This window comes from Saccopteryx leptura, chromosome 3, assembly GCF_036850995.1.
Source record: "Saccopteryx leptura isolate mSacLep1 chromosome 3, mSacLep1_pri_phased_curated, whole genome shotgun sequence".
Lineage (NCBI taxonomy): Eukaryota > Metazoa > Chordata > Mammalia > Chiroptera > Emballonuridae > Saccopteryx > Saccopteryx leptura.
This window is the reverse complement of record NC_089505.1, coordinates 126,348,543-126,636,900: the sequence shown is the minus strand read 5'-3', so window position 1 is coordinate 126,636,900 and position 288,358 is coordinate 126,348,543. Positions and strand designations below refer to the sequence as shown.

At 41.0% G+C, this 288,358-nt stretch overlaps 4 protein-coding genes and 1 pseudogene across 12 annotated transcripts in view; 3 read left to right on the top strand and 2 right to left on the bottom strand.

Annotated features, from left to right (window-relative positions):
- Positions 1-14,780, top strand: part of COA7 (cytochrome c oxidase assembly factor 7) — a 16,706-nt gene extending 1,926 nt beyond the window's left edge. The window contains exons 2-3 of the mRNA XM_066376296.1: positions 693-833; positions 13,569-14,780. Coding sequence (XP_066232393.1) covers positions 693-833; positions 13,569-14,017 — 590 coding nt within the window. The 3' untranslated portion in view covers positions 14,018-14,780. The remainder of the gene's footprint in view (positions 1-692; positions 834-13,568) is intronic.
- Positions 14,781-18,902: 4,122 nt separating this feature from the next.
- Positions 18,903-22,605, top strand: LOC136398315 (SNW domain-containing protein 1 pseudogene; annotated as a pseudogene).
- Positions 22,606-59,160: 36,555 nt separating this feature from the next.
- On the bottom strand, positions 59,161-85,759 carry SHISAL2A (shisa like 2A). The gene is made up of 3 exons (XM_066372173.1): positions 85,368-85,759; positions 76,823-76,962; positions 59,161-59,411 (listed from the first exon to the last, which is right to left on the bottom strand). The coding sequence occupies exons 1-3, from the start codon at positions 85,547-85,549 to the stop codon at positions 59,161-59,163; spliced, it is 573 nt and encodes a 190-aa protein (XP_066228270.1). The 5' UTR covers positions 85,550-85,759.
- A 22,787-nt stretch (positions 85,760-108,546) lies between these two features.
- On the bottom strand, positions 108,547-115,728 carry GPX7 (glutathione peroxidase 7). The gene is made up of 3 exons (XM_066372172.1): positions 115,549-115,728; positions 110,438-110,699; positions 108,547-109,141 (listed from the first exon to the last, which is right to left on the bottom strand). Exons 1-3 carry the CDS (start codon positions 115,681-115,683, stop codon positions 108,978-108,980), a joined length of 561 nt encoding a protein of 186 aa, XP_066228269.1. The 5' UTR covers positions 115,684-115,728; the 3' UTR covers positions 108,547-108,977.
- Positions 115,729-167,169: 51,441 nt separating this feature from the next.
- On the top strand, positions 167,170-288,117 carry TUT4 (terminal uridylyl transferase 4). 9 transcript variants are annotated; one of them, XM_066376288.1, is made up of 32 exons: positions 167,171-167,186; positions 167,614-167,766; positions 197,362-198,244; positions 207,214-207,377; positions 214,378-214,494; positions 225,001-225,178; positions 227,420-227,508; positions 231,033-231,084; positions 234,148-234,217; positions 235,883-236,009; positions 238,891-239,010; positions 239,168-239,380; positions 244,219-244,393; positions 247,104-247,786; positions 250,512-250,662; positions 252,572-252,658; positions 254,599-254,702; positions 258,370-258,427; positions 258,521-258,624; positions 258,922-259,011; positions 261,150-261,263; positions 268,861-268,938; positions 269,086-269,263; positions 269,541-269,588; positions 269,672-269,754; positions 272,076-272,191; positions 273,128-273,351; positions 275,027-275,127; positions 280,030-280,477; positions 283,935-284,093; positions 285,898-286,013; positions 287,197-288,117. In XM_066376288.1, the coding sequence occupies exons 3-31, from the start codon at positions 197,455-197,457 to the stop codon at positions 285,984-285,986; spliced, it is 5,010 nt and encodes a 1,669-aa protein (XP_066232385.1). In that variant the 5' UTR covers positions 167,171-167,186; positions 167,614-167,766; positions 197,362-197,454; the 3' UTR covers positions 285,987-286,013; positions 287,197-288,117. The 9 variants fall into 9 exon arrangements, with proteins under 9 accessions (XP_066232387.1, XP_066232389.1, XP_066232385.1 ...); XM_066376290.1 differs by lacking the exon at positions 287,197-288,117 and having other exon boundaries at positions 167,170-167,186; positions 275,030-275,127; positions 285,898-287,186; XM_066376292.1 differs by lacking the exon at positions 287,197-288,117 and having other exon boundaries at positions 167,170-167,186; positions 280,030-280,459; positions 285,898-287,186.
- Positions 288,118-288,358: the final 241 nt, after the last annotated feature.

Here is a 288,358-nt window from a genome sequence, read left to right as displayed (position 1 = left end):
CAGGCTCTGGAGGGTTATCCCGGAGAAGCTGCTGCTGCCCATTGTTTTCCTGGTTGCAAGTCTCTTAGGTAGCTTTAGAGTTAGGAGATGCATGCCTGTGGGGGAGGGTAAAGGCGTGGGCTTGTTTCTAAGAGGGAGAGCCCGAACTGGGACCTTCATTTTGAGGGTTTTTAAAGGCTGGGGGTTTATGAAAGGTCTTACGGGAGGATCCCAGTGGAATATTCATCAACTTTATGCTGATATGCCAAAATGAGATTTATTCCCTTCATCTGTCCTTGGGTGTAGCTGGCAAATGGCACTAATTGGATTTCTGCTATCCATCTCCCTGACTAGGGTGATTTAAGCTATTTAATACCCTCTGGTTAGGGAGAAATGTAAACCATTTACTTTTTATGATTTACTAGATGGCTGTAAACTGCTTGGCCATTTTACTGTCTGTCTCACTTTCCCTGTTCCACTTGTCCTGGCATACTTGCCTGTCTCATACTGCTCAGTCCCTGCCTAAGGGCCGACAGTGCCATTTGTAGGCCTGGCTGAACACTGCCTGCATTCTTTGTCGCACTTCAGGAGAACAGAGGTTGGTCCTAAATGAAAGACATCTGGCCTGTAACACCTGGACCCTCCCTGTTGCTGAGTAGTGCCCCCCCACACACACACACACATGAAGAACAGCTCTTATCTTCTTTTTACAGGTTGTTATCGCCTAGTAGACTATTTAGAAGGAATCCAGAAGAATTTTGTTGAGGCTGCCAAGGTATTGAAGTTCAACTGTGAAGAGAACAAACACAGTGATAGCTGCTACAAACTGGGGGCCTATTATGTGACCGGAAAAGGTAAGGAGTGCCTGCTTTCTTTTGTCCTTGTCATTGATAGTACTGCTGACCTCATACTGAACCCTCTGCAGAAGGGTCCTCACAGGCATCTGGGAAGCACATTGCAGGAAGATTTGGAAACAAGTTCAGCAGAGTAATGAGGGGAAGAGTACAGCCTTTTAAGTTAGGCAGACCTTAGGAAATGCTGTTTGCAAATAGTGAGTGGGATCGTGAGCCAGTCACTTTAACTTTGTTGTTGTATCACCTGTAAAAAGGAGAAAAAACTATTTGCTTCATAGGGTATTTGTGAGATTAAATATACTGCTCACAAAAATTAGGGGATATTTCCAAATGAATATGAAACGATAAAAAAAGAAGCATTTGATTTTTTTATTAAACAAGAACGTTAGAAAAGCAAACCACAAGTCAAAGAAAGTTGTTTGATTATGCACATGAGATGCAAAACCAACTTTTATTTCATTGGTGAAAATGCACTATACCAAAGGCTGAAAGTACTGGAGTATCTGCATGTTCCCTGATCCCCTAATTTCTGTGGGCAGTATAGGTAATGTAGGTAAAGGCATCAGCAAGCACATGCCTGGCCAAGAGAAAGGGATCAATAGCAAATTACCCCAGAAAACTTATTTCACATAGTTTCTGTGGGTCAGAAACTTGGGAGTGGCTTAGATGTGTGTGCCTCAGGGTCTCTCATGGGTTTGCAGACATTAGCCAGGAATCTAGTAATGTCATATGAAGATTTGACAGGAACTAGAATTTCTAATTGTAAGATGACTTATTCATCTGGCTGTTGGTAAAGACTTCTTACTGTTTCCTGCCAGCTGTTATCAAGCAACCTCAGTTCCTTGTGATATGGATCTCTCTCTGTGTCCTCATGTCATAGCATCTGGCTTTCTCCAGAATGAGTGATCTGAGGAAGCAAAAAGGATTCCTCGGTGTCTTCTGATGAATCCTCAATGGCCTACCCTTGGATGCCACACATTTTTCATTCCTATCACGTTCTATTTATTATAAGTGAGTAACACTATATATAAATATAGTCCACACTAAGAGGAAAGAACTTAAGATTCCACCTCTTGACATCAGGAATATCAAAGAATTTATGAACATATTTTAAAACCATCACAAATAGGGACTATGACCTTTGACAGGCAGCTTTTTTTTTTTTTTTTTTTGCTCCCTAGATCATGAGCTTCTGGAGGATGTTATGATTCCTTCATCCCTTGTTCCCAGTGTCCAGCCAAGCCTGGTTAGAAAGATATTCAGTGAAAGCTGAATAAAGAAGATGTCTTTTTAATACTCTGGAGTTGTGTGGATTATTTCTTTTCTTTAACAGAGAGAGAGAGAGAGAGAGGGACAGCTAGGAATGGACAGACAGGAAGGGAGAGATGAAAAGCATCAGTTCTTCATGCAGCACCTTAGTTGTTCATTGATTGCTTTCACATATGTGCCTTTGCCGGGGGCTCTAGCGACCTTGGGCTTCAATCCAGCTACCTTTGAGCTCAAGCCAGCAGCTATGGGTCATGTCTATGATCCCATGCTCAAGCCAGCAACCCTGCACTCAAGCTGAATGAGCCCATGCTCAAGCCAGCTACCTTGGGGTTTTAAAACTGGGTCTTCAGCATTCTAGGCCAATGCTCTAGTCACTGTGCTACCGCCTGGTCAAGTGGGACATTGGGTCTTGGTAGTTCCTATTTTGATGAAAGTTTAGCATCAACGGGAGTATCAGTTTTTCTTCTGATGCAGAGGGGCATTTCTTTAACCTTGTAATTCTCCTAGTATCCTAACCTAAGGAAATAATATGCATGTAAAGTTTATCTGCAAAGAAAGTCACCCCAGCATTATTTATCTGGCAAATTTATTATTTATTTATAGTTTACAAGTAGTACATAACTGCATTATATTACTGTTTTAAAAATCTGTGTGCTCCCTGAACAGGTGGTGGTGCAGTGGACAGAGCGTTGGACTGGGATGCAGAGAACCCAGGTTCGAGATCCTGAGGTCGCCAGCTTGAGCGCGGGCTCATCTGGTTTGAGCAAGGCTCACCAGCTTGAGCCCAAGGTCGCTGGCTTGAGCAAGGGGTCACTCGGTCTGCTGTAGTCCCCTGTTCAAAGCACATGTGAGAAAACAATCAATGAACTAAGGTGCTGCAACGAAGAATTGATGCTTCTCATCTTTCTTCCTTCCTGTCTGTCCCTATCTATCCCTCTCTCTCTCTGTCAAAAAAAATCCCACAAAAACCTGTGTGCCAACAGTAGCAGCTTAGTTAAATAATTAATATTACTTCCATTGGATGAAATGTTATTTAGCCCATTAAAAAATAAAATATTTTACCCTGGCAGGATAGCTTAGTTACTTAGAGCAGTGGTCCCCAACCCCTGGGCCGCGGACCAGTAGCGGTCCATGGGCCATTTGGTACCAGTCCGCAGAGAAAGAATAAATAACTTACATTATTTCCGTTTTATTTATATTTAAATCTGAACGATGTTTTATTTTTTAAAAATGACCAGAATCCCTTTGTTACATCCGTCTAAGACTCACTCTTGACACTTGTCTCGTAAGTTTGACAATTATATTTAAAAATACCACAGTTTTTACGCTGGTCGCATAATTTTATTTTGTGCATTTATCCATCCCACCCTAAAGGCCGGTCTGTGAAAATATTTTCTGATATTAAACCAGTCCGTGGCCCAAAAAAGGTTGGGGACCACTGAGTTAGAGCATCATCCTGATATGCAGAGGTTGCTGGTTTGATCCTCTGTCAGGGCACATATAGAAACAGATTAATGTCTCTATCTCTCTCTCCCTTCCTCTCTCTGTAAAGTTAATAATTTTTTTTTTCCAAAGTGAGAAGCAGGGAGGCAGAGAGGCTGACTTCCCACATGTGCCCGACTGGGATCCACAAGGGGGCGATGCTCTGCCCATTTGGGGCATTGTTTCATTGCACCCGGAGCCATTCTGTTCACCTGAGGCAGAGGCTATGGAGCCGTCCTCAACGCCCGGGTCAACTTTGCTCCAGTGGACTCTTGGCTGTGGGAGGAGAAGAGAGAGACAGAGAGAAAGTAGAGGGAGAAGGGTGGAGAAGCAAATTGGTGCTTCTCCTGTGTGCCCTGACCAGGAATCGAACCCGGGACTTCCACATGCTGGACCGACACTCTACTGCTGAGCTAGCCGGCCAGGGCCTAAAAATAAAATTTTTAATAAAAATTTTTGTTGATATTGAGAAAACATACTGTTCAGTGAGGAAAGTAGAATATAAAATTATATATGGTATGAATTCAGCTATATAATATAGTGCAAAACCAAAAATGTTTCTACCTATTGTCTTTAGATTTGTGTCCTGGTAAAGTTTTGGGTTGCTTTTGTCTTTTTTTAAATTTTTTTTTTAAATTTATTCATTTTAGAGAGGAGGGGGGAAGAGAGAGAGAGAGAGAGAGAGAAGGGGGAGGAGCAGGAAGCATCAACTCCCATATGTGTCTTGACCAGGCAAGCCAGGGTTTTGAACCGGCAACCTCAGTGTTTCCAGGTTGACGCTTTATCCACTGCGCCACCACAGGTCAGGCTGCTTTTGTCTTTATACCATATTTTACTATATTTTCCACAAGGATTTTGAGTTCATTATTGATTAGGGAAAACAAATGAGGCTGTGCAATTATTTTCCCTTCTCTTATTAGACAGATTTATGAGATAAATAATGATACACTGAGACTTTATTTTTGTTTTAGTGCTGCTTTGTTGAGCAGACTTTTAGTATTTGCTGTTTACAGTGAAGCAAGGATTAGACATGACCAATTGTGTGTGTATGTGGGGGGGATATTTATACTAATGTTACTACCTGGGAGAACTTGATAAGCATCTTCAGAGAGAGACATGTAAAGTACTGTGGGGGCTCAGCACAGGGAGAGTGTCATCATTAGGGGTGCTGTCAGGGAGGATGAGGCTTTGGAACTGGTTCTTCAAGGACAGAGTAGATTTTATTTGGTAGAGGTAGAATAGAGTTATGTCCAAAGCAGAAAGAAGGTGAGCCGATGTGAAGAAGAAAACAGAGTGGTAGAGAACAATAATTAATCTCTGTTAAACTGACATTCTTAAATAAATTTTTTTTTGTGTGTGTGTGTATTTTTCTGAAGCTGGAAACCGGGAGAGACAGTCAGACTCCCGCATGCGCCCGACCGGGATCCACCCGGCACACCCACCAGGGGTGATGCTCTGCCCCTCCGGGGTGTCGCTCTGTTGCGACCAGAGCCACTCTAGCGCCTGGGGCATAGGCCAAGGAGCCATCCCCAGCGCCAGGGCCATCTTTGCTCCAATGGAGCCTCGACTGCGGGAGGGGAAGAGAGAGACAGAGGAAGGAAAGGGGGAGGGGTGGAGAAGCAGATGGGCGCTTCTCCTGTGTTCCCTGGCCGGGAATCGAACCCGGGACTTCTGCACGCCAGGCCAACGCTCTGTCACTGAGCCAACTGGCCAGGGCCCATTCTTAAATAAATTTTACAGGTGTTTATACTAAAGTGGTTATAGAAGATACTGTTATGCTACTCAAGCCCTTTTGGATTGCTTTTTACCCTACCGTGTCTAAAAGCCAGTCCTGCCTACTTCTGAGCTAAATGATTTTACAATCTCTGATTTTGCCCTCTGTTCCTTGAAAACACACTCTGTCCTTTCTTGACACAGACTGGTTAATAACTCTTTTTACCAGGGATAGCTGGGGTAACGGAAAGAGTGGGAGGTCAAAGAACCCACTTTTAGTCCTGAGCACTAACTAACATTGTGGCATCAGTCAAGGCATTTTCCTTCCCTGAGCCATAAATTCCTCACTGACAAAAAATTGAGGCCCTGGCCGGTTGGCTCAGCAGTAGAGCATCGGCCTGGCATGCGGGGGACCTGGGTTCGATTCCCGGCCAGGGCACATAGGAGAAGCGCCCATTTGCTTCTCCACCCCCCTCCCCTCCTTCCTCTCTGTCTCTCTCTTCCCCTCCCGCAGCCAAGGCTCCATTGGAGCAAAGATGGCCCAGGCGCTGGGGATGGCTCCTTGGCCTCTGCCCCAGGCACTAGAGTGGCTCTGGTCGCAGCAGAGCGACACCCCGGAGGGGCAGAGCATCGCCCCCTGGTGGGCGTGCCGGGTGGATCCCGGTCGGGCGCATGCGGGAGTCTGTCTGTCTCTCCCTGTTTCCAGCTTCAGAAAAATACAAAAAAAAAAAAAAAAAATTTGAGTAATAAGAACTGCTCATATATATATTTTTTTGATGATAGAGACAGAGAAGGACAGATAGGGACAGACAGACAGGAAGGGAGAGAGATGAGAAGCATCAATTCTTTTTTGTGTCACCTTAGTTGTTCATTGATTGCTTGCTTATATGTACCTTGACTGGGGGGCTACTGCAGACCAAGTGACCCCTTCCTTGCTCAAGGCAGCGACCTTGGGCTCAAGCTGTGGTGAGCCTTGCTCAAACCAGATGAACCGCGCTCAAGCTGGCAACCTCCGGGTTTCGAACCTGGGTTCTCCGCGTCTTAGTCCAGTGCTCTATCCACTGCGCCACTGCCTGGTCAGGCTGCTCATACCTTTTTTGTAGGATTTTTCTAAGCATCATATGTAATCCAATGTGATTGCTTTATTAAATTGTAAAACAGTCTATCAGTATGAACAGGTCCGATTTGTATTGGTTGCTGCAGAAGTTACTTTGGATTGTACATGTAGAGTGACTCAAAGAGTACTTTGGCCAGAAGTTTTCATCTGTGAAGCAATTTAAATATCCCATAAGGAAGTGGAAAGTAATTTTGATACACATCTCTTTGATGAAATATCTTGCAGCCAGTGAAACAAAGTTAAGGGTTTCTAATGGGGAGTGAAAAGGACTCATGATTACAATATGCAAAAATAAGACCAAACTACATAGAAAATGCAGTAGGAAGAAATACATCAAACTATCAAGTCTCTAGGTGGTAATGATTCATAATTGTTCTTTCCTTTCCCTTTTATTTAAGAGTCCTCAATTTCTCTTCTAAAAAGTGGGATTACTTTAGAGAAGGAGTTGAAGGCTCAGATAAATTGATGATAATTTTAAACAAATCTTTATCTCTAGTAAAGACCATTCTTGTGAGCTCTAGACTGCCTATAACTGTTTTCTGGACAGTTCTTGGAGTTCTTAAAGGCATCTCAAACTAATCAGTTATGGAATTTTTGTTTTCTTCTCCTGCCAATCTATTATGCCCTGTTGTCTTCTACTTGAGCAAGTGGTCTCTCTCTCAACCTAGTAGCTCATGCTAGTTTATCTTCAAAATAATGTCTCAGATCTGTCCTATTTCTACCTTTTCTGCTACCATTTCTATCCAAGCCACCTTCCTTTCCTGCTTCGATTAAAGTTAGGAGATTTATGAAAGTCCCCAATTTTCTTTCCATATGGCAACCAAATGAACTTTTTTTAAAATTTAATTTTAAGTTAGAAGCTGGGAGGCAGTCAGACAGACTCCCACATGCACCCAACCAGGATCCACCCAGCATACCCACCAGGGGGCGTTGCTCTGCCCATCTGGGGCCTTGCTTCATTGCAACCAGAACCATTCTAGTACCTGAGTCAGAGGCCATGGAGCCATCCTCAGCGCCCAGGCCAACTCCAATGGAGCCTTGGCTGCGGGAAGGGAAGAGAGAGATAGACAGGAAAGGGGGAAGAGTGAAGAAGCATATAGGTGCTTCTCCTATGTGCCCTGACGGGAATTGAACTCGGGACTTCCACACACCAGGTCAGTGCTCTACCGCTGAGCCAACCGGCCAGGGCCTCAAATGAACTTTTTTTAAAAAAGTATTTTATTTATTGATTTTAGAGAAAAGAGAGAGAAAGAGAGGATGGGGGAGGAGTGAGGAGCATCAACTTGTAGTAGTTGCTTCTCGTATGAGCCTTGACCGGGCAAGCCCAGGAATTTGAATCAGTGACCTCAGCATTCCAGGTTGATGTTTTATCCACTGTACCACCACAGGTTAGGTTTCCAAATGAACTTCTAAGAATATAAATAATTTGCCTGACCAGGGGGTGGCACGGTGAATAGAGCACATCAGACTGGGACACAGAGAACCCAAGTTAGAAACCCCAAGGTCACCAGCTTGAGCACAGGCTCATTGGTCTTGAGCATAGGCTCACCAACATGAGTACAGGATTGCTGGCTTGAGCGTGGGATCATAGACATAATCCCATGGTCTCTGGCTTGAAGCCCAGGGTCACTAGCTTGAGGAAGGGTCACTCACTCTGCTGTAACCACCCACACTGGTCAAGGCACACATGAGAAAGCAATCACTGAACAACTAAGGTGCTACAACAAAGAATTGATGCTTCTCATCTCTCTCCCCTTCTGCCTGTCCTATCTGTCCCTCTCTCTGTCTCTCTGTCTCTCTCACACACAAAAAATAAATAAAATGAATAAATCATAGATTATGGCCTGGCCAGATAGCTTGATTGGTTAGAGCATCATCCTGAAGCACAGAGGTTACTGGTTTAATTCCAGGTCAAGGACATGCAGGAACAGCTCAATGTTTCTGTCTCTCTCCCTCCCTCTCTCCCCTTCCTCTCTCGCTGAAATCAACTTTAAAAAATCATAGAGTAGATAAAATATACAAAGCAACTATTTTCAGACAGTGTACAACAGGCAGTGTAATACGGTGATCCCTGAAAAAAGGAAAACGCGTAAAACGAGCTCCTTCCATGATTGCATTAGCTCTCTTCCTAGAAGTGCTTTCTAGATATGCACAAAGAGGTGAAGCCAAGTAGAACATTATAATCATGCTGAACTAATGAGGCCGAGGTCAAAGTTTCCAGCTATTAAGGAAGTGAAATTTGCAGGACAGGATACCAGAGAAGGAACTACATAGAGGAGCTCCAGAAATCCATACAGGGTGCTGTTAAGTGTGGATCAGTGTTAAGCTGTACATGCGTAGAGGGAGACTTTGAGAGACGTTGCAGTAAAAAAGATACTGGGGAGCTGTGAACTGAAGAGATTCTAGAGGTTTCACAGTGTAGGGAGTATTTTGAGTTCTAATTGTCCCAGAGTAGAGGGACCTCAGTGAACACCACAGATACTCAATGGAGACTCCAGAAAGACCATGCCATATTAGTAAGACTACTGTAGATATGCTCTAACAAAACTTAAAAACAATCTTCAAATGATCAGGCTGATTCACCAGAAAATTACCTAGCTACCTGCCAGAATAAAACTCAAGTCTTTAAAAGAATTTTGCAAAATCCAGACTGTACAAAGTATCATCCACCATGTCCAGCATAAAATAAGAAATTACCAGTAAAAAAAAGGGCAGTTAATAGGAACAGACACAGATATGACAGAGATGTTGGAATTGAAGTATAAAAAATATGTTTAAGGGTTTAAATAAAAGATAACTATAGGCCCTGGCCGGTTGGCTCAGTGGTAGAGCGTTGGCTTGGCGTGCAGGAGTCCCAGATTCGATTCCTGGCCAGGACACACAGAAGTACTCATCTGCTTCTCTACCCTTCCCCTCTCGCTCCTCTCTCTCTCTCCTCCTCCTGCAGCCATGGCTCTATTGGAGCAAGTTGGCCCTGGGTGCTGAGGATGGCTCCATGGCCTCTGCCTCAGGCGCTAAAAAATGGCTCTGGTTGCAACGGAGCAATGGTCCCAGGTGGGCAGAGCATTGCCTCCTAATAGGCTTGCCAGGTGGATCCCCCTTAGGCACATGCAGGAGTCTGTCTGTGCCTCCCCTCCTCTCACTGAATTAAAAAAAAAAATGTTTGAAATGAAAAGTTTACTGGTCAGACTTAATAGCAAGCTAGATACTTCAGAAGAAAATAATCAGTAAATTGGAAGATCGGTTACTTGAAGTATTCTTAATATTATCTAAACTGAAGCACTGAGGAAAAAGAGGAAAAAACAGACAGAGCCCCAACCTCTGGGGTTCAACATCCATCACTCTAACATATATATATTGGAGTCCCAGAAAGAGAAGAGATTGGGACAGAAAATATATTTATAAAGAAATAATAGGCCCTAGCTGGTTGCTCAGTGGATAGAGCGTCAGGGCCGGCATATGGACATTCTGGGTTCTATCCCTGGTCAGGGCACACAAGAGAAGCAACCATCTACTTTTCTTTTCCCCTTCTCTCCTTCCCCTCCTGTAGCCAGTGGCTTGATTGGTTTCAGCATTGCCTCTGGCACTGAGGATAGCTTGGTTGGTCTCAGTGCATTAGCCTCAGGGCCTAAAATTAGCTTGGTTGATATGAGTATCAGCCCCATGTTGGGGTTGCCAGGTGGATCCCGGTCAGGGCGCATGTGGAAGTCTGTCTGTCTTCCTCTTCTCACTTAAAAAAACAAAATACAAAAATTTCCAAATTTGATTAAAAAAATCATTCCGCAGGTCCATGAAGCTCAGTGAACCCAAGCAGGATGACCAATGAAAATAGACCTAAACACTTATTACCAATTGCTATAAATCATAGTCAAAGAGAAAATCTTAAAAACAGAAAATGACATTGCGGAAGACCATGGTGAGAAAACAACCATTGATTTCTCATCAGGAACAATCTAAGCCAGAAGACAAAAGAACATCTTTTAAATGTTGAAAGAAAAGACTGTCAAATTTGAATTTTACTTTAGCCAAAATATCTTTTAAAATAAAGACGAAATGGCCTGATCAGTGGTGTCATTGTGGATAGAGCATCAGCCTGGGACACTGAGATCCCAGATTTGAAACCCTGAGGTCGCTGCCTTGAGTGTGGGCTCATCCAGCTTGAGCACAGGCTTGCTGGCTTAAGCGTGGGACCATTAACATGATCCTATGGTCACTGGCTTGAGCCTGAAGGCTGCTGGCTTGAAGCCCAAGGTCGCTGGCATGAGCAAAGGGGTCACTGGCTTGGCTGGAGCCCCCCGTCAAGGCACAGATGAGAAGCAATCAATGAACAACTAAAGTGATGCAGCTATGAGTTGATGCTGCTCATCTCTCTCCCTTCCTGTCTCTCTTTATGTCTCTGTCTCTCACTTGCTTAAAAACAAATGAAATAAATTTATTTTTAGCTAAAAATCTGAGCAAGTGAGTATGAAAGTTACTGTTAGATAAATACAGTTCAAAAGAATGCAAGAAAAGCCTGACCTGTGTTGGCGCAGTGGATAAAGCGTCGACCTGGAAATGCTGAGGTCACCGGTTTGAAACCCTGGGCTTGCCTGGTCAAGGCACATATGGGAGTTGATGCTTCCAGCTCCTCCCCCCTTTCTTTGTCTCTCACTCTAACTCTCTCCTCTCTAAAATGAATAAATAAATAAATAAAATTTTTAAAAAAACTAAGCTTAAAAAAAGAATGCAAGAAAAGAAGAAGGAGCAACTTTGGCATATTGGGACAAGGCTCTGACCAACTGAGCTACCTGGTAAGGGCTATCCACGCATTTTCTAGTTTAAGTCAGTACTTCCTAAAATTTAGTTAAAAAATAAAACAATGACTATAACCTTTTAATATTTTTCATAACTCTAGGGACCTATTTAGGAAATTTTTCTGGTGAAGAAATATTCATGTGAAATTTAGCAGTTTCTTCAGTTTGGTTTTCATCTGGTAAAATCAAAGTTTTTTACTAGCATATGTAATCCAGCTTTTTAAAGTACTTCTGTCCAGCTGTTTATTTAGCTAGCCAGTATGTAATTGGAATACTTTCTAAAAAGGTGTTCAGAATGGTATTCTCTTAATGATGTTGGATTTATTTCTAGGTAGTATCTTTGGAAAGGCATCTTTTAAAAATAATGTTAAGAGATAGTTAAAATGTTTGTTTTTGAGAATGTGTGATGATACGTGGGAATTTCAAATTTCCATTAATAAAAAGTGAGCCCTGTAGCCTGACCTGTGGTGGCACAGTGGATAAAGCATCAACCTGGAACGCTGAGGTTGCTGGTTCGAGGCCCTGGGTTTGCCTGGTTAAGGCATATATGGGAGTTGATGCTTCCTGCTCCTCCCCCCTTCATTCTCTCTCCTTCCTCTGTTTCTCTTCTCTCTAAAATGAGTAAATTAAAGTGAGCCCTGTAATCACCTTTGCTTAAAATGACCCATTAGTGGTTTCTTATTTATTGTTTCTAGGATTAAGTCCAGGTCCCTTAACACTGCCCATCATATTCTATATGATCTGAGCCCTGCCTGCCTCTCCAGCCTCCTTCTCCAGGATTTCTGGGTTCTAGCCACATGTTCTACTTTTCTCTTTGTATCCTATTCCTGCTGTTTGGAACAAGTCATATTTTCTTCCCCTTCTTTTTTTTCTATTATTTCAGACATCACTTCTTTGGGGAATATTTCCTTGATCTCACCCCCTAATATAGGTCAGAACCTTGATATATCATATTTCCCTATGTATAAGATGCTCCCATGTATAAGACACACTGAAATTTGAAAAGAAAAATGTATTACATAAAGTTATTGAACTCAAGGTTTATTCATAAAATTATCATAAAATTCATACAACTCATCACTGTCAAAACTTCCATCCATTAGCTTGTCTTCATCTGTGTCTGATGACGAATCACTGTCTTCAACAATGAGTGCAAAAACAAATGTGAAAAGGGAAATGCAAATAAAAACCTACAACCAGGCAGTGGATAGAGCGTCGGACTGGGATGTGGAGGACCTAGGTTTGAGACCCCAAGGTCGCCAGCTTGAGCGCAGGCTCATCTGGTTTGAGCAAAAGCTCACCAGCTTGTACCCAAGGTCGCTGGCTTGAGCAAGGGGTCACTCAGTGTGCTCTAGCCTCCCCCCCCCCCATCAAGGCACATATGAGAAAACAATCAATGAACAACTAAGGTGTCGCCACGAAAAACTGATGATTGATGCTTCTCATCTCTCTGCATTCCTGTCTGTCTGTCCCTCTCTCTGACTCTGTCTCTGTAAAAACAAACAAAAAACCCCCCTATAACCACTATATAAGACGCACCCAGTTTTTAGACCCCAAATTTTTGAAAAAGGGTGTGTCATATACATGGGGAAATATGGTAGTGTCATGTACTTTTCCTCTATACACTTGTCACACTTAATAGTCATACATTTATTTTTGTAGTTTATTGTCTATCTCATTAGACCATAAGATCCATTGACGGGGACAGAATCTGTTCCCCAGAACCCTAGCACAGTAGTTGATAAATAATGTATATTCAGTATATATTTAAATTAACAAACATTTAATAATTATTAAATAAAAATGTCATGTTCTTGCTGTAACTCTATGAGGTAGCTATTATTATCCCACTTTTTTTTTTTTTGCAAGAAACGGACAGACAGGAAAGAGATGAGAAGCATCAACTCATAGTTGCGCTACCTTAATTGTTCATTGATTTGCTTCTCATATGTGCCTTGGCTGAGACTCCAGCCAAGCCAGTGACCTTGGGCTCAAGTCGGTGAGCCTGTACTCAAGCCAGATAAGTCTGTGCTCAAGCCAGCAACCTTGGTGTTTCGAGCTTGGTCTTTAGCGTGCCAGGCTGACGCTCTATCCACTGTGCCACCACCTGGTCAGGCTTCACTCCTACTTTTTGCAACCTTTACCTGTTTGGTCTGCCTCATAAGGTCTCATTTGAACAAAAGTTTTCATGGCTAAAAAACTTGGGAGGCCTGTGCATAATACCAGGCCACCTTCCTTTTATGCTGCCTTACCTTGAGGTATGTGAACTTTACTAAGGAATTGTTCCCTAACTATGGCCTTAAACATTCAGGTTCTGCCCTGGCTTGGGTTTACTTTTTTCTTCCCTTTCCTCACTCCCAGGTGGACTGACACAGGACTTGAAAGCTGCCTTCAGCTGCTTTCTGATGGCGTGTGAGAAGCCTGGACGGAAGTCTGTGGAAGCATGTCATAATGTTGGTCTCCTGGCACATGATGGACAGGTCAATGATGATGGCCAGCCCGATCTGGGGAAAGCCAGAGACTATTACACAAGGGCCTGTGATGGCAACTATGCTGCTAGCTGCTTCAACCTCAGTGCCATGTTTCTGCAGGGTGCTCCTGGCTTTCCCAAGGACATGGGCCTAGCATGCAAATACTCCATGAAAGCCTGTGACCTGGGCCATGTCTGGGCCTGTGCCAATGCCAGCCGCATGTACAAGCTGGGGGATGGTGTTGATAAGGATGAAGCCAAGGCTGAGGTGCTAAAAAATCGGGCTATGCAGCTACATAAAGAACAGCAGAAAAATGTCCAACCTTTAACTTTTGGGTAGTGTGGCCCACCCGCCTGTGCAAAGATACTGGCACCTCCCAATTCCTGATGCAGCTCTTGGAGGTCAACTTGCTGGAGCGGAAAGACTTGGGACTTGATATTAGTGGCCCTGGTTACATATACCCATTGCCCCAGAGTGTCACCTATTGGGATGTAGACTGAAGTGTTTATTTCTTTAACTGATGTGTTCTGAGAAGAGACCCACATAAATGGGGACTTAGATCTCAAACTCTTATAGCTCTGTGAAAAACAGTAAACTAGAGCCATAGAGATTGTGGGGGGTGGGGAGGAGAGGCAAAGAGTAGGAAACTGGAAAAATTGGCAGCCACAGAGCCTGAAGGGATCAGACTTCATCATTATGATTGTTATTTCAGTTGGGAGAGCTTGAAAATCAGAAATGATCTTGATTTATATAACAGAAGGCTTCAGAAGCTAAGAACAGTCATGACTGCCACCCTCTGGTTTATGTAATTTTGGTGTGGGCTTTATTTTGCCCTTAGAGTCACATTTTTCAATACATTAGTAGAGATTGGAAGGGTTAAAAGTCACGATTCAGGGTTGCTAAAGAAGAGGAAACATAAGCCCTTCTTCATTGGAGACATTCACAATTAAAAGTTAGCATCCTCAGTCCTCTTACCCGGTCCTGCTCATACAGGGATTCTTCCCAAAGCAACTTTACATAGGGATTTGTAAGCAATGACTTTTTGCCCCTTGGAACTGAACCTTTTTAATTGTCCCTGTGAATAAACTATTTTGGTTGATAAGTAGTTTTGTTATTAGTGTTCTCTCCGATTCTGGGTAGGTTAGAGATTATGTTCTTTGGTGGTTGTGCCTTTTCTTTTAAAAACATTTTTTTCTGTGTCTTCCTAACTTGTCACTAGGGGGCGAGCTTGTTCTTTTCCTGCGGATAACGACTGTTTTTCTCTCACCACCTACAGCAGTAGTTGGGAACCTATGGCTCGCCAGCCAGTTGTGGCTCTTTTGATGACTGCATCTGGCTCGCAGACAAATCTTTAATAAAAAAAATAATAACGTTAAAAATATAAAACATTCTCATGTATTACAATCCATTCATTTCCTACTGCTCATGTTCATGGTTGCAGGTGGCTGGAGCCAATCACAGCTGTCCTCCAGGACAACACCAAATTTTTATTGGATAATGCGTAAGGTACATGGGTCGTTGTATGGCTCTCACAGAATTACATTTTTAAATATGTGGCATTCATGACTCTCAGCCAAAATGGTTCCCGACCCCTGACCTACAGCTTTGGGGCTTTCAGTTTTGCAACTGTCTTAAGAAGGAAGGCTTACTGTGTGTTTGGTTTGTAAGCATAGCTCACCAGTTTCTCCAGTTGATAGAGAAGAGCAACTTTCTCAAGACAAGTTCTAAAGAGGGAGTTTATTTTTAAAATGTAAAGTAGGTTTTGTTTCAAATAAACTGTAGGCCAACAAGCATATGAAAAGATGTTCTCATCTCTAGTCATCAGGAAAATGCAAATCAAAACCACAATGAGATGAAATATTTTACCCCTTTCAGGACAGGTATTTAAAAAAAAGAAAAGACATGTTTACAAGAATGTATAGATTGTGTTTGCAAGAATGTGTCGAGGTGGAAGCCTTATACATTGCTGGTGGCAAGGTAAAATGGTGCAGCCACCATGAAAGATATGATAGTTCCCCCAAAAAGTAAACACAAAACTACCATATGGTCTGACAATTCACTTCTGGATACATATTTGAAAAAAAAAATGACAAAAGGGTCTCTGAGATATTACACACCCATGCTCATAGAGGCAATCACAATAGCCAAAAACAACCATGGAATGTTATACAGCTTTAAAAGGAAGAAAGTTATGACACATGCTATATAACATGGATGAACCCCAAAGACATGGTAAGTGAAATAAGCCAGTCACAAAAAGATAAATCCTGTATGATTCCACTTAGGTGAGGTATCTAAATTCATAGAGAAGAGACAGTAGAATGGTGGTTGCCATAGTCAGGGGGGAGGGAGAAATGGGGAATCGTTTAATGGGTATAGCATTTCAATTTTGCAAAATGAAAAACTTATGGAGATTACTTGCATAAATATGTGAATATTATTAATACTACTGAACTTTTTTTTTTTTTTTTAGTGAGAGATGGATAGAAAGACGGGAAGGGAGAGAGATGAGAAGCATCTGATCATAGTTGTGGTACCTTATTTGTTCATTGACTGTTTCTCATATGTGCCTTGACTGGGGTGGGGTGGGGGGGCTCCAGCTGAGCCAGTGACCCTTTGCTCAAGTCAGCGACCTCTGTGCTCAAGCTAGCGGCAATGGGGTCATGTCTATGATCCCGCGCTCAAGCTGACAACCCTGTGCTCAAGCTGGTGAGCCCATGACCTTGAGGTTTTGAACCTGGGTCCTCAGTTTCCCAGGCTGATGCTGTATCCACTACATTACTGCCTGGTCAGGCACTACTGAACATTTAAAAATGGTTAAGGTGGGGCCCTGGCTGGTTGGCTCAATGGTAGAGTGTCAACCCAGTGTGAGGAAGTCTCAGGTTTGATTCCCAGTTAGGGCACACAGGAGAAGCGACCATCTGCTTCTCCATCCCTCCCCCTCTTGTCTCTCTCTCTCCTCCCCTCCTGCAGCCATGGCTCAGTGGTTCAAGTGTGTTGGCCCTGAGCCCTGAGGATGGCTCCATGGCCTTGCCTCAGGCACTAAAATAGCTCAGTTGCTGAGCAACAGAGCAGGTGCCCCGGATGGGCAGAGCATCAGCTAGTAGCAGGCTTGCTGGGTGAATCCCAGTCAAGATGCATGCAGGAGTCTGTCTGCCTCCCTGCCTCTCACTTAATAAAAAAAAAATTTTTAATAAATGGTTATGGTGGTAAAATTTATGTGTACTTATTGGGAAAACAGCTGTGTTAGTCTTGCTCACTTGTACTTTGCCTTAGTGTACTTGTACTTAGTGTGTGAGCATGTGGCAGCACCATGTGTGTAGGGCTATGGGTGCTTACCATAAGGGTGGATGGTGGATTGCGGATTGCCTGCCTGCCACTGTGAGGGGCCATTTGCTGTTCATTTGCCTAAAAAGTGGCTTTCCCCTACTTGTGTGCTTTATACCATTGCAAGACTCTTAAATGGGAATGGTCCAATGCTTTCTGGCTCCGCAGTTTCTCTGAGGTCTGCCCAAATCCAGTGTGGACCTACCTGGCCTCAACCACCAGCATTACAGGACTTTACCACAATTTTTAAAAAAACTAAACATTTTTAAAAAATTTAAATGCTGGAGCGGAAATTGTTGGCTATAAAAATACTATATTCTCTTGAATGCAGCTTTAAACAATTACCCTCACTACCCTTTACCCCCAGCAACATTTTTTGACCCAATAATGTTGTTTAACCATCTTTTAAGAAGAACATTTTTTGAATTAAATAATGGGTTTTGCAATTTTGAAGAATTAGGTATAATGCCAGTGGCCGAGACCAGGCAGGTCCACATTGGATTTGGGCAGATGGTAGAGAATCTGCAAAGCTGTAAAGTGTTGGGTCATTCTGTTTAATATTGATGCATGTGCTCATGCACCAATCAGGCAAAGTGCTTGCAGCCGGTAAACCAGTGAGCAAGCCTAACACAGCTGCCTCCCCACATTCCACACCTTTAGAGTTGCTCACCTCACAATAGGTACATTACCTACATAAACTGTTACCAAAAATGACAATTACAAAGGTGCCCTTCAATGTCTTCCTGAGCACTCTGCCCAGGGAGTTAACTGGAGGCCCACCTCTAACTCCCCACCCCACAGTAGGTGGGAGGGCCTGTATAGTCCAGGGCCGTGTCAGTTGAAGAACATGACCTTGGTGCATCTCTGCAACTGAGTAAGAGCAGCTTCCCAGTGCAGGAGGGCCTCCAAAGGTTCCCCCCCCCAATCAGGCTCTCTCATAATACTGTCCGCAAGTGTGTGTTCGTCCAGCAAAGGTGTTCCCCTCTGGTCACAGTCCAAGAGTCTATTACACTGCTCAATGATTAGTCCAGGATAGACAGCCCAGCTGTCTGTGCAAAGCACCAAAATGAAAGTCCATTCCACCTATTACCTTCTAATGCCAACACCTATTGCACATTAGAAAGGGATCAGTGGATTGCCAATTTCACATGGGCTCTCCAGACCCCGCCCATCCCCATGGACGGATCCCTTGGCCTTCCCCCATTCAAACTGGGATAACAGGTCTTGGTGGGGGGGTGGGGGGGTGGGGGGGGTGGAATCCTCCTCTCCCTCAGCTGTCTCCAATAAGTAATCTTGTAACCTTGCAGCCTGGACGCCATCCATTTTCCTGGTAGATACTGGGGCCACCCACTTCCCCTGCCTTTTAAGTGGCTGAAACATTGTTCTGACTCAACCTGCTGCCAAAGCTCCAACAAGACTCTATTAGGCTTGCCATCCAATTTCTCCCTATCTTCCCCAGCCGCTATTGAATCTACCCACATCTATGTTCAGGTAACCTTTACAGGCCCATTTCTCCTGTTAGAAGGGCAGCACAGACAGCAGCCCTCACAGCCTGACAGTCCATCTCTGTTCTGGAGAGCATGATACCATCCACCCTCTATGTCCCACAACCACAGCAACCAGGCTGCCAGGTGCTCAGTGGGTTCCTGCCTGAATTTCACCCCCAACTCCATCAGCTCTGTCTGGGTGTTGGGCTGGACCATAGAGTGTTCCACTACCTGTGGAGGGGGTTGTGCCTGCCCCTGGGTGCTCTTGGCTGCTGGATTTTTACCTTGTGGGTGACAGGTGGCCAGGCTCTGAGTCTGTGGATAGCAGCTTCAGCCCGAGCCTCCCTCTCAGAAAAGGAGGACTTGGAAACACCTGCTCCTGTCAACTCGGAGCCACTCTTCCAGCACGGATGCTGCTTCTACGCCTGCTTTGGCTCCTGCAGCTGCCGGCTCTTGGCCTGAAGCTGAAGCTTGAGCACTTGAACCTGCAGTTATTTCTGCAACAGCTGACGGTGCCAATGTTCTGCTTCCAGTGCAAACTGGAGCTCATGAACCTGTAATTCCTTCTCCAGAGACCATTCCAGTTCCAGGCGCATCTCAGACTGCAGCTCTCAAACCCAGTCGGCCTCCTTCTCCAGCACTCAATCCAGTTCTTGCAGTAATTGCTGCTCAGTCTGCAGCTCATCCTCAAGCTTTCAACCTTGAGCAGCTTCTCACACAGAGCTCTTGGTTTCTTCTCGCAGGGTTGTTGAAAACACCCAGCCCATGATCCCCAACAGGAGAGCCACTGGAAACAGCCACTCCTCTGTTCCACCCTTTAAGGGTGTCGGTGGCTCCATACCAACCAGCTCTAAATCCTGCCCACTACACCAGATGTAATGCCGGTGGCTGAGGCCAGGCAGGTCCACACTGGATTTGGGCAGATGGTAGAGAATCTGCAGAGCTGGAAAGCGTTGGGCCATTCTGTTTAATAGAGTCTCGCAATGGCGGACAAGCACACAGGCAAGGGGAACACCGTGTATCAGGCAAAAAAAAAAAAAAAACCACAGCAAAATTGCCCCTAACAGTGGTGAGCAGACAATTCGCCATCCACAGTCCCCCTGAGTATCAGCATCCATAGCCTTAAGCCTCAGCACATGTCACACTGCCACGTGCTCACACACCAATCAGGCAAAGTGCTTGCAGCCTGTAAACCAGTGAGCAAGCCTAACACAGCTGCTTCTCCACATTAGGTTAACTTGATTTTTGGTGGCAGATGTGCCGAGCTATATTTTTATGGACCAAATCCTGCCAGGAAGTATGGTGCTTACTTGCCTTGGATCACATACTGAGGTAGGGCTAGGAACAGTGGAATGAGCATTAAGTATCAAAATGTTACAGTTCACAAAAAGTTATTAAAGGCAAATAATATTAACTTACCCTCCATAAAGGTCAAAGGCCACTTCACATCCAGGTTGCCGTGGCTGAGTTTCTCACTTTTTTTTTGTTATTTTTCTGAAGCTGGAAACGGGGAGGCAGTCAGACAGACTCCCGCATGCGCCCGACTGGGATCCACGCGGCATGCCCACCAGGGGGCGATGCTCTGCCCATCTTGGGGCTTCACTCTGCCGCAATCAGAGCCATTCTAGCGCCTGAGGCAGAGGCCACAGAGCCATCCTCAGCACCCGGGCAAACTTTGCTCCAGTGGAGCCTTGGTTGTGGGAGAGGAAGGAGAGGGGGAGGGGTGGAGAAGCAGATGGGCACTTCTCCTGTGTGCCCTGGCCGGATATCGAACCCAGGATTCCTGCATGCCAGGCCGACGCTCTACCACTGAGCCAACTGGCCAGGGCCGAGTTTCTCTCTCTCTCTCTCTCTTTTTTTTTTTTTTTTGTATTTTTCTGAAGCTGGAAACAGGGAGAGACAGTCAGACAGACTGGGATCCACCCGGCACGCCCACCAGGGGCAACGCTCTGCCCACCAGGGGGCGATGCTCTGCCCCTCCGGGGTGTCGCTCTGCCGCGACCATAGCCACTCTAGCGCCTGGGGCAGAGGCCAAGGAGCCATCCCCAGCGCCCGGGCCATCTTTGCTCCAATGGAGCCTTGGCTGCGAGAGGGGAAGAGAGAGAGAGAGGAAGGAGGGGGGGGTGGAGAAGCAAATGGGCACTTCTCCTATGTGCCCTGGCCGGGAATCGAACCTGGGTCCTCCGCACGCCAGGCCGACGCTCTACCGCTGAGCCAACCGGCCAGGACCCAGGGCCCAGTTTCTCACTTTTATTCAACCTTTGAGGCAAGGTTTGAAAATAGGTTATTAGATTCTGGTCACAGCAAGCAGTACCTTTACTGTATCTTCTGACCAGCAGGTATTTGAATCATGATTACCAGCTGTTTCCAATGTTTCTCCTTTCTGTCAGGCTGGGGCAGGGTGGTCTAATGCAGTGGTCCCCAACCTTTTTTGGGCCACGGACCAGTTTAATGTCAGAAAATATTTTCACAGACTGGCCTTTAGGGTGGGACGGATAAATGCACAAAATAAAATTAAGCGACCTGCATAAAAACTGTGGTATTTTTAAATATAATTGTCGAACTTACGAGACAAGCATCAAGAGTGAGTCTTAGATGGATGTAACAGAGGGAATCTGGTCATTTAAAAAAAATAAAACATCATTCAGATTTAAATATAAATAAAACGGAAATAATGTAAGTTATTTATTCTTTCTCTGCGGACCGGTACCAAATGGCCCACGGACTGGTACCGGTCCACGGCCCAGGGGTTGGGGACCACTGGTCTAATGGGGAACTAGTTTCATAGTTGACTAGTGTTTTGTGTTCTCATTAGTGTTCTCACTAAAATCTTTATGACTGTGAAGGAACAGGAGTGGAAGATTCCTCTTTATATTTTTTAACCTGAAAGAAATGCAAAGAGTTATACAATTCATGCATTAGATAAGCATCTGGCTGCTGATGGAAGAGGCCTGTAGATCGTTCACATAAATGAAAATGTTGCCAAACTGACTGAAGCCCTTCTACATTATTGATTGGAAGGCTCCTGAAGCTGTGGAAATGTGTGCTCAAGTAGAGAGTAAGAAAAGGAGAAACATGGAGAAACTCAGAGAAATGACCCAGAAAGCCAGGGAGAGGAAAGCTGGGATCAAAACCCATGTGGAAAAAGACAATGGGGAGCCACATGAGAGGGATGGAATCAGCATGACAGGCAAAAAGACAGCATGGCCATAATCTCTCCAGGGCAGCTCCTGTTAAGAGTTTGAAACTGCAGAGAAATTAAAATCAAGACATCAGTGAGGTCATTGCTCTTCATGTGCCCAGTCCTTGGACTTCCAATGAAGTTCAATATGATCCAAAGGCTGTTTAATCAATCCAAGCATATGGACGGTGATTTTGCAGATGGACAAGATGAAATTAATATTGTTTATGATCAAGCCTGGAGAGGTGGTAAAGATATGGCCCAGAATATATATATAGGCCCAGTAAAAATCTGGATAAGGACATGCATGATGATGACCTAAAAGCCAGAATAAAGATGACCAGATTTGTTCCTGATAAGGAGTTTTCTGGTTCAGATCATAGGGAAAGAAGTTGAGAAGGACCAATTCGGTTTGAGGACCACCCTTTTGGTCTGGACATGTTTTTGTTCTTTTTTTTCTTTTTTTTTTGTATTTTTCTGAAGCTGGAAACGGGGAGGCAGTCAGACTCCCGCATGCACCCGACCGGGATCCGCCCAGCATGCCCACCAGGGGGTGATGCTCTGCCCATCTGGGGCATTGCTCTGTTGCAACCAGAGCCATTCTAGCACCCAAGGCAGAGGCCATAGAGCCATCCCCAGCGCCCGGGCCAACTTTGCTCCAATGGAGCCTTGGCTGCGGGAGGGGAAGAGAGAGACAGAGAGGAGAGGGGAAGGGGTGGAGAAGCAGATGGGCGCTTCTCCTGTGTGCCCTGGCCGGGAATCAAACCCGGGACTCCTGCACGCCAGGCCGACGCTCTACCACTGAGCCAACCGGCCAGGGTCTGCACATGTTTTTGGAAGAAGCCAAACAGCACAGTGACTCTACAAGACTCTCAGATAGCAACTGCCCCAAGGAACATGAGCATGAAGGCAAGAAGAGAAGGAAGGAGTAGATACACCTTTCTTCAGAAAAGATGTAAGTCATATGGGCCAGATAAAAACAAAATCTGGGTGTGAGACCCCCAGCACTAATTTTTATTAGAGGAGAAGGAGGATGGAAAATTCTACTTTGAACTATTTAGCTTTTTTTTTTTAAAGAGTGGACTGTGTTTGTGCTCCCACATTTTGGCATTGATAAAACATACTGTCCCACACATGAAATTAAGACTGCTTCCTTTTGTTTGATGTTAAAAAAAGAATAGGCCTGACCAGGTGGTGGCACAGTAGATAGAGCGCCGGACTAGGATGCGGAAGGATCCAGGTTCGAGACCCCAAGGTCGCCAGCTTGAGCGCGGGTTCATCTGGTTTGAGCAAAAAAACCTTGGACCCAAGGTCGCTGGCTCCAGCAAGGGGTTACTCGTCTGCTGAAGGCCCACGGTCAAGGCACACATGAGAAAGCAATCAATGAACAACTAAGAAGTCGCAATGCGCAACGAGAAACTAATGATTGATGCTTCTCATCTCTCTCTGTTCCTGTCTGTCTGTCCCTTTCTATCTCTACTTCTGTGTAAAAAATAAATAAATAATAAAAACAAGCCTGACCAGGTGGTGGTGCAGTGGATAGAATGTTGACCTGGGATTCTGAGGACCCAGGTTGAAACCCTGAGGTTGCCAGCCTGAGCTCAGGCTTACTAGCTTGAAGCCCAAAGTCGTTAGCTGGGCTGGAAGCCCCCCACCCCGCATCAAGGCACGTGTGAGAGGCAATCAATGCATAACTAAAGTGCCGCAAATACAAGTTGATACTTCTCATCTTTCTCCCTTCATGTCTGTCTCCGTTTATCTCTTTAAACAAACAAATGAATAAAAAGAAAATCTTGCCCTGGCCAAATAGCTCGGTTGGTTGAAGCATTGTCCTGAAGCACAGAGGTTGCTGGTTTGATCCCTGGTCAGGGCACATACAGGAACAGATAAATGTTCCTGTCTTACTCTCTCTCCCTTCGTCTCTCACTAAAATCAATAAATTAAGATTAAAAAAATAAAATCTTATAGTGTAATGCTTTGGTGCTATGAGAAAGGGAAGCAAGAGTCTCAGAGAGGGATGGGAAGGCCGGAGGGTCTAGACGAATTGGGTTTTATCTTGTGAGTCATACAGCAACACTGAAAGGTTTTGAGCAGGAGAATGAAATAATCACATTTGGAAATTAGATCACCCTCATGTGAAAAATAGATTGGAAGAGAATCATGTAGGGATAGAAGGTGGGTGGAGTCAGGCATGGGGTTTAAAAATAACCAGATTTCTAGCGTGGGCACCTGACTGGACGTGGGAGCCATTCATATTGATTTAGAGCCTATGAGATCAAGATGAGAACAAAAAATTTTTGAGCTGTTTGGTAAATCTTTTTTTTTTAGAAATATTTTCTAAGCACCTATTGTTGTATTTTATTTTAATTTAATTTATTCATTTGAAAGAGGAGAGGGAGAGAGAGAAGGGGGTAGGAGCAGGAAGTATCAACTCCCATGTATGCCTTGGCCAGGCAAGCCCAGGGTTTTGAACTGGTGACCTCAGCGTTCCAGCTCGGCACTTTATCCACTATGCTACCACAGGTCAGGCCGGTAAATTTTTTTTTTTTAATTTTATTTATTGATTTTTAGAGAGAGAGGAGTGAGAGAGAAAGAGAGAGAGAGAAGGGGGAGGAGCAGGAAGCATCAACTCCCATATGTGCCTTGACCAGGCAAGCCCAAGGTTTCAAACCGGCAACCTCAGTGTTCCAGGTCGACGCTTTATCCCACTGCGCCACCACAGGTCAGGCACCGGTAAATTTTTTTTAACTTAGGAAAACATTACATTTTAATTTGTTAAAGTTTCACAAAAGCCATGGCCGAATGGTTCAGTGGATAGAGCATCGGCCTGGCATGTAGAAATTCCAGGTTTGATCCCCAGTCAGGGCACACATGAGAAGCGACCATCTGCTTCTATTCCTCTTCCTCTCCCCCTTCTCTCTCTCTTCCTCTCTTGCAGCCAGTAACTCAGTTGGTCTGAGCATTGAGCTTTGGCACTGAGGATAGCTCAGTTGAATTGGAGCATTGGCCCTAGATGGGTTACTGGGTGGATCCTGGTCAGGGTTCATGCAGGACTGTCTCACTATCTCCTCTCCTCTCACTTAAAAAACATTTAAAAATTAGAAAATAATAATAAGTAAGAAGTTTTAGGAAATTGCTTGAAAATTTTTGTGAGAGGACAGAGGGAAAATGCCTAGACTTCAGATCCTACAGATGTGTGCAACTCTGGATTAGTGAAAGGCATACCAAAATGTGAGTGTTTAGGGCACCAAACAAAGAATGAAGAAGTAGGAATTAAAAAAAAATTTTTTTTTTTTTTGTATTTTTCTGAAGCTGGAAATGGGGAGAGACAGTCAGACAGACTCCCGCATGCGCCTGACCGGGATCCCCCCTCCTCCCTGCACACCCACCAGGGGGCGACGCTCTGTCCACCAGGGGGCGATGCTCTGCCCCTCTGGGGCGTGGCTCTGCTGCGACCAGAGCCACTCTAGCGCCTGGGGCAGAGGCCAAAGAGCCATCCCCAGCGCCCGGGCCATCTTTGCTCCAATGGAGCCTTGGCTGCGGGAGGGGAAGAGAGAGACAGAGAGGAAGGAGAGGGGGAGGGGTGGAGAAGCAGATGGGCGCTTCTCCTGTGTGCCCTGGCCGGGAATCGAACCCGAGACTTCTGCAAGCCAGGCCGACGCTCTACCACTGAGCCAAACGGCCAGGGCCAAAAATAATTTTATATTTATAAAAAGCCAAAGTAATCATTTCTGGGGGAAAAATACAGTTTTTTGGGTTTTTTTATGCAGTTTAGGTCTCTTTCATTTGATTCTACATTAAGGTTGGGGCACCAGATTCTTGGCAGTTCTTAGGTCTAAAGGTCTTAACTGGGGTTCCAATCTGGGGTTTGCCTTTTATTGGCTGTGTGACCTTAGGCAAATTACCTAACTTTTTGGGTCTTGGTTTTGTCACGCTTGGTTTTGTCTCAGATGGGGATAATAATTCCTTCTAGGGTTGTTAAGAGGATTAAATAGTAGCTTTTTATCATAGAATGATAAATGCTTGTTTGATAAGATTTTTATGGGACCAGACTTTACAATTAGATAATTATTTTTTCTCCAGGTGGCAATGCTGGCTTGTGAAAGTCTAGCTTTTAAAACAGTCTGCCTTTGCTGACATTCTTTTAAACCCAGGGAGTTGATGGTGAGGCTCTCTAGGGGTATTCAGGTCAAAAAACAGCTGCAGGAGGCTGGACTGGTGAGGAGGGTGGAGTGGGGCCTGCCTCCTCCCTCCTCCCTTCTCTGCTGCCCTTAGTAGAGAGTCACTGAGAAGACTTGCACCTGCTGGGGGCCCAGAGTGGAAACTATTCCCAGCTGGTACCCCTCCCAGGCTTGAGGAGTGGTGATTGTGTTACAGTTTATAAATCAGGCCTCCCCACTGTCTAAAGGGGAAAGGCCAACATTCTTTGCCCAACATATAAGTCTCCCCACCCCCATGATACAGTCCTTGCCTCCATATTTAGCTCCATCTCATTCCTAACTTGGGTCTCTACAACAGGGAACTAGCCGTTTATAATCTCTGCACCTCTGCCAAAAAAAATAAAAACACACAGAGTATTTCTTACTGCCATGTTTTTGTGATGCTGGTTCCTCTGTCTGCACTGTCCTATCTTTTATATAAAAATGACCTTCATCTTTTAAGACTCTGGAAGCATTCCCTTCATCCCCCAGGTGGTTAGAAGCTTTCTCTGCCCACTGGTGCCCCAAATTTCCATCCATCACAGCACTGATCACACTGTGTTATTCTCTGTGTATTGATGGTCTCCACTTCCCACAAGACTGAGTTCCCGGAAAACAGGGACAGGGTGTCAGCAGTGTCCAGAATGAGGCTGGGCCCGTTCTAGGCCACCAATGGCTACTTGCTGAGTTGAAGAGTACACGGTGGCACTTTAGCAGCCTTCTGACCACCCCAAGACAAATCAAGCCAGGCTGTCTTCACATCCAAGAATCAGTATAAGCCACCAGGCTGTACTGTTTTTGAAACTGCATATCAAGAAAACCACATGTCTGAGCTGGAGCTGGCATGTGACAGAGCAATACTATTTTTTGGGCTCTATTCAGGAAAGTGTCTTTAAAATAAAATAAAAAAGTCACTCCATTAAAATAAAAATTTATTTATAAAATTTTTTTTTTTTTTGTAAATAATGAAGGAAAAGGGCCCAACAGTGCCACCTGGCACCCTAAAGTATGTGCTCTATAACATAGTGCCAAGAAACCATTATTAATATCTTCATGGCCAAAGAATCACGAGTCTAAGTATAGCACTTTCTTTTTTCTTGGAATACTAAGAATATCTCACTTGAAGTACTAAGAATTAATAGTCTTTGCCCATCATTATAATGACTTGTTTTCATATTTTTCTCCCTCACTAGTCTGTGAGACTCCGAAGACAGAGACCAAAAATTCAATCCTTTTTGAAATCTTTCAAAGATTTCTTGTCCCCTACAGCAATGATGACCCACTAATCCTCAATCTCTTGGGGGTACCTGTTTAAAATAGAGATTCTTGGGTTCACCTAGAGGAAATAAATGAAAATCTGGATTTTACACTTGATCTTAGCCAAAAGCTGAAGAAATGATAAAAAAAAATCTGGATTTTTAAATAAGCAAATCCCACCCTGGCCAGGTAGCCTAATTGGTTAAAGCATTGTCCTGACATGCCAAGGCTACGGGTTCGATCCTGGGTCAGGGTACATACAAGAGTCGAACAATAAATGCATGAATAGGTGGGACAACAAACTGATGTTTCTCTCTCTCTCCCTTCTCTCTTTCCCCCTTCTTCTCTTTCTCTCTCTCTCTCTCAGATAAATAAATAAATAAGCAAGCAAGCAAGCAAATCCCAGGAGATTCGTTTATGTCCTACAGTGGATGACCCACTCAAGTGGTATATTACATAATCCTAGCTCCTGAGCTTGGTACCACTATGCCTCTGCAGTCTGGGCTCCACACCTTCAGCTCTTTGCACAGCAGTTTGACCAAAACATCTTGCTTTCTTGTGTCCCTCCCCTCCACTTTCAACAAGCCAGGCCAACTCCTATTAATCCTTAAAACTCAATCCAGATGTCACTTCCTTGTGGAAGCCCTCCTAGAAGACCAAGGTCTATGAGGCTTTGACAGTCCTTACGAGTCTCTCTCAGTTCTTTCCACGTGGTTTGGGAGAGGCTGTAAGTGCCTCAAAGACATAGATTATATCTGACTCATCTGTATTCCTAGTACCTACCTCAAGACCTGGTACAGATATTTGATAAATCTTTATTGAAGGGAAGGGACTTTGGAAATAAATCCTGTCTTCCAGTGGAATCATTGAGCATTAGAAAGGTAGTGTTTTAGGGGAGGATCTGGATTTAAATCATTTCTCTGACACATAAAAATGAGCCTCATTTTCCTCATCTCTGAAATAGGGATGATGTTTACTCTCAGGGCTAATGTGAGGGTTATAGGGTTAAATGAGGTAGCTCAAAATCCCTGAAGGACTGTCTTCTGGAAGTAGAACTAGGCTTAATCTGTTCAGCTCCTCTGAAAACTGCAAGGAGACAGACCTCAGTTTATAGAGGTCTAAACAGAAGGAAGAACTTTCTACTTGACAGCATAGAGAGCCTTGTTAGGACGGGAGCTTCCTAATACAGGAATGTGTAAAATGAGAGCAGATGCTCAGCAGTCAGGGATGTTGTGGGGGAGAGAGACTAGGGTGTGGAGGGTAGGAGTGAGTGTGGTGAAAAATGGGGACCCTATAAGGCGTTGCTCTTCAGTGCCCTCCATAATTTGTTATTCATTTAACCAACACTAAGAGGCTCACCTCAGCTGGGGCCTAGGTTGGTCACTGAAGATACAGAGCTGAATATGACAGGTCCCTGCCATTTAAGAGCTCACAGTCTAAATAGTGATCATTTATTGAGCATTTGTGCTAGGTGCTCTAATCCTCTCAATAACCCTCTAAGGAAGCTCTCATTCTCATCATTTTCAAAGAAACTGAAGCCCAGATTGACGAAGTGACTGCAAAGAACAGACCCAATAGAGTAGTGTCACTGGGACTAAAACTTAGTCCTGCCTGTCTCATAACCCCTCTTTCTACTACTCAAGGCTGCCTGTCATCCAGATGTTGAAAACTCTTTGTATTCTCAGGGAAATCCCCAAATAGCACTCAGGGCCCTTCTGAGAACCAAGTAGATTCTAATGAACATACTTAAAAGGCTGAGGTTAACCTTGGGAGGATGTGGTCTCTCCGCAACACACTCTGTACCCCAGGGTTCTCTCCAGCCCGGGCCATGTGGACAGTCCAGGAGAACATCCTGACTTCAGACCAGCCAGGACTCCCCTCAGGGAACTTGAAACCCGGCTGAGTTCCATGAACTCCAAGAATAGCAGCTGACCCTACCCTCCTCCAGGGGGTAACCTCCGATCAGATTCCAGGAGACCCCAGCAGACTCCAGATATCAGTAGCAGTAAGCTTTGACCTTGAAGCTGTTCCGGTGTAGGGTAATAATAGCTATAATTATTAAGGGTCCACTGTGTGCAGAACACCGCCTAGAGGAAGAGACATCCTTCAAGGGAGGTCTAGGAAGTATGGAACCCATTTTACAGATGAGAAAATTGGGGCTTAGAGAAATTAAGAACTAGCCCAAGGTCACAGTATATAGAAGAGCAGGATTCGAGCCTGGGCTGCCTTTGCCAGTAACCCTGCTTCTGTGAAGAGAGAAAAGTACTCTCATGACCTCAGAAGAGTCCTGGGCAGAGGAGACAATTGTATCAGCTTTCAAAGTGATGTTACTCCAGCAGAGTGGGACCCACGTGCTTAGAACCACAGGATTTGAGAGCCGGTAGAGATCTTGGAGTGCATCTGCATTTCCTGAGCCTATTTTTTCATCTATAAAATGGGAAGCACACCCACATGGCAGGTGAATAAGCATTAGCATAGACTTTAGAGCTAGGCAGATCTGCATTGGCATTCTGGCTCTGGAGTTTCCTAACTATAAGACCTTGGCCAAATACATCGCTGCCTCCCTGAGCCTGTTTTCCCATTCATTTGTTCCACAAATAGCTTTTGAGCACTAACTATGTGCCAGGCATTGCTGAAGATAAACATCAGTGAAAATAGCGGACAAAAATTACGACCCCTACCAAGTTTACATTTTAGAGTTTTGGAAAATACCTCATTGACTTGTCCTAAGAATTAAATGGAGAAAGGTACAGTGGGGTAATGTGTTTGGTAAATAATAAGTACTCAGTTTAATGATATGGTGATTATGATGTGAACATGCTGGTCAGTACTCAATAGTAACATTTTATTTAATGCTGAATTTAACCATTTCATGTAATAGACAAGGAAACTGAGATCAGAGAAGGCGTAAAATGCCTCTGGTTATCCAGCAAAGCAGTGGTATGTTTCCAACTCCTAGTCTGGTGTTTGTACCACATCCACTAAACCCAGGGGACTGTCTCTGACAAAGAAAGTCAAAGAGGGAGGTGAGCCAACTGAGTCTTACAGCCACTGAGGTTCAAGATAGACTTATAGCTAACTGATGGACTCCAGAGCTCAAATAGGCTTTTACTTGGTAAGTACCAAATGCTTCCTGTATTTCTCAGGTGTGCTAAGAACTTTACAGGCTTGGCCTCCCCAGGGGTACATGGTAGGATGGGCTGAGTGTGGGGTGGGGTGATGAAGAGATGAAGTGTGCTGCTGAGGGCCAGCTTTGTGGATGAGCCACCTGTGCATTTATTTGCACTGGACCCCATGTTTAGTTTAATACTCTGCTGTCACAGTCTTGAAATTCTTAGTAATTGTGAACAAGGAGCCCTGCATTTCATTTCACTGTACCCCACACATTATGTAGTTTTTGCCTGTTTTTTTTCTTTTTCTTTTTAGGTGCAGTTTATTTATGTAGGTGTAGTGCTCTGGGATGAGAGGCAGCAGCCCCCAACCTGCAGTGGTCTTGGGAGTTGTCAGAGGCTTGTCAATCCTGTGGGTCAATGGCTGAGTCACCAACATACAGGAAGGAAGCCAGACAAAATGCCACAATATAGGTCTGGCCTGACTGCAAATCTCTAAGAGACCTTAACTGAATAAGAGAGAAGAAAGGTTCTACAGAGGTTTGGGGGGAATAATAGGAAGCCATAGAAGAGGGGCATGATCTGAGAGGGATTTCAGCTCGGAGGGAGAAACTTTCCTAACAGTCAAATGTAATCTATCTCAATAAAGCTGTTAACAATATAATCAGAGCTAAATTCAATCCTGGCTCTACCAGTTACTTGCTGTGTGACCTGGGGCAAGTTAACTGATCTCTCTGTGCCCATTTCGTCAACTAAAAAATGAGGATAAGAATAGTACCTACCTCCCAGGGTTATTTTTATTAAATGAGTTTACATATGGAAAACACTTAGTGTTTGATGTATACTAAGAACTATATATAAGGTTTGTTAGTTATTTTATTTAATCCTCAGGACAATCCTATGGTGTAGGTATAATATATTATTCAGCATTATTTCTGGTTAACAGATATGTAAACTGAGCCTTAGAAGAGGTAAATGACTTGCTGATCAGAGTTGGTAAGTGGTGGAATTGGAGTTTGGCCTGCAGTCAAGGAAGTTTTGAGGAGATTCCACTTTAGGAGTCAGGTCAGATTTCATGACTATTATGCATGCCCAGTGCTTAGACCAGAGTAGGCATCTGGGGAGTTTTTGTTAAATTAATCAATTCATTACTGTTCCTTTCATCTCTGAGATTCCAAGCCTCTGGGAAATGTGTGCTCCGACTGGAGGAAGATTAAGGAACCCAGCCACCTTGGGATTTCTTACCAATTATTGGCCTCAGCATAATTAAGTATCACGCATGTCCACTCTAGGTCTTCTGAATTAATTGCCTATGTGCTCTCTCCTTTTGTCACTGTGGACACTTCCCAAGCTCTAGTCAATTCTTATCTCTGGACTCTGAATTCAGAGACTGTATACCGTATTTTTTGCTCCAAAAAACACACCTGACCAAAAGACATACTTAGGGTTTTAAGGAGGAAAATAAGAAAAAAAATATTCTGAACCAAATGATGTGTTAAAATATTTAATAAAATACCGTATTTTTTGCTCCATAAGGTACACGGGCATTTTCCCCTCCACTTTTGGGGGGAAAAGTGCATCTTATGGAGCGAAAAATATGGTACTAATCTCAGTCTCTCACATCTGCACTCATTGATCTGTGTTGCAGACAGCTGAGTACTCATGCCAGGCCTCTGAACAGATCCAAGCCAGCTGGGGATACCCACCCCTAGACCAGGGAAGATGACGTTTGAGGGGTGTGCAGTCCTGAGGCTTGGGGGAGCTCAGTGAGATATTGCTCTCCTGGTTGCATGCGTTTGGGGATTTTCTAAATCAAGGAGTGGACTCAAAGGAGCTGGGGCCTCTCCAGGTAGTGTTCACGGCCTCTCATGATGAAGATCTCAGTGCTTGGGGCAAACTATCTGAAGGCAGTGAGTTCTAGGCTCCTCTAGAAATTTAGAAAGCATCCCTTCATGAAGTTGCAAGTACAAAGGGCTGGGTTCTAGACCTCATCCCTTCACAGAATATTTTTTTCCAAATTGCCACCAACTTATATCCAGGATTGCTGTAGGACAGTGATGAGCAATCTTTTGAGCTTGGTGTGTCAAAATTCACCAAAAAACCGAGCATAACTCAGGTGGTGTGTCACTTCGAGAAAATAACCATAATTTTGTGATATTTATAGTTTAAATAACAAAAATGTATAATTGTAATATATACCTATTTAATAAACCAAAAACTAATTATTTAACTTATCTGCTTAGTGACTTCTTTGTTCATCTGTCAGTTGGTTTCTTTTGTTAGTCTTGATATTATTTAACTTGTGTGGGTGCCGTGAACTAAGGTAAGTGAGGAGGAGGGGGAATTCTTTAACTAACCTGCCTATTAGTGACTTTTTTGTTGCTGAATTTCATTGGCAAAATCTTCAATTGAAGGTTGGTATTTTGTACACTGCAAGCCCAAGCAAGCACTACTAACTTCATCTGTCAATCTGTTTCTTTTGTTGGTTTTGATATTATTTAATGCTGAGAATAAGGTCTCACAAAAGTATGTAGAGGGAAAAATTGTGAGTAAAGCCATTGCTATATTTTTCAGGGTGCTAAAAGTGTCTGGTAATTGGTTCCAGGCACTCCAAATTTCCTGTTCGTAGTGGCACTCCTCTTGATTCTCCAAGCGGCACCTTTCCAGATTCTCAAGGTTTGACCTCAAGTCAACAAACACCTGAGCCCAGATGCTGTCTTGAAATTCTGCAAGTTGCATCTTATGTAAATTAAGATGGCTGCCGCAATTCTAATGGCAGGTAACGGCACCCATAGCACAGGCCCTCGCCTCTCCCAACCTCACCCTCACTTATCTCAGTAATGATGGTCAATTAGAAATCCACAACACCCCAGAACAGTAGATTGGATGATGGTTGCTGTGGTTATGTGGTTGCTGGTAATGACGATCACAGGGCCCCCAGAGATGCGTCCCCCAAGGCATTCCGCTGCTCCCTGCTCCGCAGGCCAGAAGTGAGGTCAAAGATCCCCTAACGGCCTTAACCGGAAGTCCCAGAACTACATGCTCTGTGCCTGAGTTCTGTTGTTTTGACCTACAGACCTCCGGCACAGAGTGTTTACACTACAGCAAATGTTTTATCCTCGGCTACTACACCTGGCCATGCAGGAGCCGAGGATGAAACGTCCTTCTCGGCATGCAGTCCCCATACTTCTCTGGTATGTGGCTGCATGCGACCACGTGTCATTGAAAACGGCTACTCATGTCAGTGCTGACACGTTTGTAATAGGTTCGCCATCACGGCTGTAGGACATACAGTTGAGAGCCACTATATAGGTATTTAACAACAGTGAGAGCAATCACTCTGTGTCAGGAACTGTTTTAAGTGCTTTCTAAATATTAACTCTTTTGCCATGGCTGGGTAGCTCAGTTGGTTGGAGTATCATCCCCATGTGCCAGGGTTGCGGTATTTTTTTTTCTTTTTTCTTTTTTTAGAAAAAAACAGGGACAGAGAGAGTCAGAGAGAGGGATAGATAGGGACAGCCAGACAGGAACAGAGAGAGATGAGAAGCATCAATCATCAGTTTTTCGTCGTGACACCTTAGTTGTTCATTGATTGCTTTCTCATATGTGCCTTGACCACGGGCCTTCAGCAGACAGAGTAACCCCTTGCTCAAGCCAGATGAGCCCGCACTCAAGCTGGTGACCTAGGGTCTCGAACCTGGGTCCTCCGCATCCCAGTTCAATGCTCTATCCACTGCGCCACCTCCTGGTCAGGCAGGGTTGCGGTATTGATCCCCAGTCAGGGCACATGCAAGAGACAGCCAATGAGTGCATGGATGAGTGGAGCAGCAAAATGATGTTTCTCTTTCGCTCTCTCTGAAGTAAATAAATAAATATTTTTAAATATTAACTTTTAATTCTCACAACAACTCTGAGATGGGTATTATCTTTATTCAGTTTACAGAAATTCAGTTTTACTTGCTGTGACTAAAAAAAAGTGATGGAAATAGAGCAATGATATCAATATATTGCCTGACCTGTGGCGGCGCAGTGGATAAAGCGTTGACGTGGAAATGCTGAGGTCGCCGGTTCAAAACCCTGGGCTTGCCTGGTCAAGGAGCATATGGGAGTTGATGTTTCCTGCTCCTTCCTCCCCCTTCTCTCTCTCTCTCTCCTCTCTAAAAATTAATAATAATAATAATAATAATAATAATAATAATAATAAAGATATCAATATATTAAACATTTCACTCACTCAGCATATGCCCCAGGATGATGTATCACTGAAAAGGTCTAGGGAGGGTAAGGGGTTACCTCTAGACAATGTATCTTATATAATTTGCTTTTGCCTTTTCTCCTAGGATACTTGGCTAAAAAAACTGTTTTGCAGAATTAGATGGTGTGATCAATCACTCATAAGATCTGGGAGTAGATCAGCTGTCCTGGTAGCAATCAAGAGATCTCTGGGAAGGAACAACCTGACTGGACAATCTGAAAGGACATGTCAAAGTCTTTAAAGACAATCCTGAGAAAAGTTCACTGCCTCCATCTTTTCTTGACTAATCATACATGTTACTAACCACTCTGAAATCACTATAAAAGTAGCCCAGCTTGAAATGAGATGTTAAGATGGACTTTAGGTCTAAAGCCCGCCACCTTCTCAGATCACTGGCCATCTTATTAAAAGTGCATTATCCTGATTTAGTTCTTGTCTCTGCGTATTGGTTTGTGGTGACTGGTAGTATGAGCACTGGCATTCTGGCTTCATCACAGGAAAGGTGAATCTGCAGTACCTTCCATTTGGATTAGTTCCTATATGCCTCATAAAACCCTCAGTGCATGTGCATTTTGCGACACTGAGTGTGATTCTAGTGTTTAAGGGTACATCTTGTCCCCAAGTAAGTCAGTCCCTTCCTCAGATATCCCATCAAAAAAACAGCATTTCGTTCCATTGCTAGATATAAAATTGGCTGTGCTGAGATGGTTCTATACTTTATGGGTGATTAAAAGGCTCTCCAATGATAACTTTAATTATACATGATCTTTTAGAACCTTACTGTAGGGAAGCTTTGACTGAACTGTAACTCACAAATAAAGTGACCAACCATCTTGGTTTGTCTGGGACTAAAGCAGTTCCTGGGAGGCAAGATTTTCAGAGCTAAAAAATGAGAAAGTCCCAGGAAAAAAACAGGACAAACTGGTTACCCTATCATATAACTCATCTCTGGGTCTATTGTAAGAGTCCCATGGAGGCCATGGTCCATTATTCTTTATGAGGATCTCAGTAGAAAGTCTTGTCTGGTCTTCATACCAAGAATAGTTGTATGTCCTAAGGTGAAAGCAGTTTGTTTTTATCTCATGAACACTGCGAGTTGTGCACATAAACAGGTTTCCCTTTTTGCCCTGGCTGCTGGAAGTCATATTGCTAAATATGTGGAACACAAATTTAGCTGGGTAGATCACTATGTTCTGCATTTTTTGCATCATTCCAGGTTCTCCTTTGTCCCCACCTTGTTTTTTTTAATCTTATCTTGTCTTATGTGAAATTTTCTGATCTTGTTTTACTTTAAATGTCTTTCTGGATTAAGGCAGAGTAAAATTAAACTGTGTTCTCTCTTTTTTTTTTCAATTAAACTATTCTTAACTTGGAATCCATGGACTCTGCCTAGAGTCACTGAAAATCTGAAGGGATATGCAAAATTGATGTGTATATACATTTTTTACCCTTGGGTAGGGAGCTGTAGATTTTAATAACTTTTTTTAAAGTTTATTTATTGATTTTAGAAAGAGCAGAGAGGGAGAGAAAGAAGTAGGGAGAGGAACGCAAAGCAGCACCTCATAATAGTTGCTTCTGGTATGTGCCTCAACCAGGTAAGCCCAGGTTTTGACAAGCAACCTTAGCATTCCAAGTCAATGCTTTATCCACTGTACCAACACAGAGCAGGCTTAATAACTTAGTTTTTTAATTTAGAGAAAGAGAGAAAGAGGGACAGACAGTCAGGAAGGGAGAGAGAGAGATGAGAAGCATCAATTCTTCATTGTGACAGCTTAGTTGTTCATTGGTTGCTTTCTCATATGTGCCTTGACCAGGGGGCTCCAGCCAAGCCAGTGACCTTGGGCTCAAGCCAGCAACCTTTGGGTTCAAGCAGTGACCATGGGGTCATATCTATGATCCCACGCTCAAGCTGGTGACCCTGCATTCAAGCTGGTGAGCTCATTCTCAAGCTAGCAACTTCAGGGTTTCGAACCTGGGTCCTCAGTGTCCCAGGCTGATGCTCTTTCCACTGTGCCATTGCCTGGTCAGGCAATCACATCTAAAGAAGTCTGTGTTCTCCAAAATATTAAGAGCCATTGGGCCTGACCCGGCGGTGGTGCAGTGGATAGAGTGTCAGACTGGGATGCAGAGAACCCAGGTTCGAGACTCCAAGGTCGCTAGCTTGAGCGTGGGCTCATCTGGTTTGAGGAAAAAGCTCACCAGCTTGAATCCAAGATCGCATGGCTCCAGCAAGGGGTTACTCGGTCTGCTGAAGTCCCGCGGTCAAGGCACGTATGAGAAAGCACTCAATGAACAACTAAGGAGTCCCAATGAAAAACTGATGATTGATGCTTCTCATCTCTCTCCCTCCCTGTCTATCCCTCTCTCTGACTCACTCTCTGTCTCTGTAAAAAATAAATAAATAAATAAATAAAAGAAGGCTGCAACTTGATCCCACAATCAGGGAAGCCTTGGTTTAAGAAAAAAAAATATTAAGAGCCATTGGTATAAGTGAACAAAAAAACAAATAAATGCTTTTAGTAGAAGGAAATTGAAAGGTTGAAAGTTTGAATTGTAGTGCTGGTGTTTTATTTTATTATTTTTTTATTAACTGAGAGGAGTGGAGACAGAGACAGATTCCCACTAGTGTTGAACTGAGATCCACCCAGTAAGCCTCCTAGAGCAGGGGTCCCCAAACTACGGCCCACAGGCCACATGCGGCCCCCTGAGGCCATTTATCCGGCCCCTGCTGCACTTCTGGAAGGGGCACCTCTTTCATTAGTGGTCAGTGAGAGGAGCATAGTTCCCATTGAAATACTGGTCAGTTTGTTGATTTAAATTTACTTGTTCTTTATTTTAAATATTGTATTTGTTCCCGTTTTATTTTTTTACTTTAAAATAAGATATGTGCAGTGTGCATAAGGATTTGTTCATAGTTTTTTTTATACTCCGGCCCTCCAACGGTCTGAGGGACAGTGAACTGGCCCCTGTGTAAAAAGTTTGGGGACTCCTGTCCTAGAGGGTGATGCCCTTCCCATCTGGCGTGTTGCTCCATTGCTCAGCAACTGAACTTTTCTTAGTGCCTGAGGCAAAGGCCATTGAGCCATCCTGAGTGCTCAGGGCCAACTTATTCCAATCAAGCCAGAGCTGTGAGAGGAGAAGAGAGAGAGGGAGAGAGAGAAGCAAGAGGGGGAAGGGTGGAGAAGCAGATGGTCACTCTGGGAATTGAACCTGGGATATCCATAGCCCCAGCCAATGCTCTACCACTGAGCCAGCCAGCCAGTGCCAGTGCTGGTGTTTTAAAAGGTTGGAGTGATAGACCTGACTGGTCATGGTGCAGTGGATAGAGTGTCGACCTGGGAAGCTGAGGTCCCAGGTTCAAACCTTGAGGTCACCAGCTTGAGTGTAGGCTTATTAGCTTGAGCATGGGGTCCCCAGCTGGAGTATGGGATCATAGACATGACTCCATGGTCACTGGCTCAGCTGGAGCCCCCCAGTCAAAGCACATATGAGAAGCAATCAAAGAGCAACTAAAGTGCTCCAACTATGAGTTGATGCTTCTCATCTCTCTCCCTTCCTGTCTCTGTCTCTCTCACTGAAAGAAAAGAAAAGGAAAAAGAAGGTTGAAAGAATGTTGGTGTGGCAGAACATTGGAATGGCAGAAAGAGAATGTTAGTGGGGTGGAATGCCCTCCATAAAAGAATGCCAAGGTGACAGAATGTAGTGTGCTGAAATATTAGTGTGCTAGAATACTAGTAGTGTGTTTTGGAATGTTTAACAGGGTTCCTAGCAGTGGTGGGATTCAGCCAGTTCCCACCGGTTTGGCAGAACCAATATCTAATTTTTTGTTGAGTTCAGCGAACCAGTTGTTAAAATGGTTCTTTTTTTTTTTTTTTTTTTTCTTTACAGGGACAGAGAGAGAGTCAGAGAGAGGGATAGATAGGGACAGACAGACAGGAATGGAGACAGATGAGAAGCATCAATCATCAGTTTTTCGTTGAGACACCTTAGGTTCACTGACTGCTCTCTCATATGTGCCTTGACTGCGGGCCTTTAGCAGACCGAGTAACCCCTTGCTCGAGCAAGTGACCTTGGGTCCAAGCTGGTGAGCTTTTTTTGCTCAAGCCAGATGAGCCTGTGCTCAAGCTGGCAACCTTGGGGTCTCAAACCTGGGTCCTTCCGTATCCCAGTCCAATGCTCTATCCACTGCACCACCGCCTTGTCAGGCAAAATGGTTCTTGTAATCAGAGTTCTCTCTAAGATGGGGTTTTTAAACGATGAATATAAAGTGTTCATAGCCAAGATCTGGAAACAGCCCAAATGTCCGTCAGTGGACAAGTGGATTAAAAAGCAGTGGTACATATACACAATGGAATACTATGGGGCCATGAAAAAGAAGGAAATCTTACCTTTTGTGACAACATGGATGGACCTGGAAACTATTATGGTAAGTGAAATAAGCCAGGCAGAGAAAGAAAAATATCATATGACATCACTCATTTGAGGAATCCAATGAACAATGTGAACTGAGGAACGGAACAGAGGCAGAGGAGGGATCAAAGGGACCAGAGGGAAAGTGAACAGAGGGAAAGGGGAGGAGAGGATGAGATCAGAGAAGGGAAAGAGATTGATGAAATTATATATACATAACACAGCGTTATAGAGAGCAGGAAAGCAAATCTTAGAGGGAAGGGGGAGGGCTTAGAGGAGAGGGTGGCAAAGGGGATATTTAGGGGAACACAGGGGTGGGGTGGATGTATTTGGTGGGACACTTGTATCTATGTAAACACAGTAAATTTAAATCAGTAAAAAATTTCATTTGTCTGAAATGAAAAAAAAATATATAAAGTGTTTAGAGAAGAGAAGTCACCTGTTTCTAATACGGCTCACACAAATTAGGGGATCAGGGAACGTGCAGATACTCTAGTACTTTCAGCCTTTTGTATAATGCATTTTCACCAATGAAATAAAAGTTGGTTTTGCATCTCATTTGCATGATTAAATAACTTTCTTTGACTTGTCGTTTGCTTTTCTAATGTTCTTGTTTAATAAAAAAATCAAATGCTTCTTTTTTTTAATCACTTCATATTCATTTTGAAATATTTCCTGATTTTTGTGAGCAGTATATATCAAACACAAGGACTATTAGTCTAATCGGCCTACCTCTAAAGGAATGGGATCCTAGTCCTACAGTGAAAAGATGGTTAAGGATAAATCACACAGCCATTGATGCTTGGATAAAAACAAAGAAAATTGCAAGTGAGGATGCCAATCAAGAAGCAGTATAAAAATATCTTAACAGTTTTATTGTTTTTTGTCAGGTATTATTTAATATTTTTTCATTAATATTTTAAAACTCCTTATAACAATCTAGCTTTATGTACCTCTTTTACTGTTCTTATTTAAATACTAAATGCATGGAATAATAAACTACCTTTCAGTATATATATATTTTTTACTTAAAACGGTCATTAGGGCAGAGAACCAGTTGTCCTGGCATCCTTCTTAGTTCATTTTACCCCAAGGTTGGGCCTCTATCTGATTCAGCGTCTAAATCTCCTGTATTCCTAGCTCAGTGCCCTGTACGAGCCCAGTAAAGACACATTTGGCTGCAAGAGATCTTGCTAACGGGCACGTGGCTGGCTCCTGGGCTTCTGTCAACTTCACATGGAGATGCCCATTCCTTTCTGAAATGCCCACTCTCTTTTGAGCTAGGTCTCAAATATCTTGCAGGCTCAGGGTTCCTTTAGACTACCTGTCCAATTCCGATGTCCTCAGTGCCTGCCTCAGGGCCTGCCCAGAGGGCATGCCAACCTTTTGTCTACTCTGGCTAAGCTGCTGGTCAGCGGGCTTCTGTAGATGGGGCTCTTAGGGCTAGAGTTTAGTTTTTAGGCACATTAGACTAAAGGCAACCCTGAATCCTTAGACTTGGTCAGGAGCAGGGGAAGCCAGGTCAAAGTTAGTTGAGGGAGACCTGAAGCTTCATTAGCAGAGGGACATGATCCAAAATCCAAATATAGGAGTTGGGATAGGATAGATAGAGACTGCCATCATTCAGCCTGGAGTTTAGAGTGGGGGAAAATAGAAGAGGAGTTGGGGTGAGGACTGGGTTCTTGGATGTTCTCTCCTTCTTTTATTCATTCATTCGATTAGCCAACATCTGCTGAGGCCTTTCTGTGGCAGACCTGTCCACATCTTGAAGCAAACAGTCTGTAGTAGATGAGACAAGTACATAGACAATGACAACTCAGTGTGGTCAGAGCTGTGATATAGGGAAGTTGTAGGAACTGTGGGGGACCAGAGTAATTCTCAATCCAGTGTTGGAGTAAAAAACTGTTCCTAGAGGAAACCATTTGATCTGATTGTTGAAGGAGTCAGGGGTGGGGGTGGGGCATCTGTGTGGTAGGAAGTCTGCCTCAAGGGCTAAAGCACATTGAAATTCCCCAGTGTTCAGGTGTGGACCTCAGATCATGGTGCTAATGATTGCATTGTTCGTTTCTTTGGGCTGCACAAGTTTAATCTGTCTAGGTCTAATCTAATTGCTTGCAGACCGTTCTCCCCAGCTATTCCAGTAACACAAAGATTTAAGGCTATTGTGGTTCCAGTCAAGATGGCAAAGTAGATAAATGCAGTACTTGTATCCTCCCACAACCACATCAGAATTACAACTGAACTACAGAACAACCACCATTCAGAACCACCTGAAATATAGATAAATGAAAGTCCTACAACTAAGGATTTAAAGAAGAAGGCACATTGAGACTGGCAGGAGGGGCAGAGACCCAGACAGGCAGAACAGGTTGGTCCCACACCCACGTGTGGCAGATAAAAATCAGGAGGGATATCTTGGCTGCAGAAGTCCCCCCTGAGGAGTGAAGGGGTCCTAGCCCCACACCAGGCCCCTAGCCCAGGGTTCCATGTCAGGAAGAGAAGTCCCCATAACCTCTGGCTGTAAAAACCTATAGTGACTGTGGCTGAGTAAGAGGGAGGGCTACTAGAGTCCCAGGAAGTTTCTCTTAAAGGGCTCACACACAGACTTACTCAGACTCCCTCTGAGCACTGGGGCAGCAGCTCAAAAGGTACCAGGGCCATACAACGAGAAACTGAATTGTCTGACATCAGAGTGGGGGCTGAGGTGCAGCTTTCCACCAGACAAAAGGGCTGGCAGAGTCCGTTCCTTTTCTGAGAACTCCCCCTACACACACACACAGAGCTGGCAGGCAGGTGCCATACCTCAGTCTTCATCAACCTGGTCCCCACTCTTACACCCATCTTGATTCCTTGAAACCCTGCCCCACCCAATTTGCAGCCCACCCAAGCTAACTCCAGTGGTATTCCCATACAAATGGCCTGTCTTGGTTCTTGCTTCTACTTTCCTAAAATCTCTCTCAAAAAAAAAGCAGCATATAGCCTGACCAGGCGGTGGCGCAGTGGATAGAGCGTCAAACTGGGATGCTGAGGACCCAGATTCGAGACCCCAAGGTCGCCAGCTTGAGCGCGGGCTCATCTGGTTTGAGCAAAAAGCTCACCAGCTTGGACCCAGGGTCACTGGCTCAAGCAAGGGGTTACTTGGTCTGCTGAAGGCCCACGGTCAAGGCACATATGAGAAAGCAATCAATGAACAACTAAGATGTTGCAATGCGGAACAAAAAACTAATGATTGATGCTTCTCATCTCTCCATTCCTGTCTGTCTGTCCCTGTCTATCCCTCTCTCTGACTCTCTCTCTGTCTCTGTAAAAAAAAAAAATTAAAAAAAAAAAAAAAGGCAACATCTAGTCACAGTGTGTCCTGTATCGCTCATTAAGGGGCCCCAGGTCTGGCATTAGTAGCAGCTGACCCTGGCTCAAACCATAACCTCGCTCTGGCCAGATAGCTCGGTTGGTTAGAACATTATCCTGAAGTGCAGAGGTTGCTGGTTCAATCCCCGGTCAGGGCACATACAGGAACAGCTTGATGTTCCTGTGTCTCCCCACCCCCACTTCCTCTCTCACTGAAATCAATAAATAAAAATTTTAAAAAACCAAAAAACATAACCTCACTTGAGCACCTACAAGCTCAGCACAAGAATATAGTCATCCATAGATTACTTTGTAGCCCATGCTGGGTGGCCCTGGGAAGAACACAGGTGGCAGCTGACATTGGCCTGCAGCTTCCAGTAGGCTCCAGAACCAGTGCACTCAGTAGATAGCTTCAGACCACATCAAAGCACCGCCCAACCACTTCCATAAGCAACACACTCAAGGAGCAAACTTGCACCCCACTGAAGTAAGCTCTGCTCTGTGAGGTGGGCCCCTGAACAGCTGATTCTCCATTGTGGATGGTGGTGGTCACAGCCAATCTATGCTGCCAATTAGCCTGGGTATAAATTTCTCCCATTGATATACCAACAACACTCAAGTTTCAACTGCAACAAGAGGGTGTACACAGCCCACACAGAGGAGTGCAGCTGGAGTGTCCAGCTTAGGTGCATGGAGAGTCTGTACTACTGGACCCTATAGAACACCTACTATATATAGCCACTCTATTAATCCCAAGAGATGAGGTAGCTCTATCTAATACATAGACTCAAACACAGGGAGACAGCCAAAATAAGGTGACAAAGAAACATGTCCCAAATGAAAGAACAGAACAAAACTTCAGAAAAATAAAAAACTAAACAAAATGGAGCAAAGAAATATACTAGATGCAGATTTCAAAACACTGGCTGTAAGGATGCTCAATGAACTTAGTGAGAACTTCAACAGCATAAAAAAAGTCATGGAAAGCATAAAAAAGAACCAGTCAGAAATGAAGAATAGTTAACGGAATCAACAGGAGATTAGATGAAACTGAGAATAAAATCAGTGATCTGGATTATAAAGAAGCAATAAACACCCATCAGAACAGCAAAAAGAAAAAATAATTCAAAAAAATGAAAATAGTGTAAGGAGCCTCTGGGACAACTTTAAGCATACCAACATTCTCATCATAGGGGTACTGGAAGAAGAGAGAGAGCAACAAATTGAAACGTATATGAAAAAAAAAAAATAACAGAACACTTCCCTAACCTGGTGAAAGAAATAGACATACAAGTCCAGGAAGTGCTGAGAGTCTCAAACCAAGATGAACCCAAAGAGGTCCATGCTAAGACACATCATCATTAAAATGCAAAAGGTTAAAGACAGAGAATCTTAAAAGCAGCAAGAGAAAAGCAGTAGCCCATAGGAGCTCCCATAAGACTGTCAGCTGCTTTCTCAATAGAAACTTTGCTGGCCAGAAGGGATTGGCAAGAAATATTCAGAGTGATGGAAAGCAAAGATCTACAACCAAGATTACTTTACCTAGCAAAGCTATTATTTAGAATCGAAGGACAGATAAAAAGCTTCCCAGACAAGAAAAAGCTAAAGGAATTCATAATCACCAAACCAGTATTATATGAAATGTTAGAGGGTCTCTTTAAGAAGAAGAAGAGAAAGAAGAAGAAGGAGGAGGAGGAGGAGGAAGAGAAGGAGAAGGAGGAGGAGGAGGAGGAGGAGGAGGAAGAAGAAGTTGAAGAAGAAGAAGAAGAAGAAGAAGAAGAAGAAGAAGAAGAAGAAGAAGAAGAGAAATATGAATGATAAAATGGCAATAAATACATATCTGTCAACATTTGAATTTAAAAAACAAAATAAACGACAAGCAAATTAGAAAGACTCATAGATATAGAGAACATTTTGACAGTTGCCAGATGTCAACCAGGAGAATATAATTGGTTCTTAGTGTTTGAAAACATTTTTGTGATTATGAGAGAATAGAATCTTCTGGAGGTGCAGAGTCTCCTACCTCCTAGCCATCCTGCTACCATGTCCTTTCTTCTGGGTATGCATCTTAGACTGGCCCTCCTCCTAATAGCTGGGTGGCCCATGTGTTCTCCTGCTGTCCATCTTAATTATATCATCTTGAAAATGAGCTCCATAAGGGTGTGGGGAATGCTCACTAAACTGGGAGGTAAGAGAACTGTATTCAAACCCTGGCTCTTGTATAGAGACTTCACAGATGGCACTGGATAAGGTTGAGCAAGGCACTTCCTCTCTTTAGGCCTCAGATTTCCCATTAGAGAAAAGGGGAAAAGCATGCAAATATTGCTAAGGTCTCTTCCTGACTTGACATTCTGTGTCTATGTGGAATCCTGAATGTCCTGTTTTCAGCCTGCTCCTTTAAATTAAAGGCTGTGTGATCCCGGGGGACAGATCCTAGATATGATTCAGGTTCTGACTTGCTTTGTGAGCTTGAGACATTCACTAAACCTCTCTGAGCCCTAGTTTTCTCATTTGGTAAACTGAGGTGATACCTTACAGAACTTTGTGAAACTCCAATGAGCTAAAAGCAATATGATAATTGTGGTGATAATGATGATCTATCTGCATATTAGTCGATCTCTTGAAATAAATTAAAATTGTGGATGTTACCAGGGAGTTAGGGGCCAGCTCCAAAATCATAGGGAATGTGAACAAGTCTTTGAAAGCTTTCCCCATGGCTGGGCAAACATTCCCAGCAAGAGCTATTACTAAGGTAGAAAAGGGAGTTAATCTTTGCTGATTATCTATTGTACATCCATTTGTTTCTTTTATTCCTTCAAGGTGGCTGTTAATGTACTCACCTACTAGCTGGATGATCAGTAAATAAACCTTTGAGAAGATCAGTTTCTTCATCTGTAAAATGTAATGTTATCCGACTCAGTGCTGCGGAAGGCTTTAATGGACATTAGCTGCTTTTGGTTGCCCAGCATCCAGACACTGCCTATGTGGAGAAATTTCAAACTATGTGGAACTTGAAGAGGCCAACAACTCTTCCCCTGTGCTCTGTGGGCCTGGGTTTGGACAATTTGGTGCCCTACCCGGGCCTTGAGCCTGGTGGGCATTAGGCAGAAAGGCGACACAGTCAGGGATTAATTACTTCAGATGGCTGCAGGGGGGACAAGAGCCCAGCAGCGCAGTGGTGAGCAGCAAGTGGCCATGTGGCCTGAGGTGGAGTCTGTCCTAAACAGAGTTCCTGTGGTAGGACTTTGGCTGTGCTCAGCTGCCTTAATTCCTGTCTAGCTCTCCAATCTCTCTATCATTTCAGTGAGCTATCCAGTAGCCTTCCAATAAAGCCCTTTTGCTTAGTTTTGCCAGATATTTCAACTGTTTGCAACTGAGAATCCTGACTGGTACAGAGTAAACCATGTAGCATGCTAGACACAGTGCCCAGCATATAGTAAACACTCAAAAACCACACACATGAATGTGTGCTCCTTTCTCTCTCTCTCTCTCTCTCTCTCTCTCTCTCTCTCTCTCTCTCTCACACACACACACACACACACACACACACACACACACACACACAGAAACTAAGGTTCAGAAGTACAATTACCTGTCTGAGGACACACAGCTATGCAGTTGCACTGGTATGGGCTGACCATGAACACTTTAGTGTTACATTGTTTTTAGATATCACTTTATATCACAATATATCATTGTTAAACAATTTATTGTTGATTCACTGGTTCAAAAGCTTCAAAACACCCTGTGAGGCCCACAGGATCAGAATACTCTCTTTAGAGAAGAAGGCACTAGATCAAGATAATTTAGTAAATAGTAGTGACTTGGAACTGAGGTCTCAAGTTTTCAGCCCAGGGCTAGTATTCTAGTGCTGTCTGCACATGAAACTCACATGTACACATGCTGCTGCATCTAGATAAGCAGCTCCATCTGAATACATGGATACCTGATGCATTAATTAGCCAACGAGAGTGAGTCAGCCACTGCCTGTTGGACCATCAGGGAGGGAACACCATGTACGAGAACCTGCAGAAAGGAATGCTCCTGTAGCCACTATGCTGATCTGGGGTGTGGAGGAATAGGGGAATTATAAAGAGGGAAAAGGGTGGAGGTAAGGAAGAGATAAGTAGAGTCATTCTAAATTAAACCCTTCTGGGCCTACTAATCAAAGGAAGTTTTCATTCCTTCATTATTGACAAAGGGGCTTAATTGGATCTAAATGAAAATAATATGTGATAAATATGGATAATACCGGTGAGGAGGCCCCAAGGAAAGCTGGCTGGACAAAGAGTGATGATGAGCTAAAGACAGGTCTGATGAGAATTAGGCTCTGGCTCCCTAGGTGAGCCCAGATGGTAAGAGCAGGGACAGCTGCTCCTCTCTTGGGGCCCAGAACCATCCTGCTGACCTGGCCTTCAGATCTTATCTTCACACTTGCATAGAAGCAGAGAATGTCAGACTCACAAGGTTCTGGGATTAGAATCAGATTTAGGATTCTAGACTCATAGACCTTTAGCATTACATAAGTTAATAGAAAATATCAGAATCTAAAAATCTGACAGTCGGAGGCCCTGGGGGAGAATTTTTTAGGAGATCCTTCTTCAACCTTCATTCAATAATGATAAATAACATCAGCTGGGTAGCTCACCACTTCCAAAGTCCTTTCACACAGTGATGGGATTAAAATAATTTAATAACCATTTATTTCATGTGTTTAATACTTAAAATAAGAACAATAAAAGCGGTACACAAAACTAGATTGTTATAAGAAAGAGTTTTAAAATATTAATTAAAACATATTAAATAATACCTGACAAAAAACAATAAAACTGTTATTTAAGATATTTCCATATTGCTTTTTGATTGGCATCCACACTTGCAATTTTTTTCACCTATAGACAGAATGAACATTACTACAGGCGCTTAGCATACGCAATTGCACAGATGAACGTTTAAAAAGAGTAAGGAATGTAAATTGTGATTTCTACATTGGGCGGCTGTCCAGGTGCCTACCTTAGAAAGAATCCTGATTACAAGTGCCATTTTAACAAATGCTTCACTGAACTCAACAAAAAATTAGGTATTGGTTCTGCCGAACTGGTGTAAACCAGCTGAGTCCCACAACTGCTTTTACATCTGTACAGCTGTCACACGGGAGTGCGTGTTAATAGGGTCTTCAGGTTAAGTAACGAACAGAAGGTGAAAATGAGCCGGTTGAGACTGAGGGGATAAATTATATTTTCCATGTGTCGGGCTTCTCAAATGTGCCTTGACCCTGCAAGCCCAGGGTTTTGAATCAGTGATCTCAATGTTTCAGGTGGACACTTTACCCACTGGGCCACCAAAGGTCAGTCTAGAAACACTTTTAACTACTTGACATAATGTGTCCAAATTCTCAGATGTTTGCTGTGTAAATTCTGCATGGTCTTGCACTATTTTTCTTAATGCATTCTTGCATATTACAATGCACTAAGACGTGATTTTCTTTGTTGCATCAGCATAATCAGGGCTGGTGCATTCTGTGGTAGCTTTTTGTCAGGTTTTAACACCCAGCACTATTTTCAGTTCACAAAAGACTTAAACAACACATCCTAAAATAGATTTAAAGTCACTAATGTAATGCGTGGACTTCAAGTCACTCTAGGTTTAGTCAGAACATGTTCTGATTTTCTTAGAATAAAAAGTTAAACCACCAAAACTGCAGAATGACAAATAAACAAAAAACCCAAACAAAGAAAAAATAAGCCACCCTGGATAGGAGCGCATAACGCCATAGGGGGGTGGTTGTGGTGAGCACCAGGTTCGCCAAGTGGAGGAAATATGTGTTTAAGATTCTACCAGAACAGGCGGCAGGAAGCCTGGAAACAAATCCCGGCCCTTTTCTGGGTCTCAAGTGTCCGCAGTTTGAAATGGGGATAACAATTCCTGTAGATTCAAGAGTTTATCAGGGCTGGGGGAGATCTACAGCTACAGGAGAAACGGCTGAGAGATGGCAGAGGGGGAGGGGTGCAGAACAGCAGGGAGCTGCGAGGGGCTTGCGGTTTCTATGGTAACGCACAGCAGCTAGGAGAGGAGGTGGAGTTTGGAAACCCTGAGCTGGAGGTTTTGAAAATGAATGATTCACAAAGAAAGATCCCTCCTCCCGGAGAAAGGCCAGCTCGGAGATAGAGCGCGGCACTAGGACAGCCATCTGTGCCGGATAGTGAAGTATAAGTCTTGCCCCGTGTGACAGACAGGAGAACCAGGCCCAGAGACACAATGAGAGTTGCCTGCCAGTTACTGGCAGGGCTGGCGTTTGAAACTAGCTGTCCCACCTTCTAGTCACTTCTCTTCTCTGTACCAGAATATCATTTCTCTGAACCTTGGTTTCCCCATTTTTATAATGAGCCAGTGAGGGTCCTTCCAGCTCAGATAGTATTCCATGACACTGTTGGCAAACTCACCCAAGATGGTGACTACTAAGATGAGGATCCTGTCTATGAGGCATGACCATTTTCTGACTGCTCCACCCCACAAATTGGGGGCTGGGGGCACAGAGCGGACCTTGTTTTTTTTGGAATGAATATTTATGCAGACACATTCATTCTTTTGTTCCCGAAGGTTTAAAGAACACCTACTATGTGCCAGGTACTATGATAACTCAGAGAAGGGCTCATCACTGAGGGCTGGAGTGGTCCAGAAGGCTTGCTGGAGAAGGAGTGCCTGGGAGGGCACAGGTGAGGGAGAGAACTCGTGTGCCTTGAGCTGCCCTACAAAACGCTCTGCATTCATTTCCTGGGTCTTCCCAGCCAAGCATGATTTCTCCCATCCCCCATCTCCAGGAGGGTGATTTCATTCTCAAGGTGGGCAATGAGGCATTGCAGGTGGGCCAAGGCCTTTTCTTAGATAAATTCAAAAAGTTTTGTTGAAGAAGAGGGTGGGGAGGAGACCCCTGCCAGCTTCTCTTTTTTTTTTTCTTTCCCTGTTGGCTTATTGGAGAGAAGGTGTGTTTAGGCCATGCCTCTTCAGAACCTGGTATGGCTAAAAGATCACTGAACCAAGAATCAGAAGCCTGGACTAAAATTCTGACTCTACCTCCAGCTCAATGTGTGGCCTTCGGCAGGTTGTTTCCTTTTCTGGTCTTAGGTTACTAAAAACAACAACAACATGGGGAATAGTGATCTTCATAAGTGATATAGTGAGAATCAAATGGGAAAATGGTTATTAAACCCTTTCTACCTCCTCACCAAAGTCATATTTATCATTTACTGTAATCCAAACATTTTACAAACATCTGTAATCTGAGCAGAAATCCTGCAGTGTTGGTATTTATTATCCAAATCTAACACATGAGAGAATTCAGGCCATATAGCTAGGAAGCCACAAAGCCAGAATCCAGACCCAGGTCTTTCTGATCCAAGTGCAGCTCTAACAGCAAGATCCCTTGGCATCTGTAAGGTATTTTTCCCTGCCGAGAAGGAAGGAAGGAAGGGGCCGTAGCCACAATGTGTGGGATAGTAAAGGCTTTATTGAGTATCGCGCTGCCCTGACGATGTTCTCTGGTCCTGGGGGGTCAGGGGTCAGAGAAGTCGTAAGGGGTGACCCGCATGAGTGATATTTAAAGGGTTCCTAGGGTGGTCGAGTTAATATGACGTGGTGAAATCTCACTGGCTGACGGAGGTGTTGCTCTTTTCCAAAAGGCTCTTGGGAAGTTTCTTTTGGCACGCTTGGTTGTGGACGGTACTAGCCAAAATTCCCGGGACTGAGTTCCCCACGTGGCCTTCCCCCATTATCCACCGATCTTACAGCATCTTCATTTCTTCACTAAACCATATTTACTGAGCATGTACTATAAACTAGGTGGCAGCTGGGATAGATTAAGAAATGAAACACTATTGTTAAGCCTAATCCGGAGGGACTCGAAACATTGAAGACACGAACAAAATCCGTCGATTATACACCAAAGCTTTATTGTCTAGCTTGGCCTAACAGCGACAACTCCGACAGAAATCTGAGGGAGAACGTGTCGGCCCTTTGTTCTACTTAGTTTTTATAGTTTTGCAAGCGGGAAGTATAGAAGCAAAAATTGCAATCAGGTGCCCTTTACCACTATTGGTTATAGTCATATGCCCTTTAACATGCTAGGACCATGTTCAATTTGTAAGCCATACATCATTTTGGAGAAAACAAAATTTACAAGTCAACACAATGATAGAAAGATGTCTCTTTACATATTAAGAGACATTCCTATATTTTCTAATGTTTATCTGCCATCTCTTTGTCCAGAGTCACACACGTTAACTATATGTATTCATATGGGAGAGGTAGTTTCTGTGGGGACAAATGCCCGCAAATGGCTCATTACTATAAGAAAAGGTTTATTTTAGCTTTTCTCTTCCTGCACTTGGCTAGCCATTTACCCCTTTCCCCACAGGTGTGGTGGAATGTCAGAGAATCCATGTTTTCCTTCCCTTTGCATTTATAATACAATGCCAAGGGCCATCCTGGTTTTATGCCAATCACACAGTACAGAGCTTATTCACAAAATTTCTCTGCACACCTTAACCCAAATTAATAAAATGTTCTTTAAGCCTCTCAAAATATTAATATCGATTCTGTAGCTTTTGGTACTTTATAACACCTGCGGGTGAGGTGGCGCAGTGGCTCCTCAGGGCTCCTCACTATCAATCAGGGTGTCAAGAAGAAATAGATGGCACTCTCAAATTGGGTAATTTGAGAAGAGTTTAATAAAGTGCTTATTTAACCTTTAAAAAAAAAACTTATTAACTTTAGAGATAAAATAAGGGAGAGATAGAGAGAGAGAGAGAGAGAGAGAGAGAGAGAGAGAAAGAGAGAGAAAGAGAAGAACATCCATCTGTTCCTGTATGTGCCCTGACAAGGCATCAAACCTCTGCACTTTGGGGACTGCACTCTAACCAACAGACCTATTTAGTCAAGACTAAAGGGCTTATTTAATACAGGGACGAGGGATAGGATAGTACTCCTACACAAATCATGTTAGGATACTTGTTACTACCCTTATGCCTAAAGGAGCAGAGGAGAAATTACTGATATCTGGAGACAAAGAGAGCCGTAGTCAAAAGATCTAGCCAGTTCATTATGTAACTTCAGGAAGTAAATTAGTGGAATATATACCCTGCTGGGAGTCCAGTAGGCCAAACCATACCAGAGGGCAAAGTAACCCTTGATATAACCCATACAAATAGTCCTAAGGTATGGAGCAGGGGTCCCCAAACATTTTACACAGGGGGCCAGTTCACTGTCCCTCAGACCGTTGGAGAGCCAGACTATAAAAAAAACTATGAACAAATCCCTATGTACACTGCACATATCTTATTTTATAGCAAAAAAACAAAACAAGAACAAATACAATATTTAAAATAAAGAATAAGTAAATTTAAATCAACAAACTGACCAGTATTTCAATGGGAACTATGCTCCTCTCACTGACCACCAATGAAAGAGGTGCGCCTTCTGGAAATGCAGCAGGGGCCGGATAAATGGCCTCAGGGGGCTGCAGTTTGGGGACCCCTGGTATGGAGCAAAGTCAAGAAAGGAAGAGATAGAAGATATTCAGCACAAAGCCAGTTTCGAAGGAGGAAATCACAAACAAATGGAGAAAGCAAGTACCTTCACAATTATAATAATAGCCTATTGGTAATCTATTGCTGTGTAGCAAACTACTCGAAAACATATGGATTAAAATAATAACTACAGTTTGCTCTTAAATTTATAAATTGGTACTTTGGGCTGAGCTTAGCTGGTAGTTCTGTTGATCTCACCTGGGATCACTCAGTAGTTGCAGTCATCTGGTAGTTCAACTGGGAGCTGGTTGATTTAGAGCAGTGGTCGCCAACTTTTTTTGGCCACAGATCGGTTTAATGTCAGAAAATATTTTCACTGACCAGCCTTTAGGGTGGGATGGATAAATGTATCATGTGACAGAGACAAGTGTCAAGAGTGAGTCTTAGATGTAACAGAGGGAATCTGGTAATTTTTTAAAAAATAAAACATTGTTCAGACTTAAATATAAATAAAACGGAAATAATGTAAATTATTTATTCTTTCTCTGTGGACTGGTAGCGGTCCGTGGCCGGGGGTTGGGGACCCTGATTTAGAGGGCTCCAGTGGAGAGTTCATGTATGTTCTACATGGTCTCATCTTCCAGCATTGATATTGCATTCCAAGGTGGTAAATCTTTTTGCTACCAGATCTTTTAAAGCCTAGACTCAAAAGTAGCACAGTGTTACTTCTCCACATGCTATTTATCAAAGCAAGTTACAAAGTCAGCACAGAAAAAAAGGATAGGAAAATACATTCCACTGCTTGATAAAAGACACAGCAAAGTTAAATAGTACTAATGTGACGCCATGTATTAGCCTATCTTAGTGATAAGCCATCTTCCAACTAATGAATGAATAAAGAAATCATAGTACTTCCCACACTATTATAATGGTCTGTTTAATCTATCAGTCTTCCCCCAATAGCCCAAGAGCTCCCTAAGGGTAGGATTTATGAGTAATTCAGTTCTTTGTTCCTACAGCTTAGGGCAAGGGCTGGCACACAAAAGATATTAAGTGTGTATTTGTTGAATGACTATGGCTTGGGATGAGGCTGTTGAATGGTCTACTTGTCAAAAGCCCTTGGAACCACAAGTGGAACTCTCTTTAAAGATAAAGTTGACATTATAGAACACTTTGTCTACCTCATTGAGACCCTCCAAATATTGCCATGGTCCATCAAGTTCAAATTCAACCCCCACTTCCTCCACAAAGGATTCCAGACTATTTCTTCTGTTTTAGAATTTCTGGAACTCTAATGTATCTTTGCCTAACACCTTGGCATTTTTTTTGTTTTGTTTTAAGATTTTATTTATTGATGTTACAGAGAGAGGAGAGAGAGAGAGGAGGAGGAAGGGGGGGAAGAAATATCAAATCATAGTTGCTTCACTTTATTCATTGATTGCTTGTCATATGTGCCCTGACCAGGCAAGCCCAGGGTTTTAAATCAACCACCTCAGCATTCCAGGTCAACACTTTATCTACTGTGCCACCACAGGCCAGGTAATGCCTTGGCATATGCTTTCAAACTTTTTCTAATTTCTCTCAAGGTGTTTCATGGGTCAAACAAACCTACTCTTTGTCCCGAGGGAGTAAGCAGTGGTGGGATTCAAATAATTTAACAACTGGTTCTCTGCCCTAATGACCATTTTAAGTACAAAAAACCAAAATACTGAAAGGTAGTTTATTATTTCATGCATTCAATACTTAAATAAGAATAATAAAAGAGGTACACAAAACTAGATTATGTTATAAGAAAGAGTTTAAAAATATAAATGAAAAAATCTTACATAATACCTGACAAAAAACAATACAAGTTGTCACCTCCCTGGTTGTTTGGTACTTTTTATCTTTACATTGTATGTTTGTTTACTGCAGTAACAAATGTGAGGAAATTAAAATGTAGTATTTCATCAAAGGTATAATGAGTTTTACGAAATGTATAAATAAATATTACAAGCATAGTTCCATCAACTTTATTTCACCTATAGACGGAGTGAACATTACTACGGGTGCTTAGAATACGCTGCTGTGCAGATGAACATTAAAAAAGAGTAAGGAATGTAAATTTGTGATTTCCACATTGGGTAGTTGCCCCCCTTAGAGAGAAACCTGATTACAAGTGCCATGTTAACAACTGGTTCGCTAAACTCAACAAAAAATTAGGTATCGGTTCTGCTGAACCGGTGTGAACTGGCTGAATTCCACTCATCATTATGAGTAAGTCTCTGAAGGCAGGGCTGCATTTTCTTTTTTTTTTTCTTTCTTTTTTTTTAAGTTATTATTTTTATTTATTTATTCATTTTAGAGGAGAGAGAGAGAGAGAGAGAGAGAGAGAGAGAGAGAAGGGGGGAGGAGCAGGAAGCTTCAACTCCCATATGTGCCTTGACCGGGCAAGCCCAGGGTTTTGAACCGACAACCTCAGCATTCCAGGTCAACGGTTTATCCACTGCGCCACCACAGGTCAGGCAGGGCTGCATTTTCTAAAGTGCTTGTCATAGTGCTGGGCCCATAATAGGTTCTCAGTCAAACTTCCTTGAATGAACTACCCACTCTGGGTGGGTGGCCTTGATCCTGTAAGGAATGAAAAAGGAGCCATTCACACCCTCTTCACACAGGAGAGCCTCCCAGGTCTCTGGGACAGAGCAAGGCACATTGCTCCATTGGGCTCTGCCCTGTAGTCTGGGCCTCAGTTGCCCCATGCTCTCGCCCCTGAGCTAACTGGCCAGGAAGAGCAGTGTCACAGATGGCAGTGGAATGGCTTCCTCCTCCTGACAAGAGGAGATATGTCCAGGGCTTGAGCCATTTCTTGTGAGCACAGATGAGCCACCACTTTTCTTCAGACTTCTGAGGTTTTGGGAAAGGGATAGGTGTTCAATAGGTCTCCAAAACAGAGCTCATGGGTAGCAACTTTCACTTCAGTCATGAAGAACATGAGAGCAAGCTATCAGATAAGGTGCTGAGTTCCTTTCCATGCTTAAAAAACCCCTTCCCATGGCTTCCCTTTGCCTGAAGGATAAAACCCAAGCCCCTTAATATGGCAAAGTCTTCCAGACTTGGCCCCTATGCCCCTTCAGTTTCATCTTTCACTATTCTGCACCTTGACTGAAGTGTCCACCAAACCAAATTATTATGCTGTTCCTTCTGCCTTGAATACTATTCTCCATCTTGTACCACAACCTGCCTCTCACTTGTCTGTGGGTATTTCAAGACTTAAATTAGGGCGCTGGCAGGTTGGCTCAGCAGTAGAGCATCGGCCCAGTATAGAAGTCCCAGGTTCAATTTCTAGTTAGGGCACACAGAAGAAACAACCATATGCTTCTCCCCCTTTCCCTTCTCTCTCTCTCTTTCTCTGTCTCTCTCTCTCTTCCCCCCCTCCTGCAGCTGTGGCTCCATTGGAGCGAATGGCCCTGGGCGCTGAGGGTTGCTCCATGGCTTCTGCTTTAGGTGGTAAGAAGAGCTTGGTAGCTAAGCAATGGAGCAATGCGGATGGGCAGAGTGTGCCCCCTAGGGGGCTTCCCAGGTGGCTCCTGGTTAGGGTGCATGCGGGAGTCTTTCTCTGCCTCCTCTCCTTTCTTTAAATTTTAAAAAAAGGAAAAAAAGGACTTAATTTAGGTATCACTTGCTCCAATAAGCCTCCCTTGAAGCCCTTGGCTGTGCTGGGATTTCCTATAGACACCATAGGCATAAGCTCCTGAGGACAGGGACTGGGACCTTTTTTACGCCAGGCCCTGGCAGAGCATTATTGTTGATCAATGTTGAAGGAACAAACAAATGCGAACGTTTGAGGAGAGGCTGGAAAACCACCTGACATGAGTGCTAGAAAAGGAAATGGAAGTTTCTAATATTTCCAAGTTTTAGAGCAAACAGTTCCCTAATTCTTGGTAAAAATTTGGACTTGGGCTCCCCTCCATCTGGAGCCCACTCACCAGCTATCCACCTCCACCCTGTGCCCTCCAAGTGTTTGTTCTCAGGCAGGCACTCACACATGTTCTGAACATAATCGCGAAAGCAATTTACAAGAAATAATTGCTGGTCAATGTGTGCTGGGGAGCAGCAGAGAACTCAGACTATTTCTGTGTGTCAGCCCACCCAGCTTCCTTCCTCCTCGGCTGCCCTGGGGGAGGAGGCTCCTACTGCATCGGGTTGGCAGTTTGTTTCCTCCCCAGGACTCAGCCAAGCCAGCCCCAGTGAGAGCCACTCTGAGGACTGATTTAATTCAAAGGAGAGAAGCTGAATCTGGGTGATGGATGGGGAGGAGCTTTAAGGGCGTGGGATGTGTGGGTCAGCAAAGACAGCACACACAGTCTATTTTCCACCTAGCTCCTCCCCATCTACACAGACTCCTGCTGGGAAATTCAGGGCCCTGCTCAGTGTGAGGTCTCCTCCTAAACTCCAGCTCTGAGTCCTCTTTGTTCTTCCTGGCCAGTCTTGCTCAAAGGGTGGTCGCAGAGCAGCAGGATTAGCATCACCTGGAACTAATTAGAAATGCAAATTCTGGGGACCTACTGCATACCCACTGAATTAGACATTGGGGGGGGGGTTTGTTGGGGGGGGGGGGAACAGGGGGCAGGCCCAGCGATCTGTTGTAACAAGTCCTCCAGTTGACTCTGAAGAAGGTTCAAGTTTGAGAACCATTGCCTTAGGCCCCTGATGACCACTGGAGTTTTTAGAATTTACATATCATCTTTCGCTATCAGACCTGAAGGCAAGGGCAGCACTGGATTTTTCTTGGTAACCCCCCAGAAGGCCCCACACAGAAAGTGTTCAGAGAAAAATTGGATTTTTCCGATGGGGATGCTAAGGAGAGGATGGATCTATCCTCTGAAAGGTCACATAGAACATCAGAGACTAAACTTTCTGGCTTTCTCACTATTTCTGAACAGGTTGTACTCTGACCATAATGTCTTCTGACCCTGTCTCACTTGGCAACTTGGACTTATATTTGATGATTCAGCTCAAACATCACTTCCTCAAACTGAATGAAGGGCTGCCATCAGGCCAATTGCCCTTTCTGTGTGCCTACCTTGCCCTCCATATGAACCCCTGAGGGCAGCAGCTGTGGCTGAGTTCCTATTGTTTCTGGTTATCTGCACAGGTCCTGGCACAGAATACTCAAGAAGTAGACAAAGGTGCTGGGTTTAGAGTGTGAAAATAAGACACGCACATACACACACATGCACACAAGAGAATAAATAAAACAAAACCAGAACCAAGGTCTCTGGGCTTCCAGCCTAGGGCACCTTTGTGCATGACTCACCCTGTCTTGCCACCCCATCATGTGCCCTTGGCTGCCTCGGGCCTCATGTATAGATATCTGACAGTGACCAATTCACTGTTGTCAAATCCAGCAGCAGGTTATGTAACTGTCAGAAATATCAAGAGCTACTTTCAGTGGCTACTGAGTCTCCTACTCCTTGCCTTGTACTCTCAGGGCAAGGCCTAAAGCCACTGCCGAAGTTAAGATGAAGAGAATGGGTGTGGGGGCCCTTTGTACTTGCTGAATGGGATGCTGCTCTTTTCACAAATCAATAAAGCCAATTAGATTTTCATTTTTTTATAACTTTTAAAATTCTTTATTGATTGATTGATTTTTTTAGAGAGAAAGAGAAAGGAGAGAAAGGGAGAAGTATCAATTTGTCGTTGCTTCACTTTAGTTGTTCATTGATTGCTTCTCATACGTGCCTTGACTGGACAAGTCCAGGGTTTTGAACCAGCGACCTCAGCATTCTGGGTGGATGCTCTATCCACTGTACCACCACACGTCAGGCAAAGCCAATTAGACTTTCAAAATTAAAAAGAGAAAATAGCGGGGAGACAGGGGTGGCACTCAGCATTTGCCCTAAGATTTCTTTGTTATCAGCCTAATTAAAAAAATATATAGCTGCCAGACCAGGTGGTGGTGCAGTAGATAGATCATTGGCCTGGGACACTGAGCACTAAGGTTCAAAGTCCCCAGGTCACCAGCTTGAGTGTGGGATCATAGACATGACCCCATTGTCACTGGCTTGAGCCCAAAGGTCTCTGGCTTGAAGCCCAAGGTTGCTGGCTTGAACAAGGGGTCACGGGCTCAGCTGTAGCCCCCAGTCAAGGCACATATGAGAAAGCAATCAATTGATGTTTCTCATCTCTCTCCCTTCCTGTCTGTCTCTCTCCCTCGCTTAAAAAAAAAAGCTAACACATAATGCTTTTCATTTGTCAACTCTGTTCTAAGTACTTTGCATGAACTAAGTAATTTAATCCTCCAAAATCCTATGAGGTAGGTACTATACTATTACAGTCACTTAGATGGATGAAAGAACCAAGGCATAAATATTACTTAGCAAGTAAAGGCAGAAACAGGATTTGAACCAAGCATTTGGCTCCAGAATACTTGGTCTTACTGTTATATTGAAAAACTCCCATCTGTACTTTTTTTTTTTAATTTTTTTAATTTTATTCATTTTTAGAGAGGAGAGAGAGAGAAGGAGAGAGAGAAACAGAGAGAGAGAAGGAGGGAGGAGCTGGAAGCATCAACTCCCATATGTGCCTTGACCAGGCAAGCCCAGGGTTTCAAACCGACAACCTCAGCATTTCCAGGTCAACGCTTTATCCACTGCACTACCACAGGTCAGGCCTCCCATCTGTACTTTTAAAGTATTTGTAATACTTTCATGTTTATGAAGGGGGTTCATAGCTATCATGTCTGAACACTCTCTACCCAGCAAAGGAACTGAGGCTCAGGGAGACTAAGGGACTTTATCAAGGCCACAAGGGTCAGGAAGTGGCCAAGCCCACATTGCAAAGCCTGTGTTTGGTCTGCTAACCATTCATTCCTTCACTCACTTGTTGATTCACTTTTTTATCCACCTAAGGAATTGAATGATATTAAACATGATTGAGCCCTGCATACTCTACATTCCCTCTCATTCTCTCCCTTGGCAAGGGGCTCACTCTAGGAGTGGGGTAGAGCTGCTGAGAGGCAGGAGTCACCTGCCTCTGGGTACCAACCATCTGCCATGGAACCCTTAGTACACCTGTTCTGTGGCAGGAAGGACAAGTCAGGGTTCTCTGACTTCCCAGGTTAGGTAAGGGGTTCCTCTGGGTCTCTGTAGGCCCCGGGCTTCTCCTTGATTGTGTGGGGTTGTTACTGACCACTTTACTTGCAGTCCATATCTGAACTCCCTTTGGCCCACAGTGGGCTAGGCAGAGCAGAATAGCTGGGTCCATAGCAGACCCTGGGTGGGTTTGCTGTGAAAAGCCCTCATTTATCCCACTAGACACTAAAGTCCCTTTGATCATCCCCACTCCCACCTTTCACTGTAAAGAAACTCCAGAAGAGGATGCTGTAGAGACTTTTATTGGATGTCTATGAGTCTGGTCCATGTGAGAATAGGTTGGGGACAGGGGCTTCCTCAGGGCTGCCTGGAATGTCACAGATGGTCACTGTGGCCATGAAGCAGTGCTGGAGGCGTTTGGGGTCCACACCTTGCTCCTCTTTGAAGTCCAGCTGTGGGTTCTGGAAGGGGTGACTCTGCCCTAGAGGGGTCACTCCTGGCACCTCCGCCGCCGACTTGCCCGTATTCCCATCTTGGCAGTCAGGGGTCACCTGCTTGGGCTCTGGAAAACAGCAAGCTGAGAGCATGGGGTTTTTCCCTCCTGCATTCCCATTCCTCTCACCAGGGTCAAACACCCTGGCTAACTTCCCTGAGTGCTTACCTTCGGCAGGCAGGACTGTGCTCAGAGTCTTAAATGCATTATTCATTTAACAAATATTCATTAACGATATACCACACCATGCAATAAGAGCTGTCAATATTTTAATGAACTTAAAATTTAATGGGGGTGATAGACAATAAACAACTGTTAGAATATATGAAGACTTGATCTTCAGTATAAACCCATGAGGTAGGTACTACTAAAAAACTAATTTTATAGATGAGGATATAGGCTCACTACACAAGTCAGTATGCAGAAACATGCTAGAAAATTTTAAAACATACATTATTTTAAGAATAGGCCTGACCACCTGACCAGGCAGTGGCACAGTGGATAGAGCCGGCATGGCCAACTTACGGCTTGCAGGCCGGATCCAGCCTGTGTAATGAGTTTATACGGCCCGCGATTAAATTTTTAATATTCTCCACATGATGCACTGTGGAAATGAAATAAGTGGTACTTTTAAATTGTTATACATAAACTACAATATCTAACCATTGTACAACAATGAAAGTTAAAATCTCAGCTACTCAGAAGCAGAAGCGTCTTTGATTATTGGAAATTGAGATATTTAAGAAGATCGTGATATGCGGAAAAGAATTCCACGTGTGACTAATCTAGGATTAACTTCCAATAATTAGTCAAATGGATTCGTGATACTTTATTTTTTTAAAAAATTCCATTATAAAGATTTACTACTTTTGTACTCATCTGTGCAATTTTTATAAGCAATTGAATAATGGAAAATATGAAAATTTAAAAAAACTTGCCAAGTAATATTTAGTAATCTTCAGCTCTACTTATATTTGTGAACAAAATTTTTCTTTAATGAATCTAAATAAATGTACAAGATCAAGATTGAATGACTTACATTTGGAGGCTGTGTTAAGAATAGCTACTACAAGTATAGAACCAGATATTAAAAAAATAATAGGCGATGCAAAGTGCCTCAACACGTCACATTAGATTTTTGTTAATTTGTTGTACTAAATTACTTACATTTATTTATAAACAAATTACATAATAAAATTTTGTTTACTTAAACGAATCATTTTTGTATTTAACATTTTTAATTTTAATATTTTGTCCAGCCTATAAAAAGGTTTTCTTTCTAATCTGGCCTAGGGGCAAAAACTGTTGGCCACACCTGGGATAGAGCATTAGACTGGGACACAGAAGATCCAGGTTCGAAACCCGAGGTCGCTGCTTGAGCGCAAGCTCATCTGGTTTGAGCAAGGCTCCTTAGCTTGAGCCCAAGGTCACCAGCTTGAGCAAGGGGTCATTCGATCTGCTGTAGCCCCCCCCCCCCCATCAAAGCACATATAAGAAAGCAATCCATGAGCAACTAAGGTGCCATAACAAAGAACTGATGCTTCTCATTTCTCATTTTTCTCCCTTCCTGTCTGTCTGCCCCATCTGTCCCTCTCTCTCTCCTTCTCTGTCTGTCACAACAACAAAAAAATAGGCCTGACCTGTGGTGGCTCAGTGGATAGAGCATTAACCTGGAATGCTGAGCTTGCCGGTTCAAAACCCTAGGCTTTCCTGGTCAAAGCACATATGGGAGTTGATGCTTCTTGTTCCTCCCCACCCTCTTCTCCCTCTCTCTCTAAAGTGAATAAAGTCTTAAAATTAAAAAAAAAAAAAGTGGATTCCATGACTTTATCTATTGCTTTATCCTTTCCTCCTCTTATATTTGAATTTGAAGGGAAGATCAGCTGGCTTTATTATTCTCCACTTCCCAGCAAAGGAACTGCTGCAATTTGGTTTCTGCCCCCACTATACCTTACCTTTGTCACTAAATCCCATGATCACATATAAATCTTTATTTCTCTTCACTTATCGACATTTTGTTTTGTTTTGTTTTTGTATTTTTCTGAAGTTGGAAATGGGGAGGCAGTCAGACAGACTCCCACATGTGCCCGACCGGGATCCACCTGGCATGCCCACCAAGGGGGTGATGCTCTGCTCATCTGGGGCATTGCTCTGTTGCACCCAGGGCCATCCTAGTGCCTGAGGCAGAGGCCATGGAGCCATCCTCAGCGCCTGGGCCAACTTTGCTCCAACAGAGCCTTGGCTGCAGGAGGGGAAGAGAGAGACAGAGAGGAAGGAGAGGAGGAGGGGTGGAGAAGCAGACGGGCGCCTCTCCTGTGTGCCCCAGCCGGGAATCGAACCCAGGACTCCTGCACCCCAGGCCGACGCTCTACCACTGAGTCAACTGGCCAGGGCCACTTATCAACATTTGATCCAACTGGGCATTCCTGCCTAAAAAAATGTGTCAAGTGTTCAAGCCAGAAATGTGATTCATCTCTTATGACTTTCTCCTCTGATCCCTTCACAAAGCCAAGCAGTTCATCAGGTCTGCTGATCCCACCAGATCACTCTCTGCCATATTCGCCCATTTCTCTCCATTCTCAAGGCCATTGCCCTTGGCAAGGCTTTTATCTTCTGCCCAGAGCACTTGAACAGATTTCAGTTAGGTCCCTCTCATCTATCCTCCAGGCTGTGGCCAGAGAGCTCTTTTCTAAGGCCAAGTGAGTCCATGTACTCTTTTTTTTCTCAAAAGTCTTCAATGTCTTCCCATTGCCTGTGAGCCTTGAAGTGGCATTCAAGACTTTTCACTACTGGTCCCATCTCTTCTCTTCAGCTTCATTACTAACAGCTCTTTCTTCATGAATTCTATGCTTTGCTATCCCAAAATTTCCATTGTTCCCTAAATGGGTCCACTTCTTCATATCTCTGGCTCTTTGCTTGTGCTGTTTCTTCTAGAATGACATTTTATACCATCTCTATCTAGAAAACTATTATGCTTTTTAAAAAGGGTTTCTTCTTTTATTTATTTTAATGTTTATTTTATTGATTTTAGAGAGAAGAAGGGAGAGAGTAGGAGAGAGACAGGAATATCTGTTCCCACATGTGCCCTGACTGGGGATCGAACCAGCAACCTCTGCACTTCAGGATGATGCTCTAACCAACTGAGCTATCTGGCCGGGGCAAAAAACTTTTATGCTTTAAGACCCACTGAACCTGACCTGTAGTGGTGCAGTGGAGAAAGCATGGACTTACAATGCTGAGGTCGCTGGTTGAAAATCCCAGCTTGCTTGGTCAAAGCACATATGAGAAGTAACTATTATGAATTGATGCTTTCTGCTCCCCTCCCACCCCATTTCTCTCTATATCTTCTCTTTCTAAAATTGATGTCATATTCATATATATATATATATATATATATATATATATATATATATATATATATTTAAAGACCCATTGATGAGGGATATGTAGGAAAAATGGTGCCTCTGAGACAAAGGGAAGAGTAAATTTCAAGAAGGAAGTTGTTGGCTCAGCGGTAGAGCATTGGCCTGGCGTGCGGGGGACCCGGGTTCGATTCCCGGCCAGGGCACATAGGAGAGGCTTCCATTTGCTTCTCCACCCCCCCCTCCTTTCCTCTCTGTCTCTCTCTTCCCCTCCCTCAGCCAAGGCTCCATTGGAGCAAGGATGGCCCGGGTGCTGGGGATGGCTCCTTGGCCTCTGCCCCAGGCGCTAGAGTGGCTCTGGTTGCGGCAGAGCGACGCCCCAGAGGGGCAGAGCATCGCCCCCTGGTGGGCAGAGCATCGCCCCTGATGGGCGTGCCGGGTGGATCCCGGTCGGGTGCATGCGGGAGTCTGTCTGACTGTCTCTCCCCGTTTCCAGCTTCAGAAAAATACAAAAAAAAAGAAGGAAGTTATACCGAATATTGGAGTTGGCTTCCCAACATCCATTCTTCCTTTTCCCACCTGGTAATAACAATTATATTTGTGTGGGATTGGCCCCACCCCAATGACAGAAGTGGGACCTGACTGATCTGAATCAATCAAGTAATCCCATTCTTTTGCCATATGGGTGGGCAATCAGTGCATACTATTTCCCTGGGCACAGTGATTGGTTTAATGGTGGGCACATGACCTAAGGCAGTCCAATCAGAGTAGAGCTCAGGTCTTTATAATTTTCCCCCTGGTTGAAAGAAGAGATAGTTCCCTCTTTCTTCTCCTGCAATGTAGAAGGAAACAAGAAAGCACATAGTCCCGGTACTGCTGGCAGCCAACTCAGTACCATAAGAAAAGTCAGTTTGAGGAGAAAGCCAACACAAATAGAGGACAGACTTGAGAGAATCTCAGAGTGTAGTCACAAACCTGAGGACATTGTGAACTTCAAACCACTCTTAAGGTCTATCTCTACTTTTGGACTTCTCGCTTACTGAGTCAATACATTTCCTTTTTTGTTTGTTTTGTTTTGAACTCTATTTTTAAACAATTGAAGACTCATAAGAAGTTACAAAAATAGTACAGAGTTCCAGTACATCCTTCACCTAGCTTTCCCCACTTATAACATCTTATATAACCATAAAATAATTTCAAAACCAGGAGACTGACATTTATATAATAATAATACTAAGCTACTATTGATCTTATTTCAGCTTTACCACTTTTTATATGTACATTTTTTGTTGTATGGTACTATAAACATTTACCACATGTATAGCTTTTTATAACCACTGCCACAATAAGGATAAAGAACTGTTCTATCACAACAAGAACTTCCTCATGCTACCCCTTTATAGTCAAACCTTCCTCTTTTTTTTTTTTTGTATTTTTCTGAAGGTGGAAACGGGGAGAGACAGTCAGACAGACTCCCAGATGCGCCCGACCGGGATCCACCCGGCACGCCCACCAGGGGGCGATGCTCTGCCCCTCCGGGGCGTCGCTCTGTTGCGACTAGAGCCACTCTAGCGCCTGGGGCAGAGGCCAAGGAGCCATCCCCAGCGCCCGGGCCATCTTTGCTCCAATGGAGCCTCGCTGCGGGAGGGGAAGAGAGAGACAGAGAGGAAGGAGAGGGGGAGGGGTGGAGAAGCAGATGGGCGCTTCTCCTGTGTGCCCTGGCCGGGAATTGAAACCGGGACTTCTGCACGCCAGGCCGACGCTCTACCACTGAGCCAACTGGCCAGGGCCCGAACCTTCCTCTTAAACCTAATTCCTGGTAACCACTGATCCACTCTTGGTTACTATAATTTTGTCATTTCAGATGTGTTATATAAATGGAATTATATAGTATATAACTTAAAAAAATATTTTAAAGACTTTATTCATTTTAGAGATGAGAGACAGAGGGAGAGATAGCTAGATAGGAAGAGAAAAGGGGGGAGGAGCAGGAAGCATCAACTCCCATATGTGCCTTGACCAGGCAAGCCCAGGGTTTCAAACTGGCAACCTCAACATCCCAGGTCAACGCTTTATCCACTGAGCCACCACAGGTCAGGCCCAGTATATACTTTTTGAGATTGGATTTTTTCACTCTGTATAATACCCTTGTGGTCCATTCAAGTTGTTGTGTGTGTGGATAGTTCATTCCTTTTTATCGCTGCATATATTCCATTGTATGGTTGTACTATTTGCCCATTGTAGGACATCTGGGTTGTTGACAGTTTTTATCTATTACAAATAAAGCTGCTATAAACATTTATGTATAGCTTTTGTACAGATACATATTTTTATTTCTACAAGATAAATACTATAAATGTGACTGCTGATTTGTATGGTATACTAGGCTATATCATGGCCCCCAAAAATATCAGGTCCCAATCTCTAGATTCTGTAAATGTTACCTTATATGATAAAGGTTTTTCAAATTTAATTAATGAAATTTTTGAGATGAGGAGATTATCCTGAATTATGTAGATGGGCACTAAGTGTATCATAAGAGCCCTTATAAGGAAAAGGCAGAGGAAGACAGACATAAACAAATAGTGATGTGAGGACAGAGGTAGAGATTGGAGTGATGTAGCTACAAGCAAAGAAATACTGGTAGAAAAAGAAGCAAGGAACACATTTTTCCAAGGAGACTTTGATTTTGGCCCAGTAAAACTGATTTTGAACTTCTGGCCTCCAGAATTGTGGGAGAATAAAAACTTTAAAAATGTTTATTTATTGATTTTAATTTTTTTAATTTTTTTTTCTGAAGCTGGAAACAGGGAGAGACAGTCAGACAGACTCCCGCAGGCGCCCGACCGGGATCCACCCGGCACGCCCACCAGGGGCGACGCTCTGCCCACCAGGGGGCGATGCTCTGCCCAACCTGGGCGTCGCCATGTTGCGACCAGAGCCACTCTAGCGCCTGAGGCAGAGGCCACAGAGCCATCCCCAGCGCCCGGGCCATCTTTGCTCCAATGGAGCCTTGGCTGCGGGAGGGGAAGAGAGAGACAGAGAGGAAAGCGCGGCGGAGGGGTGGAGAAGCAAATGGGCGCTTCTCCTGTGTGCCCTGGCCAGGAATCAAACCCGGGTCCTCCGCACGCTAGGCCGATGCTCTACCGCTGAGCCAACTGGCCAGGGCTATTTATTGATTTTAGAGAGATGTTTTTTGGTGTCTTATTAAATGTATGTTGGGCAAATAAGTTTGTAAAATTTGTGTTATTTGATTTTGCTCATTTTTATTGTTAAAAATGGCCGCTGCCCTCATGAAACAGCTAATTACCTTCCTGCTTGGGAAGGGACTTTGTTATGCTAATGTGTGCTGGGGGAGGGGGTTTTATGTCAAAAAGTTTTAAGAAGAAGAGCGAAGTAGAAGGAGGTCACATTTTTGGAGAGAAGCAGCCAAGATGGCAGGGTGCTGAAGGAGAAGACAGTTTGTGCAGAGATGGGAAGGGAGAAGGTGTGCAGATGGGGATAAAAGAGGTGACTGAGCTGGTGGGGCCTTTGATTCTAGAAAAATCCGGATGTGTCAGTGTTGTAAAGTGCCTGTACCCCAGATGCTGAAAAGTACTGTACCTCACTTCTGCAGGTTCACGTATAGACACCAAGTCCAGATGAATTTTGAAGAGTTTTATTAAACGAGGAGATTTCTTAAATATGCCAGCCACATATGGCTTCCATGGGACAGCTGCAAACCTAAATCATGTACCCAATACATTTCAAGGGCTGGTTATATACCCTTGATCACACATGGGTGGGGGAGAGCATGACATCATGGCACAAGCTTACAACATTTGTTTAGGGGATACACAGAAACATTAAGACTTCCAAGGTAACACAATCAAAGATGTTTACAAATTTTTTAGGGTTCATCTTCCCTCCTTTGCCTAGAGGTATGTTACTCTCAAGATTCCAGGAAGGGGGAGGAACTTCCCCCTACATCAATCAATGTAAGGTGGTATGTAAATCCTGTCTTCCATTGAAAGAGAAGAAGTTTCTGGGTTAATTTTTATTTTAGATTTAAAACTAAATGACCCATTGTTCTTGCAAGCCAGAAACTTCTACATTCTTCTCCCTTCCCTCCCCAAAGGAAGCATGGGACAGGAAAGCCTGACCTTTCCTTCTAGAATATCAATATTAATTTTGCAGCTTTTTGATACCTTACAACATCAGTAGCCCTGTGAGCAGTGAATGAGAGGATTTTGGTGCCCTGTGTGTTTTTACTCACCTTCTGGGTGTGAGGCTAGAATAGAGAAATGTACCACCAGTTTTCAGCTCTGCTATTTCTCTACTGTCTGTCCAAATTCAATGTGAACCTGTACGTGTCTGGAGGCTGTAATGGCAGTGACTACCGGACATAAAATGTAACAAGATTGGAATGGAAGCTCCACATTTATCGCACTAACCTCATCTCCAAAATAGGGTTGATACTATCTGGCAGAATAGTTAAACAGGTTTGTAAGGCCAGTGGCTGCTGCCACCGTAGCCATGCAGGTTTCCATTGCATTTGGGTGGATGGTGAAGGAACTGTGGAGCCAGAAAATGGTGGGCCATTCCATTTATTAAAGTCTTGTAACCTTGGATGAGCAAGCAGGCAGGGAAGACCAATTCCCTCTCTCTCAGCACCCACCAACCTCAGTTGTCCCCAGCCAAACAGGCCTAGTGGAAATCAGGGTTCCCAAGCCCTGACTCAGTCTCCAGTTCCACGACCAATGCTCATTCTCCGGACTCAACCTCTGGACTCTCTCTCTCTCTCTCTCTCTCTCTCTCTCTCTCTCTGCACTCTCCAAAAAAACAGGCTGGGGGAAAAAAAAAGCCCTTCTCCAGCAAACAATAGCAAACAATTGTTCCTCCCAAGCAGGAAGGCAATCTGCAATTTGCAACCTGCCACCCTGAGGGCAAGCACCCGCAGCATTCCATAGACTATACACCAGGGGTCCCCAAACTGCGGCCCCCTGAGGCCATTTATCCAGCTCCGCCACACTTCCGGAAGGGGCACCTCTTTCATTGGTGGTCAGTGAGAGGTGCACATTGACCATCTCATTAGCCAAAAGCAGGCCCATAGTTCCCATTGAAATACTGGTCAGTTTGTTGATTTAAATTTACTTGTTCTTTATTTTAAATATTGTATTTGTTCCCGTTTTAGTTTTTTACTTTAAAATAAGGTATGTGCAGTGTGCACAGGGATTTGTTCATAGTTTTTTTTATAGTCCAGCCCTCCAACGGTCTGAGGGACAGTGAACTGACCCCCTGTGTAAAAAGTTTGGGGACCTCTGCTATACACACATGGAGCTACCCCAATACAAGCAGCAAACCTAAAAACATTTGTTTACCAACAAGGTTAAATGGGATAATATGTTTAAAGTCCTCGCACAACAGTAAGAACTAGGTCATCCTTCTGATCAAGCTAGTTATGAAATACTATCATAAGAAAGTTATGGGTTGGCCCTGGCCGGTTGGCTCAGTGGTAGAGTGTCGGCCTGGCGTGCAGAAGTCCCGGGTTCGATTCCCAGCCAGGGCACACAAGAGAAGCGCCCATCTGCTTCTCCACCCCTCCCCCTCTCCTTCCTCTCCGTCTCTCTCTTCCCCTCCCGCAGCCGAGGCTCCATTGGAGCAAAGATGGCCCGGGCGCTGGGGATGGCTCCTTGGCCTCTGCCCCAGGCGCTAGAGTGGCTCTGGTCGTGACAGAGCAACGCCCCGGAGGGGCAGAGCATCACCCCCTGGTGGGCAGAGCGTTGTCCCCTGGTGGGCGTGCCGGGTGGATCCCGGTCGGGCGCCTGCGGGAGTCTGTCTGACTGTCTCTCCTCGTTTCTAGCTTCAGAGAAATACAAAAAAAAAAAAAAAGAAAAAGAAAGTTATGGGTTTTGGCATCCCAAGTTTTGGGGATGGTGCAGAGGTAGGGATGACAGGACAGTACAGAACACCTGGGTAGCAGAAGGAGCCTATTTTCAGAAACTCTGCTACGTTTCCATTCTGCTCTTGCTAAGGCAATCCCCAGTCCATCCTTGTCCCCACACTCAGAGGTCAGGACGCTGAGGCACAGTGTAATGATCATAGGCTTTACAGTCTGGGAGATCAGGATTGACATCCCAGCAACACGAGCTCACTGCTGTGTAGACTTGGCTAATTTACTTCCTGTGGCTGAGCCTTGGTGTCCTCTGCTGTAAAACAGGGCTAATGATCTCTGTATGGGTCATACTGGAGAGGCAGACGGCAAACAGAAATAAAAGTCTGTGAAATAAAAGGGTAAAGAAATAAAAGGGTAAAGCTCTGGTGGAGGTAAGATAGTGGGCTTGCAAACTGTCTCAGATGCAGAAGTAGGGACAAGAGGCTCCTAGGAAGAAGAGGACTGCACGTAATGAAGAAGGGAAGAACTAATGGCTGAGACTGGGCAAAAGACAGAGAGAGCCGAAAACTATCGTTTAGTAAAAGGTCAGGAGATGCATTTTCTATCTTAAAAATAAGCAAAAGTGCCTGACCAGGCGGTGGTGCAGTGGATAAAGAGTCGGACTGGGACGCAGAGGAACCAGGTTCAAAACCCTGAGGTCACTGGCTTGAGCGTAGGCTCATCTGGCTTGAGTGCGGGGTCACTGGCTTGAGCGTAAGATCATAGATATGACCCCATGGTCACTGGCTTGAGCCCAGAGGTCACTGGCTTGAAGCCCAAGGCCGCTGGCTTGAGCTCAAGGTCACTGGCTTGAGCAAGGGGTCATTCACTCTGATGCAGTCACCACCCCCCCTCCGTCAAGGCACATATGAACTAAAGAGCCACAATGAAAAATTGATGTTTATCTCTCTCCCTTCCTGTTTGTCCCTATCTGTCCTTCTCTCTGTCTCTGTCACACACTAAAATAAAATAAGCAAAAGCAAGAACTCAAACCCTGGCAATTGAATAATCCAGCTGAGCAGTAAAAAGTAGGAGGGCCAAGGGATGAACTGTATTACCTTTGATTCAGGGTGAGGGAGGAAATAGGGTGGAGAAAAATGAGGAAACAAGAAGGAGCACCCCACAGACCTGACCTGGTAAGTTAGAAAGAGTAGCACCTTGAAGGCAGAAAAACACACATATTTAAATTCCAGATCCACAATTTACAAACTGTGACCCCCTTGGATAAGCCATTTCACCTCTCTGAGACTTGGTTTTCACATCTGTAAAATGGATGATAACACCCACCTCACTGTTGTAGTTGGGAAAATTAGATGAGATAATGCATGTTAAGCTTCCAACAGTGTCTGGCACATAGTAGGGATTTGCATTTCACAGCACAGAAATAAGGAGAGGAAGGAGAGTGGAGGCAGAGCTGGCTCTGTCACTCACTCTTTAGGTAACTTGGGCCTCAGTTTCCTCTTTTGTAAAACAAATAGCAATAAGATTTATACTCTGCCCAGTTATTGTGTAGAACAGATGAGATGCTCTTTTTAGAGCTAGTTCATTCCTGCAAACTAAGGTATCCTATTTCATTATTCTTCTGCTGGTGGACATTAGGTTTGTTTCCAGTGTGACAAACTGTCATGTTATCCATCTTTAGCAATCGTCTTCTAATGTAACTATTTTTTCTAAGATAATTAGGAGTGGATTACTGAATTATAGAGCATATTAATTTTTATTATAACTTGATATTGCTAAATTACTCTACAAAGTAGTGGCAATTTATACTCTTACCAGCAGTATATGATTGTCCATTTCCCCCACTCAACCTTCTCAGTGTCAATGTGATCCATTTTTGTACTTTTGTCAATGTAATTGATAAAAGTTAGGTTCTTGTGGGCATCTGGTCCCAACATTTTTGTCAACCAATCAATACATAACTTTGTTTTGTGTGTTTCTGTTTAAAGACACCTTATTTAATACATATTGTTAATTTATTAACATTTAGCAGATGGCCAACAACTCTCTAACTCCTGCCAGAACAAAGTTTACGTAACACATGTATTTTGTTCACAAGGCATGTGACAGTCTTGTGTTTAGGAACTCTAGACAGTGCTTCAGCAGTGCATTTGGGGATCATTTTCAACAATGAAACCACTATCAAAAGTTATAAAAATGCAAAAACATGGCACTCAATATACCATGAAAGGGATACTTGTTATCAGAGCAGAAACAAGGAGGCAGAGTATGGCCCTGTTCAACCTCAGCTAGGAATGTGTGTGATGGGGTAACTCAAATTTTTTGCCGCTCTGTGCATGTCTATACTGGCAAATGACCTTGAAAATGCTGCAAGTATTAATTTTGAGGTTACAAATAAATTTTAGTAGATAGGCGAATTCTCAAATATTTAATCTGTAAATAAAGATTGCCCATATGTGTGTACTTCTATTTATAACAACTTTTCAGTCTATCACTTGTTTTCTAACTTCTAATGTCTGGGTGCATTTTTGTTTTTGTTTTTTTAAAGAGAAGGAGAGAGGGACAGACAGGGACACACAGACAGGAAGGGAGAAAGATGAGAAGCATCAACTCGTAGTTGTGTCACTTTAGCTGTTCATTGATTGCTTTCTCATATGTGCCTTGACCAGGGGGCTCCAGCTAAGCCAATGACCTTTTGCTCAGGCCAGCAATTTTGGGCTCAAGCCAGTGACCTTGGGCTTCAAGCCAGCAACCTTTGGGCTCAAGCCAGCGTTGTTGGGCTCAAGTCAGTGACCTTTGGGCTCAAGCCAGAGACCATGGGTTCATGTCTATGATCCCACGCTCAAGCCAGCAACCCTGCACTCTGCGCTCAAACTGACAATCTCAGGATTTCAAACCCAGGACCTCAGTGTCCCAGGCCAATCCTCTATCTGCAACACCACTGCCTGGTTAGACTGTAATATCTTTTGTATTATTTGTATTTGATATCTGTTGAGTAAACAAATTTTTTTTTAAGTTTGCTCACTTGTATTGGGCCAGCGCCATGTGTGTGCAGTCTATGGAAGGCTGTGAGTGCTTGCCCTCAGGGTGGCAGATTGCAAATTGCAGATTGCCTTCCTGCTTGGGAGGGGTGATTGTTTGGTATTGTTTGCTGGAGAATGGTTTTTTTCCCCCAGCTTGTTTTGCTGGAGAGTCAGAGAGATAGAGCTAAGGGGATTGAGGAACCCTGATTTGGGCCTGCCTTGTTTGGCTGGGGAATGCTGTTTTGATTGTGGTGACCTGTGGGTCCGGAGAATGAGTTGGAGATTTGGGAGCCCTGAGTGAGAGGGAATTGGTCTTCCCTGCCTGTTTGCTCGTCTGCCATTAGGAGACTTTAATAAATGGAACGGCCCACCATTTTCTGGCTGTATCGTTCTTTTACCATCTGCCCAAATCCAATAAGAACCTGCATGGCCACAGTGGTGGCCACTGGCCTTACAGATGTCTATTTGTATTTTATGTAGGCAAATTTGCCATTTTTTTTCTCCTTACTTTAAAAAATTAAATGTTTTATTTAAATTCCTATATTTTAATTAGTTTGTTTCTGGACTTTCCACTCTAGGGTTTCTCAACATGGACACTATTGACATTTTGGTTTGGATAATTCTTTTTTTTTTTTTTTTTTTTGGATAATTCTTTTTTTGAAATTATTTTTATTGATTTTTAGGGAGAGAGACAGGAACATCCATTGATCTGTACCTGTATGTGCCCTGGCTGGGCATCGAACTGGCAACCTCTGCTCTAGAAGATGATGCTCCAACCCACCGAGCTGTCTGGCCAGGGCTGGTTTGGATAATTCTTTGTTGTGTAGTACAGTCCCGTGTTGTAGAATGTTTAGTAACGTCCTTGGCTTCTACCAAAAGATACTAGTAGTGCCCTGGCAAGACACCTCAGTTGGTTAGAGCACTGTCTGATAAACAAAAGTTGCTGGTTTGATCCCCAGTCAAGGCACATACAGAAACAGATTGATGTTTCTGTCTATCGGTCTATCTCCTCCTTCTCTCTCTAAATCAATAAAATTAAAAAAGAATAAAAAAGATACCAGTAGCACCCCTTGCCCAATTGTGACAACCAAAAATGCCTCCTCCACACATTGCCAAATGTCATTGTCAAATCTGCACCTAGGTGAGGACACTGCATTGCCCAATTCTATTTGTCAGTTTCTGTACCAATATCAAATTGACAAATTCTTATCTTTTAAAAATGTCCTATTATATGATAGGGCAAGTCCCTGCATTCTTTTCCAAAGTAATTTTGTTCAGTTTTGCGCCTTAACTCTTCTAGATTAACTGTAGTATTTATTTGACAAATTACATGAAAGGTTTTGTTGGGATTTTTATTTATAGATTAATTTGGAAAGAAATGATTTGTCTATGATATTGAGCCTTTCTATTCACATACTTTCCATCTCACCAGATTCTCAGGTTCCTTAGTTCCTGTAATTTTTATGATATTTTCACTATAGAAGTTGGAGTCTGGGCTATCCCTGGTCTCCCTGAAGCTAGGTCTACATTCAGGCTTTCTTCCTATCTTCCTGCCACTGCCTCCCAGATCTTCCTGACTCCACAGGGAGCCCAATGAATCCTCCCACCCTCAAAAGCTATCCCTCCTGCTTTTCACTGCTCAGCTGCAGTGGGATTATTCATAATCATAAGGTGACCAATTGTCCTCCTTTAGGAAGGACAGTCCTTCTTTTGTAAGTTCCATCCTCCCTCGAAAAGTGTCCTCCTACATGTTCTCCTTTTTGATATTGGAAGACTAATCTGTAAATGTCCGTATTCGATCGATGCAGAGTCAAACCATTGCGTGTGATGTGATGTATTTGTATTTGACATGACGATTCATCAAGGATCAGTACGGTGCGGCAAGACGTGAATACGAGACACATGCGCTCCGCACGGGAGACCTTGAAAGAGCGCGCGCATGATATACTGAGCACACAAATGGCTTTGTGTACTTCTTACTGAAACATGACACAGCACATACGACACTGTAGACTCATGATTATTTTTCTCAGTGAATATTCAATCATAGACAAGTAAGCACAGTTCATGTAAAATTCAATATGAAGAATATTTCTTGTTCAGATATTTCCAATATATTGTTACAAGATGACACATTGACAAAAATAATCATTCAATAGAATGATTTTTTATTACAATTATTATTAAAAATTAATAGGCATTTAAGCATAATTACAATATAAAATATTACAAATGTTTTTATTATGCATTTATCATATTATAGTGTATTATTGTTGCAATGAATAAAATGTTTCTTTTATTTACAATATTGTTTTCTTCAATTTAGTTTTGTCCTCCTTTTCATTGTAAAAAGTTGGTCACCTTATTAATCATCACTATCTGAGAAGTTTTTGTGTGCTGTTGTTGGTTGCACAAGTTTGGGGTTGAACTGGAAGAATAATCTTGTACAAATGAAAAAGTTTTCTCTGTCTTTCTCAGAAACTTAACTGTTACCCATCCTGCCCCTTCTCTCTCCCTGATGTTTGCCATCCTTGCTTCTGAGCTTAAATCCCTCCCCTGTCCAGCTAAACCTTACTCATTATGGTGTCCCAGGGTAAATGACCTTGTCATTCCATAGGTCTTACTCAGTCCTGCCCACGTGCCTTTACCCATTCTTTATCCTACCCTGAAATGCCTTTTCTCCCCTATTTTGCTTAACCAACACCTTCACTAATTCAACACTATAATTTAAGTCTCCTTTTCTTTTCTCTCTTTTCTTTTTTTTTTAAGCAAGAGACACAGAGAGAGAGACAGACAGGGACAGACAGACAGGAAGGGAGAAAGATGAGAAACATCAACTCATAATTTTGGCACCTTAGTTGTTTATTGATTGTTTCTCATACATGCCTTGACTGAGCTCAAGCCAGTGACCTCTTGCTCAAACCAGCAATCTTGGGCTTCAAGCCAGTGACTTTGGACTCAAGCCAGCAACCATATGGTCATGTCTATGATCCCATGCTCAAGTCAGCGACTTCAGGGTTTCGAACCTGGGTCCTCAGCATCCCAGGCCGACGCTCTATGCACCACTGCTTGGTCAAGCTCAAGTCTGCTTTTTTTTCTTTCTTTTTTTTTCTTTTCTAAGTAAGAGAAAGGGAGGTAGACAGACAGAGTTTTGCATGCGCCCTGACTGGGATCCACCCAGCAACATCCATCTAGGGCTGATGCTCTGCCCATCTAAGGCCATGCTCACAACCAAGCTATTTTTAGCACCTGAGGTGGAGACTCCATAGAGCAATCCTCTGCCCCTGAGGCTGATGCACTCAAACCAATCTAACCATGGCTGTGGGAGGGAGGGAGGGAGAGAGAGAGAGAGAGAGAGAGAGAGAGAGAGAGAGAGAGAAGAGTAAGGGGGAGATTTGGAGAAGTAGATGGTCACTTCTCCTGTGTGCCCTGATTGGGAATTGAACCCGGGACATCTACACGTTGGGTGAATGCTCTATCACTGAGAAAACTGGCCAGGCCCTTCTTTTCTTTTTGAAACCCTCTTTACATTTGGTACCAAACAATTCTGTGCTTAATTATATACCTGCACAGACCTAGTGTGGTGGGCTAAAGAAAGAACATGACTCAAGGCAGAAGGATATGAGCTAGATTTCAGTCTTACTTTTTATTAGCTGTGATACTTTAAGCAAGTCATCTAATCTCTCTCAGCCTTGATTTTCTCATTTATAAAATAGAGATAATAATACGCATTTGTCTACCAATAATAACATTGTCTACCAAATTATAGTGAAAGACTTTTTGCCAATAGCTACTTGTTTATTTCATAGTACCTTGCAGAGGTTGTAAAAATATGTGATTTAAAGAAAAAGCAACACTTGCGTGAGCAAGCAGTGGTACAGAAGATAGAGCATTGGCCTGGGATGCTGAGCACCCAGGTTTGAAACCCTGCGGCTGCCAGCTTGAGTGCGGGCTCATCCAGCTTGAGTGTAAGCTCATCAGCTTGAGTGCAAGGTTCCCGGCTTGAGCCCAAGATTGCTGGCTAGAGCAAGGGGTCACTGGCTTGGCTGGAGCTCCCCAGTCAAGACACATATGAGAAAACAATCAATGAACAACTAATGTGCCACAACTGAGTTGATGCTTCTCATCTCTTCTTGTCTGTATGTCCCTGTCAGTCCATCTGTCTGTCTCTCTCTTACTTAAAAAAAAGTAGTAATTTTGGGGGGATCCTGTAGGGAAGTTCTGAGTGGCCTGTGCTAATAAAGAAATGGGTAGGCAAGAACATCAGATTATTGAAAAGTACCTATATTTAGTTTCTGAATAAATTGAGTTTGGGGAGAAGCAAATTTTCCTTATTTTGTATTGTATTTTGTTTGGAGTAATATTAAAATCAGAATTAAAACATTGTCTTAAAAAATTTACAAGATAGCCTGACCGGTGGAGGCGCAATGGATAAAGCGTCGACCTGGAAATGCTGAGGTCGCCGGTTTGAAACCCTGGGCTTGCCCGGTCAAGGCACATATGGGAGTTGATGCTTCCAGCTCCTCCCCCCTGTCTCTCTTTCTTCTCTCTCTCTCCCTCTCTCTCTCCTCTCTAAAATGAATAAATAAATAAAAATTTAAAAAAAAGAAAAAAAATTTACAAGATAGATTCATCTTTGTGTAACAAATAGAATTCTGAGAATATCAAATCATTTTGATAAACACAAAACACAGGAAAAGTTTAGGATAAAAATTTCAGATCATAAACCTCTTAAGGCCTGACTGGTGTTGGCACAGCAGGTAGAGCATTGACGTGAGAAGCTAAGATCCTGGATTTGAAACCCCAAGATCACCAGCTTGAGTGTGGGCTCACCAGCTTGAGCATGAGGTTGCTGGCTTGTGTGTGGGATCATCGACATGATCCCATGGTTGCTGGCTTGAGCCCAAGGTTATTGGCTTGAGCAAGGGATCACTGGCTTGACTTGAGGCAACCAGTCAAGGCTCATATGAGAAGCAATCAATGAACAACTAAAAAAAGTGACACAACTATGAGTTGATGCTTCTCATCACTCTCCTCCCTTATTTCCTTTCCACTCTTTCTCTCTAAAAACAAATAAATCTCTTGAGAAATGTGCTGCTGCTTCTGAATATTCTAGGGGCAGTCATGAGGCAAATGTTCCAAACATCATTTCTAAATATGTCCCCTTTGTAAAAATGATTGCCCGCTGAATACAAGAATATCATATGACCTCTTTCTTACCTGTAGTCTGTAAGCTTAGACCTGAGTCCAACTTTGTGTGAGGCTTTAAGCTGATGAACAGGTAACAAAGCACACAACTGATGACAATGAAGGCCAGTAGGACCACCGCTGCTATGGACAGGCCCACAAGAGCACCAATACTGGGGAGAGAAGACCACAGAAAAACTGAGTGTCAAGAAGGGACTTGGGCCTGACCAGGCGGTGGCGCACTAGATAGAGCATCGATCTGGGATGTGGAGGACCCAGGTTCGAGACCCCGAGGTTGCCAGCTTGAGCGCGGGCTCATCTGGCTTAAGCAAAAAGCTCACCAGCTTAGACCCAAGGTCGCTGGCTTGAGCAAGGGGTTACTCGGTCCGCTGAAGGCCCCTAGTCAAGGCACATATGAGAAAGCAATCAATGAACAACTAAGGTGTTGCAACAAAAAACTGATGATTGATGCTTCTCATCTCTCTCCATTCCTGTCTGTCCCTATCTATCCCTCTCTCTGACTCCTTCTCTGTCCCTGAAAGAAAAAAAAAAAAAGAAGGGACTTGGGAGGCAGCATGTTATAGGAGAAATGTTGTTCTCTTCCTTCTTGTCTTAAACAGGCTTTCTATGCCTAACCATATAGTCCCAATTATATGCCAAGTATTCCTCACATACATAACAATACATACCTCAGTGCTACCACAGAGGTGGAATGCAGTGTGTGTTCCCTCTCTCCTCTCCTTCCCTTCCTACTTTCCTTAACCTGCTCCCACCCCATGGGCCTGGAGATGACTTTAAAAAACCTTTCCCACATTGCTGTTTCTTAAAAAAATCAAGTCAACTGGTACACCTTAGTTAAAAACCAGCTTTCCTTCCAGCCTCAAGGGAATTTCTGAGCCACCCTCCAGCAGGTCATTACAACAGTGTGAACTCCACATCTAGAGACCTTCCCCCCGCTGGTCCCTCACTCTTCAACCTCATTGTGTCTGCCCCAAGCCAGGCCTTGGTCACTTGGTCTCTAGACAACTACTTTCTAGGTTACTTGGGGACCACTGTCTTTCCTTTCCACGTGATCCCTTTCCCCACACTGGAATTTTACCTATCTTCAAAGGCCCATTTCAAATGTCTCCTCCTCAATAATGTTTTCCTTGGCTGTTATTTCTAATCCACCCAGGACACTTTGCTTAGGACCTTTAGCACTTCTCACTGGGCCAAAGCAGCCTAATGTGATAGGAAGAGAGCAAAGAGAGTGGGAACCAGACCTACCTGGATTAGGACCCAGCTTTGTAACTAACTGTAAAATCTTTTAAATTTTATTTTTTAGATAGAGACAGACAGACAGGAACAGACAGACAGGAAGTCACTTTAGTTGTTCATTCACTGCTTTCTCATATGTGACTTGACTCAGAAGCGGGGGGGGGGGGGGAGCCAGTGACCCCTTGCTCAGGACAGCGGCCTTTGGCTTCAAGACAGTGACCTTTGGGCTCAAGCCAGTGACCATGGGATCATGTCTATGATCCCACGCTCAAGCCAACAACCCCGCACTCAAGCTGGTGAGCCTGAGCTCAAGCCAGTGACCTCAAAGTTTCAAACCTGGGTCCTCAGTATCCCAGGTCTACGCTGTATCCACTGCACCACCACCTGGTCAGGCTACCTGTGAGATCTTGATAAAATTATTTAACCCTTTGAGCCTAAGCTTCTTTGTCTGAAAAATGAGAATGATCAAAATATAGCACCTTATTGCTGATAGTGAGGCTGAACGGTTTACGTCATATTCTTGGCACATAGAAGGTATTCAGCGTATTTCTTGTGTGTTATTTTAAGGCAGACTTAAACCGTATTTAATTGCCTTTGTCACCTTGTACAAGCCCTAGCATATATTATGCAGTCAGTAAATATTGCTGAATACCTACTATGTGTCAAGCACTGTGATGAGATGGTCTCCTAAAGGTAGTAGATAAGTAGGTACCAGACTTTGTCTCGCCTTGGACTCTGAAAAGAGTTCCCAGATCTAATACCAACAGGTGCATGAAGATTTCCCACACCAACAAGAGATTCTCTGACCCCAGCAGGGTATCTGAGAATTCAACTCAATTCTGACATGATCTATTCAAGATAGAATCAGATTTCACAGGTTAAAAATTCAGTTGTACAAGACTGCCCCCTCTTCCTTGCACACACACACTTCAGACACCAGCCACAAGCCCAGGCTCTTACCTGCACTTCTGACCAACCAGCTATAGAGTAGAGGTTCCAATGACCCCCTCCTTGGGTTCCATTATGTTGCTAGAACAGTTCGCAAAACTCAAGAAAAATAATTTAGTCACTAGATTACTGATTTATTACAGAGGATATTAAAAGATTCAAATCAACAGCCAGATGCAGAGATATATAGGGCCAGGTCATGAACAAAGGAGTTTCTGTAGAGCTTGGGGCCCAGTGGCACCTGGAAGCATTCTGGTTCCCCAACATGGAAGCTCTTTTTTTTAAAAAAGGCTTTATTATACTTTATTATATAGTCATGATTGACTAAGTCACTGGCTGTTCACAGTTGAACTCAATTTTCAGCCCTTCTCCCTGAGGTCAGGAAGGGGTAGGGAACTCAAAGTTCCAAACCTCTCATCACATGGTTGGTTTTCTCAGGAATCAGACCCCACCTAAAGGGGGGGGGGTCTGATTTATCATTCTTGACACCTTTATCATTCTTGACACTTAGGAAATTCCAAGGGTTTTGGAAACCATGAGCCAGGAACTGTGGATGAAGGCCAAATATCTTATAAATCACAATATCACAGACTCCTCCATCTTTTCTGCATATTCCCCTCCCTGACCCCAACCCCAGATTCTTGTCCTTGCCATTTCTGCCTGATCTTGCTCCCAGCTAGCTGATAGCTAATTTCTACTGAACAGAAACACGTCAGAGTTTTGGAGAGTCTCTGTGACCATAGCTAAGTAAATTATTAGCCACCCCTGCAATGGAATAGTATAGAGCCCTTAAAAACATATTTTCAAATAATAAACTGCTCACAAAAATTAGGGGATATTTCCAAATGAATATGAAGTGATAAAAAAAAGAAGAATTTGATTTTTTTTATTAAACAAGAACATCAGAAAAGCAAACAAGTCAAAGAAAGTTGTTCAATTATGCAAATGAAATGCAAAACCAACTTTTATGCACTATACAAAAGACTGAAAGTCCTGGAGTATCGGCATGTTCCTTAACACCCTAATTTTCGTGAGCAGTGTATTTAAGATCAAGGCTAAATTCAGATGAGATCATGTTAAGTGAAAAGAACAGGACACACCACTCCAACTCAAACAAAAGAACACAAACATATACATAACTATACACATTTAAGGTTGGTGGCAATACACCAAAATGCTAACAGGCTGTTGCTGGGTGCAGCCCAGGCTGTGATTGTCCTGGCTATGTCCCATTAGGCTTATAATTGTATTCTGGCCAGAGTTTCACATGCTGGCTTTTGTATCTTTTTGCCTCAGGGCTTTACTGGACCCAGAACAGTCTCTCCCTGCACAGTGGAGCAGGTCAGAAGTGCAGGAAAATTCATGCCTATCTTCTTATACCAGCACACAACCAATGACGGACAGAAATCGATATGTAAATACTCAGCTTCTTGTCCTTTAAATATAAATAGAATGACTCTGAGGTATGGGTTCAACACTGGCTGTCGAGTTCAGTAGGCTTAAACTCTGGTGACCGTTGGTGTTGACTTGCTCTATAACAGTGGTCCCCAACCCCGGGGCTGCGGACCGGTACCGGTCCGTGGGCCATTTGGTACTGGTATGCAGAGAAAGAATAAATAACTTACATTATTTCCGTTTTATTTATATTTAAGTCTGAACGATGTTTTATTTTTAAAAAATGACCAGATTCCCTCTGTTATTGATACATCCATCTAAGACTCACTCTTGACACTTGTCTCGGTCACATGATACATTTATCCATCCCACCCTAAAGGCTGGTCTGTGAAAATATTTTCTGACATTAAACCGATCCGTGGCCCAAAAAAGGTTGGGGACCACTGCTCTATAATACCATTGTTAAGGCCCTGGCCGGTTGGCTCAGTGGTAGAGCGTCGGCCTGGCGAGTAGGAGTCCCGGGTTCGATTCCCGGCCAGGGCACACAGGAGAAGCACCCATCTGCTTCTCCACACCTCCCCCTCTTCTTCCTCTCTGTCTCTCTCTTCCCCTCCCACAGCCGAGGCTCCACTGGAGCAAAGTTTCCCCGGGCGCTGAGGATGGCTCTGTGGCCTCTGCCTCAGGCACTAGAATGGCTCTGATTGCGGCAGAGCGACGCCCCAAGATGGGCAGAGCATCGCCCCCTGGTGGGCATGCCGGGTGGATCCTGGTCGGGTGCATGCGTGAGTCTGTCTGACTGCCTCCCCGTTTCCAGCTTCAGAAAAATACAAAAAAAAAAAAAAATACCATTGTTAACTACTCCTTCCCTTCCCTGCCCTCAGTTCCACACCCTCCACTAGTGTTTTCTAGAATAGATTCCCATATCAACTATAGCCCTCAAATCTTTGTCTCCAACTCTTTTGGGGAACTCAACCTAAGACATTAGCTCCCCTAAGATTTCTTTCCTTTTTTATTTCTCCTGTCCTTTCCACATAAATCATGTAGTACTTGTTAGTTCTTTAAACATTATTTCCTTTTTTGAGATCTACTCACTGGTTTTAAGGCTTTTAGTTGGGAGACTTGTGCTCAAATTGGGACCCCATTCTTTACAAGGGACATCTATGGCCACTTAGATGGAAAGGGTCCTCTAAAAGTAAGGTGCTTTGAAGAGTGGGTGAGAGAGGTGGGTGCATATAGCCCAGATCAGTGGTTAGTCAGGAAGTGGGCACTGTCTCAGATGATCTGTCTGGGGACAGAGAAACCAGACCCTAAGGACAGAGCTAGGACAGAATAGGGGAGGCTCCAAGGGGGAAAATCTGTGTTTAAGATAAGATGCACTTTAAATGGTCAGAGTTGTCTCATGGTGAATGCATTGCCTCAAAAGGCAGTATGTTCCCTATTATTGCACAGATACTCACAAAACACCTGGATGAAGATACCTTTCAATGAAGTTAGAGATTCCTGCCCTGGATGGAAAATTGGATTGAAGAACCACTAGCTCTTCAACTCAATTTCATATATTTATGGCTAGGATTTCATAGATTTATAACTCTGAAAGACAGATAACCCTCTGTGTCTCTAATATTTGTTAAAGTCTAAGTTTGAATCATGTCTAAGCTGAAAAATATTTCACCTGTTAATCTTCACTTTCATTTGTAAAGCTTCCTGTCTCACCAGGTCTCCATAAGATAAAATGAGACAGTGTATACACAGTGCCTGACCACCAACTCTGCCCTCCAGCAAGGCATTTTAACTCTTTTTTTTTTTAGCAAGAGAGACAGAGACAGAGACAGAGAGAGGGACAGATGAGGACAGACAGGCAGGGAGGGAGAGAAATGAGAAGCATCAACTCTTCATTGTGGCACCTTAGTTGTTCATTGATTGCTTTCTCATATGTTTCTTGATAGGGGTGGGGGTGGGCTACAGCAGAGTGAGTGACCCCTTGCTCAAGCCAGTTGACCTTGGGCTCAAGCCAGCAACCGTGGGTTTCAAGCCAGCAACCTTTGGGCTCAAACCAGTTGAGCCCACACTCAAGCTAGTGACCTCAAGGTTTTGAACCTGGGTCCTCTGCGTCCCAGTCCAATGCTCTATCCACTGCGCCATGGCCAGGTCAGGTTTGACTCATATCTTAATAAAAAACAGAACTACTTGATAGAGGGTGATTCGAAAGAGGACCAGACAGTGATAGCACCAAGCTGATTGCCTACAAGGAATCTTCACTTCTTTTATTCTTTTTCTTTTTTTGAATCTTCACTTCTTAAGACATGCTTCTAAAGACAGCAGTTCTCCTTGAACACTATTGAAAAAAAACAGCGCTTATCTGAAGAATTATATTTATTTTTAAGGGCCTGTTTTCATGAAAAGGGAAGAATAGAGTCCAGAGCAAAATAAATTCTCTACCTTGCAATAGTGGGGCTCTGATAGGAGTATGCCGAAATGTGTTTAGGTCTGGAGTACACTGGTTGCCCAGACATCTTGAGGACTGTCAGTTCTCCTCCTTCAGTTTGCAATTGTCTGTGATGTTTATGAACTGCATTAGCTCACTAGCATGGACCCAAGGTCACTGGCTTGAGCAAGGGGTTACTCGGTCTGCTGAAGGCCCACGGTCAAGGCACATATGAAAAAGCAATCAGTGAACAACTAAGGTGTTGCAATGAAAAACTGATGATTGATGCTTCTCATCTCTCTCTGTACCTGTCTGTCTGTCCCTGTCTGTCCCTCTCTCTGATTCTCTCTTTGTCTCTGTAAAAAAAAAAAAAAAGAGGGCCCAAGGCAACTGGAGGGACCACAAGGGTATGTAGGGAAGAGGGTGATAGCAAAGGGTTGGGATTCTAGCTGGGTACTGAGTAGAACAGGTTATAAGAGAGCTTGGCTAGATTTAGATAGTTGTGCAGCAGGACAAGCCTGGGCTTGGGGCATTTTCTGAAGGTAACTTAATGGCTTTCAAGTCTTCTCATCTGTAAAATGGAGAGAAAATGACTAAGGTTGCAAATGTGTGAATGCATCTAGCCCTTAAATGGTCCTAGGTAATATTCTTTTATTTTTTGTTTATTTAAAAAAATATTTTATTTATTTTCTTAGAGAAGAGAGAGAGAGAGAGAGAGAGAGAGAGAGAGAGACAGAAGAGGGGTGGGGAGGATCAGGAAGCATCAACTCCCATATGTGCCTTGACCAGTGCAGCCCAGAGTTTCGGACAGGCAACCTCAGCATTCTAGGTTGACACTTTATGCACTGCACCACCACGGGTCAGGCAGGTAATGTTCTTTAAATCTTAGTCTGCTGTGACCTTAATAGATTTTGGATAATTGATTTTCATACTTCGAGCTTCACTTTCCCCACCTAAGCACCAGGGAAAGAGAACTCTCTTTTACTGAGCATCTATAAATATATTACAATAAGGCACTTTCACATGCATACTTCATTTACTCCTCACAACAATTCCATAAGACAGGTATTACTAGTGCCATTTTAAAGATGAAAAAAGAGACTTGGAGATAATCTGCCTGAATTCACATAGCTATTAAGTGACAAGGCCAACTCTGGACCTGTACAAACCAGTCCCAAAACTCCACATTGTCTCTATTCCTCAAAGGGAAGTAAGTGCTACCATACTTCAGCACCCACCTCAGTGCTAAGTACGCAGTGTGTCTTAAACAAATACCCTATTGTTGTATTTTAGGTGCATGTCACAGCTCTCAGAATGGGCTGTGAGCTGCTAAGGGGCAGGAAATAATAATTTTCTATGTCCCCAGTGTCTAGCATAGCACCTGGCATAAAGCAAGGGCTATAATAAATGAACAAAAATATGGATGAACAGAGAATAAATTGATATAGTTCTCTGGGTTACAGATAAGCAGCTGAACATGCAGGATCTGAAAACCTGGCCATCTGAAAATCCTTTAGAATTATGGATTGAGTTGTTTCAAAAAGGCAATAATATCTATAATTGTCAGTGGTATATGCCAAGCTGATTTTATATCTTTATCTTATTTGGTCACTTAGGCAATAAATAAGGGCAATGATTTATCATCTTCCCCATCTGACAGATGAAAAAAACAAAGGTTCAGAGAAGTTTTAGTGGCAGGCTGTCTTTTCTCACTCAGAGGGCATACCGCTGCTGGCCAAATACCTCCAGGGACAGGAGAATCACTGTCTACTGAGATGGTCCACTCCATTTCTGCTGATGCTTGTTTCCCAGAGCAAATTCAGGATCAAATCCTACTTTCTGGGTGAGACCTTTGGAGGTGGAGAGAGACTGAGACCAACTGCCCTCTTAGCCCCACACCGAGGTTCCTGGAGTGTCAGCAATGGCCAAAACACTCCTTTCCCTGAATAAGTGGGGAAACAGGCCCTGTGGTGGCCATTCACCCAAATCACACTGCTATTAATACAGCCCAAGCTGGCTTCTGCTGTGGTATTATGCCATTGTGTCATGATGAACTGAGAGGCAGTCCTGATTCTTTTGTTTTCTGTCTTAGCTCAGGAGTGAAATACATCCCCAGCACTCACCACAGGGCCTGGAAAAGCTAAGTGCTCAATAAGTAGTGGCTGAAAGAATGACTATCAGGGAGAAGGAAAGAGTTGAGGCTGGCTGAGGCTGGGGTTGAGTTGAGGTGTAGCATCAGATGAGGGTAGAGTGGGGATAGAGTGAAGGTTTTTCACGGTGGAGTTGGGGTGACTGACGTTCAAGCTTGGATCTGAACAATGGTTCAGATCAGGATCTGGATTGGGGAAGAGCTGAGAAGGGGTCGCAGAGTGAGTTGGATTGGTGATGGGGTGAGAGCAAATGTCAGTGTTGGACTTGAGAGGCTCAAGACTGGGTGGGCGTTGGTGTTGACGTTGGAGTGAGCACTTGAATGGGAACTGAGTGGCTGAGGTGGGGGCGAGAAGTCTAAGACTAGATTGGGGTTCTAGGTGGGATTAGGGCCAGGGTCCATACCTGAGCCACCACATGTAGCTGTGCTCGTAGGGGAAGAAGCTGTGCGGGTCGTCGCAGCAGTACTTGTGGTCCCGGAAGCCGCAGCAGAAGACGGCGGCCGCCTCGCCCCCCGGCCGCGGGCAGCTGAAGCCGCGCACCACCTCCTGCTCGGCGCTCACGTAGCTCGTGCAGGCGCGGCTCATTGCGCCCTCTGCAACCTCCCGCCACCTCCGGCCACCAGACGGCCAGCGAGAGGAGGACGCGGGCGAAGATAGAACTGAGCTCTAGAAAGACGGAGATAGAGAGATAGGCAAAGATAAGCGGAGAGACACACAGAGACCAGAGAAAGACAAGGCGAGAGGCGCGGAGACGCAGCTGTTAGAGACCTAGAGTCCCCGAGGGCCAAGAGAAGCGACCAGGTACGCTGACAGGGTGCGGCCGAGGGGACGTGGAGGAGGGAGAGGAGGGGGAGGAGGATCAAGGAGCGGTGGGAGTGGAGAGCTGCAGGAGAGAGGAGGGAGCGGTTGCTCAAACGCGGGCGCAGGGCGGGGGGCGACCCGCGAGTCGGGAGGGGGGAGCTTCCCGGGATAGCGGCCTGGGCGCCGGCCCCTGTCCGCGCTTCGCCCACCAGTCCCACTGCGTCCCCATTGTATGCACGACGGTGCTGAATGCTCAGAGAAACAACACATGTCCAGGGTGGCAGGACGGGAATCGAAGCGTGGATTCCACGTCTGTCCTGGGCACCGTCTGGTGCTACAAACTGCGCTGGACGCTGGGAATCTCATGGCAGTGCCAAGGCTAGGATAGGTCGCAGGCTAGCGACCAACCAGCTATCACACAGTAGGATCATTATGGCATGATTAACACACTACCTCACCTAACCTTCACAGCAACACAGAGAACCAGGGATTTTCAAAACCATTTTATAATGAGAGCTAGATGTCATTTTCCTCTGACCCTCAAGCTTGTGCGATTTTAACCTGGGTTGGTCTCATTCCCAAGGCCTTGCTCTCCCAGCACTTCTTTACCTGTAGACTTAGAATGCCCTCATCCTCTGTCTTCCTTGCCTGTCTTTTTCTTCCCTGAGCAGCCAGCTCATGCACTGACATGTTCATACTCCCCTGTTCACACTCTGTCTACACTGGCCTAGGACAAGGGGGCTAAGGAATGTCCCAGATGGTAACCCCACCCATCAGGGAGCAAAGCCAGTACCCCTCTCCATTTTCAGAAATTATTTCCAGATCACAGGGACAGTGTTCTTACTAGGATCAGAGGACCACAATCTGAAGGGGCTGTATGAAGCCCTCAGAGATTTCCTGTCCTCGATATGTTGGAGAAACCAAGGCTTTGAGAGGCTCACAGTTTGGCCCAATCACACTGAGCCAGTACTAGGGACTTCTGACTTTTTTTTTTTTTTTTTTTTTTTTTTTTTTTTTTTAAGTAAGAGAAGGGGAGATAGTGAGACAGACTCCCACATGCTCTGGGACTGGGATCCACCTGGCAAACCCTGTCTGGGGCATTGAGCTATCCAGCCTGAGGCCAACGCTGGGAGCAACCAAGCCACTAGAGAGAGAGAAAGGGTAGGGGTGGGAAAGAGAAGCAGATGGTCGCTTCTCATGTGTGCCCTGACCAGGATTGAAAGGGACATCCACTAGCCAGGCAGATGCTCTATCCACTGGCCAGGGAGAGACTTCTGAGCTTTAATTATCCCATTCATTATGTGAATAATTCCCTTTCAGCCAATCACAGGATATTGGGGCTGAAAAGGATCCATGGGCTATGTAATCAGTTATGCAGTGAGCCAGAACTAGCATTAAAAATAACAATAATTAGCCTGACCTGTGGTGGCACAGTGTGGATAAAGCACCGACCTGGAATGCTGAGATCACCGGTTTGAAACCCGGGCTTGCCTGATCAAGGCACATATGGAAATTGATGCTCCCTGCTCCTCCCCCTTCTTCTTCTCTCTCTCTCTCTCTCTCTCTGCCCTCTCTAAAATGAATAAATAAAATCTTTAAAAAGAAACAATAATTAAATGGAATAGAAAAAGTACATGGCAGATAGTAAAGCTGTGTAAAATGCATTTCTTAGATCAAAAGTTTTAAAAGCCAGCCCTGGCCGGTTGGCTCAGTGGTAGAGCATTGGCCTGGCGTGCAGGAGTCCCAGGTTCGATTCCCAGTCAGGGCACATCTCCCCCTCTCCTTCCTCTCTGTCTCTCTCTTCCTCTTCTGCAGCCAAGGCTCCATTGGAGCAAAGTTGGCCCGGGCGCTGGGGATGGCTCCGTGGCTTCTGCCTCAGGCACTAGAATGGCTCTGGTTGCAACAGAGTGACACCCCAGATGGGCAGAGCATCGCCCCCTGGTGGGCATGCTGGGTGGATCCCAGTCTGGTGCATGTGGGAGTCTGACTGTCTCTCCGTTTCCAACTTTAGAAAAATACAAAAAAAGTTTTAAAAGCCACTGAATCTGACACCTGCCATTGTACAGATGAGTTCTCCTCATTTTTCACAGCAGTAGGTAAAGTAGGAAATAATCTGATGCCTTGGAGCTCCCCAATTTCTCCATCCCTTACTTTGGGTTTGTGGGGGATATATCAGGGGATCTGGGCTCAAGCCCTAGCTCAACCCCTTCCTCGCCTTCTCTCTTTGTGCTTCAGGTCCCTTTTCTTCATCTAGACCAGCTCCTAGGATGCTAATGTGTGCAATTGCCTTTGACCCGGGCACTGGAGTCCCTAAGAGGGGCCAGGCCTGGGTCTGCCTTTGACAAACACATAGTATGGTGGGTGAGTCAAACATCACAGGCCTGACCTATGGTGGCATGGTGGATAAAGCATTGACCTGGAGTGCTGCGGTCATTGGTTTGAAACCCCAGTCAAGGCACATATGAGAAGCAACTCCCATGAGTTGATGCTTCCCACTACTCATTCCCCCCCTTCTGTCTCTCCTCTCTCTAAAATTAAAACAAACAAGAAAACATCACAAGACAGGATAGTGGAAGGGAAATGCAGGGATCATGGCCACAGAGGGGTCACCATCTGAAGGACCAGAGGAGAGTTTTGAGGGAGAAGAGTCACTCTAAGGTCAAATACGAAAACTGGAAGGAATTGTTATTATCTCTCAGAAGAGTCTTTCCCCAGTTGTGGATCTCTGCAAACTGGGACCTGGAAGTTTTCCTCTAGTGGAGGTGCATATTGGCTTATTTATCAGATGGAGAGTAAAAGTGAGAGGTCGAATTCTGTGGAAAGGAGAGAGTATTCCTAGAGATATATGGGGTGGGGGGTGGGGATTTCAGTTGAGAAGTAGAAAGCACTCTGCTCTAGCTTTTGGTCAAGTTGGGAAGCTGTCAACAGTTTCCAAAGTCCTTTACCAGCCAAGAATTAATTTGTTCCTCCCAACAACCCTGTAGGTGAGCCAAGCTAAAATGATTATGCCCCTGAGAGATATGACAAGACCAATGTCACATAGTAGTCAATGGCCCAGGCAGTCCTGGTACCCATGTCTGTCTAGCCAAGGGTCCCCTTTCCCAGTCTGATGAAGGCTATGGACCTCTATTCAGAAGACTATTTATTTTTATTTTTATTTTTTAGAATGATTTTTTTTTAATTTATTCATTTTAGAGAAGAGAGGGAGAGAGAGAGAGAGAAAGAGAGAGAGAGAGGAGAGACAGAGAGAGAGAAGGGGGGAGGAGCTGGAAGCATCAACTCCCATATGTGCCTTGACCAGGCAAGCCCAGGGTTTCGAACCGGCGACCTCAGCATTTCCAGGTCGACACTTTATCCACTGCGCCACCACGGGTCAGGCCCAGAAGACTATTTTTAACTACAAAAGTAAGTTACTTTGGAATGTAAAGGAAACCAATTATATAGAATTGTTATAAAAATATTTATTTTGTGATTTAATCCTTTTAAAACACACTAAATAACAAAATCTAGAAATGGGTATATTACCTATGCAATTTTGAGGTGGTAAATGCATGTAAGCAGCATTTTAGGACATTGATACTCTGATGCAATATGAAAATATCTATGATTTTTATTGGTGACAAAGTCACAGGTACTGCTAATACTGCTGTGATTTGTTGCTTACATTCTTGATAGAAGGAAATGCTAAATTTCAGTTAGAGGTTAGTGAAAATGAGGAAGTAATTTTTTTCCATGCTCTCCCTCCTGCCCCCTTACTCCCTCCATGAACTCTATTCATGGACCCCTTGGGATCTGTGAATTGTGTGCTAAAATCTTTTACCTCATCTGGTCTAGCTTCTACTCTAATGCTTGTTACTTTATCGTGTGCTTCATGTTTCTTCCTGCAGACACTAGTGCAGACCTACTATGTGCCAGACAGTTTCCCATCTTGAATGTCATATAATCCTTGAAAACTTCCTTTGAGGTGGGTGTTATTATCCCCATTTTGCAGACAAAGCAACTGAGACTCATGGAGGTTAAGTGAGCCACACAGCCAGTGGCTGAAATCAAAGTCCTGCACCACCTCCTACTTCCTTCCCAACTGAGGTTGGGGCCCATAGTCTCTAAAATCAGAAGGAAAAGAAAGTATAGAAGGGTGAGTGGGAATAACACGCTGTGAAGTAGAAATTGTGCTATGCTTTTTGTTATCTCCTGAATCCTCACAACAACAACCCTATGGAGTATAACTCTGTATTTAAAAAAAACAAGTAGGCCCTGGCCGGTTGGCTCAGCGGTAGAGCGTCGGCCTAGCGTGCGGAGGACCGGGGTTCGATTCCCGGCCAGGGCACACAGGAGAAGCGCCCATTTGCTTCTCCACCCCTCCGCCGCGCTTTCCTCTCTGTCTCTCTCTTCCCCTTCCGCAGCCAAGGCTCCATTGGAGCAAAGATGGCCCGGGCGCGGGGATGGCTCTGTGGCCTCTGCCTCAGGCGCTAGAGTGGCTCTGGTCGCAACATGGTGACGCCCAGGATGGGCAGAGCATCGCCCCCTGGTGGGCAGAGCGTCGCCCCCTGGTGGGCGTGCCGGGTGGATCCCGGTCGGGCGCATGCGGGAGTCTGTCTGACTGTCTCTCCCTGTTTCCAGCTTCAGAAAAATGAAAAAAAATAAAAAAATAATAAAAAATAATAAAAAATAAAAAAACAAGTAAATAATACATATCCATTATAAAACAACAAATTAGAAAATACAGATTAAACCAAAAGAAAAAATAAAAAGCATCCATAATCTCTCTACACAGAAATATCCTTTAATATTTTGGAATAGAGTCTTCCGGATGCACACAATATTATAGTCAATTTCCTGATAGGAAAACTGGACTCAGAGAGGTTAGCTAACTTGCCCAAGGATGTACCAGTGATAAGTTCCAGTCACTTGCAGTTTGACCTCAGGTGGGTCACTTTCTTTCTCTGCATCAGGGCAGTAGAAAGAGCCAAAGCCGGCCCTGGCATGTGGAAGTCCCAGGTTTGATTCCTGGCCAGGGTACACAGGAGAAGCGTCCATCTGCTTCTCCACCCTTCCCCCTCTGCTTCCTCTCTATCTCTCTCTTCCCCTCCTGCAGCCAAGGCTCCATTGGAGCAAAGTTGGCCCGGGCGCTGAGGATGGCTCTGGTTGCAACGTTCCAGATGAGCAGAGCAACGCCCCCTGTTGGGCATGCTGGGTGGATCCCAGTCGGGTGCATGCAGTAGTCTGTCTGACTGCCTCCCCACTTCTAACTTCGGAAAAATACAAAAAAAAAAAAAAAAAAAAAGAGCCAAAGCCTCGTGCTTGGAAAGCCGTAACTGGGAGCCCCTCTGAGTGTCTCTCAAAACAGTACCTTTTATAAAGAGTAAGGCATCCCTGCTCCAGGAACTTGTCTTTTCAGAGAGTCGGGAAAGAAACTCCTGCTTTCTTTGGTGGACCACTCATCTCGGTGACTGGTGACCACAGTTAACTGAGGTTGAGAACTCAGTTCTGCTGCTGGGCTTGGCTGCATGTACGATCTGTGGGGAGACTCTGGACTCTTCCCTTGTCCTACTGCATCCAGCTGTGCCGACCTGGACTCTCTTCCCCAACATATTTTTTTCCCTGATCTTCCAGAATGAGGCTCTTCTGTCTCATCCTGAGAGAAGTGACTTTGCCACTGTGGAGAATCAAATGCAGGGACAAAGTGGGACAGAGGTTCATTATCTCCTTATACCAGTCAGGCCTCCCTCCCACTATAGATGGTGACCCTTTCGATTTAGGTTTTTGTTGGTTTGCTTTTTGTCTTACTGCAAAATCTTTGACACACAGAATGGCATCAAGGATAATACAAGGACCCTCCACTTAGTTTAAGAGATAAAAAAATTGCCTGACTGGGCGGTGGCGCAGTGGATAGAGCGTCAGACTGAGATGCAGAAGACTCAGGTTCGAGAACCCAAGGTCGCCAGCTTGAGCGTGGGCTCATCTGGTTTGAGCAGGGCTCACCAGCTTGAGCCCAAGATCGCTGGCTCAAGCAAGGGGTCACTCAGTCTGCTGTAGCCCCCAGTCAAGGCACATATGAGAAAGCAATCAACGAACAACTAAGGTGCTGCAACAAAGAATTGATGCTTCTCATCTCTCTCCCTTCCTGTCTGTCCCTCTCTCTGTCTCTGTCACAAAATAGATAAAATAAAAAATAAAAATAAAAAAATTGATCAATCCTGTTGAAGACCCTTGTGTACTCCTCCCTACTCAATGCTCCATAGCCTCTCTCCTGATGTTTTATCATTCCCATGCTCTTATGTATGCATTTACCACATATAGTATATAGGTCTTTTGAGTGATAGAGTTGCTTGGCGTGTGATTAAATTTTAAATAAAGGACAACACACTGCATATATTTTTCTGGAGTCTGTTTTTTTTCATTCAGTCCGATCTGTATGTTCAATCTGGTTAATTCATCTTTGCTGCTTTATAGTTTTATATTTAGTTAATATATGATGACTTATTACCCATTTTTTTAAACATTTAGGTTTCTTCCAATGTTTTTATTGCTATACAGTGACACTGCTTTTGAGGTTTTTTTCTTTTAAAATCTATTTATTTATTTGTGAATATGAGAGAGAGAGAGAGAGAGAGAGAGAGAGAGAGAGAGATAGGGACAGACAGACAGAAAGGGAGAAAGATGGGAAACATCAATTTTTTGTTGCAGCCTATTAGTCATTCATTGATTGCTTTCTCATATGTGCCTTGACCAGGTGGCTCCAGCTGAGCCAGTGACCCCTTCCTCAAGCCAGAGACCTTGGGCTTTAATCCAGCAACCTTTGGGCTCAAGCCAGTGACCACGAGGTCATTTCTATAATCCTACACTCAAGCCAGCAACCCCGCACTCAAGCTGGTGAGCCCACACTCAAGCCAAATGAGCCCATGCTCAAGCTGGTGACCTTGGGGTTTCACACTTGGGTCCTCTGTGTCCCAGGCCGATGCTCCGTCCACTGTGCCATTGCCTGGTCAGACTAAAATCAATTTCATTCAGGTATATCTTTTTTTTTTTTTTTTTTTTAATTTTATTTATTCATTTTAGAAAGGAGAGAGAGAGGGAGAGAGAGAGAAGGGGGGAGGAACAGGAAGCATCAACTCCCATATGTGCCTTGACCAGGCAAGCCCAGGGTTTCGAACCAGCGACCTCAGCATTTCCAGGTCGACACTTTATCCACTGCGCCACCACAGGTCAGGCAGGTATATCTTACAAACAATAAAATATACCCATTTTGGCCCTGGCTGGAGGCTCAGTGGATAAAGCATCATCCTGATGCCCTGAGGTTGTGAGTTTGATCCCTGGTCATGGCACATACTAGAAGCAATCAATGACTGCACAATTAAATGGAACAATTTTTTTTTTATTTTTTTATTTTTTGTATTTTTCTGAAGCTGGATACAGGGAGAGACAGTCAGACAGACTCCAGCATGCGCCTGACCGGGATCCACCCGGCACACCCCGTGGGCGACGCTCTGCCCACCAGGGGGCGATGTTCTGCCCCTCTGGGGCATAGCTCTGTTGCGACCAGAGCCACTCAAGCGCCTGAGGCAGAGGCCAAGGAGCCATCCCCAGTGCCCAGGCTATCTTTGCTCCAATGGAGCTTCGGCTGCGGGAGGGGAAGAGAGAGACAGAGAGGAAGGAGAGGGGGAGGGGTTGAGAAGCAAATGGGCACTTCTCCTGTGTGTCCTGGCCGGGAATCGAACCCGGGACTTCCGTACACCAGGCCGACGCTCTACCACTGAGCAAACCGGCCAGGGCCTAAATGGAACAATTAAGTGGAACAACAAGTTGATACTTTTTCTCTCTCTATTCACCAGCCCCTTCTTTTCTCTCTCTCTCTCAAATCAATGAAAACATTTAAAAAAATGATTCCTAAAAACTAAAATAAAGTAAAATATACCCATTTTAAGTGTACAGCTCAGTGAGTGTGTACATAAATGTATACGCTCATGTAACCCCTATAAACAGACAAGATACAGTGCATTTCCACTACTCATCAGCATCCTTTGTGCCCCTTGGCAATCAGCCCTCCTCCCCATACCTAGCTTTGCCTTAGACACCACTATTCTATTCTTCATCTTTACAGATTAGTTCTGCCTGTTCTTGAATTTTCATCTTAATGGAATCAGATTTATGTCTTCTTTTGTCTGACTTTTCCTCACCTCAATGCCTTTGAGATACACAGAAATTATTGCAAGAACAAGTAGTTCCTTCTTTTTTATTGGAAATATACTCATTATATAGAAATACAACTTGTTTATCCATTCAGTTGTTAATAGGTATTTTGGTTGTTTCCAGTTTGGGACTATTATAAATAAAGTTGCTATAATTATTTTTACATATATACTTTCTGTGTGTGTGTGCATTTGTCTTCATTGCTCTCTCTCTCTCTCTCTCTCTCTCTCTCTTTTGACAGAGACAGAGAGAAGGACAGATAGAGATAGACAGGAAGGGAGAGAGATGATAAGCATCACTTTTTCATTGCAGCTCCTTAGTTGTTCATTGATTGCTTTCTCATATGTGCTTTGACTGGGGAGCTACAGCAGAGTGAGGGACCCCTTGCTCAAGCCAGTGACCCCGCACTCAAGCTGGTGAGCCCACTTTCAAGCAGGATAAGCCTGCATTCAAGCCGGTGATCTCAGGGTTTTGAACCTGGGTCCTTTGCATCCTTGTCCGACACTCTATTCATTGCACCACTGCCGGGTCACGCTGTTTTCATTTCTCTTGAGTGAGTACATAAGAGTGGAATCTCTGGGTAATAGGGTATGTGTATATTTGCAAACTTTATTCCAGAGTAGCTGTACTATTTTGCATCTCATCAGCGGTGTATAAGAGGTAGAACTCGATCTTCACCAGCACTTGCTATTGTCAATGTGTGTGTTTTTTTTAACTTTTCCATTGATTTGAGAGAAGAGGTAGGGAAGGGAGAGAGAGAGAGAGAAGCATCAACTTTTTCCACTTAGTAGTTCCATTTAGTTGCGCTTTCATAGGTTGCTTTCTCTGAAGATAAAACTTGGAATGCTGGGGCGATACTCTATCTACTGAGTAACCCAGCCAGGGCTCTCAGTGATTTTTCATTTTGACTGTTCTTATAGGTGATGAAGTGGTAGCTTATTGTGGCTTTAGTTTTTTTTCCCTAATGGCTGATAATGAACAGTTTTTCAAGTCTAACATTTAAGTCTTTAATCCATTTTGAGTTTATTGTGTGTATGGTGTGGGAAGTTAGTCTAGTTTCATTTTTTGCATGTATTAGTCCAATTTTCCCAACATTACTTATTTATTTTTATTCAGTGAAAGGAAGGGAGACAGAGAGACAGACTTTTTTTTTTCCCCCTGCACTTTTCTGAAGCTGGAAATGGGGAGAGACAGTCAGACAGACTCCCACATGCGCCCGACCGGGATCCACCCGGCACGCCCACCAGGGGGCGACGCTCTGCCCACCAGGGGGCGATGCTCTGCCCCTCCGGGGCGTCTCTCTGTTGCGACCAGAGCCACTCCAGCGCCTGGGGCAGAGGCCAAGTAGCCATCCCCAGCGCCCGGGCCATCCTTGCTCCAATGGAGCCACACTGAGGGAGGGGAAGAGAGAGACAGAGAGGAAGGAGAGGGGGAGGGGTGGAGAAGCAGATGGGTGCTTCTCCTGTGTGCCCTGGCCAGGAATCGAACCTGGGACTTCTGCACGCCAGGCCGACGCTCTACCACTGAGCCAACCAACCGGCCAGGGCCTAGAGAGACAGACTTTTGCATGTGCCCCAACCAGGATCCACCCAGGAAGCCCACTAGGAGACAATATTCTGCCCATCTGGGGTGTTGCTTCATTACTCAACAACTGAGCTCTTATTAGTGCCTGAGGTGCAGGCCATGGGACCACCCTCAGTGCCCCAGAACCATTCTCTCCAATCGAGCTGTGATTGCAAGAGGGGAAGAGAGAGAGACAGATAGAAGTGAGAAGGAGAGGGATAGAAGAGCAGATGGGTGCTTCTCCTGTGTGCCTTGACTGGGAATTGAACTCGGGACAGCCACATGCTGGCCGATTCTCTGCCACTGAGCCAACTGGCTAGGGCCCCAACATTATTTATTGAATAGACTATCTTTTCCCCATTGTATGTATGTTCTTGCCTCCTTTGTTAAATATTAATTGGCCATACAGTGTGGGTTTATTTCTGGGCTCTCTGTGTTCTCTTCCATTGATCTATATGTCTGCTTTTATGTCAGTACCACGCTATTTTGATCACTATGGCCTTGTAGTGTAGTTTGATATTAGGTAGCATGATTTCTACAACTTTGTTCTTCTTTCTCAAAATTGCTGAGGCTATTGTGGTCTTTTGTGGTTCCATATAAATTTCTGTAATATTTGTTCTAGTTCTGTGAAATACACCTGCTCTTGGTATCTTGATAGGAATTGTGTTGAATCTATACATTGCTTTGGGTAGTATGAATATTTTAATGATGGCAATTCTTTCTTTCCATGAACATGGTATATACTTTCACTTATGTGTATCTTTTTTAGTTTCTTTCTTCAGTGTCTTGTAACTCTCCAAGTACAGGTCTTTTACATCCTTGGTGAAATGTGTTCCTAGGTATTTTATTTATTTATTTTATTTTTATGCAATTGTCAGTGGTATTATTTTATTGGTTTCTTTTTCTTTGTTTCTTTTTGCAAGAGAGAGTGATAGACAGACAGGAAAAAAGAGAGATGAGAAGCATCAACTCATAGTTATGGAACTTTAGTTGTTCACTGGTTGCTTCACATATATGCCTTGACCAGGGGGCTCCAGTAAAAGCAATGACCCCTTGCTCAAGCCAACAACTTTGGGCTTAAGCCAGTGACCATGAGATCATGTTGATGATCCTACACTCAAGCCAGCGACCCTGCACTCAAGCTGGTGAGCCTGTGCTCAAGCTGGATGAGCCCATGCTTAAGCGGGCAACTTCGGAGTTTCAAACCTGGGAACTCAGTGTCTCAGGTAAATGCTCTATCCTCTGTGCCATCACTGGTAAGGGGGCTTATTATTGGTGTACAAAAGTGCAACTGATTTCTGGATATTTATTTATTTATTTTTAAGATTTTATTTATTGATTTTACAGAGAAAGGAGGGTGAGGAGAGCAAGAAGTATCAACTCATAGTTGCTTCAATTTAGTTGTTCATTGCTTGCTTGTCATATGTGCCTTGACCAGGTAACCCCAGGGCTTGGAACCAGCAACTTCAGCATTCCAGGTCTAAGCTCTGGATATTTGTTTTGTATCCTGCTAATTTACTGAATTCATTCATCAGTTCTAGTAATTTGGTGGAATCTTTAAGGTTCTCTATATACAATATTATGTCATCTGCTACAGAAGATATTTATTTATTTATTTATTTATTTATTTATTTATTTATTTATTTATTAGTGATAGAAAGAGAGAGGGAGAGAGACAGACAGGAAGAGAGAGAGATGAGAAGCATCAACTCATAGTTGTGTAACTTTAGTTGTTTATTGATTCCTTCTCATATGTGCCTTGACCAGGGACTCAAACCAAACTGAGCCAGTGACTTCTTGCTTAAGCCAGTGACCTTGGGCTTCAGGCTTTTTGGGCTTAAGCCAGCGACCATAGAATCATGTGAATGCTTTCACACTCAAGCCGGTGACCTCAGGGATTCAAGCCTGGGACCTCAGTATCCCAAGTCAACATTCTACTCACTGCACCACCACTGGTCAGGCCAGAACACTTCTTTTTTTCAAGTGAGAGGAGGGAAGATAGTGAGACAGGGTCTCACGTGCACCCTGACCAGGATCCATCCGACAGCCCTGTCTAGGGCTGATGCTCAAATCAATCAAGCTATTTTTAGTGCCTGAAATTGAAGCTGGGACCAAACAAGTTATTCTCAATGCTGGAGCCAATGCTTAAATCAATCAAGCCACTGGTTATGGGAGCAGCAAAGGGAGAGAAAGAAGGGAAAAGAAGCAGATAGTTGCTTCTCTTGTGTGCTCTCACTGGGAATAGAACCCAGGAGGTCCATATGCTGGGTGACACTCTATCCATTGAGCAAGCTGGCCAGGGCAGAAGATTCTTAATGAAGTTTGTCAACCACTGCTTTGTCTTTTTACCTTAGGCAAATCTGTTCCCATCTGAGCTTCAATTTTCTGTCTTTTAAATGGGGACAGTAGGTCCTGGCCAGTTGGCTCAGTGGTAGAGTGTCAACTCGGTGTGTGGAAGTCTCATGTTAAATTCCTGGTCAGGGCACACAGGAGAGGCGACCATCTGCTTCTCCCCCCTTCTCTTTCTTTCCCTGTCTTCCCCTCCCACAGCCATGGCTCAATTGGTTTGAGTGCATTGGCCCCAGTGAACTAAGGATGGTTCCATGGAGCCTCTACCTCAAGCACTAAAAATAGCTCGATTGAGAGCATGGCCCCAGATGGGCAGAGCATTGGCCCCAGATGGGGGTTGCCAGGTAGATACTAGTCAGGTTATATGCAGGAGTCTGTCTCTCTATCTCTTCTCTCACTTGGAAAAGAAGAAAAATAAATAAATGGGAAGAGTAATACCTAAATAACCACAAGAATTACTGTTATTTACTAAATATTTACCGTGTATCAGGCACTGCAGTGCTTTACATGTGTACTATCATTTAATTATGACAATAGGACTATGAGGTAAGTGCTATTAATACTCTCAATGTCCTAGAGGAGGACATTGAGGCCCAGAGAGCTAAAGTACATTGCCCATGAGTCATTCAGCTGCTAAGCAGAAGCACTGGGATGTGAATTCTGTTTGCAATACTCTAGACCAGGATTTCTCAACCTATTGACATTTTGAGCCAGATAATACTTTGCTGTAAGCAACAGTCCTGTGCACTATAGGATGTTTACCAGCCTCCCTGGCCTTGACCCATTAGATGCCCATAGTACCTGTCCTTCACAGTGATAGCCAAAAATGTCTTCAGACATTGTAAAATATCCCCTGGTGAGCCAAATCACCTTTATTTAGGAACCACTGGTCTACCTTCTGGAGTCCCAGACAATGGTTTTCCTCTACAATATGACCAAGCTAGGGAAGCTTCATTCCTTATAAGAGTCAGGAAATAACCTACAGACAGCCATTACACTAACGCTACTACTATTTCATATTTGTTACATCACATTTGCACTTACAAAGTGCTTTTGTGTTTTTTTTTAATTTAAAATTTTATTTTAGAAAGTGAGAGGAAAGGAAAAAGAAAGAGAGAGAGAGAGAAATGTCAATTTGTTGTTCCATGTATTTATGCATTCATTGGTTGATTCTTGTATGTGCCCTAACCCCCTGGTCGGCAAACTGCGGCTCACGACCCACATGCGGCTCTTTGGCCCCTTGAGTGTGGCTCTAACCAGGTATTGAACCACCACCTTGGCTATCAGGATGATGCTTTAACCAACTGAACTACCTGGCCAAGGTCCAAAGTGTCTTTTCATACATTAGTTTGTTTGAATATTCCAGGTAAGAGAGCACATAGATGCAAGTATCTAGCAAAGTAAAATCTTGCTTTTCTTTTATTGGCTAGATGAAACAATGAAGGATTAGGGAGGTTAAGTGACAGTCCCAAAGTGGTCTTGTCATTCAGTATGTTGATTAGCCTGTTAACTATTGTTCTCAGCTCTTCTAGTTTAATTCTTAGAAGAGTTTCTGCTTTCATTGAGAGGAACAAGGCAAATCAGAAGAGTTAAAATCTGTTTCCTAGTTCAACTTCCTACTGCACAATATTAGGATTGTCAGATAAAATACAGGATGGCTAGTTAAATTTGCATTTCAAATAAGCAATGAATAATTTTTTAAAGATTTTTTTATTTATTTATTTATTTTAGAAAGGGAGAGGAGAGAGAGAGAGAAAGGGGAGGGGGAGGAGCAGGAAGCATCAATTCTCATATGTGCCTTGACCAGGCAAGCCCAGGGTTTCAAACCAGCGACCTCAGCATTCCAGGTCAATGCTTTATCTACTGTGCCACCACAGGTCAGGCTGCAATGAATAAATTTTTCACATGTCCCAAATTGTCACTAATACCAGGGACAATTTGTGGCCCTGGGACTCCTTCTGGAGAATGATGAACAGGGCCCAATTGGTTATGTGATCAGAGGGAAACACTCATATTCCAAGGGTTAGAGGAAGGGACCTTTTGACTAGGCACTCTGATCTCACTAGGATTGGTCACCCCCTCCGTGGGAGAATTTGAGCCTTTCAGGGAGAACCTAGCTGATGCAGGGCTTCAGACAGTCCGTGGAATATTCAGAAACAGACATAGATAAATGCATTTTGAACACCTATTATGGACCAGGCATTTCTTTTTTTAACTTTATTTAGATTAAATTTAAAAGGATGACATTGATCATTAAGAGTACATATGTTTCACGTAAACATTTCTATAGCATTTAAACTGTTGCCTGACCAGGCGGTGGCGCAGTGGATAGAACGTTGGACTGGGATGCAGAGGACCCAGGTTCGAGACCCCAAGGTCGCCAGATTGAGCACGGGCTCATCTAGTTTGAGCAAAAAGCCCACCAGCTTGAACCCAAGGTTGCTGGCTCCAGCAAGGGGTTACTTGGTCTGCTGAAGGCCCGCGGTCAAGGCACATATGAGAAAGCAATCAATGAACAACTAAGGTGTTGCAACATGCAATGAAAAACTGATGATTGATGCTTCTCATCTCTCTCCGTCCCTGTCTGTCTGTCCCTGTCTATCCCTCTCTCTCTCTGAAAAAAAAAAAAAGAAAGAATAAACTGTTGATTATGCTGTATACCCATCAACCAAAGTCAAATAATTTTCTGTCACCTTATATTTGTCCCTCTTTACACCTTTCCCCCATCCCAGAGCAGGCATTTCTTATGTTCAAAGACTATAGCACAGATAAGGTGCATAGCAATGCAATGTCATCGAAAAGAAGAGAATTCTACCTGTGCAGCAGAAGGAAGGAATGAAAGAGAATATGGCAAGCAAAGGAGGATGAAACACAAGGACTTTGAATGACATTGAGGAACCAAGCCTTTATTCCAAGGTTAAGGTTAGGAGGCACATTGGGACAGAGATGATGTGCTGGAATTTGCTGTTTTGAGCATCTTTCAGCTGTGATGTGAAGGACAGATTGGAGGAGGGAGTTGGGAGCCAAGGAGATGAGCTAGAAGAATGATAAATCCTGAGCTAGAATATGGTAGCAGGAAGAAGGAAGAGGGGAGAGCTTTGAAGATGTTAAGATGTGGGTCAAAGATAGCTATTTGTCCCTGCTCCCCAACCTCTGTTCTCTTCTTCCTCTATGTTAATGGAATCCCCCCAGTTTTCATCCAGGAACATGGCCATACAGAAGAAAAATTTTGTCAGTTATTCTTGTGTCTGGATATGGCTATGTGACTCAGTCTTCTGATCTCTGATGTAGTATCCTTAAAGGAATAAGAAGGGGTATTTAGCTATCTAGGATCGTGCAGATTTGGCTACATCCTAAGGATGGCACAACCATAAGCCTGGGCTCCCGTTTAATTCATGGAACAGAGAAAAGGTCCAACTTTTACATGGGACAGAAAAAAACTTCTAGTTTATTTGAGACTGGGTTTACTTTGGGTTTCTGTTGTAGCTGGTGAACCTCTATCCTGACACAAAGTGGTAAAAGTCAGGTGAGGGTTGAGATGAGATGTAGAGACTAAAGGAGATGTGGGGAGGAGAGGAAGCTGCAGAGGTTTTGTTATATCCACGGAGGCATTTCTTTCTTGAAATAGGGCCTTTTGACCACTTGCAATATAATCATTCTCTGTGGAGACCCCCAGGCTGGCCCTGCTGGAGCTGGGAGATCTTAGCTGTCTGTTTTCTACAGGTATCTCCATGGTGACCAGTCCTCCAGGCAGGCCCCAGAGCAGCCTCCTTCTGTCACGACTTCAGTGTTTGTCTCTTCCCCGGCTTTATTTCTGCCCTTAAGGTTTAGGACTGAAGACAGGCTCTGTCATGCTAGGTCAAGTCACTATCATTTTTTAAAAAATATAAATTTTATTAAATTTATTGGGGTGACATGGGCTATAAAATTATATAGGTTTCAAGTGTATAAATCTATAATACATCATTTGATTATTGCATTGTGTGTTCACCACCTGTCCATATGTTCATTGCAGCATTTCCTTCTTACCTGCATTCCACAAGGTCCTGAATGATCTGGTCCCTGCTGATTACCTCTCTCAACCTTCCCCTTATTTCTTGGCTCCTGTGCCACTTTTATACATGCCCATGGCTCCTTGTACTTCTTCCTAGTGCTGATCATAATTGTGCTTATCTAATAATTGGTGTAATTATTTGGTTAATGTTTGTCTTTTTCACTATCCTCTAAGCACCATGATGGCTGGGAACATGTTAGTTTTTTCCACTGATGTATCCTTAGAACCTAGTACAGAACCTGACACATAAGCAGTGCTCAAGAAATACTCAATGAATGAATGTCTCTCCCAACCATAATTTTCCAGGAAGTTCCCTTATAGTTACATTCTCCTCCCTCCACTCTCCAGACCAACTCAGAAAAGTAAATAAGCAATTAAGATGGGACCTCCCTTTCTCTGACAACTTGGTGGGACCAGTTGATGTTGAAAGAGGATGAATCACTGGTGTGGGGGTGGGGAAAGGGGAGTGGCAGACAGGAGAGCTCAGCAAAAGACAAGGCCTTTCTATATACACAGCCATATAACCTCCTCCCCAAACTTCTAACTTGTGGTCTCTGGCATGCTAATCTACCCTAAACTAATAGCAGAAAGCTAAGGAATCGGTAATAAGATTTAAAGGAACACCTAAAATATAGATTAATAATTAAGGCTTGCCAAATAGCTAAACTACTGTTGATATAAGAAAAGTCCAAACCTGTAGAGAATTTTTATGAGTTTATTTGAGCCAGACTGACAACATATGCAGGGGAGCAAGATCTCAGATGCTTTGGAGAATAAGTTTGTAGTTTCTTTTATGCATTTGGGATTAATGAAGTAATGTAAGGAAGATTACATGGAGGTGGGAGAAAGCAAGGCAGGGATTGGATTACAAGATTATGTGCCTTCTTAAGGGTGGTTACACCTTTGAGGAGTATTAACTTCTACATTTGAAAGGTGTCTTAACCTGGATGCACAAGAACAATGGACAGAGTTTGCTTAAAAACCTTTCATTAAAGAACTTATAGGCCTAGGGCATAACTACCCAGCATGACCTGCCCAGGTTACTGAGTGCTAATATATAACTTAATAAATAAAGTATTTGGTTTATAAGTAAAGGGTTAGGAGATAATTAAGTGTTGGTAGAAAATCAAATATTAACTATTCAAGTGCTGGCTAATAACTGTGGTATTAATTTAAAACTAAGTTGTTAGCATATACTGGTTAACCAATGACTAAGGTACTAATTGATAAAGATTTAAAGTGAGATTTTTCCTGGAGGACTCTTGCACATTAGATGAGACTTGGAAACAGCAGAAGGCTGATAAAGCCTATAGGAATGAAAGTCTCATTGAGACTGTAAAATCCTCTAAACTTTTGGGGAAAACTGCTTGCTTATCTTTGCTTTTCAGATAGGATTTAGTCAGAGACAGCATGGAGCTGTTGCTCCAAATGTGTGCCATCTAATTACATTTAATCTGCTAAGGGCCATGTCAGCCAAATAAGTTTGTAAATATGATATATATGTTTGCTCACTTATAGTTTGCATTGGGTGTGGGAGACAGGCAGTAAGCAGACAAAGTCATTATAGCCTAAGGCTTAGTTTTAAACTAAGCCTTACCCACCCTTTTAATAAGATCTTTTCAAAACTAAGCTTTTCCCCACACCCTTGACTGTTGCATGATGTGGGTGGTGCACTCTTATGAGGAATCCCATTTTTGCCTCAGATAAGTGACTTTGTATCAGAGACTTCCTTATTTGTATATTGGCTCAAAGGTTTTGATTTCTACACTATAAAATGGGGCAGACTGGGGAGTCTCTCTCTCTTTCTCTCGGTTCCTGCTATTAGCATTGCAGAGGAGAAGCAGCCAAGATGGTGGAGTGCTGAAGGAGAAGCCAGTTTGTGCAGAGAGAAGGAGATGGGGAACAGAGGTGAATAAGGCTGGTGAGGTAGAAACTTTGATTCTAGGAATACTTGGATAAGTCAGTGGCTTTGGGAGCCCTGAATGGAAAGGAAGTGTTTTCCCACTGTGTGTATTTCTTGCCCACCAGGTGCGAGCTAGGATTAAAGGTAATGGCCCACCAGTTCTTGGCTGCGTGGTTTCATTACTGTCTGTCTAAATCAAATGCGAATCTGCATGGGCCAGGTGGCTGTGTTGGTGGCCGTGGCTACTGGCTTTACAGGCCAGGCCCTGTGCTGAACAGAGAAGAGAGGGCAATTGCTTAAATGATGAGAATGGAGTGTGGTGAGCAAGTGAGTGGTGTGTAACAGGAAAGGTTTAGGGGGTTTGCAAGGTTGTGTAAAGGGAGATCAGGTGAGTTTAATTCTGGATATGTTGAATTGAGATGTCTGTAGACATGTCCAAAAAACAGGTTGATATGAGTCCAAGGTAGAGATTTGAGTCCAAGGCATAGATGGTGGTCTAAACCATGAGAAAAAAAATGAGATAGCTGTAGAAGAGTGCAGGGAATGAGAAAAGAAGAGTGCAAGGAATCCTAAGAAAGAACAACAGGGAAGGAGTGGTGTAAGGCCAGGGGCAGCCACTGTCGTGGACATTCACATGCATGTTCTCATTGAATTTGGGCAGACAGTAAAGAAACAGTGGAGCCAAAAAATGGTGGGACATTTCTTTATTAAAGTCTTGCACCAGCCGATGAGCAAACAAGCAGGGAAGACCTCTTCCCTCTCTTTCAGTGGCTCCCAAAGCCCTGACACACTATTTGGTTCCACAACCAGGAGAATCTTCTCTAGATCCTCCTAGAATCAAAGGCCCCCACAAGCCTCAGAAGGGCCCCCAAAGCCCCTCAGCTCTGGTTCCGCATCTGCACACCTTTTCTTTCCCTGCCAACATGGCTTCTGTCTGCCTCTTCTTCTCTCCAAAACAGGGTGAGGGCAATCAAAATTGGAGGACCCAGCAATCATTACCAAAACAATGGTCCCTCACAAGCAGGAATGTAATTTGCAATTTCACAGACCACATATACCTGGCACTGCCCAGCGCCATTTTTTCACAGTAAAAGTGAGCAAACTCAGGCCCTGGCCGGTTGGCTCAGTGGTAGAGCGTCAGCCTGGTGTGTGGAAGTCCTGGGTTTGATTCCCAGTCAGGGCACACAGGAGAAGCACCTATCTGCTTCTCCACTCTTTCCCCTCTCCTTCCTCTCTGTCTCTCTCTTTCCTTCCCACAGCCAAGGCTCCATTGGAGCAAAGTTGGCCTGGACACTGAGGATGGCTCCATGGCCTCCACCTCAGGTGCTAGAATGGCTCCGGCCTCAACGGAGCAATGCCCCAGATGGGCAGAGCATTGCCCCCTGGTGGGCGTGCAGGGCGGATCCCGGTCAGGAGCATGCGGGAGTCTGTCTGACTGCCTCCCCGCTTCTAACTTCAGAAAGAAAAAAAAAGTGAGCAAACTAAAAAAATACACATTTTACAAACTCATTTACCCAACAAGTGGGCAGAGAAAGAAACATCGACTAACACAGAGAGGGAAAGAGCACTCAGAGAGGCAGAAAACCAAGAGAAGGCAATGGCACGAAAGCTAAGTGAAGAAAATGTGTCAGGGAGAAGCCTGTGGTGAGCAGTGTCAGATGTGGCTGAGAGGTCAAGAAAGATAAAGTCAGAGATGTGTCCATTGAGGATGTGATTCCAAGGTGTCCATCACAAACATGTTTGTGATAGCTAGGTGTCATTGTACACATGTGTGCGCGCACACATGAGGAAGGTGGAGCAGGATATGTAAGGGCAGTCTGTAGGCTACCTTAGAGGGGCTTACAGTCAGCTCAGAGAGAGCCTTTATTTACTCTGAGTAGCTGTTGAGAAGGACCATTAAGGGAGACTGTGAGAAATGTAGGCACAGTTCAGTCCTTTCATTGTCCAGTGGGAAAACTGAGAACAGAAGACAAAGCAATTTGCTCAGTCTGTGAGTCAAGGGCACAGTCAGGTCTTGAAACCGAGTTTGCTTCTTTTAGGAGAGTGACCTGGGAAGAAGTTGACATAAAATGCTTTTTTCTTCTTCTTTTTTTAAAGTGAGAGGAGGAGAGATAGAGAGACAGACTTCCACATGTGCCCCAACTTGAATCCACCCAGCAACCCCCGTCTGGGGTTGATGCTCGGCCCATCTGGGGTCATGCTCACAACCGAACTATTTTTATCACCTGAGGTGGATGCTCCCCGGAGTCATTCTCAGCACCCAGGGACAATGCGCTTGTACCAATTGAGCCATGATTTTGGGAGAGGAAGAGAGAGAGTGAGAGAAAGAAGGGGGAGGGGTGGAGAAACAGATGGTCACTTCTGTGTGCCCTGATCGAAAATCAAACCTGGGACATCCACATGCCAGGCTGATGCACTACAACTGAGCCAATCAGCCAAGGCTGACATGAAATTTTTATCGGCCAAAGAATTATCAGTCAATGACTTTGCCCATCACCTCAGTTTATAGCTGCCTCTTTTTATATTTATATAAAAGTGAAATATATATTTTACATACAAAATTCAAAAATTACAGTGATACTTAACATAGAAAGTGAATGATTCCTGTTATCACACCTCATCCCTCATGGACTACCACCATGAAGTTTGGTCTATAATCCTTCCCCTTCACTCCCTCTCACTTAACATTGTGAATTTATTATAAAAATATTTTATTTTATACTGGATTTGTGTGTGTGTGTGTGTATGTGTTCCTTCTGTTTTACAACTTGCCTTTTTTTTTTCACTTTTGGACAACTTTCTATGATAGTGTGTAGAAATCTAATTCATTAATTTTAACAACTATATTAGTGTATAGTTTAGATTTGTATCATAATTCATTACCAGACCATGGATTGGTAACAAATTATGGTGATGGACACAGAGTTACATCCAATTTTCACTATTATGAACAGTGTATATACATATTATTGTATATATATATTTGTGCAGTTTGAGAGTCTTCCAAAAGGATAAATAATGAATAAAAGGGTATGAACACTTTGTTTTAGAAGATATTGCCAAATTAGCCACCAAAAACTTGTGCCAGCTTATTGTCCCAACAATAGTTTATGCAAATGCCCATTTCCCCACATCCTTACCAACAAAGGGTATTATTACTTTAAAAATCTTTCTTACTTTAGGGGGATTGGAGGGTAGTAAAGGGTATGAAATATACTGATGGAGAGTGTTTTGACTTTGGGTGATAGGCACACAATACAGTGAATAGTTCACATGCTATGGGTTGTATACCTGAAACCTATGTGCTCCTATGGACCAATGTCATTCCCTTAACTTTAATTTCTAAATTTAAAAAAAAAAAATCTTTCCTATTTGAATGAAGCTATCTTTTCATATCTTTATTATCCATCTATATTTTATGAATTATCTATTCATATCTTTTGCTTATTTGTTATTGTAGTGTACTTTTGGTCAATGGATTCTCATTGAGTCATAATGATTGGCTTCTTGTATTTACTTCCAGAGAACAAGCATATAAAATATGAGGGGTACATTTTCTTTTTTCTTTAGTGTGCGCGTGAGAGAGAGAGACAGACAGGAAGGGAGATGAGAAGTATCAATTCTTTGTTGTGGCATCTTAGTTTTTCATTGATTGCTTTCTCGTATGTGTCAAGACTGGGAAGCTCCAGCCTAGCCAGAGACCTTGGGCTCTAACTAGTGACCTTGGGTTTCAAGCCAGTGACCTTTGGGTTCAAGCCAGTGACCATAGGTTCATGTCTATGATCCCATGCTCAAGCAGGTGAACCCGCACTCAAGCGTGATCCTGTGCTTAAGCTGGCGAGCTTGGGGTTTTGAACCTGGGTCTTCTGTGTGCCAGACCGACACTCTATCCTCAACACCACCACCTTCAGGCAAGGGGTACATTTTCATTTTATCATGTCATCCTGTATTATCTTACAATGAATTTACATTATTTTTGTAATTAAAAAAAAATAATACAGCCCTGGCTGGTTGGCTCAGCAGTAGAGCGTCGGCCTAGCGTGCGGAGGACCTGGGTTCGATTCCCGGCCAGGGCACACAGGAGAAGCGCCCATTTGCTTCTCCACCCCTCCACCGCGCTTTCCTCTCTGTCTCTCTCTTCCCCTCCCGCAGCTGAGGCTCCATTGGAGCAAAGATGGCCCGGGCGCTGGGGATGGCTCTGTGGCCTCTGCCTCAGGCGCTAGAGTGGCTCTGGTTGCAACATGGCGACGCCCAGGATGGGCAGAGCATCGCCCCCTGGTGGGCAGAGCGTCGCCCCATGGTGGGCGTGCGGGGTGGATCCCGGTCGGGCGCATGCCGGAGTCTGTCTGACTGTCTCTCCGTTTCCAGCTTCAGAAAAAAAAAAATAATAATAATAATACAGCCTGACCCGTGGTGGCGCAGTGGGATAAAGCGTCAACCTGGAACACTGAGGTCGCCAGTTCGAAACCCTGGGCTTGCCTGGTCAAGGTGCATATGGGAGTTGATGCTCCCTGCTCCTCTCCCTCTTCTCTCTCTCTCTTTTTCTCCCTCTTTCCCTCTCTCTCTCTCCTCTTTGAAAATTGAATAAAGTCTTTTAAAAAAAGTTAAAAAAATAATAATAATACAGAGGAAAACAACAACAGATGTTTGACCTAGATTCCCATTAGCTGGAAATTCATGTTGGGTGCAAGTTTTCATTGATCACAAGTTACTTTTGGGTTTTTTTGCAAAAAATATTTATTGAATGCATCTTATTGAGCTGACACTGCCCTAGGCACATTTATAGGTCATTCATTAATCCTCACAACAGCCCTGTGAGGTAGGAATTGGCCATGTTTTATAGAGTTCTTAATAGGTAGAAGATTATTGCTTGATATACTTCTATTTGCCACATGTTTTCATGGGCTAGAAGTTCTTATTAGCTGGTGATTCATTGGTCAAGAGCTCTTGTTGACCAGGAGTTCTGATAGGTTGCTCTAAGATTCAAATCATCAAAAATACTGGAACTTTTCCCCCACAGGAGTGATGGGGTAAGTGAGATAAAAGTGGAGGAAGGAGAGTCATGATCTCTCCCTTTCAAGCACCATTTGAGTTTGCTTTGGTTACCCATGGGAGGTGTGTGGGGGGGAACAGTGGGAGAGGAGAGAAAGTGGTTATAAGTCTTCTCGCTTCTTCAGGATGAGCTTCCTCACAAGTGCTGTGATCTGGGGTCTGATCTCCTCCACCGACACAGTTGGGTCCCAAGCCCCTACCACCTTTCCATCTGGGGCCACTAGGTACTTCCAGAAGTTCCAAGTGGGCTCCTTTCCAGAAGTTTCTAGAGAAAAAGGAAGGAGAGCATAGTGTACTTTCCTGTGTACCCTCTCCGGGAATTCCACTATCAGTGTCCATTCTTCCCTTAAAGCAGCGGTTCTATTAGTTAGAGTTAACTGGAGAGTTTTTAAAATCCTGATGCTCAGTCCTCTCCGTCTCACAAACCATTTAAATCAGAATCTCTGGGGGTAAGACTCGGGCATCAGTATTGTTCAGTAACTCCCCAGAAGATTCTAATGTGGTGTCAATGTTGAGAACTACTGCTCTAGGATTCTGTGAAGTGCTTGATAAAGCAGTATCAGAGCTTCCTTTATTAAAAACCTCAAACTACTGAGTAGTCTACACCTTATTTTCAAATAAAATCTAAGTGGTTTCCAAATGTTAGTTCATGGACTGGTTGCATCTGAACCATGGTTGTGGTGGTTCAGGGCGCTTCAAATAAGCAGATTCTTGGGCCCTGGCTTCAGTAGGTTACAAACTAATGTATTTTTAACAGCTCCCTGGGTGCTTCCAAAGTGGGGCCAGGTTTGACCTATAACTATGGTAACTGGGAAGGAACTAATAAAAACACACAGGGGAAAAAAAGCAAATATTAGGATTGACCCACAGGGCAAAATTCCAATCTGCCTCAGTAAGGGACCTTTTGTTTGCTACACTGTTGTTTCTCGTTCACTTCTCCAGGTGAATGTGTTGGTGGGGTGTGTGTGTGAGAGATATAAAGGTGACCAGAAGCAGGGAGTGGGAGAAGGCAAAACATGGAGCCCCAAAGAAGGAAAGAAGCCCCAGGAGGAGGAAACAGGACCATAATGACAAGTGTGGCCCATGACCCAATTTTGTGGCGTTGAGGCTTCTGGCTGGAGAAGGGATCTATTTCTAAATATTGACATCTGGTATTTTAGCTCAGGTTTCTCTCCTGTGGCCTATGGACTTTGACTCTAAGGACAGGAGATGCCTATCAGCCTTCCCCTGGCATGCGGCATCTCCTCTCTGTCTCTACCTCAGTTGCTCCATCCAAAGTCCAAGTAATTTATATTGACTGAAATCTGAGAGCCTACTCTCCTTCCAGGAACCCCTGCATATGAAAACTGGATCCCAGAGATGTCTGCAAGAGTGACTCTGGGGGACTACTGATATTCTTAGGTGAAGATATTCTTAGGAAACCCCTCAGCTCATCCTTAAAGATTGGTGCTGGCACAGACCATAAGCCCATCTGGCAAGGGTCTGGAAAGTGGATTCTGCTGCCCAGGGAGCCTTGGCCTCGGCCAGCTGAGGGAAGGTGAGAGGAAGGATCAGGACTTACGGATCAGATACTTGAAAGCTGGGTGGGCACCACTGCCAGTCACTGCAACCTTGCTAAACATGGGGAAAGAGACACTATAGGTGCGGCGGGCAAAATTCTCAATCTCCTTGTTGCTGTCAGGCTCCTGTTGGCCAAACTGGTTGCAGGGGAAGGCAAGCACGTTGAAGTGGTGGGGCCCCAGGTCCCGCTGTAGTTGCTGCAGGGCCCGGTAGTGCTGGTCTGTGAAGCCACACTCACTAGCCACGTTCACCACCAGGGACACCTGAGTGGCAAAGACAAAACCCAGACATGCACAAACCAGTGAAGAAGCATGCATTTATACATGCCCTGACATGCCCACATGTGAGAATCTCCCCAACAATTAATGCTATCTCTCATACATACAAAAACACGACGTACACACGTAAATGTGAGTGCAGTATTTTCACATATACACAAACACATGCACACAGGCACAAATGAAATCAAACACACAGGGCTTACAGATATGTGTACATACACATACATGAACATTCATGAGAATAAGCACACAATATTCACAAATTGGTATACATATGCTGCACAGTATATAAGATACATTAGCACACATCACTCATGCCCACAAACACAGCACCGAGAGAGGCATACACACTGGGGAGCTCACATCAAGAAGGGATGTGGGGGAGTAGAAAGGTAGACCTGGGTTCAATTTCTGGCTCAATCAGCTAGCATTCATCATTGTAGATGTCTGAATACAAGTCAGTCTCCCTTATGAAATGTGAACCCATGGAAGGCATGGCTACTTCACTCCAGAGCCTGACGTGTGGAAAAGTCTCAGAAAGTGCCTACTGAATGAATAAGTGCGCACACATACACAATCACAAGTGCAAATAAATAGACATACATGGGTTTTCTTCTTAAAAGGACCCCAAGGTCCCTAGGGCAATCCCTTTTTGCCTGCCCTTCTCCCTCCAGTAAACAGATACCACTTTCTTCTATCACTAGACTCACCCTTAAATTTATTATGGCCTTATAATAAATTTACTAATTTATATACATTTTCTCTGGCCAGTTGGCTCAGCAGTAGAGCATCGGCCTGGCATGTGGAAGTTCCAGGTTTGACTCCTGGTCAGGGCACACAGGAGAAGCAACCATCTGCACCCCCCCCCCCACCCTCCTGAAGCCATGGCTTGAATGGTTTGAGCAAGTTGGCCCCAGGCACTGAAGATGGCTCCATGGCCTTGTCTCAGGTGCTGAAATAGCTTGGTTGCTGAGCAACAGAGCAGCAGCCCCAGATGGGCAGAGCATCACCCTGTAGGGGGGCTTGCAGGTGGATCCTGGCCAGGGCACATGTGGGAGTCTTTCTCTCTGCCTCCTGCCTCCCTGCCTCTTACTTAATAATAATAAAAAGAAATTTATATACATTTATTTAGCGCCTTTAGGTGACAAATATAAAGCTGGCTGATGGAACTTGATTATAATACTGCAATTAGAATTCTGGCACCAATGCAATGTTTTTAGCTTCTAATTATATATTTTTAAAGGATTTAAAATTTTTTTATTTATTGAATTTTAGAGAGAGGAGAGAGAGAAAGAAAGGGGAGGGGTGGAGGAGCAGGAAACATCAACTCATAGTAGTTCATTTTCATATGTGCCTTGACTGGGGTTTCAAACTGGCGACCTTAGCATTCCAGGCTGACTCTTTATCAACTGCACCACCACAGGTCAAGCTAGGATTTTAAATCTTACCTTGTGTATGGACTGCCCAGCCCTATCTTTCTGGCCACCTTTTTAGAAGAGCCAGGTTTATACCAGCTGCCCCCATAGAGGGGGCCATCTCCCAGGGGCAGTTGGGCACGCATAGGCACAAACTGCTCAGGTTAGACATTTTGGGTTGGATATTACTTGTTGTTAGGGGGCTATTCTGTTCACTGTAGGATGCTTAGCAGCATCCTTGGCCTTTACTCACTAGATGCCTAGTCCTGACAATCAAAAATGTCTCCACACATTGCTAAATATCCCCTGGGGGAGCAAAATTATCTTCAGTTGAGAACCACTGAGCTGTAACTCCTTCATCCTGCTTCCATCAGATGAGAGTGGTCCATTTGCTGGGGCCACAGGCTGTTAGAACACCGCCTCCATTTGCATCTGCATATGCCATATTCTGTCTGCGGTAGTGAGAAACTGGGATCCTTAGCTTCATTCCCTAGTCAGGGGTCTTCCTCTTTCTGTTCTGCCTGATACCTGGGCATTGAGAGCATTAAAAATTGCTTATTTTTAACCTGCATCTTGTGTGTTTGCCCACTCTTTTGGAAGGAAGAAAATCCTGCGTCTACTAGTTTCATGCCTGAAACCAAAAAGCTTATCCTTAAAGTGACCCAAACAGACACACCCAAATACATATAGTTTGTGTAGCAAGCAAATAAACAAGTCATTCACACACATACACACACTACACTTGGGCCTACAAGTACATCACCTCACACTGCAGGAAGCACATTCCTAAATGGCTACCCATTCATTCATTCATACTCAATGCTGATCTAAATGACTGTCTTCTCAGTTAGCCTGAAGTCATAAATCATAGTCTTGCTCATGACTATATCTCCAGGGCTGCACCCCGTGCCAAACATATAGTGGAAGGCAGTAAACTTTTTAATTTAAAAAAATTATGATAAAATATACAATAATGAGCTAGTAACTATTCTGCTCACAAAAATTGCCCAACTGACAGACCTAGCTTGTAGTTAATTCAGCATCATTTACAGCAGGGGTCCCCAAACTACGGCCTGTGGGGGCCACATGCGGCCCCCTGAGGCCATTTATCCGGCTCCCGCCATACTTCCAGAAGGGGCACCTCTTTCACTGGTGGTCAGTGAGAGGAGCACATTGACCATCTCATTAGCCAAAAGCAGGCCTATAGTGCCCATTGAAATACTGGTCAGTTTGTTGATTTAAATTGTTTTTTATTTTAAATATTGTATTTGTTCCCGTTTTGTTTTTTTTACTTTAAAATAAGATATGTGCAGTGTGCATAGGGATTTGTTCATAGTTTTTTTTTATAGTCTGGCCCTCCAACAGTCTGAGGGACAGTGAACTGGCTCCCTGTGTAAAAACTTTGGGGACCCCTGATTTACAGCTTTCCTGGACTATTGCTGGTTTCCTTCTATACCTGGTGTTTAAGGACATTGGCTCTGGAGTTAGTCTCCCTGGGTTCAAATTCTAACTCTACTGCTTAGCAGTTGTGTGACTTTTTTCTTCTTCAGTTTCTTTCTGATTGATTTCTTGGCCTCTCACTCCCATGCATTTACCAATGACCCAGAGTAGTGGTTTTCAACTGCCCGTCAACATCAGGGTGGTTAACTCTTTTGCAGACTGGCACAAAACTTCTGGCAGACCAGTGGTTGAAAACCACTGACCTAGAGTATTAAAACACAGAATTCTGAGATTACTTCTCTAGGTCATTTTTCTCCAGGATTTCTGATCCTTGCATCCTAAATGTCTTCTTATTTCTGAAAATAAATAGACTTTGTTCTATTCTTGTCATAGCACTTATTACTACTAGGAGTTACCTTTTTTGTTTTTCTGTTCCTTTTTTCTTTTCTCTCTTCTCTTCACCTTATATAAATAAGCTCTATTAAAGTGGAAACTTGTCTGTTTTGTTCATCACTGTATCCCCAGTGCTGGCCTAGTACTTAGTATACAGCAGTTGTTCAATAAGAAATGGTGAATTAATGAGTAAGCAGAGCTTGTCAGGTGGTAAACTGGGGCTCTGTGGACAGTTGTACTGGGGGAAGAAGAGGCCTGGGTGGGAATGGACCTTGTTCTTATTGGCTCTTTGCTCTGAGTTCTGGATGCAGCTCCGGCTGGGGCCCATCAAACACTGTACAGAGCATTCTACCACGTGTTCCACAATGTCATCTAATTTAAAACTCACAATACTTTGGGAGACAATCAGGACAAAGATTACTGCCACTAGAATTTAAAGGCTTAGAGAGTACTTTGTTCACTAAAGATGGCCTTGCTCCCTGGAGAAAAATGCTGACAGCCATTTCTTTGTGGTCCATCCACTGGACAGTGAGCCACCTGTTCATTAGAGACCAACTCCCCGTCCTTCTCACACTACAGCCTCACTTGAGAAGTGGACTTAGAGGACTCTTCATTCCACATGGGGCAACATCTAGGCCTCTTACTATAGTGTTCAAGGCCCCTCTTGGTGCCTCCTTACCCTCTTCAGCCTCATCTTCCACCACTCTCAGCCTCACGCTTTATACTCCTTCAAACACGATTGTTTGAAGCCACCACCCCCAACCCCACCTCTCCATCCCACTTTTTGCTGTTTGCAACAGAGCCTTGACATGGACAGTTCTCTGCCTGAAATGTTCTTCTTAGTCTTGCTAAAACCCACTTTTGTTTCAGACTCACCCCACACACTTCCTCTCTGAAGTCCTCTCTGAGCTGAGATGCCCTCTTGGTAAGGAGTTAGCCTGGATGGCTCTTATATTTCACCATCAGCTGCCATCTTAGGAGTTGGCCTAGAGCAGACCAAAGGTGGATGAGTGGTTCTCCTCCAGGCTCTGTGCTTTAGAGTACTGTGGGTCCCCGTACAAGTATCTCCCTCTCTGGGCCTTAGTGTCCTCCGTGGAGAATGATCTGGGTTAGGTACCCGTGCACTCCCTTTCTTTTCCACAATGTTCTCGTTGGACTCAGTATCATCAACTCCCTCAGTGCAGACACGGAAACTGGGGATCGGAGAGACAAAGGCCGCAAGATGCTAGGGTTACTTTTTCCACACTTGCGCGACAAAGGCTGAGCCGAGGTATCCAGCCTCTGGGAGGGGTCCGGACCCACTGCGCATAGTCGCAGTCAGTGATATCAGAGTCGGTTGCCTGTGAGAGTTTCGGATTTTCCTGCTAGCTAGGGCCCTGCCACGTAGTCGCAGGACAGACCCTGAGCAGGATCCGCGGGCGCCACGCCCTCGGAGGAATGCCGGGGTGGGGGCGGGGATCCAGGTCTGGGTCGCCGGGTGGTGGAAGCCCCCTCGGAGCCACACCCGGCAGGCTCCCGGGCCGCGGGACGCCCCCATCAGGCCCTGCAGGAGCAGCACCGAGGCCCCGCGAGCGTACACTCACCGAACCACGGTACTTCTCCAGCGACACCAACTTGCCCCGGATGTTGACAGCTTTGAAGTCGTAGAAGTCCTGCTCCCGCTGTGAGCAAGCCACGACCACCAGGAGCAGCCACGCCGCCAACAGTGCAGCCTCCATGACTTACTCCCACGGTGGCTGCGTTGCGAGGGCAAGGACTGGGCGGGGGGGGGACCCGGCGTGGGGGGCGGGAGGAGGCGGCCCGGCGCCACCCGGCCTGCGGGGCGGGACGCGCCCCCTTCTCGTTCTCGTTCTCGTTCTCTTCCGTGAGTGGTGGGGAGTCAGGCTCTGGACCTCAGTTTCCCCATCCTTATTACGGGAGTGTTGGACTCCGCGCGCCTTCCTAGATCTCAAAGCCACAAATCCAAATTCTCTCTTGTTCTAGGATGCAGAGACTTGGTAGAGAAAGGAGGTGAAAATCTGGATCGGAAAGCTAGCTTCTGATTAGCACATTGACCTTAGGCTTGTCATGCTACCCTTCTGGGCCTCAGTTTCTCCATCTGTTCAGTGGGGCTAGCCTCCCTTCTTGCCACAGGTAGGCAGTATAGAATGGGAAAAATATAGAATAAAAGGATAGGAAAAGCTTTGTCAGCTGTGTGGTGTCTACTCACTTCAGGTGAATGAATGAATTGTTCTTGAAAGGGGTGGCATGGAGAAGGGGAAGGGCCTGTTGCAGGTTGGCAAACTGGGAAGCAGATTCTGAGATTGGGTTGCAGGGCAGGATGTTTATAAGGAAACATTCTGGGAGTCAACATCCATGGAAGGGAGAGGCAGGAACAGGAGTGGGCAGAAGTCCAGAGCTCCATGCAAGCCCACAGGCAGTTTTGGCTGGCTCTACAGGGACTCAAGCTAGAACAGCTCATCAGAGTTGTCCCAGATAAACTAAATTGACCAGGCTTTTATATCCTTACCTTCATCAGTCATTGAATATAGGGTCATCTGAGAAGAGGTATGACAGGAGTCAAGGTGGCTCTGTCCCTGGAGGGGTTGACAGTTAAAGGCTTTCCACTGACAGCACTGGTGTCCTAAGTCTTCACTGACAGGGCATCTGGGCAGCACATCATAGTGATTCCCACACTCAGAAAACCCCTACTGAGCTCCACTAAATGCCAAACATGGTGCTGGGTGCTGACACTGACCTAGTTTTCTGGGAGCTCACAAGCTGTCATTAGAGAAGCCAGGTAAACTGGGGATTTTGTATAATGCCGTAGGGGCTAAGCACTCTTAATCATTCAACAAATACTTCCTCTTTTTAAAAAAATTTTTTTTTTTAATTTTAGAGAGAGGAACGAAGAGAATGAGAGAGAAAAAACACTGATTTATTTTTCCACCCATCCATGCACCCAAATGTGGTTGGCTCACACATTTGCCCCAACTGAGGATTGAACCTGCAACCTTGGCACATTTGAAGGACACTCCAACCAACCAAGCTACCGGGACAGGGCTAAATACTTCTTGAGCAACTGTTCTACGCCAGGTTCTGCTGTAGGTACCTCTTATGCAGTGATGTACAAAACAATGTGGTTCTTAGAGGGACACAGGTATTAAATAATTCATAAATAGCTCTAAAGTGACTATTGTGGTAAGTACCACCTAAACTAGGGTTGGGGTACCTGACCAGGGGGTGGCACAATGTATAGAGCCTTGGCTTGAAATACTTAGAACCCAAGTTCCAAACCCCGAGGTCACTGGCTTGAGCGTCGACTCATCCAGCTTGAGTGCGAGGTCGCTGGTTTGAGTGTAGGATCATAGTCATGACCCCATGGTCACTGGCTTGAGCCCAAAGGTCACTGGCTTGAAGCCCAAAGTCACTGGCTTAAGCCCAAGGTTACTAGCTTGAGCACAGAGTCACCTGCTTGGCTGAAGCACCCCCTTCCTAGTCAAGGAACACATGAGAAAGCAATCACTTTAAGCAATCACTGAACAAATAAGGTGCCATAACTATGAGTTGATACTTCTTATCTCTCTTCTTTCCTGTCTGTTTCTCTTGTTCATGCACACTAAAAAAAATAAACTAGGATTAAGAGTATGGGTGGGGCAGGGCACAAGGAAAGCTTCTAAGAAAAATAAAGGTTTGAGCTAAACTCTAAAGAATGAATAGAAATTAGCCAGGTTGAAACCTGTAAGCAAATGCAAAGGTCCTGAGGGGAGAGAAACATGGTGCATTGAGAAACAAGGCTGGAGTTCAGCTGAGGCAGAGAGAGCAAAGAGTGAGAGGAGAGAGCAACCAGGGGTGAGGATACACAGAACTTGGTAGGCTATAATAGAGATTATGGTCTTTAAACTAACAAATGGACTGACTAGGCCAGTGTTTCCCAACCTTTTTTGTGCCATGCCCCACCTTAACCTTTCTAAAATTTTTATGTCCCCCCCTATGTAACATACATAATTTTTAACATTAAAAAATTGATTTGTTCACTTAATAAACATAAATGATAGGTTCTAGGAAGAAATCACTATGAAATTGTTAACAAAACACAGTAAGTAAAATTTCAAAACATAATGAAAAACAGAAATTTAAATTCCAAATAATTTTAATACAGATTTTTCTATATTAATTTATTATTTTAATTTAGTGTGATCCTTGCGCTTGATGCAAGCTTGCTGCACAGAGATTTTATATTAGGTTCCAATTTGGTTAGCTTTAGTCTCAAGTCTCCATGTTGTGTTATATCCAGCCGATTTCTTTTTTTTACCAGTAAATCATTTACAGCACTAAATCCACATTCAGCTAAAAATGAAGATGGAAACGGTAGCAATAGTTTTCTTGCACATTTGGTTGAATTTGGGTATTTGACTTCTGTTTCCTCACAAAGCCATGCCATCGCTCCTTTGATATTAAATAAAGCTTTAACTGACTCATCATTTTACAATTCTGCGAGTTCTTCTTGATACTGCATATTTGATATATCAGACAAATCCACTAACATTGGCTGCATCATCCATGTTGGGAAATCAATTTGTTTTAAATCAGAAAATCTTTCTTTTAAATCAGCCGATAGAATATTCAAATGATTGACAATAACAAGTAAAGCGGTATCAGTTACTTCACATTTTTGGAGCCAATGAAACTGTTTAAAGTTTTTGTTGTTAATATGTTTCTGACATAACTCAATATTGGTAATGAAACCAAATATCTTTGCTTTTGCATCGACAAGAGTTTTATTTGTTCCTTGAAGTTGCTTATTTAATATGTTTAGTTTTTCAAAGATATCGGCTAAATAACTCACAAATGCTTTACCATCTATTGTTAACAGATACTTCATTTCAGGTTTGTCGCTTAAAAAATCACTAAGAGTATCAAACAGTTCCATAAATCTTTTCAAACAGTTTCCTTTAGATAGCCATTTTACTTCAGTATGAAGTAAAAGTCTCACATGGTCTTCATTTTGTTCTTCACAAAATAGCTTGAAAAGATGCTCACATTTGGCACTAGCTTTAATAGCATTAACACACTTTATTACTGTATGTAATACTTCATTCAGAACAGGCGAGATGTTTTTAGCTACCAAGTTTTCCCTATGAATAACACAATGCACAAGAATCATTTCTGGATTCACATCTTTCATCAATTTTAAGCAGCCATTTTTCTTGCCCATCATATTGGGAGCACCATCTGCAGCACAAGATGTTATATTTTTCATTGGTATATCATTGACATCTAAGTAGTTTTTTAGCTTATTATATATATCTTTGGAGGTAGTGATGCTTTCTAATCTTTTACAGAACAACATTTCTTCAGCAAAATGTCCTTTATCAATATATCTTACGTAAGTTATCAATACTGCCTCACTGTCTCTCAAAGTTGATTCATCCATTTGCAAGGAGAATTTTCTTGTTTTCAGCTTTCAATAAGTTGTTTTTCAATATCCTCACTCATTTCATCTATTCTTCTGCTAACAGAATTGTTACTGAGTGGCATAGCTTTTACATCTTTGTCATCTTTTTTAAGAACCGTTTTAAGAAGTGCTGATATTGACAGTTTTATTAAATTCTCTCCTATAGTGTGATTTTCTCCAGTTTTAGCGATGAATAAAGAAATTTGATAACTAGCCTCAAGAACACGATTATTAGTTGAAGTATGAGCAGTAAATAGAGACTTTAATGTTCTTTTTTCAAAAATTTTTTTTAAAGTTTTAAAGTAACTCAAATCTGAATTAATATGAGCATTATGTTTCGCCTTCAAATGCGCCTCAACACGACCTTGTTTCATTGATTCATTGGTCAAGCATTGCTGGCATAAAAGACAAAAAGGAATCCGCTCATCGTGAACAATATTCCTCCAAATATTGATGAGTTTTTTCTTGCTTGCACCACTCATTTTACTATGGGCTATAATAAAAATAAGATCAATTAAAAACTAATATTAAAATATGTGTTAAAATATATTCAATGTGACATAGAGTAAACGTATACTAAAAATTCATATTTATTTAAATGTATATAACACATTTACTACACTACCACCACAAATCAAAAGGTATCTATAGTTTTTCCACTTGACAAAATTTTCTGAAAAGTTATGCTTCTAAAATTAAAATTGTCATGCATGCACTATTATAGCCCCAATAATATTTATAAAATATTAGTGCTTTCCAGCCCCGATGCAAGAAGTACTTAATAAAGAGTTTAATATTGATAAAAATAAAATCAAATACTTACCAATTATATCTATACAATATATATATGTATATTTATTAAATCAACGAGCTTTTACAACAGTTTTGACTGACACTTATTTCAAATTAACACCAACTGAATGATGTGAAACACTACAGAAGTTGCGATGGGCTAATTAGGTGAGAGTAACTGCGTTGTTTAGTGAGTTTTTAAAATGTCCGGGGTTCCCCATGGCAGAAGGCACACTCTGCGGTGAACTCAGGACAAAGTTTACTTGACGACGCCAATCACCCAGTTGATATTTTGGTCTCGTCAAACGAAATTATACTTAATAATTATTTACCGCAATTATTTAAGAATTGCATTTTTTGTTAAATTTGGCACCGATATCTAGCATTGCATTTAAATGGCCCGGGGCGAAAGAGTTAAAGTCATATCAAGTCCATTTTCAAATTGCCCCCCTTAACTATCAAATTGCCCCCCTGTGGGAAGTGGGCCCCATGTTGGGAAACACTGGACTAGGCAGTGGCTCAGTGGATAGAACATCGGACTGGGACTCAGAGGGCCCAAGTTTGAAACCCCTAGGTCGCTGGCTTGAGCGCAGGCTTATCTGATTTGAGTACAGCTCACTAGCTTGAGCCCAAGGTCACTGGCTTGAGCAAGGGGTCACTCACTCTGCTATAGCCCCATAGTCAAGGCACATATGAGAAAGCAATCAATGAACAACTAAGGTGCTGCAACAAAGAATTGATGCTTCTCATTTCTGTCCCTTCCTGTCTGTTTCCATCTGTCCCTCTCCCTGTCTCTCTCTCTGTCTCTGACACACACACACACACAACCAGCTAAGAAATGAAGGTGTAAGGTATATTTCCCCACCGAGAAGGAAGGTAGGGGCTGGAGCCACGAAGTGTGGAATAATAAAAGGCTTTATTGGTACAGAGCGTTTCCCGCCCAACGAGGTTCTCTGGTCCTAGGGGGGCAGGGCTCAGAGAAGTCGCAAGGGGCGACCCTCGTGAGAGATATTTGAAGGGTCCATAGGGTGGTTGAGCTAATATGACGTGGTGAAATCTCACTGGCTGATGGAGGTGTTGCTCTTTTCCAAAGGGTTCCTGGGAAGTTTCTTTTGGTGCGCTTGGTTGTGGGCGGTCCTAGCCAAAGTTCCCCATGTGACCTTTCCCCATTATCCACCGACCTTACAGAAGGTTCTTCTTTTTTTAAAAAATGAGTAAGCAGCACTGAGTCCTGTGTTATAAAAAGATCCCTCTGGCTGTCCTGTAGAGAGCAGATAGGAAAGGGCAAGAGCAGATGTGCTCCAGATGCTAGGGTAGAGGAAGATCTGTGGTTTTGAGGCCCAGAGGTAGCAGTTGCTAACCTAGCAGTCAGTAAAAGCCTCCTGGAGGTGATAACTCCAGAGTTATGTCTTAAAAGAGGAATGGGAATTCTCCAGTTTGAGAATGGGAGGGGGGTGAGATGTCAGCCTGAGGGAGCAGTGTCTGTGAAAGAGAAGTGTTTAAGTCTTTGGGGTGAGAAAGAGTATGGGATAGATGAGGTTGGAGGGGTCATCAGGGGCCAGATGAAAAAGGATCTTGAGAACCAAACCAAGGAGTTTGAATTTTACTCTCTAGGCTGTGGTGAGCAAAGGTTTTGAAACTGGGCATAAGACCATACAGTTAATAAGACTCAAATCCAGGCCTTTAGAGTCAGAACATGGCAACTTTCTATACTGTCAAGGTGACCTCACTACTCAGGAGCAGATAGCATTATCAGGAGAGATGGAGAACAGGAGAAAGGGGACTCCAAACAATGGCCAGGGCAGAAATAAAGTGTTCCTGCCCTTTCCACTTCTTCCTCCTTCTCTTTGGAGCCTTAGGCCTTTGATGGATCCTTTGGTATTCAATGGTCCCACCTTCTCTGCTTTTGCCCATGAAGCTGTTGGTTTTCCTTCCTGCCGGCTGTCCCTTTCATTAGCCTTTCTTTGTATGTCCCAATAACCAGGGATTCTCAAATTCTGCTCCACACAACTCTGAGTTTTGCAAGCTTGGCTGAACTATTTCCTGTTAAAATCCAAATAGGTAAGCATTTCAACTAAGCAGGAAAAAGGTTAGTGGTGAAATATTTCTCACTTGTAAATTCTTGACCCCTTCCCTCCTCCTCCATTCATGCATCAGAACCTAGCTCAGATACCATCCCCCTCTGCTACTACACTTAATGACTTGCTCCTCTCTGTTGCCTTTGTACCTAGTATATTTTCCTGTTAGCAGGCTGATAATAATTTGGTGTAGTTGTCAGTTTCCATGGCCATCAGACTGTGAGCTCCTTGGGGGCAGGCAGGACTGTATCTGAATCATCTTTGTGTCCCCCCCTGCTACACACTAGCTACTCAGTAAATATTCATTTTTCCTAAAATCTTCTGAAGACTTTTATTACTTATCTATGCTAAAGTCTGATATGTGATGTTGGTTTTAGCTAACTATATATTTTGTCATTTTATTTTCATATGAATTTTTGGTGTTTCTGAAAGAGCACAGTTCATCTACAGAAGTGGGAGATCCATAGGCAGAGACAAATGCACACACAGTTCTCAGCTGAGCACCTGGAAGGGTAGAGACTCATTTCTGAATCCCCCATAGTTCTCTTTCTCATAGTAACCTCAAAGAAGCTTTTTAGGGGCATTTAGAATACTCGTTAATGTTTTGTTCACTCAACAAATCGTTGAGTACCTACTTTGTACAAGACACTATTTTGAGGTTTAGGAATATATAGTTAGGAAGACAGCTCTGGCCAGGTTGATTAGAACATCAGCTCAGTTGGTTAGAACATCATTCTGATATGCCAAGGTTGAGGGTTTAATCCCTAGTCAGGCCACATACAAGAATCAACCAATGAATACATAAATAAGTGGAACAACAAATCAATGTCTCTTTTCCCGCTTCCTCTCTCTTAAAATCAATTTAAAAATTTTTAAATAAATAAAACAAGACAGACAAAAATTCTTGAACTTACATTCTAGTAGGGGGAGAATAATGACTAAAATTTATTGTATGAAAATATAGTACAGTAGGTAATAAGGGAAGAAGAATAGAGAATGTGGTGGTGGGGTGGGGAGGAATTGCAACTTTAATTCAAATGATCAGGAAGCCTCACTGAGAAAGTGTCATTTGAGCAAAAAACAGAAGAAAGAGAGCAAACAACTGAGAAAACTGGGAGAAGAGCAACATCCCAGGTAGAAGAAACAGCAGTTACAAAGGCCCTGAGGCAGGAGCATGCTTTCTGTGTTTGGAGAACAGCAAAGAGGTTAGTATAGGAGGAGTGAAGTCAGTGAGGGGAAGAAAAGGAGCAAGAGATGACATCAGGGAGGTAAGAGATGGGGAGCAGTTATTCTGGGGTCTTATAAGCCATTGTAAAGACATTAGCTTGCACTCTGAGTGAGATGGGAAGACACTAAAGAGTTTTAAGCAGGGAATGACATTTCTAATTTATATTTAACTGCAGTATTGAAATATGGAAACCAGTCAGGAGGCTATTGTAGTAATCAATGTGAGGGAACATGTAAGTTTAGACCAAAGTGATGGCAGTAGAGGTGTTGGAAGTATCAGAGCCTGAATATATTTTGAAAGTCAAGGCAAAAAGATTTCCTGATAGGTTGGATGAAAGGTATGCAAGAAAGAGAAGAGTCACCAATGACTTGAAGATTTTTGGGCAGAGTAACTGGAAGAATGAAGTTGCCATTACTTGAAATAAGGACATCTGCAGGGGCAACTAGTTTGGGATGGGAAATCAAGAGCTCAGTTTTGGTTGTGTTAAGTTTGAGTTGTGTATTAGCAGTGATATGCTAGTAAATGTTTAACAACTGGTTCTTCAGGGAAAAACTGTGTGTGTGTGTATGTGTCTCTGCATGTGTACATAACCGTCCGTATAAGTTTATTATCAAGTTTACTGATATAAATGATGAATAGCATACTATTCACAAATTATAATAAAATATACAAACTTCTTATTGTAAATTCAACATGGCCAATTTATTCTTACAGAATATTTTAATTGGTTTTTGCCAAATTTGTTTTTGTAGCCAACTAATGGTTGCAATTGTTGAATGAACAAGTATAGTTACAAGATGAATGTTGGTTGAGATTTTCATTTACGTTAATAGTAAGATTAAAGTGAAACAATGAAAACATATATTTTGGAACTTCACTAGTTAAGTAAACCTTGCTGAATAGGACAATAGTTTTCCAATGTTAGAAGACTATTTCCTCAAGTTTATGTTATTCACAATACAATAGCTACAGTCTCAATACACTCCAAATTTAATCTGCATTTTTAATATTTTTTTCATTACTCTCTTAAGTGTAGGCAATCAACAAAATAATAAATCAAACTCTGATTGGTAGCATTTATCAATTTCTGAGGTGTGATACTTTCTCTCACCGTGGTTGGTTTCAGAGTTACTAACATGACGACAGTCAAACATAGGATTAGGAAGATGTAAGAGTAGCACACCATTATGTATTCCCAAAATACAGCTAGAATAGATGTAAATAACCCCAAGAGCATAGAAAATAAAATATGGTAAAATAATTAGAAAGTGACAAGTTTTGAATATTACCTTTTTTTGTGTGACAGAGACAGAGAGAGGAATAGACAGTCTGGAAGGGAGAGAGATGAGAAGCATCAATTCTTTGTTGTGGCACCTTAGTTTCTCAGTGATTGCTTTCTCATATGTGCCTTGACCGTGGGGTTACAGCAGACCGAGTGACCCCTTGCTCAAGCCAGCGACCTTGGGTTCAAGCTGGTGAGCCTTGCTCAACCTGATAATCCCGCGCTCAAACTGGCGAGCTCAGGGTTTCAAACCTGGGTCTTCCGTGTCCCAGTCCGGTGCTCTATCCACTGCGCCACCACCTGGTCAGGCAAATATTACCTTTTTTTTTTAACCTTTGTTTTTAATATTGTTTATTTAATTTAATTTCTAGTAATGGCTGCTTTCAGCAAGAGGATAGAAAAATCCCTGAAACTGTAACAGTTAGTCCTAGGAGCTGGCTCTAGACAATACCCCTATCTCTAGTTACGTTGGATAGATGAGTCTGAACTTGGAGGAGAAGTAGGTCAGGGATATAAATTTAGGAGTGGACAGCATTTAAAACCATGATACTGGATAATGATGGAGAGTGATGTAGATAAGCAAGAGAACCAAGGACAGCCCTTGGGACTCCATCATTCAGCAAGAAGGAAATGAAGACATCAGGGAAATTAGAACCAGAAAAGGAGACTGAAAAAGAGTACCCAGAGGAAGAATGAAAACCAAGAGTACAGTGTTATAAAGGCCAAGTGGCAAATTTGTCCCAAGAAGGAGAACAATTGATTAACTGGTCACATGTTGCTGATAAATCTAGTAAGATTAGGACTAAGAACAGAACATTAGATTTAACAATTTTTTTTTTTTCATTTTTCTGGAGCTGGAAACAGGGAGAGACAGTCAGACAGACTCCCGCATGCGCCCGACTGGGATCCACCCGGCACGCCCACCAGGGGTGACGCTCTGCCCACCAGGGGGCGATGCTATGCCCATCCTGGGCATCGCCATGTTGCGACCAGAGCCACTCTAGCGCCTGAGGCAGAGGCCACAGAGCCATCCCCAGTGCCCGGGCCATCTTTGCTCCAATGGAGCCTTGGCTGCAGGAGGGGAAGAGAGAGACAGAGAGGAAAGCACGGCGGAGGGTTGGAGAAGCAAATGGGCGCTTCTCCTGTGTGCCCTGGCCGGGAATCGAACCCGGGTCCTCCGCACACTAGGCCGACGCTCTACCGCTGAGATTTAACAATTTGACCTTCATCAATAAAGGGAATTAAACAAACATAAAATACAGTATTTTCATACCTTTTGTTATTACTCATACTGCTCTCTCTGCCTGGAATTTTTGTTTTGTTTTGTTTTGTTTTCCTTATCCTTATAGCTCCCATCCTGCTTCCAGGCTTTATCAGTGGGGAATCTCAATAGAAAACAGATGACACACTCAGATTAGAATAATTAGACAAAGATTTATTTACAAAGGGACTAATTTCAAACATGGGTGGTGTATAAAGGAAGAGAAGAGATAGTTTAAAAACTTACTGAGGCCCTGGCCGGTTTGCTCAGTGGTAGAGCATCGGCCTGGCGTGCAGGAGTCCCGGGTTCGATTCCTGGCCAGGGCACACAGGAGAAGCGCCATCTGCTTCTCCACCCTTCCCCCTCTCCTTCCTCTCTGTCTCTCTCTTCCCCTCCCGCAGCCAAGGCTCTACTGGAGCAAAGTTTGCCTGGGTGCTGAGGATGGCTCCATGGCCTCTGCCTCAGGCGCTAGAATGGCTCTGGTCGCAACAGAGCAACACCCCAGATGGGCAGAGCATCGCCCCCGGTGGGCATGCCGGTGGATCCTGGTCAGGCGTATGCGGGAGTCTGTCTGACTGCCTCCCCGTTTCCAACTTCAGAAAATTACAAAAAAAAAAAAAAAAAAAAAAGCTTACTGAGCTGTAAATCCCCCTTGACCTGAATGAGTTAGGAAGAGGGAGAAGAGATTACAGAAACTCAGAAAAAGAGTCTTGTTAATCAATCCACCCTTGAAAGAAGCAGTTACCTCAGGGGTCGGGAACCTATGGCTCGTGAGCCAGATGTGGCTCTTTTGATGGCTGCATCTGGCTTGCAGACAAATCTTTAATAAAAAAAATAATAACATTAAAAATATAAAACACTCTCATGTATTACAATCCATTCATTTCCTACCGCTCATGTTCACGGTTGCGGGTGGCTAGAGCCAATCACAGCTGTCCTCCAGGACAACACCAAATTTTTATTGGATAATGCCTAATGTACACAGGTCATTGTATGGCTCTCACGGAATTACATTGTAAAATATGTGGCATTCATGGCTCTCTCAGCCAAAAAGGTTCCCAACCCCTGAGTTACCTTCAAAGAAGGTTCACAGCCAGACCAAGGCAAACTTTCAGGGAGGTAGCCAGGGAATTAATTGCTCAGCCCTCTCTCTCTGCTCTCTCATTGATCTCCTGCAGGGGAGTGAGCACATACCTAAATTAGGGAGCAAAGGAGCCCATTAACTTAGTCTGTACAGGTTCTGTGTACTAAGCAGACAGTGGATGGATGGAGAGTGGATCTAAATTGCAAAATAATAAGTGTTCAGTATACAAGCCCAACTTAAAACCAAATTTTCTCTCAGCCTTTTCTCACTACCTTCAAGTAGTTAGGTGCCCCTATTCTACTGATTGTTATTGGTGTCAATTAAACACCCACAGAAATCCCCAACTTGGGTGCAGTGAAGTGAAGCAGAAAACTTTATTTAGTGCAAACAGCTCAATTTGTGATACAGAATAGCACAGCTTCAAGGTGGCATTGGGATAAGATGGCCTTCTTGGACTAGATAGCTCTGCTCTGATCCAGTCCAGGCTGGTCTGCTCCACTCTGGTGAGTCCAATGTGGTAAACACAGTCTGCAGTCTTCAGTGGAAAGTAAAGTGTGTTCCTGGAGCCTAAAGGTCCCTCGTTGGTCTGTCCTCATGCAAATAAGGACTCCAAATTTTCAGTTTGATTGGTCCAAAAGCACTATCCTGGTCAGAATGGAGCCACTCTGATTGGTCAGTGAAGGTGCTAAGGAGTATCTAGCTGAGTGACTGACTGAATGTGGAAAGTCTCAGTTCTATTGGTTGAAATATGATTCCAGGAATGCCTTTATAAGGATTGTCTCAGCTGCCGGGAACATAGAGTAAGCAGGCATTTTAGTACAGGCTTCTCCCTGAAGCAAGGCTTACTGAGAAGCTTTATTTGTAAATGTAAATCCAGTTAACCACCAGGAGCACTTTATGTTAGGTATCTTTTTTTCTTAGGGTCAACACCCTTAACATAGCATTTATGCTGTATTGAAGTGTTCTTCAATACTGGCTGCACCCTAGAATCATCTGGGAAGCTTTAAAATAAACAAACAAATAAATACTGATGTCTAGACCTTATCCCAGACCAATTGAATCAGAAAAATCTTGAAATAGGGTCTCAACATAAGTGCTTTCAAATATTCTTGAGGCAAAATAAATAAATAATAAATGTCTTCCAGGTGATTCTAAGGTGCAGTCAGGATTAAGGACCACTGCTCTGTTGTCATTGCCTCTCTACCTGTATGTTCCCTTGAAGAGTCTGTGAGTGCTTTGAGCTTGGGACTATGTCTGATTCAAACCTGTGTCTGTAACGTGCAGCATGGGACCTGATATAGGGCAAATACTCAGGACATAGAAGTTCACATTAAAGAATATGATGACCACATTTTGTGTCATTTTGTTAGGATTGTGGTACATACTGTCACCCAACGCATTGTTTCTCAAACTGCAAGTTGTAATCCATTAATAGGTAATAGAGTCCATTTAGTGGCTCAGACCAACATGGAAAAAAAAAAAGAACTGAATAGAAAATATCAAAGTAGGTCTCATATACGAAGGGGTTAGTGTAGTATTGTGAAATAGGTATGTGTGATCTGAATTGCAATGTAAACTATATTTGTACTGTGGGTTGCATCCATCCAAAATGCTGAAATCCACTACCTAAGACAAGTACTAAAACTTTCTCTGCAGTCCTGGCCAGTTAGCTCAGTGAGTTACAGAATCATCCCAAAACACCAAGGTTTCCAGTTTGATCCCAGGTCAGGGTGCATATAGAAAGCGACCAATAAATGCACAACTAGGTGGAATAACAAGTGAATGCTTTTCTTTCTCTTTCCCTTCCTCTTTCTGTCTCCCTAAAAATCAATCAATTAAAAACAAAACAAACAAAAAAACCCAAAAAACTCTGTCTGCTTCTGTTTTCTTATCTTTAAAATGGGGATACTATAATAGTACCTCCTACTTCATGGGATTATAATGAAGATTAAATGAAATAACACATATAAAGTGGTATCTAGCATAGAGTAAACAATCAACAGTAGCTGTAAATGAAACACTTTTTAAAAGAATAATATAAAATTTCATTTATCCTGTGATTACTGCTGGATAATGTTAAGCATACAGCTAGATAAGGACTTTTTGTTTTACTATATCTGAACAGTTATTATTAGTAAATGCTATGGCCTCTTTCTTTTTCTTGAAGCCAAGAATGTTTTGGGGCCTGCTTGGGGTCATGGAGGTGTTGACTTATATTCTATCTGAACCTATGTCCTATTAATATCTCTACTGCATCTGACTGGTGCCCACAAGCTATATCTGCACCTGCTCTTGGAAAATTAACACAGCCTTGTTTAAAGGTCCTGGGATGAGGGACTAGCAAAACTTATTTAAGTATCCAAAGCACTTAGCACAATGCCTGGCACTCAATAAATGTGGGCTAAATTGAATTGAACTATTGCTAATTGTTGTGTGACCTCAATCAAGTCGCCCCCACTCTCTGAACTGGAGTTTCCTGTATGTTAGGTGAGGGAGATTACATTGAAGGTTAGAGGTAGAAGACACCTCTGGTTTTACAAATGAGTAACTCTTCTGTTAGACAACTAGCAGAAGAGACTTGCTCAAATTTACACAAGTTAGTAGAGAGGCAGAGGTTACAACTGAAGTCTCTCCACTCCACGGTAGAGCACTTTCTATGGCATTATATTGTTAGTCCAATTCTATAATCCTAAGAAGCAGTTAGAGACAACAAACTAAAGATACACAGAGCAGCAGGAATAGATTTTGAAAAATATAGTGTGGTGTGCAAAATGTAAGATACAGCATGAGATACATAAAATTTGGCACCATTTACATAAATGTATAATATGTCCACATGATAATAAAAATGCACATTTTGCAAGAATAATATAAAAACAGTTACACAACAAATTACACATTAAAGAGTTGTGTGTAGAGTAGGGGTGGGGAGAGGAAAGAGGGTTAAAGGGCATCAATAAGTAAATAGAACAAGAGACAGGCGTTCAAGGCCAAAGAAGACAACTGAATAATATGTTTAACTCAATTCTCTGCACATGAGGTGGAAAATAAAATACAATAATCTTTGCTTTCTCATGGATTTTATTTCTAACAGTATGTATAAAATGCAAAATAGAGAGGTTCTGTCGTTGATTTCTGAATCTCTCCCTTTCTCTCCTTGTCTTCCGTCCTCCTTTAGGCCTCAGCTTCTCTCACCTGGACTCCTGGAGTGTCTTTCTCCTTGGTCTCCCCGCCTCTACTTTTGCCCCATCCAATCCAGTGCAATTTTCCACAAATCAACCAGAATAACCTTTGTCACACAAAAATCTGGTCACTGTTCTCCTTTGTTTAAATGCCCGTCAGTAACTTACTTTGTGACCAAATAACGCAGACAGCATGGGGCAGTGGTCAAGCACCCTAGATTTGGCTGCCTGGGTGTGTGGTCTAGTTTTGCCACTTTCTGTGGGATTTTAAGCAATTTAATTAACCCACAATACTTCTATTTTCTCATCTGTAGAATAGAAATAATAGCACCTACTCATTATATGGTTGGTAGATTTAATACATTTAAACGTGAAGTATTTCAAACAATGCCTGTCATACCACAAACATTTAGCTATTATTATTGTTATTTCCAGGCACTTGACAAGTTTGGGCCCCATGTAACCCCTCAGCCTCATTTCCTGTCTCTTCCTTCTTGTTTCTGATGCGTGAAAAGCCCTGTGTCCTATCTCCTGCCTGATAGACTTCCACTTGATTTAATATCTTTTCCTCCAGGAAGCCATACTTCCGTCCGCTTGCCACAGATGGGGTGCAGTTGATGGAGGTTCTTTCTCTGTGTTCCTCAGATTCCTACATTGTAAATTTCTATGTTTGCCTAAAACACAGTGCCTTGTATATTATAGGGATTCAATAAGTATTTCTCTTTTATTTTATTTGGTATTTTTAAAGATTTTTTTATTTATTCATTTTTTTTTTTTAGAGAGGAGAGAGAGAAGTGGGGGAGGAACAGGAAACGCCAACTCCTATATGTGCCTTGACCAGGCAAGCCCAGGGTTTTGAATCAGCAATCTCAGCATTTAAGATCAACACTTCTATCTACTATGCTACCATAGGTCAGGCCTAAATATTTCTTTTTAAAAACTTTTTATTAGCCTGGCCTATTTGTCCAGGCACATATGACAAGCAATCAATGAACAACTAAAGTGAAGCAGCAATGAGTTGATACTTCCTAGTCCCTTGTCCCTCTCTCTTCTCTCTCTGTAAAATCAATAAATAAAATCTTTAAAAATGTTTTATTGGTGAATAATATACATATAGAAAAGTTAATATATCATAAGCATACAGTCTTGATAAATTTTGGAAAACTGAACACACCATGTAACCGGCACCCAGATCTATAAACAGAACATTTCCAGGACTCCAGAAGCCCTCCTCATGCCCCCTTCTAGGTACTACCTTCCAAACCTTCAATCCTGACTTTTTTTTTTTTTTTTTTTACAGAGACAGAGAAAGAGTCAGAGAAAGGGGTAGATAGGGACAGACAGACAGGAACGGAGAGAGATGAGAAGCATCAATCACCAGTTTTTCGTTGCGACACCCTAGTTGTTCATTGATTGCTCCCTCATATGTGCCTTGACTGCGGGCCTTCAGCAGACCAAGCAACCCACTGCTCAAGCCAGAGACCCTGGGTCCAAGCTGGCGAGCCCTGCTCAAACCAGTTGAGCCCGCGCTGAAACTGGCGACCTCAGGGTCTCGAACCTGGGTCCTTCCAGCATCCCAGTCCGAGGCCCTATCCACTGCGCCACCACCTGGTCAGGTCAATCTGACTTTTGACAGCATACATTACTTTTGCCTGTTTTTGTATTTTACCTAAATGGAATAATATAGAATATACTCTTTTTTATTTGCCTTTTTTCACTCATCATATGTTTCATTCATCAATATTCCAAATTTTTGTGTATAGTTGTAGATTGTTTATTCTCATGCTGTGTGTATATTATAAAGTGTGTGAATAAGCTGTAATTCATCTATCCATTCTACTGTTGATGGGCACTCAATAAATATTTTTGAATGAATGAAGAAATCTGTCCATTCTGCTACATCATGAGTTTCTTGAGAAAAGAGACAGGATTTTATTCATCTCTAAATTCCCAGTACCTAGCACAGGGCCTGGCACTTGGTGGGATCTCAGTGAATGTTTGAGGAATGACCTGATGCATGATTCCCCTGAGATTTTTGTAATTAAACTGGTCATTTCCCCGTCTTTGCTGGGGCCCCAGCTTCAGATCCCTGGGTGATGCAGGTGAGTTGCTAGGCAACGGCATGAGGTTGGCTCTGGGGTCACAGTGGAGAGTGTGCTGCAGCTGAGGTAATTGGAAACACTTCTATTCAGCAGCCTCTGAACTGCCTCTGGTTTCTCCCCTTCAGCCCATCCCCCACACAGCTGCAGGCAGGATATTTCTAAAACAGGCACCAGACCACCACACTCCCCTATTCCAAAACCTTTGGGCTTTCAGTTGAAGAAACAAAGGTTTCGAGATTTTAAATAACATGCCCAATGTCCATTTAACAAGTAAAATGCAGAGTTAAACCCAAGTTTGTCTGATTCCAGAAACTAAGCCCTTTCCAGTATTTTGATTTTGGACAGGTTGAATTAGAGGTGTCCGTGGGTCATCAGGTGGAAAGGTCCAGGTGTCCATGGGTTACCTTGCTGCCTTCCTCATCAAAGCCTTCCATGGAGTAGGTGCTTAAGCAACAAACAAGAGCTGAAGGTTGAGAGACCAGTTTCCTTTGGGAGAAGGGATGACTGAAGTGTCCCTCCAATTTGATATGTGGGGTTCCGATTGGTGGGCTTTGATCCAGAAAGCAGCCTCTCTGCCTGACCTCCCTGATCCCAGAAAGGTACAACTGAATGGTGAGCACCTGACCCAGACTGGAAAAACAAAGGAGGCTGTCAGCAAAGGATTTTGAAACAAAGGAATGTTTTGAACAATGAGCATAGATCAGGTACAGACAAGAGGAATGTGATGGAGGCAGTTCAAATGTCTAGATGTGTAAATTTAGGAGAGATTTAGTAATCTGGTTGAAATTTCCTAGATTGAAATTGCAGTTTATTCAAGCATTCATTCATTCATTCCACAAATATTTCTTGGTTGAGCCATGTACTTTATGCTTTGACCACACTGAACTTCACACTGCTCTTTACACAATCCTTAAAATCCTTACAAAGCTTTATCTCCTTCCAATATACACAAGTCTTTGGAAAATCATGGTAGTAAGTCTTAGTCTAGATGAGGAATGGAGAAAGGGCACGTGAAGGAATGCTTCCAGGAGGAAGTGTCACCTAAACTGATATCAGAAAGGTGTGTGATATTAGACAAGTCAAGAAGGGAGGACATGAAACTGGCAGGGGTAGTCAAAGGTTTTATAAAAACTACCCACTTTTGCAGTGCTGGTACAACCTAGTCCCTACTGCCCACTAGTGGGGGGGGGGGTAGCAGAGCAAGCAAATGGCACCACAATTGGCCCACCGTGAAAGCTGGAACACCCACTAGTGGGTGGTAGGGACTAGGTTGACCAGCACTGCAAAAGTGGGCAGTTTTTATAAAAAATTTGACTACCCTTGATAGAGGAACTACATCTGTAAAGGCTCAGAGGTAAGACAGCTAGTGCATTTGAACAACTAAGAAACTTCTCATGGCAAATTTGTACACATTTTTCCAGTTTCCATTAAAATATGTCCCCTCTAGCCTGACCAGGTGGTGGCACAGTGAATAGAGTGTCAGACTGGGATGCAGAGGACCCAGGTTCAAAACCCTGAGGTTGCTGGCTTGAGTGTGGGCTCATTCGGCTTGACCACGGGCTCACCAGCTTGAGCGCAGGTTCTCCGGCTTGAGCATGAGATCATAGACATGACCCCATGGTCGATGGCTTCAGCCCAAAGGTCACTGACTTGAAGCCCAAGGTTGCTGACTTGAGCCCAAGGTTGCTGGTTTGAGCAAGGGGTCACTCGCTCTGCTGTAGCCCCTCAGTTAAGGGATATATGAGAAAGTAATCAGTGAACAACTAAGGTGCTGTAATGAAGACTTGATGCTTCTCCTCTCTCTCCCTTCCTTCTGTCTGTCCCTATTTTTCCCTCTCTCTCTGTCTCTGTCACAAAAAATAAAAAATAAAAACAAAAACATGTCCCCTCTCCTTATCCCAGGGAGACTGACATGCTTTTCTGTTCCTTAAAGCCTTACAGTGTTTTTTCTTAGAGGATTCATTACATTATATTGTCATTTTTCTGGATTATAATATTATGTGTATTTGCCTGTTCTAAAGACCATAAATTCCTTGAAAGCGAGAAACTATGTCTGGTTTTGCCTTGTGATAGCAACTAGTAATTAGTGGCACTTAATAAATATTGTTGAATGACTGAATGAATTAAATTACTTACCTGTCTTTGTATTCCACTGAATTATGAGTTGCTCAAAGGCAGGGATCCTATCTAACTCATCTCTAAGAAATCTCTTAGCTTTTTTTTGAGCATAGTGGAGAGCACATAGGCTTTCAGATAGAGACTAATGGTAAATGTCAGTTGAACCATGCACTAGCTATGTGACTTGAACCTTCCTTGCCTTCATTTTCCCAGTGGTAAAGTGGAACAATAGTTCCATCCTCACAGGGTTTCTGTAAGAGTTGAATGAAAAAATGTATAGAAAGTGCCTACCACAGTACTTGACACATAGTAAATCCTTGTTGAATGAATGGGGAGGTACGTGGTAGAGCAATGGCTGAAGAAAATAAAAAAAGACAATCAATATCCTTCTATCCCCAGATGAAAGAGGATCCCTCCCCAAATCATTGAAGAAGGCTGAACAGCTGTCCTTTCCACTCAGGGATCTCAAATTCCAATTTAGAACTCACTAACAAAGTGTTGTATGCTCAGTCTCCCTTAGACCTTCCCACTTTTTCCATCCTTTTGTTCACTCCCTTGCACTATTTGTGAATACCAGTTCATCTCCTCCCCAGACTGGTAGTCTTTGGAGAGCAGGATCAAGATGAATTAATACCTTTGGCTTCTCAGAGCCTCCTACAATGGGCACATGGGGAGTGGTTCCATTTATCACATGTGAAGTAGAAAAATAAAGAACAATGACTCTGAATAATACATTCAGAGTAATTACAGACTCTAATTTAACTGAAAGACATCCCATTAAAATAAATTTTTTTCTTTCCTAGTAGCAATTTTCTATTTGCGGCCAGTGACTTGATTTATTGAAAGACCTTAAAGTGCTGTCGATCCGAGCCAAAGAAGGTTCAGAAAGCCTTTCCTTGGCAAGGACTCAATCCTTTCTATTATGTCACTTTCTTTAGACAAAAAAGGATTTTAAAAAATCTTTTTTAATTGATTCTCTGTAAACACTTGAAGAAAGAATGTCTGTCCAGTGGCTGGGCTGTGATTGACTCTAAGAATAAAGTGGAGGTCTCTTAATTGTAAAGACATGAAATGCCGGAACCTTCCTTCCTATGTATTTAGTGTAATTGGCAATAATTTCCCCCTCCCCCACTCCCTGATTGAGAGACAGCTAGCTCACTTCCTATTAGAAGAAAAGCAGATCGCTAACCTGGGAACCTGAGTCTTGGAAAGAGTTTATTTTACCAGAGCATACTTCCAGAGGGAGTGGAAAGCAGGAAGCCTGTGTTTTCTCTCTGCTTCAGTCCACCTGGTACCTAGACTTATCACCATGCTTGTGATTGGCTTCAGCATTCCCCCCTCCCTCTTGGGACACTTTGTAGTCTTTGAAATATTTGGGCAGATGTTTCCTGTGGAACATATTCCACAGGGCTGCCCTCTTGTTATATTGGTTTCTGGTAGAAGTTTCAAAGGTTTGAAGCTGGGTCCCAAGATACTAGGAGATATATTGTGCTTAAGAAATCTGTTGTAATATTAGAAAATTTCTTCTTAGAAATTTCTTTGCATTGCCAACAAAACCTCTTCTTAAGGGGGCAAGCTTTTAAATTTGTCAAACTCCTGGCCCTACTACTTATTAACTGTATAGGTTTGGACCAGTTGCCTACTATCTTTGAAACTCAATTTACTTTTCTGGAAAAAAAATTTTTTTAGGTGAGAGGAGGGAAGATAATGAAGGAGATTCCTGTATGTACCCTGAGTGGGATCCACCTAGCAATCCCGTCTAGGGCTGATGCTCGAGTACAGAGCTATTTTTCGTGCCTGGGGCTGACACGCTCTGACCAACCAAGCTATCCTCAGTGTCTGGGCCTCGAACCAATCCAGCCACTGGTTCTGGGACGGGGAGAGGAGGTAGGGGGTGAGAAGCAGATAGCCGCTTCTCCTGTGTGCCATGACAGGGAATTAAATCTGGTACATCCTTAATAAAAAAAAAAAAAAATCTGGTACATCCTTATGCTGGGCCAATGCCCTATCCACTGAGCCGCCAGCTAGGGCTATTTTGTTTTTTGAAATAACAGTTCCCATCTCCAAAGGCTGTTATGAGGTAGAGTGAAAAAGTATGTGAAAATCCAGGAACATAGTAATCTCTAATAAAGTAAAAACTACTACAGAACCAGAGGCTCAGTTCTGCCCAGTGTCTGAGCTAATCCTGACCAACATAGGGTCAAGCTGCCTTACCTCTAAATAGCGGTGGGACTGAGAATTAGACCTGGTTTTGGGTAGGCCAGATGTGAATCCTGGGTTAGTTTGTACAACTGGTATTTAGCTGAAACTCTCTCACTTAATATACCTAATGCCATGGTTGTCAGCCTACATAAATCCTACTAACCCTAACCCAGGTAGAGAGTGGAGGATGGATCCTGCCTCTTATTTTAGTCACTGGCTGGTATATAGCTGTGAATAAAATAACCCAGAACTGAAATGTTTTTCCTATCAGACTCTAATCAGTGTCACTTGCTGCCTAGACTCTGGCTGCCATTATCACCTGCTAAATTGAAGCTTCTTGCCACCTATACCACCTATCCAGAGCATATCTGAGCTCTCACAGTATGAACATTGTGCATTCTCCCAAGATCTTTGTCGTTCTTCTCACTAGATGTTTATTTCTCTCTTCCCCTAGCCCCCTGGTCAGCAAACTGCGGCTGGCAAGCCACATGCGGCTCTTTGTCTCCTTGAGAGTGGCTTTTCCACAAAGGGTACTCCACCCTAATTAAGTTAATAACAAAGTACCTACCTATATAGTTTAAGTTTAAAAAATTTGGATCTCAAAAGGAATTTCAATCGTTGTACTGTTGATATTTGGCTCTGTTGACTAATGAGTTTGCCGACCACTGCCCTAGCCCAAGGTGGGGAGCAGGGAGAAGGTGGGGAGAAAAAGAAATGGATTAACATTTATTAGATACTAGGTAGCTATATATAGGTATGAATTCTTTTTTCTTTTTTTTTTTTTTTTACAGAGAGAGAGAATCAGAGAGAGGGATAGATAGAGACAGACAGACAGGAACGGAGAGAGATGAGAAGCATCAATCATCAGTTTTTCGTTGTGGCATTTTTTTTAGTTGTTTATTGATTGCTTTCTCATATGTGCTACAGCAGACTGAGTAAACCCTTGCTCGAGCCAGTGACCTTGGGTCCAAGCTGGTGAGCTTTGCTCAAACCAGATGAGCCTGCCCTCAAGCTGGTGACCTCGGGGTCTCGAACGTGGATCCTCCATATCCCAGTCCGGCACTCTATCCACTGCGCCACCGCCTGGTCAGGCTAGATATGAATTCTTAATTTAATCCTAACAACTACATGAGATAGGCATTATTTTTCATTTTTATTCTAAAGGTGAGAAAACTGAGTCTCAGAAAGGTTAAGTAATTTTTATTTTTAAGTGAGGGAGACAGAGAGAGGGACAGACAGACAGGAAGGGGGAGAGATGAGAAGCATCAACTCTTCTTTGCTGCACCTTAGTTGTTCATTGATTGCTTTCTTGTATATACCTTGACAGGGGGCTTCAGCAGAATGAATGACTCCTTGTGCAAGCCAGTGACCTCGGGTTCAAACCAGCTACCTTGGGCTTTAAGCCAATGATCTTTGGGCTCATTGGCCAACAACCATGGGGTCAGTTTATGATCCCATGCTCAAGCCGGCAACCCGCACTCAAGCTGACAACCTTAGGGTTTCAAACCTGGGTTCTCTATGTCCCAGGCAAATGCTCTACCTACTGCACCACTGCCTGGTCAGGCAGAAAGGTTAAGTAATTTACTCAGAATCACATATGAAGCAAGTGATGGGGTGAGATTTTGAATCTAGATCTCTGCCGCCAAAGTCCAGCTTCTCTCCATTAGAAACTTGGTCTTCCTTCTGAGGCCCTCAGTCTTGGGGCCCATATAAACACTTTCATTGGCGTTAGGGAATTCTTCTTGCTTCTCTTCCTACTTGCTGCTTTGTACCTCTTAGTTCATTCTTTCCTAGGGTTCTGCTTGGCTTTACATCTTGACTCTTCTTTCATGTCTTGTTCATTTGCATATAAAGAAATCCTGTTCCAATACCTGCTTTGTGACTGAACAAAAAATATTTGATCAATCACTAAATGCAGCCAGGGTTGCCATAACAAAATACCATAGACAGTGTAGCATAAACAACAGAAATTTATTTTGTCCTAGTTCTGGAGGCTAGAAGTCTAAGCTTAACATGTTTTCAGGTTTAGTTTTTCCTGAGGCTTCTCTCCTTAGCTTACAAATAGCTAACTTTTCTCTGTGTCCTCACATGGTTGTTCCTCTATGCAAGGATGCCGCTGATGTCTCTCTGTGTGTCTAAATTTTGTCTCATAAGGACACCATTTAGATTGGATTGGGCCCATTTTAATGGCCTCATTTTAACTTACTTCTTTATTTTTATTTATTTATTTTAATTGATTTGAGAGAGAGTGAGAGAAACATTGATTCATTGTTCCACTCATTTGTGCATTCATTGGTTGATTCTTGTAAGGTGCTCTAACCAGGGATTGAACCTGCAACCTTGGCATATTGGGATTAATTTGCCTCTTTAAAGGCCCAGTCTCCAAATATGGCCACATTTTGAGGTACTGGGGGTAGGGCTTCAACATATAAGTTTTTAGGAGGATGGTTGGGGAAAGACATGATTCAGCCCATAACAGGAGGTTCTAAGTTACAAAAAAATAGAAACTGACTCTTGATGATTTCAGCAGACAAAAAAATTGTTAAGGGGGGATTAAGGATTTCACAAAATCACAGAGAAGACCTGGAAACAGTAGGCATGAGAAAGGTGAGGCAGTGAGTAACTAGCCCACAACTCAGATCATACCACCAAACAGTCTGGTGAGGACATTGCTGCCATAATCAGGGACACTATCTTCTCTGGATCCTGTATGCCACCACTACCCCTTGTAAATTAGCATGCTTGCTGCTGCTCCCTCTCTCCACTAGAATGTATTCTCTATGGCCCCTGCTCATTTGAGTCAACAGCTCTGTGGAAGAGTGTTCCATGATGTGACTGTTACCAGACCCTCAGGCTGGATCCAGCTAGATCTGAGCCAGAACAGTTTGCTTCTAAATTAACCCCTCAGAGACTGTCTGATGGACCTCTCCCCTATACCCCAGGCATGCAGGTTTCTGGAACAGGCTCTTGCCTGCCCCAGCTCCCTTAGCTGGGCAGGTCTTTTCTCAGTACCCCCTATACATCCTGCCCTGTCCTTTTTTTTTTTCTTCATATTTTGCCAGGAGGCAGATAGACAGACTCTTGCATGGGCCCGATCGGGATCCACCCAGCATGCCCACTAGGGGACGATGCTATGCACATCTGGAGTGTTGCTCCATTGCAACCAGAGACATTCTAGCACCTGAGGCAGAGGCCATGGAGCCATCCTCAGCGTGCGGGCCAACTTTGTTCCAATGGAGCCTTGGCTGCGGGAGGGGAAGAGAGAGACAGAGAGAAAGGTGAGGGGGAAGAGTAGAGAAGCAGACGGGTGCTTTTCCTTTGTGCTCTGGCTGGGAATCAAACCCGGAACTTCCACACACCAGGCCGATGCTCTTCCACTGAGCCAATCAGCTAGGGCACCTGCCCTGTTCTCTAGGCAATTCTTTAGTGCTTGCCATGCAGCATGGAGGATAGCCATGTCATCTTGCTGCCTCCCAAGATGACCTCACATATAAGTTCTCTTAATATGCTCTTTTTTAAAAAAGATTTTATTTATTGATTTTATGGGGTCGGGAAATGAGGAAGAGTTGCTTCACTTTCCTTCAGTCAGCGTCTTTCTTCAGTCTTGTCGTCCAGGAAAATTTTCCTAATAAGCTTCTGATTCAAAGTTTGAGGTGGGTGTATTTGATTGGAGGACTCACGCTCTTTCTTACCTGCAAGGGGCCTGGGAAAACAAGCATCACACTAAACTCAGTCTCTTAAAATAAGGAGGAGCTCAGAATGATAAGTGTTCACTACACTCAACAAATCTATATTGAACTTTTAATTGTTTCTTTGTTTTGACAGAGACAGAGAGTCAGAGAGAGGGACAGATAGGGACAGAAAGACAGGGAGGGAGAGAGATGAGAAGCATAAATTCTTCCTTGTGGCACGTTAGTTGTTCATTGACTGCTTTCTCATATGTGCCTTAACGGGGTCGGGGGTCAGTGGGAGGCTACAGCAGAGCAAGAGACCCCTTGCTCAAGTAGGCAACCTTGGTCTTCAAGCAAGTGACCTTTGGGCTCAAGCCAGCGACCATGGTAATGTCTTTGATTCTACGCTCAAGTCAGCAACCTCACACTCAAGCTGGTGAGCTTATGGTCAAGCCGGATGAGCCTGTGCTCAAGCCGCAACCTTGGAGATTTGAACCTGGGTCCTCCACATCCCAGTCCAATGCTCTATCCACTGCTCCACCATCTGGCCAGGTGAACTTTTAATATCATGCTTTGGGAATGCAAAGGTGACCAACATCTGCCTTCAAGAATTCCAAGTCTGGTGTAGTGGGAGACAGATGAATAAATGGGCTATTCAAATGCACTGTAATAATGGTCATGACAGAGGAAAGCAGAGGGGGCTATGGAGTTACAGAGAAGAGGAACTGACTATTGTCAGGAGAGATCAAGGAAGATATTCTGAGAAAGATGTCATCTGAGACCTGACAAAGGGTGTAAGTTAGCTAAGAATTATACCCTTCCCCTTACTGTCCCAGGTGCCTGTTTTCAAAGCTTCAGTTATAAAGGCACTTTGCTGGGCACCTGGCATTCAATCTAGAGCTGCAGACACCATTGGCCTGGTATCCCAGCCTCCTCCTGATCTAAAGACAGAAACTAAACACAAGTTTTCTCAAAATAGAAACATATCTCCATATATACTGAGTATATTCATTCCTTCATTAATATTCCCAATCTCTTTTGGAAGTTTCTAAAACTGCCCAGCTCTGTGCTAGGGAGAGGTAGGAGATGAAAAGAGATGCTATGGTCTGTGCTCTTAAGGACCTTACAATCTGGCTTTGGAGGAAAAAAGGACTGCAGTGGGGCTAAGGGTGCGGTCCTCAGCAAGGTCCACTGGCTGCCTGGACTTATGCCCATAGACTGGCATTGCCATGGTCCAGCATCCTGACAGACTCAGAACCCTGATTTTGTGGCACATGCATCTCTCAAATTAGAGACATATCCTCAGACTCACATTAACAAAGCTCACTGTGACTAATGCATAAACCAGTTCATTTATTACTTTGCAAAAAGAAAGTATTACTTGTAAAGCCAATTTAATTTGCAAAGCAGACCAAAACACTCAAATCAGAAGATCAGTGTGTTTTCTCTTCTCCTGAGCTTGTCACTTAGGAAGCCAAGTATCAGGGACAGCATGGTAGGCTTGGAATCAGAGCAAGGGTATGAGTCAATCTCAGAACAGATCTCTTTGTCAGTCAGTTTAGACATTCTACTCATTTTCGCTGTGTTTCTCAACCCCAACTGCACATTAGAATCATCTGGGGAAGACTTTTTACATACTCCTGTCTGAGCTCACTCTGAGATTCTGATTCAGTTGATCTGTGGTAAAGCTGAAATAGGAATTTTATTTTAAAATGAAATGAGTCCATGTTAACACATGGACTGTGGTAACATGGCCTGGAATGCGGAGGTCGCTGTTTCAAAACCCTGGACTTGCCTGGTCAAGACACATATGAGAAGCAACCAATGAACAACTAAAGTGAAGCAACTATGAGTTGATACTTCTTGCTCCCCCTCTCCTCTCTCTGTAAAATCAATAAATAAAAATTTTAAAAGCGGCTGAGGCAAGTCAAACATGGAGCAGAGGGCTGCTTTCTAATAGCATTGTCAAGAAAACCGTGATGTTTATGTTGCTTAGCTCAGACTTTTCACCCCAGGACAGTGCCTGGAGAGACACCTGTGACTTTCCCTTTTCAAGGTTCCATGGTTTACCACCCTCGAGTGGGTTTTATTTCAGGGACTACCTTATTTCCAGTCTTTCTGAGGGTGTCACACTCTTTTTTTTTTTTTTTGTATTTTTCTGAAGCTGGAAACGGGGAGGCAGTCAGACTCCCTCATGCACCTGACCGGGATCCACCCGGCACGCCCACCAGGGGGTGATGCTTTGCCCATCCGGGGCGTCGCTCTGTCGCGACCAGGGCCACTCTAGCGCCTGGGGCAGAGGCCAAGGAGCCATCCCCAGCGCCTGGGCCATCTTTTGCTCCAATGGAGCCTCGGCTGTGGGAGGGGAAGAGAGAGACAGAGAGGAAGGAGAGGGGGAGGGGTGGAGAAGAAGATGGGTGCTTCTCCTATGTGCCCTGGCCGGGAATCGAACCCGGGACTCCTGCACGCCAGGCCGACGCTCTGCCACTGAGCCAACCGGCCAGGGCCGGGTGTCACACTCTTAATCATCAAACATCCAGAATAATCCAAGATTTCAGAAATTCAAAGAGAAATTTTAATTACAATGAGTTAACTCTGACTAAATGAACACAAGAGTGGTTCAGTAGAAAGAATCAGAGGTGTTTGAGTACACATCTTGTTTTTGACCTTTTCAGGGTATGTGACGTAGGGCAAAAGCCTTTATCTGTAAACTGGGGATTACTGTGCCTAGCTTCTAGAGCTGTGGTGAGTAATAAAAATACTGTATGAAAAATCCTTGGCATAGTGTAGGCACTCAGTGAAAATAACTATTAATATTGGCATTATTGAAGGAATCTGTGTCTTAAAAGTTAGGGAATGTTTGTTCCAAACCAAACCCCCTCTCTCTTTAGTTTTTTAAGGAGTGACTTTATTGTGCTTTAAAAATAATGAAACGTGCTCATAAAAAAATTCAAGGAGTCCAGAAAAAAACACAAGTAACTGATTACCCTTAATTCTAACACTCAAAATAGCATCCTTGTCATGTGATGAAAATCATTCTGGATACCTCTATATGTATTTGTTTGTATTTCCACAGCATAATGACACATAGGAATAATTTTAAGGTTTTATTTATTGATTTTAGAGAGGGGGAGAAAGAGAGAAAGAGGCAAGGGGAGGAGCAGGAAACATCAACTTGAAGTAGTAGTTGCTTCTCATATGTGCTTTGACCAGGCAAGCTCAGGATTTTGAACTGCAAGCTCAGCGTTCCAGGTCGACACTTTAGCCACTGCACCACCACTGATCAGGCACACACAGAAATAATTTTAAAGGGCTCACACTGAGCAAGATATTTCAAATAAAATATTTAATTAAAAAGTCTTATTAAAGTTAATTTAACAAATAAAAATAATTAAAATAACTAACTTTATCATTGATGAATGATAAAGTTAGAAGATTATGGAAATAATTAAAGTAATCTTTTTTAACTGTATATTTAAATATTAGACAATATTGACTGTTTGTCTATTATATTGGATGATTAATAGTGTTATACTTCTCCCAACTCCTCTCTTCTAACTTCTAACTTTTTTACTCACTATTTTTACTTTCCCCATATTCATAATGTTTACATTTTATTTTGTAACTATAACTTCTCTAGTTATTTAGGCTTAGTTCTAGATTTAAATAGATTCTGTCTTTATCACCGGTGCTTTATGATAGTTTATTTTCCTTATTTTATAGTCATGTCTTGACTAGCTGGATTTTGACATCTAGAAGTTTTTTCTAGAAAGATGCTTCATTCATTGAATTCTTTTAATTTTAATAATGTTTGCCTGTTGCTTTTTTTTTTTTTAACAGAGACAGAGAGAGAGTCAGAGAGAGGGATAGAAAGGGACAGACAGACAGGAACAAAGAGAGATGAGAAGCATCAATCATCAGTTTTTTGTGGTGACACCTTAGTTGTTCATTGATTGCTTTCTCATATGTGCCTTGACCGTGGGCCTTCAGCAGACCGAGTAACCCCTTGCTCGAGCCAGCGACCTTGGGTCCAAGCTGGAGAGCTTTTGCTCAAACCAGATGAGCCCGTGCTCAAGCTGGCGACCTCGGGGTCTCGAACCTGGGTCCTTCCACATCCCAGTCCAATGCTCTATCCACTGCGCCACCGCCTGGTCAGGCTGTTGCTTTTTTATGTAAATGACAACATAGCTGGGTGAAATATTTATATGGGTCATACTTTCTCTCAGAATGCCATGAACTTTTGTGGAAAAGTCTGAAGCAAGTCTGATTTTATTTTTTTTTATATAGATAACTTACTTTTTTTGTTTGAATAAAGAAGTTTTTCTTCATCTTTGAAACTTAGTAATTTGACCAGGATTAATCTCTCTTTTGATAGTACTGCTGGAGAATTTACTTGCCTATAATTTGTTGAATGACCTTGGGTGAAGGCCCTGTCACTCTCTGGGCCTCATTTTTCTCAAATGTACAATGAGGAAGATATCAGTCCTTTTTTCAGCTTTGTCAGTCTATGCTCCCCGACTGGATTTATGAACGAGCAAGGAGATAGTTTTCTTTTTATGTAGGCTGTTAAGCAAAAAGATGTATAAAACTGAGTTTGAAGAATTGCTTATGGAGGGTGTATCAGGACTTCAAGTTCTTGAGGGAATGTGGGCTAGAGCAACAATGTTCGAGGTCCTTTTCCATCCCAGAAGTAAGTCTAGGGTAATAATGCCTTGGTATGTTTCTGCAGCTGTGGGTCCAGTTAGCTAAAGTCAGATGTTTCAAGGAAGTTTAAAGTAAGGATGTGTCTTTAAGCCCAATGCTATCATTGTACACATTGGCAACTGGAATGCTCTGAGAGGGGTATGACTTGTCCAGGGTCATACAGTGAGTTAGTGTCACAACAAGAACTGGAATTCAGACTTTCTAATTCCTTTTTTTTTTTTTTTAGAGAGAGAGAGAAGTACAGATAGGGACAGACAGGAAGGTAGAGAGATGAGAAGCACAACTCTTAGTTGTTGCACCTTAGTTGTTCATTGATTGCTTTATCATATATACCTTGACTGGGGGGCTCCAGCTGAGCCAGTGAACCCTTGCTCAAGCTAGTGAGCATGGGGTCATGTTTATGATCCCAAACTCAAACTGGCTACCCAGCGCTCAAGCCAGATGAGCCTGTGCTCAAACCGGCGACCTTGGGGTTTCAAACTTGAGTTCTCAGGGTTCCAAGCCAATGCTCTATCCACTGCAACACTGCTTGGTCAGGCTCTAATTCCTATTTATACTTTCTCCTCTGCAGTGTAGTATGATGATGAGACTTAGAATAGGTCTAGTAGACCCAAGGTAAGCCCATTAGCTTGATACTGCTTTGCCACAGTGGACTGAGGCCAATAGGTTATTTATTTTTTTAGTGGGAACCTTTGGATAGTTCAAATGGGGGTGGAGAGAAAGAATGAATGTGGACTTATGCTCTCCTCTTTCATCAATTGCTTTCAAATCTTACTCATTCATAAAATGACAGTGCAATTTCAATGTCCTTTATGAAGCATTCTCATGCCAGAGTTTGAAAAGAACTTGTCCTCCACTCCACCCATGTATTTATCCATCCATCCATGCATGCATGCATGCATCCATCCATCCATCCATCCATCCATCCATCCATCCATTCATTCATCCATCCAAACAGTCATCCATTTATTTAACAGCTACTCACTGAACATCTTTGTGCATGGCTGTTAGCTGGGGTCTCATCAATGAATCAGTTATGTCTATCTACACTTTTATAGCACTACCAGGGCAGGAATAAGGCAAATTTTTCAGCGTTTCATTTTGAAGCTTCTCATAGTTATACTCAACAACTCTGATGGTGATGGATTTTAGTTAAAATCAAATGGAAGTTTTTGAATAAATAATAAAGCGACAAATTATAACACTTATGTTATTAATAGAAAATTGTTAAACTTTAGCACTCAAATTTCTACACTGTATACTAGACTTGCTGTTTCCCTAAATTATTTCCTGAATAAAGTCTAAATTTAAGAAATTCAAAGTGATTTTAACATATAGCATATGGCAAATAAAACTGTAGGAATATTGAGAGAATACAAAATGACCCCAGGAGTAAGCAACTAACTACAGAGCACAACCATTATGAAGCAGATTAGAAATAAAATGTAAAACTGGAATAGAGAAACTAAAAGACAGTTCACCACGTTGATGCAGCCACACAATATGCAAGTATCATTCACAAAGAATTATCAATAGAGGAATAGAGTGACTGGCCATCATTAAAACTCTCTTACTGTGGGCCCTGGCCGGTTGGCTCAGTGGTAGAGCGTCGGCCTGGTGTGTTGGAGTCTCAGGTTTGATTCCCGGCCAGGGCACACAGGAGAAGCACCCATCTGCTTCTCCACCCCTCCCCCTCTCCTTCCTCTCTGTCTCTCTCTTCCCCTCCCACAGCCAAGGCTCCATTGGAGCAGAGTTGGCCCGGGCGCTGAGGATGGCTCTGTGGCCTCTGCCTCAGGCGCTAGAATGGCTCTGGTTGCAACAGAGCGACGCCCCAGATGGGCAGAGTGTCACCCCCTGGTGGGCATGCTGGGTGGATCCCGGTCGAGTGCATGCGGGAGTCTGTCTGACTGCCTCGCCGTTTCCAACTTCAGAAAAATACAGAAAAAACAAAAACAAAAAACAAAAACAAACAAACAAAAAAACCCAACAAACTCTCTTACTGTGTTCTTCAAAAGAGAACACCATATGAATGTGACAGTGATAATGGCCCTAATGTGTGAGCTGGGCAACCAACATTGCTTTTTCCTTAGGAAACTGCCTAACACCTATTTAATAACTATGAATGACTAACAGTAATCTTTACAGTTGGCAGTTCTATGGCTCTTAGGAAAAACTACAAAGAATTTACCACACAGAAAGCTACTATTAAGACAATTATTAAAATGAACAAACCATAACTATATATATCAACATGGTTAAATCTCAAAAGTAAATGTCAAACAAAAAAACTCAAGTTGCAGGAATATGTTTACAGTCTGAAGCATTTATATAAAGTTAAACAACATGCATGGTATGAGGAAAAACTTTGTTTTTTTAAAAATATGTACACATAGATAAAGAAACAAATATGGATATGTATGTATATGTGGGTTAATATACATACAGACATTTCCTAGCTCTGTCTGCTTGGAAGGCCTAGAAGCAATGATACTCTAATAGCAGTGATTGCATATAGTACCCAGCTCATGGATTCTAAATATCAGTCTTCAATAAAAAGAATCAGTGCTCCTTAGAAAAATTATTGATATTAGGGCTGTGGCAAGAAAAATACAAGATAATCCTGGAGTATCTTGTGGTGCCAGGATAGAAACATGCCAAAGAGACACAGCAGCCAACCAAAGAGCTTCCAATGGCCAAAGCTGGAACAATTTGAACAACAAAACAATTATAGTATTGGGTCATAACCCAAAGAAAGAACTACCAGCCCTGGCCAGTTGGTTCAGCAGTAGAGCATTGGCCCAATATGTGGAAGTCCAGGGTTCGATTCCCAGCCAGGGCACACAGGAGAAGCGCCCATCTGTCTGTCTACCTACCCACCCCCGCTTCTCACTTCAGAAAAAAAAAAGGGAAATACTTTACTGATACAATAAATTCTGATATAAATAAATGAGTGAATAAATAAATAAATGGAGAAAAAACAAGTCTACCTTACACAAGAATTTCAATTAATAAAAATGAAAAGAATTAAGGAAATAAAGAAATCACCATTAGAGCATCACAGTATTAATTGCAGCAGGCAAGATCCACTAATGAAGGCTGTAATTAGTTAATGAAAGTTTAAGATAAAACATGATATTTGTATAGCTTCAAATTATATCTCCACAAATATTATTTTAAAAAAAGGAAAAATAGTAAGTTTACAATGGAGAAACCTGGCAGCCTCTCCTTAATCAAGTGATTAAGGCTAATATCACAAGTAATTAGATGTATTGATATCATGTACCCACTGACACACACTAAAAAAGGCGCATAGCTTTTGTGATATTCTTCCCCAAAAGTTACAGCCTTAATCTACTCATGAGAAAATCTTAAATCCAAATTGAGGAACATTCTACCAAGTACCTGACTAGTACTCTTCAAAAGTGTCAAGGTCATGATAGAAGAGGAAAAACTTAGGAATTGTCACAGATTGAAGGAAACTAAGGAGACATGACAACTAAATGCAGTGTAAGGTGCTAGCTTGGATTCTAGAATAAAAAAATAACATTAGTGGAAAAACTGATGAAATCTGAATAAAGACTTTAGTTTAATTGATAGTACTACATTCAAGTTAATGTCTTAGTTTTGATATTTATACCGTGATTGTGCAATATGTTAACATTAAGGAAAGTTGGGATATGGAATACTGTTATTTTTGCAACTCTGCTATAAATTCAAAATTATTTTGAGTTAAAAATGAAAAATAATACTGTATATTATTCAGGGCTACAAATATGCATTGAAAGTCTAGAAGCATATATAAAAATAAAAAACATCAAATTCATCCTGACCTGTGATGGCGCAGTGAATAAAGCATCGACCTGGAATGCTGAGGTTGCTCATTCGAAACTCTGGGCTTACCTGGCCAATGCACATATGGCAGTTGATGCTTCCTGTTCCTCCCACCTTCTCTCTCTCTCTCTCTCTCTCTCTAAAAATGAATAAATAACATCTAAAAAAAAACCCACCAAATTCATTATAGTAAATATGTGTGGATGCTGAGAGAGAGGCAAAGAAAGGAATAGAGAACCATAGAGGAGTACTATTTTTGGCTTTAATTTTATTGGTAATGTTTTATTTCTTTTTTAAAAAACTTTTTCATTGATTTGAGAGAGAGAGATAAGCACCAACTCACTGTTCCACCCAGTCATTCCATTTAGTGGTGCACTCATTGATTGCCTCTGGCATGCGCCCTGACCAGAGGTCAAGCCTGTGAACTCTGGGGTGCAAGGTTGACACTTTATCCACTGAGCAATCTGGCCAGGGCAGTAATGTTTTATTTCTTAACTGGGTCATGGGAATACAAATATTCATTATATTATTTTCTATAATTCTTATATATCTGAAATATTTCATTAAAAATGAAATATATAATTTAAAGCCAAAATGAACATTTGTGATAAAAATCTTAACTTGTTCCCTTACACAGACTTACCACTGAATAATAACCAACTTGAGTAAATCTCCCCTTACCCTTGCCTTTGACGTAGGCCAGAAAGGTGTGTTGGGAGCAGCTTATAAAGGACCTTGAATTCTTATGCTTTATCCTGAGAGTAATGAGAAGCTGTTAAAAGGTTTTAACTAGAGGAGGGATCTTGTCAGATTCATGTTTTAAGAATATGACTGTCTGCAGTAGAAAAGGACCATACAATAAGAAAGTCTAAACCTGTCTTTGGGTTGGGGAAGGCTTCCTTCAGGAGTAACGTCAAAGACAAAATCTGAATGATGAGCAGGAGCTAACTACATGAAGGGCTGGGGAAATGAGTGGGAAGAGACAGCAGGAATGGTGTTAGCATGTGGGAAAATCCAGAGGCTTCAAGGAGCCAAATTTTGTCCAGTGACCTAAAAGGTATGTATTGGCTGTAGCAAAGTATGGGATATGAGTCAAAGCTGAGGGGCTGCCAGCAGTCAGCTCATTGAAGACATGTTCGAGCATTCACAGATCCTCTTCCTGGGACTGGTTTTGTTCTGGATACTAGGGAGATACAGAATTGAGACCGGCTTTAAAGTATAGTACTTTAATCTCAGGCCTTAAATAGATCATCAGGTGGGGTAGAGACACTTTGACAATGGCAGTGCAGCATGATAAATATGATAGTAGAGGTAAGAAGAGATTTTCATGGAAATTCATGGTACTTAAAGAATCAAATTATTTCATCATATTGCCCTTTATGTTATTTCATACTGATTTTAAACTCAGATCAATCAATTGTAAGACTAAGTTTAACTTACTGTTATTTTTAGACACACATAAAAATGGTTTAGCCGTTTGTGCAACCAAGCAATTTCTAATATAGTTCTTGCTTATGACCTCTATACTACATCTTCCTTTCCTCTTCATAAACTCTCACTCATTCTTTAAGATATTCTTGAACTCTGTTCTCCTTTTATTTTACTCCAGGTAGAGTTAGAAACCTTTCTCTTTGTGCCCCTGGAAGACCCTGGCATTTGACTTATTATAAATAACATTTATCATAGTATACTGTAACTGTTTATTTTCCTGTATCTCCACTAGCCCCCCCCCCCACCTGACAATACTTCTTAAGCATAAAGATTTTGTCTTCCTCATCTTTCAACAAATCACTCAAAAAATATTTCTCAAGCATCTACTATATGCTGGTCATCAGGCTAGGTGTTGATTTCATGATAACCCAGATAAGACACACTCCCTGCTCTTAGAGCTTAGAGGCTAGTGCAGAAGGCAGATGAGCAGATGGGCAAGAACACTATGACAAATACTATAAGAAAAGTATAAAGTGCCATGGGGAGTCCAGAGCAGGGGCACCTAACTTACTTTAGGGGGATCATGGAAGGCTTTTAGAAGGAAGTAATTTAAGCTGAGAACTGAAGGATAAGCATGAGTTAGTGAGGCAAAGTGGCAGTCATGGGTCCAGAGTTGAGAGAGAACACAGCACATTAAAGAACTGAGAGCAAGTTCACAGAGAACTGGAGAGTTGGGGCTGGTAGTAGAAACGGAGAAAGGGAGTAGAAGTGTGGAGGGAGAAAGGAGGAAGCAATTAGAGATAGGTGTTTAACATGTTGATGTACACCTAGAAAACACTATGTAAATATTTGTTGGATGACTGAATGAACCATTCTAAAATTCGAGGAAGTGAGACCTTTGGGAAAGGCAAGCGTGTGATTGTTCCCTTGTTCTCGAGGAGGCATTGATGTGTATTGGTTAAAAACCTGGCCTCTGATACCAATTGCTTAGATTTGAACCTGTCTTTGACAATTGGAGCTGAAGTGACCCTAGATAAGTTATATAACGTGTGTGTGTGTGTGTGTGTGTGTGTGTGTGTGTGTGTGTGTGAGAGAGAGAGAGAGAGAGAGAGAGAGAGAGAGAGAGAGGAGAGAGAGAAAGAGAGATTTACCTTATTTGTAAGTTAGAGATGATAATAATACTTCATGGGATTACTGTTAAGATTAAAAACATGAATATATTATTGTAGCCTGACCAGGCTGTGGCATAGTGGATAGAGCGTAGGACTGGGACGTGGAGGACCCAAGTTCGAGACCCCAAGGTCGCCAGCTTGAACATGGGCTCATCTGGTTTGAGCAAGACTCACCAGCTTGAGCCCAAGGTCGCTGGCTCGAGCAAGGGGTCACTCGATCTGCTGGAGCCCCCCAGTCAAGGCACATATGAGAAAGCAATCAATGAACAACTAAGGTACCGCAATGAAGAATTGATGCTTCTCATCTCTCTCCCTTCCTATCTGTCCTTCTCTCTCTGACTCTCTCTGTCACTGTCACAATATATATATATATATTATATATATATAATATATATATATATTATTGTAAAACATTGGAATAGAACTCAGAACTAAGCACTGTGTGTTTATTCTTATTATTTCTCTATTCCTCAAAACATTTATTGGGTGCCAAGTACTGTGTTACATGCTATGAAAATACGATGTGACTCTAGCCATGGAGGAGGGACATAAAATCTAGTGTGGAAAAATATTCATGCATAATTTATTACAACACAATTCGATCAAATGAGGTAATAGCGGTAAGTGCTCAAAGAGACAGAGTGACTTATCCTCTCCAAAGAAGCCAAGGGAGGCTACAAAGGGAAGCATACATTTAAGTTGGATGACAATTTGCCAGGGAAGAAAAGTAATAAAGTTTATCAAGTCAAAGAAGCCCCATGTTGCAAAGGCTTAGTAGGTTGCAAGCCTAAGGTATGTTTAGCAAATGCCATGGGGTACTACTAGAGCATTTTTATGCTCCAGGATCTGTGCTAGTTACTTTTTTTTTTTTTTTTTTTTGACAGAGACAGAAAGAGAGTCAGAGAGAGGGACAGATAGGAACAGACAGAAAGGAAGGGAGAGAGATGAGAAGCATCAATTATTCTTTGCAGCTCCTTACTTGTTCATTGATTGCTTTCTCATACATGGCTTGACTAGGGGGCTACAGCAGACCGAGTGACCCCTTGCTCAAGCCAAAGACCCTGGGCTCAAGCCAGAGACCATGGGATCATGAGTATGATCCCACGCTCAAGCCAGCAACCCCACCCTCAAGCTGGTGAGCCTGTGCTCAAGCCAGATGAGCTAGCACTCAAGCTGGCGACCTCGTGGTTTCAAACCTGGGTCCTATGTGTCCCAGTCTGATACCCTAGCCACTGCACCACCGCCTGGTCACACTGTGCCAGGCACTTTTATAAGTTATTTCTTTTACTTTTTGTGAACTGTTACCAATATGCTCACTTCATGTAATACCCATTTAGTACCTACTATTGCAGGCATTTTATATGTATTAACTCATTTAATTCTATTGACGATTGTGTAAAATGGGTACTATTTTTATTTTTTATTTTTATTTTTTTTGTATTTTTCTGAAGTTGGAAACGGGGAGGCAGTCGGACAGACTCCCGCATGCGCCCAACCGGGATCCACCCGGCATGCCCACCAGGGGGTGATGCTCTGCCCATCTGGGGCTTCGCTCTGTTGCAACCAGAGCCATTCTAGCGCCTGAGGCAGAGGCCACGGAGCCATCCTCAGCGCCCAGGCCATCCTTGCTCCAATGGAGCCTTGGCTGTGGGAGGGGAAGAGAGAGACAGAGAGGAAGGAGAGGGGGAGGGGTGGAGAAGCAGATGGGCGCTTCTCCTGTGTGCCCTGGCCGAGAATCGAACCCGGGACTCCTGCACGCCAGGCCAACGCTCTACCACTGAGCCAACCGGCCAGGGTGGGTACTATTTTTTTTGTGTGTGTGACAGAGACAGAGAGAGAGACAGAGTGAGGGACAGATAAGGACAGACAGAAAAGGAGAGAGATGAGAAGCATCAATTCTTCGTTGCAGCACCTTAGTTGTTCATTGATTGTTTTCTCATATGTGCCTTGACTGGGGAGTGGGGCTACAGCAGAGCAAGTGACCCCTTGCTCAAACCAGATGAGCCCATGCTCAAGCTGGCGACCTCAGGATTTCGAACCTAGGTCCTTCATGTCCCAGTCCGAGGCTCTATCCACTGCTCCACTGCCTGGTCAGACAAATAGGTACTATTCTTATTCCCATTTTATAAATGAGGAAATTGAGGCCAAACAGTAAAGTACCTCATTCAAAGTCACACAGCTAAGAAGTGGCAGAGCCAAAATTCAAACCTGCATTTTGACTCTAGAATCTGTGCTCTTAACTGCTATCTTATTCTGTGTCCCTCAACTCCCATCTACTAACTGTTCTTTTTAATCTGCTATTGACATGGAAACTAGATATCCAAACTTGTTGGAACTGCATGTGAAGTAACAGTTCAGAGTCCTTTCTGCAAGAAAAGTGCATAAATTCTACAGCATGTGTAGCCTGCACAAGGCAGCATAAAATGCTTAAAAATGACTCCTTCCCCTCTCTGACTCTTGCAGTTATTGTAGCCAGCAAAGGTGGGGGTGGGAGTGGGTGGATATTTATTGGATTACACAGGATGTCTCAGGCCACTCATGTTTCTCTGGGGTCCATTTTAAACTTGGATCCTCCAACCAGTGAGCTGCTTTCTCTGGAAACAAACAAAGTTTAAAATACTCCCTTCACTGTAGGGAAGGGGAGAAGTAGGTGGAAAATGCAACACAGACAAGATACATGACAGAAAGAGTGAGGATTATTTAGAGCCAGGCAGAGCCATATTAATTTCCTAAGAGAAACATCATTTCAGGGTACAATGAGAAATAAAAAGGGAGAATTTTGCAGGTATATTGGAGGAAGCAAATTTCTCCAGAAATATGACTTAAGACTACACTTAAAATAAACCTACAGTCAATACAACCATGGAGTTTAGATTAAGGGCCTCATACAGAAGAGCAAGAAGTAAAGTTGAAATTGGACCAATTCACATTGGTTAAGAGCATTCCCTAATATTTTTTAGAGAGGAGGAACGGAAAGTTTAAACCAGAACCTACTAAACCGCCTTTGAAGATCTTATACAGATTTATGTGTAAGTCAATGGGCAGTAAACTACATATTTTCATTTCACTTTCTCAGTGAACCCTTTTGTGACCTTCATAAAGTCTCCAATTAAAGACTCCCTCTATGTATGATCTATAAATAGCAATCTAGATGGCTAGACCCTACCCAATATGCCATCAAAATTCTGACTCCCAGAGTGGGCAAAAAAAAGGAGAAAACTTCTTTTGTAATCTGAGTGTATTATGTAGACAACAAACTTCCTGACACTTCTGAGGGTGTTCAGAGTTCTCCTTGCTTGTGAAACTGCTTGAGAGCTGGATTCTGGATAGGTGGAATTTATGGCAACGTTATGTCCCAGATTTGCGAGGACAAGCCAGATTTCAAATACCCTATCTTGTCATAATTATAAGTATGCTTATATACTTGTGCTTTCATATATCTTAATTTTGAAAAGAGAGGAAAATATAGGCATAATATAATCGATCCTTTCTTGGACTTTACGATGATGATAAATACCAGAAGAAAGTCATACTTAAGTTCAGAAGGGTAATGGTGCTCTACTAAGAGTATTCCTTAATAAAAGCTATTTGGTATGAAAGAGGCTGATAGAAACTCCTGCAAAATTGAGGATGTGTGTGTGCCATTTGGAGAGAGTAGGAAAGTCCAGGGAAAAGAAATTTGGGGGCTATGAGGCTGCTCCTAGTGAAGGTCAGCTGTGTCTCCTTTGAAGAGGAGGAAAGGGCTGAACATTTGAGAAAACCAGGACAGAGAGAAAGAGAAAGAGAGAAAGAGTATGTGAGATAGAAAGAGAATAACATTAAAAGAAGCTTATCGAAAAACTTACAAGACAGACTTAGGAGGGTGAGAGAAGGAGGAAAAACAAGAGCAGAAAAAAAAACTGACAGTGAGAATGGGATGGGGAAAGCTTGGACAAGAGAGAGAGAGAGAAAGGGAAAGCTCGAAGTCTTGCAATTTGGAGAACCACGGAGTGTTGAGAGAGACTGAAGGCTGGGAAAGGATTCTGGACCTGAACCTAGAGCAGTCCAAACAAGAAAAAGTCAGAGCTGCATATACCATCCGCAAGAATTTGGTAATCTCTCCAGGGACCCCTTAGAAAGCCTCCCCTTCAAAGCTGTAAGTGATCCTGGGTCATATTCTCTAGGGAACTTTGGAAACCCAGCAAGATGTTTTGTTGATGTTGCTTAACACTAAGGAAATCTCTCTCTAAAATATTGTTGGCTTGCAAGGTGAAGGTATTTAGCTGTTGAAAAGCCCTGGCTGGGTTGCTCAGTTGGTTACAGTGTTGTCCTGATATGCCAAGGTTGTGGGTTTGATCTCAGGGTTTGATCCTGGGCACATGCAAGAATCAATCAATGAAGGCATAAATGAATGGAGCACCAAATCCATGTTTCTCTCTCTTTCCCTTCCTCTCTCTCTAAAAACAAGAACAACAAAAACCTTCTTTCCTTCAAAAAAAGTGTGTGTTTCTCAGGTTCTTAGGGAACATTGAAGTAAAATAAAAAGTCCTCCTCCCCAAATCTGGAACTTTGATGCTACCAGTCAATATTTATTTTTTTGAAGGAAAATATGTTTGTAGATACATATAACCTTTGCTCAGAGATTCTGAGAAATCTATCAATTTTAAAGCTTGAAATGTTTAGTTTGTTTTCTATCCCACATAATAGTGGAAGTGGAATTTAGGACAAACCTTTTAAAAGTCAAGTTGGCAGTACATATCAGGAACTTTAAAAATTTTCACAGTAGTTGGTGTAGATATCCCACATCTAAGAATTTTCTCTGAGGAAATAACCTCATAGTGCTTTATACATTTATGCAAAAAGCATTACTTATAATAGTAAAAAATTAAAGGCCTAATTTAACTAAATACCTAACAATAAGGACTGGTTAAGCAAACTCTGGCACCTTCTCTTATGTAATATTTTGTACCTGCTAAAACCACACTTACAAATAATTCTTAATGATGTGTAGAAATAATTATAAAACAGTAAGTAAAAAATTAAACACAAAGTGTGATTACAACTATGTTAAAATGCATTTTAAAAAGGACTGGAACAAAACAGGCCCAAAAGTTGTTTAGATTGATAATCTTAAGATAGTGAAACTGTGACCTGACCAGGCAGTAGCGCAGTGGATAGATCGGCAGACCAGGATGCAGAGGACCCAGGTTTGAAACCCCAAGGTTGCTGGCTTGAGCGTGGGCTCACCAGCTTGAGTGTGGGATCACAGACATGACCCCATGGTTGCTGGTTTGAGTCCAAGGTTGCTGGCTTGAGCAAGGGGTCACTAGCTCTGCTGTAGGCTTCCCCACCCCCATCAAGGCACATATGAGAAAGCAATGGATGAACAGCTAAGGAAGCCCTGGCCGGTTGGCTCAGTGGTAGAGCGTCGGCCTGGCGTGCAGAAGTCCCGGGTTCGATTCCCGGCCAGGGCACACAGGAGAAGCGCCCATCTGCTTCTCCACTCCTCCCCCTCTCCTTCCTCTCTGTCTCTCTCTTCCCCTCCCGCAGCCAAGGCTCCATTGGAGCAAAGATGGCCCGGGCGCTGGGGATGGCTCCTTGGCCTCTGCCCCAGGCGCTAGAGTGGCTCTGGTCGCGACAGAGCGACGCCCTGGAGGGGCAGAGCATCGCCCCCTGGTAGGCAGAGCGTTGCCCCTGGTGGGCGTGCCGGGTGGATCCCGGTTGGGCACATGCGGGAATCTGTCTGTCTCTCCCCGTTTCCAGCTTCAGAAAAAAAAAAAACCAAAAAAACAAAAAAAAAAAAACCAGCTAAGGAGCTACGAGGAAGGATTGATGCGTATCATCTCTCTCCTTTCCTATCTGTCCCTATCTCTCTCTGTCTCTGTCACACACACACACACACACACACACACACACACACAAAGATAGTGAGACTGTGGTCTCTTGTTATTGTTATTGTCTTTTTTACATTTTCCTATATTTTCCAGATTTTTTTACAAAATGCATGTAATACTGTTAAAATCGGAAAAAAAATATTTAGTTTTAAATATCTAAAAACCAGGGAACCAAGGATTTATAAACATACAAATAATTCAGTAAAAAATAATTTTACAAACAATTTAGAAGTTGTAAAAACCACGGTAAAGGAAATAAAATAAAATTGTTTAAGGAATAAAACTTATTTTAAAATATTTTTATTTTTATTTTATTAAAAATAAAACTTTAACCTCTGAAAAGTGGTTATGAAGACTACCGGTGCCCTGGCTGGTTAACTCAGTCAGTTAGAGTGTTGTCCAGAAACACCAAGATTGCGTGTGGCTTCTATCCCCAGTCAGGGCACACACAACTAATGAAGTCACAACTAAGTGGAACAACAAATGAATGCTTCTTTCACTCCCTTTCTCTCTAAAATTAAAAATTAAGAAAAGACTGTAAAACGACATGTATAACAACATGCTTATGATTTAAGGTGAAATGAAAACAGGCCAAAGTAATTAAGATTACAATTCTTTAGTCCAGCACTTGAAGTAACTACATTCAGCCTCACAATATACAAGCAGGCATCCAAAAAAGGGACTTCCTTATTTATACTGCCCTTCTGCAGTGACTAGCTCTTGAACCTCCATGCCATTTGCACTCTTGCCCTTTGCTTCTTCATTTTAGACATATATTTCTACCTTGGTTTATCTGACCCCTGTTACTCTTTTATCAGCCAGTTACTTTTTCTTCTTCTTTTTTTTTTAGCGTGTGTGTGCACACACAAAAGAGAGAGGGAGAGAAAGCAAGCGAGTAAGGGAGAGAGATGAGAAGGATCAACTCATAGCTGCAGTACTTTTAGTTGTTCATTGATTGCTTTCTCATACGTGCCTTGATGGGGTGGAGCGGGGTGCTCTAGCTGAGCCAGTGACCCCTTGCTCAAGCCAACGACCTTAGTCTCCCAGCCAGCAACCTTTGACCTCAAGCCAGAGATCATGGGTTCTTGTCAATGATCTCACACTCAAGCCAGCAACCCCACACTCAATCTGGTGAGCCTGCACTCAAGTGTATGAGCCTGTGCTCAAACCAGTGATCTCGGGGTTTCGAATGTGGGTCCTCAGTGTCACATGTCAACACTCTATCCACTGTGCCACAGCCTGGTCAGGCCAGTTACCTTATTTTGAATAGTTAACTTTAAAAATAAGTAAAAAAAAAAAAAAAAAAAAAAGACTGATAGGAAATCCAGTATACCAAAATGCTAATAATCCTATAGTTGCATTATAGGTTGTTTATGCCACTTTTCTTTAGGCTTGAAATTTTGCAGTATGGTTATGCTTGTTTTATAACAAATATTAAAAGTTTGAATAAAGTCATTAATCAAATGCTTTCGTAGGTAACTATTGAAGTCTTCTCCCTTTCATGATTTCCAAGGATGGATATAAAATTGATATCCCTTTAGCCAAGAAGATACTAGGTCTGTAATCCTATCTGGGTCAGAGAAACTGTTCTCCATCTTTTCTTTCTCTGAGCAGCCTACGTACAGACAAAACAGAAATATAAACATATACTTTTTTTACTTCAAAACTTGAGATGCTCCCCAATCCCTGCAGGATCAAGTTGAAGCTCTTGGCTCCCAAGACCCTTCATAATCTATTGCCATTCTATTTCTCTAACTTTATCTCTCAATAAACTGCTGACCTTTTTCTTCCTTACCCTGTGTTATATCAAATTACTTGCCATTCTTTAACACATTAACTTTTTTCACTTTTTTATTGATGTACAACATTCAGATAGTAAGAAGCGCAAAACTTACGTGTATAATTCAATGGTTGTTTACTTATGTATACACCTAGATTAAGATCTAGAACATTTCTAGAACTCTAGGTTTGCCTTACTACTTCCCAGTCCATATCTACAGCACCACCAGAAATAAACCATTATTCTGACTTCTATTAACAAAGGTCAACAAACATACTCTGCCCTTTTTCCCCTTTACATCGTAAATGCTCTCTCTCTCCTCTAATTGTCTAAGACTCACTCACTCTTCAAGGATATTTACTATCTTAACTTTTGTTGGTCATTCTTACCCTAACAAATAATTATTTTCTCCCAGGCAAAATTAACTCTTATTTGTGTCCACATCATATTTTATATGTATCCTTATTATAGCAAATATCCTGTTGTATTATTATTTGTTTTGTGTTTTTGAGAATTCCTTGAGAGAAAGAAGCTGTGCAGTTCTAGAACTCGTCAGAGTGCATGACATATTTTTAATTTAAAAAAAATGGTAATACATATAACATAAAATTTACTATCTTTATTATTTTGAATGTACAGTTTAGTAGTATTAAGTACATTCATATTGTGCCATCATCACCACCATTCATCTCCAGAACTCTTTTTATCTTGCACATTTTGCTTATCCATCTGTCAAGGGACACTTGAATTGCTTTTACTTTTTAGTTATTGTGAATAATGCTGTTAGGAATATGGGTTTACAAATATCTCTTTGAAACCCTCTTTTAATTTTTTTTTAGTATATGCCCAGAAGTGTAATCACTGGGTCATATGTAATTCTATGTTTAATTATTTGAGGAACCACTATACTGTTTTTCATAGTGGCTGAATCATTTTACATTCTCATCAACAGTGCACAAGGGCTTCCATTTCTGCACATCGTTATCAATGCTTGTTATTTCCTAGGTTAAAAAATTTTTTTGATAGTAGCTGTCCTAATGGGTGTCAGGTAGAATCTCACTGTAGTTTTGATTTGCATTTTTCTGATGATTGGTAATGTTGAGCATCTCTTGATGTGCTTATTGGCCTTTTGTATAGCTTCTCCAAAGAAATGTATAGTCAAGCTCTTTGCCTCCTCCTTTTTTTTTGACAGACATAGAGAGAGTCAGAGAGAGAAAAAGATAGGGACAGATAGGAAGGGAGAGAGATGAGAAGTATCAATTCTTTGTGGCGGCATCTTAGTTGTTCATTGAGTGCTTGTTCATTGATTGCTTTCTCAAATGTGCCCTGGCGGGGTGGGGTGGGGCTACAGCAGAGTTAGTGACCCCTTGCTCAAGCCAGCGACCTTAGGCTTCAAGCCAGCAACCTTTGGACTCAAGCGAGAGACCATAGGGTCATGTCTATGATTCCATGCTCAAGTCAGTGACCCTGGACTGAAGCTGGTGAGCCCACACTCAAGCCAGGTGAGCCTGAGCTTAAGCCAGAGACCTCAGGGTTTCGAACCTGGGTCCTCTGTGTCCCAGTTCAATGCTCTATCCACTGTGTCACTGCCTGGTCAGGCCCTTGGTCCATTTTTTTAAAAGATTTTATTTATTCATTTTTTAGAGAGAGGGGACAGAAAGAGAGAGAGAGAGAGAGAGAGAAGGAGGGAGGGGCTGAAAGCATCAACTCCCATATGTGCCTTGACCAGGGAAGCCTGGGGTTTTGAACCGGCAACCTCAGAGTTCCAGGTCAACACTTTGCCCACTGCGCCACCGCAGGTCAGTCTTTGCCCATTTTTTAATCAGGTCTTTTTTTTTTTTTTTTTTTTTTGTCATTGAGTATTAATTGTCTATATATTCTGGATATTTTTTAAAATTTTATTATTATTATTATTTTTTACAGGGACAGAGAGAGAGAGTCAAAGAGAGGGATAGATAGGGACAGACAGACAGGAACGGAGAGAGATGAGATGCATCAATCATCAGTTTTTCGTGGCGATACCTTAGTTATTCATTGATTGCTTTCTCATATGTGCCATGACCGCAGGCCTTCAGCAGACCTAGTAACCCCTTGCTCGAGCCAGCGACCTTGGGTCCAAGCTGGTGAGCTTTTTGCTTAAGCCAGATGAGCACGTGCTCAAGCTGGCGACCTCGGGGTCTCAAACCTGAGTCCTTCCACATTCCATTCCAACGCTCTATCCACTGCGCCACTGCCTGGTCAGGCTATATTCTGGATATTAATCCCTTTTCATATATACGATTTGCAAATATTTTCTCCCATTCTATGAGTTGCCTTTTTACTCTATTGATACTGAATTTTTTTTGGTTTTTTTTTTGTTTTTTTACAGGGAGAGAGAGTCAGAGAGGGATAGACAGGGACAGACAGACAAGAACGGAGAGAGATGAGAAGCATCAATCATCAGCTTTTTGTTACGACACCTTAGTTGTTCATTGATTGATTTCTCATATGTGCCTTGACCAGGGGGCTACAGCAGAGTGAGAAACCTCTTGCTTGAGCCAGTGACTTTGGGTCCAAGCTGGTGAGCTTTGCTCAAACCAGATGAGTCCGCACTCAAGTTGGCAATCTCAGGGTCTCGAAAATATGTAATCATCATGAAGTCCAGTTTGTCTATATAGTCTTTTGTTGCATGTGCCTTTGATGTTATATCCAATCCAATGTTGTGAAGTTTTTGCTTTATGTTTTCTTCTAAGTGTTTTATTATTTTAGGTTTTACACTTTAGGTCATGAATCCATTTTGAGTTAATTTTTTTATTTAATGTTAAGTAAAGGTCCAACTTCATTCTTTTGCATGTGAATATCTAGTTTTCCCAGCACCATTTATTGAAAAGACTGTGTTTCACCCATTGAATGGACTTAGCACCTTTGTGGAAAATCATTTAACCATATATACAAGGGTTATTTCTGGACAGAGTACAGGATATTTTATGGGATACAAAGATGAATCAGTGTACAGACTGTCCCAATACACCACAATTGTTCATAGGGACACTGTTAGAATGGAATTGGATCTCATTTTGTTTTTGCAAAAAAGAGAGAAAATTTGATTTAGAGGAAGGTAAAACAGCTGACTTAAAAAGAATGTATGTCAGAAATATAGACTTTTAGACCTTTTTCTTGCCCTAATTCTTTTAGTTCACATTCTTATTTTTATTTTAAAATTTTTTGTGTTATTTTATTTTATTTACAGAATTTTTATGAGTTTATTTGAGCCAAACTGAAAAATATGGTGGAGATCAAGATCTCACATGCTCCCCACAGCCTTATTTTTATATATGAAGAAAAAGAGATCTGGTGTTACTTTTGAGGTCAGAATTACAAAAAAATAAATTATAAAAGACACAGAGAAGGAGATTTCAACTCAGAGACAGAGGAACTTCTAAAATCTAGGCTAGATTAGGATAGATAGATCTGGGAAGGAATGAGCTCTCTATAACTACAAATATTCTAACAGAAGTTGAATGACCACCTGTAAGTTTTGCTGTAGAAGGGAGGTCTGATCATCTCTCTGTCTTACTTGCAAATGTTCTATTATTGTCCATTAACTTCAGAATAAAAGCCAGCTTTAAAAAATGGCATACATGGCTCTGATGATGTGGTCCTGGGCTACCTTTATAGTATCATCTCCTGCCATGAATTTATGTTCTTGACATATGCAACTGCATGAACTCTAATGTCCTTTCTATTTCTACTCTCATATTTTATTCACATTAATAAAAGCCACCCTCTGGTCGCAACATGGCGACGCCCCGGAGGGGCAGAGCATCGCCCCCTGGTGGGCAGAGCGTCGCCCTATGGTGGGCGTGCCGGGTGGATCCCGGTCGGGCACATGCGAGAGTCTGTCTGACTGTCTCTCCCTGTTTCCAGCTTCAGAAAAATGAAAAAAATATATAAATAAATAAATAAATGCCACCTTAAAAAAATAAAAGACTGGCCTAACCAGGCAGTAGCGCAGTGGATAGAGCGTTGGACTGGGATGCGGAGGACCCAGGTTCGAGACCCCGAGGTCGCCAGCTTGATTGAGTGCGGGCTCATCTGGTTTGAGCAAAAAGCCCACCGGCTTGGACCCAGGGTTGCTGGCTCCAGCGGGGGGTTGCTCCGTCTGCTGGGGCCCACGGTCAGGGCACATATGAGAGGGCAGTCAATGAACTAAGGTGTTGCAACGCGCAATGAAGGACTGATGATTGATGCTTCTCATCTCTCCGTTCCTGTCTGTCTGTCCCTGTCTATCCCTCTCTCTCTCTGAAAAAAAAAAAAAAGATTCTTTCTAATGTTTCAAGGAAGTAAGGTAAAGGGTGTGGCTATAGTTTAAAATTCCACACATAGAATCCTCAGAACAAATTAAATAGAATCAATGGGTAGCAAGTATATACATGTTCTAAGGTGAGTTTCAGGACACATGAAATCCAAACTAGAGCAGATGAGAAGAAACTCAATTTCAAGGAGAAAGGAAATTAATTTTTGTTGAATGTTTACTGTGTAATAGGCACTTAATATATTTTAGTTTAAGAATGTAAAATGTCAAAGAGAAATAGATCCTTACACTATCATTGAGGTGAGAGCATACCTTAGGAGCTTTGGTATTATGGTATATATTATTTATAAGAATCACAAGAAAAAAAAATCACAAAAATTTTAAACTTTGAACATATCATCTGCTCTATAGTCAATGTAGACTGTCAACAAGGAATTTCAAGGTACTTTCTATGTGTGCTGGGAATACAAACGTGAAGAAGACAAGGTTAGGACCACATTGTGGGGGTGATACACTCTTTTGACTTGAGCTCATCATCAACTAGTGTCTATAAAAGGTTAACAACCACTGAAGTCTCTCTCTTTGAAGAAATCAGGTATATGGGGAAAAAAAGGGTCTCAGAAAAAAATCTATAGCAGATCTGATCATATCTCTCTCTTACTTACAAATATTCATTGACAGTCTGTTAGTGACAGGATAAAGCCTGCTTTTTCCCCCTGAATGGCATGGATATATGACCCTTTATGATTTGTTTTTATTATCTACCAGCAGATCTACTTGGTTTGAGCACACTTGTCTTTGAGATTTCTTGTTCTCATTTAACTGACCTACCACATCGCCCTTTTATCCAATATTATTATTTTTGGAGTAGGTTTTTCTATCACCTAGGAAGAGAATAGAATGTGAATATTGATCGACTAGGAAGTTATATTTCCCAATATATGTGATGATATAAGATTTTTGCTGCAAATAATTTTCACCTGAGTTTGGATAAAATTAAGTTCCTAGAACTGCTGGATTGAAAAGCTAAATTTGGAGACTTAACCACAATCATGAGGTCTTTCTTGCAAGTATCAGATACATCTTCAGGGTATTTTTACAAAGCAAACATTTATTATTTTATTTCTCAGTAAGTTGTTTGTGATTCAGTGGAAAGAACCGAGTCACACAGGACTGGTATTTGGGTTCTGCCTGTGACTTAACTACAACTGCTCACAAAAACTAGGGGATATTTAAAAATGAATATGAAGCATTGAAATATCTCCTAATTTTTGTAAGCAGTATATATGACCCTGGCCACTAATTAAGTCTCTTATGCCCAAAGTTTCCTCATCCTTTACACAGAAATAACTCTTGTTCTATACATACTTTGTTGTGATGAGGATTGTAGTTGCTAAACTTTTCAACTCAATATATAGGTATTATAAGGAATACAAATAGAAGTATTTGTGCTCATTTATAATTTGAGTCAGACCTACAAAAGTAAAAGGTAGGGACTCAGAGAATGGAGTTTTCACATTCAGTGGAGGGGGGTGATCAGGAAGACTTAATAAAGAAGGAAGGAGTTGAGTTGGGTTTTGAGAAATAGGAAAGGTAGTAGAAGAATTATTTGAAAAGGATAGCAGAGAGGCACTGAGATTCTGAGTCTGGCCCCAGCATTTTTTGTTTGTTTGTTTTTAGACGCATTATCTTCTGCACATTCCAGACTAAATTATGTTCTCTGTATGGCATACATGTGTCTGGCACATAGCAGGCAAGTCTCCAAGGTCCAGCTTCTACCTCTCCCATGAAAGTCGCTTCCATATAATCGCAAGTATAATTTATCACACTCTTCTCTGTATTAGCTCAGCCTTTGTTCATATGACCTATTGCTTTTTATGGTAGCTCAACAGAATCATCTTCCTTGCTCAGTGGTGAAATTTTTGAATGGGAATCTGGTTTGCCTTTGTATTCCTAGGCACCTACCTGAATGCTTTGCTCTTAAGGAATCAGTAAATTCTATTCAATTGAACTTGTTCCAAGGACACTGATATTACAAAATGAAGGGCGTATTGGTATCATCTTAATGTCTCTACAGGCTTTAACTTTTGTGTCCTGTTTTCCTTACATCATCCTTGTGAAGGTTTTAAATTTTTAATTTAAAAAAAATTTTTTTTTTAATTTTTAAAAAAGATTTTACTGTTTTTGTTTTGTTTTTTAGAGAGATAGGAGAAAGAAAGGGCAGGGGGAGGAGTGGAAAGCTTCAACTCATAGTAGTTGCTTCTTGTATGTGTCTTGACCAGGCAAGCCCAGGGTTTTGAACTGGTGACCTCAGCAATCCAGGTTGATGCTTTATTCACTGTGCCACCACAGGCTGGGCATAAAGTAGGTTTCTTGACTTTAAAAACTTATAGATGAGGAAACTCGGAGGGTGCATTTGCCCAAAGCCATGTCACTAAGTGCTGAAGCCAGGAAAGGCCCTCTTGAATTGAAATCCACTACTACTCTATGCACTGTACTGAGGTCCTATGGCATCAGATAGGTAGGATTAAAATGTGCTTATGCTCAGAGCTCTAGTTTTCTCATTTGTAATAGTTCCAATTTCATGGGATTGTGATGAGCATTAAATGATGAAGTATGTAAAGTCCTTACTAAAATGCCCTTAGTGGGCAATGCTTGCTCCCTTCTCACCAATTCATGTAGATATAAACAAATAAACGAGGTATCCAGTTTTAGAGTGTAGTGGAAAGTAGATGGACTAAGTAGAGAGGAATGTCCTTCTTTAACCTCTTACAGGTTCATCTTTGAGTCATATTATAGGAAAAGTTATAAAGCAGTATCTTGCAAATACTTAAGATTTAGCATCCCCACCCCAATATCCTTTTTCTGCCTAGCATTTGTCAAATGTAAGGATCCTAATTGTGTAAATTGTCTAGCTTTGGGGACGGAGGTAGTAGTGGTTGAATAATCTCCAAGGCTGGGGTCTTTAAAAAACTACCAAACCATAAATTCTCTCAGATTGTGATTTTAACTATATATGTGGAGGGACCTGACACTTAAAAGGAGTAGGCTGGGGAAGGGGGCCCATGGATGGTAGTGGATTCCAAACCTGTGTGAAACTAAAGAAATGATTTCGTAAACCTTTTTCCAAGGGGGATGCTCTTCAGATTTTTCAGCTTTGGTGTGCTGGTGGTAAAGATGAATGGGGGCGGCGCGGGGGTTGTGTGTGTGTGTGTGTGTGGTAGATTCTTGAAGTCTTCCTCTGTCTAGCTTCCCGCTAGTGCTCTTAAGCCCGTGCTAGCCGCCAGGGTCCGTGAAGGCCCAGGTGGGGCTAGTCGGTAGCCAGGCCAGAGGGTGCATGCACGTTTAAGGCCAGGTTTCCTTCCCCAGGAGGACCACTCTCTGAATGAAGCGCGGAGTTGGCTTTCGGGCCCTTCCGCCTCCTTGGGTGCCTCGGCAGGGAGCATGCAGCCCGGGAGGCAGAGCGGCGCGACGCGGCAGCGCCGCGACCCCCGCCTCCTCAGGCGCGCCGGCACCCTTACGCCGCTCCTCAGTGAGGCCCCGGCGTGGAGCCAGGCTCCGAACCCCGGCTCGTTGGCCCTGCCTTCCCCGCGAGCCCCTGCTGACTTCTCCGCTTTCCCCCAGACGCCAGAGCGCCCTGCCCCCTCCACGCAGGCTAACAAGAGTTCTCCCGCGCCCGCCCCTCCCCACAGCGTGAGTGTGAGTGCACGGCTTTACCTCAACCCCCTCCCCATTGTTTCCTGCCGCATTCACGACTAGCCCTCGAACGTAGCCCCTCCCCCATCGGCGTTTACTCCTCCCGTCCGGCTTTAACTGGTGCACAGGGGCCCACAGAACCAAGAGAGGGGGCACGCCTGAACCTTTCTCCTGCGTCTCTTCTCCAGGGTCTCTCCGGCGTCGAGGTCCCATCCCACCCCGGGGCAGGACTCCATTCAGGGTTCTCCCTCTCTCTTTCTCTCCCTCTCTCTCCCTCCCTCTCCCTCTCCCTCTCCTTTTCCTCTCCTTTACCCCCTCCCCTCCCCCTCTTTCCCGGCTCTCCTTCTACGTCCCCCTCCTTTAGGCTGATCCTCCTCTTTTTCTCCCTCTCCCTCCTCCCCCTCCCCTTCCCTTCCCCCCCACAATGCAGTTCGCGGCGCGGCGGACATGGCGGTGGAGTCCTGAGCTCGTCGTGTCCCGGCCTCCAGCGGCGGCGACGGCAGCGGCAGCAGCCGCAGCGGGAGGCGGCGGGGAGCGGGAGCCCCTGAGATGAGGAGGCGCCGCACGCGCCTGTAGCTCGCAGGTACGGAGGTTCCGGCCGCCGCGAAGCGCCCGGCGCCGAGGGGGTGTGCTCGGGCAAGGCCGGGCCGCCCCCTGGTCGCCCTCAGGTGCCGCGCCTCGCAGGTGTCGGTGGCCCCGCCGGAGCGCGCCTCAGCTGCTCCCTTGTGGCCTGACACTTTTTTCTTTGCCGGAGTGGGCTTCGAGTGTCTCAGGGGAAGGCAGAGATAAGGTAGGCAGGGGCGGTGGCCTGGGCTGCCCGAGCGGCCTGAGGAGGACATTGGGGCGCTTTGGGTTTGAACTCCAGCAGGAGGCTCGGCCCCGGGCCGAAACCTGTAGACCTGAGAGGCGGATTTTGAGTTAACGGAATTGGCGTGAGCTTTCTCGGGTCCAGTACGATTGTCTTGTGTACCTTTACTTTCACTCTTGCTTGGATACTGACGTACATATATAAAAAATACACACGCGCATATAATACATCACAAATATTTTCTCTGGGCTCGCCCTTGTCGGGAGAAGCCAGAAGTCTGGGGATCTCGTTTCTTGGTCGCCCGCCCTCTCTCCCCCGCCCCCCAGTGGAATGGTGGCAACGAACACTTTTGACGTGGGAAACTGTGAGATTCTAATTTGTAAATAGACAGCCCTCACTGAGTGTGTTGCACGCCTCCACGAGAGATTTTAGGTTATTTTGGCATGCGCATTGCACAAGAATGAGATATTAAGACCTGAGAGAAGCACGTTTTGGGGACTTCAGGTCGTGCCTGAGTGGGATGAATTGCTATTTTTAACAACATTGGTCAAACATTTTCTTTTCAGAAGATTTTTATCAAATCTTTACTCACATGAATTTTGCTCCTTGTTCGAGATCTTAGTATTGGTATACCATGTTTGTTCATTTTGATACATTTTTGACGTTACACTCCCTTGGTAATCCCTAGTGTCCAGAAATGCAGTTCGAATTGTGTGTGTATTGTTGTCATCTAGTAATTAATTAGCTGGAGTGGATCATATTACCTTTTGTTTCCAGGACCCCCCCCCCTCCCTAAATCTTGTAGTAGTGAAATGTGTAACAGTTGGTGAAACAGAACATATCCTGTTTCTGTTTTTAAAGTAATGGTAACTATTAGCTAATAAAATTAGATAATACCAATTGGATATGATAATTTAGAGAGAATGCCATACCAAGGTGGTGAATTGTAGATGGTTTTTTTAAAAAGTTGACTTTTTCTTTGGTTAGTATCAATCAGCTTATTCCGTATTTGAGTCAGTTGTGTGCCAAAACTTTCTTGAGGCTCAGAACCTTTGTATGTCTCCTTAAAAATTGCTGCACTCACTGTATTGCACCCTAGTATTGATTAATCATAACTTGTAAAATTATGAAAAATTGATTTATTTAGAAGGCTGTGCTTCAGATAATGAATTCACTGGTGTTTAGTGTGCTATAATGCTTTCATAAACAAAATTTAACAATTCTTAAAAATTATATACTTTGGGAAAGAAAAATTTTAAGTCATTTATTCTTTAAAATACATTTAATATAAACAAAAGAAAGTTGTTTAAAAAAAAGCTGATTTAGATAAGTTTTCCTGTTAGTAATTTATCATTTGATGAGTGTGGAAAATCAAAAAATAAAGCTCCCTTAAGATAATATAGTACAATAGCAGAAGTGAAAACTACTGACATTTACTATTTTAAGTCTAGTAAGTATCTAAAATACAAAATGAAAATAAAAGTCTTTTCATTCTCCTAGGTCATGTTGTTAGTAATACAGTTAAATTAACAAGATGCTATCATACATATTAATTTAGTTCAATTTTGGAAATCCTAAATCACACCTAGAATTATATTTATTTTTAGATAATTTAGCTAGAACAGTACAATGCGCACATTATAATTTTAGACCTTTTAAAATAAAAATTTATAATTGTAATTATAAATATCTGATTAATAAAAAGATGTTTAAAGAGAATTTTATTCCCAGAGCAGATTTATTTTAGTAGGAGTACTTAGAGCACTTTTATTGACCTCAAAGTTAACCTTGGCATGCATAACAAACACCATTAATTAGGTTGTGTTCTTTATAGAATGTCAAATCAGGATCTGTGGGCAGAGAAAAGTGTTTGAACTTTTTTTCTGCAGAAAGTTTCTAGTTTCAGAGAAACAATGAGCAAGATTTACCATTAAATTTTGTTTATCCTTTAAAAAGTGAAATCAGTTTCATATAACAATTCAGTGAGACCTATTTCTTTTTTTTTTTTTTTTTTTGTATTTTTCTGAAGCTGGAAACGGGGAGGCAGTCAGACAGACTCCTGCATGCGCCTGACCAGGATCCACCCGGCACGCCCACCAAGGGGGGGGTGCTCTGCCATCCGGGGCATGGCTCTGTCGCTACCAGAGCCACTCTAGCGCCTGGGGCAGAGGCCATGGAGCCATCCTCAGCGCCCAGGCCATCTTTTGCTCCAATGGAGCCTCGGCTGGGGGAGGGGAAGAGAGAGACAAAGAGGAAGGAGAGGGGGAGGGGTGGAGAAGCAGATAGGCGCTTCTCCTGTGTGCCCTGGCTGGGAATCGAACCCGGGACTTCCGCACGCCAGGCTGACGCTCTACCACTGAGCAAACCAGCCACGGCCAAGACCTATTACTTTCTAAAGTTAACTATAAGTGCTTGAATTCATAAAATAATGTTACAGATTCCTTCCTTCTTTCCTCCCTCCGTCCCCCCCCTTTTTTATTTTTTTTATTTTTTATTTTTATTTTTTTTGTATTTTTCTGAAGCTGGAAACGGGGAGAGACAGTCAGACAGACTCCCGCATGCGCCCGACCGGGATCCACCCGGCACGCCCACCAGGGGGCGATGCTCTGCCCCTCCGGGGCGTCGCTTTGCTGCGACCAGAGCCATTCTAGCGCCTGGGGCAGCGGCCAAGGAGCCATCCCCAGCGCTGGGGCCATCTTTGCTCCAGTGGAGCCTCGCTGCGGGAGGGGTAGAGAGAGACAGAGAGGAAGGAGAGAGGGAGGGGTGGAGAAGCAGATAGGTGCTTCTCCTGTGTGCCCTGGCCGGGAATCGAACCCGGGACTGCTGCACACCAGGCCGACGCTCTACCACTGAGCCAACCGGCCAGGGCTCCCCCCCCCTTTTTTTAAATTCAGTGAGAGGAGGGGAGGCAAAGAGACAAACTCCTGCATGTGCTTGGACTGGGATCCACCTGGCAAGTGCACTAGGGGGCAATGCTCTGCCCATCTGGAGCATTGCTCTGTACTTCAGCAACTGAGCTCTTCTTAGCACCTGAGGTGGAGTCCATGGAGCCATCTTCACTGCCCGAGGCCAACTCACTCTAGTCCAGCCATGGCTGCAGGAGGGGAAGAGAGAAAGAGAAGAGAGAGAGAGAGAGAAGTGAGAGGGGGAGGGATGGAGAAGCAGATGGGCACTTCATCTGTGCACCCTGACTGGGAATTGAACCCAGGACATTCACACACCGGACTGATGCACTACCACTGAGCAAACTGGCCAGGGTCACAAATTTCAATAAAGTCACTACTGTAGATAGAATTATGTTCTCAAAAAGAAGGAAAACTAGTTCTAGAAAGGCCTAAAACAAGCAAGGGAAAAGGACACTGTAGTTTAAAGCTGGATATGTAGACATTTTCTTAATTTTAGACAAATTAGGATTGCTTACACTAAAACTAAAGTTTTAATTTTAGAATCCTAGGGAATTGCATAATTTGGGGAAATGTTTGAAAATCAGCATACGTCTACAGGTATTTTTTTACAAATCCAAAAAGAAGGGCCTGGTCAGCTGGCTCAGTGGTAGAGTATTGGCCTGGGGTGTGGATGTCCCAGGTTCAGATCTCAGTCAGGGCACACAGGAAAAGCAACCATCTGCTTCTCTACCCTTCTCCCTCTCCTTTTGCTCTCTCTTATCTCTCTCTCCTCCTCCCGCAGCCATGATTGGGTTGGAGCAAGTTGCCTGAGCACTGAGGATGGCTCCATGGCCTGCCTCAGGCACTAAAAATAGCTTGGTTGCTGAGCAACAGCAATGACCCCAGATGGGCAGATCATCGCTCCATAGGGAGCTTGCTGGGTGGATCCCGGTTCTTTTGCATGCAGAAGTCTATCTCTCTGCCTCCTTGCTTCTCACATAAGGGGGAAAAAATCCAAAAAGAAGAAAAGCCATGTAAATGCAAAGATGAGCAACTTAGATTTTTTTTTCCACTTTAAGTAAGAGATTTGTGTTAGTTTCCAAATTGTTTTTATATCAGATTATCTTACTGGATGTTGATAATTAGCCTGTGAATTAAAGGGGGAGAGGCCCTGGCCAGTTGGTTCAGTGGTAGAGCGTCGGCCTGGCGTGCGGAAGTCCCGGGTTCGATTCCCGGCCAGGGCACACAAGAGAAGCGCCCATCTGCTTCTCCACCCCTCTCCCTCTCCTTCCTCTCTGTCTCTCTCTTCCCCTCCCGCAGCCGAGGCTCCATTGGAGCAAAGATGGCCCGGGCGCTGAGGATGGCTCCATGGCCTCTGCCTCAGGCGCTAGAGTGGCTCTGGTCATGACAGAGCGACGCCCTGGATGGGCAGAGCATCGCCCCCTGGTGGGCATGCCGGGTGGATCCCGGTCGGGCGCATGTGGGAGTCTGTCTGACTGCCTCCCCATTTCCAGCTTCAGAAAAATACAAAAAAAAAAAATGGGGAGAGAAAAGGGAACTAACATTTATTTGAATACCTGTTTTGTTCCAGGTGTTGTATTAGACATTTAGGTATTTTTTTCCCACTTGTTCACTGTAACAACCCTATGAAACCTATTTTATAGATGGTAAATATCTGACTTAGAGGTTAAGTAATTTGCTGAAGATTATAGAGTTAGAAAGATTCAAAGCAGCTCTGTGTGCTCTTACTATCATAGGCCATGTTGCTTTTCAGACATACCAAGTATTCTCCTAATTTAAAGGAGATAACTGCTTATGGTTGCTTATTCCTTCATCATCTAATCATTCAGTTCTCTGACATTTGCATTTCAGTTGTGCTTCATGCTAGATGCTGCTAGGTTTTAGAGATACAGAATTATTGAAGACAATCTCTAATTCAGGGAACTTGGTTTTCTTTTTTTCTTTCTAGTTTTCTTTATGCCCCTTCCCCTTCCCCTCTCCCTCCCCCCCAACCACCACACTCTTGTCAATGTCTCTTAGTCTCGTTTTTATGTTGGTTTTCTTATAATACAGATAAATTACAACATCCTAGCCTGACCTGTAGTGATGCAGTGGGTAAAGCATTTGACCTGGAATGCTGAGGTCACCTGTTCAAAACACTAGGCTTGCCTGATCAAGGCACATATAGAAAGCAACTACTATGCGTTGATGCTTTCCATTCCTCTTTGCCCCCTTTTCTCTCTCTCTTCTCTCTCTAAAAATCAATAAAGTCTTAAAAATTACAGCATCCTAGATCAGTGATTTTCAACCTCTTCCATCTCATGGCATACATTAATTCTGTGGCACACCAAAAATACATTTTTTGCTTATTTGACAAAAAAAGTATAAATTTGATTCATTCATATTGGATGGCTTTTGTTCTTTTGTTGGCTGTTGTCAATTTTTTATTTGACAGTCTAAGGGGAAAGTGGTCAGTGCCTCTGACTAGTCAAGTATTGCATGTTTTAAAAATTCTTGCAGCACACTGGTTGAAAATTGCTACCCTAGAGTATGGGAGTTCAGAGGGAAGAAGCTGGCTTTTGAGGGATGAATAGGAGTTTGCTAGGTGGAGAGGGGATAGACTGGAGGTTTTTCCAGAGCTAAGGAATAACATGTGCAAAGATGATAAGTTGTTATGGGGCTTGGTGTGTAGTAGAAAAAAGTGAAACATTCAGTGTGTCAGGAATTGAGAATTCGAGAATTCATGGACAGAGCAGTGAGAGAAATGGTTGGAAATAGCTGTCAGAATGTGTATGTTAAATTAAGACATTTGGATTTTTATTTTGTAAATTGAGATCACCAAATGAAATATTGTTTCAAGAGCTGTGATCAGATATGTATTCTGACTCCTATTTAGTATTTCTTTCTCTGTGGCTTCCTTATCCACAGATTTTATCTGTTTTCAGTGAATAATCAGGCCATCTTTTCCAGGCCACTCTCCTCTCTAGTTACTACAATATATTCCAGGCTGATTTTTTTTTTGAGAATCCTGTCATTCACATCTTATTTTTTAAGAATGTTTAATATCTTATTAATATCTTAGAAGGTTCCTTTAAGATAAAAAAAATCTTCTGGGAGAAATTATCTTGTTACAGTTACTCAGGAAGATTTTTTACTCCTCGGCCTGGTTTAGTTGACTACTTTCTATATAGTTTAATACTAGACAGCAATAGGATAGGCATTGCAGAGTATGGGCTGTAAAGAAGGAGAAGCATTCACACAAGCTCAGTATTCATCAGTAAAGATGAGTGAAGTCTTAATCTTTACACGAAGTACCCTGTACTTTGAGAAATAAATAGGTATGTTTGTAAGCACACAGTGGTCTGGTAGTTTTAAATGGGTATTTGATTTACAATGCCAATAGATAATTTACTGCATAGTTACTCTGCTCATTTCTTTCTAAAGATCTTAGAATTAACTCAGCCTGTTCAGGCTGTGGTGCAGTGGATAGATCATTGGCCTGTGATGCTTAGGAGCCCAAGCTTGCTGGCTTTAGCAAGGGGTCACTAGCTCAGCTGGAGACATCTACCCCCCCCCCCCCCCAGTCAGGGCACATGTGAGAAAGCAATCAATGAGCAACTAAGATGCCACAGCAAAGAATTGATGCTTTATATCTCTCTCCCTTCCTGTTAGTCTGTGTCTCTAAAAACAAACAAACAACAAATCAAAGGGAAGAAGAAGAAGAATTAACTCAGTCCGCCCAACCCTTTTTATGTTATCTTCAGTTAAGGTGAGAAAAGTAGGTGCAGAAGGGTTAAGTACCTTGGACAAGATCTCACAGCTAGTTTGCTTGAGTTAGAATTTGAACTCCCAGTGTCTGACTAGATTCAGAGCTCGTAACACTTCTGTGTTATACCTCAATTTCAGGTTGTCAGAATTTAGTATGTAGACAGTGTTAAATTCATTACAATCACATAGCTTGTCAAAAAATATTTTGTTAAGAACCTAAAGTATGAATTGTACATAATAATGAAATCTGATTATATTTTGTCAGTCTGAGCTATACGCTGTAATTTAAATAAATATTTTTAAAGTTGATCAGTCATTAAATATCTAAGCTCCAATCTTGTGCTGTTTGTTACTTTAGGCCAGTGGTATTCAAACTATGTTTGGGGACTTCTTGGGAGGTCTCCAAGTCACACCTGTTTTCATAGTAGTAATAAGACAGTATTTGCCTTTCCCCCCTCCTCTCATCAGGAATGTACAGTAATGCCTATACAACATGAAAACATTTCTTTGGTGGCTAATGGAAAATGTAATACAGTATTCTTTCTGTCTCATTTTCTTTGAAATATAATTTACAGAATCATAAAACTTACCCTTTTAAAGTATATGGTTCAGTGTATATTTGTAGGTTATAATCATTACCAATTCCAGAACATTTTTTTAATTGAATTTATTGGCCTGATTTTGGTTAATAAAATTATATAGATTTCAGGGTTACAATTCTATATTATGTGTTCACCAGCCAGTCTCTTTCCATCACCAGTTATCGCCCCATACCTTCTTTTACCTCCCCCCATTCTCCTTTTCCTCTGGTAATCACCATACTGTTGTCAATGAATTGTTTTATTATTTTTTTTGTTTAATCCCTTCACTATTTTTACCCAGCCCCCAATGTCCCTCCCCTCTGACAGCTGTCAGTCTGTTCTCAATGAGTCTGTTCCTATTTTGTTAGTTTATTTTACAAATATAAGTGAAATCATGTGGTACTTGTCTTTCTCTGACCAGTTTATTTTACTTAGCATAATGCTCTCCAGATTCATTCATGCTGTTGTAGAAGAGGTCCTTCTTTTGTATAGCTGAGTAGTATTCCATTATGTGAATGTACCACAGCTTTTTTATTGTCACTTGGGCTGCTTCCAAATCTTGGCTATTATAAATAATGCTGCAATGAATATAGGGGTGCATATATTCTTTTGAATTAGTGTTTTGGGTTTCTTTGGAAATATTCTCAGAAGAGGAATTGTTGGGTCATAAGGCAGTTCCATTTTAAATTTTTTGAGGCAACTTTTTACTGCTTTCTACAGTGGCTGCACCAATTTGCATTTCAACCAACAGTGCATCTTGGCCAACACTTGTTTGTTGATTTATTGATGGTAGCCATACTGACAGGTGTGAGGTAATATCTCATTGTGGTTTTAATTTGCGTTTCTCTGATAATTAGTGATATTGAGCATCTTTTCATATGTCTGTTGGCCATCTGTATGTTCTCTTTGAACAAGTGTCTACTCAGGTCCTTTGCCCATTTTTTAATTGGAGTTCTTGGTGTAGAGTTTTATGAGTTTTTTTGTGTGGCAGAGACAGAGAGAGTCAGAGAGAGGGACAGATAGGGACAGACAGACAGGAAGGGAGAGAGATGAGAACATCCAATTCTTTGTTGCGGCTCCTTAGTTGTTCAATTGATTTCTCATATGTGCCTCGACGGCGGGGGGGGGGGGGGGGGGGGGGGCTACAGCAGACCAAGTGACTCCTTGCTCCAACCAGTGACCTTGGGCTCAAGCACCATGGTGAGCCTCGCGCAAACCAGATGAGCCCGCACTCAAGCTGGTGACCTCGGGGTCTCGAACCTGGGTCCTCCACATCTCAGTCCAACGCTCTCTCCACTGCACCACTGCCTGGTCAGGCTTATGAGTTCTTTATGAAAGTTGGATATTAACCCCTTATGAAAATTCATCCATTTTATAGATGAATTTCCTCAAGGCTGCACAGCAGGTGACAGGACTGCATTTGAACCCCGGCAGTTTCAGTTGGGTCCAGAGCCTTGCTCTTGACTATAACCCAGGAGTCCATGTCACAGCCTATTAGGATTGTATTTATAGGGTAATTGGAAGTTAGTTACTTCAATAATGGCAGAAATGAAGGCTGGATGTTCTTTAAATATTAATCAAGTTACAGATACAAGAATTGGTGAAGGGCACCAGGCTCTATATAGTATTATCCTCCATGGATTTCTGGGTACTGTATGAGTGATGATACTCTCCTTATTAATGGTCTATTTACTGCTTTGTATCTCAAATGCAGTAGACCCTTGAACAACATAGGTTTGAATTTCCTGGGTTTACTTAAACTTTTTTTTTTCCTCAATCAGTATTTTGTGGTCCCTCCTATTCCTGGGTTTCACCTTTGCAAGTTCAACCAACTGCTGATAGAAAACAGTATTTCCTTTTGGGAGGTCAGACTTCGTTCCCAGGCTTTCAGTTTCGATTCTGCAGGGTGGATGCTCTTAAACCTGGCATTGTTCTTCGATCTCCTTCCCTAATCTCTTAAGAGTTAGGAGTTAGAAATCTTCTATTTTGAAGTTGATATCAGGAGTTGGTAAGTAAGGATTCAGATAATTTAAATAACTTTAAAGGGTCTGGAAAATCTAAATTGCTGCAGAAAAAAATGAGTCCTGCAAAAAGTGAAGGACTTTTTGGTCCTTCAAAAAGTGGTCCAAGGTGGTTGGATTCCACTCTCTTCGAGGCTCTGTCCACTGCACAGGTATGTATGGCTTTTACACAGTACTCCCTTTTACCTCATAGATTCAAAAAATTTTGGAAATTTTCTTTTAAAATTATTTTTTTCCATTCTTGAAGTTTTAAGGCTGTATGTGAAGTAGAAGCATAATCTCTACCACTCAACTCCAACAGAATCCTTCAATCTCAGATTCTTTTAGGAGACCCAGATTATATCATATTATTGATGTGCAGATGGACAGGGCATAGCTAAGACTGGCTGTTCCTTCCTACCTTACCCAGAATTCAGGGGTCCTGGATGGAATTTAGTTTTGGAGGCTGGAAATCTGAGATCAGGGTGCCAGTATAGTTAGGTGAGGGCCATCATCTTGGTTGCAGACTTTACACCAGGGGTCCCCAAACTTTTTACACAGGGGGCCAGTTCACTGTCCCTCAGACTGTTGGAGGGCCGGACTATAAAAAAAAACTATGAACAAATCCCTATGCACACTGCACATATCTTATTTTAAAGTAAAAAAACAAGACGGAAACAAATACAATATTTAAAATAAAGAACAAGTAAATTTCAATCAACAAACTGACCAGTATTTCAATGGGAACTATGCTCCTCTCACTGACCACCAATGAAACAGGTGCCCCTTCCAGAAGTGTGGTGGGGGCCAGATAAATGGCCTCAGGGGGCCACATGTGGCCCGCGGGCCGTAGTTTGGGGACCCCTGCTTTATACTGTAACCTCACATGGGAGGAATATTTCATTCTGCGGGATGTATTCTGTAGAGATACCACATTTTATTTATCTATTCATCATTTGGTAGACACTTTGGATTGTTTCCACTCTTTGGCTGTTATGAATGATGTTGCTATGAATATACATGTAAAAGTTTTTGTGTAGATGTATGCTTTTCTTTTGAATATATACCCAGGAGTGGAGTTGGTGGGTGTTTTGATATATTTATGTCTTCCCTTTTGAGGACCTGGCAAACTATTTTCCGAATGGCTGCATCAGTTTCTGTTCCCACTAGTAAGGTCTGAGTGTTATAATTTTTCCATATCCTTACCAACACTTGTTATTGTCTATCTTTTAAATTATAGCTGTCCTCGCAGGTGAAGTTGTATCTCATTGTGGTTTTGATTCGCATTTCCCTAGTGGCTAATAAATTGAACACCTCTTCATATGCCTATTGGCCATTTGTGTATCTTATTTGGAGACATGTTTATTCACCATCCTTTGCCATTTAAAAATTTAGGTTGTCTGTTTATTATTGAGTTGTAAGATTTCTTTATATATTTTGGATGCTAGATCCTTATTAGGTATGTGATTTGCAAAATTTTTTTTTCATTATGTAGATTTTTTTTCATTTTTTTTAAACTTAAAGAATTATAAAATATACATAACAATATTTACCATTTTAACCATTTTTCAGTGTACATTCAGTGACATTAGGTACATTCACATTGTTGTGAAACCATCACCACCATCAATCCTCAGAACTTTTTCTTTTTTCCCAAGCAGAACTTTGTACCTATCAAGCAGTAACTCCCCATTTCCTTCCCTCAACTCTTAGCAACCACCATTCTACTCTATGTCTCTGAATTTGGCTACTGTCTATATAATTAGTCACATAATACTTACCTTTTTCTGACTGGTTTATTCCAATTAGCACAATGTCTTCAGGGTTCTTCTGTGTTGTAGCATGTGTTAGAATCTCCTTTTTAAGGCTGAACAATATTCTGTTGTATGTACAATATATACCACATTTTGTTTTTGCCTTCACCTGTTGATAAACACTTGGGTTGCTTCCCCTTTTACGCTATTGTGAATAAGGCTGCTGTGGACATGGGTATATAAATATCTGTTCAAGTCTCTGTTTTCAGTTCATATGCCCAGAAGTGGATTATAGGGATAAATGTACATTCAATTTTTTGAGGAACTGCTATATTCTCTTTTCATTTTCTTTAGTATGTTTTTGAAGTGCCTTTAGTTTCCAACTTTGATAAATTCTAACATAGCTGTTTTTTTTTTTGGTTGCCTGTGCTTTGGTAGTCATAACTAAGAAATCATTGCCCAATCCAAGATTACAAAGATTTTCACTTATGTTTTCTTCTAACATTTTTATAGTTTTAGCTTTTACATTTAGTTCTTCAATCCATTTTGAGTTAATTTTTGTATGTGGTGTGAGGTAGAGGTCCAACTTTATTCTTTTGCATGAAGCTATCCAGTTGTCTCAGCACCATTTATTGACAATTCTATTTTTTCCCTTATTGAATGGTTTTGACATCTTTGTTGAAAAGCAGTTGACCATAAATTGTCTCTGTTTATTTCCGGATTCTCAACTGAGTCTGGATTTTCCATTGATCTCTATGTCTAGCCTCATACCAGTACCACTCAGTCTTGATTACTGTGACTTTATAATAAGTTTTGAAATCTAGAAGTGCGAATCTTCCAATTTAGTTCTTTTTCAAGATTGTTCTGGCCACTTAGAGTTCCTTCCAATTTGATATAAATTTTAGGATCAGTTTGTCAATTTCTGCTCTAAATCCTCTCAGGGATGTAGCTTACTATTTTTTATTTTTATGACAGAGACAGAAGGACACACAGGGACAGACAGACAGGAAGGCAGAGAAATGAGAAGCATCCATTCATTGTTGCAGCTCCTTAGTCTTCTTAGTTCATTGATTTCTTCCTCATGTGCCTTGACTGGGGGCTACAGCAGAGTGAGTGACTTCTTGCTCAAGCCAGCGAACTTGGGCTCAAGCCAGCGACCTTGAGTTTCAAGCCAGCAACCGATAGGATCAAACCAGCGACTATGGGGTCATGTCTGTGATCCTATGCTCAATCCAGCGACCCCATGCTCAAGCAGGTGACCTTGGGGTTTCGAACCTGGTTCCTCTATGTCCCAGTCCAATGCTTTATCCATTGCACCACTGCCTGGTCAGGCAGGATGAAGCTTATTTTATTTACATCTGTTTCCTCAAGGCCAGGAAACCAGACCCATATTTTTCTATATATTGTCTGTTTATTCTATTCTCCTTTAAAATCCTCTTCTTTTAGGACTGGTGCCCTTCTGGCTATATTTCTTATTTTGTCATTTCAATGTAGGACTCTCTAGTTCACTCTTCTGTATTCACTGATACTTTGATGTATTTTTTTTTTCCCAAAGCAAAAAGGGGGCAGCAGAAAGACTATGTGTCAACTGGGATTCACCCAGCATGCCCACCAGGGGGCGGTGCTCTGCCCATCTGGGGCCTTGCTCAGCTGCAACCGGAGCCATTCTAGGGCCTGAGGCAGAGGCCATGGAGCCGTCCTCAGTTCTTGGGCCAACTTTGCTTCCATGGAGCCTTGGCTGTAGGAGGGGAAGAGAGAGATAGAGAGGAGGGAGAGGAGGAAGGGTGGAGAAGCAGATGGGTGCTTCTCCTGTGTGCCCTGGCTGGGAATCGAACCTGGGACTTCCACACGCTGGGCTGACACTCTTCTGCTGAGCCAACCTACCAGGGCTGCTATAATTCTTGAGATCATATTGGGCAATTGGAAACATAACATTTGAAGGTCATCTAGTACCTTATTTTTTCTTAATTTCTGTTTTCTAGTGATATTTAACTCTACTTTTCTTGATAGATCTACTCATATGGTTCAAAAATGGTTCTGCTTCTGACCAAATAGCTATCTGTGCTTTAAGTTTTCTGATCTATTTCTAATCTGTTAATTCCCACCCAGTATGAATTTAAATATGTGCAAATTATATAAACTAGTAGACTGGTGTTTTGTATGTTTAGTTAGGTCCTTTTCACAGCTTGGCAATGTTTTAAATTTCTTTTCTGTTTCTCACAATTGCTTCTTGTTTTACCTCTCTCTTAAGCCCTCTACTGCCCTCTGCTTTTCTCTCTCAGTGCTGGCCTTGTTTCATAGAACAGTGTTAAAAAATTTATGTTCCTTATCATTCTTTGAGATATGTATATAGGTGGCCTGGCAAAAGAGGCTTCCTTAAATAAATGTTATAAATTATCTCTCAGGTTTACTGTGCTTATTAGCATATTGAAGAATCTGAAAGGTCCTTCTGGAAAGAATCCCATTTAACTTTAACACAGCCTCTTCCACTCCCCAACCTTACTAAAATTGCTTGTGATAAGGCCCCAAATAACATTCTAACACTTTTTACTATTTTTGATATTTATAATTACCGTTATTTACTTTAGTGAATCATCTCCTTTTCATCACCACTTTGTCTTCCTGTTCTGCTAAAGTTAACCTAAAACAGAAATTGTGCCACTCTTCTGTGTATATATGAATGTATGACTTCTCTTTCTTAAAATCTAAACTCTACTTGCTATGCAAATGTGAATACCATTTTACATTCCCAGTTCATCTGCTGTATTCATCATTATGAATGCTATTGTATGGCTCTAAAGACTTGTCAGTTTTATAAATACATTTTGTTTAGTATGTACAAGTCTTACCTATTAGAGCTCTTTCTTTTCTTTTTTTTTAATGTTTATTTGATTGATTTTAGAGAGAGAGACAGGAACATCGATTCGTTCGTGTATGTGCCCTGACTAGGGATAGAACTAGTAACCTCTGTGCTTCTGGTCGATGCTCTAACCAACCAAGCTATCCCACCAGGGCTTTAGGGCTATTTCTTGTTCCTCTCCAAAGTGGGAAATTCTTTCTCAGCTCAATTATCTACATAATGAAGGCTTTTCTTAGTATCTTTCCTCAATCTTTCCTCAGGGTTTCCATAGAATATGTCACATAATATTGTCATTATTTATTTTCATGATTATCTCATTTATTTATTTATTTATTTTGGTTTTTCTGAAGTGAGAAGCAGGAAGGCAGAGAGACAGACTCCTGCATGCACCCACTGAGATCGACTCGGCAAGCTGCTAGGGCAGCAATTTTCAACCTGTGGGTCGCGACCCCGGCGGGGGTCGAACTACCAAAACACAGGGGTCGCCTAAAGCCATCGGAAATACATATTTTATTTAAAAATGTATTGTTTAATAAATATGCATTTTCCGCGACCCACAGGTTGAGAACCGCTGCGCTAGGGGGTGAAGCTCTGCCAATCTGGGGCATTGCTCTGTTGCAACTGAAGCCATTCTAGTGCCTGAGGCAGAGGCATGGACCCATCCTCGGTGCCAGGGCCAACTTTGCTCCAGTGGAGCTTTGGCTGCGGAGGGGAAGAGAGAGACAGAGAGGAAGGAGAGGGGGAGGGGTGGAGAAGCAGATGGGCGCTTCTGTGTGCCCTGGCCGGGAATCGAGCCTGGGACTTCCACACACTGGGCCAACGCTCTACCACTGAACCAACCAGCCAGGGCCAGATTATCTCTTCTTTTAGACATGAGCCCATTATTTATCTTTATGTCCCCAGATTTTAACCCAGCACCATATATGTGAATGTTGACAGATAATTTTTATTAAAATTTATAAAAAGCATGGAAAAAGCATCATTAAGTTACTACTAAAATATATAGTACTATATGTTACTAAAATACAAAGTTACGAAAAATATGAAGGTTTTTTTTTCCTGTGATCTTTTTCTCAATTTATCGTGCATTTTATTTACTTTCTAGTATCATTCTAAATAAAGAACAATTAACCCTGACTGGTGGTGGTACAGTGGATAGAGCATCGACCCTGGACACTGAGGTGTCCCTGGTTCAAAACTCCAAGGTTGCCAGCTTGAGCGCAGCCTCAATGGCTTGAGCGGGCTTGCCAGCTTGAGTGCGGGGTCACTGGCTTGAGTGTGGGATTATTGGCATGATCCCAACGTCATGCTTGCTTGAACCCAGGGGTTGCTGACTTGAAGGCCAAGGTCACTGGCTTGGGAAAGGGTCACTGGCTCAGCTTGAGCCCTCCTTCAAGGTCCGTATGAGAAGCAATCAGTGAAGAATTAAAAGTGACGCAACTACGTGTTGATGTTTCTCATCTTTCTCCCTTCTTGTCTGTGTCTCCCTCTAATCAGTAAAAAAAAGAACAATTACAATTTTTAAAATATTAAGCATGAATTTTACTGTTCATCTTTATATTGTGCAATGCAAGTTTAAGTGCAAATGTAAGAGTCTCTTAACTCTTTTGTGGAATTGCTTGTATTTCATAGCTTGTACATGTAATATTTCATTCTTACCAGAATAGGGAAAACACTGCACAACATTCTGCAACCTTTTTTTAAATTTTTTTTTTTTTTTGGGTGAGAGAGAGGAACAGATAGGGACAAACAGCAACAGAGAGATGAGAAGCATCAATTCATTCAATGGGTTGTCTGGCTTTTTGTTGTTGTAGGAGTTCTTTATATGTTCTGGATAATAGACTCATCAGATTTGCAAATATTTTCTCCCATTCTGTTCATAATCTTTCTGCTTTTTTGATAATGTCCTTAATGAACTGGTTTTATTTTTTTTTAAATTGAGACATAATTGAATATACTATTATGTTATTTTCAGGTATATAGCATAATGATTTGATATTTGTATATATTGCAAAATGAACACCACAATAAATCAAGTTAACATCCATTACCGCACATAGTTACGCATTTTCTCGTAAGAAGAACTTTTAAGATTTCGCAACTTTTAAATGTGTAGTATAGTATTATTAAATATAGTCACCATGCTGTACATTACATCCTTAGGAGTTACTTATTTAATAACTGGAACTTTCTGCCTTTGACCATTTCACCCCCTACCTCCACCCCCATGTCTGGCAACTACTAATTTGTTCTCTGTCTGTGAGTTCAGTTTTTGTTTGTTTTGGATCCTCATGTAAGGGAGTTCATATGGTATTTGTCTTTCACTGCCTGACTTATTTCACTTAGCATAATGACCTCAGGGTCTACCCATGTTGTTCCAAATGGCAAAATTTCATTTTTTTTAATGGCAGAATAATATTCCTCTGTGTGTATTTTTGTGTATATCATTTTCTTCATCTAGACACTTAGGTTGCTTCCATGTCTAGGCTATTGTAAATAATGCTGCAGTGAACATGGGGATGCCAGGTATGTTTCTGAGTTAGTGTTTTAATTTCCTTCACATAAATACCCAGAATTGGAATTGGTGGATCATATGTTAGTTTTTAATTTTTAATTTTTTGAGGAACCTTCATATTTTTTATAGTGTCTGTACCAATTTATATTCCCACAGTAGTGCAAAAGGATTCCCCTTTCTCCACATCCTTGATAATACTTACTTAATATCTTTTTTTTTGTAACAGCCATTCTAACAGGTATAAGTTGGTATCTCACTGGGGTTTGTTTTTTTTTTGTTTTTTTTTCAGAGAGAGGGATAGACAGGGACAGACAGACAGGAATGTAGAGATGAGAAGCATCAATCATCAGTTTTTCGTTGCGACACCTTAGTTGTTCATTGATTGCTTTCTCATATGTGCCTTGACCGCAGGCCTTCAGCAGACCGAGTAACCCCTTGCTCGAGCCAGCGACCTAGGGCTCAAGCTGGTGAGCTTTTGCTTAAACCAGATGAGCCCTCGCTCAAGCTGGCGACCTCGAGGTCTCGAACCTGGATCTTCCACATCCCAGTCCGACGCTCGATCCACTGCACCACCTCCCAGTCAGGCTCACTGTGGCTTTGATTTGCATTTTCCTGATTATAAGTAATGTGGAGCATCTTTTATGAAGTCTTCTTTGGGAAAATCTCTATTCAGATTCTCTGCCCATATTTTACTCTGATTTTTTTTTTTTCTTGTGGTAGAGAGAGAGGGACAGATAGGATCAAACAGGAAGGGAGAAAGATGAGAAGCATCAAGTCTTTGTTGTGGCACCTTAGTTCATTGATTATTTTCTCGTATGTGCCTTGACTGGGGGGGCTACAGCAGCCAGAGTGACCTCTTGCTCGAGCCAGCAACCTTGGCCTCAAGCTGGTGAGCCTTACTCAAACCAGATGAGCCAGCGCTCAAGCTGGCGACCCTGGGGTTTCGAACCTGGGACCTCTGCGTCCCAGTTTGATGCTGTATCCACTGCGCCACCACCTGGTCAGGCTACTCTGATTTTTTTTTTTTTGCTATTGAGTTCTTAATATATTTTGTATATATGTGCTTATCAAATATATGATTTGCAAATATTTTCTCTTATTCTGTAGTTTGCCTTTTTGTTTTGTTTGTGGCTTCCTTTGCTGTGCAAAAGCTTTTAAGTTTGATGTAGTGTCACTTGTTTATTTTTGCTTTAGTTATCTTTGCTTTTGTTGTCAAATCCAAAAAGTCACTGCCAAGATGAATGCTTAGGAAGAAATTTAAGATTTTGAAGTTGATGAAATCCAATTTATATTTTCTTTTATTGTCTGTTTTTGATGTCATACTTAAGAAACTTGCCAAACCCGAGGTCATAAAGGTTTATAGTTTTTTATATTGTGTGTGTGTGTGTGTGTGTGTGTGTGTAGTTTAGAGCAGTGGTTTTAAAACATTGGCCTACCAGAAATTTTGTGCCGGTCCACGAAACAACTGGTTAACTCTTGTGGACTGACACAAAATTTCTAGCAGATTGGCACCGATCCATAGACTACCTGTTGAAAAGCACTGGTTTAGCGTATAAGGTATAGTTTTAGTATAGTCCTTAAATTTAGGTCTTTGACCCTTTTGACTTTATCTTTCCATTTCTTTATTTTCCTTTTTAAATCTTTATTGATTGATTGATTTTAGAGAGATAAGAAGGAAGAAAGTGAGAGTAAGGAAGAAATAGAAACATTGATTTGTTGATCTACTTATTTGTGCTTTCATTGGTTTATTCTTACGTATTCCCTGACCACAATCTTGGTGAACGATACTCTAACCAACTAAACTTCCCCGGGCATGGCTATCTTTCCATTTCTGAAAATACTAGTATACATATTCTCATCTTTCTTAACACAAAATTAGCATACTGTACACTCCTATGTGTATTACTGTTTTTCACTTAGCAGTATATTTTCACTTTCACTCCATAGCAAAATAGAGACTTTCTTATTCTAGTTCAAAATGGCGTAGTAATGTATTTTATGGTTTTGTGATAATTTTTGCTACCAGTTCTCTGTTGGTGGTGATTTGAGTTTTTTCAGTCTTTTGCTTTTATAATTAGTGTGTTACTAATTTAAACCCTACCTTATTTGATCCGTTTTTTAAAATGTTTATTTTATTGATTTTAGAGGGAAGGGTAGAGAGAGAAAGGAACATCAAGCTGTTTCTATATGTGCCATGACTGGGGATCGAATTGGTAATTTCTGTGCTATGGGACTATGCTCAAACCAACTGGGCTATCCGTTCAGAGCTTATTTGATCCATTTTGAGTTAACTTTTGTGACTGGTGTAAGTTCAAGGTCCAACTTCATTTTTTGAAGTGGATATCCAGTTTTTCCAGCACCATTTGTTGAGAAGATGATTTTTCTGTTGAATATTTTTAGCCCTTGTCAAATTGACCATGTATATGAGGGTTTATTTCTGGGTTCTCTGTTCTATTCCATTGATTTATATGTTTTTCCATATGTTTGTACCATACTGTTTTTATTCCTGTAGCTTTGTAGTAAGTTTTGAAATCAGAAAGTGTGAGCCCTCCAACTTTTTTTTTTTTCCTTTTTCTAGATTGTTTTGGCGTTTGGAGTCCCTTGAAATTCCATATGAATTTCAGGGTGGGTTTTTCTGTTTCTGCAAAAAATGCTATCGGAACTTTGATAGTGAATCAGTAGATCACTTTGGGCAGTATTGGCATCTTAACAATACTGTGAACAATATAAGTTATTGGCAATAACTTAAGTGAAGGAAATAAGTAGTGAGTACACTGCAGTTCATGAATTCTGTCCTTTCTTCAGCTTTTGGCAGCTTTGGGAAAGCAACCTGAACGTTTTTTGGGATTCTTGAGCTTAATAACAGCACTCAAGGGGTGGAGTGATTAATTTTTAAGTGAATGGTAAACACTGTAAAAGGCTTATCTTCTAGCCTTCCATTCCCTTGGGGCTGTAGGTTACATGAGTCTGATTCCCAGCCTCTTGTTGGCAGTGATCAGAGTTTGAAATGGTAATGGCAGTGAAGAGATAGGCAGGAAGGTAGGCTGGAAAGAATTCATGAACACAGAATGTCATTCCATTTATTTAATTCTTTAATTTCTTTTAGTAATATCTTGCAATTTTCAGTGTACAGGTGCTTCCTTGGCTAGATTTAGTCTTCAGTATTCTTTATTTTTTTTTAATTTTGGGTGCCTTTTATTTCTTTATTTTTATAATTTTTTGCAAATATTTTAATTTTTTTCATTTGTTCACTTATTTTAGGTTTTTAATTGAATTTTATTGGAGTGACACTGGTTAGCATAATTTCAGAGGTTTCAGGTACTCAATTCTACCACACATCTTTGTACACCATATTGTATGTTCACATTCCTCATGCAAGTCAACTCTTCATTCATCACCATTTATTATCCCTTTACCCTCCTCCATTGTCCTCTGCATCTCCACATTGTGGTCTGTGCCCATGGGTTTTTTTTACCTTTTTTGCTCTATTCTTCCACCTGCCTTGCCTAACACCCTTCACCCCTGCTCCCACAGCTGTCAGCCTGCTCTGTATGTATTAGTCAAGGGGTCCCCAAACTGCGGCCCCCTGAGGCCATTTATCTGGCCCCTGCTGCACTTCTGGAAGGGGCACCTGTTTCATTGGTGGTCAGTGAAAGGAGCATAGTTCCCATTGAAATACTGGTCAGTTTGTTGATTTAAATTTACTTGTTCTTTATTTTAAATATTGTATTTGTTCCTGTTTTGTTTTTTAACTTTAAAATAAGATATGTGTAGTGTGCATAGGGATTTGTTCATCGTTTTTTTATAGTCTGGCCCTCCAACGGTTTGAGGAACAGTGAACTAGCCCCCTGTGTAAAAAGTTTGGGGACCCCTGTATTAGTCTGTCTCTTTTCTGCTTAATTCATTTTGTTCGTTAGATTCCACATGAGTGAAATCATATGGTACTTATCTTTCTCTGACTGGCTTATTTCACTTAGCATAATCATCTGCAGGTCAATCCATGTCATTGTAAAAGGTAAGATTTCCTTCTTTTTTATGGCTGTGCAGTATTCCATTGTGTAAATGTTCTGCAGCTTTTTTTATCCACTCATTTACTGATGGCACTTGTTTCCAGATCTTGGCTATTGTAAATAACATTGTATTGAACATAGGGGTGCACATATGCCTTTAAATTAGTGTTTCGGGCCTGACTAGGCGGTGGCACAGTGGATAGAGCGTCGGACTGGGATGCAGAGGACCCGGGTTCAAGACCCCGAGGTCGCCAGCTTGAGTGCGGGCTCATCTGGTTTGAAGAAAAGCCCACCAGCTTGAACCCAAGGTCGCTGGCTCCAGCTTCGGTCTGCTGAAGGCCCCCGCGGTCAAGGCACATATGAGAAAGCAATCAATGAACAACTAAGGTGTTGCAACGTGCAATGAAAAACTAATGATTGATGCTTCTCATCTCTCTCCGTCCCTGTCTATCCCTCTCTCTGACTCACTCTCTGTCTCTGTAAAAAAAAAAAAAAAAATTAGTGTTTCAGAATTCTTAGGATATATTCCCAGAAGTGGGATTGCCGGGTTAAAAAGCAGTTCCATTTTAAAATTTTTGAGTTATTTCCATACTGCTTTACCCAGTGGCTGTACCAATCTGTATTCCCACCAACAGTGCATGAGGGTTTTCTTTTCTCCACACCCTCAACAGCACTTAGTTGTTGATTTATTGATGATAGCGGTTTTGACAGGTGTGAGGTGATATCTCATTGTAGTTTTAATTTGCATTTCTCTGGTGATTAGTGATGTTGAGCATCTATTCATATGCCTGTTGGCCATCTGTGTGTCCTCTTTAGAAAAGTGTGTATTCAGGTCCTTTTCCCATTTTTTTAAATTAGATTGTTGGGTTTTTTATTATTTTATAAGTTTTTTATAAATTTTGGATATTAATCCCTTTCTTATCAGCTGTATCAGTGAATATGTTCTCTCATTCAGTGAGTTGTCTTTTCGTTTTGTTAATGGTTTTCTTAGCTGTGCAAAAACTTTTTAGTTTGATGTAGTCTCATTTGTTTATCTTTTCTTGTTTCCCTTGCCCAAGGAGATATAGCTGAAAAAATACTGCTACGAGGTATATCTGAGATTTTACTGCCTTTGTTTTCTAGGATGTTTATATTTTTATGTGTAATATTTAAGTCTTTAATCCATTTGGAGTTTATTTTTGCATATGGTCTAAGAAGGTGGTCTAGTTTCATTTTTTCCATGTATTTGTCCAGTTTTTCCATCACTGTTTATTGAATATACTGTCTTTACCCCTTTGTATATTCTTACCTCCTTTATTAAATATTAATTGCCCATCTAGGTGTGGGTTGATTTCTAGGTTCTATTCTGTTCCATTCATCTATAGGTCTGTTTTTATGCCAGTACCATGTTGTTTTGGTTACTATGGTCTTGTAGTATAGTTTTACATTAGATAGTGTGATTCTTCCAATTTTGTTCTTCTTTCTCAAGGTTGCTATGGCTATTTGGGGTCTTTTGTGATTCCATGTATATTTTTGGAACATTTGTTCTAGTTTTATAAACTACACCATTGGTATCGTGATAGGAATTGTATTGAATCTATAGATTGTTTTGGGTAATATGATCATTTTAATGATGTTAATTCTTCTTATCCGTGAACACACTACATGCTTCCACTTGTTTATATCTTCTGCAATTTCGTTCTTCAGTGTCCTACAATTTTCTGAATACAGGTATTTTTTTTCTTATTAGGTATTTTATTCTTTTTGAAGCAGTTAAAAATGGCATTTCCTTGTTTCCCATTTCTGATAGATCATTATTGGTGTATAAATAAGCAACTGATTTCTGGATATTCATTTTGTATCCTGCTACTTTACTGAATTCATTTATCAGTTCTAGTAGTTTTTTTGGTGGACTCTTTAGGGCTCTCTGTGTACAATATCATGTCATCTGTAAATTGTCATATAAGCCTTTATTACATTGAAGTCTGTTTTCTCTATTCCCACTTTAACAAGAGTTGTTTTTGTTTTAATTGAGAGAGGCAGGAACAGACAGGACAGACAGGAAAGGAGAGAGATGAAAAGCATCAAATCTTTGTTGTGGCACCTCAGTTATTCATTGATTGCCCTCTCATATGTGCCTTGACCAGGGGGCTGCAGTCAAGCCAGTAACCTCTTGTGCAAGCCAGCAACCTTGGCCTCAAGCCAGTGACCATGGGGTCATGTCTATGATCCCACACTCAAGACAGTGAGCCTGCGCTCAAGCCGGCAACCTTGGGGTTTTGAACCTGGGTCCTCTGAGTCCCAGGCTGATGCTCTATTCATTGCGCTATTGCTTGGTCAAGCAAGGTGTTAATGCTTCTTGGAATGTTTGGCAAAATTCATGAGGGAAGCCATGTGGACAAGGACCTCTGTTTGTTGGGAATTTTTTATTACTACTTCAATTTCATTGGCTGTAATCTGTTTATTCAGATTCTCTGGATTCTTCCTGATTCAGTTTTGAAAGGTTATATGTTTCTAGGAATTTATCCATTTCATCCAGATTGTCTAGTTTTTTGGCATATAGCTGTTATTTCTTTTATTTTCCTAATTGCTCTGGCTGGAACTTGCAGTCCTGTGTCAAATAGAAGTGGCAAAAGCAGACATCCTTTTCTTATTCCTGATCTTAGGGGGAAAGTTTTTAGTCTTTCAATAGTGAGTCTTATTTTAGCTGTGGTGTAATTTTCCTTTCTTTTCTTTTCTTTTTTTTTTTTTTTTTTTTTTTTGTAGATAGCCTTTATCATGTTGAGGAAATTCCTTTCTATTACTGGTTTATTGAATGTTTTTTGTTTGTTTATCATGAAAGGGTGCTGGATTTTGTCAAATGCTTTTTTCTGTATCAGGTCCAAACAGATTAAGATTTGGCCTTGTGCTTAACTGGAATGGCACAGTAAATAGAGCGCCAACCTGGGACGCTGAGGTCCCAGGTTGGAAGCCCCATGGTAGCTGGCTTGAGCCTGGGATCGTCAACATGATCACATGATTGCTGGCTTGAGCCCAAGGTTGCTGGCTTGAGCAAGGGAACACTGGCTTGGCTGGAGTCCCCTGTATGTCAAGGTGCGCATGAGAAGCAATCAATGAACAACTAAAAGTTCTGCAACTAGAAGTTGATGCTTCTCTCCCTCCTGCCCCCCCCCCCACGCATACTCACACACGTATTTGGTTGTGTGAAAGGAGGGCTGTACACCAGTGGGCTTGTGAGGGAAAAATGGCTTCCATCCTAGAGCCACACAACTCAGTCCCAGATTTTGCCAGGAGCCAGATCTCAGCAGGGCAGGACTGCTAGGAGGATGGGGCTAGTGGATCTCCCATGAGGGAGAGGTGCAGAGTAGATAGATATTCTTTTATTTATTTTTATTTTTTATTTTTTTATTTTTTTTGGTTGTTGTTTTTTAATTTACTTTTTCTGAAGTTGGAAACAGGGAGGCAGTCAGACAGACTCCCGCATGCGCCCAACCAGGATCCACCTGGCACGCCCACCAGGGGGCGATGCTCTGCCCATCTGGGACGTCGCTCTGTTGCATCCAGAGCCATCCTAGTGCCTGAGGCAGAGGCCACAGAGCCGTCCTCATCACCCGGGCCAATTTTGCTCCAATGGAGCCTTGGCTGCGGGAGGGGAAGAGAGAGACAGAGAGGAAGGAGAGGGGGAGGGGTGGAGAAGCAGATGGGCGCTTCTCCTGTGTGCCCTGGCCGGGAATCGAACCCAGGACTCCTGCACGCCAGGCCACGCTCTACCGCTGAGCCAACCAGCCAGGGCGAGTAGATACTCTTTTAATTGCTGATGATTTTGAGTGTCTACTAAGTACCTAGCATTGTGATAGGCATAGTAAGAATTCAGGGAACATAAAGGACATGCTTAGAGCTAGAAATATTAAATGGACTGACTTATTTAAAAATGGAATGGAATAGGCCTGACCTGTGGTGACGCAGTGGGATAAAGCGTCTACCTGGAACACTGAGGTTGCCGGTTCGAAACCTTGGGCTTTCCTGGTCAAGGCACATATGGGAGTTGATGCTTCCTGCTCCTCCCCCTTCTCTCTTTCTCTCTCTCTCCCCTCTTTCTAAAAATCAATCAATAAAAAAAAAATATATATATATAAAAAAATGGAATGGAATATATTCTAAATGCTGTTGTTTTCTATATTCAAACACTTCAGAAATTCATTAAAATTCTTAGTATTTTCTTAATAACTGCTTTTTTAAAGTTAGAATCTCATTTAATATTAATTTACTTCATTCTAACAATATGACCAGAAACTAGAAAATAGGTCTGACATTTTTATTTGGTTCAACCAGTTTTGCTATGACTGTTTACCGGGAAGCAGTGACTCTTATGTCTAAAATCCTATTTCCTCAAAGAGAACTTAATTTTTAGGAATTACAACTTTTTTGGAAAATTTTATACTGCTTATAGCTTAAAAGAAAAAAAAAATTTTTTTCAGATAAGTGAAGGGGAGATAGTGAGACAGACTCCCGCATGCCGGCAGCCTCAACACGGACTGATGCTCAAATCAACCAAGTTATTTTTGGTGCCTGAGGCTGATACACTCAGACAACTGAGCTATTGTCAGTACCCAGGGCCATGCTTGAACCAACTGAGCCACTGGCTGCAGGAGGAAAAGAGGAGGGGAGAAGCAGATGGTTGCTTCTCTTGTGTGCCCTTACCAGAATAGAACCTGGGACATCCATATGCCAGGTGGATGCTCTGTCCACTGAGCCACTGGCTAGGGCCAAAAGAAAAAGTTTAAAATAGCAATTCTTACTATAAAATTACTACACTTTTTCTTGAGGCAATAGGACATTTGCTACTCTTAGAGGAAAATGTGGGGAAGATTAGAAAATATCCTTTTTTTTTGTTTTTTGTTTTCTTTCATTTTTCTGAAGCTGGAAACAGGGAGAGACAGTCAGACAGACTCCCGCATGCGCCCGACCGGGATCCACCCGGCACGCCCACCAGGGGCGACGCTCTGCCCACCAGGGGGCGATGCTCTGCCCATCCTGGGCGTCGCCATGTTGCGACCAGAGCCACTCTAGCGCCTGAGGCAGAGGCCACAGAGCCATCCCCAGCGCCCGGGCCATCTTTGCTCCAATGGAGCCTTGGCTGCGGGAGGGGAAGAGAGAGACAGAGAGGAAAGCGCGGCGGAGGGGTGGAGAAGCAAATGGGCGCTTCTCCTGTGTGCCCTGGCCGGGAATCGAACCCGGGTCCTCCGCACACTAGGCCGACGCTCTACCGCTGAGCCAACCGGCCAGGGCTAGAAAATATCCTTTTTATAACACATTGTTCCTATTAAAAATTTAAATGTACTTTTAGTTGTATAAAAGAAATTGTTACATTAAAATGAAACGGCAATTTTCTGGTTATTGTCCTTTTATTTATTTATATTAATTAAGTGTATATATATATTTTTTAGTACGTATGCGTGAGATGAGATATATATATACATATATATATATATAGAGAGAGAGAGAGAGATGAAAGGACAGACAAAAACAGACAGGAGGGGAGAGAAATGAGAAACATCAATTCATAATTGTGGCACCTTAGTTGTTCATTGATTGCTTTCTCATCAGGTACCTTGATGGGGTGGGGGAGGGGCCCTTGCTCTAAGGGGTCATGTCTATGATCCCACACTCAAGCCAACTACCCTGCGCTCAAGCTGGTGAGTCTGCGCTCAAGCTAGTAACCTTGGGGTTTTTTGAACCTGGGTCCTCTGTTTCCCAGTCCAACGCTCTATCCACTGCACCACCACCTGGTCAGGAGGTAAAACTAATCTTTTAGAACTAGAACCCATTTTTATTTTTTAAATTAGGAACCTATAGCAGTTTCTATAAGAATTTAAGCATAGTCAATTTTTTTTTTTTTTTGGCATTTTTCTGAAGCTGGAAACAGGGAGAGACAGTCAGACAGACTCCCGCATGCGCCCCACCTGGATCCGCCCGGCACGCCCACCATGGGGCGATGCTTTGCCCATCCTGGGCGTCGCCATGTTGCGACCAGAGCCACTCTAGCGCCTGAGGCAGAGGCCACAGAGCCATCCCCAGCGCCCGGGCCATCTTTGCTCCAATGGAGCCTTGGCTGCGGGAGGGTAAGAGAGAGACAGAGAGGAAGGCGCGGCGGAGGGGTGGAGAAGCAAATGGGCGCTTCTCCTGTGTGCCCTGGCCGGGAATCGAACCCGGGTCCTCCGCACGCTAGGCCGATGCTCTACCGCTGAGCCAACCGGCCAGGGCTAGCATAGTCAAATATTTGACAACTATTTTGACAGTAAACACCTTGCCAAAAATAATGAAAGAAAAATGTATTAAGTAAATTAATATCAAAAAACCAGTATGTTTATTGGTTAAAAGTGCTATAGATTTTTACTGGAAAATAATGTTCAACAAGAAATTAATGGTGTGTCCCTGGCCGGTTGGCTCAGCGGTAGAGCGTCGGCCTAGCGTGCGGAGGACTCGGGTTTGATTCCCGGCCAGGGCACACAGGAGAAGCGCCCATTTGCTTCTCCACCCCTCCACCGCGCTTTCCTCTCTGTCTCTCTCTTACCCTCCCGCAGCAAGGCTCCATTGGAGCAAAGATGGCCCGGGCGCTGGGGATGGCTCTGTGGCCTCTGCCTCAGGCGCTAGCGCGGCTCTGGTCGCAATATAGCGACGCCCAGGATGGGCAGAGCATCGCCCCCTGGTGGGCAGAGCGTCGCCCCATGGTGGGCGTGCCGGGCGGATCCAGGTGGGGTGCATGCAGGAGTCTGTCTGACTGTCTCTCCCCATTTCCAGCTTCAGGAAAAAAAAAAAAAAAAAAAGAAATTAATGGTGAAAATCTAGAATGGTTTTGGCTTGAATATTAATTATTGTAATTTCTTAAACTATTTCTAAAATAATTTAGAACGACTTATAAGGTTTGTTTTTTTGGGTTTTTTTTTGGTGACAGAGACAGAGAGAGAGGGACAAATAGGGACAGACAAGAGAGGAAGGGAGAGAGATGAGAAGCATCAATTCTTCATTGTAGCACCTTAGTTGTTGATCTGTTGCTTTCTCATATGTGCCTTGACCATGGGGCTACAGCAGACCGAATGACCCCTTGCTCAAGCCAGTGACCTTGGGCTCAAGCTGGTGAGCCTTGCTCAAACCAGATGAGCCTGGGCTCAAGCTGGCGACCATGGGGTCTCAAACCTGAGTCCTCTGCGTCCCAGTCGGATGCTCTACCCACTGCACCACCGTCTGGTTAGGTTAATAAGTTTGTTTTTTTTTTAATAAAATAAATCTGGACAGAGATCAAGACAGAATTTAGAGTAGGGGACTGTATTACAAATAGGAATTGTAAAAGCTGGGTCCAAGTTGAGTAAGATGTTTCAATGTAGACATAACTAGATTAGTTTAGTATTTTTTTTCCTGAAATGTGCTTTGGCATAAATACAGTTAGTTGGGCATAAATGACTTGTGTTCTCAGCTTCTTTTTAAGATAGTATTTTTGTATTTATATAACTTATAGTTATATTATTAGAGGTGTTCCAGTGCCCAAGATATGTAATTTAATAAATTAACCAAGTAAAATCAAAGGTGCTACACATACAGTTTGCTTTTGCTGACTCTAATATTTACTTATATATTGCTCACAAAAATTAGGGGATATTTTATAGCTTCATATTCATTTTGAAATATCCCCTAATTTTTGTGAGCAGTATATTATTAATCCTTCTTTATAGAGGCATAGATCTGAGTTTAAGGCATTCAGGACAAAGTGAACAGAAACACATCCTGATTTCTCTGTAATATAGTATATGAGGTATTGATAATATTGTAATAATTTAACAACATACAGTATTTTAATTTGCTTATAGTTTGTCTTTGATAAATGCATAATTGTTTCTATTATATTTTAGAACTTAAAAATAAGCTCTGATTATAGTGTTCCATCATCTTTTATGTTTAACATTTTTTAGAGTAGTTTGTTTCATAGCAGCATTGAAAAGAAACTAGTGTGCTCACATAACGTCCCCCACCCCTACCCGCCCCAGTATAGCCTCTGCCACTATCAAAATTTTTGTAGCAGGCCCTTGCTGGGTAGCTAAGTTGGTTGTACTGTTGTCCTGATATGCCAAGGTTATTGGTTCTATCCCCAGTTGGCACATATAAGAGTCAACCAAGAATGCACAACTAAGTGGAACAACAAATTGAGGATTCTCTCTCCTCCTTCCTCTCACTCTTTCTCAAATCAATCAATAAATAAAACAATTAAAAAACAATCCCTGCAGCAGAATGGTGCAGAAACCTACATCAGCATGTCATTGTCACCCTAAGTCCATAGTTTACATTGGGTTTCACTCAGTAGAATACATTCTATGCATTTTGACAAATATGATATATACTCATACCTGTCCATCATTTATAATTTCATAGAAAATTTTACTGTCACTTTTTAAGTCTGAGTTTCTATTGGTTTTTAATTTTCTTTTAAACTTAGAAAAATTTATTTAAAGTACTTTATACTTCAGAGATGGAGAAAATATGTTGAATTGTGTCCTCATGTTTAGAGTCAAGTTTAAAGGTTTGTGGTATAAATATTTAGTGTTTAGTAGGAAAGTCATGTGGGCAGGATCTTACCACTTAGGCTTTATAAATTGATTTCTGTGTTGCATATAGATTGAAATTGTGTTTTCTTTGTTCTCTTTCCTTTTATGTTAATTGCAGTATATCACAAATATCTTTCTTTTAGTTGAAATTCTTACTGAGTAATATAAAATGTTTTACTTCCAAATTTCCCTTGATTTGGTGACATTTTTGCCATAATTATATTAGAACCTCCTTTATGAGCATTTGGCTGTTTACTAAGTGGGCTTTAATTCTTTCTCATATACAGTTTTCAGAGTTTAGACATTTTTTTAAACTATTTTAATTTTGAGAACAAATTTTAAAAATTTCTATGTCTCACTAATTAAAAAAAATGACTTTTGCATTTTAAATAACAGTTTTTATTTTTTTTTAATTTAATAGTTTGCTTGCCTAAACTGGATTTGAAGCAGTTCAGACTACTGGAGATCTGCTATTTTACAATATCGCAATCAGAAAGAAGCAGGTTTTCAAATAATGGAAGAGTCTAAGACCTCTAAAAATGAAAATCATGAACCAAAGAAGAATGCTTGGACTCTTTCTGAAGAAAGCAAAACAGTTAAAATTATAACTAATCAAACTTTGAAAGCCAGAAATGATAAATCTATAAAAGAAATTGGGACCAGCTCTCCAAATAGGAATAGTAGTAAGAAAAATAAGCAAAATGATATTTGTATAGAAAAAACAGAAGTTAAATCATGTAAAGTAAATGCTGCCAACATTTCAGGCTCTAAAGATTTGGGGTTAGTCCTTCGCGATCAAAGTCATTGCAAAGCAAAACAGTCACCTAATTCACCTGTGCGATCAGAAAAGTCACCTGTTTCACAGGCAAAAGTAGAAAAGGCATCCAGTTTACAGGCAAAAACAGAAAAATTGCCAAAGTCACCTAATTCATCAGTGAAAACAGAAAAGACAACCAGTTCACAGGCAGCCATAGAAGAAAAGGCAATTAGTTCACAGAAGAAAGCAGAAAAAGCACCTAGTTCTCAGATGAAATCAGGAAAGGTTCCCAGTTCACCAGCAGAAGCAGAGAAGGTACCCAGTTTACTGTTGAAAGAAAGCATGAGACAGACAGAGTTACAGCAGATTGGAAAAAAAATTCCAAGTTCCTTTACCTCTCTGGACAAAGTGAATGTTGATGTTGTAGAGGGAGAAAAATCTGCTCTGGAAAACTCACCACAATCTCAGAAGCAACAAACATCTACAGATAATACTGGTGATTCTGATGATAGTGCTTCAGGAATTGAAGACCTATCGGATGATTTGAGTAAGTACAAATTAGATTATCCCATTAGTCACTTAATATTGGAGGGATTTTCCTATATTAACATTCTTTAAATTATCCCCAGATTGATTTTAACCACTTTGTAATTCAATAGGACATTAATAATATGGCTCCTGAAGCTAAGAAAGAACTTTTACATTATGATTGTAGGTAAAAAACCTGTGCAGATATAAATTCAGTGGCTTCTGCAGTCAGTATTGTCAGTGTGTTTTCTCGCCTCCCCACTCGTCCCCCCTCCCCTTCCCTCTCATACTCTTTTTAAATGGTCCAGGTAATGTATTGCTCATTCATTCACCAAACATGTATGCATTGAATTTTTACTGTATTTCAAGCATGTGTTTACAATGGAAAAAAAAAAACCCAAATCCCAAAACACCCCACAGCCCCAGACATCAAGGGAGCTTCTAGTTAGATGGAGGTGATACAGATAAAATTGTAATTATAGTTGTGTCAAAAACTTGAGAATGCATATGATAATTGAGAGATTTAGACTTCAGGTTGAAAAAAATGCACGATATTAATGTGAGACTGCAAGTATGACTGAAGTATTCAGTATGACTAGAACAGGGAATTGAGGAAGAAAGTGGCAAAAGATGCAATTGAAAAGTACACAAGAATTGGAGAATAAAGGGTCTTTTAGGACATTATATTTATAAATATATAATTTGTACTTTGAGTGTTTTTGAGAAGCCATTGAAGAGTTTTAAGCAAGGCAATGCTATGATCAGATATATATTTTTGGCTACAATGCAGCAAATTTCTTTTGAGGAGAAGACTAGAAGCAGAAATTGGTTGGACACTTACAGTTTACTTGAGAATTATCAGTGTAAAATTCACTTTCTTCTGGGATTTTTATCTGAGCTTTAACTAATTGTTTATAAATATTATCCTTTTTTTGAATACTTTAATTCTGATTTTTAATAATTTTTATATTTATTTATTTATTTATTTATTTATTTTTTTTTTGTATTTTTCCGAAGCTGGAAACAGGGAGAGACAGTCAGACAGACTCCCGCATGCGCCCCACCGGGATCCACCTGGCACGCCCACCAGGGCGCGACGTTCTGCCCCTCCGGGGCTCCGCTCTGTCGACCAGAGCCACTCTAGCGCCTGGGGCAGAGGCCAAGGAGCCATCCCCAGAGCCATCTCTGCTCCAATGGAGCCTCACTGCGGGAGGGGAAGAGAGAGACAGAAAGGAAGGAGAGGGAGAGGGGTGGAGAAGCAGATGGGCGCTTCTCCTGTGTGCCCTGGTCAGGAATCGAACCCGGGACCCCTTGCACGCCAGGCCGATGCTCTACCAGTGAGCCAACTGGCCAGGGCTTCTTTAATAATTTTTAAAGAATGTTTTCCATTGATGATTTAAAAAAATATTTTCATTGAGAAAGAAACATAAGAGACCAAGGGAGACAGAGAAAAGCATCAACTTGTTGTTCTACTCAGTTCCATTTAGTTGCACATTCATTGGTTGCTTCTCGTGCTCTGACCAAGGATTTAACCTGTGACCTTGGTGCTCCAAGATGATGCTCTATCTGTTGAGCTACCTGGCCAGGGCCTTAATAATTTTTACTTAGCAGTCTTTTTTCTTAATGTTTCTGTGATTAGAAGAATAAAGCCCTTCCTTGATGTATAGATTAAAAACAAAATCAAAACATTTTAAAATCATTATTTACCACACTTTGAGAAACACTGGTAGAGTTAAAAAATAGCTTATTTTGTTTATGGTGGAACACAGATTATGATATATTGACAGATTATTTAAAAAAAGTTTTTCATAGTATCTTTAGGTGTATAAGAAAAGAATAACAACTTTATAATTTTATAGATAGGCTTAGGACAAGGCTAAAAGTAATTTAAAGACAGTATCAAATAATAGCACTAGTACTAGTAGAGTTTAGATGTTGCAAATTTAAACATGATAGTACATGAATGGTTTAAAGATTATATTTTTAAAATAAATGAGGTGACAGTGCAATGGCTAAGAATGTGGGCTCCAGAGTAAAATTGCATAGGTTTAGAATCCACCTTCCCCATTTAATAACTTTGTAGTCTTGCTTAAATTACTTATCTTTTAAAAAATTTCTCAGTTCCCTCATTTTCTAAAAAGTAGAGCTGTTGCTGCCCATATTATGAAGGGTAAGTGAAATAATCCAGTAGAGTGTTTCATGTAGTGCCTGAAATAGGCATGCAGTAATAAATTATTATTTCTCCAATTAAATGCAGCTTTATTATTTGTTAACATGGAGAACAAGCTCAACTCTCTTAAGGAAGCTAATAGACCAAGTAGAGGTCCTTTTGGGAGACTTAGTTTTAGCAGTTAATAGGAATGATTTACAGTTCTGCATAGCAATCATTTTTTATAAATAACTGCTTCGCATGTTTTAAAGAGTTCTCTTTAGCCCCGGCAAGATAGCTTGGTTGGTTAGAGTGTTGTCCCTAAGTGAGAGATTGCTGGTTTGATTCCTGGTTGGGTACATACAGGAACGGATTGATATTCCTGTCTCTCTCTCCCCCTCTCACGCTTCCTTCTGTTCTCTCTAAAATCAATAAACATTAAAAACAGAATTCTCTTTAATACATATATTTGCCTTGAAGTCATATTTATATATAATTGTTCAGCACTTTTTAATCATATTAAAAAATCCAAATTAATAATAATTGAATTATTTCTTATTAGATTACTCCTTTATATATATATATATACACACACTGCTCACAAAAATTAGGGACTATTTTATCACTTCATATTCATTTTGAAATATCTCCTTATTTTTGTGAGCAGTATATGTATACACATATATGTATACATATATATTTAAATTTTATTAATATTAGAGGAGAGAGAGAAAGAGAAGGGGAGAGGAGCAGGAAGCATCAACTCAGATTTGCTTCCTGTGTGTGCCTTGACTGGGCAAGCCCAGTGTTTCAAACTGGCAACCTCAGCATTCCAGGCCAACACTATCCACTGTGCCACCACAAGTCAGGCTAGATTACCTCTTTATAAATAAAATAAAATAAAACCTTTATATCTGGATCATTGTTTGGACTTAATAGGTTTTGTAGAAATTTGATTACCCTCAAGCCCACCTAGGATTAGTGGACTAATTTCCATTAGGCCTAACTTTAGCTCCCACCTACAACTTATACCATTATTTTTTCTTTGGCCATTTTATTCATTCAGTAAATATTTTTTGGGCCTGACTAGGTGGTGGCGCAGTGGATAGAGCATCGGACTGGGACACAGAGGACCCAGGTTTGAAATCCCGAGGTTGCTAGCGTGAGCGTGGGCTCACCAGCTTGAGCGCGGGGTTGCTGGCTTGAGCGCAGAATCATAGACATGACCCCATGGTTGCTGGCTTGAGCCCAGAGGTCACTGGCTTGAAGCCCAAGGTCACTGGCTTGAGCAAGGGGTCACTTGCTCTGCTGTAGACCCCCAGTCAAGGCACATATGAGAAAGCAATCATTGAACAACTAAGGTGCCGCTAAGAAGAATTGATGCTTCTCATCTCTCTCCCTTCCTATCTGTCCCTCTCTCTGTCTCACTCACTGTCTCTGTCGCAACATAAAATATAATAAATAAATAATCAAATATTTTGGGGGGTGTCTTCTGTGTGCCAGGTACTGACTGATCTGGTCGCTAGGAATATGGCAGTGAACAAAACAGACTACACTGCTCTTATGGAATTAATATTCCAAATGGGAGGAAACAAACATAGCAAATAACAAAATTATATAAGTTAAATGGTGATAAATCTTATGAGAAAAATAAAATAGGAAAGGTTATAGCGAATGATGCTATTCTGTCTGGTGGTGGTGTTTCAAATTTAAATGGTCACTGAGAAGGTGGCATTAGAGCAAATACTTCAAGGAAAGAGGTGAGAGAGGGAGCCTGGTGAGTATTTGAGGGGGGAGTTGTCTAGATCTGGGCTTCTCAAACAATTTGCATGTGAATCACCTGAGTCATATTAAAATACAGATTCTTGGGCTCTATTCCCAGAAATATTTTTTTTTTTTCCTTTCTGAAGCTGGAAACGGGGAGAGACAGTCAGACAGACTCCCGCATGCGCCCGACCGGGATCCACCCGGCACGCCCACCAGGGGCCGATGCTCTGCCCACCAGGGGGTGATGCTCTGCCCCTCCGGGGTGTGGCTCTGCCGCGACCAGAGCCACTCTAGTGCCTGGGGCAGAGGCCAAGGAGCCATCCCCAGCGCCCGGGCCGTCTTTGCTCCAATGGAGCCTTGGCTGCGGGAGGGGAAGAGAGAGACAGAGAGGAAGGAGGGGGTGGGGGGTGGAGAAGCAAATGGGCGCTTCTCCTATGTGCCCTGGCCGGGAATCGAACCCGGGTCCCCCGCACGCCAGGCTGACGCTCTACCGCTGAGCCAACCGGCCAGGGCCCCCAGAAGTATTTTTGATTTAGAAAGTTGAGAGTGGAGTCTGAGGTACTAGATGCCTACCTAATAAGCTCCCTACTGAAGTTGATGCTGCTCCTCAGGATCTTGCTTTTGAGCAGCATAACCAAATTTACTTCTTTACTTACATCACCCTTCATTGTGTTTTCAACGTAGCAGCCAGAATGATCCTGTTAAAACTATTCAGGTCAGGCCCTGGTCGGTTAGTTCAGTGGTAGAGTGTTGACCTGGCATGTGGATGTCCCAGGTTCAGTTCCCAGTCAGGGCACACAGAAGAAGTGACCATCTACTTCTCTACTCCTCCCCTCTTCTCTCTCTTTCTCTTCAACCCTTTGTTTCTCTCCCTCCCTCCCTCCCTCTTTTCCCCCTATGGCAGCCTTGGCTCCATTGGTTGGAGTGCATCAGCCCCAGGCACAGAAGATGGCTCAGTGGAGCCTCTGCCTCAGGCAGTAAAAATAGCTTGGTTGCAAGCACGGCCCCATATGGGGAGAGCATTGGCCCCAGATGGGGGTTGTCAGGTGGATCCTGGTCGGAGTGCATATGGGAGTCTGTCACTCTATCTCCCCTCCACTCACTTGGAATAGAAGGAAAAAAAATTATTCAGGTCATTTTACTACTGTTCAGAATGTCTCAGTGGTTTCTTAAACATCAGAATGAGCTAGTGTCCTTGTGGTGACATGTAGGGCCCTATATGATCTGTGGCACTCCCCTGTTTTTCTGACCTCACTCATCTATTTCTTACCCTTTCTTTCTCTCTGCTCAAACTGCATAGTTTCCATTTAGTTCCTCAGATGTGAAGGCAGATGTCCATCTCCTGCCTTTCACACTTGTCCTGTCTTCTGCCTGGAACACTCTTCCTGCAGATACCTATATGGCTAGGTCTGTTACCTCCTTCACCTTTTCTGTAAGACTTGCTGGGTTACTTAGCTAAAATTTAAAACCCTCACCTCCACTTCTGACAGTCCTTCTTTCTTTTACCTGTATAATTTTTCTCCATAGTCTTTATCACCATCTATCACATTTTTCGAACCAGCAACCTCTGTGCTTCGGAATGATACTCTGGTCAGCAAACTCATTAGTCAGCAGAGCCAAGTATCAACAGTACAACGATTGAAATTTCTTTTGAGAGCCAAATTTTTTAAACTTAAACTATATAGGTAGGTACATTCCTTATCGAGGTAGCGCCCTCATGTGGTATTTTGTGGAAGAGCCACACTCAAGGGGCCAAAGAACCGCATGTGGCTCGCGAGCTGCAGTTTGCTGACCAGGGCTAACCAACTGAGCTATTTAGCCAGGGCTAATTTATTTTCTTTTTAAGTAATAGTTTTGTTGATATAATTCTTATGCCATAATATTTGCCATTTTAAAATATACAATTTAGTGGTTTTTGGTATATTCACAAAGTTGTATAGGAGTTACTACTGTCTAATTTCTGAACATTTTCAGTATCCCCAAAAGAAACTCCATATTCTAATGAATATGGAGCTACTCCTTACCCCTTCTCCTAGCCACTGCCAACCACTAATCTACTTTCTCTTTTTAGATTTGCCTATTTTATGTAAAGGGATCACACAGCACATGGCCTTTTGTGTCTAGGTGTTTTTATTAGCATAATATTTTCAAGATTCATCTATATTGTAGCATACATATATCTATGTATACATTTTTTTTATTGCTGAATAATATACCATTGTGGGACTGTATTACATTTGGTTATCCTTTTTTTTTTTTTTTTGTATTCTTCCGAAGCTGGAAACGGGGAGAGACAGTCAGACTCCCGCATGCGCCTGACCGGGATCCACCCGGCACGCCCACCAGGGGCAACGCTCTGCCCACCAGGGGGCGATGCTCTGTGCCCCTCCGGGGCGTCGCTCTGCTGCGACCAGAGCCACTCTAGCGCCTGGGGCAGAGGCCAAGGAGCCATCCCCAGCGCCCGGGCCATCTTTGCTCCAATGGAGCCCTGGCTGCGGGAGGGGAAGAGAGAGACAGAGAGGAAGGAGGGGAGGGGGTGGAGAAGCAAAAGGGTGCTTCTCCTATGTGCCCTGGCCGGGAATCGAACCCGGGTCCCCCGCATGCCAGGCCGACGCTCCACCACTGAGCCAACCGGCCAGGGCCTGGTTATCCTTTTCATCAGTTGATAGATATTTGAACTGTTTCCATCTTTTGGCTAGTATGAATAATGCTGCTATGAACATTTGTATAAAAGTTTTTGTGTGGATGTATGTTTTCATTTCTCCTTTGTTATATACATATGTTGGAGTTCAAATTGCTTAGTCATATGATAACTCTATGTTTAACTATTTTTTGTTGTATAATATATATAAAATTTACCATTTTACCCATTTTAAAGGTTCCATTAAGTACATTTACAGTGTTGTACAACTGTCACTACTATCTAATTGCAGAACTTTTTCATCATCCCAAAAGGAAGCTCCTTGCCCCAGCCTCAGACAACCACTAATTGGCTTTGTTTCTATGTATTTTCTTATTCTAGATATTTCATAGAAATGGACTCATACAATATGATTTTTGTGTTTGGCTTTCGTCATTAAACATATTTTCAAGGTTTATTCATGTAGTATATACATATATCGGTACCTCTTTCATTTTTAATGCTGATGCTATAGATTGAATTGTGTCCTCTCAAAATTTCTATGTTGAACCCTTGTCAGTATGATTGTATTTGGAGATAAGACCTTTTAGGAGGTAGTTAAAAGTAAATGAGGTCATGAGGTTAAGATCCTAAACTGAGAGGATTTGGAGGCCTTTTAAGAAGAGGAAGAGGAAGATCTTTCTCAGTGCATGCACCAAGGAAAGGCCATGTGAAGTTGCTGTCTACAATCCAAGGAGAGAGCTTCATCAGAATCAACCCTGCTGGCGCCTTGAATCTTGACTTTCCTGCTTCCAGAACTGTGAGAAAACAAATTTCTGTTGTTTAAGCCACCCAGTCTAGGTGTTTTGTCACAGCAGCCTGAACTGACTAAAGACAGCTGAGTAATATTCCGTTGTATAAATATGTCACATTTTGTTTGTTTATTTGTTTAGTGATGGACATCTGAGTCATTGCCACCTTTGCTGTGAATAGTGTTGCTATGAACATTCATATGCAGGTTTTTGTTTGAATACTTGTTTTCTTGTTTTGTGAGAGTATTAACACCTTAAGGAATGTGTTCTTTGAAACAGAGTTCAGGAAATTCTGTCTGATGTTATTTAAATTTGATGTTGGTTTCAGTAAAATAAGTAATTTGATTTATTTTTGACTTTTAAAGAAAGATAGCTTTCTCTAATTCTTTATGTTGGTAGAAATGATAATTTTGCAGGATTTGCTGATGTGCTGCTGGAGGTAATGTGACTCCTACCACAAAAGTAGAGAATAGGAAGGCAGATTCTTTTTATAAAGATGTTATAAAGAGGATTCAAACATTGGAAGTGTCACTAGGTTAGCTCAGTGTTTCTTAAATGATTGTCATTCAGGGCAAGTTGTACATATAGAGAAGAAAATTAAAATATTATTGCCTTGCTGCTATCCTTTTTCATGAAATGTTGAAATAAGACTAGGTTTTCACCTTTTCTCTTACATTTCTGTCATGAAATTATTACTAAAAAGCTAAATTTTCCAAATAATAGGACACAGTTGCAAATTGCTCATGGTGCATCATTGTTCACCTGACAATCCAAATTGAGGTTTTTAGCTTAAAATTTCTGAGACACCTTCCACCTTCCCTGGCTCTTATATCTAAAGTTGGTCTCCTTCTCAGTTACATATTTTCTTTAGAGCACTTGTTACAACTTGGAATTATCGTATTCTGTTTATTGCCTTCATGAGGGTAAGGCTTATGTGTAATATGCTAGAGAGTTTAAACTTTATTGTGAACCCTTTGAGAAAGCCTTTGAAAATATTTCAAGCAAAAGAATAACATGACTCAATTTGTATTTAAAAATATCACACTGGCATACCTACTGTATGCCAGGTACATATTGCTAGGTGCTGGAAATATAAAGATGAAAGTACATGGTCTGTGTCTTAAAGAGATTACAATCTAGTTAGGCTAAGAAAAAATGTCGATATGGTATAGATATCCATGAGTTCAGTGAAAGCAAAGAAGAAGGAGCCTGGGGTGGGTTTGTGGTCTGGAGTATATATGTTCTTTTAGCTGCTAATGTGTAATGATAAAATTACTAAAGTGACTTTATTTAGTTCAATGACTAATCTTGGGGACTTAAAAGAGCTTTTTATCATATTTACTTCAGAGATTCCACAAGTTGGTTGAGTTATGTTAGCCTTGTATAATGAGCCTTAGTCATGTTTTTCTCTTGATTAGTAGGGTGGAAGAACAAGATCGACATTTGACCCATAAAGTAGATTATTCTTTGAGAATTTTGATACCATGTACATGTATATCTCTTACTTAATTTTACATTGGAATACCAACTTGTACAACTGAGGAAAAAAATTTTTCTGTGTGTGTATAAATTGAATGTCTTTTATTAAATTTGAAAAAATCTCAGTTCTAATGATGGTAACTGATTGTTTTTTTTCCTAGGTAAAATGAAGAGTGATGAATCTAATAAAGAAAATTCTTCAGAGATGGACTATTTAGAAAATGCCACTGTGATAGATGAATCTACATTGACACCTGAGCAGAGGCTAGGCTTGAAACAAGCAGAAGAACGCTTAGAAAGAGATCACATCTTTCGACTTGAAAAAGTATGCTATGTTGTTTTAGTTATTTGGAAGAAAATGCGTGTTTCATAACTTTTCTTTCCCAAGTACAACTCTTTTTATTTTTCTTCTGTTCCTAAGGCAGCGATATCATTCATCTTTCCTTACTTCCCTCTTTCCTTTCTTCTTCTTTCTTTTCTCCCTTCTCTCCTTTTGTTTAGCAAAAATCCTTACATCTGTGAGCCTGACTTCATTTATTCATCCCAGAAGTTGACAGACTATGGCCTACTCTCTTGTTTTTGTTTTTTTGTGTTTAGTTTTTTTAATTGTTTTAAAATATACCAAGTCCCTTATTTTTGTAAACAAAATTTTATTGGAACACAGCCATGCCATGCCCATTTTGTTTACTTATTGTCTATGGCTGCTTTTGTGCTACTGTGGCCGAGTTGAGTTGAGTAATTGTTACAAGGATATATGGCTCACAAAATGTAAAACATCTACTACAGTGTGTCTGTCAAGTCATGGTGCACTTTTGACCAGTCACAGGAAAGCAACAAAAGACGTTAGAAATGTGAAATCTGCACCAAATAAAAGGGAAACTCTCCCAGTTTCATACCTATTCAGTGCAGTTCAATGCGGGCTCACGCACAGATTTTTTAGAGCTCCTTAGGTAGCTATCCCGTATAGCCTCTACAGACTCGTCACTGACTGATGGCCTACCCCAGGGGTCCCCAAACTTTTTACACAGGGGGCCAGTTCACTGTCCCTCAGACCGTTGGAGGGCTGGACTATAAAAAAACTATGAACAAATCCCTATGCACACTGCACATATCTTATTTTAAATTAAAAAAACAAAACAGGAACAAATACAATATTTAAAATAAAGAACAAGTAAATTTAAATCAACAAACTAACCAGTATTTCAACGGGAACTATGGGCCTGCTTTTGGCTATGAGATGGTCAATGTCCGGTTTTATATTTGTCACTGCTAGTCGTAACAAGTGATATGACGCGCTTCTGGAGCTGTGATGCATGCGTCCTGCTTCACTGGAAGTAGTACTGTACGTGAGTGACGCCGTGCTTTGCGGTGTTGCCACATACAGTACTCCAGATGCATCCTGTGCACCTCTCACTGACCACCAATGAAAGAGGTGCCTCTTCCAGAAGTGCGGCGGGGGCTGGATAAATGGCCTCAGGGGGCCCTATGCGGCCCGCGGGACGTATTTGGGGACCCCTGGCCTACCAGAATGGGGTTTCTCCACCAAACTGCCGGTTTCCTTCAACTGCTTATCCCACCGAGTAATGTTATTCCTATGTGGTGGCGCTTTGTTATAAACGTGCTGATATTCACGTTGCACTTTGGTCACGGATTCTAATTTAGCGAGCCACAGAACACACTGAACTTTCCTCCGTACCGTTCACATCTCAACTGGCATGGCCGTGGGCTGCTCCACTGTATACACGGTGTTACGTCATTATCTGCACATGCGCACATGCTGCCACACCATCCTACAGAAACTAGGAGGGTTTTCCTTTTATTTGGTGCAGATTTCACATTTCTGTCGTCTTTTGTTGCTTTCCTGTGACCAGTCAAAAGTGCACCATGACTTTACGGACACACTGTATTTACTAAAGCATAAAATATTTACCTAAATAATACTTTGTTTCTTTATGGAAGAAGTTTGCTGACCCTTAATTTACTCATCAAATAAATACTGAGTGCTTGTTATGTTCTAGGTAATGATCTAGGCATTGGGAATTTTTTGGTAAAAATGGCACAGTTTCTGCCCATTAGAAGTTAACAGTTTATTTGGAATGACGGAAATGAATTAGAAAATACTATAATATTCTAGACTTTCTCCTTTTCTCCTTGCTTTTATCTCTTCCCCTTTCTTTTTTTTTCTTGCATACTTATTGAACATCTTTGTATTAGGAACTGTTCCAGCCATTTGGTATCTTGTTCCTGGGTACTAATTAATTTTTTAACTTAGAAATACATATTTCTAGCTTTAACAATAAAAACACTGCTAGGTATTGAAGGAATGAGTAATAAATTAATCTGTTCACAGATATTTGGGGCATTTGTCAGTATGCATACAAGGAAGTAGGTCATCATTCTTGATTAAAAAGGAAAAGAAAGAAATGGTCTGATTGTGCATACTCTAAAAAAATGAGGTCATTGCTAAATTGAAGAAGGCAGTCTGGGTTATTAATAGAACTCATGACAGAGTAGTCACTCTATGAAAATAGAAAGGAGTATCAAGGAGTAGAGGCCCATAATATAGGAGAGAGTTTGAGTTGTGTACCTTGTTTTGCAAGATCCTAGTTAGATTTTTTTTTTTTTTTTGCAATTTGCTGATTTACTTAGTTCTGTCTTTCCTCTCGCTTTCTCTGTCCTAAGCCTGGAATTAACTGTTCTAGATCTGCATTGTCAAGATAAACATTGAGTGCCTTTCATGTGCCATGATAGGGTGAAACAAATTTGAAATGGGGTATGCGTAACATTTTTTAAAAAACATGATATTGCTCTTCTAAGAGTTTACTAGTAAAAGAAAGATGTGAGCAAACTAAAATAATAATAATAATAATAAGAGTATTGTTTGAAAGTAGGATCTTGGACAAAGGAGTGACCAACTTAAGTTGGGGTATAAAGCCATCAAATTGGGAAATGCTTTATAAGGAGGTTGGACATTGGAACTGAATCGGGAGGAGTATTAGGAGTTGACCAGATGGGCTGGGAAAGGGTGGTGTAGGTAAATTATACGGGATGTGTGAAGGAAATGTGAAAAATGTGTTTTCAAGAAAAATAAATGGGGGACTGGATGGGAGGATATATAGGATATGAAGCAGAAAAGATCAATTCTTGGGAGAAGGAAGAAGTTGGGGTGGAATGGATATTTGATGGTGTTAATATATAGTATGAGCACAAAAAGATGTGGAGTGAAAGAAAAGCTTGTTGAATTTAAACAATGATGTAAAATCAGTGCATCAATACCAGCGGAGATGTAATCACTTTTATTTCTGACATTTCCTTGTTTCTCAAGCCCTCCGAAATCTTTTGTTTTCAATACAGCATACTCTTAATATTTTTCATTGCCAACTTTAGACACTCATTAAGAATATTGTTACCAATTTTTTTATTTCATCGGGTTTTTTCTTCACTATATACCCATAGATTGTCTAATTGAGGAGTAAAGATGTGATTTTTTACTTGTACCAAAGAAGGATAAATCCAAACAATTAGATCAGAAGGGTAAAATTTCCTATAGCAAGTGTTAAATAATTGAATAGGAAATACTTAGAATCTTCATGCCCCGAAATTATTATTTTAGCTGGTCTGCAGAATCTTTAAGAAGTTTATTAGTGTATTGTTTAATGGTTAAATAAAGTAGAACTATATAGTAAAGGAAGTTTTAAACAATTTTCATTTGTCTCTTCTGTGAAACTAGCAGCTTCATGATGGTGAGAACTTGGTTGTTTTATATTTACTATTGTGCTTAATATAGTACATTGCACATAGTTGGTTAGTAATTAGAGGTAATTTGCTTAGTTGTTTTGTATAGGTTTTTGGAGTCACTGGGTCTATCTCTGTCAAATACTGTTTGAATACCGTTAAATTATATAATCTATTTAAACCTCAATTTTATCCTTTAAATGGAATTGATGAAAATAATGACACCTAGCTCCTTGGACTGTTATGAGGATTAAATAAGCTAATACAAGTAAAGTTCTTGGCACAGTGCCTAGTATGTAGTAAGCAGTAAATAAAGCAGTAAACAACTGCAGGGTTGTTTTACCCAGTAGAGCAGTTTTTATTATTTCATTTTTAGGACCTATACAGAAGTGTTTTGTCCAGGGTCCATTGAGATGTCATCCCAGGCCTGCTGACTCCCCATTCAGTTTCTATCAAGGTTTTCTTACTAAAGGGATGCAGATACATCCTTGTTTGCTAACATTTTACAATTGAAAAATTCACATGATGAATGATCACATGACTCTTTAGTGACCTCATTAATATTCATGGTTTAGGTATTCTGTGTTTGTGCTTTCAACTCCTGAAACTAGCCCTTCCTGCCATTTCCACCACTCTTAAACCTTGAACCAAGCATCATCATCTCTTACAGATTATTGTAGTATGTTCATAAGGGCAATAAGCTCTTCCTACTTCTATTCTTAATATAAAAGACAAGTGATTCCATTAAAATATTGATTAGATTTTGTAATTTTCTGCTCAAAAACCTTTAATACCTTCCCCTTATACTTAGAATAAAAGTCAGAATCCTTACAAGGGGCCTTGTGATCTGGCCTCCATTACCTTTCTATTCCAGTCATGCTAGCTTTTTTGTAGTTTCCCAAACATGTTAGGCAGATTCTTGTCAAGGCCTTAGTATTCACATTTCCCACTACTTGAAATGTCTCTTTCCAGATATCCACACAGCTTAATCCTTCACTTCCTATAAGTCAGTTTATCAGTAAGGTCTTAAGTGATGACCCTATTTTTAAAAAGCAGTTAACATGACTTCCCATATTCCTATTTATTTATTTGTACATTTTTTTTATTACCTATCTTCCTACACTAGAATGTAAATTCATGAGGAGGCTTTTTAAAAAAATTTTGTTTACATGATTATGCCCAGCTCCTAGAAAAAGGTTAGATATATAGTATGAGCACAAAATATTTGGTGAATTATGAAGTAGTTGTGCTGGGAAACTAAGAGGTAGAAGTCTTGGTGAGGGCTTATTAATTCATCCCCCAGTGAGGACTGATTTGAAAGAATTTTTATGCTAAAGAATTGGTATGACTGTATTGAGCTGAATTTTCCTTCCTTCCTCCCTCCCTCCCTCCTTCCCTCCCTTCCTCCCTTCCTCCCTTCCTCCCTTCCCTCCTTCCTCCCTTCCCTCCCTTCCCTTCCTTCCCTTCCTTCCCTTCCTTCCCTTCCTTCCTTTCCTTCCTTTCCTTCTTTTCTTTAAAGGGGAGATAATGAGGCAGACTCCTGCATGTGCCCCAACCAGGATCCACCTGGCAACCCCTGTTTGGGGCTGATACTCCAATCAGCTGAGCTTCCCTCAGCGCCTGAGGCCAATACTCAGACCCACTGAGCTATCCTCAGCAACCTGGGCTGGTGCTTGAACCAATGGAGCCACTGGCTGCTGGAAGGGAAGAGGGAGAGGAGAGGAGAGGGAGAGAGAAGGGGAGAGAAGCATGTGTGCCCTGACCGGGGATTGAACCTGGGACATTGACATGCCAGGCTAACGCTCTATCCACTGAGCAAACCAGCGAGGGTCAGAACTGAATTTTCTTGCTTGTTGCCTTGGGTAATTGTTTACTCCTTGAGATTTAGTTGCTTTGTCGATAAAATGGAAAATCCTCATAGGTTTGTTGTGAGGTAGGTAGATACTGAATACATGATGGCTGTGTTTGTTTTTAGTCTGGGACAGGACTCTTGCTATATTTGGAGCAGGTTTCAAATTTAAAGAAAATCGTATATTCAATACATAATATTCTGAAGTGAGAGAATCTTTTTGTCAGAAGTTGCAGCCTTTTTAAGGTCAAGCTGAGAAAAAATTAAGTGTGGTTGCAATTTCAGTGTGAGGCACTAAAAACACTTAAAACTCAGCAGGTATTTAATATTTAAAATTTTTTTTATTGTGTAACCCAGAGGTAGTCAACCTTTTAATACCTACCACCCACTTTTGTGTCTCTGTTAGTAGTAAAATTTTCTAACCGCCCACCGGTTCCACAGTAATGGTGATTTATAAAGTAGGGAAGTAACTTTACTTCATAAAATTTATAAAGCAGAGTTACAGCAAGTTAAAGCATATAAGAATAATTACTTACCAAGTACTTTATGTCGGATTTTTGCTAAGTTTGGCAGAATAAATCTTTATAAAACAACGTACTATAGTTAAATCTTTTTATTTATACTTTGGTTGCTTCACTACCGCCCACCATGAAAGTTGGAACGCCCAACTAGTGGGCGGTAGGGACCAGGTTGACTATCACTGGCACTGTAACCAATGGGTGGAGAGTTGACTTTGGATTCAGGTACACAGTACATGAATTTAAATCCAGCATCCCACACTTAATGTTGTATCCTTGTGAAACTTGTAAGCTCTTTGAGCTTTTGTTTTCACATCGATAAAATGAAGATAATGCAAATCTAATAGGATTATTAGGGAAATTAAAATGTCACCTTGTGCCTGACCTGTGGTGGTGCAGTGGATAAAACTACCTGAAATGCTGAGGTCACCAGTTTGAAACCCTGGGCTTGTTCGGTCAAGGCACATAACAAGTAGCAACTACTATGAGTTGATGCTTCCTGTCCCCCCTTCTCTGAAATCTAAAGAAAAAAATAAAATGTCACGTTGTTTGTAATGCACCTAGCAATGTACCTGGCACATAATAGACACTTTGGAATTACTAAGTTTTTTTTTTTATTATTTCGGAATATATATGTGAAGTATGACTAAAGTAATATGACTGATACTTTTTTTATGTGTCAGGATTGTATCCTTCAGAGTAACAACCCTGAAGAGGTTATCCAAAAAATAAGAAAGAAAAAAGAGGTTATCCATTTAGTCGCACATTCCCATAAATTGTGATTGGAGTGTTTTTGGAAATCAGCTGTTGGAATTGTCTCCCATATTTGCAATTCATTATTTTGAATTCCCTATTTGAGAGTTTATTCTCTTTTTTATAGTAGATAATTGAAAAGACAAAGTTTGAAACCAATTTTCAGGGCAGCATTGGAATAAGACAGTATTGAGATTCCACTTCTTATTTTACATTGGCTTCTAAAGATTGTATTAGATAATTATCAAACATATTTAGCATTTTCATTATATTGTTTAAAATTAGTATATGATCTCCTATGATGACTATTCTGAAAAGGATATCTCTTGGATATATAAATACTGATTTGTTCATTAACTTATTCCTTCAATTTTTTTGTCTCTAGTATTTACATAAATTGTGTCATTCACATTTATAATAAAAAGATGACTTCTCTGTTTTCTGAAAAAATGTATTTTTTAACTTTTCAGCGCTCACCAGAATATACCAATTGCCGGTATCTATGCAAACTTTGCTTAATTCACATTGAAAATATCCAGGGAGCTCATAAACATATAAAAGAGAAACGACATAAGAAAAACATTTTGGTAAGTTCTTATTATGAAATGTCTTATTTATTTTTGAATGGTAAAACTATATCAAATATTTTTTATTTATGAAAGAATGGGGTATTTATTTAGTTGTATGTTGGTAACTGAAGTGACAACCTTGAAAGTTATGATTGCCCTCCTCATCTTAGATTCAGAGACCAGTTTGTTCATCCTAAAGTATGTTGATTCCTGAATTCAAAACTGTTAGATGTAGTTAGTCCAACTGATAACTGAGTTTTGATGTGCTTAGGTCTAGGCATTGGTGAATAATATAGTCGTAGTTCCTGCTCTCAGAGTTTCTAAGGTATTGATAAAGACATAGATTGAATAAGGATTTAATATCATGAGTTTTATTAAAGGGGAAAATGTGCTAAAGAAATATACAAGAATATTTTACTTAGTTTATCTAGAACGGACAGTTTCTCTGAGAAAGTGAACATTTGAGTTGAACCTTGAAGTAAAAGTTTAAAAGGCAGAAAGGTGAGTGGTGTAAAAGGATAAGCTGAGAGCATTTTATACACACAAAAGCAGCAGGAATAAAAGTATCTACTTCAGGAAAGTACGTGGTGTTTGAGGAACCGAAAGAGTCTAGCATGAGCGGAGCAAAGAAAAATAGGAGGAAGATGATATGAAGTGAAGTTAGATAATTCCAGACCATGCAGAGCTAAATAATCTTTATGTCAATACTTTGAGATTTCTTAATTCCTCAGTTATTTTTATTAGAGCATTTCATAGGCATAGATATGAAGTGTTTTTATTTTTTAAAATTTATTAGTAATTTTTTCTTTTCAAAGTTGTAATAAAATATAACCTCTTATTTCTTAACTCTGTGCTTGTATATCCTCTCTGAGAAATACACTCATGGAGTAGACTCAGCAGGTACTAGAGCCCCACTGAAGTAAGTCCTGTTCTGTGGGGTGGGCCCTGCACAGCTGATTCTTCATACTGGTCGCTGCTAATCCTTGTAGCTTGATTGGCTTAGGTATACTGTAATTGTAAATTTAAATATGTGTGGTTTGTTTTATGTCAATTACACCTCAGTAAAAAATTTTTAAAGATTTTATTTATTGATTTTACAGAGATTAGAGGGGTGGGGGATGAGAAGTAGTTGCTTCACTCTAGCTGTTTATTTTTATTTATCTATTTTTTTAAACAAGTTTTTAATTTTATTTTTTTTACAGAGACAGAGAGAGAGTTAGAGGGATAGATAGGGATAGACAGACAGGAACGGAGAGATGAGAAGCATCAATCATTTAGTTTTTCGTTGCACGTTGTGACACCTTAGTTGTTCATTGATTGCTTTCTCATATGTGCCTTGACTGCAGGCCTTCAGCAGACTGAGTAACCCCTTGCTCAAGCCAGTTGGGTCCAAGCTGGTGAGCTTTTGCTCAAACCAGATGAGCCAGCACTTGAGCTGGTGACCTCGGGGTCTCGAACCTGGGTCCTCTGCATCCCAGTCCTACGCTCTATCCACTGTCAGGCTCTAGCTGTTTATTGGTTGCTTGTCATATGTGCCTTGATCAGGCAAGCCCAGAGTTTCAAACCAGCACATTATAAGGGACTAGTAGAGGAAGAGCAACCAATAGACTGGAGAAGAACACAGAGAGAAAGGTATCACAGAAGCTAAAAGAAAAGTTTCATTAGGGTTAGTTTGAAGTGTCTGGTAATATGGGTAAAAATAATCTAAGAACATAAAAGTGTCAGTTAAGGAGGTTTTTGAGAATCCTGGTAAAAGCAATTTCTGTTTTAGAGCTAATGACATAGGTTTGATTGAGCAGGTTAAAGAAAAGGTATATAAATTAAACTTTTAGGCATCTTGACTGTGAAAGGATAAAGAAAGAAGGGAGGAAGGGAGGAGTGAGGAAGGAAAAAAGGAAGGCAGGAAGGAAGTAAGATTGGTAGTAGCTAGAGTGGCACACAGGATTTTTTTTGTTTGTTTTAGTGTGGCATAGTATACTCATCACAGTTTACAGTTTTAACTTTTTATTAATTTGAATAATCATTTGATTAATCTTTCTCTTTCTCTTGACTGTAAGCTCCATGAGGGCAGGGGTTATATGCATATATATATATATATATTTTTTTTTTTTTTTTGCATAGCTGGTGCCTGGCACATATTTGCTCTTTAATATTTGATGATGGAATTATTTAAATGAAAGTAGAATGAGCACAAGCTTTGGAGTTAGACCTAGATTTATTTATCAGTTCAACTCTGTCATTGTAAAAAGATATTAAACATCTCAGCATCAGTTTTCTTATCTATAAAGTGATTTTGATAGTATCTACCTATGGATGTCTTTAGCAAGAATTAAGTGACGTAACATCTGTAAAGCACCTCACACAATTCCAGGCCCATAGTAGGTACTTATTAAATGGTGCTAGAATAGAGGTAAGGAGTGCTTACTTGATAAAAACACAAACCAATAGATGGGGCATTGTTTAAAAGGAGGAATATTGAGTTGATTACGTGACCAGGGAAAAGTTTTTAGAATTTAGAACATGCTATTTATTAATCATGAATTAAGGGGACTTTTAATTATGTTGGAAAGACATTAAGAAGGCTTCACTGAATACTTAACATTTAAGCTACATCTTCAAGAATTTGAGTTTCACCAGATGGATACAAAAATAGGTTAAGGGTCTTTTAGGCATAGGGAACAAAATGAGTTCATGGAGGCCCAATAGCACATATAGCATTTAGAAGCTGGTGGCAACTTAAATCATGGATATCTGCCAAAAATGTTGGAGGGAGAGGGAATGGTTGGAAGAGGGTCTGAAAAGTAGACTGAAACCAAAGTGCTATATATTCCATGTTAAGAAAATGTTGTATTATCTTATTGGTGCCACTTTCTGTATGTAGTAAAATATGTATGACATAAAATTTACCATTTTAATAATTTTTATGATATGTATCAGAAATTCCTCTTTAATGTTAAATAATATTCCATTCTATTATACACCATGTTTTGTGTGTTTATAAATCTGTGGATGAATATTTGAGTTGTTTCTAACTTTTGGCTGCGGTGAATAATGTTAATATGCGCACTGGTGTAGAAATACTTGTTTGAATTCCTGTTTTCATTTGTTTTATGTATATACCCAGAAATGTAATTTCTGGATCAAATGGTAAATCTGTGTTTAGTTTTCTGGGAAACTAACATTCTGTTTTCCACTGTGGCAGCACCGTTTTGCACTCCCACCAACCATGCACAGGGTTCAGTTTCTCCATATCCATAAACCTTTTTTTTTTTTTTGGAGTTGCCATCTTAGTCAGTGTGAAGTGGTATCTCATTGTACTTTTGATTTTCATTTTTTTTAATGATTAATGATGTTGAGCACCTATTCATATGCTTGTCCATTTTATACATCTTTGGAGGAATGTCTTATGCAAGTTTTTTCACCATTTTTGAATTGAGTTGTTTTCTTGTTGAGTTTTATGTTCTGGATTTAAATCTCTTACTATATATGTGATCTGCAAATATTTTATACCAGTCTGTGGATTGCTTTCTTACTCTGTTAATAGTGTTGTTTGATGCACAAAAATTTTTAATTTTCATGAAGTCCAGTTTATTTTTTGTTGCCTTTGTTTTTGTTTCATATCCCAGAAATCATTGCCAATTCCAATGTCATGAACTCTTTCTCTCCTGTTTTTTCTAATAAGAATTTTATAATCTTGCTCTTACACTTAGGTCTTTGATCCATTTTGAGGTAATTTATGTATATGGTGTAAGGTAAGGGATTACAATGCATGTGAATATGCAGTTTTTCTAGCACTGTTTGTTGAAAAGTCTTTTTCCCATTGAATGATCTCAACAGCCTTATGAAAAATCATTTGGCCATTTATATGAGGGTCTATTTCTGGGCTCTTTATTTTATCCCATTGACCAATACAGTGGCCTTAAGCCAGTACCATACTGTTTTGGTTACTGTGGCTTTGTATTAAATTTTGATAACAGGAAATATGAGTTCTCTTTGTCTTTTTCAAAGTTGTTTTAACTATTTGGAGATCCCTTGAGATTCCGTGTCAATTTTAGGATCAATTTTTCTAGTTCTGAGAGAAAAAGTCATTAGGATTTTAATAGAGATTACATCGAATCTGTAGGTTGCTTTGGGTAGTATTGATATCTTAACAATACAGAGGGTCCTCAGGTTATGATACAGTTCTGTTCCTGCAATAGTGACATCTAAATTTTGGTGTAAGTCGAAAAGCACCCTAGCCTAACAAACAGAACACTTGCACTTTTAACAGTATAGAATGCCTTAAGTTAGTGTATTGGGGGACACTTACTACCTATTCTTTTGCCGTGTGCAACCAAACTAGTTTGCCCACATAGTCCATAAGTATGATGCTAAGCCAAAACACTTACATCTCAAGGGTTTTAAGTCTTTTTGAGAGTGAGCATCATAAACTTGAAACGTTGTTTGTTGAGATTGTTGTAACCCAAGGGCCCCCTGTATAAAGTCTGCTGATCCATGAGTATGGGATGACTTCCTATTTGTTTGTTTGTTTTTTTAAGTGAGCAGTGGGGAAGCAGAGACAGACTCCCAGCATGTACCTGGACTGGGATCCACCCGGCATGCCCACTAGGGGGCGTTGCTCTGCCCATCTGGGGCCCTTGCTCCATTGCACCTTTTATAGTGGCGGAGGCCCCGTGGAACCACTCAGTGCTCAGGGTCTAATTGAGCCATGGCTGCAGGAGGGGAGGAGGAGAGAGAGAGAGAAAAGTGAGGAAAGGGGGTGGAGAAACAAGTGGAGCGCTTTTCGAGTTTGCCCTGACCAGGAATTGAACCCGGGACTTCCACACGCAATGCTCTACCACAGAGCCAACCGGACAAGACCTTCCATAATTTCTTTAAGCAAAGTTTTATCATTGTCAGTGTACAAGACTTTAACCTCCTTGGTTAAGTTAATTCCTAAGTATTTTTTCATTGCCACTTCAAATGGAATTGATTTTTTATTTTCCTTTTCAGATTGTTCATTGTTAGTTTATAGAAATGCAACTGATTTTTGTGTGATTTATATTTTGCTACTTGGCTGAATTTGTTCATTTATTCTAACAACGTTTTGGGGGAATTATTCTGGTTTTCTACATATTACATTGTGTTATCTGTGAGGAGAGATAATTTTATTTCTTCCTTCCCAATTTAGTTACCTTATATCTTTTTTTCTTGCCTAATTCCTCTGGCTAGAACTTCCAGTAGCATGCTGAAGTGGTGAAAATGGGCATTCTTGACTTGTTCCTGATCTTAGAGGAAAAGCTTTCAGTCTTTCATCATTAGGTAGGATGTTAGCTGCAAGGTTTTCATATGTGATCTTTATTTTGTTAAAGTAGTTTCCATTTATTTCTAGTTTGTTGAGTGTTTTTACCACATAACGGTATTGAATTTTGTCAGATACTTTTTCTGCATCAATTGAGATGATCATGTCATTTTTTAAAAATTTTATTTATTCATTTTTTAGAGAGGAGAGAGAAAGGGAGAGAGAGAGGACAGAGAGGAGGGAGAGACAGAGAGAGAAGGTGGGGAGGAGCTGGAAGCATCAACTCCCATATGTGCCTTGACCAGGCAAGCCCAGGGTTTCGAACCGGCGACCTCAGCATTTCCAGGTCGCATGTCCTTTTTTTTCCCCCCTTTTATTCTGTTAAGATGGTGTGTTAGGCCCTGGCCGGTTGGCTCAGTAGTAGAGCGTCGGCCTGGCGTGTAGAAGTCCCGGGTTTGATTCCCGGCCAGGGCACACAGGAGAAGCGCCCATTGCTTCTCCACCCCTTCCCCTCTCCTTCCTCTCTGTCTCTCTTCCCCTCCCGCAGCCCAGGCTCCATTGGAGCGAAGATGGCCCGGGCGCTGGGGATGGCTCCTTGGCCTCTGCCCCAGGCGCTAGAGTGGCTCTGGTCGCAACAAGAGCGACACCCTGGAGGGGCAGAGCGTTGCCCCCTGGTGGGCGTGCCGGGTGGATCCCGGTTGGGCGCGTGCGGGAGTCTGTCTGACTGTCTCTCCCGGTTTCTAGCTTCAGAAAAATACAAAAAAAAAAAAAAAAAAAAAAGATGGTGTGTTAACATTGATTGAATATTGTATGTTTAACTATTGTTGGATATTTTTGGATTCCAGGAATAAGTTATACCGGGTCGTGGAGTATAATCCTTTTAATATAGTGTGTCTGTAAAGTCATAGAGCACTTTTGACCTGTCACAGGAAAGCAACAAAAGACGATAGAAATGCGAAATCTGTACCAAATAAAAGGAAAACTCTCCCAGTTTCATACCTATTCAGTGCAGTTCAATGCGGGCTCATGCACAAATTCTTTAGGGCTCCTTAGGTAGCTATTCCATATAGCCTCTACAGACTCGTCACTGACTGATGGCCTACCAGAACGGGGTTTCTCCACCAAACTGCCGGTTTCCTTCAACTGCTTATCCCACCGAGTAATGTTATTCCTATGTGATGGCGCTTCGTTATAAACGCGCCAATATTCGTTGCACTTTGGTCACGGATTCGAATTTAGTGAACCACAGAACACACTGAACTTTCCTCTGTACCGTCCACGTCTTGTCTGGCATGGCCGTGGGCTGCTCCGCTGTATACACAGTGTTACGTCATCATCTGCGCATGCGCACATGCTGCCACATCATCCTACAGAAGCTGGGAGAGTTTTCCTTTTATTTGGTGCAGATTTCACATTTCTATTGTCTTTTGTTGCTTTCCTGTGACCGGTCAAAAGTGCACCATGACTTTACGGACACACTATATTCTTCTGAATTTAGTTTGCTAGTATCTTTTTTTTTTTTTTTTTTTTTTGTGGCAGAGACAGAGAGAGTCAGAGAGAGGGACAGATAGGGACACATAGACAGGAAGAGAGGGAGATGAGAAACATCAGTTCTTTGTTGTGGTTCCTTAGTTGTTCATTGATTGCTTTCTCATATGTGCCTTGACCGTGGGGCTATAGCAAACCGAGTGACCCCTTGCTGGAGCCAGCGACCTTGGGCTCAAGCTGATGAGCCTTGCCCAAACCAGATGAGCCCGCGCTCAAGTTGGCAACCTCGGGGTCTTGAACCTGGGTCCTCCACATCCCAGTCTGACACTCTCTCTGCTGCGCCACTGCCTGGTCAGGCAGTTTGCTAGTATCTTGTTGAGGATTTATTGATAGTTTTTAATTAAGAGAGTAAATGATAGAGATATGGGGAATAGGATGAAGGGCCAAAGACTAGGCATGGAAGACTAATTAAGAGGCTCTTAGCAAGTTTTCCCTAGCCTAAACTAATTCTTTCTAGAATTTACCTCATTTCAATAGAAGGTACCACCATTTACTTGAGTTATCTTTGATTCTTTTTTTTTTTTTTAAGTGACAGGTAGGGAGAGAGAGCGAGAGCGAGAGGAACAAACAGGCAGGGAGAGAGATGAAAAGCATCAATTCTTCATTGGGGCACCTTAGTTGTTCCTTGATTGCTTTCTCATATGTGCCTTGACGTGGGGGGGGGGGGGTCCAGCAGAGTGAGCCACCCCTTGTTAAAGCCAGCAACCTTGCGGTCATATTTATGATTCCACACTCTAGTCGGCAACCTTGGAGTTTCAAACCTGGGTCCTCAGCATCCCCTGCCGACAGTCTATCCACTGCACCACTGCCTGGTCAGGTGATTCATCTTTTTTTTATACCCCACACTCAAACCATTAACAAATTCTATAGAATTTACCTTCAAAAGATTATGTATTCCAAATGTAGTCATTGATTATCTTTTATCTTATTTCTTATGACTGTCTAGCTATATAATTGGAAGAAGCATTTTGTGTTACTTTTATGTATATAAAGATAACTTTGTTACATATTAATCTTGTATCTTTTCTTTAAGTATGTTGCTATTAATAACTTGTAGGAATCCTAAAAAATCCATCCTGCAAATTTAGATGCTTATCTAAGACTTAGATTATAATTAAGGTTGCAGAAATAGTCACAGAAACTTTTAAAAGATTGTCTTACCTCCTATATTTGACTATTCTATGCCCTAGGTAGACTTTACTTATGGTAGACTGAATATGATAACAATAAAATTAGAAATAGACCAAAGTCTTTGTTTAACCCTCTGTGGGCCTGTGTAACTTTCAAGTCACATACTAATATATCGATATTTTATTAATTTATTTATTTTTGCCTCAAGGTGGCATATACAACTTGTTATATAATATATTCTTAGTAACCAGTAATATTCTTGGTAGTGGTTATCAACTCTAACCTGACATATCAAAGTAAATGCTTTTGCAAGTTGTCTGCAGATAGAGACCATAGGAACCATTTTGTTCAATTGTCATTTTTTTTTCTAGTGGTTTTTGGTAAACAAGAAAAAGCCTACGTAATAGCTCTTGGTTTGTATCAATATTATTGACAGAAACAATGAATTTAGTGGTAAATCATCAGATGAGGAAAATTCAGAACCACAAAAAATTTCTTGGCAGTTAGTATTCCACATGAAAAGTAGTTTCCATGTGGAATACATCATCCTTGGAAAGGAGATGTTTAACGCCAAGCACAAACTGTTTTATGGACTTCCATACTTAAGCTAGTTTATTTGTTTATTTATTAGAGAGGGAGCAGGGACAGACTAGACAGGAAGGGAAAGAGATGAGAAGCATCAACTCATAGTTACGGCACCTTAGTTGTTTATTGATTGCTTTCTCATACGTGCCTTGACCGGGGGGATTCAGCTGATTTAGTGACTCTTTGCTCAAGCCAGTGACCTTGGGCTTAACTCAGCAACCAGGGGCTTCAAGCCAGCAACCTCTGGGCTCAAGCCAGCGACTATGGGGTCATTTCTGTGATCCTGTGCTCAAGCTGGTGAGCCCATGCTCAAGCCAGTGACCTCAGGATTTTGAACCTGGGTCCTCAGCTTCCCAGGTCAACACTCTATCCACTGGACCACCGCTTGGTCAGGCCATACTTAAGCTTTTATTTACACAAGTGCAAACATTGTAAGCTGTTGTTACTTCAGAGTTATAAAACATATTCATTATAATAAAGTCGTTGAAACTGCTGAATTTATTGTTGTATTTATAGATTGATATTTGTTGATTTTACATTCCATAATATTTTTTCTTCTTTTCCAAGTGAAAGAAGGGGAGATAGAGAGACAGACTCCTGCATGTACCCTCACCGGGATCCACCCAGCAACTCTGTCTGGGGCTGATGCTTTGCCCATCTGGGGCCATGCTTGCAACTGAGCTATTTTTAGCACCTGAGGTGGAGGCTCCACAGAGCCATCCTCAGTACCCGGGGCCAATGTGCTCAAACCAATCAAGCCACAGCTATGTGAGCAGACGAGACAGAGAAAAAGATAGAGAAGTGGAGAGGTAGAGAAGTGGATGGTTGCTTCTCTTGTGTGCCCTGACTGATGATCGAACCTGTGACATCCACACAATGGGCCAACGCTTTACCACTGAGCTAACCATCCAAGGCCCATAAATTTTTTCATAGCTATGAAAAGAATTCGACCCATTGAAGTTAACTATATTGGGGAGGGGGGAGTAGGGAGAGAATAAACTACTTCTGATTATTAGATCTGTTGCGAATTTCATGTCTCAAAATAGAACAGATTGGTTCTTCAGTGAAATGTGGTAATAGAAAATACCTTTGTTATAATAATAAATAAAATAAATAGTATAATTTTAATGTGATTGCTGGGGAATATGGAGGTGATGGGAGGTGGAGGATGGTATGGGACAGATAAGTAGTGATGGATGGAGATTTAACTCGGGGTTGTAAGTCTATAGATGATGTGTTTTATAATTGTGCACCTGAAACATGTATAATTTTGTTAATCAGGGTCACCCCAGCAAAGTTAATAAAAAGGAAAAAGAAAGAAAAAGAAAACAGTAAGACATGAACTTGTGGGAGATTTTTCTTCTTTGTATTTTCTATGTTTTATGTCTTTTTGCAGAATATATTTTTTAAGCCAATAATAAATTAATTTTAAAAAGTCATTGTATATATATAATATAATCTCTCTTTAGCTTCTTGGTTTAAAATAGCTTTCAAACTTTTAGCAGAAGAAGTTTTTTTTCTTTTTTTCTTTTTAATATTCTACCTAGTGTTGGATAAAAATAGAAACCAGTTGTAAATTGTAGGTAGCATATCAAGTGATGATAGTGTCTGGGATATTTTCATATGACCATTTAATTTGATATTATATATGCTGATTAGAGACAATTCAAGACCTTCTGCTATATCTTAGACAATCTCTCTTTGCTTCAACAAAATGATCAGATAAGTGTTGTACTCATCATATCTTGGCTTTGATGTAGCATTGCAGAATTTAAGTAGACAGTAAAGAAAAACAGGTTTTATTTTTTAATGTTTAGCAACCTCACTTACAGTATCTTTCATTCTTCTAAATCTGCTTCACATAAAAGGCAGGGGTCTCTGTCTCTTATGTTCACTTCTATATTCTATGTGCCTTAAATATGGCACATAGAAGTTGAATATTTGTATTTTAATATTGTTTTTAAATGTTACACTAACAGGAAAAACAGGAAGAAAGTGAGCTTCGTTCTCTGCCACCTGCTTCCCCTGACCATTTGGCAGCTTTAAGTGTTGCAGTTATTGAATTAGCAAAAGAACAAGGAATAACAGATGATGACCTCAAAGTCCGTCAGGAAATTGTGGAGGAAATGTCAAAGGTTATAACAGCATTTTTACCAGGTAAAAATATATTTTATATTTAAGTTTAAAAATCATACAGCTCTTCCTCTTGCTTTCTTTTGAATTTAGAGTAAATTTCTTTCTTTTTTTTTTGTGACAGAGACAGCGAGAGGGACAGATAGGGACAGAGATGAGCAGCATCAAGTCTTCGTTGCAATTCCTTAGTTACTCATTGATTGCTTTCTCATATGTGCCTTGACCTGGGGGCTACAGCAGAGTGAGTGGCCCCTTGCTCAAGTCAGCGACCTTGGGCTTCAAGCCAGCAACCATGGGGTCATGTCTGTGATCTCACGCCATGCTCAAGCCAGAGACCCCACACTCAAACTGGTGAGCCCGTGCTCAAGCCGCAACCTTGGAGATTTGAACTTGGTCTGTGTTCCAGTCCAACCCTTTATCCACTGTGCCACCGCCTGGTTAGGTTGAACTTAGGGTATATTTCTTCATGTTTTCCTTTTCCCCCTGCTTGGTATTCAAAGTTGATGAATTTAATTGTTATATAAATGACATTTGGGGGAGAAATATTGTGGAGAAGCAAAATGAGAATTTTGGCACACTGTAGTTTTTGTAATAAAAAAAGATTTTTTAAATGCTAGAAAAGGGATTATTTCATAGTGGTTGCAAATTATATAGTATATTAATTTTTCTTTTTTTTTCTTTTTTTTTTTGTATTTTTCTGAAGCTGGAAACAGGGAGAGACAGTCAGACAGACTCCCGCATGCGCCTAACCGGGATCCACCCGGCACGCCCACCAGGGGGCGATGCTCTGCCCCTCCGGGGCATTGCTCTGTTGCGACCAGAGCCACTCCAGCGCCTGGGGCAGTGGCCAAGGAGCCATCCCCAGTGCCCGGGCCATCTTTGCTCCAGTGGAGCCTCGGCTGTGGGAGGGGAAGAGAGAGACAGAGAGGAAGGAGAGGGGGAGGGGTGGAGAAGCAGATGGGCGCTTCTCCTGTGTGCCCTGGCTGGGAATTGAACCTGGGACCTCTGCACGCCAGGCCGACGCTCTACCACTGAGCCAACCGGTCAGGGCAAAGTACAGTTTCATAAAGAGCCATTTTTGAGATGTATAAGAATATAAAATTGATAAGGGAACTTGACTTGAAGGAACTGCTGAGCTAAAGCCAGCCCTAGAATATAAAATTGAAATTTAAAAATGAAAAACATTTTTCTGTTTATTACTTCTTTAATTTGGTCTCTCTAAAATATATTGAATGCTAATTTCAGCTACATATAGAATAATTGACTATTTTGAATAGAAAATGAAATTTTTATTATTGTGATGACTTGAATGATTTTCGGACATTTTGTGAACTTGAAACATAGATTTTTATGTATACAACTGAGTACAAACTTACACTCTCTAAGAAACTAAACCTGCCTGATCAGTTCCAATCATGTTATTTTTCAGCTTGCCCTCTGATTAGATCTTTTTTAAATATGTCTTATTATGATTCTTGAAATGACATACTTGATAGTCTGAGAAAGATATAGGTAGTATGTTATTGTTTTTATTAATTTGTTCTACAAACTCTTGAAGGCCAGAATGTTTTTTGAGGAGGGGATTTAATTTTGCAACGTTAATTAACTTGGCTTCACTTTGTTTTTTAAAGAGAGTTGCCATTGAATGTCTGTGATTCTTTCCCCATTTAAAGTGCCATCTCTCAATAAATGTAGTATCTAAAAATAAATGCAATTTGGGACAATAGCTGTAGCTAGGTTTTGCATTCTTTGCTGTTATGTATTAAATGTTAAATATACTTGCCTGACCTGTGGTGGCGCAGTGGATAAAGCGTCGACCTGGAATGCTGAGGTTGCCAATTCGAAACTTGGGGCTTGCCTGGTCAAGGCACATATGGGAAGCAACTACTGCGAGTTAATGCTTCCCGATCCCCCCCCCCCCTTTTCTCTCTCTCTCTCTCTCTCTCTTTCTCCTCTATCTAAATATCAATAAATAAAAATTAAATGTTAAACATACTTGTAGTCATTCCTAAATGAAATATATTACTAAAATTTTGTTTAAACATTGAACTTTTATGAGTAATTTCTCTCTTCTCTGTTCCTGAATTCCATAACTGATAAAGTTTTTCTTTTATAGATCAGTTAGAAAGGATATGATTCTTCTATAACTGTATTAGAATAAGAAGACATAGAATTGAGATATATGCAGTTTTTCTGCTACTGTTTTTTTAAAGTTCCCATATTTGCATGCTATTTCATGCTTTGCTATTTTTCTTTTTTTTCCAGAATGTTCTCTTAGGTTGTATGGCTCATCTCTGGCTAAGTTTGCTCTGAAAAGTAGTGATGTTAATATAGATATAAAATTTCCTCCCAAGGTAAGTAAAGGACTTCTCCTGTATGGTTCTTAACTAGTACTTGGTATTTTTTATTGATTATCTTTTTAGAAGAGGTGCATGAGACTATAAAATTCTGCCTTATAGTAGTTAACCATCATATCACTTCTTGGTCTTTTGGCTAAGATCATGTGTAGAAGTTACCATCGTGATTAAACAGTGCTTCTCATAGGTGGAATAAAAAAATAAGAGACAGAAAAAGAAGCAGAAAAAGGCAGTCAGTAAAAGAAGGAAAAATGGGAGGGTCCAATATGGTGGCAGAGTAGGTGCAAGTTATACTCATTTCCTTTTAAAACCAAACTGGAATTACAACAAAAATATAGAACAATCATTCTGAATAACCAACTGAAGACAAGCTAAACAGAAATTATAACCAAGAATTTAAAAAAGAAGGAACGTTGAGAATGAACTTGATAGCTATGAAGGTCCTCATCCTTGCCTTCCTTGTGGTCCTTGTTCTTGCAAGGGAAAAGGAAGATTTCAGCGTAGCCAGTGAGACTGTAGAAAGCCTTTCAAGCAGTGAAGAATCTATTATACATGTGAACAAGAAACCTGAAAAGTTTGACCATGAGAAATAACAGTGAAGAGAGGATGAATGAGGACAAAATCCACCCCTTTGTCTAGCCACAGCCTCAAATCAGTCCTTATGCTGAGTCCATCCTTTCTTTACACTGTCCTTCCACAAAACGTCCTGCCTCGTGCTTACCTGCTGTGGTGTTACCTATTCCTTAGCTTGAAATAATGGAAGTCCCCAATACTATGGAGGTCATCTTTACTAAGAGCAATGTGATGCCATTTCTTAACTTTGTAGTAGTGCTTTTTTCCAAATCTTACTGATTAAAAAAAATCTATACTTTTCTCTGCCTCTGCTTCAGACTTTGATGCATCTGGTCCCTGAGCCTCTTCTTTAGACTCTTGTGCTTCCTACTCAGCCCCTGTTCTCTCTTTCTTAGCCCACAGCCCTGCCTCTTCACCAGCAAGAGATGACCTATCCCCAGAGAAATATGCCTGTCTAAATCCTTCTGCTGTACCAAGAATATCTGCTTGACCCTACCTGGGACTTCTGCCCTATGACTCAGCCTATTTATTGCCACAGTTTACAACTTACAACAAGACTAAGGATTTCAAAGTTAATATGCCCCCCCCCTCCACCCCACTTTTGAATTGACTACAACTGGAAATGTGGCATTTTTTTTCCAATTTTTGTATCTTGCTATCAGAAACTGCCAGTTTTTGTCCTGGCCAGCTAGTTCAGTTGGTTAGAGCATCGTCCTGAAGCACAGAGGTTGCTGGTTCAATCCCTGGTCAGGACATACAGGAACAGATATTTCTGTCTCTCTCCTGCTCTCTCCCTTTTTCTCTCTAAAATCAATAAAATTATTTTTAAAATTGCCAATTTTAAATGACTATATGGAAAAAATGAAAATGTATTTTATGTATTATTTAGCATTCATCTTAATTAAAATGCGATTTGTAACCTCTATTTTCCAAATTTTAGTTCAGAAAGCATCATACAATTTGAAGTTAGAAGTACCATACTATAACCATATCAAAATGTATAAAATCGTTTCTGGAATTGTGCATATTATTATTATTTCCTAACCAGTCATTCCAAGAAATTAGTCCTTGATGCATAAAAAAAAGTCAAAAGTGATTGTATTTGAGCATGTTGAATAGTTACTGCTTATGGAAGTAGTATAGAAAGTTGAAAGACCTTTGAAATCATACATTAGTGTTCAAATTTTGGCTGCATTGAGCAAATTACTTGACTTTCTGAGCATCAGTTTTCTAATTTCCAAAATAGAGCTAATTTTTATATTAACAAGTATTATATATACCAAGTATTTTTGTATACTGCCTGCTTTGGTACATAATGAAAACTTTTAATAAGTAGTGTCTAGTACCACTAGCAAAAGTACCAATATTGTTTAGTGTTGCTAATATTGCTTATCTGTTGACATACCAAACATTTAAAATAATCAATTGACATTTAATATGTTTTTAAATTTTTGAATAAGTTTATGCTCAAGGAGGTTTCATTTGGGTGAAAATTTGATATTCTTTTTATTTATTTTCCAAGTGAGAGGAGGGGAGATAGACTCCCGCATGTGCCCCGACCAGGATCTACCTGGTAACCCCTGTCTGGGTTCAGTGCTCTGCCCATCTAGGTCATGCTCGCAACTGAACTATTTTTAGTGTTTGAGATGGAAGGCTCCATGGAGCCATCCTTGGTGCCTGGAGCCAATACACTGGAACCAATCGAGCCATGGCTGTGGGAGGGGAAGAGAGAGAAAGAGAGAAGGGGAAAGGTAAGGGTGAAGTAGATGGTTGCTTCTCTGTTGTGCCCTGACTGGGAATTGAACCTGAGACATCTACACACTGAGCTGATGCTCTACCACTGAGCCAACTGGCCAGGGCTAAAAATTTGATGTTTAAATTCTAGTCTGATCAGTCATTTACTTACAATTAATGTATGATTACTACTTTTATTTTTTTTTTAAGTGAGAGGAGGGGAGATAGAGAGACAGACTCCTGCTTGTGCCCTGCCTGGGATCCACCTGGCAACCCCCGTCTGGGGCTGATGCTCAATTAACCAAGCTGTCTTTAGTGTCTGATGCGACGCTTGGACCAACAGAGCTATCCTCAGCGCCTGAGGCTGACGCTTGAACCAATCAAGCCACTGGCTGCTAGTGGGGAAGAGGGAGGGGAAGAGAACAGATGCTTGCTTCTCATGTGTGTCCTGATTGGGAATCAAACCTAGGACGTCCACAGTCTGGGCCCACACTCTGTCCATTGAGCCAACCGATCAGATTCCTAAATACTTAAATAGCAGTAAAGAACACATTAAAGTAAACATTTGACAAGTTTGTTATTTAAAGTAGTATTTAAGCCTTTATGTAGTATATCTAAGCCTTTTTTACCTTGCTATTTTATCAGTATTTCTCTTTCTTTCTCTCTCTTTTTTAGTTTTTCTGTTGGTTTGAGGATGGGGCAGTAAGGAGACAGAGAGAGAGAGAGAGAGAGAGAAGCATCAACTCCTTGTTTCACTTAGTTGTTCCACTTAGTTTTGGACTTATTGGTTGCTTCTCATATGTGCCCTGATTGGGGATTGAACCCAATACCTTGGCTCTTCAGGGCAACTCTTACCTATTGAGCCACCCCGCCAGAGCCTCGTTACCTCTTAAATTTATCTCAACAACTTCTCTTTAACAATTATTTGGTAAACTTACTATTTTTCATTTGTCTTGATGTGAAATTCCAGAATCTTTCTTCACCTAAGAACTCATTAATTTAGGGAGTACTGCTAGAATCATAGTACATGATTTTTAGCTTCCACTTACATGAACAAAAATTGTGTTAACATAAAAGTAAAACATTGTTTTGTTTCCATTGTTTTAAAATAGAAGGTGATTTTATTTAAATGCTTAATGAAATTGAATTCCCTCTAAAGTTCCACAACTTGAACTTTGAAATTAGTATATTGATTTAATTTGAAACTTTTTTAGATGAATCATCCAGATCTTCTGATACAAGTGCTTGGGATTTTAAAAAAAAGTGGTAAGTTTCTTTTTTAATTTACCTTTCAAAAGAAAATTTCTTAAAGGTGCATGCATGCATTGTGTTGTTTATGTATGGCTAACCAAATTAAACTAAAACTCCTAGCATATCTGAGTCATTGTGTTATATATGGGTATCTACATATATGTGTATTTATGTATTTATTTAATAGGTGTACTAGAAAATTTACATATCAGTAAGGTCAGAAGTATATTTAAAATTCTTATGTAAAATCTACTTTCTTTGGGGTAATTTTAAAATGTTAGCTTTGAATATTTTGAGCATTTCTTGTATAAAAGAAGACAGAAAACCTATAATCATTGGGTGGTCATTAATGAAGGCAGACTTATGGAGAGACTTGGGGGAAAATGTGTGCATTCATTGAGTAAATGTGTCCCCCGTCCTTAAGGCAATATCAGCCTAATTTAATTGTTTATATTATAGCCACTGAAAAGCTTAGTAAACTTTCCATATGTGCTTTATATGTTTGGATTTTCTTTTTTTGATGTAAAAAGGACATTTATATAGTTAAAAATACATTTAAAATAAAATTTTAAATTACATCTGTCTCAAACCAGGCTCCGGGTCACACAATACAGTCTGTCATATTATGTTCTTGGTTTTTATTTACTACTTTTTTTGTTATTAAGTAAATCCTTAAAAGTTTAGGATCTGGAGTCAGACTATAAAGGAATAAATTTTAGTTCTGCCATTTGCTGATTGTATGTTTTTTGGTGAATTATTTTATGTTCATATTTTGTTTTTTTATCTATAAAATAGCAATAATATACTATAGTATCTTTTTGATGAGAAAATTGTGAAGATGAAATAGGTTAAAGCCATAGCTTAGAAAAGTGGCTGGTATACAGTAGCTTCTTATTAAATTTCTGCTGATACGATTTATATTATTACTATTATCATCTTAGATTTTATGAATTAAAAGTACCTGGCAAAATACTTGCAATTTGGCTTAGAAGAGATAGCTTATTGACCTTAGCCTTACCCTCTCATTGGCTCTAACATCAGTTCTAAACCTCCTTTCTCTGTTTGCCCTATTAGCTCTCCATTATCAGTTTCTTGTTATGTCTTCTTCCCAGCCATATTTCTGGGAAGTTATTTTTAAGAGATTAATTTGGTGCATTTATTTTATAAAGGAGCAATTTTCAACCAGTATGCTGCAAGAATTTTTAAAATGTGCAATACCTGAATATTTAGTCAGGTGCACTGACCTCTTTTCTCTTAGATTATTAAATTAAAAAATGATAACAGCCAACACAAAATAGCCCTCCAGTTTAAGTGCCCTGCCTTGAATCATAAATATATAGGTTATATAATAGAATCGCATCTTATTGGACATGTCAAATAATAAGGTTGCATCTGATTGGTTAATTCTTGGTACCTCTTATGTACAAATACAGCACCTCAGTTTTTAAAAAGTCACTTTGGAGCGTAAAGGGTAGATAATTACTACTATTGTTAGTATTTTTGTAAATCAATCAAAATTATACCTATTTTTTTTGGTCAGATTGCTAAAATATATTTTTTGGTGTGCTGCAGAATTTTAGTAATCAGTTTATGTGTGCCATGAGAGAAAAAAGGTTGAACAAGGGATTATAATATCATTTTCTTTCTTAATAAATATTTGCAATTGCAGAAAAACTCTAAAGCTTATTACAGATAAGAGGTAAATACAGAGCTTTTACTTCTTTAGACTCACTGTAGAGTATCAGCCTAGCAAAAATATTTTAAATATGCCTTTTCTACTAAAATGCACAAATAAACATGAAGTTACATAACATAGATGTACAAAATGCAGTCTGATTGTAAAATTGTTTCCTCTTTTATGCCCTCATTGTACTCTCTAAAGACCTCTATCCTGTGATCTATAGGATTTATGTATTTGTTTTTCAAACCCACAGTTGAGCTTTTTGTGTCTTTTTTTCTTTCTTTTTTAATGTGAGAGAGAGGGTGGCAGAGACAGACTCCCACAGGTGCCCTGACCGGGATCCACCTGGCAAACCCACTAGAGGGCGATGCTCTGTCCATCTCGGGCTGTTGATCTGTTGTGCGCAAGTGAGCCATTTTAGTGCCTGAGGTGGAGGCCATGGAGCCATCTTCAGCGCCCTGGGGCCAACTCGCTCAAACTGCTTGAGCCATGGCTGTGGAGGAATAAGGGAAAAGAGAGAGAGAGAGAGAGAGAGAAGGAGGAGGGGTGGAGAAGTACATGGTTGCTTCTCCTGTGTTCCCTGACCTGGATTCGAACCAGGGTCTTCCACATGCTGGGCCTATGCTCTTCTGCTGAGCGAACTGGCCAGGGCCTCTTTGGTCTTATTCATTGTTATATCCACCAAGCAAAATTCAACTCCTGACATATAGGTCTTCAGCACATGTTTAAATAAGCTAATAATTACAACAAGTACTACTAAGAGATTTCTTTAAACTCCGAGTGAAATAATATTAATTCATCTATTTTTATTTAAATGGCACATTTATGGCATGGGGCCTTCCTTAGAGATGTAGAGATAGACTTAATAGTGAAGATGTGTTTCACCCTGTTAGTCCTTCCTTTAGGACTTAAGGAGCTTTAATTGTGCGGACTCTTCATATGTTTACAGGGAATGAAGTCAGCAGAGTTAGCCTCTTACTTGCACGGATATTTAAAAGAACTTAATTTTCAATGCATAGTGGGTTCTTATTTCATTACTCCTGTGGAAATAGCCCTTTCAGTAAGTGGTATCTTCTGTTTGCTATATCTATGAAGGTTTAACAAGATTTGACTAGATATATACCTTTTTTCTTTTGACATATCCAGACTTGTAGGGATGTTAAAACCTTAAGGTGATTATAATTTTCAGAGTGTTTGAGATTGTGCCTGTGGTTTGTGATACAGCCAATGACACCAAGAGAGGTAAGAGATTCTGTTGAGTTGATGCTCATAATAAGAAAAGTGAATTATTCCATAGAAAAAATGAGAGTGGTATTTAGAAAAACTATTACTTAGTGGTTAACCTAAGCATTTTAGCGATGTTGACATTGGCTTACTTGTTTTATTTTTTTTCTTAGTATTATATGTAGATGTGGAATCTGATTTTCATGCTAAAGTTCCTGTTGTGGTGTGCAGAGATCGGAAAAGGTTGGTAAAAGTGAAGAAAAAATAAAGTATTTTTTAAAATAACAACAACATCCAAATATGCAGTGAATATTTCCAAGGGAGGATTTTTGTTTTAAATTTCTCCTTGGATTAATATGCTTAGCTGGCTTCTACTTTCTAAATAGCAGGTTTAATTACTAAGAGCATGTGAACAAGAAATAGAACTATCAGACAGTTAAAAAATAAAACACTCTGAGACAGAACTTTTTTTTTTGAGAGAGAGGGAGAGGGAGAGAGAGAAGGATAGGGAGAGAGAGACAGGAAGGGAGAAAGATGAGAAACATCAATTCTTTGTTGCGGCACCTTAGTTTTCATTGATTGCTTTCTCAGATGTGCCTTGACCGGGGGCCTCCAGCTGAGCCAGTGACCCTTTGCTGAAGCCAGTGACCTTGGGCCCAAGCCAGTGACCTTGGGCTTCAAGCCAGTGACCATGGGCTTCAAGCCAGTGACCATGGGGTCATGTCTATGATCCCTCGCCAAGCTAGTAACTCCATGCTCAAGCTGGTGAGCTTGCTCTCAAGCTAGATTAGCCCACATTCTGAGACAGAAGTTTAATTTTTTTCTCAAGTTTATTTATCTAGCAGTATTGAACATTTACTATATGTTAGGTAGTGCTTTTCTGTAACGATGCTAACATAAATAAGAAAGAGCCTCTCTCAGGGAGCTCACAGTTTATGAGACTCCAGTTTTTAGTTTATTGAAGACTAATCTTAGCTTTCTAGCCAGATGTCTATAGGACTAAGAGACAAAGTACTTTTGAAAAAGGAAAATAAATAATACTATTTTAGATCAATGTGGAGAACAAGGAAATAATACAGAAATAATAAAGTGTTTATTATTAACCTGTGTATCTTATATTTTAAGATTACTATATTTTCTTATTCAAAGTAGAAGGATCTATGGAGATCTAGTTCAACTTCTTTTTTTTTTAAATTAGAAAATTGAGACCTGGAGGACAAATAAGGGATTTGTCCAAATTCATATCATTTAAAAGAAAATCAGAATTGGAATGGAGGTATTCTGACTTGTAGTGTTCTTTTCCGTCATATTGTGTCTAATTGCCTCTGTGTAGCAACCTCAGATACATTCATATCCCTGACACCAGAATATCTCTGCTGCTATTCTGTTAGCCCATTTAAGTTAGCTCCCCTTTTCACTTATAAGCGTTACTAATGGATTATATATAAATCCTTTCTAATCTCTGATCTGAAAATAGCATCAATAAAATTATGGAAGCTTAGATAGGAAAATTAGAGTCAAGAAGTATAGCTAGTCCAGAATTTCAATTTCTGTTTTTATCATGTGCAAAGCAAAAAGAATGTACTAGGAAGGTATGTTGCACTCTTTGATACAGACAAGATCAATGTTCTTTGTCATATAAATCAAATTTTTGGTGATTAATAATGCTGCTTTTGAAATTAATTTTTTATAAACTTGATTACTGAATGAAGTTGAAATTTATATCTGAAGTACAAATGAACATTTAAAACATCTTTAATTTATATGGGACTCTAGAAATGGTTTCAGTTCTAAGTTTTTTAAAACATTTTTATTACGGCTTTGTTAGGAAAGGATAGAAACAGTATTTGAAGTATTCTGGTTTTTAAAGTATTAATACAATGAAATTTGTTTCTTTCCTGTTTACAGTGGTTTACTTTGTAGAGTGAGTGCAGGAAATGATATGGCATGCCTCACTACTGAATTACTTGCTGCTCTTGGCAAAATGGAACCTGTTTTTATTCCCTTGGTGTTAGCCTTTCGCTATTGGGCTAAGGTGAGTGGGGAACAGAAGAAAAAAGTACCCAATCTGTAAAATGAATCATAATATATGAGGACAAAATAGTAAGATTAGAGTGGATTTTGAAGTAAATTAGACGGATTTGGGGTAAGTTTTGGAGGCAGGACTTGCCAGAGGTACTGGATATGAAAGTTGAGGGCATGTGAGTAATTGATGACAACTAAATTTTTGGAAAATGCAAGTTCTTGGATAGGGAAGTGGTTTTCTTAAAACGTAAAATTGGCTTAACTTAATTTTCAAGTGTACAGTAATTTTAATTAGCATTACAAAGACTTTTTAATAAGTTAATAAAATGTTCTTAAAGTTAGTTTGGAAGACTAAATGTTTGAGAATAGCCAAAAGAGCTCAGAGAAGACTATTTAAGGGGGACCTACTTTATATAGAACTCATGTAAAACTGATTTAGTCAAGTATATACCATTGGCATGAGAATAGACAAGTAGATCTGTGGAACAGAATAGAAAACCTAAAAATACAGTGTGTCTGTAAAGTCATGGTGCACTTTTGACCGGTCACAGGAAAGCAACAAAAGATAATAGAAATGTGAAATCTGCACCAAATAAAAGGAAAACTCTCCCAGTTTCATAACTATTCAGTGCAGTTTGATATGGGCTCATGCACAGATTCTTTAGGGCTCCTTAGGTAGCTATTCCATATAGCCTCTACAGACTGGTCACTGACTGATGGCCTACCAGAACGGGGTTTCTCCACCAAACTGCCGGTTTTCTTCAACTGCTTATCCCACCGAGTAATGTTATTTCTTTGTGGTGGCGCTTCGTTATAAACGCGCTGATACTCACGTTGCACTTTGGTCACAGATTCGAATTTAGTGAGCCACAGAACACACTGAACTTTCCTCTGTACTTTCCACATCTCGACTGACATGGCCGTGGGCTGCTCCGCTGTATACACGGTGTTACGTCATCATCTGTGCATGCACACATGCTGCCAAATCATCCTGCAGAAACGGGGAGGGTTTTTCTTTTATTTGGTGCGGTTTCACATTTCTCTCGTCTTTTGTTGCTTTCCTGTGACCGGTCAAAAGTGCACCATGACTTTACGGACACACTGTATATCCTAGTGTAAATGATATTTTAATCTGTGAAAATTAAAAGATTTTATTTCAGTGATAAAACTGGTTTATTTAATAAGTGGTGCTATTACAACTCTATCTTTCTTGAAGAAAATAATGTTGTATCCTTAGCACACAAAACATAAGAATAAGTTCTGTTTTAATGAAGAAAAATCAAAATGTTAGAAGAAAATTTAAGAGTATATATTTGTAACCTGTGGGTTGGGGAAACCTTTTTGTTTTACTGTGCTAGGAAACCTAGAAGCTGTATAAGATTAGCATATTTAACTACATAAATATTAATACCTTTTATATTGTAAAAGGTATCATAATGTCAAAGGAAAAGCAGAAGGGGAAAAATAACATTTTTTCAAGTGCATGTATTAGATATAAAGGTTTATTATCTACAATGAAAAAGAAAGAAAATGAACACATAAGAATTGATACGGCCTGACCTGTGATGGTGCAGTGGATAAAGTGTCGACCTGGAATGCTGAGGTCACCAGTTTGAAACCCTTGGTTTGCTTGGTCAAGGCACATAAGGGAGTTGATGCTTCCTGCACCTCCCCACCTTCCATCTCTCTTTCTCTCTCTCTCTAAAATGAATAAATACAGTAGAAAAATGAATTGATGCATAAAAAAAGAATTGATATATAATATATAAAAATAGAAAAACTGGGAAAAGATTTAATAGACTGAAGAAAAGAGCAAATCCAAATGGTTAGTAAACACATGAGACATCTCACCCATCCTGTTGACAATTTTTAACATCTTATATTTGTTAGAATTGAAATAGATCACATAATTTTTAATCTAGCAAATATTCCTGGGAATATAGCTGATAAATAAGCACCAGTACTTATGAAGTGCATATAAAGGATGAATATTGCAGCATTGTTTAAAGTAGCAAAAACTGCAAAATGTTAATGCCCTTGAGCAGGGCAACTATTGAGTAACCATTCAAATAAGACTGTAATTTAACCATTTGAAAGAATATTAGATCTATACTAATTGGCTTAGTGGGACTTTTCTTGGTGCATTGTTATGGGGGAAGAGTAATATAATATACAAAGAGATGTCTATAATAAAAATTTTTGGTAAAACAGTGACAAAAACCAAAGTCTTTCCTGTATTTATATAGAAGATAGAAATGTATGACTATTTGTATGTGGTTATTTGAGTATGGAAGAAGGCATAGGTGTCATGGAAGATTATTGACACGAGGCAGAAGTTGAAGCAAGATAATAAAATAATAGTTTTAAAAGGTGTCTACAGTAAAAGTACATTGTATGATATCCCATTTAACTAAAATGTATGTCTTTTTTTTTTTTAATTTTTCCATTGATTTGAGACAGAGGAAGGGGGTGGGAGAGAGAGAAAAAAGAGAGAGAGAAGCATCAACCTGTTGTTTCACTTAGTTTTTCCATTTACTGTAGTTGTACGCTCACTATGACTGCTTCTCATGCGTGCCCTAATGGGGGTGTCGAATCTGGGATCTCTGGTGTGCCAAGTTGACACTTTATCCAATGAGCCACCTAACCAGGGCTTAAAATGTGTGTCCTTATATGCAGTTAAAAAAATGGTCACCAATATGTTAATAGCTATTTCAGTTCATTCCATATATATATATATAATATATATATATTCTCTCTATATATATATAATTCTATATAATATATAAATATTTATACTTTTTACAGTGACTATAGTACTTTTATTGTGAGGGGAACAAAGAAAATTAAAGAAAGCTAAAATAAATGGTGGTATTTTTCTTGTCATTTTGCAGTTGTGCTATATTGACTCCCAGACTGATGGTGGAATCCCTTCTTACTGTTTTGCTTTAATGGTGATGTTTTTCCTACAACAAAGAAAACCCCCTCTTCTTCCTTGTTTACTTGGAAGTTGGGTAAGCAAACATGAGTTTGTGGCTTGTGTTTGTACATATGTACTCTTGCAGAGTGCTCTGTTCAAACAGTTTAAGCTGGAATTCTGGTTTGTCTGTTTGTCCATAATTTTTTTTTAATAATTTCTCCACTACCAACTTGGAATGCCTTTTTATATAGATGGAAGGCTTTGACCCAAAAAGAATGGATGACTTTCAGCTGAAAGGCATAGTAGAAGAGAAGTTTGTGAAGTGGGAATATAATTCAAGTAGTGCAACTCAGAAAACCTCAAATGCTGAGGAAAACAAAGCTAAGGCAGACCAACCAAAAGATGATACCAAGAAGACAGAAACAGACAACCAAAGTAATGCCATGAAGGAAAAACATGGCAAAGTAAGCTTTGTTTTTGTTTTTTGGCTTTTCTATCTGTAGAATTTGTGATGTCTTTGATTGAAACTATTTTAATAGAAGGTTGACTGACTGAACTTGAGCAAGCCTCTTGGCCTCATTTTCCTCATCTGTAAAGTGAGGGGTTGATCTGGTTTAGTTTTTCAGTACCCAGATTTCCTGATGGACTTGCAACTCATTCTGGAAGACTTCTGTTGTTTGAATCATGTCAAAGTAATTCTTTGTGTATTTTTCATAAAGGAAATTTTCTTCATAAGTTGGGCTGTAACCAAAATTTTAGCATGTGGGAATTATGTTGCCAGATTGGTGGAAAAATAAAGGCCCTGTTGTCCTTTAAAGGATGGCTTGCTTATTTAATCATTCAGCATTCATTTATTAAGGACCTGCTACATACCAGGCATTATTTTGAGTATTAGAGAATAAATGTTGAATATCCATGGATTGTGTCCTTTGGAAGCATATAGTCTTTCTGAACTTCTACTTCTGAACTAGACAGACATACTACTACAGAAATGTGAACATTACTGAAATGTTCATGTTGTTCCCTAAACAAATGTAGCTCCTAGTTCATTCAACTCTCTCACTTTCCTAGACTGTTTTCTATCTTTTTGCTTATTACTTCATTGAAAAACTGAAGCAATCAAAAGAGAACTTCTTCATACTCCCACCACCATTTACCACTATCTGCTCTCTATTCTGCCTTGCTGTCTGCTTGTATAAAGGAACCTACCGGCCCTGGCCGGTTGGCTCAGCGGTAGAGCGTCGGCCTAGCGTGCGGAGGACCCGGGTTCGATTCCCGGCCAGGGCACACAGGAGAAGCGCCCATTTGCTTCTCCACCCCTCCGCCGCGCTTTCCTCTCTGTCTCTCTCTTCCCCTCTCGCAGCCAAGGCTCCATTGGAGCAAAGATGGCCCGGGCGCTGGGGATGGCTCTGTGGCCTCTGCCTCAGGCGCTAGAGTGGCGCTGGTCGCAACATGGCGACGCCCAGGATGGGCGGAGCGTCGCCCCTGGTGGGCGTGCCGGGTGGATCCCGGTCGGGCGCATGCGGGAGTCTGTCTGACTGTCTCTCCCCGTTTCCAGCTTCAGAAAAATGAAAAAAAAAAAAAAAAAAAAAAAAAAAAATGAAAAAAGGAACCTACCATGTTGCTATCTAAAGTCATTTTCTTCACTTGTTTGTTCAGTCCCATGCCTTCTTGTCCACTTTAGAACATTGCTCTAGTAATTCTTCTTTCTTTCCACGTTACCAATTTTTCATTTTCTACTAAATGCTTTTATTTCTCTCATTTTAAAGGAAAATCTCATCATTTTCCTTCCTATTTCTTTGCTTTCTTTTGAAGTTAAACTACTTGACAGTATTGTCTATCTTCACTATTTTCAATTTCTTTGTTTTCTCTTAACTCATGCTAATCAGGCTTTGACCCCTGTCAATGTGCCCAAACTTGTATTGCGTCAGTATCCTCCACATTGCTAAGTCTAATGATCATTTCTCAATTTTTATCTTTTTTGGCTTACCAGCAACATTTGCCAGTTGGTTATTTCCTTCTCTGAAAAATTTCTTAACTTGACACCACACCCATGGCTGACTATTTCTTCTCACTCCTTTGCTGGGTCCACCTTTCCTCTCTATCTAGTCTCTTAATGTGGGAGTGCTTCAGGGCTCAATCCTTGATCCCCTTCCCTTCCCTCCCTCCCTCCCTCCCTTCTTCCCTTCCATTTGAGAAAGAGGAAGGGGGAGAGAGAGGTGGGGCTAGGGTGAGAAAGAAGCATCAACTCGTTCTATTTAGTTGTGCACTTGTTGGTTGCTTCTCTTATGTGCCCTGACCCCGGGTTGAAATTGTTAACTTGGTGCTACAGGAGGATGCTTTATCCACTGAGCCACCTGGCCAGGGCTCCTCTTTTTTTTTTTTATCTACACTCCCTTGGTGATCTCATCCAACCCCCTGGATTTTAAGTACCAGCTAAATGATGATGATGACTTTCAAATATAAATCTTCAGCCAAACCTATTTCCTGAATGCTATACTTATATTCCCAGCTGCCTATGTAATGTCTCTACATAGATGTTTAAAAGCTGTCTTAAACTCAGTGTATCTAAGACTGAACTTCTGGTCTTCCCCTTGCTTTATTCCACATGCAGTTTTCCCATAGTTGACAGAACTAATCCTTTCAGTTGCTTAGGCAAAAGCATTGGAGTCATCCTTGACTTCTCTGTCTTTCATACCCCATACGAAATCTGTCCAGAAATTCTGTTATCTCTATTTCAAAATACCCAGCATTTGACTACCTCTAACCATCTCCACTATTAACATTCTGGTCCTAGCCACCATCACCTCTGGCTTGGATTACTTACTACCATAGTGTCATAATAAGTTTCTCTTTATCAACCTTTGCTCCTTATAATCTATTCTCAACACAGCAATAAGAATGGCTCTTCCAAAACTTAGGTCATGCCCTTTCCCCTCTCTACACTCAAAATGTGTCAATTGCTCCTCATTTAATTTTGAATAAAAGCTAAGGAGTTCTTACTGGCTTTTTTGTTTTCTTCTTTTCTTCCCGTCTGTATCATACAAGATTTCTTGGTTTTCTTGAGAAAGCTAGTCATGCTCTTTAGTGTGTTTGCTCTGTTTCCTTTTCCTAGAACATGTTTCCTTTTTCTTCAAATTGTGCCTTCTCAACAAGTTTTATTTTGACATTACTAAGTTTCTTGTTTATTGTGTTCTTCTCCTGAAAGTAAGCTCCATTAGGGCAAGGATCTTTGTTTTTTCACAGATCTGTCCCAAATGCCTGGCACATAGTAGGCCCTCAGTAAATAGTTGTAGAATTGAATGAGTGAACGAATGACTGCTTTATGCTTTTTTGCTCCTTAGTGGTCACTTTTAGCCAGTCTTTAGCTAACTAATTCCTTTAGAATTCAGGTATTAGGTCTTCTCTTACAACCCCCTGGTTAGAGGCCATTTTAGCATGCAGCCTTTACTGTAATTGCTAAATTGTCTTTTTGTTTCCTAATAGTCCATGTAATAGTCCACTCACTTTATTTGAGTGCCTGTATGTTTTACTGATTAACAACGTGGACCTAGTAGCCAGGTGGTCCTGAGTCAATTTTTACCCTATAGTATCTACTTCATAGAGTTGTTAGAATCAGTAATTACTAAGTGTGCAGCACTGAGAAGAGTGAATATAGTACATATGATAGTATTATGTGTGTGAGTTTTCATTATTTTTTATATCCCCAGGGACATAGTAGGTTCTAAATAAATGTTTGTGAAATGAAAGAATTAGCTTATGCAAGCCCAGTACACTTACTTAGATTTTAAAAGTAGTTACTGCAGTGAAGAACCACAGTGATTGTTATGCAGTAGTTTGCAAACCTTGGCTGCACTTAGGAATTACTTAGGGAGCTTTAAAAATCCCAATAACCAGTCCGTAGCACAGGTCAATTAAATCTGAATCTTGGGAAGAGTATGGGAGGTGGGAGTACTATGTAACTTGTAACTCATATTATTAGTGTATTAATGTATTAGTGTATTTTATTATATATTATTATATATATTACATTATAGATACCATAATATATATATGGTCTACCGGAGAGTTCTGCCCATTTTTGGAATAAAAGAAAATACAAATTTTTCTTACCGTCAATAAACTTTATTAAATAATATAATTGCCATTATTATTAATGATTTCTTGCCAGCGTGAGGGCAAATTGTATATCCCTTTTTTTTTTTTTTTGTATTTTTCTGAAGCTGGAAACGGTGAGAGATAGTCAGACAGACTCCCACATGCGCCCTACCGGGATCCACCCTGCACGCCCACCAGGGGGCGACGCTCTGCCCATCCGGGGCGTCGCTATGTTGCGACCAGAGCCACTCTAGCGCCCGAGGTAGAGGCCACAGAGCCATCCCCAGTGCCCGGGCTGTCTTTGCTCCAATGGAGCCTTGGCTGCAGGAGGGGAAGAGAGAGACAGAGCGGAAGGAGAGGGGGAGGGGTGGAGAAGCAGATGGGTGCCTCTCCTGTGTGCCCTGGCTGGGAATTGAACCCGAGACTCCTGCACGCCAGGCCGACGCTCTACCGCTGAGCCAACCGGCCAGGGCCATGTATATCCCATTTTTGAAAAATGTTTTATCTTTTGATGCGAAAAATTGAACCAGTGCTTGTTTGATATCTTCTTCATTTTTGAATTTTTTGCCCTTCAAAAAATTTTGTAAGGACAAAAACAAGTGATAGTCGGTATTATTCCTTCACCAAACACTTTCAATAAATTTCTACATGCTTCTATAGCATTTCTTCCTTGTTGAAATTCATAAAAATACAGTGGCGTAAATGAACTTTATCGGTAGCCATGGGTATACTATCGCTTCACACATAAGACTAACGTGAATCAACTTTGTTTTAGTTAATTTGCTACGTCAGTATTTATACATTAAGTGATAAAAATAGAGAGGCACACATGTGCCAAATAAACGTGCTTATGTGTCGAAACTTGTGATAGAAATGGACAGAACTTTCCGGTAGACCTTATATATACCATAATATATATTGTTATGTACTATTAGTATATTAAAATATTAGTATATCTTAGTACTTCCACTGTGATTCTAATGTGCAGCGAAGGTTGAGAATCACTGGTCCAGTGGAAAAAACACAAAATTCTAGGAGTCAGTAAACTGGGACTCTTCCCAGCTATGCCACAAACTGCTTTTTGGAAAGTTGCTCCTTTATGCTCAATTTTTGAAAAAGTGATGTCTAAGGTGTTTTTAAACAGAAAAGTAAATAGTTCTTTAGTTTCGTTAAGCTTAAATGAAAAGTATTTTTTCTTTTCCAGTCTCCTTTAACATTGGAGACACCAAATCAGGTATCCCTGGGACAGTTATGGTTAGAGCTTCTAAAATTTTATACACTGGATTTTGCTTTGGAAGAATATGTCATATGTGTACGAATAAAAGATATTTTAACAAGAGAAAACAAAAACTGGCCTAAAAGGCGAATAGCCATTGAAGGTAAGATATATATTTCATTTGGATAGTGATTTTTGTGTGCCGCTCATAATCTGTTTCTAATACAGTGTTACAAATTTATCCCTTGGCTTTGTAGCACTATATATACTACTAGATTGTCATTCAAGGGGGTCCACTGGTTACGACACAGTTTTGTTTCTATGACAAGTAACATAACCTGAATTTTGGTATAAGTTGAAACATACCCTAGCCTAAGTCATTTACCTATCCTAATACAGTTGTAAAATCATAATCTAGAACATAAAAACACAACTAAGCCACAGAAAAAAGAAGAGGGCTTAATATACTGTACTGTACACTGTAGGTACTGTAGTAACAGAAAAAAATGAGTAAGCTGAGGCCCTGGCTGGTTAGCTCAGTGGTAGAGCATGTGGAAGTCCCAGGTTTGATTCTTGGCCAGAGCACACAGGAGAAGCACCCATCTACTTCTCCACCCTTCCCCCTCTCCTTCCTCTTTATCTCTCTCTTCCTCTCCCGCAGTCAAGGCTTCATTGGAGCAAAATGTTGACCCAGGCACGAGAATGGCTCCGATTGCAATGGAGCAACACCCCAGATGGGCAGAGTGTCGCCTCCTAGTGGGCTTACCAGGTGGATCCCAGTTGAGTTGGGTGCATGCGGGAGCCTGTCTCTCAGCCTCCCTGCTTCTCATTTCAGAAAAATACAAAAAAATAAATAAATAAAAATGAGTAAGCTGAAACACTCATGTCTCAATTTTTAAAAGTTTTTATGAGTGAGCTTAGTAAACTCAAAATGTCATTGACTATTGTAACCCAAAGACGGCCATGTATATATTTTAGCTAAATTCTTTATTATATCCATTATAGTTTATAGGATTAACATTCATTTAAATGTTTTCAATCTGTAAATAGATTGATTATGGTTATTAGCTTATTTACTTGTCTTTATTTTAATATTTATGGAAAATTTCAAAAATAAAGAAAAACAGAATAGTTATATGAATACTACAAGATCTCTTTGAGGAAATTTGTGTCATAAAGTTGTTAAAGTATAATTTTAAAATCCAGTATTGTCTTCTAAATTGCCTCATTTGTTAAGTGTGACTATGCTAAAGAAAAAAAGAATAGTTGATATTGACAAATCAAGTTTCACATCAAAGCCCAAGAACATTAAACTCTTTATAGGTACAGAAATTATAGAATTGCTTCTAAATTATTTTTTTTTATTTAAAATTAATTTTTTTAATTAAAATTTTTTTTTTAATTTAAAATTATTCAGTGAGAGGAGGGGAGGCAGAGACAGACTCCTGCATACATCCCAATTGGGATCCACCCAGCAGAGCAGGCTCACTAGGGGATGATGTTTTGCCCATATGGTTCATTGCTCTGTTGCTCAGCAACGGAGCTCTTCATAGTGCCTGAGGTGGAGGCCATGAAGACATCCTCAGCACCCCAGGCCAACTCACTCCAATTGAACCATCGCTGTAGGAGGAGGGGGAGGAAAGTGAGAGAGAGAGAGAGAAGTGAGAAGGGGAGGGGTGGAGAAACAGATGGGCACTTCTTCTATGTGCCCTGACTGCGAATCAAAACCAGGACATCCTCATGCCAGGCTGACACTCTGCCATTGAACCAACCAGCCAGGGCCTGGCTTCTAAATTCTTAATGAAAAATTTTAATCCACAGTATTTTACTTACCTTTTACAGCTATGAAATTGACTTTCTGTACATCATTTTAGTTTGTTTCGACTATACATTCTTCTGTTCCCTCAATCCTATTCCCTCAATCCTCTCTGGCCTTCTTTAGTGTGAATTGAACTCACAGATATTTTCACCTCTTATACTGTCTTACATATAGTAAATAAATGAACTCTGAACCCTGTAGTCAGCATAATTTCTCTTCCTTTCTCTTCTAGGAAGGGGGAAGGAGGCTGGGAAAAACTTTTTAAAGCCTGTATTTATATAATAGCAAAAAGGAACTGCTTCAGCCATAACAGTCCTGGCCTGTTAATCCTTTTACTTAATGATCTTTAGTAGTGGAGAATGTTGTTTTTTGGGTGGTACTGTTCTTTTTTTCTTTGCCATGTTTGTATTTAAGGCTTATAAAATCTAAAAATTTATAAATATTTTAGAAATTTGAATTGATGCAAGCCTTTTCTACATGACCATTTTAGGTTGGATCAAAATTTAAATTTTGGTTTAGTTTTTACTTTCTTAGGTTTCTTCCTACTTTGATGTTTCTCCTTTATTTAATTTTCTGATGTCGCTAGAGTGAATACTTAAAGTTGGTTAAATTTTTTTTAACTTGAATTCAAGCTTTGAGAGTTTAGGTTGTATTTTGTTTAAATATCAAGGAATATGTAACTAAAGAATACTATGACAATGAAAAGTATTAACGGGTCCCAGAGCTTGAAAAATTTCATTCAGTGACACTATAGGAGGCATATTGGCATAGCTGTTTCCAGCAATTTCATCATTTAAACTCTGTAATTAGAGTTGGACTCCTCAGCCATTATTTCATTAATTACATTATTATTATTTTCTTTCTCTTCTAAAAGATGTTATTGTATATAATTCCCTCACTCAGTTTGTAGACATTCTGATTGGAACTTTAGTTTAGAAAAACTTTGAGAAAATGTACTCTGCTCACAAACTAGCTGTTAAGATCTGTTTATATAAGCTTAGAAATGTAGTTTTTTAGTAGATACTGAGCTACTGACCATTTTCTTTTTTATTAGATCCATTTTCAGTCAAAAGGAATGTTGCACGGAGCCTAAACAGCCAGCTTGTTTATGAATATGTTGTGGAGAGATTCAGGGCAGCTTATCGATATTTTGCCTGTCCTCAGAGGAAGGGTGCAGATAAATCTACAGTGGAGTCCATGAAAAAAGAGAAGGGGAAAATAAGCAATAAGAAAACAGTGAAGTCTGAGAATATGACATCTAATTGTTGCGTTCAACTTGGGGAAAGCACAGAAAAAATAAATGCAAAAAGAAGTCAACCTGATAAAAATGATGAAATGAAATGTACATCACAGAAATGTATTACTGAAGATGACAATTTGTTGGTAAATGAACTACTTTTCACTGAAAACGGACAGGAATCATCTCTTTCTACCAGTGAAGGCAGTGAAGTAGAACCAAAATCAATTAAAAAAGATGATTTAGCGCCTTCAGAAACTTGTTTTAAGAAGGAGCTCAGCCAATGTAATTGCATTGAGTACAAATCCTCTGATCCAAATGAATCTGTTGGTACAGATTTAGAAACAGAGGGTTCACATCAGATTGTGTGCACTGACACACCTGCTACCTCTTGTAACTGCAAAGCTACAGAAGATGTTTCTGACCTTAATGATGATGATAACCACCCCACCCAGGAATTACAATATGTGTTTGATAAGTTTATTTTAACCTCTGGCAAGGTAAGATACAGTTTGTAAACAATCTACAAGATGTTGTTGTATGACTCTTTATAGTTTTTGAATACAGAAATGTAAAAGTAGCTTCTATGATGGTGTAGACCAGTGTTCTTCAGCTGCTGGTGCATGGACTGGTCTGCCAGAAATTTTGTGGTGGTCCATGAAAGAGTTAACCACCCAAAGATTGTATGAAGATTATAGACCCAATTATCTTAGTCGAATTTGCTTATGCTTAGAGAGATTTCTGCCATAGCGATCCCTGAGATAATTCTATTTTCACTTGTCCCCAAGAGTAAAAAGGCTGAAAACCACTGATACAGACAGTTGTTTTAGAATGATATTTGGGTGTATATTTTAATTTTACTTACTGCGTTTTTGTTAATAGTTGCCTTTAAAGAATGTATGTAAAATCCCAAAATATTTCAAAATTCTATTATTAGTTGGTTTGCTTCACTTTCTTATATATGAAAGGATTCATCAGATATTTTATGAAAATCAGTTTGGCAAAAGTATCATATATTTTTAATTTTTTAAAAAATACATAATGATTATTTCTTTTCTTCCACAAATGTTGTTGTTGTGTGGAGTAGCATGGTTGGGGAGGGGGAGTATGAACTTGCTAAACATAATTGAGTGAAAACTAAGGTCAGGAACCAAAATAGAGGTTTCTGTATAAGAGTTCATAATTAAGTAAATGTCCAGGATAACTTTGGAGGAAGAAGCTAACTCAGGGATCTAGGCATACTACAATAAAGAAAAGAAGAGTGCTCTGCCTTTACCATATGTGTTGTTTTGTGGGTTTATTTTTCAAGTAGCTGGGTTAAATTTTTACTGTTTCAGCTACCTGTGTGATAGTGCACTGGAATAAATTTAAAACAGCAGTGTAGGGTTTGAATTTAGGTTTCTGGCTTTTGCTTAAGAGTTGTTCCTTCTATGAAGGCAACTTATTTTTAGAGTTCAGCTCTACAATTTGGTTTCTTGAGTTCCATGCTAATGCAATAAATTGAACCAACTAGGCAAGCAAGGGTTCTGTGATTGATTGGCTCTGAATATAGAAAATGTTTAGAGCGAAATGAAAAGTGATAACCTGAAATTTTTTTATACATTCATGCACTGCATGATGGTATTTTGATCAACAGTGGACTACATATATGATGATGAGCCCATAAAATTGTAATAGATGATAAAAAGTTTATTTTCAATGTGGAAAGAAAAGATTAGTCCTGACTACAATGCTGAATTTACTTCTTACTCTGGGTGGTTTAGATGAGGCTCAGCTTGCTGTCTACCAGCTGTGTGCCTGGCCAGTGGAGTTAGCCAGGAAACAAGACCTGGGGAGCAGGGAGCCCAGAGCTGCCTGCCAAAGCCCCTGCACACACAGGCAGTATGCCCATTTGAGGCGCGCGCGCACGCACACACACACACACACACACACACACTCACTCACTCACTCACTCACTCACTCACTCACTCCTGCACATACTCACTTTCATTTCCTCTGTTTTATCTGTTTTCTCCCTCCTTGTCCTCCCTCTCCCTCCCCATCTTTCTCTCCCTCTTATTATTTCTCATCTCAAGCATTATTTCTCTGGGTCTCTTTCAGTCTCTGCTCTCTTTTTCTCTGCCCTTCTTTTCTCTTCCTTTCTCAGCTTCATACCTGCCTCCTCCTGATATCTACTCCCCTTCCAATTGTGCCTCCATCCACAGCCTTTCCCCGCCCTCCAAATGCACATGCACACGCACACATAGACTCACATGTTTATAACATTTTTACTGTACCTTTTCTGTGATTAGATATACAAATAATTACCAATATGTTTTACTTGCCTACAGTATTCAGTACTGTAACATAGTTGTCCCCAACCCTTTTTGGGCCACGGACCAGTTTAATGTCAGAAAATATTTTCATGGACCGGCCTTTAGGGTGGGACGGATAAATGTTCAAAATAAAATTATGCGACCGGCGTAAAAACTGTGGTATTTTTAAATATAATTGTCGAACTTACGAGACAAGCATCAAGAGTGAGTCTTAGACGGATGTAACAGGGAATCTGGTCATTTTTTAAAAATAAAACATTGTTCAGACTTAAATATAAATAAAATGGAAATAATGTAAGTTATTTATTCTTTCTCTGCGGACCAGTACCAAATGGCCCACGGACCAGTACAGGTCTGTGGCCCGGGGGTTGGGGACCACTGCTGTAACATACTGTAAAAACTTGTAGCCAGGAGCAATAGGCTATTCTGTATAGCCTTCATGTATAGCAGGCTGAACCATCTAGGTTTGTGTAAGTGTGCTCTTTGATGTTCGTAAAACTATAACATCATCTGACAATGCATTTCTCAGAACATATCCCTCGTTGTTAAGTGACGTATAACTGTAATCTACTTTGTTAATGATCTTAGAAGATTAAAATGTAATGCATATATTTCATTTGGGAGCTTATGAAACTGTTTGCATTAACCCATACCCTTTTCATCTCTTGGTATTTTATTTTGCACCTTCAGGTAAAACTAATTCTTGATAATATTGCAGTGGAGAAGAAAGTTAAAGTAATTGGCTTTTTACATTTAACAATGCATTTTATTAATATCCTTTTGTTCAACCTCCTGAAAATATAGATTATCAGAACTGAGTTACATGAAATATTCTTTTTGGACCTGCTTTTAAGTAATGATGAAGTCCCTCAATAGTTTATTAGACTTTTTTTTTTTTGCCTTTGTATAGCCACCAACGATAGTATGCAGCATCTGCAAAAAGGATGGCCATTCAAAAAATGATTGCCCAGAGGATTTCAGGAAAATTGATCTAAAACCTCTACCACCAATGACAAATCGATTTCGAGAAATACTTGATTTAGTATGTAAAAGATGTTTTGGTAAGTCTTTTAATTAGAACTACTGAGACTAGTTTCTTAGATTTTAAATATTTATTTTTTTATTTAAAAACAGTTTACTTACATTTGTTTTGGTAGAGGTGTTTGAATAGTTTAGTGATCCAACTATATATTTACTAAATGCATACTGCTGGGCACTGTGGTAACTTCAAGGGGCATACAGAGTCTAAATGTGTTGCTTTCAAGGAGCTTAGACTCAGGATCTGTGCTGTCTAATATGGTAGCCACTGGCTATATGTGACTATTTAAATTAATTAAAATGAACTGAAATGAACAACTAAAATTCCTCAATTAGCCTGACCAGGCGGTGGTGCAGTGGATAGAGCATTGGATTGAGACACAGAGGACCCAGGTTCAAAGCCCTGAGGTTGCCAGCTTGAGTACGTGTTCATTGGTCTTGAGCGTGGGATCACCAGCTTGAGCACGGGGTCGCTGGCTTGAGCGTGGGATCATGGACATGGCCCTGTAGTCACTGGCTTGAGCCCAAAGATCACTGGCTTGAGCAAAGGGTCACTTGCTTTCCTATAGCCCCCTGGTCAAGGTACATATGAGAAAGCAATCAGTGAACAACTAAGAAGCCACAATGAAGAATTGATATTTCTCATCTCTCTCCCTTCCTGTCTGTCTGTCCCTATCTGTCCCTCTCTCTGTCTCTGTCACACATACAACACACAATAAAGTTCCTTGGTTATACTAGCCACATATCAAGTACTAAATAGCTACATGTGTCTAATAGCTACTGTATTACACAGTCTAGGTAGAGAACATTTTTATCATTGAAATGTTCCTTCACAGTGCTGCTGTTGATGGATGTGTAAGACATGTGTGAACATCGCCATAACTGGAAGCAGAATGTGTTACATGCTATAGTAGTAAACAGAATGTAGTAAAAACACAATTTTAATTGGGATGGAATTGAAATTAATGATGTGGCATTTGAGTTGGACCTTGAATTGCATTTTTCAGATATGGGAGAGTATGCATAAAAGCAAAAAAGCAAAGAGTGTTTCATTTGTTTGGGAGAATAATTGTCTTAGATTTGGTCGAGTATAAGAGAGGCAATAGAGATAATACTATAAAGATATTTTGGGAAAGCCTTATGTTCAATAAGCGTATGGTCTTATTTAGAAAAATAAGATGACTATAAATGAAACAACTAGAAAACAAAGGATGGTGTGAACCAAACTGGTAAGCAGTTTAGGAAACTAAGGAAATTTAGTTGAAGAAAGGTCTGTGAAGACTGATTGGGTTAAAGCAGCTTATAGGGAAGATGTGAATCTTGACCAGGCATTATGGCAACTGTTAGATTTGAATAGGTCAGCTACGTAGTGTATCAATAGGAGTACAGTCTTACGAGTAGGGAAAAACAAGCACATATATGGGAGACGGGAATTTCTGAAGAAAACAATAGTATATAATTTGTAGAAGTAAATATAGTTTGTAGATTTTCATAAGGAAAATGATCATGTGAAGTGTGTATAGATATAGAAAAATTATTTTTTTGTTCTTCTGTTCCTTTCCTAGTAACTCTTACGATTTTTAAAAATTTTTAATTTTTCAATTATAGTTGACATACAATATTATATTAGTTCAGGTGTTCAACCCCATGATTAAACATTATATAACTTATTAAGTGATCATCCTGATAAGTCTCGTACCCATCTGAAACCATACACAGTTATTAAAATATTATTGACTGTATTTCCTATGCTATGACGTACAAGTTGGTGATTACAGAATAGTTATGGGGATGTAAAGTACAGCATAGGGAACATTTATGATTTTATATTCATAGATGTTAACAAATAAAGAAATTTTAAGTAAAGTTTTTAGGGTAAAAATTGAAGAAAATTTCAGATTCCATGTTTCTTTCTTTTTTTTTTAAATTTAGATGAGTTATCACCACCTTTCACTGAACAACACAACAGGGAGCAAATTTTAATCAGCTTGGAAAAGTTTATTCAAAAAGAATATGATGGTATGTCATATGTTAAAAATTGATGCTTTTGTTATTATGGTTTACCTGGTCTGAGTTTCATCCATTTATTTAAAGAGTGTCTGCCTGACTGCCGACCTGGAAAGCTGAGGTTGCCGATTCAAAGTCCTGGTCTTGCCTGGTCAGTGCACATACAAGCAGCAGCTACTAGCTATGAGTTGATTGTTCTCACTCCTCCCCTACTTTTCTCTTTTTCTCTCCTCTCTCTAAAGTCAATAAGTAAGATCTTTAAAGAAAATTAATAAAAAGTGTTTATTGAGTGTTTCATATTAAGTACTATTCTAGGTGCTGGGATACAGTGCTAATAAAAAGAGGTAAAACTTACTCTCATGATGGAGACAGTCAACTAAAAAAAATGTATATAATGTAGTATCAGGAAATAATAAATCCTATTAAAGGACAGTAATGGGGTGTTATTGTGTTTCTCTCTGATAAGGTGACATTTGAGCAGAGCCGTGAATAATATGAAGGAGCAAGTTATATGACTATCCCTGGAGAGAACATTCTAGAAAGAACAGGTAGCAAGTACAGATACACTAAGACTGGATTATGTTTGGTATATTTGGAGACTACCCAGGAAGTCAGTGTGGCTGGAATAAGGTGTGTGAGGTAGACTGTACGAGAAAGATGAGGTCAGAGAGGTAGCCTAGATAGAGACTGAATTGTTAGGGTCTCATAGATGCGGGTAGGACTTTGAATTTTGTGTGTCTAATGAGAAGTTTCTGGAGGAAACTTCTTGATTGACATGATTTGAGAGAACAAAGTTTAGGTTTGTGAAAATAGAAGCAAGCAGATCATTTAGGAGGCTCTTGTATAAGTTCAGATGAGATATAACAGTGATTTGGAAGATTAATACTGCTAACAAGATTTGCTGATGCATTACATGTTAGATATAAGGAAAAGAAAGGAATCAAGGATGGTTTTGGGGTGTTGACCTCAATAGTTGGGTGGTGATATTTAACTGAGATGGCAAAAATAGCAGGAGGAGCAGGTTTTGGGTATAAGGATAAGAATCAAGAATTGTGTGGCCAAATATCTTAGAAAATAGAGATGATTTACAATCAGAATGAATTTGTACTTTTAAAAGGTAATCTGTTAGGTGCTGTAAGATTTCATTTTTAAATTATATTTGCTAGTATGTAAAGTATTAACCAAATGTAAGTCCTTGTTATAGTAAACTGATGCACATTTTTTATTTACTCATGAACATATAGGCTTTTACATCTCTCAGTTACTGAAATTTCAAGTAGCACATCAGAACTGAATAGGAGGATTAAATTTGGAAAGTATAGAATCTGTTATCTAAATGTGTAGTCTACAAGAATAGGGAGAAAAACCTGATCCTGTTGAGTCATAATTTGTTTGAAGTGGCATCTGTAGTGAATGATACTAACAATGAAAGGATAACCCTATTTTAATTGTATTAAATGGATTAATGACTCGCTTTTGGAAGAGAATTAATTCTACATACTAAGGTGATATTTGTGAAACTACTTGAATTGTGCCTTGAAAAAACTAGTTTATTTCTTCAGACATAAATATTCAAATATTGATCTTAACTATTGGTAGTGATGTTGAGAATGAATGAAATAGATGTATTTATAGGATTGTTAAGTTGGAAGAAGCTAGAGGATGTGGGGTTTTTTGGATGTGGAAGTTGAGATAGAGGTGTTAAGAATCACTCTTCTTACTTGGCCAATTGATAAGGAATATAGGAATAATAGGTTTGAGATGAAGTTGATAGTTTAGTTTTGACTTGTTGAATTTATGATATCTGTGGGAAAATGGAAGAAGCAGTTAGATACATGGGTATGGGAACTTGGGTAAAAGATCTGCACTTTTGATGAGCGTGTTGGAATTTCTTGGTATATTCTCCTCCTCACTAATTATAAAACTTTTTACTTTTATTTTTCTTTACTTAGAAAAGGCAAGATTGTGCTTATTTGGCTCTTCTAAGAATGGGTTTGGATTTCGTGATAGTGATCTGGATATTTGTATGACCCTGGAAGGCCACGAAAATGCAGAGGTAAGAGTTAGTGTTTGGAAAGGGATGTGTGAAGTTTATTTTCTTCCAGAGATGAATCTGTTTTTAATTTTGTTTGAAATGTAAAAGCATTATCATTTTAAGAGACATTCAAATATTTAAATAAGTAAATTTGCTGTTTGAATAATTTTATAATGCAAAAAGCTTATCACTGGGAGTTATAAGTGCTTATAATAAATTTTTGGAAAAAGTTTAATATACTATAGAGTTGGAAAGTTTTCCATTAGACCCAATGAGCAGCTAGTGCTTCAGTTCAGTAGTGAACGTTGATCTCACATATTCTGTCTTTTCATATCTCTTCCATTAGGTGATGTCTTTATATCGCTAAAGATAGAAAATAAAAGCGGACATCTAATTTATTAATGGCTTCTGTTCTACAAGTTCATTGCAATGTTAAAAATAGTTTATTCTAGTATTGCTTTACAGTGAAAAAGTATGATAGGAAATAATATTGATTCATTTGAAATATAGTGTTGGAGGGCAGCTCTATGGATACCCTGGATTGCCAGAAAGACAAAAAGGGAGTCCTAGAGCAAATTAGCAAATTAAGTTCTAAATATTGCTGGCAACAAAAATAACAAAACTGGCTGACCTGTGGTGGCGCAGTGCATTAAGCATCGACCTGGAAATGCTGAGGTCGCTGGTTCGAAACCCTGGGCTTGCCTGGTCAAGGCACATATGGGAGTTGGTGCTTCCAGCTCCTCCCCACCTTCTCTCTCTCTCTCTCACTCTCTGTCTCTTTCTCGCCCTCTCTCTCTCCTCTCTAAAAATGAATAAATAAAAAAATTTAAAAAAAAATAACAAAACTGAAGTTTTTGTACTTTGAGCACATCATGAGAAGTCAGGGTTCTTTGGAAAAGGTTCTTCTTTCTCACAGTAACACTGTGAGAAATAGAAGGCAACAGGAAAAGAGGAAGACCAAATATGAGATAGATTGACTACTTAGAAGAAGCCCATAGGCATGAGTCTGTAGGAACTGAGCAGGGCTATTGAGGACAGGACGTTGTAGACGTCACTCATTCATCTGATGTCCAGGATTCAGAGCCGACTCAACAGCATGTAACATAGGATAGCTTTTAGAAACTCATTTTGGACAAGGAGGGGAATTAACATTTGTTTGAGTCCCAAGTATACACTTCTACATACGTTATCTCATTTTACTCTTACAACCACCTTTGAGGTAGATAATTTCCCCCATTTTACAGATGAGGAAACTGAGACTTGGAGAGAGAAACTGACTTGCCCAAGTTCACAGCTAGTAAATGTTGGAGCCAGGATTCATACCCAGGTCTGTCTGACTCCAGAGTTCATGCTTTTTCAGTTGTATTTCACTGCTTCTCTGTAACTTTTTTAACCCACAAGGTAGCTGAAATATAGTATTAATATTACTATAGAACTTAACCACTACTTTCTGAAATTGAAAGCTTTCTGAGTTCCACTGTGAGATGCCAGGAGCAGACATTCCCCCAGAGCAGTCTCATCAGTGAGAGTGGGTACTTAGGTTCTTCTTTGTATACCAGGCCTCAGCAGTCGGAACAAGATTTTCTAAGTTCCAATAAAGAAGGGCTGGGCCTTGGCCGGTTGGCTCAGTGGTAGAGCATTGGCCTGGTGTGCAGGAGTTCCGGGTTTGATTCCTGGCCAGGGCACACAGGAGAAGCGCCCATCTTCTTCTCCACCACTCCCCCTCTCCTTCCTCTCTGTCTCTCTCTTCCCCTCCCGCAGCCAAGGCTCCATTGGAGCAAAATTGGCCCTAGCGCTGAGGATGGCTCTATAGCCTCTGCCTCAGACGCTAGAATGGCCCTGGTTGCAACAGAGCAATGACCCAGATGGGCAGAGCATCGCCCCCTGGTGGGCATGCCGGGTGGATCCCAGTCGAGTGCATGCCAGAATCTGTCTGACTGCCTCCCCGTTTCCAACTTCAGAAAAATACAAAAAGAAAGAAAAAAAAAGAAAGGGGCTGATTGGACGGGGAAGAAGTGTCCTAGCTAGGCCTTCCCAACAGCAGCTAGAAAAAGGAGAGGATCCCTACAGTTGCTCATTTCTTTACCAGTATAGCTCTCACTATTTATGTTTCAAAACCAGGGACTGCTTGCAAGGTTGGGGCCAGGCCAAGCTTCTGGCATCTGTAGTGAGATCATTATAATCTCATTTTATGAAAGAATTCAGCAGAATAGTATATTTATGCGTTTCTGAAATAGTTTTTTCAAAAAGTGGTTTTAGAATTGTTAGAACCAGAGTAAAGACGGCAGTGATATCTGGTAGATCTTTATTTCTGGCTCTAAGAAATTGCTTCTGGTGTTTATTAACATCTTGTTTTATAAAGGAACTGAAAAGTTGCAATTATCTTAGTTCTTCTTAACTAACTTCTACTCAGTGCCATCTTCCTGAAAAGATGCCCTTCTCCATTTTGAAGAGCAAGAGTTGAGGGAATAGAAAATAATATTACACAGGGAGAAGGTTAGGGTTTTAGTTATCTTCTATAGAAAATTTAATAATCAGATTTATAGTCACTAAGGGCTTATGTATTATATACAGATATAATCTGTGCTATTCACACTGGAAGGTTGGAACAGTGAAAAAGAATAAATTTTTTTCTTCCAGATGAGCCATAATTGAACACTTAAAATTTATCATCAGTTTATATCCTTGCATAATAAAGGGAAAAATAACCTTATTTTATTATGTCTTAATTAGTAACTAAAGTTTCCATTGAAATCCTCAAGTTAAGCTGCAATGGCTACTGCTCTCTTGTAGTGAAAAATAGCGTGTTGGGGATATGCAAAAGTGATTTTAGCAGTAAGTGTGGGCATTGCTATAAATGCCCTTTAGCTTTAATGCAGTTAATTTAAAATGCAGTTATCTTCCCTGTTTTTTATATTATGGATATCATTACTGTATCAACTCTGTTGTCTAGTTTTTAAAAATCTACCCATTTAAATTTGCAGAGGTCAGAATTTTCTTGAAGAAGTCGATGTTGGTTATAATAGAATTATTTTTCTGCTATTCATCAACATAATATTAAGTAGCTCACAGGCCTATTTTGTGCCAAGCATGCTGCTGAATGCTTTACATGTCTCATGTAATCCCTCTGATTACTCTATAGGGTAGGAGTTTATGATTATCTTGATTTTATAGAATAGTAGTATGAAGGTCAGAGGGATTAAGAATCTGCTCAGAGTCACATAGCTACTCAATACTTAAGGAATCGAATTCATGTTTATCTAAATTCAGAGCCTATGTTCTTAATCACTACACTGTTTTGCCTTCACCAAACCCACATTGTAGTTATTTATCTGCATATTTGAAAACAGTATTTATCCTCTTGTCTTTATGCTTCTCAAATTTTAATGTGGATGTGAATTACTTGAGGATCTCGTTAAAATGTGGATGTGAATTACTTGAGGATCTCGTTAAAATGTGGATTATGATTCAGTTGACAGAGGTGGGGCATAAAATTTTGTATTTCTTTCGTTTTCAGATGATGCTGATACTTCAAGTCTATAGACCACATACTTTGAGTAGAAAGTAATATAGAGCTTATGGTTAGAGATGTTAAATGCCTAGTATTAAATGCCTAGATTAAAATAGAATTCACACAAGGCCTAATTGAGTCAGACTAATTTTTTTATTATTATTATTTTTTTTTTAGAAATTAAATTGTAAGGAAATAATTGAAAATTTGGCAAAAATTCTTAAGAGACATCCAGGTATGATTTCTAAATTATAACCTTAAAGCAACAGAAAATATTTTTTAGCTTTGTGAAAATTATTTAACCTAGTGAAGTTTTATTTTTAATCAGGTTTAAGAAACATTTTGCCTATAACTACTGCCAAAGTGCCTATAGTAAAATTTGAACACAGACGAAGTGGTTTGGAAGGCGATATCAGTTTGTATAATACATTGGTAAGTTTCTCTTTCTTTAAAGACTTAGATATATTTACCCTTGTTATTGAAAAAGTTTATAGATTGTTGACTATATCTTTATATTTAAAGCTTTCAAATGTGAGCCGTATAAGGAAAAAATTAATCATCTTGATATTTCCTTCAGAGTGAAAATTAGTTTTTGTTAGGCTTATTTATAGGTATTCTGAGTTTTACATTTATATATCTATTTAGTGTGTACTATATCTTTTTATCTGATTTTTAGGGTTAATTTTAATACATTTGAAATGTTTTTTCAAATATGTAATTATTTTTCAGGCTCAACATAACACAAGAATGCTAGCTACTTATGCAGCTATTGATCCTAGAGTGCAGTACTTGGGATATACCATGAAAGTGTTTGCTAAGGTATTTATTAAAAAAATTAATGAGGTGGATCTGACCAGGAGGTGGTAGAGTGGATAGAGCGTCAGCTTGGGATGCTTAGGACCCAGGTTCAAATCCCTGAGATTGTCAGCTTGAGTGCAGGCTCATCTGGCTTGAGCATGGGCTCACTAGCTTGAGCACTGGATCATAGGAATGACCCCATGGTTGCTGGCTTGAGCCCAAGGTTGCTGGCTTGAGCAAGGAGTCACTGGCTCAGCTGCCCCCCCCACCCCCACCCCCCCCATCAAGGCACATATGAGAAAGCAATCAATAAACAACTAAAGTGCCGCAACTATGAGCTGATGCTTCTTATCTCTCTCCTTTCCTGTCTGTCTGTCTGTCTGTCTCTCACTAAAATAAATAAATAAAACTAATGGGGTGGGAGAGGTGGAGGAAGGGTACAGAGGGGTTAAATTCTGATGGGCAGAGACTTGACTTGTAGTGGTGAACACACAATACAGTGTGCAGATGATGTGTTGTAGAATTGTACACCTGAAACCTGTGTGATTTTGTTAACCAGTGTTACCAAAATAAATTCAATAAAAAAGGAAAAATATATAAATAATGATGTTTTGTTTCAAGTCTCATGATAGTTAATTTTTTGAGTTTTGTTTACCTGAACTTTTAAAAAGAAACATTCAATATTAAATGGTTTAAATTTATACTATTAGAATAGGGTGAGTCTTAGTTTTTTTGTTTTTTTCCTGTGTATATTCCAGTCCCATGTGTAACATTCCAGAAAATTTCTCATTGGTGAAATTTCTCAATGTGATAATGATTTTTAACCCCAGGCATAGGAGTTGGCATACTATTAAGAATCTCTGGGTTAGGAAATCTGATATTTGGATTTAGTGATACATTTTTCTGGCCAACAAAATATAACAGTACCAACAAAATGCTTTAACTTTTATAACACTTAAAATACTAAAAAAGTTTTTCTTGTGTTTTTGCTAAGTGTGTACACTCCATGAGGGTAGAGACCTCTGTTCAAACCTAGTTCGGTATAGTGTCTGCTTTATGGTAGATGCTCCATTAATACTGGTTAATTTTATGAATGTATTGGTGGGGAAGGGCTTAGTAGGGGAGTGACTCAGTCACATTTTCATTTCATAAAGCCCACTCTGAATGGGGAGACATAATTGTTTAGATATTCCTATACACGTCTTGTGGATAGAGGTTATCTTAGAAAAGAAAGTTTATCTAGCCACATACTACAAATCATATTTGATAGAGCTACTTTTCTGAATTCATCGCATAAAACATCTCCAACATGACAGTTCTGTACTCCCATGGAGTTTTAATAATGAAACCAAGTGGTTCATGTCAGAGAAATAATTCCTTTCCCTTAATATAATACCAGCTACAGCTTGACTCAAGGGAAATCTCTGAGGATTCTTTTAGGGTTTTTTTTTTTTAATTAAAATATTTTTTTAATAACAAACATATTATTGTAGTTCAGAATTCAAAAGGTCTACAGTGGTTTATGGAGGAAAATATCCCTTCCACAGTAATTTAGCCAACCAATGCCTCTTGCTAAAGGCACCCATTGTCAAAAGTCCTGTATTGTTCCAGAAATAGACCAGTATATAAATTTCCTACCTCATTTTTATTATGGGTATAAACACATTGAAAGCAGTGTTTTGTACTTTGCTTTTTTCACTGAGCAGTAGATATTGGAGACTATTTTTTATACTGTGCCATTGTGTGGATACTCACCAGTTTTTTAAAATCTGTGTTTTACTGATGAGCTTTAAGTTGTTCCTGATTTTTTTCTATTAAAACAGTACTACAATAAAAAAAAACCCTCCTTAGTTAGTCATTTTACATGTTTTTGGCATATTTGCTGGATAAATTCTTAGAAGAGAACTTATAGGTTAAAGGAAATATGTTTTTGTAATTTTGATATTGCTGAATTATTCTTCATAGAATTTATGCTAATTTATACTCTAATCTGTAATGTGTAAGTGCCTGTTTACTGAAACCCTCTATGGTAGTTTGTTACTGAACTTTTGGATATTTGCCAGTTTGATGGGTTAAAAAAAATAGTATTCCAAAATAGTTGGTATTTCAGCATGGAGTAAGATTCTGAAGTTTTATTTTCAATCATTATGTTTCTTTAGCGATGTGATATTGGCGATGCTTCCAGAGGAAGTTTATCATCATATGCTTATATCCTTATGGTGCTGTACTTTCTGCAACAGAGAAAACCACCTGTTATCCCAGTTCTACAAGAGGTAGGTGATTAAGAGAACAATCAATCTAAACTCATAGATCTGGCTTATTAGTTCATGAGATCATGAAGGATTTTTCCATCATTACATCCCAAGTTTTCTTCTTCCATTAAAGGTATTATCAAACAGTGAATCTTTTTGAAAATTTTATAATGGGAGAATATTGACTACCAAAAGAATTACATGAACAATACTATCAAATATCTTTTGCAACATTTTTGTATTTTATAGTCAGAATGCTGCAGATCATTATGAAATTTATATAGCCATCCATGAACTCATATATTAGTTTCTCAGCTGCAAATGCTTAAGTTTTTTCTCTCAAGAGTATTTTCTCTCCTTTTTTTTGGCAAGGAAGCTTGATTTATTTTGGTTTATAGTTTGGTCAACTATGTGAGTTTTGGTTGAAAGAAAATCCAAGGAAATTCTTTCTTGTCTCTATAGGTTCACATTAATGGCATTAGCATAAGAATATACATCCAAGGAAACATATTATAGTCATATTAACTCAGACTTGGTGACTCCTAGAGTCTCTGTTTTGTATCCAATTCGTATTTTCTGAAATAGGTACAGAGGAGTTCTTAATCATCTACCTGTTTCTCCTCATTCAACTTGCTGAATCTCTGTTGAATGATTTTTTTTTAAACAGGTTGTTCTCTGTGGGATATTTAAAACATGGTATGATTTTTAGGCCCGCTAGGATCAAGGTTATTCTTTGTGTTAGTCTTTTTGTTGTTAAGACCTTAAATTTGGGCATAATTGCCCCAGTGATATAGAGCAGCCATTTGCTGTTTGCTATGACTTTGACAGACTACTGTGCTTAACTAAAGTGGAACACAAATTATGATAGTTTGTCTGTGTTCTCTCATTATATTACCCATAGATGAGGAGCCATTGAGGCAGAATAATATAATGGAAAGAGCAGGGCATGATTTTGGAGGCAGAAATTACTAGTTTGAATCCTGATTCTGACATTGTGGCCTTAAAAAAGGTGCCTGACAACCACTAGTCTGAGTTTCATTACCAGTAAAAGTATAATAATGGTGTTATTTCAGTGTTATGTATAAGGAACAGAGACATCAAATACCTTTGAATGTAGTATGTGCTAAAGTAGGTGTTCATAAATGGTGATTGCTGTTGTTATTATTATTATTATTAATTATCTTTAGCAGCTTTACTAATATTATTATTGGAAAAATGTAGGTAGGCTGCCATAGCCAACTTCAAGAATTCTCCCATTATCTGCTTAACAGAGAATGATTGATGAAATGAGAAACAGTCCATGGAATGTTTTCCATCATAATGAACTGTGATTGTGGGGGGCTTTGTGATACATATGAACTGATGATATATGGATTTTTGCTTCTGGCCTTTTTTGCTTGTCATATGGGACCCCATTGTTCATTGCTCTGGCATCATTTAAGTATTGGTCATTGGCATCGATCAACTTTTAAGGGTAAGGATATGTTTAATGAAGCTGATGATCTTTGGCTCCATTTGTGATTGAAATTAGACTTTAAGTGACTAGGTGTATATAAGGCTCTACTAAGAGAGTTTTTCATGCTCAACAACATAAAAATCTTTAGGTCAGTAAGAGCTTTTTTAAACAGAATGATTTTGCTGTATTCTAGCAGATCATCATATATATAAGTTAACTTTCACTTAAAAATTAATAAGAGGATTAGGGAATGTTATTCATACTTGATATTATGAATTACTATTTTTTTTAAAGTTTATGTCAGCTTAAAAATTGCGATTGAATGGATGAGCCTATGCTAAGTGAAACAAACCAGTCATAAAAGGATAAATACTATCTGATTTCACATATATGAGGTGCTTAGGGTAGTCAGTTCTAGACAGAAAGTAGAATGCTCATTGCCAGGGGCTACAGAGGGAGAGGAATGGTTAATTATTGTTTAATAGGTTCAGAGTTTCATTTTTACAGGATGAAAAGAATTCTGTGGATGAATGGTAGCACAGCAATGAGAATGTACTTAATGCCACTGAACTGTACATTTAAAATGATTAAGATGGTTAATTTTATGTTAATTATATTTTACCACAGTTGAGAATTTGCAATTTAAATATAACAGTTGAGCCTGACCTGTGGTGGCTCAGTGGATAAAGCGTCAACCTGGAAATGCTGAGGTCGCCAGTTCGAAACCCTGGGCTTGCCTGGTCAAGGCACATATGGGAGTTGATGCTTCCAGCTTCCCCCTTCTCTCTCTCTCTGTCTCTCTATCCTTTCTCTTCCTCTCTAAAAATGAATAAATAAAATAAAATTTAAAAAAATAAATAAAATGGTTTTAAATATAACAGTTGATATTAAAATATTCCAATAAGAAAGGAAATATGGAAATGTATAGGGTCACTCCTTGTACAAATATGATTGATTTTATTAGGTGAGGTTTTAGAGAGGAGACTGAATGCTTGAGTTGAGAATAATTGGTGTTGAGAGAAAAAGAAAAGAGAAAGAAGAAACAAAAAGTGTGTTTGTGATAGAGAAAGAAAAGATATGATAGTTCTTCTAAGGCCTGAGTCAGGGTGGAAAGTTAGGCAGTGTAAAACAAGAGAGTTTATAAAAACAAGTAAATTAGTGGTTAAACACTCTCTCAGGCCACCTATAGGTCCACTTTATCGGGTTATCAGCCAACATAGCTAGCTGGTTTTGGATCTTAGTTGTTACTCAAAAGTAAGGATTCTCTTAAGAATCAAGGTGTAGCCTGACCTGTGGTGGCACAGTGGATCAAGTGTGGACCTGGAATGTTGAGGGCGCCGGTTCAAAACCCTGGGCTTGCTAGGCCAAGGCACATATGGGAGTTGATGCTTCCTGCTCCTCCCCCCCTACTCTCTCTCTCTCTCTCTCGCTCTCTCTCTCTCTCTTCTCTAAAATGAATAAATAAAAATTTTTTTAAAAAAGAATCAAGCCTGACCAGGCGGTGGCGCAGTGGATAGAGCATCGGACTGGGATGCAGAGGACCCAGGTTCGAGACTCCGAGGTCGCCAGCTTGAGTGCAGACTCATCTGGTTTGAGGAAAAGCCCACCAGCTTGAACCCAAGGTCGCTGGCTCCAGCAAGGGGTTACTTGATCTGCTGAAGGCCCGCGGTCAAGGCACATATGAGAAAGCAGTCAACGAACAACTAAGGTGTTGCAATGCGCAATGAAAAACTAATGATTGATGCTTCTCATCTCTCTCTGTTCCTGTCTGTCCCTATCTATCCCTCTCTCTGATTTACTCTCTGTGTCTGAAATAAATAAATAAATAAATAAATAAACAAACAAACAAAAACCATGTCAACACAATAAATTAAAAATAAAACTGTTTAGGCCTGACCTGTGGTGGCGCAGTGGATAAAGCGTCGACCTGGAAATGCTGAGGTCGCGGGTTTGAAACCCTGGGCTTGCCTGGTCAAGGCACATATGGGAGTTGATGCTTCCAGCTCCTCCCCCCCTTCTCTCTCTCTGTCTCTCCTCTCTCTGTCTCTCCCTCTCCTCTGTAAAATAAAATAATAATAATAAAAATATCCTTTAAAAAAAATAAAACTTAAAAAAAAAAGGCCCTGGCCGGTTGGCTCAGCGGTAGAGCGTCGGCCTGGCGTGCGGGGGACCCGGGTTCGATTCCCGGCCAGGGCACATAGGAGAGGCGCCCATTTGCTTCTCCACCCCCACCCCCTCCTTCCTCTCTGTCTCTCTCTTCCCCTCCCGCAGCCGAGGCTCCATTGGAGCAAAGATGGCCTGGGCGCTGGGGATGGCTCCTTGGCCTCTGCCCCAGGCGCTAGAGTGGCTCTGGTCGCGGCAGAGCGACGCCCCGGAGGGGCAGAGCATTGCCCCCTGGTGGGCAGAGCGTCGCCCCTGGTGGGCGTGCCGGGTGGATCCCGGTCGGGCGCATGCGGGAGTCTGTCTGACTGTCTCTCCCCGTTTCCAGCTTCAGGAAAAAAAAAAAAAAAAGAATCAAGGTCTAAAGAGGTATAATGTGTCATTTCCCCGTAATACATACAATAGCATCAAATACTTTGGCCTCATTAAAACCTGCATTTCTGGCCCTGGCCAGTTGGCTCAGTGGTAGAGCGTCGGCCTGGCGTGCAGGAGTCCCAGGTTCGATTCCCGAAGCGCCCATCTGCCTCTCCATGCCTCCCCCTCTCCTTCCTCTCTGTCTTTTTCTTCCCCTCCCGCAGCCAAGGCTCCATTGGAGCAAAGTTGGCCCGGGCGCTGAGGATAGCTCTGTGGCCTCTGCCTCAGGTGGTAGAATGGCTCTGGTTGCAACAGAGCGATGCCCCAGATGGGCAGAGCATCGCCCCCGGTGGGCGTGCCGGGTGGATCCCGGTCGGGCGCATGCGGGAGTCTGACTGCTTCCTCTTTTCCAACTTCAGGGGAAAAAAAATAAATAAATAAAATATAAATAAAACCTGCATTTCTTTTTTGAGGGCAGGAGCACATGTATTTTGTTTTAGATATGATATCTATAATTTCTACCATTTTTGTTCTGTGAGATGTCAGAATTTATGCTAGATCATTGTTTTTTTGTTGTTTTTTTTTTTTTGACAGGGACAGAGAGTCAGATAGAGGGATAGATAGGGACAGACAGACAGGAAAGAGATGAGAAGCATCAATCATCAGTTTTTCGTTGCGACACCTTAGTTGTTTATTGATTGCTTTCTCATATGTGCCTTGACCGTGGGCCTTCAGCAGACCGAGTAACCTCCCGCTCGAGCCAGTGACCTTGGGTCCAAGCTGGTGAGCTTTTTGCTCAAGCTGGCACCCTGGGGTCTCGAACCTGGGTCCTTCCGCATCCCAGTTCGATGCTCTATCCACTGCATCACCGCCTGGTCAGGCTAGATCATTGTTTTTTAACCCAGTCTATGGACCCCTGCTGGTTTTCCAGAAATTTTGTGCTGGTCTGCCAAAGAGTTAACTGATGTTGTATGATTATTGACCTAGTGATCTTAGTTACCCTTATGCTCAGTCCCCAAAATAATTCTTCTCTTTTCACCAGTCCCCAGGTTTAAAAGGTTGAAAGCCACTGTGCTAAATGATTCTTGGTAACTATGTTTGTTTAAAGTTTTATATCTAAATATGAAAAACAGCTTATTAGCTTAAGTCCTTGGAAACTTTATGTAAGCATGTTTACAGAACAGATATATTCATTCAACAAATATATAATATTTATATGTTAAGTATTCTCTAATAGGCAGGCTTTGAAGTGATAGTAGGCATTTTGGTTCTAAAGTTACAGAAAACTTAACTGAGAGTGAAGTTAGAGAGGCCAGATATGTAGATAATTTTGTAAATCATTTATTGTCTCATGTAAAATGGAAGGGGCCATGGGGACTACCTTATCTAATGGTTTGTTTGTTGTTTTTTTACAGAGACAGAGAGTCAGAGAGAGGGATAGATAGGGACAGACAGACAGGATCAGAGAGAGATGAGAAGCAGCAATCATCTGTTTTTTCGTTGCGACACCTTAGTTGTTCATTGATTGCTTTCTCATATGTGCCTTGACTGTGAGCCTTCAGCAGACTGAGTAACCAGCAACCTTGGGTCCAAGCTAAGCTGGTGAGCTTTGCTCACACCAATGAGCCTGCGCTCACGCTGGCGACTTCAGGGTTTCAAACCTGGGTCCTTCCGCATCCCAGTTCGATGCTCTATCCACTGCGCCACCACCTGGTCAGGCTCTAATGGTTTTAAAGTTTATATTCTGGTAAACTCTTAGGAGCTCGTTAGTGTATGTAGGAGTAGGGTAAGGAAAGATGGGGTATGTTTTCTCTATGTACTCTTCTATCAGAGTACTTTTACCATTATCTGCTTTACACTTCTGAAACTCAAGGAAGGATCCATTGTAGGAAAGAATTTTATAGCTTAACAGAAAGATAAAATTTGAAATCAACTCTGACCTAATTAATCTAATCTCTCATTTTCATTGGGAAAATTGCGGATTTAGGAGCTTGATTGTATTGCCTAGAATTACTACTTGGCAGGACTAAGACTAGAAATGAGGTCTGCTGGCTCTGAACCTATTGCAACTTTCTACTTTATTGTACTACTTTTTTTCTTTTTCTGAAGTTGAAAATGGGGAGGCAGGCAGACAGACTCCCGCATGCACCTGACCGGGATCCACCCGGCATGCCCACCAGGGGGTGATGCTCTGCCCATCTAGGGGCGTCGCTGTGCCGCAATCAGAGCCATTCTAGCGCCTGAGGCAGAGGCCACAGAGCCATCCTCAGCACCCTGGGCAAACTTTGCTCCATTGGAGCCTTGGCTGCAAGAGGGGAAGAGAGAGACAGAGAGGAAGGAGAAGGGGAGGGGTAAAGAAGCAGATGGGCGCTTCTCCTGTGTGCCCTGGCCAGGAATCGAACCCAGGACTCCTGCACGCCAGACCAACGCTCTGAGCCAACTGGCCAGGGCCAACTTTTTTTTTTTTAAGTGAGAGGAGGGGTGATAAGACTCCCACACACTCCCTGACCGGGATCCACCTGGCAACCCCGTGTTGGGCCAATGCTCCAACCACCTGAGCTATCCTCAGTGCCTAAGGCCAACACTCAGACCAGGCGAGCTATCCTTAGTGTTCTGGACCACTGCTTGAACCAGTCGAGTGACTGGCTGCGAGAGAGGAAGAGAGAGAGAAGGGGGAAAGGGAGGGGAAGAGAAGCATGGTTGCCTCTTATGTGTGCACTGACTGGGGATGGAACACAGGACATCTGCATGCTGGACTGATGCCCTACCACTGAGCAAACCAGCCAGGGCCTGTACCGCTTTCTTAAAATGCCTATAGAAAATAAGACTCAAAACTGCTTGTAGAGGTTAGTTGTGCCTATACAGTCATCTTATGGGGTACTTTTCTTATAGTTAAGTAGCATTACTTCCTACTTCCCTTACTTAGTACAGTGAATTATTATTTATAATTAATCATGAAAATTTTATAATCTTTATTAAGAAGTTAGGGAAAGCTACCTAATTTTTTTTATCAAGTCAGTGCCCCTGGTGCTTTTCAGCCTCATCTAATAAAGATTAAAGGTCTTAGGGTGAAAACAATTCCACTGATTCCCTTTGGGTGTATAATCAATAGTTATTATCTGTTATATATTTCTGCATCTATGGTCCTTGGATGAGAATGTCATTTTTATTTGTTTTTACTTTATTAATCTTGGGCTGGATGTCTTTGGGACCAGAGTCTCCCATCATCTCAGGCTGCTGGCTCTTGAATAAACCATTTTTCCTTACACCAGCACCTGTTTCTGTAGTATTGGCTTTCAAAGCAGCAGGCAGCTGAACCTGTGTTTAGTATCAGAATTTTGCCAAATAGGTAGTATCGAATGTGTCATTTGCAAAGTCTGATGCTCTTAAGATATTCTTTCCCAGCTTTGGTCTCTTGGATACATTTTATTCATTAATAACTTGACATCAAATTATACCATCCTGACACACTCATTTTATTTTTTAAATTTAATTTATTATGTTTACATAGATTCTAGCTGACACATTCATTTTAAAAGAAGTATTTTAATATGTTTATTATAGCAAAATTCTAACATGAGGTGAAGATACTGAGGTTTTGGGGTTGGATAACTTAAAATCTAATAATAAAATTAATTTTTTATGCAGATCTTTGATGGAAAACAGATTCCACAGAGAATGGTTGATGGATGGAATGCTTTTTTCTTTGATAAAACAGAAGAACTGGTAATTTTTAAATAGTATCTATGTTATGGAATGCCTACTGATAAATTTTAGGATTTGCATAATTTATTTCAATAATTTTATTTGGATTTGGAGTCCATATTTTGGATATAGATATCTCCCTCTCTTTTTTTTTTTTTTCACCTATAGAAAAAGCGCTTACCTTCCCTTGGAAAGAACACAGAAACATTAGGAGAGCTTTGGTTAGGACTGCTTCGCTTCTATACTGAAGAGTTTGATTTCAAGGAATATGTAATTAGCATTCGGCAGAAAAAGCTGTTAACAACTTTTGAGAAGCAGTGGACATCCAAATGCATTGCAATTGAAGGTAATTATTTAGCTGACATTCAGACACAAAACAAAATGGAAAGTCAATTATTATTGGCCAGGGAAATTGAGGGAAAAACTGAAACAAATTACAATTTGGAAGATCTTTTCTTTAGATTTTTATCAGTTTCTATTCCTTAATCTATAATTAATAAAAACAATTTGCTGCTTGGGTGCTTGAGTTATAAAATACTAGGCTAAGGTCATGGCTGCTAAATATATTTAATGTTACAGTGAACATAATTCTCAGTTAAAAATATAAAAATTTTATTTTCTAGACCCCTTTGACTTGAATCATAATCTTGGTGCTGGAGTCTCTAGAAAAAGTAAGTTTAAACAGAGAAATTCCCTGCTCTTAAAGCTCTTACACATTGAGATCTGCATCTTTATTTTCTTTTTTCTTCAATAGTGACCAATTTCATCATGAAGGCTTTTATCAATGGAAGGAAACTTTTTGGTACTCCCTTTTATCCACTCATTGGCAGAGAAGCTGTAAGTTTACATAATTTGAATTCTGAATCTTTTATTTTTTGTTATAGGACTTTTTTATAGTATAAGAAATGTACTCTTGTTTCTAAGTTGGTATTAGAAATAGGGAAAGATGATTATAGCGCGCTGCATTTTTTTTTTGTATTTTTTTTCTTTATTTTTTTGTGACAGAAACAGAGACAGAGAGGGACAGATAGGGACAGATACACAGGAAGGGAGAGATATGAGAAGCACCAATTATTCTTTGTAGCGGCTCCTTAGTTGTTCATTGATTGCTTTCTCATATGTGCTTGATGGGGGGGGGGGCTACAGCAAAGCGAGTGACCCCTTGCTCAGGCCAGCAACCTTAGGCTCAAGCCAGCAACCTTAGGCTCAAGCCAGCAACCTTTGAGCTCAAGCCAGTGACCATGGGGTCATGTCTATGATACTGCACCCAAGCCGGCGAGCCCTCACTCAAGCTGGATTGGCTCACGCTCAAGCCAGATGAGCCCTTGCTCAAGCCAGCGATGTCAGTGTTTCAAACCTGGGTCCTCTGCCTTCCAGGCTGATGCTTTATCCATTGAGTCTCTGCCTGGTCTGGCACTATATGGCTCTTTTTAGAAAACATTGCTGACCTCAAGTCTAGGTCACCTTAACTGGTTAGATTAAAGAGATTCAGGACTAGAAGGGATATGATTTGGTGATTAATTACAGGTGATGGGTGAAGGAGAAGTAGTTCAGCATGATTCCTAGGTTTCTGCCTTAAGCAGCTGAGTGAATTGAGAAAAGCCTTCATTTTGTCCTGGCAGAAAATATGACAATTTTACTTAGTTACATTTATTTCATCAGTAGTATATATGAAGAATTAAAGAAAATATTTCTTTATTGAAATATAATTCACATGCTGTTCAATTTATCCATATAAAGCGAGCAATACAGTGGTTTTTAGTATATTTGCAGGATTGTACAACCACCTTTTACAATCCTCTGTCAAGGATTCACAATCCCTGTCAATCCCCATTTTTTTTCTCTCTCAGTCCCCAAATCATTCATCTACTTTTTGTCTCTATAGATTTATCTGTCATGGATATTTTGTATAAATAGAATCATAGAATGGGTAGCCTTTTGTTACTGGCTTATTTTATTTATTCAGTAGTATGTTTTTAGGGTTCATTTGTTGTAACATGTATCAGAACTTCATTCTTTTTTATAGTTGAATGACTATCACATTTTATTTGTTCATTCACTTGTTGGACATTTTCTAGTTTTTGGCTACTATGAGTAATGCTGTTGTGAAAATTAATGTACAAATTTTTGTTGGGCTGTATGTTTTCATTTTTGATGTGTATATACCTAACAGTGGTCATTTTGACAAATTTTTGTTAACTTTTCCTAGGAGCTGCCAAACAGTTTTCTAAAGCAGCTGAACTATTTTACATTCCCACCAGCAATATATGTGGGTTTCAGTTTTTCTAACATCTTCACCAGTGCTTGTTGTTATTGTGCCATCCTAGTGAGTGTATCTTTACTACTTTTATCTCTCACTTCAGATAGATTTGAAGAGCACTAAGTAGATACCCATTTTGCCTTTCAGAGATTTGGGTACTGTCAGAACAAACTAGTCTTTGTGATAGTGCCAAATGGAGCTAACATTTAGAAGGATAAGCATTGTACTCGCATATAGCAAATATGAGTCTGATTTTTCTAAGACTTAGGAAAATGACTTATTGTTTCCCTACTTCTTTTTTAGGTATACCTTACTTCATACAATAAAATTTTATATGTTCTTGAAATTTTGTAAGCAAGTCCTGTTATATTTTAAATAAACCAGAAGATTTTCTTATTTACACAGTTTTTTGTACAGAGTAATTTCTTTGCAGAAGTATTCTGATATAGCAATAAGCATGAGCTTTGTAGTCAGACAGTCTTAACTTTAAAGCTTTTCTTTATCTGCTACTTATTAGGTTTTTTTTACTATAGGCAAATGACGTAACCTTTCTGAGGCCAAGTTTCCTCCAGTATAAAATCAAGATGAAAATAGTATCTACCATATTGAGATATGAGGCAAAGATGCTATAGATGAATGAGAAAATAGTGTGGATGTAAAGTGGTTAGTACTGTTAGCACCTGAGATGTTGATGGTGATGATTCTGAATCTCATTTTTTTTTGTTCATTTTGTTTCTTGTGAATCTCATTTTCATAGCATGGTCTTAGTAGCAGTGAAATATTTGTTGATATTTATTTCCTTTTTTAAAAAAAACAATTTTGCATTTGGTTTCCTTTCCATTTGTATTCAAAAGTTTATAGTGATTATTTTTCTAATAAAGTTGTATTTTCTCCCTAGGAGTACTTCTTTGATTCTAGAGTATTAACAGATGGCGAACTGGCTCCCAATGACCGATGTTGCCGTGTTTGTGGAAAAATAGGCCACTACATGAAAGACTGCCCTAAGAGGAGGAGGTTGGCAAATGATTTTGTATCAATATTACAGGGAAATTAAAGTTGAGGTCAATTGTAGCTATAACTGTGTTCAGATATATTTAAGTGAGAAAATTCAGGGCTTTAAATTGGACTTTAGGTAAATATATATTTTAGTGGAATTTTATAAGAGATTTATTTGTGGTACCATGGTGTCTTATAACATTCATTTGTTTGTTTATTAAATCAGTCAGTTTTGTTTTGTTTTGTTTTTTAACTGAAGAAGCATTTATTGACATCTACTCTATGCTGGGAACTATGCTAGGAGCCAAAAAAAAAAAAAAAGATCGAGACATGGGGTTCTGGCTGAGGACCTCACAGTTATACATACCAATAATTAAAATATAATTAACTGAATCTTTGAGGTATATGCTGTGAGGTGTATAGTATTTACCTTGAGAAATATGCATTCTATATACCCCCTAAAATTATTATATCTATTAAAAATATTTTCCTGTGTTCTATAATACATACTATGTTTAACAGGCCAGGAAAATCTCTTCTTTAGTTATCAACTCTTGCCTAATGTAAAAGAGCTTAGAATTTTTCAGGCAAAACAAGCTCCCTAGTTTCTAGTACTGCTATTTACTGACTGTTAAGTTTAGGCAAGATACTTACCTTTTCTAAACCTCAGTTTGTTTCCCTGTAAAAGGAAGAAAATAAATATCAACTTCTATAGATTGTTTGTTGCAAGATTAAACTTAGATATTTAAAAATTTTTTAATTTGATAGTTTATTATGAAAGTACTGGTTTTGCCATATGAGTAGGTGTGCTATAAATGTGAATTCCTTTGCCTTCAGAAAGATGCATGAAACATGGACATGTTAGTCCCTTTCATTGTGAGACTTTTGTGTAGTTTAGTTTGTTCTGTGACTCCCTCAGTTTACAAGTCCCTAGCCCCACATTATTGGTATCAGCAGTTTACTATTTAGAGTAAAGAAGAAAGACAGTGAAGAAGAGAAGGAAGGGAATGAAGAGGAGAAAGACTCCCGAGATCTTCTTGACCCTCGAGACCTCCATGATACTCGAGACTTCAGAGACCCCAGAGACCTCAGATGTTTTATATGTGGAGATGCAGGACATGTACGAAGGGAATGCCCAGAGGTCAAGCTGGCCCGTCAGAGGAATAGCAGTGTGGCAGGTAAATAGAAAAGGTTAAAATAGTTTTTGGTAGAAATGAAGTAATTTATATTGATGTCATTTTAAGGACCCTTATTCCTCTCTGTTCCAAACCTAGCTGTATGATATTTTGGACCTTATAATTTCTTAGCGATAAAATTTAGACAGACTTTTATTTTTAACAGTATTTGGATATGTTCACTTTTTATGTCTTAGTAGTCTATTGTATTCATTCAGTTTCCTTTAAGTAGTCTTTAGATTTGAGTCATATTTTCTCTCAATATAAAAGTTAACAGAAGTTAACTCCCCCTGCCCCAAAGTTAATGAGAAGTTTTTTTCTGGGAACACATGGTAGAAAGTACAGTGTGTCCGTAAAGTCATGGTACACTTTTGACCGGTCACAGGAAAGCAGCAAAAGACGATAGAAATGTGAAATCTGCACCAAATAAAAGGAAAACCCTCCCAGTTTCTGTAGGATGGTGTGGCAGCGTGTGCGTATGCGCAGATGATGATGTAACACCATGTACACAGCGGAGCAGCCCACGGCCATGCCAGTCAAGATGTGGACGGTACAGAGGAAAGTTCAGTGTGTTCTGTGGCTCGCTAAATTCAAATCCATGACCAAAGTGCAATGTGAATATCGGCGCGTTTATAACGAAGTGCCACCACATAGGAATAACATTACTCAGTGGGATAAGCAGTTGAAGGAAACCGGCAGTTTGGTGGAGAAACCCCGTTCTGGTAGGCCATCAGTCAGTGACGGGTCTGTAGAGGCTATAAAGGATAGTTACCTAGGGAACCCTAAAAAATCTGTGCGTGAGCCCATATCTAACTGCACTGAATAAGTATGAAACTGGGAGAGTTTTCCTTTTATTTGGTGCAGATTTCACATTTCTATTATCTTTTGTTGCTTTCTGTGACCGGTCAAAAGTGCACCATGACTTTACGGACACACTGTATATCTCTTCCTACTGTTGTTATGAGAGAGGGAGATCTGTTCCTTTTATACTTCATAAGGAATTTTAAGAATTAGAAACCCAACCTGACTAATGGTAGCACAATGGATAGGATATCTACCCAGAATGCTGACGTCCATTTCAAAACCTGAGTATGCCAGTTTGAACCTGGGTTCACCAGCTTGATCTCAGGGTTGCCAGCTCGAGCATAGGGTTGACAGTATGCACCCAAGATTGCCGGCTTGGCCCCTAAGCCCCCAGTTCAATCCGTGTAAAGGCATGTATGAGAAGCGATCAGTGCACAACTATAAATGGAACAAGTTGATGCTTCTCTCTATATACCTCTCTCTCTCAAAAAACAAAAAAACAACAGCAACAACAAAAGAGAAAACAAAACACCCAAATGAGAATTTATTAAAAGAAAGAAAATAGAATATTTTAGAAGTGATGATTTTGAGTTACTCAGTATCTTACTGCAGGAAGTATTTTCTTAAATATATATATTTTCTCCTTTACAAAAGCAGTGTGACATTTGTTCTGGTTTCTAGGACCACTATTTTTTTAATGACCAGGATTGAAAATTGGTTTTAAAAAAGTTAGTAATTTTAAGTCTTTCGTTAACATCATAGTTTAAAAGTTGAAGTTTATAAAATCTCAGAGAGACTTGAGATTCTTTATAGATTGTCATTTCTCTGTTATTTTCTTTTATCTTTTGATTTCCTTTCTGATATTTTCTCTTAGCAGCCCAGCTGGTCCGCAACCTTGTAAATGCCCAACAAGTGGCTGGTTCATCCCAGCAACAGGGTGATCAGTCCATAAGGACGAGACAGTCCTCAGAATGTGTAAGTACTCTGCATGCAAATAGGTTAGTCTTGGCAGGAAGATAGCACTATTTTGGGTGGGTGATAGGGTTAATCTTTCAGACTGGTAAATGTGTTCTTCAAAATTATACAGTGCTAATAAGCATATAAGGTGGAAAAGAGCATTACTTTTGTGGTAATGTAGGTCTGTTTAAATAAGCGGCTCCTTAACTATATTGAGCCTGCTTTCTTGTTTGTACAATAAGATAGCTACCTAATAAGGTGTTGGTTGGATTGTAATAAAGTAATGACTTTAATGTTTCAGGCTTTGCCTAGTGGAAAAATACTGGTACCATTAATAAAAATGTACACAAAAATTGAAGGTGAAAAGGCTGAAGAAAGTTTCAATATAAAACTTGATGGGGAATTCAGACACACATGCCATTTATATTTCTGAAGGCAGCACCTTCACAGTAATTGTGTTTGTTATGTTAAGTGTATCAGTGTGTGTTATAGCTTGCCTTGCCCCAGCAATAAGGCCTGCTGGACTATACAGTTTACATCTAATTGATGTAAGAAAGTTTCTTCCTCTATAAACCTAATCAGCATTAAAGTCAGACAACCAAAAAAAAAAAGAAAGAAAGAAAGAAAGAAATTGAGCTGTATTAGGGGTCGTATATACCATTAGGGTGTTAATACATGGATGGCATTTCACTTGCTTGAAACTTTTGTCTTCTAATAGCTGATATGGATACCTGGTGAAATATACTCTGTGAAAGACAGAGTATTGAATTAGAATTCAAATTTACAGGTTTCATATTAACTTTGTTGGTTAATCTTTGTCTGAATCTGTATTCACCTGCATTTGTTTAATTAATTTAGTATTAATTGAATGCTTACTCTAAACCTGATACTGTGCTTTAGTGCTTCATAATTAACAAAATTAATCCTTTGAGTGTCATGTGAAGTGATAGGTATTAGTATGATCAAATTTTACAAATTGAGAAGCTAAGAATAAGAAAAAAGGTTTCAAACCCAGGTTGATGTAGCTTCAAAGCTGTTAACTATTGAACATGCTAAATCTGATGTGATCTGTATTTTTTAATTATTATTATTATTATTATTTGTATTTGTATTTTTCTGAAGTTAGAAGCAGGGAGGTTGTCAGACTTCCCGCATGTGCCCTAACGGGATCCACCCAGCTTGCCCACCAGGGGACGATGTGTGGGGCGTTGCTCCATTAGGGCCGGAGCCATTCTAGCGCCTGAGGAGGCCATGGAGCCATTCTCAGCGCCCAGGCCAACTTTGCTCTAATGGAGTTTAGGCTGCGGGAGTGGAAGAGATAGAGAGGAAGGAGAGGGGGAAGGGTGAAGAAGCAGATGGGCGCTTCTCCTGTGTGCCCTGGCTGGGAATTGAACCCGGGACTTCCACACGCCGGGCCAACGCTCTACTGCTGAGCCAACCAGCCTGGGCTGTGATCTGTATTTTAGAAAACATACTTAGAGCATTTGAAAACCAGTATTAGGGAGAGTCTTTGAAAAAATGTAGGAACTCACTAAAATGTATTCAGGATACACAGCCTGACCTGTGGTGGTGCAGTGGATTAAGTATCAACCTGGAATGCTGCGGTCTCTGGTTCAAAACCCTGGGCTTGCCTGGTCAAGGCACATAAGAGAAGCAACTATGAGTTGATGCTTCCTGCTCCTTCCCCCTTAACCCTCACCCACCTTTCTCTTTCTCTGCTCTCTGAAATCAATAAATAAAATCTATTAAAAAACATAAGGCCCTGGCTGGTTGGTTCAGTGGTAGAGCATCGGCCTGGCGTGCAGGAGTCCTGGATTCGATTCCCGGCCAGGGCACACAGGAGAAGCGCCCATCTGCTTCTCCACTCCTCCTCCTCTCCTTCCTCTCTGTCTCTCTCTTCCCCTCCCGCAGCCAAGGCTTCATTGGAGCCAAGTTGGCCCCGGGCGCTGAGGATGGCTCTATGGCCTCTGCCTCAGGTGCTAGAATGGCTCTGGTTGCAACGGAGCAATGCCCCAGATGGGCAGAGCATCACCCCCGGTGGGCATGCCGGGTGGATCCTGGTCAGGCACATGCAGGAGTCTGTCTGACTGCCTCCCCGTTTCCAACTTCAGAAAAATACAAAAAAACCCAAAAATCCATAAAATGTATTTAGGATAGTAGTATCCTGAATTTGATGTTTATATTTTCCACAGGTATTGTTGAATCTTCACAAAAGCCTGTGAGATAGATTCTGTTATTTATATTTATAGGTGAAGAAATATGTAAAATCTCTGGGGTTCCAGCCAGAACTTGAACCCTCAAGCTGTCTCCAAAACCTATACTCTGAACTACTTCACTATGCTGCCCCTAATTTTCATTCTCTGCCTGCTTCTAGCACTCATTCTCACCTGAGATTTGGGAAGAGTCTAATGGACTTTACTATTCTGATGTCTTCAGCCTCAACATGTCTTTTTTTTTTTTTTTAATTAAAAAAAATTTTTTTTTTTACAGAGACAGAGAGTCAGAGAGAGGGATAGACAGGGACAGACAGACAGAAACGGAGAGATGAGAAGCATCAATCATTAGTTTTTTGTGACACGTTGCAACACCTTAGTTGTTCATTGATTGCTTTCACATATGTGCCTTGACCGCAGGCCTTCAGCAGACCAAGTAACCCCTTGCTCGAGCCAGCGACCTTGGGCTCAAGCTGGCGACCTCGGGGTCTCGAACCTGGGTCTTCCGCATCCCAGCCTGACGTTCTATCCACTGCGCCACCGCCTGGTCAGGCCAGCCTCAACATGTCTTAATGTAGCTTAGAGTCTCTCCAACTCCCCAGACTTGACTCTTTCTCTTATGTTTTCCATCTCTTGGAATGATCCCACTATCTAGTTTCCAGAACGACTCTATCCCACCCAACCCCCACATCCAGTCAGTCACCAAGTCCTGTTGTTTGTGCATTTAAAAAGTAGCTAGCTCATACCTATTTGCTTCCCTCTGTCCCTATATTTTATTTCCCTAGCATAGGTGCCATCATGTCAGGACTTCTATATTATAGCAACCTTTTAAACAGTCTCAACAGTCTTATTTATTTTTTAAAATATTCTTTATTTCTTTTATTCTTTTAAATAAGTCAGAATATATTTTTCTAAACTGCAGATTAATGTTTATGATGTGTTTAAAATTCTTAGTGGTTTCCCAAAGCCCTCAGGATAGAGTCTAAACTACCAGGCATATAGGAACCTTCATTCTCTTGCCCCTGTTTAGTTCTTCACTTTCAGATCTGCCATTCCTCTTTGTTATGATCAACTTCTTTCAGATTCCAATTACTTTAAAAGTCATGTGATTTTGTGCCTGTAGACCAGGGGTCCCCAAACTACGGCCTGCGGCCCCCTGAGGCCGTTTATCCGCCCCTCTCCGCACTTCCGGAAGGGGCACCTCTTTCATTGCTGGTCAGTGAGAGGAGCATAGTTCCCATTGAAATACTGGTCAGTTTGTTGATTTAAATTTACTTGTTCTTTATTTTAAATATTATATTTGTTCCCGTTTTGTTTTTTTACTTTAAAATAAGGTATGTGCAGTGTGCATAGGGATTTGTTCATAGTTTTTTTTATAGTCTGGCCCTCCAATGGTCTGAGGGACAGTGAACTGGCCCCCTGTGTAAAAAGTTTGGGGACCCCTGCTGTAGACTTTCAGTCATGTTGTTCCCTCTGCCTGAAACACTCTTTACTTCTCCTTATCCCTACTCTTTTTAAAATGAGACTGGTTTCTATATTTACCCTTGAGTTTCAACCCAGGGGTCATTTTCTCTGTGAAGCTTGGTTTCCTCTTTCTTTCATCTTACCTTCCCCCCTTCTCCCAAAGTGAGTTAAGGTGTTCACACTCTGTGATTTCATTATACAGTATACATTATTACATTAATCATTGTAATCATTGTACTTTATTGTGAGTGCTTATGTCATTTTTATCTGCTCTTCTTCCTTTCTCCCATAAACTTTAAGCTTCCTGAGAGCATAACTGTTAGTATTGTATTTTTAATTCCTAGAACAGTGCCTAGTACATAATTGACACCTTAGTAAATACTTGTTGAGGGACTGAATGAAATCGACTATGAGATATTTAGATATAAGTTTTTAGTTAAAATTGGAAATGTGGGTTCTACATGATGGGAATGATATCTGAGATCTCTCTTCTTTGGGCAGTAAGAAGGTTTGTGAGGCAGTGGTGAGATTCAAATAATTTAACAACCAGTTTTCTCTCCTAATGACCATTTTAAGTATAAAAAAAGACATATCGAAGGGTAGTTTATTATTTCATGCATTTAATACTTAAATAAGAACAATAAAAGAAGTACACAAAACTAGATTATAAGAAAGAGTTTTAAAATATTAATGAAAAAATATTAATACTTGACAAAAAACAATAAAACTGTTACTTAAGATATTTCCGTATTGCTTCTTGGTTGGTGTCTTCACTTGCAATTTTTTTCATGTATGGATAGAATGAACATTACTGTGGGCACTTAGAATACGCTGTTTCACAGATGAATGTTGAAAAAGAATAAGGAATGTAAATTTGTGATTTCCATATTGGGAGGCTGCCCTGGTGCCCACATTAGAGAGAACCCTGATTATAAGTGCCATTTTAACAACTAATTCACTGAACTCAGCAAAAAAATCAGGTATCAGTTCTGCTGAACTGGTGCTAATGGGCTGAATCCTACCATTGTTGTGATGTAATAGTTATGTGAAGGGTAGGTTTGAAGACCTTGTGAAAAATTTCACCTTCATGTAAAATGGGGTTCTACTATTTTTATTATGTATATTGTAGAGCTATTTTTAATATTCTAATGAAATAACTCCATAATTTTGTATTTTGATAATCTGTTTTTATAAAATTAAAATGTTTATAAATTAATTTAAAATTGTCTTTTTTTCTCTGCAGTCTGATTCACCATCATATTCTCCCCAGCCCCAGCCATTTTCACAGAACTCTTCCCAATCAGCTGCTATTACCCAGCCTTCATCCCAGCCAGGATCCCAACCTAAGCTTGGCCCACCTCAGCAGGGAGCCCAGCCCCCTCATCAGGTCCAGATGCCTATGTATAACTTTCCCCAGTCACCACCAGCTCAGTATTCCCCCATGCACAATATGGGATTGTTGCCAATGCATCCCCTCCAAATCCCTGCCCCATCCTGGCCTATCCATGGCCCAGTGATCCACTCTGCACCAGGCAGTGCCCCCAGCAATATTGGACTGAACGATCCTAGCATCATCTTTGCACAGCCTGCTGCCAGACCTGTGGCGATCCCTAGCTCCTCTCACGATGGACACTGGCCTCGTACTGTGGCTCCAAATTCCCTGGTGAACAATGGTACAGTGGGGAATTCTGGTAACCCTTCCTTTTCTTCTTTTGTGTCTGTCTGTCTGTAAAAAGCTTGGGTAATTTGTGTTATTTGTTGAACCTGGGGAAATCAATGTGGAGAAAAGGATGGCAAGCAATATTTGTGAAGGGGCAGTAGAGGTTTAGATAAAGGAAAAGAGTATGGGCTGTGGGTTCAGACTGCCTGGATTTGAATCCTGGCTCTGCCATTTATTATGTGGCATTGGGTAGTTACTTAATCTCTTTGCGCATTGGTTTCATCTATAAACTAGGGATATCAATAGTATCTAACTGATAGGGTTATTGTGAATATTAAGTGAGGTAATATATATGTTAGTTATTTTATTGTTTTAAATTTCGACTGCAGTACTGCTTTATGTAGGTATTATTAACACTCATTTTACAATTACGAAAATTGAAGTGTTAAGTTACTTAACTATCATGCTGTCATAATTAGTCAGATCTAAGATTTAATCCAACTTTTTTCTTTAATACCTGTGTTGTTTTGTCTCTCAGTAAGGAGCAATTCTTTTAAAAAGAGAAAGATATTGGAAACACTTTGTAGCATTAAAAAGAATTTCCCCCCTGATATCTAATAGATATTCATTATAGAACATTTGAAAAAGTCATTCATAATCTTAATTCCTATACATAATGCTAAGTAATATTTTAGTGTATTGGCATCCCTTTTTTAAAATATTTGCATATTTAAAAATAGTTCATATTATGCCATGAATCTAGTTTTATATCCAGCTTTTTAGTAGCACTTATTTTTATTTTCAAAAACTCTTATTATGGAAAATTTGAACTATATACAAAAAGAGTTAAAATATAATAAACCCCTGTGCCCTCTTTTAGCCAGCTTTAATAGTTATTAACATTTGTTTTTCTTTCATCTGACCCCTTTATCCCAATAAAAAAAATAAATTAGGCTTGAGTAATCAAATATGAGTTATCAGATTTGCTTATAAACTTTAGTTCTATCTCTTAAAGAAATCAAGACAGTTACCATACCCAAGATCATCTAAAACCCAGACCTTGTTCTTTTTTCTCAATTTGTCTAAAATTATTGTTGATTTATTTGAATCAAGATTCAAGGAGATCCTATTTATTATATGTGGTTGTTATATCTCTTAAGTCTTCTTTAATTTGTAACTGTTCTCCCTTACTATTTTCTTCTTCACATTAACTATTGAAGAGACTATATTTTCTTACATTCTGGTGTTGACTGATTGTATCTTTGTGGCATTGTTTAACATGTACTGCTCTTTCCATAATTCCTGTAAACTGGTAGTTTGGTTCAGAGGCTTAATTTAGAATCCGGTGTTTCTGTTGTTGTTTTCCAATTCCCACACTTCAGAAGGAACTACCTGTCTTTTTCTTTGTCTTTTAGTGACTTAAGATTGATCAGTGAGTTAGGTGATCTCAGCCTATTCTATTTATTATAAAATTTATTAATTTTTACATAATAGTCTTAGCCACCATTAATTATTATCGCTGATATCCATTATTTCACTAGTGGTTGTAAAATGATTTTTCTATTTACTATTCTTTTATAAAGAAGAACTTTTCCTGGCCCTGGCTGGGTTGCTAAGTTGGTCAGATTGTCAGCCCAATACACCAAGGTTGCAGGTTTGATCCCTGGTCAGGGCACACATAGGAATTAACCAGTGAATGCGTAGATAAGTGGAGCAGTGAATTGATAAAATCGATGTTTCTCTCTCACTTTTTCTCTCTCTCTCTCCCTCCCCCTCCTATTTCTTCCTTTTCCCCACCTTTCCTTGCTAAAATCAGCATATAAAGCTGGTTTTTTGGGTCTTTTTAAAGAGACAGAGAAAGAGTCAGAGGTATAGACAGGGACAGACAGACAGAAACAGAGAGATGAGAAGCATCAATCATTAGTTTTTTGTTGCGTGTTGCAATACCTTAGTTGTTCATTGATTGCTTTCTCATATATGCCTTGACCGTGGGCCTTCAGCAGACCAAGTAACCCTTTGATCGAGCCAGCGACCTAGGGCTCAAGCCGGTGAGCTTTTGCTCAAACCAGATGAGACCGCACTCAAGCTGGAGACCTCGGGGTCTCAAACCTGGGTCTTCCGCATCCCAGTCTGACATTCTATCCACTGCGCCACTGCCTGGTCAGGCAATAAAGCATTTTTTTAAAGAACTTTCCTTATAAATTGTTAGCTTGAAATATAGTTAGTATAGGAAATATAGATGAAAAGATTGGTTCCTTCCCTTTATCAATTTTCAAAAATTTTAGTGATAATTTTATATACAAGTATGTTATTCCTCAGAGCACTGGTAGAGGAGGTATCTCTGACCTCTTTTGGAACAATACACATAATGTTTTTTGCTGAGCAGAAATGCCAGAACATGGTGGTAAATCAGTGGCTTTGTTTTCCTGGTTACTTCTGAATAGACAGAAAATGTGGCTAGTATGAATTTATTTTTCTTGCTCCCTACTCCTCCCTGCTTAAGTCTCCTAATTTGAATTCCTGGTAGGATGTTTAATGAATAAGGGCAGTGTCTTTCAGATTATTTCCTGCCATATAGTGACCCTGAATGAGAAAAACTGCCACAAATGATCCAGAAGATTCAGGGGGTACTGCACTTAAAGATCATCTTAATGGGAAGTAGGTTAATGGAGGTAGTTTGGCATAGGAAGAATAAGATTCATCTTTTTTGAGTCCTACTTATATACCAGAACTTGTACAAGCCACTTTTATTTTTGTTATCTAATTTAATCCTCACAACAACCTGAGGTTCATAATTGAACCTTGGTAATTTTTAGAACTAGGATTTGAACTTAGATCTGTTTGGTTCCAAAGCTCCTAGTTGTCAACCATTATTCCACAGTGCCTCAACTTTTCTAGGCCAAGATATAATTAATTCTAGGATAGTTGGCATTGTCTTTTAGGATAAAATGTGAGCTCCTTAATGATGTGCTAAGGTTTTTTGAAGTATAGATCCTATTTACCCCTCCAGCCTTTTCTGCTATCACTTCCTTTATTCATATTTCTGTTTAGTTAATGGGTTTTTGAAGCTTCCCAAACTTGATGTACTTTTCTGCTTTTTGGCTCTTATACATGCTATTCCTTTTGTATAAAATGCCCTCCTTTCCCCATTTTGCCTAACTAACTTGTTCCTTGAACTTAAAACTCAAATTTAGTCAGTCATCTTAGGAAAACCTTTATCCTTATACAACTTGGTTAGCCCCCTCTTTGGAACATTTCCCATTGACCTGTTGTAGTAGTTACCATATATTGTTGTATGTCTCCTGTAAGAATAGTTTGAGCACAATTACAGTGTTTGATTCTTTAAAAAAAATTTTTTTGTTGTATTCTCTGCATTTAGCATAGTTTTTGGCCAGTCATAGGTACTCAAATAAATCTCTATGGAATGCAGGATTATATGAGTGAACAAACTGACATTTTAAAATATGTCTTTTCTTATTGAAATGCAGAGCCAGGCTTTCCAGGACTAAACCCTCCAATTCCTTGGGAACATGCACCACGTCCCCATTTTCCTCTTGTCCCATCTTCGTGGCCTTATGGTTTGCATCAAAACTTCGTGCATCAGGGAAATGCCAGATTTCAGCCCAACAAACCTTTCTATACTCAAGGTACCATTTGCTTACAAATTTGTTAACAGGCTGGGTGGGTTTTGTTTTGGGACAAAGAGCCTTTGTGAAGGCCAGGATCTGGGAGTGAAAATTCATGCATTTAGTAAACATGTATTGAAAGGGCATGCTGTGTGTCAGACTGCTAGGTGCTAGTTGCTTAAGAAAGAATTAAATAAAACTGTTGTACTTAATACATATTTTATTAGGAGAGCCAGACATGTAAAGTAGATGAGAGTAGGCGCTCAGAGGAATCAGTTAATGTTGCCCGAGCAGAGAGAGCAGGATATGGAACTAGGGATCAAAATATACAATATTTTTGCATTTGAACTAGCCTTGAGATACAGGATGTTTTTTCTTAGAGATTTTCTACAGATTAGAGGAAAGGAGTATTTTTAGCTGAGGCAATAATACGCGCAGTCTCTATATGTTCTGCCTGGCATGAGGAAGAAAGAGAAAGAGAAAATAATAGGATTAGAGGATGAGAATAGGATTAGAGGATGAGGTAAGTGGGAAAGTTGTATATATAGGTGATGAGACTAGAGATGGTAGGCTGAGGCCACATCATGAAAGAGTTTGGACTCAGTTTAATAAGTCAGGATATAATAGAAGTTGAGTCAAGTAGTAACACGGTCAGAATTTGTGTAGTAAAACTAAAATTTGAATGACGTTATAACTCACTATATTCTGTTGGTATTGATGACCAATAATGGCTTTAATCTAAGTAATGAATATTGCAAATTAAGGAAAATGCCAAGGAACCTTGTAGCATTTATCTAGCTTACTGCCTCAGAGGTATCTCAAGTCAAATAGGGAATGTCTGAGTCTGGCTTTCAGCTTTTGGTTAATCTAATTAAAAAAATAGTCATGTAGATGACCCAGGTTGATTCCCGGCCAGACCACACAGGAGAAGCGCCTGTCTGCTTCTCCACTCTTCCTCTTTCCTTTCTCTCTCTCTCTCTCTCTTCCCCTCCCACAGCCAAGGCTCCATTGGAGCAAAGTTGTCCTGGGTGCTAAGGATGGCTCCATGGCCTCCACCTCAGGCTCTGGAATGGCTCTGGTTGCAATGAAGCAACGCCCCAGATGGGCAGAGCATCGCCCCCTAGTGGGCTTGCCAGGTGGATCCCGGTCAGGCACATGCAGGAGTCTGTCTCTTTGCCTCCCTGCTCCTCACTTCAGAAAAATACAAAAATAAATAAATAAATAGAGTCAGAGTTATTACAGTTAAATTTAGGAGTTCAAGAAATTAAAGAAATAGACTTAGGAAATGGTGACTGAATGAAATGATGATTTTAAGGGGAAACTCCTGATATGACCGTCAGTTTTGATACATTCGGCCTTCCTAAACTATCCATTTACTGCTGGGGCATTCTTGTATCATAGATAAGGAGAACCATGACTATGACTGCTTTCTTATTCTGAGCAAAGAACTAGGCCTGAGTAAAGTTACTATTTGTCATACAAACAGTTTCAGGGGGTAGAGCCCTTGGTGGGTTTCTTCCTCTTGATTCCTCCCCTCCATCTCTCTTTTGTCTCCTCTCTTTGCTTTCACATATCCACATTTCCCTTCTCTCCTCCTTTACCCTATCAAATGTTTGACATGCTTCATCACCTCTTTACTGTATAAATAGAAGACAGTAGCTACAAATTAATTCTAAGGGGTTATTAGATAAATAGGCACAAGCCTTTCAGTTTCCTGTCTGTGTTGTGTCCAACAGACAGATGTGCCACACGTCGATGTAGAGAGCGTTGTCCCCACCCACCAAGAGGAAACGTGTCGGAGTAATGCGAGTCCATTTTCTTTCAGCTGGTCTACCGATGCACAGCAACCAGCCAATCCTGCTGTCTCAAGGGTATCCGTACCTCAATGTCAGTTACATTCAGCAGAAAAAGTGACATTTAATGGAAAGCAAAACAAATCAGGTCCTGATTTAAAATTTTAACACGTTTAGATAGCTTATTTAAATTCTAAGACTGTTTTTAAGAATTGTATTATTTGTATATAAATATGAACTATAGTTTTTACTGGTATCACCAAATTGAGTGATACAAATTTCATCTATTTTATTACCCTATTTTTAAGGGAATTTTATGTTTTGTTTAACCTTGATGAATTGTATAAAGAGAGAATTTAAAAAAGTACATTCTTTATTTTCTATTAGCTGTATTCATACTTTGGTTGCTTCAGACTTTATATATATTGTTCTTAAGAATTAGGAAAGACTTTCATGTGTTTTAAATTTGTCACTTCTATTCTTTACAGAACCTTGTAGTGCCAAAAACTTTTTAAAAGGTAAAAAAAAAAATAAAATAAAACTACAACATGAATATTCAGAATTTTTTTTCTTTTACATTCTTGTATATTGAAAATACATAACTTGAACAGAAAGTTGCTTTTATCTGTATTTGAAGTAATTCTATTTTAAGTTAATAAATCTTTTTGACAAGGGTCAAATTTGATTAATTCATCTGGTTGTTTAGATTATGGAAATATAATCCAGAGACCTGTTTTACTCTCACTGAATGGAGTATTCTAGCTCACATAGTTTTAAAAATCCAGGATCTTTTCACGTCTCTTATTTTATTGGATCTTCACAACACCTATATGCTGTTGACAGAAGCAAATGTCTCCATTTTATCATTGAGAAAACTGAGATGCAAAATAAAGTGAATTTCAAAGGTAGCACACTTAAACATGTTAGGAATAAAATTAAACAGATCTTTTGAAAGAGTTTTTAAACACTGATACTGAAATGTGAAAGGAAAGTAATTCTTATGACTGAGGAACACTAGTTAGACTGTCCGTTCTGAGTCCTATCCTACTACCTGAAAAGCACACTTGCCAGGATGGTGTTTATCAGTAATCCTTGTGGTCAATGATTATAGCTGGAATTCAAATACGTGTCATTGGTGGTAGATCCCTTAGCTGTTTTTGGCACTAATATGTTGAAGTAAACTGATTTTGTCTAAATCCCTTAAAGAGATTTATTTACCAGGGATTTTAGGCTAAATGATGCTATAGATTTCTTTGGAAATGTGCAGAATAAGTAAAAATCAAATGTATTTTATGGACAGTGAGTATATTATCTTTGTTCTGCTTCCTCAGATATGCATTACTTAAAATAGGAGACTACCTGGGCTTTTGCCATATTTTCTAACATGGAAGATGCTCGAAATCTATTGCAGGAGGTTGAGGGCTTTCCTGCCATATTTACAGCCCTGAAAAGGTATTTATTAAATGTTAAGCTCAGGTGTATTTACTGTTAGTTTTTCATATTAAAGCTTTGGCCTCCTTCAGAATCCTACAAAGTGGTGGAGTTAACTTATTTGTTAATGAGATACCTGACCCAACCATATGCTTTTGTGTTAAAATGTGACTTGGAGCGTTCAAGAGGTGTTTTTTTAAGTTAGTGTTCAAGTATCTTATCTCTTTTTCAAGTCTTAGAGAACATGTTATGAGGTGTATGAGGTGTTCAATTTGTTCTACTTTTGTATATAGTAGAAATTTTCACTTAAAGGAAAACAATCTGCAACAAGAGACTGCCTCCAGCCCAGCCTTCTTTCCTGAAGGAAAGCAACACATGACCTGACAAAAAGAATTTAAGGGTCAATAAACCCCAGTATGTACATTTTACTTATATGACAATGTTATATACTGTGTAGTAATTTTCAGCATCTCACTTGTCCCTCCTTCAGTGATTGCGAGTGTTCAATAACTGGCAAAACTATTCCTAACTGAAAAATAGAAGACTCTTAGTTTGTAATTTATACAGTAGTAGCTCAGTTTGTAAGTTTGTGAACTTTTTATAGAAGTTGTAAATAAAAGTTTTTATTCATATTATAATAGAGCAATTGAAAAGGGAAAAATTTTTTCAACCTTATGCAGAGAACACACATGCACTCTTAAGATTATACAGTTTTGAAATGTTTTTTGAATAGTGTTTAATGACATGGAGACATTAATATTTTCCCTTGCATTAAATATTATTCAAAAATATGAATATTAATGATGTACTATGTAATTTATTTGTTCAGTTGCCTAAAATGGACATTTTTACTATTCTCATATTAAAAATGTATGTAAAATGGTGGGGTAAAGCTATTTTTTTCAATTTATTTTTCAATTACAGTTGACATGCAGTATTATATTAGTTTCAGGTGTACAACATAGTGATTAGACATTTATATACCGTATGAAGTGATCACTATAAATCTAGTACCCACCTGGCACCATACATATGTAGTTATTACAGTATTACTGACTATAT

Coding starts and splice junctions, on each gene's coding strand:
- SHISAL2A (XM_066372173.1), bottom strand. CDS start 85,549: ATGAGCCGCGCCTGCACGAGCTACGTGAGCGCCGAGCAGGAGGTGGTG. Junction 76,963..85,367: donor AGCTACATGTGGTGGCTCAG/GTATGGACCCTG, acceptor TTCTCTCCCCAG/TATTGGTGCTCTTGTGGGCC. Junction 59,412..76,822: donor TCTAAGCTTACAGACTACAG/GTAAGAAAGAGG, acceptor GCTGTTTTCCAG/AGCCCAAGCAGGTGACCCCT.
- GPX7 (XM_066372172.1), bottom strand. CDS start 115,683: ATGGAGGCTGCACTGTTGGCGGCGTGGCTGCTCCTGGTGGTCGTGGCT. Junction 110,700..115,548: donor TGGAGAAGTACCGTGGTTCG/GTGAGTGTACGC, acceptor TTTGCCACTCAG/GTGTCCCTGGTGGTGAACGT. Junction 109,142..110,437: donor AGCTTTCAAGTATCTGATCC/GTAAGTCCTGAT, acceptor CTTTTTCTCTAG/AAACTTCTGGAAAGGAGCCC.
- TUT4 (XM_066376288.1), top strand. CDS start 197,455: ATGGAAGAGTCTAAGACCTCTAAAAATGAAAATCATGAACCAAAGAAG. Junction 225,179..227,419: donor TATAACAGCATTTTTACCAG/GTAAAAATATAT, acceptor TTTTTTTTCCAG/AATGTTCTCTTAGGTTGTAT. Junction 273,352..275,026: donor GAGGAATAGCAGTGTGGCAG/GTAAATAGAAAA, acceptor ATTTTCTCTTAG/CAGCCCAGCTGGTCCGCAAC.